General features: G+C 46.2%; 2 protein-coding genes across 2 annotated transcripts; one reads left to right on the top strand and one right to left on the bottom strand.

Moving 5' to 3' along the window:
• Window positions 1–93,234: 93,234 nt before the first annotated feature.
• Window positions 93,235–219,532, bottom strand: MARCO (macrophage receptor with collagenous structure; the record flags this gene model as incomplete). The annotated part of the gene is made up of 17 exons (XM_082841067.1): window positions 93,235–93,365; window positions 94,562–94,738; window positions 95,226–95,270; window positions 96,025–96,123; window positions 97,051–97,095; window positions 104,769–104,831; window positions 104,925–105,023; window positions 105,483–105,518; window positions 105,624–105,722; window positions 110,579–110,653; window positions 111,985–112,137; window positions 113,045–113,146; window positions 214,067–214,145; window positions 214,228–214,243; window positions 214,380–214,462; window positions 214,887–215,035; window positions 219,481–219,532. The coding sequence occupies 17 exons, from the start codon at window positions 219,530–219,532 to the stop codon at window positions 93,235–93,237; spliced, it is 1,503 nt and encodes a 500-aa protein (XP_082697193.1).
• A 1,402-nt stretch (window positions 219,533–220,934) lies between these two features.
• EN1 (engrailed homeobox 1) lies at window positions 220,935–225,270 on the top strand (the record flags this gene model as incomplete). The annotated part of the gene is made up of 2 exons (XM_082840954.1): window positions 220,935–221,829; window positions 224,954–225,270. The coding sequence occupies 2 exons, from the start codon at window positions 220,935–220,937 to the stop codon at window positions 225,268–225,270; spliced, it is 1,212 nt and encodes a 403-aa protein (XP_082697080.1).
• Window positions 225,271–251,819: the final 26,549 nt, after the last annotated feature.

A 251,819-nucleotide genomic window follows, 5' to 3' on the forward strand; every position in this document is an offset into this window, starting at 1 on the left:
TAAGGGGAGTCTGTTCCCCGCAGCTTAGCATCCTGAGCGACACAGAAGGTGACAAAGAGGAACCCCGATGGCAGCACCTGGTCTCTGGATGCAACTGTGTTTGACACAAGATGTCCCACCGTCCTTCCCGGCTATGGGAGCTCATAAGTCCCTTCACTTTCTTCTGTGGTGGAGTAAGGTGTGGTTTTGAAATTTGTAATCAAATGAATCCTGAATAATCATCACAGCTCGGAATTATATCATGTCACATCTCGGCTCAGGCATCTTCCATGACTCCCATGGCACCAAGTTCAAGGGCCTTACGTAGGCTGCTGTCTTCCTAACGGCCCGGTCCGAGTCCTCACCTGTTCCCACGATGCTCCATCGTCTCTTCACTAGCCCCCAACCTCTCATTTCATTCCCTCCTCTTGCTTTGGCTCACGCAGTGCCTCCTGCTGGAAGGCACTCCCTCTTTACTCAGCTCATAGCCAGCTTGCAGGTTATTCCAGGGGACTGCAGGGACATCTCTGGTCTCCGAAATCCTAAAGTTTATGCAAGTCAGGTTTGTTCATTCATTTCCTTCTCAACATTCAGGGAAATATTATGGACAAATTATAAGGGTAGGGGTGGGTATATCATGGGTCCTTCATGCCCGGCACCTCCAAGCTGAGTGTTTTAGGTACACCTTCTCATTGAATTCATACAAATCGTGAGGAGGGAGGTAAGGATTGCCATTTGGTGACTGTGGGAACCGAGGTTTTTGGACTTTAAGTAACTTCCCCAAGGTCACAGAGCTCTGTAGTGTAGAATCAGCTCCTTCAGGGGTTCCTAGATGGCTCTGTCCATGAGGCGTGGTCCTCATTCTTAAAGGGGCAACAGTCACAACTGGGACCCAGGGTATTCTCCTAAACAGGGAAACGGTTATCATAGTCAACTTAGCAACATCACTGGGTGTCTGTTACATGCAAATTGTTGGGCTATTGTCTCAGGAGCAAAATAATATGATCCAGTCCCTGACCTTCGTGCAGAAGGGACAAAGGGAAGGCATTCAAGGTAACTCAGGTTGGAGACAGCAAACAAGATCCAGTGGAGGGAAAGACAGTGACTTCGAACCGGAGAGCCCTTGAGCTGAGCCCTGAGACCAAGGAAGGTCAGATAAATAGTGGAGACAATCCAAGTCAGATGGCAGCTACAATAACCATGGTCTCAGTAGTCAGGGGGAGCTTCCTGAGGGAGGTGGACCTTACCCTGAGCCTCCAAGACTGGGGAGGGTGGCAGTAATTATGTATGTTGCCTATTTCTTCTCCCTAAGGAGTATAAAAACTTCTTAAAAAGCAATTGATAAACTTGAAAAAATTCTGTATGAAAACTCACTCGCATTCAGTGAGTCCTTTCCATATGCCAAACACTGTGCCTGGTATTTCTTTCCAAGCCCACATTTTCTTGTCTGTAAAAGGAGAGTGATTATAAGAGCTAGATTGTTGTGGGAGATTAGCAATAAGGTATAGAAACCATCTGGCATCTAAGCAATGCTCAGCAGATGGGAGATGCAGATGGGAGATGCTGCGTTGATCATTACAATGACCCCATGTGGAAGGAAGGGGGGACTTTTAGCTGCAAGTGAAAAACCTGGGGCTCTAGGAGATTACATGTATTCATGGGGGCCTTTGGCTTCTCACAAGCAGAGAGGGCCATAGGACCAGAAGTCCCCACGCTTCTCTCTCCAGACCGGACTCTCTGGCATCCTATAGTCTCTGAGTCAAGAGGGTGTCTGCTGAGGTCAGTGTCCTGGTAATGGAGAACATACCTTATTGGACCTTTCCAATGAGGTTCTCAGCCCAGCAGCCTGGCAGCCTTGACATGGGCCTAGCTGGCTGTGACTTTGTGGGTGTCATTCATTCATCCAGAAACTCAAGCCTTGAGTCTGATGTCTGAGGCTGGTGCTCTAAGGGTGCAGATGTGGACGGCAGAGATACTGGTATGAGGGGTGAAGGGGCCGGGGACCGTAGTCCTTCATCTCGTCCCTGGACTCATGTTTGACTCCTGTGAGCAGAGTGACATGGGCTGGTCTCCACACTAAAGTCCCATGACAGGAGGGGCGATGGTTGCCCAAAGGTGGCAGTGTTCTTATTAACTCAGAAGGGTCACTTCCCCTTGGGGAGCACGGCATGGCGCCCCAGGGGACAGGAAACGCCAGCAACAGTAAAGGTGACACCAGCAGCAGGGATGATAGAGCAGAGCTTTCTTTGCCCTTCTTTCTGGGCGTCTTGTCCAAAGGAAGCCAGATTGGGAGGGGTGTCTGTGACCAGCGATGGGCCACAGGGCAGCTAAGAGGACTTGCTGTGGGGAGAGTCTTGCAAACCCTCTGGTGACTTCCAGGAATAATCAGCGAGGCGTGAGGTCCTGGAGTAATGGGTGAAAGCAGTCCAAGAAAAGCCTTATCACAAAGCCTGTGCCAAGCATGACACCGGGCACACAGCATGTCCCCAACAGCACTTTGTAGTTAAGGTGTTAATTGAGGTTGTCTCATTAGCTGGGACGCACATGCTGACTGTTGTCTGCAACCCAGTCAAATGGAAACCTGCATGGAATGACAATCCTGGTTTCCGAGGAGGTGATACAGGCAGCGATGGCTCTGAGCTCCTTGGGGAGCCGCTCTGCCTGCTTCCCCACCTGCGCCGGGGGCCGGGCCAGCCCCCTCCAGTGGCCCCTGGCTTTCTTTGCACTGGGAAGGCTCAGCTTCAGGTGGCTCCTGACCCCTAGAAGGAATGCTGGGGACTCAGGGGGAGACCAAGGCTTCTGCAGTGTCAGAGGGCTTTTCTGAGTGAGTCTCTTGTTCGGTCTCCAGGGACAGAAAGATAGAGCCATCCTAGCCCAGACTTCCCTTCCCACGCATCTGGTCCGCCCGTAGCCTGGAGACAGAGGAGGGGGGCAGGGCAGGGGACAGGGAGGGCCAGTGGGCAGTGATGGGTGGGTGGGCCCTTTCTCCTTGGCTGGGCAGGACTGCCTTCCCATCACTCAATTCCAGTACATTTGATTCTGAGCCACAAGTGGCTTGTTCCTCTCCAAAGAAGCATTTGAATTTTAAAAGAGGACCCTGGAGAGGAAACACTTAACCCGAAGGAATGAATATTTAATGCTGGCATTTCAGGTTCTGTCGGGGAGAGGTCTTAGAGGGGTCTTTCCCAGTGTTCCGCAGAGCACCCCCCCGCTGCTTGCCTCTTCTGCTCAGGAGGAAGGCCAGCCTGGCAGGAGACCCTCGGGGAAGGCCGAGGGGAAGGAGGCACTGGCTGGTCTCGGCTTCCAGCTAGCTCTGTGCGTCCCTAAGCAGGCTGCGGGGGTGATCGCTGGGCCCCAGTTGGTTCCAGAGTTAAGGCTCTCAAAGAGGTGGCCCAAGGCTCAAATCGGGCCTTGATTTTTTTTGTGTTTTAATTGGGCCTGCAAGGCCCTTGAGGTGAGGCTGCAATGTGGGTACTGCCCTGGGATGTGTGGCATGGCCAGATATGAGCTCCCCAGGGGACAGAGAAGGGAAAGATGGGGCCTAGATTCTTCTTCATCCTCAGTAGAGGATTCCAAGCCCAGGGATGTGTGCTCCAAGGGTTTCTGGGAAGTGGGGCTGCCATTCAATGTACTCCTGGGCTCCTTCCTGATGAGGGGCTTGGAAGAGAAATTCAGAATTATTTGTGCCTCTTTCTGTGTTCTGGGGTGACAGGACCCCTTTACAAATGTCCAGCTTGCTCATACATCGCGGCAGTGGCTGTGGCCACATCAGGATTCCCCTACTGGCAGGACTGCCCCTCAGGTATAAGCCCGCGCTCCACCCCCATACCTCAAGGAAGTGGCAGCCACAAGATCAGCGGGCAGTGGTCCCATGAGGTCTGTTCCTTCTCTCTGCCTGGCCTCAGTTCCCTTGCCCTTCCCTCGGAATCCTGGCTCTGGCCTTCAAGCCGACTCCCACTGTCTCATGCCCCGATGCCCACAACTCCACCTACTCCCCAGATGGTCTAATCAGATAGAGCTGGTGACCAGCCTGGGCTGCAGAACGGTTGCAGGCTTTGCCACCAGACTTGTGTGGGGTTGAATCCTGGTTCTCTGGTTTACATTGTGAAATTGGGCAGGTTACTTCACCTTTCCGAGGTGTTTCCTTATCTGTAAAACGGGATAATGATGCTTCACAGGGTGTTTAGGCAGATTAAGTATATACAGAAATATAATTAATTTTTTCCTTGCCTTTCTTTTTTATTGAGATACAATTGACATAACACCATATTAGCTTCAGATGTACAACATAATGATTTGATGTTTGTATGTATAAAGGGATTTTAAATTATTGCTCTACAATTGGCAATTGTTCTGCACCTTGTTTTTTCCTACCTTAATAATATATCTTGGACTATTCTATATTAGTACATAAAGAGCCTCATCAACATTTTTATGTTTGCCTGGTGTTCCTTTGTGAGAATGGACCATAATTTATTTAGCAGTCCTTCTCTGATGGACATTGAGGTTGTTTACAGTATTTTGCTATTATAAATACTGCTGGGATAGCAGCTTTGTATATTCATGATTTTGTACATATGCCTCTGTGGTTATGAATAAGCTGTCCCTTTTGTTAGGAATTTCCTCTCCTTGTTCTATCTACCAGGTGAGGGCATCCTATTTATTCTTTAGGTGCAGCTTCAATGCTGTGTTCCCAGGAAGTCCTTCCTGACTTTCCTGGGAGAATCACACTGTCCTCTTCCAGTGTCTGGCTGTCCTCTCTTCATATCTCTGATAGATTTCCATCCTCACACTTCAATCATTTATTTGTATGTCTTCCCTTCTAAAATGTGAACTTCTGGACGACAAGAACTGTATCTCTCCAACAGCAGAAGCTGCAAACATATCTCCAGTGCCCAGCGCAGTACTTTTCACATAGTAGGAGCTTAATAACTTTTTCTTGCATAAATGAATAAATGAACCACAGTCTATGCATTCAGGGAACTTATGGTCCAATGGAGGAGATAAAGATATGCACAAAGATAATTATAATTACAATACAATGCAAGACAGAAAGTATTAAATGCCACCAGAGGTACAGATTAACTATTCTATTTAGTGGTTCTCAACCATGACTGCAATGAGAGCCACCTGGGAGTTTTTAAAAGTACTACTATGCCTGGGCCTGATCTGCAGAGAGACTGGTCTATTTAGTCTCATGTGGAGCCCAGCAATTGGTTATTTAGAAAGTTCTCCAAAGGATTCAACTGGCAGCCAGGATAGAGAACCACTGCCATACTGCTCTAGTCAGTGAATCTGTGGGGAATCTTGTTAAGATGCAAATTCTGATTCAGCAGGTGTGGGTGGGGCCTGAGGCTCTACATTTCTATCAAGAGCCCAGATGGTGTCCGTGCTGCTGGTCCTATGACCATACTTTGAGTAATGGTGCTCTAGAGCCATTGTTGTCAACCCTGGCTGTGCATCAGCATCCTAATTCCCAAGCTGACCCCAGACCAATAAAGTCGAGGTCTCAGTCAGCTCTGGATGCTATAACAGCATAGCAGAGACTGCATAGCTTCAACAAACACTTAGTTCTCACAGTTCTGGAGGCTGGAAGTTGGAGATCAGGCTGCCAGCATGGTCAGGTTCTTGTTGAGGGCCCTCTTCCTGGTTATGTCCTCAGATGGCCTTCCTTGATGCATGCAGAAGGAGAGAGAGAGAGAGAGAGAGAGAGAGAGTTCTGGTGTCTCTTCTTATAAAGGCACTAATACCATCATCAGGGCCTCACGCTTATGACCTCATTTAAACCTAGTTGCCTCCCAAAGGCTCCATCTTCAAATACCATCACTTTTGTGGTTAGGGCTTCAACATACGAATTTTGGGGGGATACAAATATTCAGAATCTCTGGGGTTGGGAACCTAGACATTAATATTTTTTAAAGCTTCTAAGTGATTCCAGTGTGAGTGAAGCAGTCTTTTCTAGCTGTGTGGAAGGAGTCCAATTTTTCTGGAAGAGATGGCACTGTGGAAGTGGTGAGGAGAGTGTTTCAGGAGAGGGAACCTGCTTAAATGAGCTCTAATTGCTCTCCTAGTTCTAATATTCTTCGATAACCTTGGTTAGATTGGAGGACAGGAGATGTGGGATCCTGGTCTGTAGGCCCTTAGGTAATTCATTCATTCATTCACTCATAGAAATATTTGTTGAATGCCAGGTATTGTGCTAGGTTCTGAGGAAATAACAATGAACAAGGCAGGTCTAAAATTCTGATCCCTGCTCTAGTGGAGCTCATTGGAGAGCAGCGAATTCAGACAATTAAACTAATAATTATCATAGAGTATAATTGATGTGACGATAGGGAAAGCATAGGTTAAAGCTCCAGGTTCCTAGCTGATCAGATAGATGGATATAATGAGGTCTTTCCTTTCTACTTCACAAAGTGTGATGAAAGTCACATGGGACGACGGGTTTGGGGAAGCCATGCAACATTGTATAAGGTCTGAAGGAATGTGACACAAACACGCACAGAGTGTGTGTTTAATAGGACAAAATGGATCTACTTGACAGACATACCTATAAGGACTCAGCCACCAGCGTGTGTGTTTTTATGGATGGCTTTGGCTTTTTGTCAGAAGACTTGAATTTAACCCCAGTGCTATCCACGCCACCTCCACCCACACGGGTACTTAGTAGAGTGTGGTTTTCAGTGGGGTTGGTTTGGTATAGAATCTCCATTGATTACAGCCCTGGAGCTGACACAGCCCTTCCAGAAGGGATGTGCAGACTGGCCCTGGCAGAGCAGCAAAGGGAAGGGTGGGCCACCCACCTGCCAGCTACTTGGGACCCTCCAACCACCTTCAGCACTGCCTCTGAGGCAGCTGGCACTGCAGAGCCCGGGATTTACAGCTGAAATCACAGGTGGTCCTGGACCCAAGGTGCCTATGTGAGATGACATGCAGATGAGTGCATTAATGTGCAGGTGAAAGGGTAAGCACTTTCATTTCACTTCATCTTTCTAAGGCTCTGCCATTGCTCACAGCTGGAATACCCCACTGGAGACCACAGAGCGCTGTGGGAAATGGGGTAAGGAGAATGCAGCACTCCTCAGGGGGCCTGTGGCTGCTTGTTCTTTGTTGTTTCCAGTTTGCTCCTATTTAACTGGACTATGGCATCTAGCTGCCCACTGTGGACGTTTCATGTCTCTTCTCTGCTGCCACCTTCTGTAGCTCAGGCCCTACCCCCTCGACTCTGACTCCTACAGTCGCCTTCTGACTTATGTATCTGCCCCAGGACTGGCCCTCGCATTAACCCTATGTGCTGCTGACGGAGTGCTGACAACACTCTGATCCCGACACTTTCTAACTGCAAGCATCTTTGTCGTTCTCTATTTCCCATCATGTCAAGTCCAAACTGCTATGCCTGCTTCCAAAACCCTCCACTATCTCTCTGCTCCAAATACCTGACAAAATGTATCTCCATTTCAGACTTCCAGTGCCCTCATTTCTTCCCTCCACCCTCTTCACTTCAACCATACATGAACACACACACACACACACACACACACACACACACACACACACACATGCACACAATCATACACACAATCTCACACACACCAAGTGCACACTTGGAAGTGGAGGGTACTGTTGCCTCACCTGGAGTGTTTTATATTCCCATCTCCTTATCTAAATCTTCTTCATTCTTTAAGGCTCATTCTCCTCTCCCCACAGCACACATTTACTCTGCGTGCACTGCCCTTACACAGTTTGGCATCTCTTGCTCACTATCCATGTTACATGAGCTAATTATGTTTTCCCAGCAGACAGCATATGCCTTGAATGCAGGAACCATGCTAGTCATATTTGGATCTGCTTCCATTAGCAGAGCTGAGCATACAGGATGCTTAATGAATTGATTGATTAGTAAATCCCTATTAACAGACAAATGAAATCAGAGGGGCCAGAGCTCCAAGTGGCATGCAGGATGACAGAGACCCAGATGAGGGAAAGGGAACCTCTACAGATGTCTGGCAATAGCAGGATGAGAGAAGTTCCTAGAATGTTCTTAAAAGGAGAAGAGAAATTAATCCAGTTAACAGGCATTTAATGAGCACCTACTATATCATCAGCATAAATTATAACTATCCCCTACCCCAAAAGAATTCAAAGGTTAGCTAGAGAGAGAAATCCACATGAAGCCAACTAAAACACAATGTGATACTCCGATAATATGACCTAGGGCTATAGGAGCATCAAACAACAAACACACAGTAATGATCTGTGCTGGCCGGCTTTGGTTGTTGATTGGGTCAGACAGGTCTAGTGACAGGAACAGGTGGCTGATATCAGGAATTAAAAAGTAAGAAGTGGTATGAGGACACAAGAAACAGCATGACATTGCAGGAGACAGCACAGTGTCACAGAAAGAGCATGGAAAGCGGCAGAACTTGGGTTTAAAATTCAGCTCCAACTCAGCAAGCAACATTTTCCTTATATATACAATGAAGATAGTAATATTTATCTTTCAGTTAGTAAGGAAAGGTGAGATAATGTAAGCAATGTACTTAGCACAGTCCTTGACACAGAGTGAGAGCTTGTGAATTTGATCTCCTTTTTCAAAGAAGATAAAGCCTGACTCCTGGGCCAGAGTCCATCCCAGACCTTCAGCACCATGGACAGCTCCAAGGAGGGAAAAGTAGGCTGTTGGTAAATTTGAGTTTTTAGTTTCTGGGTCAGAAAAATAACAGAAGCTAACAGTTATATAGCATTCCTGTGCCAGAAACCTTACATATATTAATCCCATTTATCCTCACAACAAATCTAGGGCAAAAATACTGCTTTAGTCTGCATTTTAACATGTGAAGAAACCAAGGCACAGACGTTAATTGATTGCCTAAAATCACACAGGTAGTAAATGGTGGAGGCAAGATTGGACCCCAGACAGATTGGCCCCATAGCTCATGCTCTTTGATGCTAGACTACGCTGTGTTTTCTGAGTTTGGGCAGTGGGAGTAGGAGACTGACAGGACTGTCCTTTCATCACCTCATAGTTCATTGTTCAGGGCTCCCCTTTATTTTGGGTTGGTCCTGGAGGCAGGACCTCAACCAGCTGGTATTGTTTCTGTCACCATCATCCCAGCATATTTGTACCTAGTTCTCTTCTCCCTCACATATCTCTCTCCTCTCACCCAGTCTCCCACCTCTCCCGCATAGTTGAAGGTGAGGGAGGAAAAGAAAGAAAAGAGAGATGAGTAGAGGAGAAAGGAGGGTTAAGTTTAGAAGAGGTAGAAGAGAGGAATAGGAGAGAGATGGGGGAGAGAGAGAGAAAGAGTCTGAGCAAGATGATGAGGGTTCAGGTGATGGGGGAAAACAATATACTAAGAGTGAGTGGGAGAGAGGAGGCAGAAATGAGTTGGAAGGAAGCAAACACAGGAGGTGGGAGGAAATGAAAGGAGGAGAGGGACCAGTGGAAAGGAGTAAATGGAAAGAATACATGAGTAGAAGAAAAGAATGTGAAAACTTGGGAAGGGATGTGTGATGATGGGGAGAAAGGTAGGGGTGGGAAGGTAAGCTGGAGAAATGAGCAAGAAGGTATCAAAGAAGGTTCAAGTTCTGTGAAGCAGTGACTGACAATATTTCTCTTCCAAATGGAGCTGAGACATTGCCCCATCTTGCTCTATCCTTCCCTGAGTTCTTGAGGTCCAGCAAGGTCAGGGGAGAGGTGGGACACAACGTCAGCCTATTACAGAATTATGAATTTCTACAAGTACAAAGGAGCCCCCAGTTCTTCTTTCCATGGTCAGACACCCCCTTTCTCCGCTCAGCCATACTCACGCTTTTCTGTCCTCCATTTGGTCAGGTCATAACTTGATATAGACAAGGCTGTCCTATGGAGGAGGGAAAGATAAAACACTGATGTCTCTTTACCTGAATTTTGTACTTGCAGGTCATGAGGTGAGAAGTGTGAATGATATCACTCAACTCTTCACTTCTTTTAAACCAGCTGCCACTAATTTTGCTGCTCTCAAGGATCAGGGAGCATTTATTAAGCATTTATACATGTTGACATTGTACCAAGGCTTTTACATACAGTGTCTTATTTAATCCTCACGAAGACCCTGAGAGGTAGGCATTATTAATCCCCAGCTTTGTGTATGAGAAGCTGTGACCAGGAGAGATTAAATAACGTATGCAAGGCCATGCATCTAGTAAGTGGTAGAGCAGTGAACCCATTTATTCAGTCTCCAAGGCCTTCATTCTTTCTATAATGAGGTAAAATCATGTCATAATATTGTCTTCAGAGGGAGGACACATTTTGCCATGAAACTGGGAAGCTTGAATGCGAAGTGGCTGAGATCAGGAAAGCCTTGTCTATAGGAAATGCCCCATTGCCTCAATAGAGGCAGAAATATCCCTGGGTCTCATTTCTCATCTGGCCTTTTGGGGTCCTGGACAAGTGTCCTTGTTCTGTGCCTTGGTCCTCTCCCCACACCCCATCCTCGATCAATAAAACAAGTTCAAAACGTTTACAGAACACAGATGTCTAATCTATGCAGAGCTCAGTGAAGGTTCAAGTTTCACAGGCTAAGCTTTTAGCTTTGCTCCTAGCTTCAGGTTCTCTTTCATAACTTATTCTTTGGGAACCTCCCTAAACCTCCAGAATAATATTTCCAATTTGGCAAAGTCACACACACTATACATTCATAACTTATAAATAACAATGGTCTGTCACAAAGAAAAAAAGTCAGAGTGAAGTGTTCTTTTGTAGACTGCTTGCCTTGGGCAAAGCACCATAGTCAGAAATGTTCTTCTCCCCAGGGCTACTGACTACTCTTGTATAGGTTATGAACTACACAAAAGTACTAGAGCCAGAAAGACTGAATGAGTGCTGAAAACCATCCTCCACTCCCTTTACCAATCCATATATTCTGGCATGAGGTGTCAGTCCAGAAAATGAGGAACCTATGGTTAATTGCCCTGCCCAGAGGAAGATCCCTTTTGTATCTCTCTAGGCAGGGAAGAAACTTCTAGTTTTCACAGAGGCACAAGAAGAAATGCAGCCCTGTTTTTGGTCTTCATTTTCAAAATTCATTTCCCAGACTTTGCTTCCAGAAATTGTTCTAGTCATGATGAAGTAACTGGCTTTAGATTTACCTACCCATAAAAAGCAAGAAACTACAAAACAGGACAAAATATATAAAGCAACTGCTTTCAGACATTGGACAGCAGGAAGCATAGGATTTTGATTCCTGAGAGAAGGAAAACACATGAATGTGCTCCAAGGTTTGCCTTGATTTTCTTCCTGGGATCATGTTTCTGGTTTTGATACAGGGAGGTGGAGCCCATAAAGAGTGAAAGTGGTGATCTCAATGAGCTGAGAATGCAGAGATGGAAGCATCTGAAATTTGCAAGGAAGGGTACCAGAGGGGAGGAAGCTGCATGAGATAATACATGGGCAGAAGTCTCCATGAGAATTTACCTCAGGTTCTTTTTTATTTTAAATTTTTTAATTGAATTATAGTAGATTTACAATGTTGTGTTAATTTCTGGTGTAGAGCAAACTGATTCAGTTATACATAATACATATATATGTATATGTATATTTTTTCAGATTCTTTTCCATTATAGTTTATTACATGATATTGAATATAGTTCCCTGTGCTATACAGTAGGTCCTTGTTGTTTATCTGTTTTATACCTAGTAGTGTATATCTGTTAATCCCAAACTTCTCATTTATCCCTCCCTCCCTTCCTCTTTTGGTAACTGTAAGTTTGCTTTCTGTGTCTGTGAGTCTGTTACTGTTTTATAAATAAGTTCATTTGTATCTTTTTTTTTAGATTCCACAAATAAGTGATATCATATGATATCTCCATCCATCCATCCATGTTGCTGCAAATGGCATTTTTCATTCTTTTTTTAAGGCTGAGTAATATTCCACTGTATTTATGTATGTGTGTGTGTGTGTGTGTATATATATATATACAGTATCTTCTTTATCCATTTATCTGTTGATGGACACTTAGGTTGCTTCCATGTCTTGGCTATTGAGAATAGTGCTGCTATGAACATTGCGGGTGCACGTATCTTTTCGAATCAGAGTTTTTGTCTTTTCCAGGAGTGACATTGCTGGATCATATGGTAACTCTATGAAATAAAATATTAAAAAAAATTTGATTAGCATGAAAGACCGGAAAGTAGTAGCAGAGGAACAAAAAATTATAAAATGAAGAAAGCAAATAGGGAGATAGTAGACTTAAACTCAAGTATATAAGTAATTACATTAAATGTAAATAGTTTTACCTCCAATAGAAATGCAGAGATTTTTAGACCAGATTAAAAAAGACCTGACTATATGATAGGTACAAAAACCTCTACACTTTAAATGTAGAGACACAGATGTATTGAAAGCAAAAGGATGTAAAAACGTACAGTGGAAACGGTAAGCGTAAGAAGGCTGCTGTGTGCCTACTTTCATATCAGACATAGTAAATTACAAGATAAGCATTGTTAGCTAGAGATGAAGAGACTTTCCTAATGCTGAAAACAAAAAGGCTAGTTCAGCAGTCAAATGTTGTCTCTGCACTGAATAATGGGATTTTAATACACATGAAACAAAAACTGATAGAAATAAAAGGAAAAATATTCAAACCAACAATAATATTAGGAGATTTTAACACTCTCCTCTCAGTAACTGATAGAACATGTAGACAAATTAGCAAGGATACAGGAGATTTGAACAAAACTAGCTACAAATTTGACCTAATTAACATTTACAGACCACTGCCCCTATCAACTGCAACATACACATTCTTTTTATGTGCATAGAAAACACTAACCTAGAACTCATACTAGCCATAAAATTAAGTATCAATAACAGTGAAACTTTACATATATGTTTTCTTATACTGAAAAGGAATTAAATTTGAATTCACTTAAAACAAATATCTAGAAATATTCCAAATATTTGGAATTTTACAACATATTTCTAAATAATCCTTGGTGAAAGAGGAAATTACAAGAAAAATTAGAAAATGTTTCCAATGGAATGATAACAAAGAACACAGCAGCATTTCAAAATGTGTATGATACAGCTAAAGAGCTGCTTAGAGAGAAATTTTTTTTTTTTTTTTACCGGTACACAAGCCTCTCATTGCTGTGGCCTCTCCCATTGAGGAGCACAGGCTCTGGACGCGCAGGCTCAGCGGCCATGGCTCATGGGCCCAGCCGCTCCGCGGCATGTGGGATCTTCCCGGACCGGGGCACGAACCCGTGTCCCCTGCATCGGCAGGTGGACTCTCAACCACTGCGCCACCAGGGAAGCCCCTAGAGAGAAATTTATACCTTTAAATACTTATACTAGAAAAGAAGAAACTTTTAAAAAAATTTACAAGTGTTTTAATTTGTTGCCATGACATCAAGGTAGACTCTTTCTCCTCCTCATTAGTCTTTTAACACGAGATCTTTAGTCAACATGCAATGGTTATTGAAGGGAACATTTTGCTCCATGCTGGAGATCTATTTTACATTTGGTAGTGTATATATGTCCATGCCACTCTCTCACTTCATCCCAGCTTACTGTTCCCCCTCCCTGTGTCCTCAAGTCCATTCTCTACATCTGCGTCTTTATTCCTGTCCTGCCCCTAGGTTCTTCAGAACAATTTCATTTATTTTTTTTAGATTCCATATATATGTGTTAGCATACAGTATTTGTTTTTCTCTTTCTGACTTACTTCACTCTGTATGACAGACTCTAGGTTCATCCACCTCACTACAAATAACTCAATTTTGTTTCCTTTTATGGCTGAGTAATATTCCATTGTATATATGTGTCACATCTACTTTATCCATTCATCTGTTGATGTACACTTAGGTTGTTTCCATCTCCGGGCTATGTAAATAGAGCTGCAGTGAACATTTTGGTACATGATTCTTTTCGAATTATGGTTTTCTCTGGGTATATGCCCAGTAGTGGGATTACTGGGTCGTATGGTAGTTCTATTTTTAGTTTTTTAAGGAACCTCCTTACTGTTTTCCATAGTGGCTGTACCAATTCACATTCCCACCAGCACTGCAAGAGTGTTCCCTTTTCTTCACACCCTCTCCAGCATTTATCGTTTCTAAATTTTTTAATGATGGCCATTCTGACCGATTGAGATGATATCTCATTGTAGTTTTGATTTGCATTTCTCTAATGATTAATGATGTTGAGCATTCTTTCATGTGTTTGTTGGCAAACTGTATATCTTCTTTGGAGAAATGTCTATTTAGGTCTTTTTTGGACTGGGTTGTTTGTTTGCCCATTTTTGGATTGGGTTGTTTGTTTTTTTGTTACTGAGCTGCATGAGCTGCTTGTAAATTTTGGAGATTAATCCTTTGTCAGTTACTTCGTTTGCAAATACTTTCTCCCACTCTGACAGTTGTCTTTTCATCTTGTTTATGGTTTCCTTTGCTGTGCAAAAGCTTTTAAGTTTCATTATGTCCCATTTGTTTATATTTGTTTTTATTTCCATTTCTCTAGGAGGTGGGTCAAAAAGCATCTTGCTGTGATTTATGTCATAGAGTGTTCTGCCTATGTTTTCCTCTAAGAGTTTTATAGCGTCTGGCCTTACATTTAGGTGTTTAATCCATTTTGAGTATATTTTTGTGTATGGTGTTAGGGAGCATTCTAATTTCATTTTTTACATGTAGCTGTCCAGTTTTCCCAGCACCACTTATTGAAGAGGCTGTCTTTTCTCCATTGTATATTCTTGCTTCCTTTATCAAAGATAAGGTGACCATATGTGCGTGGCTTTATCTCTGGGCTCTCTATCCTGTTCCATTGAGCTATATTTCTGTTTTTGTGCCAGTACCATACTGTCTTGATGGCTGTAGCTTTGTAGTATAGTCTGAAGTCAGGGAGCCTGATTCTTCCAGCTCCGTTTTTCTTTCTCAAAATTGCTTTGGCTACTCAGGGTCTTTTGTGTTTCCATACAAATTGTGAAATTTTTTGTTCTAGTTCTGTGAAAAATGCCATTGGTAATTTGATACCGATTGCATTGAATCTGTAGATTGCTTTGGGTAGTATAGTCATTTTTACAATGTTGATTCTTCCAATCCAAGAACATGGTATATCTTTCCATCTGTTTGTATCATCTTTAATTTCTTTCATTAGTGTCTTATAGTTTTCTGCATACAGGTCTTTTGTCTCCTTAGGTAAGTTTATTCCTAGGGATTTTATTCTTTATGCTGCAATGGTAAATGGGAGTGTTTCCTTAATTTCTCTTTCAGATTTTTCATCATTAGTGTATAGGAATGCAAGAGATTTCTATACATTAATTTTGTATCCTGCTACTTTACCAAATTCATTGATTAGCTCTAGTAGTTTTCTGGTAGCATCTTTAGGATTCTCTATGTATAGAATCACGTCATCTGTGAACACTGACAGCTTTACTTCTTCTTTTCTGATTTGGATTCCTTTTATTTCTTTTTCTTCTCTGATTGTTGTGGCTAAAACTTCCAAAACTATGAAGCGTAATAGTGGTGAGAGTGGGCAATCTTGTCTATTTCCTGGTCTTAGTGGAAATGGTTTCAGTTTTTCACCATTGAGAACGATGTTGGCTGTGGGTTTCTCATATATGGAATTTATTATGTTGAGGTAAGTTCCCTCTCTGCATACTTTCTGGAGGGATTTTTATCACTAATGGGTGTTGAATTTTGTCGAAAGCTTTTTCTGCATCTATTGAGAGGATCATATGGTTTTTCTCCTTTATTTGTTAATATGGTGTATCACATTGATTGATTTGTGTATATTGAATAATCCTTGCATTCCTGGGATAAACCCCACTTGATCATGGTGTACGATCCTTTTAGTGTGCTGTTGGATTCTGTTTGCTAGTATTTTGTTGAGGATTTTTGCATCTATGTTCATCAGTGATATTGGCCTGTAGTTTTCTTTCTTTGTGACATCCTTGTCTGGTTTTGGTATCAGGGTGATGGTGACCTCGTAGAATGAGTTTGGGAGTGTTCCTCCCTCTGCTATATTTTGGAAGAGTTTGAGATGGATAGGTGTTAGCTCTTCCCTAATGTTTGATAAAATTCACCTGTGAAGTCATCTGGTCTTGGACTTTTGTTTGTTGGAAGATTTTAAATCACAGTTTCAATTTCCATGCTTGTGATTGGTCTGTTTATAAAAATGAAGCAAAATTTTAAGTTAAGAATAAAATTTCCACCTTAAGAAGAAAAAAGACATAAAGGAAAGTGAATAAATATAGAAGCAAAAAACAATGAAATATACAACAAATAATAGAGAATATTAAGAAAGGCAAACATTGGTTCTTTGAAAAGATTAATAAAATTGCTAAACCCTCAGAGATGCTGATCAAGAAAAAGGAGAAACGCTATTGAATATAATGGAAAAGAACCAGACTCACAGATATAGAGAAGAAACTAGTGGTTAGCAGTGGGAAGAGGGAAGGGGGAGGGGCAAGTTAGGGTTAGGGAAGTAAGAGTTACACACTATTAGGTATAAAATAAGCTACAAGGATATATTGTACAAGATGGAGAATATTGCCAATATTTTATTATAACTATAAGTGGACTATAACCTTTAAAAATTGTGAATCACTCTATTGTACACCTGTACATTATATAATATTGTACATCACCTATACTTCAATAAATAAATACAAAAAAGCAGAAAATACAAGCTACCAATATCAGGACTGCAAAAGGAGATATCACTACAGATCTTACAGACATTAGAAGACTATTAGCAACTTTATGCCAGTAAATTCAAGAACATATATAAAAAAAGACAAAGCTTTAAAAAGACAACTAAAAAAATTGACCCAAGGTGAAACAGCATATCTGAATAAGCCTCTACTTATCAAATAAGTGGAGTTTGTTTTCAAAAACTTTTTGAAGGAAAAAACTTCAGACCCTGGTAAATTCATAAGTCAATTCAATCAAACACTTAAGAAATAGTACCAATCTTACACAAACTCTTTCCGAATATAGAGGAATAGACTTTACTCCCCAATTCACTTTATGAGGACAACATTACTCTGCATTACCAAAACCAGACAAAGATATTAGGGAAAAAAAACCAAAGCCCTGCAGATCGGCATCTCTCATTAGGTAGATAATAGAATAAAGCATCAAAGCTAACATTAAAAATTTCTAGAAAAAAAAAAACTTAGCCAAAACAAAACTTTGACACCTTACGAGTAGGCAGAGATTTCTTAGATAGGACATAAGAAGTACTATTAATAAAAGAAAAAAGTTGATGAAATAGGTTTCATCAAAATTAATAACTTCTGTGCTTCCCTGGTGGCGCAGTGGTTAGGAGTCCGCCTGCCAATTCAGGGGATACGGATTCGAGCCCTGGTCCGGGAGGATCCCACGTGCTGCGGAGCAGCTGGGCCCGTGCGCCCGTGCTGAGCCTGCGCTCTGGAGCTTGCGGGCCACAACTGCTGAGGCCTGCATGCCTGGAGCCCATGCTCCACAACAGGAGAAGTCACCGCGATGAGAGGCCCGCGCGCCGCGACGAAGAGTAGCCCCTGCTCGCCTCAACTGGAGAAAGCCCGCGCACAGCAGCGAAGACCCAATGCAGCCAAAAATATAAATAAATAAATTTTAAAAAAATAGAAAAAAAATTAATAACTTATTCTGATCAAAAAATACTGTTACGAAAAAGTGGAGCAAACTATAGGCTGGGAGAACAATAATAACAATACATGTATATGACAAATATATTCAGAATATGTAAAGAATGCCTACACAACCAGAATAAAACCCAAAAGCATTTCAAATAAAAATGGAGAAATACTTGGATAAACACTTTACAAAAGTATAGGATGCGCAGGGTTCAAATCCAGGTTTGTTTGTTTTTTTCCTTACCCCAAAGCACACTTCTTAAACATTTCCTTCTGGTCTGGGGACTGGGCTGAGATTTGAACGAACTCTGGTACTCATCATTCCATCCGTCCATTCTCCTACCCACGTCATATTCAATCAACATTCTAGTACCATTAGTGAGGTCCATTTCCTGCCTCAAGTAGCTCACAGTCTGAAGCAGGAGTGGAGGGGTGAGCAGGTAGAACCCCACATGATGCCTTCTAGCACAAAGGAAGCCCCAGGGGGCTCTGAGGGCACAGAGGGGGGGTCCCAAACTAGTCAGTCATTCCAGGGAGGCTTTCAGAGGAAGGAAGAAGGGCATATCCCTTGAGATTGTCCCCTTCCACTCCTGGGCTCCTTGGGTCCCCATCACTTCAGGTTGGGGCACAGCAATCTCCCCAGAGCAGGGAACTGTTATACAATTCCTGCTTGGTAAGATGGATCACACAGGACAAAATCTTGGCTGCTACCCTACTCCTTCTCCCTCTATCTATCTCCCATTCCCTTATCTTGGACCAGCCAGTGTGCATCCATAAAAGGACATTGCCCTTCCCTTCCACTGAGCTATGAGGGGAAGAACTGAGAAAAGTATCTCAGATAGATACCCTCGGAAAAATCCATCCTCCTCTCTACCTCTCCTGCCTACTCTGTCCTCAGCTAGGCTGTGTGGGAGGTACAGAGGGCAGGGGCCCACCCTCAGAGCTCCTCTGCTCCAGCACAGGAGCTAAGGCATATGCCCCAGGAGGAGCCATGTTGGACGAGAATCAGTGAAAGCAAACAGGGAGGAAGGAAGGTCGAGGAAGGCAGATGCAGATTGGAGGGCTTCCTGGAGGAGGTGGGGCTTGTAAAGAAGAGTAGAAAAGATTTTTTTTTTTTTTGCTTTTCTCCTGATTATTTATTTGTTGTGTGACGGTAGGAGTAATTGTAAAGACCACAAACATTTACTTGCAGTAGATAACATTAAAAAAAGAGAAATTCTTACAATCTCACTGTAGTAAAACATGTTGAATCAAGAGTGGGAAGGATTTGGATGGGAGGAGGGTCATGGGGGACTTTCTGGGTAGTAATAATTATGCAACAAATTATTACAAATAATTCCTATGATCAAATTATTATTCACGTTTGTGGAGTATTATTTTTTCCAAGTCATTGACCAAGGTTAGTGCTTTATATGAATGAATACTTTCATTTCAGGAGGGGGAGTGGAATCAAGATGAGCAAAGTCATTTTCCTCTCTGCCGCAGCCCAGGGGAGTCCCCAGCATGCCCACCCCCCACCTCATGCATGCACACAGAATCCAGCCTGAGATGCTCTGGGGTAGAGCTCAGAAGCCAAGTCTCACACATTTCCTTAGCACTGATCTCGTTCACTGATATAAGTTGGTATAAGCACATTGGCCTTTGGGCAGCATATATTTGTTTGAACATCCAAAGGAAAGGGCACAGGGTGGGAAAGCTGGTTGGCAGTGACTGTCAGCTCTCTGGCGGTAGCCTGTGGAGGGCCACGCACGTGGGGCCCGGCACTGCACTAGCCGTCAACCTGCGAGGCCTGATCTATGGCCCATCGCCTTGCTGGGTGGCGGCACTCACACAGATGAACCGATTGAACAGCTGACACAGATCACGATAGCACGTGCACGTGGTGCCACGCTGAACGCAGGGCGAGGGCCTGGTGTCCCTCAGGCTGTGTGCCGGGACCTGAGGGCGATGTGGTGGGAGAGCCCCCTTCCCTGCTTCCGCCTGACCTGTTTCACATAGATACTGGACTTCAGGTAAGATCTCATTCAAACCTATTCTGTTTTCTGAGAAAACATTGCTAGTGGAGTCCGTTGGAGGTGCTGGTGTGGGCTGATGTTACTGGCTGCAGGGGGGCTCCAGCAGGTGCTGGAGGAATTGGGAGACTGCACACATGGCACTGGGGAGGGGGCAGGTGTCACTGCAGAAGGTGTCCCAGAGTAGGGGACTTGAGCTAAGCGAGCCCTCAACTCCCCCCGCGCCCAGCACAGGGAGTTCCATTTCCCACCGAGAAGGCTGCCCGTTCCGCCCCCTAATAAAACTCTTAATTCACCCTGGCGGGGGCCTCCACTGTGCTGGTTCTGGGGGTCGGGAGCCCATGCTTTGGGCGAAGCCTGGAAATGTTCACAGAGCCGAGGGGTTCTTACCTTTTTCTCAAAAGGGAACCGAGATAACAAGGGCCTGGACCAAGGGTCAGCTTTCATCAAGACAGGACCTCCCCGCTCTGGGTGGTGAGGCCCCAGAGACACCCCGGCCCCCTTCTAGCCCCCAGTCGAGCTGTCTAAAGCACCTGCTGCCTCACTGCCTGTCACTTGTCAACTTCAGAGCAATCAGTCTGCTACTTAACAAGTAAACAGGCAAAGCCCTCCAGCGGCTGCCTCGGACTGGTCTTTGTTAGCGCTCACGGGAGATGGGCGTGGAGGTATCCTGTGCTGCCTCCCTGCCACTCTGCGCCTGGGCCCGCAGCGCCATCACTCAGGCCTCTGCAGTCACCGGCAGGGCATGCGGCAGATTCTCACCCAGCCGCCAAGTCGGTTCCACAGGGCCCAGGGGGCGTGGCCGGAAGGCCAGGGAAGCACTGGGGAGTGGCCCCCAGGCAGAAACCCACCCCGCTGCCTGGCTCCGCGTGTGCAGACTCGTGGGCACACGTGTAGTGTAGTGAGTTCATTTATTAAACACTGGCTGTGCTCAGGGCTGAGCGCACCTAGACCCTCCCCTCAGAGCTCACAGCCTGGGAGATGAGGCAGGCCCATCCACAGGTGCTCTCCAGTGATGCGGTCAGTGCCAGAACAGAGGTGGGTACTCAGCCCTGTTACAGAGGAGGTCTCCTTTCACGCTGCCAGGTGAGGTCAGAAAAGGTCTCTGGGACTGGGATACGTGGGAGAAACCTAGGCCGTCAAAGGGCAGACAGGACACGAGGTTGCAGAAGGGACACGAGGCTGCAGAAGGGACACAAGCTAAGGAAGCAGCCTGTGCAAAGGCCCTGAGTACTAATGTCTCTCAGCGCTTTTTTTTTTTGTAGAAATATAGCTATCTATTCATTCATAGGTGAATGTGGACTTTACAATGGACAACATAACTATAATGGAATAAGGAGACTTCCAAGTCGAGGGTGAGTTGAGTTTTGGAAATTTAGGTCCTTGATTTCTGTTGTAGTCCCTACCCCTTGGTTGACTGTCTTATAAAAATCTCAGCTCTTGTAACAAGTACATGACGCAGGGAGAGGCAACAGAAATCACAAACACTGCAGCCTGTGTGATGTTGATTTATCACAGATCTCTTTCACAGCCGGGTCCTGGGACCTGAGGATAAGCGTTGAATAGCCTGTGGTGTTTGGGGGAGGCACTGGCACAGATGGCCAGGTCCACTATTGAGGATCTGCTGTTGATATGACCATGTCCCTGGGACCAGCCTTCCCCTAACTGTAAGCTCCATGGAGGCAAGAGGGTGGGTCTACCTGTCCATCTATTACAGTGATGGTACATGGTACAGACTCAATGAATACTTGGATAACCTCTCTGGGGTTCAATTTCTTCAGCTGTAACACAGGACCAATAGGATGTACTTGTGGGATCAAATGATGTTGTGGTTTTTGGGAACTACAAAACGTTGTACTAACAATAGTGGTTGTTAGTCTACTTCAGATGTGGGTAGAAGGCGAGACCAATCAGAGGACATTTTGCTTCTCCCAAGGAGGAGGAAAATTTTCAGAAAGTATCAGACACTTCTAGGTTTGTGATCTACCTCTTTTCAGAGTTGTCCCTTTATAATACTGGGAAAGTCTATGTTCTTTATTTAAAGAGAAATTCCTTTATAACCCTCAGTGCAAAACATTTCCAGTGCAGTGCCTCGAACTGCATCATTAAAGATTCAAAAATTTAGGCAAGACCTTTAAGAAAGGTTTTGTTAGTCTGATACAAGGGCTTGGAGGGCTGTATCTTTGGGTTTATAAGTGAATACCTGGGGGTGTGTATGTGTTGTAACAGAGAAGGAGAAGGTGGGAGGGAAAGATAGCCACTGTCAGCTATAAAACCAATGTCCTATGAGGACAGGTCTGTTCCAACATTAAAATGCATTGTCTCGGTGAGCAAAGCGGAGTATGTAGTTTAAATGCCTTCATACAGTGTGTTCTTCACAGCCTTTTCCCCCCGTCCCACTCTGGGATCTAAAGAATTCCAGAAGGAAGCTAAGGTAGGTAGAGTCTTCCAAGGAGCTGGCATGAGAATGTTTCCAGGCATAAACACCTGGACTGAATCAGGCAGGATATGGTTGTGGCCACTGTTCCTTGCATTTGGGGAGAAGAGGCAGTAATGGAATGAACAGAGTGGCCCTCATGCCTGGTGTGAGAGGAGCCCATGCAAATTGTAGGATCCCCAGTGAAGGCCAGACCTTTGTGTCCGATGCCGTCTGAACCCCTTACTCACATGTGTCTTCCTAGACAGCCTGGCGTCCCCAAGTACAAATCAAAAGTGTCCCCTCTCCAGGCTCTCAGAAGCTGTCTTTCAGCTCTGGCTCCTCTCTGATGCCCTGGCCCCTCCCATCTCAGTGGTACAGGGAATGACATTGTTGGTACCTGTCACTGATGGGGCCACACCTACTTCCAACATGAGAGTCATTGTCTCAATAAAACCCAGTGACAGCAACGTTCTTAAACAAATGGGACAAACCATGTTCTTTTTTTTACTCCTTATTCAGTTAGTCTGGTGGTCTGAAATCCAATCTGCTTGTTAGAATCAAGGTGAAGGGAGGATAAGAATTATGATTCCTGAAGCAACACCCATCCTCCACACAAACCCACCAAGAGATTCTCATTTAATGGCCAGAGCGTGGCCAGAAAGCTTCAAAAAGCTTCCCAGGGCCTCCCTGGTGGAGCAGTGGTTGAGAGTCCGCCTGCCGATGCAGGGGACACGGGTTCATGCCCTGGTCCGGGAAGATCCCACGTGCCGCAGAGCGGCTGGGGCCATGAGCCATGGCCGCTGAGCCTGCGCGTCCAGAGCCTGTGCTCTGCAACGGGAGAGGCCACAACAGTGAGAGGCCCGTGTACTGCAAAAAAAAAAAAAAGCTTCCCAGATGATTCTTCTGTGCAGCCCAGGCTGAGAACCACTGAGGCAGCCCAACATCTAATTTCACTGTCTTATTTCCCTCCCTAACACACACACACACTCTCTCTCTCTCTCTCTCTCTCTCTCTCTCTCTCTCTCTCTCTCTCTCTCTCTCTCCTGCTTACAAACAAAGCTTCAGACACACATGGTGTTTGGCTGGAATTTCTGTTTCTCTCTATGGACTCCCTAAATCTGGAAAGTACATCTGTTGTCTTATTTGGCCCTCGCAAGTGAGCTGGGTTGTACTGATAGCTGCATTTTAGTGGCAGAATGGGCCCGTCCTCGCAGGACCTGGCTCTTTCAGGATCATCTTTTAGGATGACCCCCTCTTGGCTCCCCTTGGCCCTGGTGAATGCAGGGGAAATCCGGGAGGCCCGTGCCCCTCCACCTTGCCCTGAGCCCCACCACTGACGATTCAAACTGGGCGACTCAAGCCACTGCCAAACTTCAAGGTATCTTTGTACTGAGCTCATCAAAAAGCAAACACTCAGGCAGGCACTTGAATAAGATAAGCAATTTGTGGCTTTGTAAAAAGTCAATGCAATTCAATTTAGACCTCTTCAGGGGTGCTGCTTGCCTCTCACATTTATTGTTTCCGTGGAGAACCTGCTCCAGCGAAGGGACTGCAGATCTGTCTTCTGTTTGCGAAGTGGGATGAAGTCCCTGGAACGAGTGACCTTCAAGAGAAGCACAAAACTTACAAATGAAGCTGTCTCCGAGAAACCTCAGTCTTGCCTCAGCTCACGGCTTTCTTTCTTGATACAGATTTGATTTTCCAAATGGCAGATTACAAAACTAGCTATATTTTCCTCCCAAACCCAACTGCTTTAATTTCTTCTCTTTCCCCCCCTTTTTAACCAAGAACGATGTCTTTAAAATGCAATCCTCGCTCTAATCTTTACCACTCCTGAAAGCCTCCATTTGTTTTCCACCCATGGAGGCATCTTTGGTGCCAGGTGGGGTCCCTGAAACTCACGCCTTTGTCCTCTTACCCTTCTCACGGGGGGGGTGGGGGGGGTGGGGGGGTGGGGTGGATTCTTTTTTCTGGTTTTTGTTTTTCCTTTTGGTCACAGAACAAATTGCTCTTGGCTTCTCTTTATTTGAATCTTTGTTGGTTTATTTAGGGAATAGGACCAGTTTAGCCCCACCTTGTCAAATAAATCCAAGTCACATGACAATATTAATAATAACAATAGTAATAATAATACTGCTAATGATGATCTACTCTGGGCCAGGCACTACACCTGGTGTTTTATATGTGCGTTTTTGTTTAATTCTGGCAACAACCCATGAGGTAGGTATTACCACCCTCACTGTGTTGATGAGGCTCAGAGAGATTATGGAACTTTCCCAAGGTCACACAGCTAGTAAATGCCAAAGCTAGAAGTCAAACCCGTGCCTGGCTGAGTCCTACGCATGACTCCCAGGCCCCTAGTGTTTCACAGATACTGCTTTCTGTTTCCATTCCTCATGCCTCAATTGCAAGAGCTTCTCAGTGGACATTTTCTCATACAGAGTCTCTTTTTTTATTGAAGTATAGTTGACTTACAATGTTGTGTTAGTTTCTGGTGTACAGCAAAGTGATTCAGTTATACATATGTTCTTTTTCAGATTCTTTTCCCTTATAGGTTATTACAAAATATTGAGTATATTCCTCTGTGCTATGCAATAGGTCCTTGCTGGTTATCTATTTTATGTATTATAATGTGTATATGTTAATCCCAAACTCCTAATTTATCCCTCCCTGCTCTTTCCCCTTTGGTTACCATAAGTTTGTTTTCTATGTCTGTGCGTCTATTTCTGTTTTGAATGTAAATTCATTTGTATTTTATTTTTTAGGTTCCACGTATAAGCGGTGTGTGATATTTGTCTTTCTCTTTCTGATTTCCTTCACTTAGTTTGATAATCTCTAGGTCCCTCCATGTTGCTGCAAATGGCATTATTTCATTCTTTCTTATGGCTGAGGAATATTCCATTGTATATATGTACCACATCCTCTTTATCCATTCATCTGTTGATGGACACTTAGGTTGCTCCCAGGTCTTGGCTATTGTAAATAGTGCTGTAATGAACATTGGGGTGCATGTATCTTTTTGAATTATTGTTTCCTCTGGACATATGTCCCTGAGTGGGATTGCAGGATCATATGGTAGCCCTATTTTAGTTTTTGAAGGAACCTCCATACTGTTCTCCATAGTGACTGTATCAGTTTACATTCAAACCAACAGTGAGGGAGGGTTCCCTTTTCTCCACGCCCTCTCCAGCATTTATTATTTGTACACTTTTTGCTGATGGCCATTCTGATCGGTGTGAGGTGATACCTCATTGTAGTTTTGATTTGCATTTGTCTAATAATTAGCAATGTTGAGCATTTTTTCACGTGCCTGTCTTCTTTGGACAAATGTCTGCTTAGATCTTCTGCCCGTTTTCTGATTGGTTTTTTTTTTTTTTTTGATATTGAGCTGTATGAATTGTTTGTATATTTTGGAGATTAATCCCTTGTCGGTTGCATCATTTGCATCATATAGAGTTTCTTCCTGGCCCATATACCTGCCTTGAAGGACTCAAGTGAGCAAAACGTGACAGTTACGAAACTTCCTTTGATTTCTTTGTCATTTCTCTCTTAGTGGTAGACTTCTGCATCGTTAGAAATGTTGCTGACATGTTTTCACTTACTTTAGAAGCTTCCTCTCCTCCTTTTATCACCTTTGTGGAAAACCCCATCAACTGCCCTCTCTCCCGCAGCCATGCCTGGCCCCCCACCTTGGCCTTGGGAAAACCATGGGGTTTGCAGTCATACCCAAATACATGGGTGCAGCCCCTGGGAAAAGAATGTTGCGGCCATAATTTTGGCCCAAGAATCCTGACTCCAAGTTGAACAGGGAAAAGCAGTTCTTCCTGCCTGAGTACAAAAGGTCCCCTATTCTCATCCCCAACCTTCCCAGAACACCAGGAAATTCAAAGACTGAAGTACCAGGCATCATAAGGTGTCCAATACGTTAGAATAGAACACCAGCCAGAGGGGAAACAGAAAATACTGGATTGTGAACTTTGATCCCTCTTCTGGCGATCTTTCATTCCAGTCAAACACAGACCAAGGCACCTCTGACTGAGCTGAATAACCAAATCTCGATCTTTCCCCCAATCTTCACTCACAGGTGCCACCACTCGACCCCCTGTCAGGGGCTGGTATCTCCTCCTATGGTCCTAATAATCTGCTGCTTTCCCACTTTTCTACCCAAATACTGTGTATCATGCAGCATCAGGTCACCATTGTTTTGTTTTCATTGCATTTATTTTTACAGTTACTTTCTATTTAGGGGAGATAATGTTTGTTTTCCATGAAGGACAGTGATCTAAAGTTTTATGCTTTTTAATGTATTTAAGTGCGAATGGACAGTCCATTTAAAAATATGACAATACTATTATACAGACATTAGGAGGAAATGAAAAAAGTGGTGCAGATGATATAGAACTGACCAAAGGTGGGGGCATTGACCTGTGTGATTCCGAGGGGTAAAATTGAAGACGGCAGAATCAATTTGAAACGAAATGCTGCACAGTTACAGAATTAAGGTGGTGGCAGTGGAGGCTTTTGGGGCGTGCTTGGGACTTGTGAGCAGGGACTTGTAGGGAGGTATCTTGGTAATAAATTCTCTCTCCAGAAGCCTGGCTGGCTGGCATGTGATTCGAGCCCAGCCCTGGGCACATATGTGGGAAACTTTAACCGAGGAGGCACCTCTGAGCTCTGGGACAAGAACCAGAAGGTCTCCTGACCATGTGGACAGCTTTTCCTCACGATGGTCATGAGCCTTGGTCCCTTACCTGGTGGTCACAGCTGGGGTCCTGAGTAGGAGTCGTACGGGGCTCTAGGAAGCCTCAGCAATCTCTGTCCAGTTATCTTCCATGGCTGGACTGATACGGGCACTGTGTTGACTGTCACACAGGGGGACAGGCCTGTGGGAAGAAGGAAAGCAAGATTAGGCTGTCTTCCTGGATCTCACACTTGAAGGATCTACACGTTCAACGGATGGACCGAAAGGAGAATTTTTAAGAAGGAAATAAATGTCGGAAGAGCATCTGAAGCACAGCTAGGCAGGATAAAGGTAGAGGGACACACAGAGGCTGTGTTTATCACATGTGGGTCTATAACAACTTGTCAGTTTTTGATCAGTCAAAATATTAGTCACAGGGCTTCCCTGGTGGCGCAGTGGTTGGGAGTCCGCCTGCCGATGCAGGGGACGCGGGGACACGGGTTTGTGGGTCAGACACAGTTGACTGTCTTCCTAAAGCCTGTTGCTCCCTCTTCCCAGCTAACAGAATTCTAATTTAATTCTGGGTAGCAATTGGCTCCGGCGATGGAGCGTGATTGGTCTAAGCCACTCATGACAATTCTGCTTGCCACTTCCCAGATGCTCCTCTAGCTGGGTGGGGGACACAGCCAATGAAACACTGGGCGTCTCTTCAGAAGACTCTGAAGGAGCTTCACTTTCCTTGTAAAGAGTGCAGGTGAAGCTGGTGCTGTCTTTCAAGCTCCTGCCTGTTTCCTGCCTTGAGCACAGATGTAGCTCCTAGAACGGCATTATGTGACCCCAGGGTGGCAAAATGACACATCCACGATGGCAAAGCAGAGCAATAGAAAGAGATTGGAACTTTTGATGATATCGCTGAGATGCTGCACCAACACAGCCTACCTCTAGATTTCTCCTTACGTGAGATAATGAACATCTTTATTGCTTAAGCCACTGCTTGTCAAGTATTTTATTACTTGCAGCTAAAACATCCCTAACAGATGCACACTGGATTTTACAGAAGATACTAAGTCCCATCAAGGGGTCAGAACTTTCCCAAAGTCACACGGTTTGTTATAAATCTCCCTCAGGAGACCTCAGACTGTTTCTTAAAATCCCCCATCCCTCACTGCAATCACCCTGGTCTAGCCCCTTCCACCAGCCCCACCTCTCAACTTCAGTGCTCTCCCCCAGTTGATTCCGTATTTGGTGTTCAACATATCTTTTTCAGATGGAATTTTCTTCACATCATCTCCCCATCCCTACCCTATCCTGGACCTCAGTGGATGCAGGTTTAAAGGCAACGTCCTCTGCTCGGCTAAGCACACTACTGTGTGTGAATGCATTAAATCCTTGAAGTCCTGCAAAGTGATTACTATCTTGCTTCAGGACCAGGAGGCTAAAACATCTTCCAGGACCATCCTGGGCATAAAGTCCTCTCATCATCAAGGTAAAGCAAAGCTCCCAATTTATTCCTGAGGAGGCTGCTAGAACACCTCACTCAGTTCCCTACTCTTCGGCCAAGGATGTTGTTCTCTGTCTCCCTGGAAACCTTCCAACACCTGGTGTAGCCAACAAGTGCTGTCATCCTCCAGTGGTTTGTGAACAGCTGGAAAGTGGAGCCTTGATCACAGCAGGCCAGCAGTGGTTCTTTTGTGTGTGTGTGTGTGTGTGTGTGTGTGTGTGTGTGTTACGCGGGCCTCTCACTGTTGTGGCCTCTCCCGTTGCGGAGCACAGGCTCCGGACGCGCAGGCTCAGCGGCCATGGCTCGTGGGTCCAGCCGCTCCACAGCATGTGGGATCTTCCCGGACCGGGGCACGAACCCGCGTCCCCTGCATCGGCAGGCGGACTCTCCACCGCTGCGCCACCAGGGAAGCCCCAGCAGTGGTTCTTGAGTAACACACGCTGGTATAACCAAATTATCTTGATCTATTTTGGAGATTACAACCTGCATGCAATTCCAAGGGAATGCTGTTGACCAGTGGTTCTTGAAATTTTGTGGGTCCTCAGTCCTTTCAAGAACCTGAAGAAATCTATGGATCCTATCCCGAAAAAAATCAGTGAGTGACTATGCACATGTGTACGCACACACACACGTATTTGCATACAATTTTGGGAGGGAAGTTAACAGACTCCCTAAAGCCCAGGGACATGAACCCAAAGTTAAACACCCTTTCTACGGGTAAAGCTGGATTTCATCTGGTCGTGCCACAAAGTCTCTAATTTCATTTTTGAAAGCAGGACCTGGATGCGTTCAGATCTGGTGGAACAAACACTATCGAAGAGACTTGATTAACAAATGGCCATTATTCTGGAGGGAAGTCTAAGTGGGACACCTGAGGTTCTGCTCTTGGCCCTGTCCTATGAGACACAGTTTTTAAGTCAGTGATTTAATATAAGGAGACCCACAATTGACACAGTATTTATAGGGATAGCCAATATTCTGTATGACAAGATCAAGATTCAAATATGTCAGCAGATTAAATGACAGGAAATTCAAACAAAGTGAAAATTACAGCACATGTGTAACAGAATATATTAAAGTTATCAGTCAGTTGCCCAAGTACGAATTGGGGGGACCTTGTTGTCAGGAATGCCCCACAGCTCCAGGGACCTCAGGAAGTGTGGGTTGTTGGAGAGTGTCTGAATCATCTTATGGGGAGCACAGCCACCAGGCACTGAGCAAAAGTTGGCCTTCGGTCTAGAAGCTACATTTGGCAGAGGGCGTTGAGGAATGGGATTATATCCAGAGAAGGGAAACTAGGAGGCCCAAGGGTACAGATGCATGTGATGTGAGGGCAACTGGGAAAAACTAAGACTCTCTACCCTGGAGAAGAGATGACCTGCCTGGGGAGAAGAGTGGGCCTGATAATGGCCATCCTATATCCGCTAAGCTTCATACAGAAGAATGACTTAGACCAACTGGTGGTTCTAAGAACTTTTTGACACTGAGTTGCTCACCAACAACATGGGCTATTTCATGGAGAAGTGGACCCCCCATCTCTAGAAATGTTTGAGGAAAGCCTTCTAGATCATCTGTTGGGGTGATGTAACTCAGAAGACAGTCACCACTACCCAGAGTTGCAGTTGAACTTGATCTGGGAAGGCAGCTCTAGCAGACCGGCTCTCTGGAGAGTGGTGATGAGAAAGCTTAGCCGGCCACCTCTGGGTTCAGCAGGGCAGTAAATGACGTCTGGGTGCAGGGGTGGGAAGCAAAGGCGCTCAGGCTGTTTATTAGCCAAGACTCCTTATTCCCCAAAGACTCTGAAATTCCCCTTTTTTGCCACTGGGAAAACCTCTTTCGGCACCTGTCTGTGCATCCACACACAGTGTGTGTGCCACTGATGTCTGTTTAGCATGTGTGTGTGTGTGTGTGTGTGCTCGTGTGTGTGCTCGTGTGTGTGTGTCTTCCTCGTGATGACTTGGTCAGCCATTAACGTAGGAGCAGAGCCCACAGCAAGCCCTCCACGGTCGGATCTCTCCATCTAACCTCACCCTGCGCGCTGGATCACCGGACTCCACTTCTCCCCCTTGTGGATTCCTCGCAGTCCTGGGCCCAGGCCACACTTACTCCTACCTCTGCAGTTGTGCCCCAGGTCCTGTCTCCTGAAATGGGTCTCCTCCCCCCGGCCTGGTCCTCCCTACACAGCAAGGCCCAGGCAAGCGCCTCTCCCTCCATGGGCTTGGGGACGACCCACCACTTAGCTCCGAGTTGCGCCTCTAAAGGAACAAGGACAGACCTTTAGAATGGCTTATGGAGATGAGCTTGTTTAGGTGTCTAGGTTGGTTGTCCCAAAATTATAGCCTAAAACTTGGGTGCAGGAAATTTATTTGGGAGGTCATTCCATAGGGAACAAAAGTAAGGCAGGTAGGAAATGGGTATGAAGGAAAAATCAACAGAAAGGTGAGTTATTGAGGTTCTAGGGGCTCGGTTTGCTGGGACCTCTGTGAGCTGTACAGAGTGCCTCTGGGAACTGTCCGTCAGGATGGAGACTGGGGCAGTTGCTCCCTCCCCAGTGGGCCAGGTTGCCTGCATTTTTGGGCTACGCTTGCTTGCAGGCGGAGTGGACTCTCTTCAGAGCAGGCCCCGAGGCAGGAAGAAGGAGAGCAGGGCTGCTTGTGCTTCCAGCCTGTGAGCTCTGTCAGTCCCCTGTGACCACCCCCTGTGCAGCGCAGGTCAGAGGGGAGCAGAGGGGACGTTGAAACCACGTGCTGCAGTAGGTCCAGCTGGTCCTGTGCCACCTTGTGTCTTCCACTATGGTCCCACGCTATGTTTATTTCAGCAAACATTTATTGAGCACCACTGTACACCCAGGTTTAGGCACCAAGATACAGGAAGTTCCAGGTCTGTTTCTTATCTCCTGCCACTTAGATGGAAAGCTGTTTGGTGCAGGGAACACAATATTTTGGCCACACTGTGGGCACCCAAACAGGTTTGTTGATTGATTAATTAACTGATTGAACGATTTACTAAACTAAGCTTTCATGGCTTCTATATTAAAAGTCATTCCTTATCGTAGGAAAAACTCTTTACTTTCAGGCCTCCGGGGCATTCTAACCTGCAGTGTATGCAGTACACATTTCAATGATAAAGTCCTTAATAACTACAGGATGAGTTGGCAGAATGATTTAGATCGAAAGTCCAGAGCAAGGCAATTACATCTGGCTCCCAGCTTTAAAAATTGAAATAATCTTTATCTGAGTTTTGAAAAGTACGTGAAAATTATAACATCAAATGTCAAATGTGGCAATGACTTATCCTGGGCACCGAGGAGGTAGAACCTTAATATGCGTGTTGCTACCGCCTAAAGGTTAAAAACATCTGATGCGATCTGGGACGTTAATTGTACTTTTATCGATCACATTGGGAATCTGAATAGCACCAGGGAAATGAAATTCTTGTGGCCAGACTTTCTGCCATAGACTTTCCTCATCTCCTTTGGACAAATGAGACATTTGGAGAAGGAATTCATCTCCAGGGGCTTGCTGTCCTGCTAAGTTATTCTCTATTTCTCATTAATTCTTCTCTTCCTCTTGCTCTGTCACCCACCCCTCATGCCCTCCCTGGCCCATCCGAGTCACATCAAGTTGTCAGATTCACCTGCTCCAGCCTCTTCCTCAGCGCTCCACTGAGCTCCCCTCCCTCGGAACCAAGGCTCCTGGGACTGGGTAGTCAGGGCTTAATTATGTCCTTCTTGTGTCACTTGCTAATTGTCACTTCTATGACTCTCTTGCTTGGCTCCCAGGGAGATGCTGCCTTTTGATGTAAAAGGCATGTTTTAAGTAGCTGTAAGACAATGCAAGCTGATACCTGCGAGAACTGCTTTGAAATTGCCAAAGGAACATTAACAAGGTAAATTCAAAACCTGGAGCGGAAGTGGAAAAACTTGGCTTCTTTCTCCGAGGGCAGCCGGGACAGGCACTAACGTGGATACTCCAGGTGGCGGACAGGGTGCAGTAGAGCAGAGCTGGGAAAGTCATCGAAACAAAATCACAACCTCCATAGGTGACGCCTGGGTCACACAGACGCAGTGTGAGCAAAGGAAGCCAGACACAAAACACATACTGAGTGATTCCATCAACATGAAACTCAAGAATAGGCAAAACTAAGCGCTGGAGGTTAGGAAAGGACTGACTTCTCAGTGTGTGAGTGGAGGGAATGGTCTACACCTTGATGTGGGTGGTGTATACGGAGGTAAGCACACATCAGATTGTACACTTTACTGTACATACATAATACCTCAATTAAAAATATACACTACCAAACGTAAAATAGGTAGCTAGTGGGAAGCAGCCGCATAGCGCAGGGAGATCAGCTCGGTGCTTTGTGACCACCTAGAGGGGTGGGATAGGGAGGGTGGGAGGGAGGGAGATGCAAGAGATATGTGGGAACATATGTATATGTATAACTGATTCACTTTGTTATAAAGCAGAAACTAACACACCATTGTAAAGCAATTATACTCCAATAAAGATGTTAAAAAAATAAATAAATTTAAATAAATTAAAAAAAGAAAAAGTAACAACTACAACAACAAAAGTAATAATACAACCGTGGATGTTTGTGGAGCCTCTCCTATGCCCCATGTGCCCGGCACTGTGCTGCTACTTCCCATGAGTCCTATTTGACCCCTCACAAGCACTCTTCAAGGCAGGCGTCTCCAGCTTCGTTTGCCACGTGGGGAAACAAAGGCTCAGAGAGGGTAAGAAACTCGTCCAAGAACACGTGTGTTACAAACCCCTCCACTTGTGAACTGGAAAAAAGTGGCAGAATTCTGAAAAATCAAAGGTTCTACCCTGCAGCCGATCCCAGGACTGGACCATGGTTGGTCATCTCCAAGCTATGAACACGATTCCCCCAATGCCCACTGTCCATTTGGAGGTCTGGGAAAATGACAGGACTGGGAGAGGACGGGAGCAGAGGCCACGGTGCAGAGGCACTTTAGGGGGTGACAGTGAGCGGGGGAGAAACCACTGCCCAGGGGAGAAGGCTGGGTGCCCAGAGCTCAGACCCCTCAGACTCTGAACTTGTTATATCCCAGCTGGATGCGGAAGGGTCTGCACACACCGAGGATGCCTGCTGATTATTCCTTGGGAGCAGGGTGGTTGCCCTCACACCTGATGTAGAAGGAGAGCCTTTCTTTCTCCCTCCCTCCTTCCTTCCTTTCTTCCTTTACATATTCGCAGAGCACTAACGAGGTGCCAGGACACCAGGGATGCTGCAGTGAACTCGACAGGGAGTCCCTGCCACCAAGGAGCTTGCAGTCTATACAGGAGACAGACGTTGAGAAACCAAATAAGCAAACAAGCAGGATACGCTACGTCACATGACGTCAAGTTCAAGGGAGGAAAACACAGCCCCTAAGAGAGGTGGATGCAGGGCTAAGGGTGCTGCAGAGAGACGGATGTGGGTCGATCTTTCTGGGGAGGGCTGAAGTGAGCAGGCTATTCATAGATCAGGGGAACAGTGGGCCAGGCAGGGGGCCCAGCAGGTGCAAAGGCCCTGAGGTGGGAAGGAAGCCCTGATGTTGGAGAAGCTGCAGAAGGCCCTTTCGGTTGAGTGAGGGAAAGAGAGCGGTGGCTGAAATCAGAGCAGACAGGCACCAGTGGCAAGGAGTTTCATTTCTCTTCTGAATATCATGGGACCTTCCGTAAGTCTCTGAATAGGGGTGACGCCCAATCTGAATTTCTTAGAAAGATCGTTCTGGCTGCAGCTGCAGAACTGCCTTGTCCGGGCAAGACGGCAGCAGGGCGGCCAGGAGGAACCTCCTGCAAAGCCAAGGCAGGAAATGGGCCCCAGGGAGTGTGTGCCAGGCCTGTCTGCGAAGGCACCACCCGGTGAGAAGTTACACACAAAGTGCCCCCTAAGACGCTCTGTATGGGCCTGACTCAGGCCCTCCAGGCCCCTGCCTAAGGGCCCCACTGGTGAAATGACAGTTGGTCCAGGAACGGGACATTCACAAGCAGTGAGTCCGACACAGAATGTTTTCTTTTTCAATTCTTCTTTTATCCTTTTGTTTCCCTTGAGGGCACGGAATTTCCCAAGACTTACAACCAGGGTCCCCAGAGTGGGATGCATTAGTCTCACGGCTGTGCAAGAGAGTCTCTGGGGGCAAGAGATGAAAGTGTTGGAACGTATCTTTATAACTTGTTCTTATCATATAGATCTCTAGGGGATTCAGTCTATGCTTATGTGCAAAGCACATTAGTAAGACTGTGCATGTACTCAACTTATAAATACATATATTGGGAGATGTTATTAAAATATTTGGGGATGGAATGGGCAACAAAAATATATTTGGAGTTCATTGACCTACGGGATAAATCTCAAACTCCACGACACGGCTTATGACTGCCCCATCATGGTCTCCTGCTTCCCTCTCCTCCCTTATTCCCACATCCTCTGTGTCACAGAAGTGTCTCCCCATTTCCTATCTGGTCCGCCGTGGGGAGGGGCTGTGGAGATTGTTGGGAAGTTGTTAACAGGCTTTCAGAACTCAGCCTTTCCTGAACCATTTCCCTCACTGCACTGCCCCACCCCTGCTACCATCATGCCCAGAACATATTCCTAGCACAACACCTGAAATACTTCATCGCTCGCACTTATCCCCAGCTCATCTGTCTCCTCTGGTTGTGAGCACCTTGGGACAGGGGTGGTGATTTATTGGTCTTTGGATCTCAGGGTTGCCAGAATTAGCAAATAAAAATAGAGGGTGCCTAATTAATATATTTATGTATATATTGATATACATAATAAGTATGTCCCAGGGGGCATATGTATTTGGGACACACTTACACCATAAAATTATTTGTTGTTTATGTGAAATTCACATTTAACTGGGATCCTGTATTTTAACTGGCAGCCCTATTGCACCCCCAGGGCCTGGCTCAGGGGCTGTCATGGTGGAGATGTTTGATAATCATCTTTTGAATGAATGTCTGAATGAATAAGCCAGGGAGCAGCTATAAAGATTCCCTCTCTGCCCCCTCTAAAATAGAGAGATGCGAGGATTTATCTTCTATCTATTTAGTAATTTGATTTTTAAGGGGAAACTTGACACCATTAAGAGTGTGTGTGTGTGTGTGTGTGTGTGTGTGTGTGTGTGTATGTGTGTATTTTCAGCTCTGTCCACTGACTGGGCCTGGAAGCAACAAGCAGTGACCCCCTAGTAGCCATGAACACATCTAGTGCCCATATCTTGATTTCTGAATGTCATTCCTCTCTAAAAGTTACATGGAGAAGTGGCTGGAAATCTCAAGGGCTGCCTGGAACACCTCTCTTTGTCAGAAAAACAAGAGTGAACTTAAAGATTAATTGGGTCTAGTATAAAAGGCATAGGACCCACTGGAAGAGGTTTCAATGCACCAATCTGTGGCAATTTGAGCATCAAAAAGGATAATGTCTATAATGAATATTAACACACATTGAAAAATTAATGCATTCATAGTGATGAGAGAGAGATGGGTAGGTATGTGGGAGAGAGAGACAGGAGAGAGAGAGGGAGAGAGAAAGGAAAGAAGAGTGAGAAAGTGAGAGAGAGAGAATAAAAAGGTGAAAATATCCTTCTTTCCGGGAGAATGCTAGCTAATAAATATGGAAGGAACAATAGAATCAGAAAATCACCATTTTGTAACCAGTAATGTAATAACTGAAGCATTTGATTTGATAAGTGGTCATTCAAGAACAGGACATTCACATGGACTTAAATTCTTCTCCCACAGATTATTTATAATTATCAAGGGGGAAGTGAATGGGGACCACAGCAAGATCCGGCAGCCCTGCCCTAACCATGCAATCAAACATCACCCACAAGGATCCTGGGTTTTTGTCTTCTGATAAGAATCAATGAGAAGTAACAACAATACCTATATAATATTCTTGGCCGAAATGCTTAACCAGAATCTACCTGAGGAAACAATTGTCAAATCCAGAATGTGGAAAATTTTACAGGACAACTGGCTTGAAATCTTTATAAATATCAAGGTCATAAAAGACAAAAAACAGTGAGAGAGTCGTTCTAGGGTAAAAGACACTAAAGGGACACAGCCACAACATGTCATAGATAAACCTTGATTGGGTCCTGGATTGATGGAGAGGAACAAAACACTACAAAAGACGTTTGGGGGACAATTGAGAAAATTCGAATGATATTGAATTACTGTTAATTTTCTTACATGTGAGTGCTATTTGGTAGTCCTGTAGAAGAATGTTCTTATCCCAGGAGATGCCTGCTTAAGGATTAAGGTTGAAGTGTGGTGATGTCTGCAACTTAATTTCAAATGGTTCAGAGAGAGAAAATGAATCTAGGTGAAGGGTTTGGAAACATTACAAATAAAAAAGATCAAAAAAAAAGAACATGAGCATATTCAGAGGAGAAAAGATCCAGAAATTGGCGAAAGGCAGGGACAGAGGGAGGAAGGGCAAAGCACTTGTGAACTGCCAAACTGGCTACAAGAATGCTGTTGTCTGAGACCCTCCCTCCCTTTTTCATCTCCTTCCAGAACATTCCCCCTACCCAGTCCCAGCCAAGCCTCCACACTATATGATACTCTTGCCAGAGCAGAGGTGAATAAGTGATGAAGAAACTTAAAACTCCTGTGATACATTTGGTCCTTCCAATCACAGCTCAATGTTTCCAAACATCATATTGCCCTAATATCTTTATTATACCACGCGCGCACACACACACACTCACAGAAATGTACAAGGACAATCCAACATCTACCCGCAGCCCCCCCACCCCCCGGCCCATCTGAGATGACAGAATGCACCGTCTGAGCAATGATTCCTTTCAAGACAATAATTACAAAACACTTAGTGGTATTTCCAAATGATTATGCATTTTACTTAAATATTTATCTTTCTCAAATTTGACTTAAAATCTATAAGTAATTAGTTATAAGCCCAGCTACCAGGCTGATGGGCAGTTTCCTTAATTTTCTATGCAGTCGACAGGTTTTAACTCTGAAATTATTCTAGTCACAGCATACTTCAAAGGTCTAAATGAAAAAAAAAGTTAAATGCCTTAATATCTTTGAGATTTGCAAAGATATTTGAAGATTTGCTGAGGGATTCAGTGTAGGGATGAAGAAAGTGTTTTGTTGGTAGGCAGATGAACTTGCATCTCCAATTTGAAAGAAAATATGAAATCCAAAAGCACAAATATTATTTAGATGAGAGAGCACTGAACAATCGTGGTTATTCCTCTGCAGCCCATGCCTCTAAGCCCTAGTTTACACTGGTTTGGAGGACATATGGGAGGATGTTCTCCCCTCCTCTTCCAAGGGTAACCATGTTTTCACAAGTATAACATGCAAACTGGCACACCCTAATTCTAAGGTGTCGAAACTAAACTGAAGCTCAAACCCTCTCCTGGACAAACGCACACCCTCTGGCTACATTGGCAAGCCTGCAGTGTCACTCTCTGTGCAGCCTGTGTGGACCTCAGCAGTGTGGCTTCGAGATGCTCTGGTGTCCTGGCTGGGTCACCCTCGTAGACCTTCCTGTTTGGCCTGGCACTGGCCTGTCCCCTGCAAGGTTTCCAGGCTTCCAGTGGTCTGTCCCCACTCCCAACTCCCCAGGCTCTCTCCTGCCACATCCTTGCGCCATCTGTCTCCTCTCTGCCCCCCAGCCTCAAGGCTCGGGAGTTCCCGAATAAAGATCTAACTTGTCAACTGAATTCGACTTGGCGGACGGTCTTTGGAAATTACAAATTGTTTGCTGCCATTTGCCACTGTCCCAAGATAGCCAAATGCTGAAAAGTGGTGCTGGGTAATTTGGAATTATGGTCCATCAACAAGCAACAATGGTTCCTTCACTCTGCCCAAGGGTTAAACTAACCTGGAAAAGACAATTTCATTGACCCACATACTCTGGGTTACACTGTTTAGTTTCTCTTCATTTTATTAATTTTCGATTTCTAGTTACACATCAATTGCCCTCTAGACCAGGGGTCAGCGAACTCTCTGTAAAAGGCCAGACAGTAAATATTTTCGGCTCTGAGGCCATATGTCCTCTGTCACACAACTCCTCAGCATTGTCACTGGAAGCACGACGTGTCCACACACAACAGGTAAGAGGGGGTATGGCTGTGGCCCAGTGGAATTTGATTTACAAACACGGGCTGCAGGCTGGATATGGCCTGCTGGCTGTAGATGGCCGACCGCTGTCTAGACTAGCCCGTAACCTTCCTGAGGGCAGGGAATGCGTATTATCATCTGTGCCTCTTCAAGGCTTAGTACAGTGTGTGACACACACTGAGACATGCTTGATCCATGGCCATGGATGGAATAACTAAATAAATGACCCCAGAGAGGCTTGAGCATTCTCTTCTTGGGGTCTCCCAGAGCACCTGGCAAAGGCAGGCACACAGTAGGTCCTCAGGAAGTTCCAGGGTTGAAGGATAGACTACTGAGATGAGAGGGCTCTTCTCAATGGGGGGAGGGCTCCAGCTTGGGCATGCCCCACGTCAGCGTGGCCGGGGCTGACCTTGACCTTGCCCTCTGACCGGTCACTCTCTTCACTTTGCAGCTGGTCCTCAAAGAGGGACAGGAAGGACCTGGCCCCCCTTTCTCCATCCCTTCCTGCCCTTGCTCTCCCACTCCCTTCCACAGCCTAGTGAGTGCGGGACCGAAAATCTCACCATGATTCTCGTTATGTAAACCCTTCCAAGCTCCTCATTTCTGTGTTTGGGGCTGGGACTGAGCATTGCTCCATGCATCAACAAACACAAAAGAAGAAACGGTTATGGGTGTAACTCCAGTGATTATACAATACAAACTCCTCTACAGAGTGTCTTATAGACATATGCATTGCAGGAGTTTCTTAATCCACAGGCACATATATGTATGTGTGTATACCTATGTGCATATGCACATATATGTATCTGTGTACTAGGAGATATTAGTTATATATTATATGTACATGAGTATGTATCTAAGTACATGTGTACAGAATCCCACTTTCCTCAATGGCTATAGGGCCTGAAAATTAGAGATGAAAAATAGGTGACTTTTCAACATCCCAGGAGTCTACTCCCTGGGCCTTACCCCTCCCTCCCTGCCACGTCTGTCCTGCTCTGCTCAGCACTCTTACAGGAGCTTCTGCTCCAGGGGGGCCCATCCTACCTTTGCCACTTGCTGCTCTTGGGCCAGCTGAGAAGCTCTCCTAAAGCAGCACACTGTTGTAAAGCAATTATACTCCAATAAAGATGTTAAAAAAAAAAGAGAAATGAATGTGAAATAAAGAAATTTCCAGACCCCCCAAAAAAAAACAGAGACAGCATGAAGAAGACATAAGGGTCAGTCCTAGATTAGGGCCCACATTTTCTCTGCGTTTGCTATAGGACAGAGTCATCTGCTCTTCAAATCCCACATGTTTGGTGTGGCAGAAGCACAGCTCCTGCCAGTTAGTCCCTGAAATGGATTTGGATGCTTTAGGTGTGCATGTGTGTATACATGTGTGTGTGTACATGTGTATATATGTGTGTGTTTGTATATCTACACATGTGCTTGCATTACCTATGTTTGTGTGCTGCATGTGTGTGCTTGTATGTACATGCCTGTATTTGTGTGTACGTGCATGTGTGCACATGTGTGTGTGCTAGTGTATGTGTGTGAGAATGCATGCGTACTCATATACATATCATATACAATTAATGCAATGCTCTCTGTAAAGCCCCTTACCACCTACTGAGGGACAGTGGGTCCTGTTGAGTTAATTGTCTAGTGCAATCAATTAGGGAGCTTTAGGACTTTGGAGGTGGCGCTGGAAGACGTAGGACAGAGGCAGGACTCAGGAGGAAGGAGAACTGTTAACACCAGCACAAGCTGATGGAGCCCTTAGTGTGTTCGGCATCATTCCCAGTCCTTCACTCGATGAACTCACTGGTGGTCAGAGCATCCCTAATAAATAGGCCCTAGTATTGATCCTCTTTTCTAGACGAGGAAATGGAGGCACAGAGAGGCTGAATGACCTGTCTAAGGTCACATGTTTGTAAGTGTGAGTTAGGATTTGGACTCAGGTAGTCTGGCTCCAAAGCCTACATTCTAAACTCTGAACCAGCGCGGCTGTGAGCTGCTTGGATGGTGGATGGAGAGCCCTGTTGGCAGAGGGAAAGGGGGACAGACTAGAGTTTGGGCCTCATTCAAAGCAGGTAGATGCTGCTTACCAGCAATCAGTGACAGACGTGCAAGAAGTCAGACCCACTGCTGACAGGTCTTCTGATTAAAAAAAAAAAATCAGACATACAGATTCGTAGGTGAAATTCCCATATCTTAAAAGTGTTTTGCAGGCCAAATAAAATACGTCCACCAGCCAAAATGGGCCACGGGTTACCAATTTGCTACTCCTAAGAATGGGAAGGATGGGGCCCAGGGTGGGAAGTGATTTGCCCCAGGCCACCTGTGCAGGATACACACCGATCCCAGGAACCCAGTCATCCTCCCAAGAACCTGACTCAGCACCTGGCTTCGGGGGACCCTATTGTCTCTTCCCCGACAAACAGGGACCTGGGAGAGGGGGCCTCACGTGAGCTGGTGTTCGCCGTCAGCCCCAGTGTGTGCTCTGTAATAAGGACACAGGAGTACGGTCTTCTGGCTGTTAGCCTACAGCACGTCTATCACAGCTCTAACAAGCTCTCATGAGAAAGTTTCAGAGGCGCTTCCTACGAATCCAGAATCATCGTGAAAGGATTCTTTAGCTCCAGTTCACGCTGGAGCAGGAAGCGGCTTCACAGACCCGAGACTCAGTGCCTTTCTGCACCCTACTTGCCCTTGGATTACTCCCCCACCCACAGCGCTTCCTCCATCACCCTACCAAGAGGACAGGTGGAGACGTCTCTGAGAAATGGACTTTGTTTTCTATTATTTCAGTCAGGAACCTGTGCCTTTGGATTGCAGCGGGCAGGAGGAAATTGCCTTGTGTGGTTTGGGCTCCATGAATCAGAGGGGCGCAAAGGGTCCCCCAGATCGGGGCAGGGAAAGATTGAAACCCCATATGTCCCGCTCTTGATCTCTTGAGCCACCTAGTAAGCTGTCTCCAGGCTGACCCAGGGACGCAGAGGCAGGGGTTCTGGTCCCCTGGGCCTTTTTTGTCACCTGGTCCTGTGAGCTGAGTCCTGGAAACCGAGAGGCTTGGGCTGGAACCACAGGTCTAGCCCGCAGCAGGGGTAAGCATTGAACACGCCTCTCTCCCTTCTTCCATTGATGTGGGCCTGCTGACAGCCGCCCCAGAATATCCGCTCCCACCCTTAGCCTTCCGACCTCTCCCTCCTGCTACCCCCAGCTGGTAACTCTCAGCTTGTAGCGTCCGCTCTCTCTGACCTGGCTTCACCATTTAATTTCAGTCCCTATGGACCCTAGTCACTGTTCCTCAGAACGTATTTCCTAATCTGAGTTTTCCTAACTTTGCAGGATGAGCACTTGATACCTTGGAATGGTCCAGGCCTCAACAAAGCTATGACCCCAGAGGTGGGTGTCTTCCCAGCATCAGTCTCTCCCTCCTCTGCCTGGAGCCCCCACTACCACCCTCCTCTGCTGTCTTTTCCCAATGAATGCAATCCCTCCTTTGTATCCACTCCCACCAAACCTGCTCTCCAGAGAGATTTGGTTTCCCCTCATTTATACCCTGTTATGAGCCAGTGGCACCTGTCCCAGGGACTGACTCTAACTCTGGTCCCTGGACACAAAATGAACTTCAAGTCCCAGGGAGTGAGAGGGGGCTGGCAGTGGTGTGGCTGATCACCTGGTTGGGTGGGCCTCAGGCCATTAGAGTAAGAGTGAAATAAAAAGCTCTAAACAGCTAAGTGAAAGCCTGGTCCTCCTGAGAATCAACAGAAGACTGGGAGGCAGGGCTCTTCAGCGTTTGGCATCAGCTGTCCGATTTGCAAGGCTGGCAGAGCTATGGCATTTGTGAGTTAATTTAACACATATTTGTTAGTTCATTTAACAAATATTTGTTGAGAACCAACTATGTGTTGGCTTGGGGAATGCAGCAGAGAACAGGCTCACGGTCCCTGCCCTCTTGGAGCGTCTATCCTAGTGGGGGAGACAGTCAATAAGTAAAAATATGATTCATCAGAAGGTGACAAGTGGTCCTGTGGAATGTACGTGGCACAGGAGGAGGCCAGCAGCCAGCACAGGAGTGAGAGAGGGGAGAGCAACAGGGGCTGTCCCTGAGATCAGGGGCTGGATGAAAAGGAGGCCAGATAGGGACTTGGTTTTTATTCTGAGAAGGGAGCTATGGGAGGATTCTGAGCAGGGAGAGACTTCATCTGACTGATATTTTAACAGGGTCACTTTAGATGCTATAGAGAAGATATGGCAGAAGTGTAAAGATGGTTAGGAGGCTACTCCAATGATCCAAGTGGAAGATGATGGTACCTTGGACCAGCCTGGACAGTGGGGAAGGTGGAAGGGCTCAGACTGTTGAGGGAGGGAGGGAGGGAGGAAGGGAGGGAAGAAAGAAAGAAAGAAAGAAAGAAAGAAAGAAAGAAAGAAAGAAAGAAAGAAAGAAAGAAAGAAAGAAAGAGAAAGAAAGAAAGAAAAAAGGGAGAGAGAGAGAGAGGGAAGGAGGGAGGAAGGATGGAAGGAAGGAAAGAAATGGTAACTTATTATTCATAAGTATGCTGCTGTCTATTGGAGCACTTTAGCACCTTGATTTACAGCCTACTTGTATCAGTTAGCTATTGTGATAATAATGCTACATAACAAACTACTCTGGAATTCAGTGGCTAAAACAACAATCATTTACTCTCACTCTTGCTGCTGCTGTGGGTTAGCTGAGATTCTGTTGATGTAGGTTGGGCTTGACAGAGTGGCTCTAGGATGCCCTTGGCTCCAGATCTGCCCCATAGGGCTTGGGCATGTTCTTCTCATTGCAGATGCAGAAGCACAAGAGGACAAGCCCAAATGGGCAAACATATTTCAAGTCTTTGCCCGCATCATGCTCACTCTTGTCTCTTTGGAGAAGTAGGTCACTTGACCAACCCCAAATTCTGGGAGTAGAGAAATCAACACCAGGAGTAGAGACATCAACAATCTAGTGGGAGCAAAACCACACAACAAATGGTATGAATGTAGGGAAGGTGAAGAATTAAGGCCAATTACTCAGACTGTCATATCACTCTTCATTGCCTCCTACCTTTCATGAAGAATAATTTGGGCTCATCAAGGGATAGGAAAGTGGCTCTGGGACCCGAGTTCCTTTTCCACTCTAGTTTCTTCCATCTCTTTCCTCCTCTCGGTTGTTCTTTTTCAGGACTGTGACTTTGTGTTCCTCTGAAGAGGCATCAGTCAGCCTTCTTTGGTTGCAAGATACAAAAAAAACTCCAGTAGATTTCATCAAAAAGGGAATTGGATGAAGGGCTATTAGGCAGCTCACAAAAACTGGCAGGTAGCTAGAGAACCAGGCTGGAAAAAGAAGAGATTACAGGACAGCTCTGGGGATCCAGGGAAGCTGATCATTTCTCTCTTCCAGGCACTGATGCTGGAGGGATGGTGCTCTAATGGGGCTTCCCATCATGGTGTCTTTGTGCTCAGAATTCAAAGTCTTGGCCCAGAGAGTCCCATTGGTGTAATGCCCACCTCTTGGTTAGGGTAGGGTAGGGCATCACAGTTTAGCGCTTGCCAAGATTGCCCACAATGAGGAAGAATAGTTTCCCAAAAGGAAATCAGGAGGCAATTAGGAGGAAGAATGGCACTGTTCTAAGAACTTGACAAATATTAACTCAGAAGTCCCTGATATCAAGGAGTTGTTAGGGAATGCGACGACATATCTGACCTCACAGATTTGTTGTAAGGACTAAATGAACGGCATGTGTAAAACATCTAGGACAATGCTGGAATGCAGGAAATACTCAATAAATGTGTTACCTTTTCCCAACCATCTCCTACTTCCATCCTTACAGAGAGCTCCATGAGAGAGGGGGATGCCTGAGGTTTCAGGAACCACCCTAAGCTTCTGATATTGACATTAGGGACAACTCCCCCTCCAACAGCACCTCCAGACTGCCCACCAGAGCCCAAGAGGAGGTATGGTGTTTTGTAAGACATGCCAGGGCATCTTCAGAGTGGACCGATAGGAGACCTCAGGCTATCTTGTTACCACCATCTTTGGTATTTCTGATGCCGGGGGAACTCTTGGTCTCATGTTGTAGGCTGTATACACACCAGTGTGACGGCAGAAATGCTCTCTATCTATGTTGTCCAGTGTGGTAGCTAGTAGTCACATGTGGCTAGTTTTATTGAGGAACTAAATTTATATTTAATTTTAATCATTTAAATTTAAATAGCCATTTGTGGCCAGTGGCTACCAAATGGACAGCGCAGCTAGAGTTTTTGATGCTCCGGAACCACCTACGGGAACACTGGCACCTGGAATGAGGGTGGCAGGATGGAGCCTTTAGAGAAGGACCCAGCAGCTCACTTTCCATCCTAGGAGGCAGCTCCGAAGGGCTCCTGCCTGACCATCTCTGAGTCCTGCCTCCTGCTTCCACCCCTCCCACCCTGCTCTCCTCACTCCCCAGCAATACCCCCTGGCAGCCGACAGATGCCTTGGGCAGGAGTCATCCTACTTCACTTGTACACTCAGGTTTCTCACAGCAAACAGACCCAGAGTTTAAGGGAGGTGAGATAAATGGGAAACACTTGGAGAAAAATTAATTAATCTGGGGTTTCTGTTCCCCCAGTGTGACTCATCCCTCCAGAGCCTCCTGCCTACTGGCTGGATTCACAGGTTGCGTTTTACAAAAGAGCAAAAATTCTGTGTATGCCAATACTAATATTTAGAACCACCAAATGTCAAAGCTGGAGGGGACCTTTAAGAACAGCTGGGTCAGCATCCTTATTTTGTGGATGGGGAAACTGAAGTCTAGGTGGGCACCCTGAGAGGCTAGCTCCAGTCCTGCGAGGTCAGACACAGAGATATGGACCCACATTCTGGACAATTAGCAGAGACATCTCAAGGGCTGTCCTGGTCTGTTCTGGCTGCCATAACAAAAATACCATAGACTGAGTGGCTTGAGCAACAAACATTTATTTCTCACAGTTCCAGAGGGTGGGATGTCCAAGATCAAGACACCAGCAGATTTGGTGTCTGGTGAGAACCCACTTCCTTATTCCTGCTTTGTCCTCACATGGAGGAAGGGATGAGGGAGCTCTGTGGCGTAGCTTTTATCAAGCACTAATCCCACTACTGAGGGCTCCACTTTCATGACCTAATTACCCCAAAGGCCCCACCTGCTAATACTATCACATTGGGAATTGGATTTCTACAAATGAATTTTGGGGGACACACAATCTATAACAAGGGCCCACAGCAAGACTTTTCCGGGTCGCTGGGGACCCATTTCTTTTTTTATTTTTTTTAATAAATTTATTTATTTATTTATTTTTGGCTGCGTTGGGTCTTTGTTGCTGCGCGTGGGCTTTCTCTAGTTGCGGTGAGCGGGGGCTACTCTTCGTTGCGGTGCGTGGGCTTCTTACTGCAGTGGCTTCTCTTGTTGTGGAGCACGGGGTCTAGGCGCGTGGGCTCAGTAGTTGTGGCGCACGGGCTCTAGAGCGCAGCCTCAGTAGTTGTGGCACATGGGCTTAGTTGCTCCGCGGCATGTGGGATCTTCCCGGACTAGGGCTCAAACCCGTGTCCCCTGCATTGGCAGGCGGATTCTTAACCACTGCGCCACCAGGGAAGCCCCAAGGGACCCATTTCTTGAGTAGCTGAGACCCATTTTATGAACCCAAGATGGGACACAGGTTAAAAAACAGTGGAACTTTGCCCGACTAATAATGGCAGCCCCAGAACCCATTCCCAAGTCTTCTGCCTAGCCCTGCAGTACAACCCTGACCTAGTGAAATAGGCCACATATTTTGAAACTGCTTCCCCATCTAAAGCTCTGTTTATTATTAGTTATAATGTATAATTATATGCCTAATTATAATAATAGCTGTAACTTGTTGAGCACATCTTACTAAGGGCCAGGTACAGTGCTAATGTTTTCACAGGCTACCTATGTCACTTGATTCCCATGACAACCCTATCAAGTAAACTTTCTTCTATCCATTTTGCAGATGAGAAAACGGGCTTAGGAAAACCAAGCAGTTGATCCCAGGTTGCACAGCAAGTGGGGGGCAGAGCTGAAATTTGAACTTGGGTCTGTGTGACTTCACAGCCTGTGCCATTTAAAGCCTTGGGAGTGTAGCAGGACAGGCTCACTAGCTCCATTTGACAGACTAGAAAATTGAAAGGTGAGTGACAGGCTGGGGTTACAGTTCTGGGGAGTGACATAGAGGCCGGAACCCGGGACTCCTCCCCGTGAGTTCTGTGCTTCCTCCAGAGCCCATGTTTCCCCTGTCTCATATGTCCCAGGCTGGAGGTTGTTTTTTTTTTTTTTTTGGACTAGGTGACTTCACAATTTATTTTATGTGGCAGGTAGGGAGGGGTGTGTCCTTCCGTGGTCTCCAGAGCCACCTGGACAGTGCGTATTGACCTGGGGAGTCAGGAGCATGGCCTCATTTCTGAAGGCAAACCAGTTCTTGAGCAGCGTCCCCAGCTAAATTATGGTGCCTTGTCCTTTCGGCCGGCTGGCTGTGTGTGAAGGGAGGTAGAGCTCCCAGCAGATGGCAGGGAAAAGTTAGGAGCCCCACGCAGCATCCTGGATGAAGGCTGAGGCCTGCCCTGCACAGATGAACGCCTCAGCGAAGAGCACTCCTGCCTGATTGATAGGCACACGCTTTGCCTTGATGGGGGCCGGGCCCAAGCAGCTGTTAATCATCTCACCTCACACCTTACACAGGAGCTCGAGTTCCCAGGGCAGGGGTGGCTGTGGCTCGAACCCTCAGAGATGCAAAGCCACCAGCCTCCTGTCCTTGCTGCTCCCCAGTGCCCCTGTGAGGACTCAGAGGGCCTTACCCGGTGGTGTGTCCCCTGCCTCACCCACCAAGAATTCCCCCGCCCCTCCTGAGAGAGCAGCTCAGGGGTGACCCCTGGGTGCTGTCCTCTGCCCTTGGGGTTGGGGGCGAAGTGGCAAGAGGCTGAACATGCCTGGGGTAAGGGGAGGCGGGCATTCCACCGAGGCCAGAAGACTTCACGCCCTTTTCCAAAAGCATAAAGAGGTAACCTTGCCTTTTGTTTGTTTCCATTTTGTTTTGCTTTATTGTGATAAAATGCACATACATAACAAAATTTATCATTAGTGACATTTACTACATTCACAACGTCATGCAGTTATGACCTATAGTTCCACGACATGTTCATCATCTCAAAAGGAAGTGTACACATTAAGCTGCTGCTACCCATTCCCTCCTCCCCCAGCCCCTGGCAACCACCAATTAGCTTTCTGTCTCTGCAGATTTGCCTATTCTAGACATTTCCTATAAACGGAATCACACAATATATGACCTTTTGTGTCTGGTTTCTTTGACTCAGCTTAATGTTTTCCAAATTCATACACATAGCACGTGTCAGTACTTTATTCCTTTTTTATGACCAAATATTATTCCATTATGTAGATAAAGTAAATTTTATTTATCCGCTCAGCTGTTGATGGACATCAGGTTATTTCCACCTTTCGACCATTATAAATAACGCTGCTGTGAACACTCACATATGTGTTTTTATTAGAACCTCTGTTTTCAGTAAAAGAGACAACCTTGTTTTACATGTTTGAAACAAATGCATTCACTCCTCTGCTATCCCAATATGGTAGCCAGTAGCCACATACGGATATTTAAATTGAAGTTAATTAAAATAAAATAAAAACTTCAGGTCTCCAGGTGCCATGGTCGTATTCCTAGTGCTCAAAAGCCACATGTGGCTAGCAGCCCCCATATTGAATACCAGTGTAGATATAGAACATTTCCATCATCCCAGAAAATTCTACCAGTAAACTCTTGTCTAAAATGTACCACTAATGGAAATCCTGCCAGTCCTTCAACAGTCATTGCAACTCCTACAGTTTTTCAATAAATCGAGCCTTCTTGATCTCTCCTTTTCCTTGGGCTGCCCTCTGAGAGCAAGGCTATTTCCCTGCCACTGTCCTTTGCAGAGGAGGGAGGAGTACTTTCTCTATTTGCCTTTTTTTCTCTCTTCATTCCAAGACCGTTGAAGCTAGTGCTCTGTTTTGTCCCCTAACTTGCATACACTGATGGAGCACACTCCAGCACTCAGCATTGCAGCCACTTTGCACCCACAGCCTGGCCCTTTAACAGCAGCACTTTCAACCCTGATAGGGCCTTGGCATTGCCAATGTAACCCAGAGTGGGCAGACATCCCAGTCTGCGAAGGCTAATGCTGTCGTGTCAGCATCAAATTCTCTGAAGTCTTGTTTTTGCTCCTTCCTGCGTTGGACCCCCATGTCAAATCATCTCCAACAGGGCGTTCCATATGCATCTGCCGTTGCATGTTGGTGTCAGCTGTAGTTACCAAGCAGGGTCCCCGGTGTCCCTCTACTCTTCTGGCAGCCCACATGGATATCTATGTATTGCTTTTGCAGGTCCTCAGGGGAGCCCTCTGTCAACAGTGGCCTCTAGTAGGATGCCACTGTCCACTGAGGGCAAGGAAGGCTGGGGGTGGGCTTCTGGGTCTCAGCCTCTGTCCTCAGCGCCAAGATGGCTGGGGTTCAGTATGTGCTGTGGACCACTGGACTCCTGAAACAACCCAGGGTCACACCTGAGAAGGTAATGTGTACAGGCTGGATGAGGACGCTCACACGTTGCTGATCAACAGCTGAGAAGAGTGAAGAGCTAGCTGCCCCATCGGCACTTTGGCCCGTCCTGCCTGGGCAGAAGGCATCCGCCCTGATAAGCTCACTTTATGAGCCAGTAAGGCACAAACTAGCAGGTCATCTAGTCTACTTACCCCATCTGTTAGATGAAGAGACAAAGACCAGGGACTTTGGAGGTGCTGCTGTCACAAGCAGTCCCCACCAGTGTCACCATGAGCTGAGGTCTAGAAGCCTACTCCCACCCACCCTGCCCCCAAAAGCCATGGCTACCAGGCCCAGCCAGCCCCCAGAAAGTGGTTGGAAGAGACACACGTCATCAGCACAGCCAGCAGGGACAAGAAGCTCATCGTAAGGAAAGACAGAGACCAGAAACAATGCTCAAGACTCATGTGTGCACCTGGCTAACGTGACGAGGACCCGAGGGTGTGCCTTTGTCATGCAGGAGAAGCTAAGAAGCTAAATCTGGCCCGGGAGCAGGGTGACAGGACCAGGTGGGGAGTTTCCTGGTACCAGCAGGTAGAATGGACATTACTATGTTGAAAGGATTCTCCACTTCACACTAACAGAACTACAGGAGGAATGAGAGTGAGTCAAGTGAGAGGGGATGGGGGTGGGCTCCAGGCAGGCATGCTCAACACCACCTCCCCAGCCGGGTCCAGGCAGCAGTCCCTACCTCCCAAATGTTGATGCCCAGTGGACACTGAGCCCAGGATCCTGGCCCTCCAGAGGTGACCAGTTTGTAGCAGAGCCAGGCAGGCAACCAGGAGACACATGACGTGTACGTGTCCAGGCTATAGACTACCATTGCACAGGTCTCCTGGCCAAAGGCTGCCCAGTCAGGCCGCAGTGCTTTGGTTAAAGACAAGGGAGATACAAGCCCCAGCCGGCAGCCTGCTCATCGTCACCTGCACAGTCATCCTGCAGATGTCCCTAAAACCCCAAATCACAAGAGGAACGAGAGACAAATGCCCCACTACCTGGTCCCGTCCGAAGACTGACCAGGGCAGGACTGAGACAATGTTAGCTATTTCTACCATCAGCCACTGTGGGCAGTCAGCAAGGAATAAAAAATATGAGACTCCAGCCGTAGGATGTGAATAACAGAGGTCGGTACTGAGTACAGAACTGCCTGTTGACAAAAATAACTAGCACTACCCATGCAGCACAGGGCCTTTATTTTGTTTGTATCCACAGACTTCTCTTTTTAGTAATGACAAACATGATTTTTAAAAAGGCTTTAATTGTTTCACATCTTGTCGAGTGGAGATGTTAAAGAGTTTTAAGTCAGAATATCTTTCCAGACTGGGAAACTCCCCTTTGGAGCTGTGGACTGCCATATAAGTTAGATTAACTACCTCCGACTGCCATGCTGTGAGGAAGCCCAGACCATGTTGGGAGGCTGCGTGCAGGCGCTCTGGTTGATAGTCCTGCCTGAGCTCCCAGCAGATTACCAGCAACAACTGTCAGCCTTTTGAATGTGCCAGCTTGAAAGTCCAGCGCAGTCAAGCCTTCAGGTGACTGCAGCCCCAGCCAATCTCTGACTTTTGCAACCCCACTTAAGTCTCCAAGCCTGAACTGTCCAGTGGAGCGCTTTCTGAAATCCTGACCCACAAAATAGTGAGCAAACAAAATGGGTATGTTAAGCATCCTAAAAGAACCAACTAAACAAAACCAATCAAAACCTACCTGGATACAACTAGAGGTATTTCAAGTTCACAAACTACATGCACTTGCTAATAAGGGTCTTAAATTTTACGATCAAGAAAGATACTGAGGGGGCTTCCCTGGTGGTGCAGTGGTTGAGAGTCCGCCTGCCGATGCAGGGGACACGGGTTCGTGCAGGCCCCGGTCCGGGAAGATCCCACATGCTGCAGAGCGGCTGGGCCCGTGAGACATGGCCGCTGAGCCTGTGCATCCGGGGCCTGTGCTCTGCAACAGGAGAGGCCACAACAGTGAGAGGCCCGCATACCACATACACACACACACACAAAAAAGAAAGATACTGAGGCCCCAAAAGCGGGAGTGACTTGCTCAAAGACACGCTGCTCTGGACCCCAGGCTGCCTGTCCCCTGGGATGTGAGGTTCTACTCCTGTCACCCTTTGTCCCCATTTGCTGGCCAGCTCATCAGACAGAGACATCCACCGCTGGACCACAGCGCACCCTCTGGCCTGTGTCATTTATTTACAGAAGAACAACTCTCTTCCCTGATGGAAATATCAGTGAGCAGACCCCTCAAATCAAAGCTGCCACCCCAGACCTGTGTCTGACACGGTCCAGTTCCAGAAGAGCAGGGAGGCAGTGCAGTGGTTGATACAGGGCGGGTGATGTTTCCCTGTGGCCTGAGGGATGGAGCCTGGCTGGGTCACTGGGCCAGGCTCCTGTCAGGAGGGGAAATGGAGCAGCGCTTAACCAGCACTGCTTAGTCAAGCAAACACAAGCGGCCAACCAACCAAGCAGCAACTTGCCAGCTTCCTAGTATGGGGCAGTCCCAGGCGCCCCATGGGGGGACCCAAATGGGCCTTTAGGCATCTGGGGATAGCACTGCCTTCTGAAAAAAGCAGATGCACTCAGGAAAGATTGACAGACCCCAGGAGGTTTGTCAAGCCCCTGGCTCTTACCAGAGGAGGGACAGGAAAAGCAGCCTTGTGGGTACGTGGGAGTGAGGGATTGGTCAAGTCTGTGTCCATGTCAGGAGAGACAGAGGCCCTGTGGGCCTTTCTATGTGAAAGCAACTCCCCCAGGAAAGCTCCAGGCCTGGGGTCACAGGCCGCAGGAGAAACCCAGGCTGCTGTTGGTCTGGGGCCAGGCTTGACTGGGCCTTGTGTGTCCAATCAATTCATTCACTCTCTCCTCAGAATCCCCTTTTTCTCATTTATATAATAGAGACCAAGCCAGGGATGAATGAGATCGTTGGTTTTCAGCTCTTTTTTTTTCAACCAGGGAATTCTTTATTCAAATGGAGTCATAAAAACCAAAGCAGAAAACCTTACGAATAATAAAGCAAAAAAGAATAAAGCAAAGCTGCCCTGGTTAGAGATGGTGGTAGTGGTGGTGATGGCCAGGACCCAGTCACCGGGCTCCAGCCCCACCTCGACTTCCGGCTCCTGATTTCTCAGCTCTCAGTATCTATGCTATTAAAATCATATTTGCTCTTGCACTAGCTTTCTGGGGGGAAATTTTGGACTTGGGCAAACCCCAGGTTTAATTTGCTGTGCTTCCTTTTAGTACTTTGTAATTTGGGGCAAGTAAAATACCTAGTTTATACTCAGTTTCTTCATCAGTAAAGTGTATCTTATAATACTCTCCAGGGTTCTTAGGAGATTAAAGTGTCCCTGGCAGAGAATCTGGCCTACAGTATGTGTCCCTCACCTTTGTCCTGCCTTCCCTTTGCACAGGCTGGTTTTGCATCCTGTCTTTCCCGCAGGCTCTGCTCTGTACGGATCATGGGCCAGGCATTGTGCTGGGTAGTGGGTATTTAAAAATAAATAAGACAAGGCCAATAACTTCATGGAATTCAGACAAGAAACTGAAAATTCCCATACAATTGGTTTAAGCAAATGGCTATATTCAAACCTAGATGCAGAACTTCATACTTACCTTGATTGATGTTCACTTGATCGCTTTGAGCTATATCTTCTGGCTTGTTTTGAATCTTATTTCTGTCTTGAAACATAGTACCTATCTCATCTTTATCTGCAAGTGTAATCGAAATAGTTCCCACATCTTCCTGGCATCATGACAAATATGGTAAAAAAAACTAGGTCGTGAGCAAAGGTTTTCCTAGCAAATTGGTTCCAATATGTTCATCAATCCCATGGCTGTTGAGCCAGTTCAAAAGTTCTCTCTCCCTCCCATGCTCACTCCTATACCTATAAAATAAAAATTTTATAATGCTGTAAAATAAATTTTTTATACACACACTCATAATTTTACATGCGTGCATAGATATAACTGTTTCATACACATTTTCAGAAGAGTCCCATTTTGTGTGGCTCTTCTCTTTCCTCTCCAGTCCTCTACTCACAACACTCTCCACCTCCAACCCCAGCCCTTCTCTGGGTGACCTAGGTTAACAAATAGTGTGTGTTGCGTGCCCTTCTTTATTTTTCTTTATGTATGTATATACACACCACACACACACACACACACACACACATACCATACAAACACTGGATTTTTTTTGACGGTGTTTTACATTAATCGGATCCTATCTTACACACTTATCTTTATCTTAGTTTTCTTATCGTCAATAACTTGTAAAAATGACTCCTAATCAACTGTCAGAACTCTAATACCCCTTGCTAAAGTGTTATGTAACAGACTATCAGATGAAAAATGGGCCATTATTTATTCAACTATTCCTAATTGATAGGCATTTACCTTTTTTCTGTACAAGCAATAACTATGTTTACATCTATGTTCTTATGAACTGGTGGTTTTATTTCTATGGGATAAGTTATAAGAAATGAGATTGCTCTTAATTTTAATATCTAATTTTAATAGATGTTGCCAGCTCACTTTCCAAAATGGCCATAATAATTCAGATTTCCACATCCAAGCCCAGAGTAGGTGTTCCCCGTCTTTTAATTTTTGCATACCCGGTAGGCATAAAGCGACGTCTCATTGTTACTCTAATTTACATTTCCCTGACTACTTCAGAATTTATGTGTATTTAATGTTTGTAGATCATTTAAATGTGCTCACCTATAGATTGTCTTCTCAGTTTCTTTGCCTGTTTTTCTATCAGCTGTTTTTATGATTCCTGTCAATTTGTATGAATCCTTTACATATTATAGATTTAATCTATAATTATTAATAGATTTATTAATTATTATTAATAGATGTATCTACTGCATTGCCAATAATCTATAATTATTAATAGATCTATTAATTATTATTAATAGATTTATCTACTGCATTGCAAATATTTCCCCAAATCTGTGTGTGTATTGACTTAATTTTGGGTATCTCTTGCCATTTATACATTTTTAATTGCTCTGCTATGTTCTTCTTTTAAAGCTTCTGGTTTTCTATTCACACACTTTTGTTAACTTCATTCTTCGGCATTTTCTAGTTTGTCCATAGAACACTTTTTTCCATTTTCTTTTGTCATATACATTGCTAGAATAGAAACCATTGAATTTTTCATACTTATGTTCTGCCACCTTATCAAATTCTCTTATATATTTTAATAACTTTTTCTAATTAGAGTCTATTGAGTTTTCTGGAAATGCAATAGTCTCCTCAGCAAAAAAGAGAGCACTTTATCTTTTATTTTCTAATGTTTATACCAATTTTCTTGCCTTATTGCAGAATAATTGAATAATCATAATGAGAGCAAGCATCCTTGTCTAATTCCTGATTTCTATTTTAAATATTTTTAGAGATTTGACATTCGGAGTAATATTTACTTTTTTAAAATATTTATATAACCTAATATTTACTTCATTGTTATATTTATTATATTTAAGTCAAGTCTTTACTATATTTTACTCATATTGAAGTAATACCCATCTTTTACTATTTTACTTAGGTTTTAATTAGAAATGATGGCAGACTTACGTCAAATGTTTTTATAAGCATTATTGATGGAATCACATAATTTTTCTTCAGTGTATTGATACCCTGGATTATGCTCAGAAATTTCCAGATATTGAACTACTCTGCATTTCTTGAATAAACCTACTTGCTTATAGCATGTTTTTCTTTGGCAGTATCATTAGCGTCTACTCACTAATAGTTTAGATTGTTCACATCTACAGACATATGTGACATTGGCTGATTATTTTAAAAAGAATCTTTTTTTTAGTTTTTGGTATTAGAGCTATATTGTCTTCGTAAAAATTAAAAAAAATTAAATTGAAAAATAAATCAAAAGAACTCTCCAACTTTTCATGGGACCTAGAGTATATTAACTGACATTGGAATCATCTGATCTGAATACTAAATAAAGCCCACTGTGATCCCATTGGGCCCCGGTTATTTACTAAATTGTAGCTCTCTAATTACTTTGCTAATTCTTCTATGATAATTGCTGTTCAGGTGTTCTACTTCCTTGGGTGTCAGTTTTGGTAATTTGTGCTTGCTAGAAGAAATGAATCATTTCTTCTAAATTTTTAAATTACTGTCCCAAAGTTTATATATATTAACTTCTTGTATTTTAATCTCTCTTGTATTTGTGTTTTTGTTTACTTTTACATTACTAATCTCTTTCATTTCTCCTTAATCAAGTTTGTGAGGATATATTTCACATTGTTGTTCTTTCCAAAGAACAACAATTATTTTAGATTTATTTTCCCTTTCTCTTATTTGAAATCTTTTCCTGATTCTTTAATTTCAGCTTTGTCTTTATGAGTTTCCTATTCCTAGATTTTAAAAATTTATTTTGCTTATATGTTTTAGTTCCTTGAATTCTGAAAAGTCTTAATTTTAATTTAAAATAATAAAGTCATTTAAACATATTCATTTTTATTAGTATGGCTTTTTCTAACTCATAGGTTATGTATAAAGTGTTCTTTGCACTGACTTGTACAGAATTTGTAATGTCTCTTTTGATTTCTCTCTCAATCCAATAATTTTTTTTTTTTTGGAGGTACGCGGGCCTCTTACTGCTGTGGCCTCTCCCATTGCGGAGCACAGGATCTGGACATGCAGGCTCAGTGGTCATGGCTCACGGGCCCAGCCGCTCCACGGCATGTGGGATCTTCCTGGACCGGGGCACGAACCCGTGTCCCCTGCATCGGCAGGCGGACTCTCAACCGCTGTGCCACCAGGGAAGCCCCCAATAATTTTTTAAGATTGTATATTTTAACTTCTGAATGGTTAAGATTTTGGTCATCTTTTTATTATATATTTGTATTTTATTGGAATATCATCAGAGAATGTGGCCTCTGTTTTATATCTATATAATCTCTACTTTTTAGAACATGCAAAACATTTCTTTTGGGGAAAGAACATGATCAATATTTTATATAGTTTGGGAACATAAAATAAGTATTTTATATTCTGTATTCAAAGCAATTATAGATTTTATATATAGTCAAGATTACTGATTTTTAAAAATTTGTCTGTGCCCATATTTAATTTAATTTATTAGATATGAAATATTCAGATGGAATTGTATTGATATCTTTCTGTATAGTTAAAAATATCAAATTCTTACATTTCTACTAGCTTTAGCTTTATAGGTTTAGCTAATTCATTGTTTTGTGTATACCTTTTATGAAATATCTTCTTCATAAATTGTGCCACTTGTGTTATGCAACATCCCATTTTTGTCCTGATTCATGTGTAACCTTGAATTCTACTTTGTCTATTATTAAACATTGCCACTCTTGCTGTTTATTTGTTTGCATTCGCCTGGTATTCCTCTGCCCATCCCTTTGATTTGAACCTTTCATTATCTGTTTCTTCTAAGTGTATTTATTTAAGCAGTATATAAATATTTTTAGTTGTTAACTCTCTCTGACATTTAATGAGCTAATTCTGTTTGTTCACATTGGTTTAATAACTTATATTCCTGCTTTTTCTTCCCTGTCATATTGCTTTATAGTTATAATTTATCTTACATTACTTTTCTTTGTCTTTATTTTCACTATTTTGATTAAATTGTTATTCATCTTATTTTTCCCCTTGTGAATTTATAGGTTCTAACAGAACTGTTAGATTTGATTAATGTTTTCCTTTACTTTCCTTGTATTCAAAATCAAACACTTTTTTCTCTTTTATTATTTGAAGCAAAAGATACCAATTATTTTATCAAGCAAGACATTCTATTTTCACACTGCTCCCCCTTTCTTACTATGACATGAAACCATTATAATCCCTTCACTTCCCCCTCCCCCATTTCCCTTCTCCCAACCCTGGAAGAGGCATTTGGGATACCTCTCACTTCCTTCCCCACCCACTGCCTCTGCTGATCTGGTATTGCTGAAATAGTTTAGTGCTGTTAGTTCTAGATTATTGTTAGAATTTAAGATTTATTTTGCATGTTTCCATAGAATCCATTCAGAAACTTTCTCCTCTTATTTATTTAATTATTATCTTTTTGTCATGTGGTTCTTATTTTTCTTCTAGAACCCCAATACCCCAATACTTGCATATTAGGTTTCATAGTTCCATCCTCCAACTCTCTGGTCTCTTGCTTTGCAATTTTTGTCTTTTTGCTGTGTGTGGTAGTATCTATTATCTTTATTAGTTGCTCTCGGCCACTAATTCAGGTCTCAACGGTTGTCGTCTTTTCCTTTCCTTCCCCTGTCATATTGTTCAGTGGGAAATTGACAGTTTAGCTTCAGAACGTCTTTGTGTGTGTGTGCTGCTTTTAATTATCAAGAAGTGCTCTGTTTTTCTGTTCAGTCTCAGAGAAAAGGAACTTGGAGGCAGACATAGCCACAGATATAAGAGAAATTAAAATACAAGAGAATAATATAAGCAATTTTTTGGCAATAGTTTTAAAATCTAGGAGAAATGGATGATTTCCTAGCCAGTAGATTTTCAAAGTTGACCCCAGAAGAAGTGGAACACTTGAAAAGACTAATTATCACAGAAGAGAAAGGGAAGTCATCAGAGATCTACCATCTAGTAAATACCAGGGCCCAGGGGGATTACAGTTGGGTTTTATCTAATATTTAAGGATCAAGAGAGGAGCTTTCTTTGCCTAGGTGTGCATTTTGTCTGCTAGGTCATCTCTCTCTGGGCCCCCTGAGTGGTGTTGCAGGTGGGGCTCCCCTGGGAAGGAGACTGAGATGCGTAGTAACCTGCAGAAGGTTTATCAGGCAGTTGTCTTGGGCTCATCCCTGTAGTGGAGGGAAGGAAGCAGGATCGGGAACAGAGGGAAGTTGGACTGTTATGCGCAGTCTCCACAGAGCCTGACTCTGAAGAACTCTGAAGCTGTGGCCCTTCACTTATGGGCTGATGTGAGGGGGCTGGGCTTTTATACCCCTACACCAACCAGGTATTTGATGTTGTCTGCCCTGGAAAGTGGGCATGGCTTTGGATGTGCCAAGGTAATTCCCAAAGAAGGCTGGCTGGCAGTGGAGTGGGCCCCTCAGAAGCTCAGGGAGGAAGGGGGAATAAGTCCTTCGATCCTATAGGTGACTCTGGGTGGCACATTACAGCGTCCACTACAGATGGGCTGTTATTTTCCTTTGTGGCCCCCTGAGTTTCTGGCCTGTTATTGGAATATCACAAGAGACATCAGTTCTGAAACTGGTGGATGGTGAAGCAGTCCCCTCACTATGGGCCACTGCTGCTTTACCGTGCAGCAGGTAAGGTGACCGTCCCTCTGAGGTATCTGTAGGACAACTCCCTGACCCCTTCTTTCCTTTCAGCTCTCAGAGCATGGAGGACTCCGATCACTTATTCAGCTCTCTCTTGACCAGGCACATGGGAACAGAGGGAAAGCAGGGGAGGGGCGGCATTTGCCCTGGAGGTGCGCAGATTTCTACGGCAAGCCCCTCCCGGGACCTGCTGCTTTACCATGCTCGCTGCGCTCATCGTCCTCCATCCTGGAGGAGAAAATCCTGTGTTGGCTTCCTTGACCGTGACTCCCTTGGTGCCCAGGGCTTTACACAGTCCCCAGCGGCTGTTTGACTTGGGAGAATCAAACAGATTAGAGCTGACAGGCTGCCTCGTGCTCACAATCCCTTCTTCCTCACCCTTCTCACCTTGTCCATGAGAATCATGTAAAATATTTTGTTAGCTGAGTAGCTGAAATCAACATGCCAACTAAGCAGCCAGTGGACCCAGTGAGAACTGGGCTGGAGGTGAGGGAGGAGTTTAACCAGTCACCAGACAGCTCCTTAATTGGGAGCCCCCAACCCTGGGCTAGGACCCGAGCCGAACTCGGAAAAGAACAATTAGCCATTCCAGGATGCAGCGTTCTCTACGTCTACTTCCATCCAGAGAGATCAGTGTTTATGTATTTAAGTAAAGCCTTATGTCTTATATGTGCGTGGGAGTGGGTGGAAATGTTTACTCAGCCTGAATCCTTGGTTGCACGCCTCTCTGTGATCCAGTTCCTTTGAAATTCAAACATATTCATGAGGCTGAAACAGGGAAGTTCTTTATTAAGGCAGAAGAGGCTGTCTATAAAAAAAGAACTCACACCCCCACACGTATGCTTGGAAACATATGTGTTCATGGAAGTATCCCTGTCGTGGAGGAGTAAGGAGTCCTGGAGGGGCTGCCCTGGCACATACGGTGGAGGTGAGGTTTAAACCCCACCAGTAGTTCTGAGTGCGAAATCCCAACCCAGCCTGAGCGAAAGGAAGAAGAAAGGCAGGCAAGGAGCACGGAAGGGAGAGCCGTGGGGGCCCAGGGAGCTCTGTCTGAGCGCAGGTGTGGGAAGGAGACGTACAAAAGGCAGACTCACAGCCAAGGACAAATGCTAAAGTACACTCTGGGGCGGTAGGAGTGGTGGCAGGCAAGCCTCAGTATTGAACGAGCTGAGGTTTGGAAGAAAAACGTCAAGGACAAGAGAAAATTAATTCTTGTTTTCATTTTGTTTGGAGCCAGGAAAGTACACATTTGGCCACTGCTTGGGGGCACTGTGGTTCTCTGCCACAGGAGACCGGGTGCCCCCCAGGGGGGAGGTAGCCTGCACCGTGAACAGGGCACAGAGGGAGGGCACAAGGTCCCATAGCTCTTTCATTGTTTTCCTTGTGAGGGGTTTTCACGTGACCAGGAGGGATAGAGGGCTTGATGCGAGAGGCGAAGCCCAGGAAAGGTCAAGAGATGGAGAGGGCACAGCAGCTGAGGGAGGCACAGGACGGAGGAGGGCGACCACTGAGCCCGTTGCAGGGCAGCCCCGCCAGAGCCTCGCAGACATGGGCTTGCACAAACTGTTTCAAACAGGAAAACAACTTGATCGTATGACCTCAAGGAACCCACTGTCTGGGCTCTCTCAAGACTCAGAAAGAACAAGGGAGGGACGAGTATGCTCCCACAACAAATGTGCTGGTGCTCAAAACGGAAAACCAGAAACAAGTCCATTTCCAAATAGGAAACTAAAGGCCGTTGACTTCAGTGTTAACTCCTGGAAAAATCTCTAGATCCAGTCTGTTTGTAAGTGCTTAAGGAAGAATGCAGGCCGGTCATTGAGGGCTCGTGAAGAAAGGTATGCCAGTAGAGGTGACAGTTTTAGTAAGGTGAATCTGGTAGATCAGGGTATCTGAACTTCAGTGAAGCATTTCTGTCTCTCCGGATAGTCTGGTCCACAAGGGAAGAGCACTTGGGCTACAGGACAGGAGGGTTTGTAGAGGGTTGAAGAAGCATCCCAGAGAGTGTAGGTGCGTGGCAGGGTCTCCTGTGATCTACACGAGGATCTGCTCTCAGCCAGGCTCTGCTTTGCTTAATAGGGACACAGGTGAGCCAGTGGTTGAAAGCAGTGTTTGACTTGAATGAACTTTCCACACTTAAATCTTGGCTCAGTCACTTAGCAGATGGCTGATCAAAAACAATGACTTTATTTCTCTTGGCCTCAGTTTGCCCATCTGTAAAACAGAAGATAATTCTACCCCTACTTACAGATTTAACTACATATACACATACATCTACATCTATGTGTTTATGTTTGTATATATGTCTATACACATGCATACATGTATATCTATATAATGTGTGTGCGTGCGCATGTATATATATATATACATATAACATATGCTCAGCACAAGTGTGGAGTGTTGTGCGCACTGAACAATGATCGTTGGGTGGAGGGTGTTTATCTGAGTGTACTACCACCTCTTCCTCTATAAGGAGGGGCAGGTCTTGGTGGCCCACAGGGCATGAATGCAAGAGAACATCGAGGACTTTATGAAAGGGGAAAATTTAAGGTTGGAGTAAGTCTAAAAGAAAATAGGAAATCCTGAACAGATTTGCTAAATGAGAATGGATTGTGGCACTCTGGCCAGAGGGAAGATTAGGAGTTAGTGCAGCAATTACAGCCCTCCCAGAGTTATAGGGCGCACCAGAGGGTCTTCAGCCAACGCCCTGTAGCTGGAAGAGTGATTCACCAAGCTGGGCTGTACACCTACCGAGAATTGTTCGAGACCAAGCGGTTTTTTCTTCCAAATTAAAAAAGCAATTTACATTCCTAAATCACAAGCTGCTGAGTTCTCCCCCATACCACTATGCAAATCTTACTCTATAGGCAGGTAGATTGAGACAGCAGTGAAAAAAAATAAAAAGAAAAACGAAAAAATCATGGTTCCATGCAAGCCCTCTTCTCTCCACTTAGGATGGAAGAGAGTGCACGCCCAGCCCTGCCCACACTGCTTGCAGAACCCGGCTGTGTCTGCCCTGTTCCCTCAGTCCGGTCACTTGCTGAACATCTGCTGGGTGTGGGACATATTCTGGGCCCCCATATGAACGGCCAGCTCAATACGGGAAGCAGAGAGCTATCCAGTCCCAGGTAACCAGCTGGATCCCAAGGAAGAACTAGGCGATATTAAAATAAAAAGGAAGAAATTAATAGCTGTTGAGCATCTATTATGCAGTATGAGCTCTCTAGTGGCGATTCTCACCCCGTCAGTATCATTATTCTCATTTTACCAAGGAGGACACTTGAGCATCAGTGAGGTGAGAATTCTTCCAGGTTCCAGTGAGAGAAACCCAACTCAAAGCAGATTCAGCAGGAAAGGGGGTTCAGGGGAAAGATGCTGGGGAGCTCACAGAAGTCAGAAGAGCTGCACGAATCCTGGTGACTTGAAACCTGGAGCTCGGACGGAGGGATATGTGTTCCTGGGACACACCTTGTTCTCCCCCACCCCTCTGGCTTTCTCATTGCTTGCACGCTCTCTCCCCTCTACGTCACTGCTCTGGCTTTCTGTGCTGGGCTCGGATTCATCCAAGTTGGAGTGTGTGCCTGCTCTCTGGATCCCTCATGGTGGAAGCATGATTGGCATGTCGGTGGTGCAAGAGGAATGAGGAAGAGCCATTTTCCAAGGGGGTGTGTACGTGTGTGCACACGTGTGTGTGTGGGGGGGTGGGTATTGTCAAAAGAAAGGAGAGGAGAGCTAGACTGACAAAAGCCACCAATGTCACTACATGTGTCCAAAGATACCTATAGCATGTGGGGAAGACCCTCCCCCTCATATAGTGAAAAAAGGGGCAAAGGTGCCATATGGACCCCTGGGACTTGGGCTGGGCTGATGTGATATCTTTTAATGTGTGGTCGAATGATCACCAATGTTAGAATCACCCAGGATGTTTGGTAAAATGCAGGTTCATAGGTCTGACCTCAGCCCTACAGAGTCGGACTTCCACATCCTTCTTGTCATCTAGGTGGTCTTTATGTGGAGAAGAGCCCCGTGACTTTCCAATCAGGACACCTGAGGGTACCACAGACTTCTAAGAACATTCATTTATTCCTTCTATACCTGCTGATTGCCTACCACATGCCAGGCACGGTGCTCAGAGCCACCAGATCGATGAGACATGATTCCCAACTTTGAGGAGGCTACAGAGGCCAGGAATTACAGGTGCTGATGTTTATATCCTCCCAGAGAATCTAGTCACATCTTCACAGATCTAACTCTCAGTACTTGAGAATGAATGAATGGATGGATGGAGTTTGTAGGACCACTAAGCTTTCATTTACTTCCCATAAAACACAAGCATACGCTAAAGAATTTAAAGAAGAATCTAGAATGTGGCAGAGAAGACTGGCAGACTATAGAAATGTGTGTAGTGTGACGTACCAGTTGCTTGAGGTTACTATCTTATTGTGTATTAAGAGCTCATCTGGAAAAGGGCTGGCCAGCTGCTGAGTCTATAGGGGGCTATAGGGATGCACCCATCACAAGCCTTACTGTGGAGCTCTGGTCTATATTCTCAACAAAACACATCTATGAGGGGCCCAACTGTCTGTTAAACGGTACATTTGACCCCCTTCTCCCTCGTTCACTTGCGGAATACGGCTCATCATGAGGTAGAAGAAAGAGGGTTGGTAAAACCAACACGTTTCATTACTCTCTTTGTCCAAGAGAAGCCAGGAGGGAGCGAGCTGGGAAGGAGCAGAGAGGGCAGTTGTCTTCCCCCAGAGCAGGGTGTGAGCCCCCTGGGGGCGCGACACAGTGTCTTCTCTTTCAACGCTACACACCGGGCGCCAGCTCCAGAAATGCAAGCCCAGTCCTGTGGCTGGCGGCCCTGATAGCCGACCCCCGAAGGGGCAGCCAACCTGCCCAGCCACTCCAGTCCTTGCAGCCTATAAACAGACAGCCCTGCCCCTGACCACGGGCGCCCTGTTTCCCCTCTGTCTTCCTGTCACCCAGGCCCTCGTCGAGCTGCAGGAACCCACCGAGTCCTGGGTAAGAAGGTTAAAGAGCCCCCGGCTGTGGACTCTCTCTTGCGTGAAACATCTCCTCGGGAGCACTCCAGCTTCCTGCTGTTTCCAGGCCTCTGGATTTGCAGCCCAGTCTCTCAGGTCCTCCCCGGTGGGAGCGCATTCTCCCAAATACCCGGTACCTGGTGCCCCGCTCTGGCCAGTTCCCTCTCACGTAAGGAAGCAGCCCCTCAAGCAGCTTGGAAGGTGCTGCCCAGCTCCAGGTTGCGTCTGGGATCTTGCATCTTCTCTCCGTGGCTTGATGAGCAGCCCGCCCATCTGCCACCAGCCAGATGTCCCCCATCCACCTGGGGCCCATCCGTCCTTTGCCAGGGGCTACAGCGTATCCAGAGAATGAGAAGACAGAGGTCCTCCCTCGAGGACCCTGGCATCTCTTTGGGAGACAAAGTGTAGGCACAGCTATGCCCTCAGAGAACTGCATGGAGCAGTTTGGACTGCAGGTGGCCGGGACATCCAGGAGGCTGGGGCTGGAACGCGTGGTCAGGAAGAGCCTCGAGGGCGGCTGGGTGAGAGCAGGTGCTGGTGGAAGAGGATATCCCGTGGGGAGGTGAGAGGGTGTAGGAAGTTGGAGGAGGGGCGTTTGCAGGCATGGGGTAACCCAGTGACACGCCACCCTCCACCAACATCTTACGCTCAGACCACGTGTATGGCTCCTGGGACTGCAGGTACTTGTTCCCACCCCCCAAGCCTTTGCCATGCGTCTCCCCCTGTCCAAATCCCCCTTTCCTCCTGGAATTCCTTCACAACCTTGCAAGGGGGACTTCTCCCCGAAGGCCACAGACCAGGAGACTGGACTTCACATGGCCTCTCCCTCCCTCGGCTGGGCCCTCTCCCAGGACACACCACATCTTACCTTACTCATCCTGGACTCCCAGTGTCCAACATGAGACCCAGCACACAGCAGGTTTGCCACAAATGCTGACTGGATCAGACTGAACTGCTGGCCCAGCCCGGCCCAAGAGCCTCTTTCCACTGCGAATGTGCCCATTCTGTCCTGATGTTGGTCCTCTCTCCTCGCTGCCCTGCATCTCTGCTCCCCGCCCCCACCCAGCTCTGCCACTTACTCCCGGTGATACCTGGGCCATTTGCTTTAACTTTCGGGCCTCAGGCTTCTCCACGTCGGTCAGTTATGAAGAGATCTCCACACCGAGCGGTTCTGACGCTTACGTGGCCCAGAGCCTGGCAACTCGGAGGCCCTCCAAAAACAGCCCTTCCTTTCCCCAACGCCTGGCTCCCTTCACCGGCTCCCGTCCTGTTCCTGCAGCCTCCACCCATCTCCTTTTAGCCTGTCTTCCCTTCTCTGACACCTCTTGGTGGCCCAGGTGAGCCTTTGGGGCTGGTCCAGACTCTCGAAGCTTGCCAGACAGGAGGTTTGCATGTTTGGTTAATAGGAGAAAACACAACCCTGGCAGAGGGAAGACTGCAGTGTGCAAAGGTGAGATAAAGACTCAGGGAGTTGGACCCCAGGGAGAAAAACACCAGCTCAGCAAGCCCCTCACCCTGTCTCTGTTCTCAGGTGCGTCTGCCATGGCTGGAGGAAGAGGGTTTGCCCAGTTGCAGATGCCCCAAGCCCTATGAAACAAACGTGACAGTGGCTACACAGGCACTGGGTCCAATTCTGCTTTGGCCACCTACTAGGCTGTGTGAACTCTGGCAAGTTGGACTACCTCTCTGAGCCTCAGATTCCCCAGGTAGAAAATGCAAGTGGTGCTAGAACCATGTGCAAAGAGGGTGACGCGAAGATGAAGTGCAATAATGCTAGCACCATGCTTAGCATGGCGCAGGGGACGTGAGAAGCATGAAATGAATTATATAAATGAGTGAATATGTGCATTTTTACAGCTTGACCAAGCCCAAAGAACAGAAGGATCCTTAGGGAGCATGAGGCCCCGGGAAAACATTTGATTAAAAATGTGTTATAAAATCCATGTGGAGTATAAGGATTTACAGATGAAGATTTAGAATAATGGGCAGAGAAGAGAAACTTGTTTGTTTATTGTCCAATCAGAGCTCATGAAGACTCTTCAGAGTCCCCAGGCTCTGTCTCTCCCTGTTCAGGCCCAGAAGCATCTCTTTGTAGCCTTTACTGTCACATGCACATTCCTGGCTAATTTCCTATTTCCCACTTCAAGGAAAAGGTGGCAACACTCTTTTAACTCTCAGTGCCATGGCTTTTCAGAACCTGTATATAAACCTTTTCGTCTCTGCAGGTCCCTAATGCTATTTAGTTAATGCTGGTTTACATCGTTACGCCCAAAGCTGCATCAGCCACTGTGCTGCCCGTGACTACTGACTTCACTGATTTTAAGCTATTATTGTGTTTTATTTACTGATGACCACTTGGGCAAGTCTTGCCCAAGACTGCAAGGAAGTGGGAGCAGTAATTCATTTTCTGGTCATGTTAAATTTGCCTCTTGGAATTTTGTAGCATTCACGTAAAACAACACATACCTTCCACCGACGCCTTCTCTGGAACTCGTAATCACCGAGTCCCTAGAATGTGATAGCTCTCACTGTGGCCCAGGCGCTGGCCTTTCACACGCTGCCACCAGCATGCAGAACAGGCAAGGGAGGGTGAGGGGAGCCAGCAGACTGGTGTGTGCACATAGGGGTGTCCATTCCCTCTCCTGCATGGCTTAAGATGGGCCAGGGGACAATGGTGTCACCACACCTTTGGCCATAAGAGAAAGCATCAGTTGGAAAGCTCCAGTGGCATTTCTCCAAAGCCTTCAGAGGAGATACGTGTGGTCATCCATGGAGTCTGCCTGACTTGGAGCCTGGGGAAGAGGTGTGGGAGCCATCCCGGGTGCCAGAGGTGGGAGGCACGCAGCGGGGAAGGAGGCCAACCTCCACTCCCGGTGCCCTCAGGTGCCATTGACTGAGGCAGCACCGTGATGGAAACACACCCAGAAAGAAGCAGCACGTGGGCCCACAGTAGTGGCTCAAGCCTGAGGGTCCACGGTGAGCTGTGGTTACTCAGAGTTCCCAATTCATCCTCTGTCTGACACAAATGAGAGTTACCGCAAAGCAGCATGTCAGTTCCCTTCTAGGGGCACAGGCCCATGCCAGCCAAGTGAAAGCCCCAGCCGGCCAGCCAGCAGCTGTGATCCACTCAGCTGGCCACACTCCTGGAACCACGGCCTGGCCACGGGGCCCTTCGATGATCCACACAGCATGAGTCCTTGGGGGCTGCAGTTGTCTTATAGATCCTCACGTGTGGGGTAGAGGGTCTGAGAGCACCTGCAGAAACAGGGCTACAGGCCCTCCCCAGTCTAAATCTGGACCAGGGGTGACCTACTCAGAGGCTCTGCCAGCCCTGGGGATCTCAGGTACCAGCAGGGACCTTAGAAAATTTCAAGGAGCGTGCAGCTGGAACCTGGGAACAGACGGGATCTGGTCTGGGCCTGGGGTACCCTGCTTGGACACAACTCCTAGCCCCAGCTTGTCCCAGGTACCCAAGGGGTCTCAGAGGATTTCAAGAAAAGCAACACAAAGTGAAGCCCTTTAAGGTGCAAGGGCCAGGGCAGGGGTCTGCTTGCCTAGGCCTAAGGGAGGTACTTCCAAAGAACACACTGAATAAGATTTTACGTCTAAGGTTCATGAAAAACCAAATTACATAAGACTTTCTCTGCCCCATCCAACATTAACCTAATTGCTATGGGCCCGGCTGGCTGTAGTGGGGCAGAGGGGCTTGGCTTGGGAAGTGATGACCCAGGTGCTCCAGGTAGGCCACTGTTTGAAGAAGGTAACTCAGCAGGCCATTGCTTCTGCTTGGGCCTTGCCTTCCGGTGCCAGGGCAGGGGTGCCCAACCTGGATGCACATTGGAGTAACTTGGTGATGTCCCGGTGCCACACCAGACCAGTTAAATCAGAATCTCTGGGGCTCCTGTGCTCAGAGAATGCATGAAGAGGGAGCAGTGATCTGACTCCAAATCCTAGCTCCTCCACCTAAGAGCTGTTTGACCTTGAATAAGTTAATCAACCTCTCTGAGATTCAGTTTCTGATTCCGTAAATGGGATAGGACTCTGCCTCTTTGGACTGTCACAAATGCAGTAATTGAGACTGTGGACTTGCAGGTCAGGCAGGTTCTCTGTTCTTTACTAGCTGTGTGACCTTGGGAAATTTTCTAACCTCTCCTGAACCTTCATTTCTCCAGTTTTTTGTTTTTTTTAAAAAATTTATTTATTTGTTTATTTATTTTTGGCTGCATTGGGGTCTTCGTTGCTGCGCAAACGCTTTCTCTAGTTGCGGCAAGTGGTGGGTTACTCTTCGTTGCAGCGCGCAGGCTTCTCATTGCTGTGGCTTCTCTTGTTGCGGAGCACGGGCTCTAGGCACACGGGCTTCAGTAGTTGCAGCACGTGGGCTCAGTAGTTGTGGCGCACGGGCTTAGTTGCTCCGCGGCACGTGGGATCTTCCCGGACCAGGGCTCGAACCCGTGTCCCCTGCACTGGCAGGCGGATTCTTAACCACTGCACCACCAGGGAAGTCCCCTACAGTTTTAAAATGGGAGTTATAGTGTTACCTCCCAGGGCTGTGGAGATGGAGTAGGATAAAGTATTTTAAATACTTAACATAGTACCTGGTGCATGATTACGAATTTCTTAAAAAGATGATTCTCTTGCCTGTAGCCCTGCCTATAAGGAGTGGATAATCCAAATCCCCCATTGGCTTTCGGCAGTCTCCGCTGTTGCTTTCCTGTCTGCTCCCCCACCCCCAGTCCTGACAACACGCACCTCATCAATCCTTGTCTCCCCTAACTGCTCCAGTCATATTAATCTCCCTTGTTCTTTCTTATCTCCGAGCCTTTGCTCCTGTCAGGTGCAACAGAATGATCTCCCCTCTCCTCTCTGCCAAACTAGACTGAGCACCTCATTCATGCCTTTGTCAAATTAAAATTTTCTCCATGGCAAAAAAGACCATGAACAAAGTAAAAGGACAAACCAAGGGAATCTATTTACATATTCATATCCACGCAATACGAAGAGCTCTTACAAACTAGTGAAAAAAATAATAACTCAATTAAAAAATAGGGAGGGTGGGAGGGAGGGAGACGCAAGAGGGAAGAGATAGGGGAACATATGTATATGTATAACTGATTCACTTCGTTATAAAGCAGAAACTAACACACCATTGTAAAGCAATTATACTTAAGCCAAGGAGTGCACGAGGCCTCTGCAAGCTGGGAAATCAAGGAAATGCATCCTCCCCTAGAGCCTCCGGAAGGAGCTCAGCCTTGCCGAAACCTTGATTGTAGGACTTCTGACCTCCATAGCTGTAAGATGATAAATCCATATTGTTCTAAGTCACTCGGTTTATGATAATTTGTTACAGCAGCAATAGGAAACTAATCCAAGGCATAGCTGTGCTTTGCCCTCCCCTCACTGCATGCCAATGCCAAGAACAGTGCCTACAGCAGGAGTTTACTGCAGATTTGTTGACTGAACAGAGGTGCACATGTAATTACAACTGTAAAATAGCTTCTGGCCGTGGCATTGCCCTCTCAAAGGGAATAAGCGTTTAAAATACCAGTAAATCTGTCAAACCGCTGTCCCAAGAGGCTGCACCTGCTTACATCCCCATTAACAGTGCGTGACTGTCTTCCTCCCTATCCTGTTGTCTGACTGTATATTGTCATCATTATTTTGCCAATATAATTGTGAAAATGGCATCTCATTGATTTGATGTGCATTTTTTAATAATGAGTGAGTCTGAGCTGCTTTTCATATGTTTATTGACCGTTTGTACTTCCCTTCTTGGAAACTGCCTTATGTGTTCATTCCCTACTTTTTTTTGTTTTTACATCTTTGTTGTATGGCCCCTCATCCTTTCTCTGACTCTGGCCTTCCTGCTTTCCTCTTATGGGGACCCTGTGATTACATTTAGGGCCCGTGGGGATAATCCAGGATGATCTTCCAATCCCCAGATCTTTAATTTAAATCACATCTGCAAAGTCCCTTTCGCTACAGAAACGAACATAGTCACGGGTCCTGGGCATTAGGATGTGGGCCTCTTTGGGAACTGTTGATCTGTCTGCAGCACAGCCTTGTGAAATTAATATTCCAGTGATATTTATACACAAAGAGATTCATGGCAGCATTACTTGTAACAACAAAGAACTTAGCAAAGAAAAGCCTGACCATTCAATAGTGGACGAGTTCAACTGGTTATGATGCACCCACTCAGTGAAATCCTAGTCTGCCGAAGACCTAAACAGTAGAGCTGGGATCTGTCTCCCAGACACCTTGCTGAGTGAAGAGGTGACACCAGAGCAGGATGAAGAGTAAGCTGACAACTGTGTAGAAAGAAAAGCATGTGCGCTTCTACAGGTATAGACCATATTTGAAACTATACACAAGAAACCGCTAACGGAGACCAGGATCGAGAGCTAGGGTTTGAGTGAGGGTGAGACTTAACTCTTCATAATATATCCCATTGTAGTCCTTTCCTGTTTTACTGTTTGTGAAAATAGCTTTTCAATTAAAAAAAAATCTAGCTAAGGAAAAGATAGAAACGATACCTTCTGTGTCTTACCTGCAGCCTCCATCACTTCCCCAAAGCTCTGTCCCCATCATCTTCCTCCATGACCTCCCCTCCCAGGCATCCTGGGACAGGAGGGAGTTGTCTGCAAACTTGAAGCATCTGATGCCCCACCCTGGGAGGACTGCTGGAGGGCCAAGTGTGCTCAGAAACTTCAGGCTGAGGCAGCGGCAGAGTGAGGAGGTGGGATCTGAAGGAAAATAGAGGCAGGGCAGACAACAGCTAGGTATTCTCCATTTCATTCATTCATTCATTCATTCAACACATAGATGTAGGAAACCACTGTGTGCAGGTTCTGAATCAGGGCCTGGGAGGAGAGCTTGGAGATATCCCTGGGGGATGTGCTGGAGCCCCATCTCTTAAGGTCCCCTGTCTCACTTCAGATCCACAAACCTTTGTCAGCTGCCCACTCTCTGCCTGGTTCTGGGCTGGAGTTTTGTCCCATGGAATTATGAAGTCAGAGACGCCTTTGGGCTGCAGCAGGCCCAGAGATTGGATGGGTTGAGGATTGAGACAAGCAGCTAACTGGAGGCTGGTTCAGGGGAGAGAGTACAAAGATCCGGATAAGACAGTGGCTGCCGGGGAAGAGGGAGAGGATCTGAGGATGACTTGTGACAGAATTGAAAGGACTGGGGGACCTGGAGTGCTCGCTCCGGGAACTGTTGCCTGTCTAGGAGACTGCAGGGACGAAAGCAACTTCCAGTGAGAGAAGCGATATGGTGAGAAGGTCCTGGTGTGGGACCGTGCAGTGGAGGCACTCGTGGGGCACCCAGAGAGGGTGGTGAAGCTGCAGCGGTCAGAAAGTGGCCCAGGCAGCAGGGGTGACATCCAGGAGGGACAGAGCTGCCACACTGCTGAGAGGGGAGAGGCCATGTGCACGTGTACAGCATGCCGCTCTGGCTTAGGTTACATCAGTAGAAGCAGCGAGGTTTTCTAAGGTGTGTTCAGTCAAGCTCTACTGGAGGATGAGAAAACATGCACCTCACTCACCTTTTTCCTCTCCACTTCCTTCTTCATCTGCTTTGGAGGGTGCTTTGGGAGGAAGCAGATGGAGTTAGAGGGTAACCACCCTCAGGCACCCCTTGGCATCATCCCTGCTAGGGAGCACATGGCCAGTGAAGAGAGAGAGTGAAGGTCCATTTTTAAGCCACAGGCAGAGAGAAAGAAGCCAGGGAGGAAGGTTGAGGAGGGGTCAGGGAGACAAAGTGGGGTGAGACTCCAAAAAAGGTTGAGAAAATCAGGGGGAGAAATGTTTCAAAACCTACATAGTGCATTTTGAATTTAAAAAACATTTTTTGAAAGGAGGCAATGATTAACACAGTCAAATACCTCCAGTATCTATCTATCTATCTATCTATCTATCTATCTATCTATCTATCTATCATCTATTTATCTATGATCCATCTACCTAGTCAGTAAATACTTAAGACATGCCTGCCAAGCACAAGGCATCACCTTAGAATCCGCAGGCAATGCTGTTAAGGTACCGTATGTTCTAGTCGGTTGAAAACTGAAACTAGCTATAAAATATTTAACTAACAGTTTAACCCTGAAGCCACAAAGGAAAAGATTGATAAATTTGACTCCACAAAAAATTAAAAGCTTTAGTACAAGGGAAAAAAATCTTCAGGACAAACTGTAAAGGTATTTGACAGACAAAAGACTAATTTCCTTCATTGACATTGCAAGGATCACTGAGAGACAGACCCCGGATGAGCAGATGTGAACAGGAGGTTCTTAAAAATGAAAGCTGATATGGAAGTATTCTCAACCTAACTCATAATGAAAGAAATGTAATTCAAAACTTCATTAACCACATCTCAGGTTGGTAAATATTAAAAGGCTCATTACTACCCAGTGCCATGAGGAGTGTGGGGAAAATAGACAGCTACTTACTACTGGTACCAGTTAACTGGTACAGCCTTTTTGGAAGGTAATTTAGGACCATGTCAACATTTAAAATACATATCCCATTGACCTAGAAATTCCATCCCTAGGAATGAGCTCTATAAGTGTCTTGCATAGACACCAAGGTGGACCAGGAAGGATGCTCACAAGTGGCAAAGATGGCACACGACCTAATATTCATCAGCTGGGGACTGGATAAATAATTTAGGCTATGTCCAGACTGTGGAATATCGCATAGCCATTAGGAAGGATGAGCTAGAAGTGAAACCAGCTCAGTAGAGAACAGGGTGTCTCTCATTAGGACATTACGCTGATCAAAAGCATATATACTGTATATGGATTATACTAAATTTTATTTTGGAAGTAACCATGTGAAACTAGTAACCATTTCCGTCTTGAGACACTATGTGATTGATTGTTCTATCAGGTGAGATAAGAAATGCAGGAGCAGGTCTTTGGGTGAAAATCATGACTCTGTTGACTGTTGAGTTTCAAGTACACTTGGGAGGAAGACTGAGTGGGGTTCAATATAGAAAGGAAGGCTGCTATTATCTAGTTTATGTTTTCAAGTACTTTATGAACTTTTCTATTAAGTTCATGTATTATATTTTATACTATATAAAATAGTTTAGAATAGATTTTAAATAAAATTACATATTAAGACAATACTTGAGCAGTTGGCCCAAGGCCACATGTGAGAAACATCATTGAATTTTTCCCCCCAAAATGGCCAGGATGGGAAGTCTCTCTGATCATCCCTCCGTATCACGTTGTTTCTCTATTTTGTGAAATCCTTTTCTCACTGCATATTGTTCATGGAAGCCCTTAGGAAGACCCCCTGCAAGATGCCTGAGATGTTCCCACCCACAGCTAGCCCCACCACCTTGCCTCAAGATACAGCCAGGACAGGAGCTTGTTCTGAGTAGTTTCTATTTCTTTGAAATGCCAAAACATCAGTAGGGTCTTGGCCAGAGTTAGAATGAATCACTAATTTGGATAATTGTGTGTGTGTGTGTGTGTGTGTGTGTGTGTGTGTGTGTGTGTGTCCCACGGTGAGCAGTACAGCTTGATGAGTGGGGGGAACCCTGACTTAGGGACCAGGGGCCTTAGGTTCTAATCCAGCTCAACAGTCGACCCGCTGTGTCCTGTGGCCATCACAGGGCCTCTCGATCTCCGTCACCTGCCTCTAAAATGAAGGAATCCAACTGAGTCATGGTCTCTAATGATCCTTGCAGGTCAGACTTTCTGGTTTTTCTACATTTCTTTCTAGGCTCAACTCAGGGCTTGGTTATATATTCTTCCATTTCTCTACTCTACCTGTAGAGCCTCCTGTAGGACTGAGCCTGCAAAGGGCTGGAGTCCATAGCTTCCTGGGGTGGAGAGTTTGGGCCTTGGAGGCAGATACCCTTGGGTTTGAATCCCATTTCTGCTCTTCACCAGCTGTGTGTCCTGGAATAAGTCAATTACCTTCTCTGAGCCTTGGTTTCTCCCTCTATACAGTACTTTCAAGGTGGTGGCAGTGATTAGAGATGAACCATCTCCATCTCAGGGGCCTGGCATATAATAGGTGCTCAATAAAAAGGGAAAGGCTTATAATGTCATCAGAAAGTAATGATAGGAGGACATAGGATGCCTACTTCCTTGCCTCCTTCAAGTCTTGTCAAATGCCCTTCCTCTGGGCGTTCATGTCCCAACCCCTCTGACCTTGTGTGTCGTGTCCTATTGAAGTTGTCCGCTGATGTCTCTGTCTCATCCACTAGACTGTGAAATCCTTGGGGTCCTGAGTCATGATCCCCAGTACCTGGCACAGTGCCTGGCACAGATGCACCTTTGTTAAGTGAGCGTACCCACCCAGTTACCTGCCACAGGTAAGCCTGAGAGGCCTGCAGGCTTTGGCAGTGGTTTTGCCTCAGGCCCAAGCTATCCTCGGCCCGCATGTTTCAGCTGCGATTGAGCTAACCTAGGAGGGTTCCTGTATGGATGGGGGCGGGAAGGGCTCTCTGGGCAAACTGATGTAAGCAGTGACCCCTCGGCCCCGTGCCTGGTGGGGATTTAGCCGTCAGCCAGGAACCTCAGGGAGAGGCATGTCCATTCATCCAGGAGATAAAGAGCCCTCAGGTGCTCCGGGGAGCATCTGTAAATGCCACTCACCAGGGAAGGAGGCTCATGTTTAATTAATTGCAGCCTCTTTTATCAATAACAGCAGGGACCACAATCAGCATCACAGAATCGCTTTAATTGCCTCTGAGAACTCTCCACACTTCGGGTGCCCTGGGACATCCCCCTCAGCAGGTCCAGGAAGCCCCAGTGGGCCTTCCTGTTCACGCCAATTGCACAGCTCCTCAGGGGTTCCCAGAGGTCAAACCCAAGCTTCTCTCTCCCTGAAACTGCCCTCCGTTTGGATGAGTAGCCCAACTACACTCCTGGGTACCCGAGCCAGGAACCCAGGAATCAGGCTGGAGTCCACCCTCCTTTCCAGGCACTGAGGGGCCCATCCCATGCCCCTTGCCCCTGTTCCAGGCCTCGTCCTCTCTCAGCTGGGCTGCTGTGCCAGTCTCCTCACCGCTCTTGTCCCCTAAATGTCCAGCTCCCTCTCTCTAGAGCATCTTCCCTCTGCCTTCACTCCCCTAGCTGACTTTCCTTATCCTCCCAGAACCGGGGGAACTCTTTCAGGAAGCCGCCCAGGATCTCTAGCACCCCCAGCGGTTCACCGTCCTCCTCTGGGTCTCCCTGGACCCCGTATTGGATGGCCTAGCTGTCTGTTGATGGTTCTGACTCCCCAGCTGGACTGAGAACTCTTGAAGGCCTGGCTGCAGGTCGCCTCGGTCCCCATGTCCCACAGCTGCCGCAGGGTGTGACACGTACAATATGCCTGCTCGGGGTATGTTGGAACAGAATTAAACCCAACACGTTCATAGCAGAAAGAGCCGGAGGAGAGAGACAGCTCCCGGCAAGGAAAAGGTGGGCTGTCGAGTGCTGGGAGCACCGCCTGATGCCAGCGGCCATGGGGCTCACTGAGACCCTGGGTGAGCACCTGCTGGTGTGGGTATGTGGTCCCCTGTCTTCCCAGACCACTGGCCACCCTCAGGCAGGCCTGGGGTGGGGCAACTTTTCAGGGGCTCTGGTCCTCTGGTACCCAGACCTCACTTCACAGATGGCATAACCCCGAGACTGTTTGCACAAAGGCTCCCTCTTGGCTTTTTTCTGACCTCTCTGGCCGGCCCTTGGAGGAAGCCCAAAGTCGGGGAGTCCTCCGCGCACAAACGGTTGGAGATGCCGGGGGCCTTGGGAATGACTTAGTTCCACGCCACATTTTCCAAACAAGGAAATGGGCGCTGGAGGGGAAGGACCTGGCTGGAGGTCACCAGCTAATATTTGACTGAGTAGAGACTAGGACTCAGGTCCCCTGACTAGTTTGGTGCTTTTTCCGCTGCAGAGCTCTGTCTCCCCCAAGCTCTTCAGAAATCCTTCCATCAAACCTGCTGTGGTAGCCCCTCCTCCTGCCCAGGTTCTTTACCCTGGGGTGTGGGTATGGGAAGGCACTGGCAGGGATGGGGAAGGACATGGACTTCGGGTCAGCCTTGGGTTTGGACCATTAGCCCTGCTGCATACCAGCTTGCTGGTGACCCTGGGCAAATAACCTAACCTCTCTGAGCGTCTCAGTAAAATGGGAGCTATAGCATCTCATGAGACTGTTCTGAAGAATTAACGTATTTAATGAACCTCACCCAGTACCAGTTCACAGTGAGTGCTTCATGAATGGGAGTTTCCCAACATCCTAAGGACCCCCTGAACGGCTCCTTTTGAACGGCTTCTGTCCAGGGTCAGCGGTAGATTGGTTGTTACTGCGCATCAGGGGGAGAGAACGAGGAGAGAGTTTCGCGGAGGCCCGGACTGGGCACAGATGAAGGGGGTGGATTTCTTCTGAGCGGTGCACTGGATCCGGGCCTGGAGCCTGGACCAGTCTTTCTAGGTCCGGTCCCGGCGGCGCCGGGCAGAGACCGAGGCCGGCTCCTGGCGGGCTGAGCACGGCCTGCAGCGCCCCCTCGTGTCCTCAGCGAGAAGGCGGCCTCACCAGCCGCCGCGGGTTTGCAGGTAAATGCCCCCCAGGCCTTGTGCCCTGAGCAGAAGCGGGGTCCAGCAGATCACGCGGAGGGGCAGGCGGCCAGGTTATGTTTGTGGGGCAGGAGGCTTGAAACCCATGCTTCCCCAGACGGTTCTCCGGTCGCAGCCCTGCCACCGCCTGCAAAGGTCAGTCATCGCCCAGTGTTTACCGAGTTCCTGGAGTGTCGCCAAGCCTGTGGTACCAAGCACCTACTGTGCTCCACAGTGCACCCGCTGTGTTCTTCCCAGACCCAGACAAAAAGGGGCCGAGGGCCAGAGAAGAGCTCCCATTAGCTTATGAGAGGACTCCAATCAGAGAATCCAGGAAAATGCCATTTTAACATTCATTTTAACACACATGCAAATTTCATTTGCTATTTGGTATGATTTTGAGCATATATGAGGGGAGATACCATGCAGCTGTTTCTTTAAGATGTTACCATAGAGATTTGGGGAGGTGGTAGGGAAGGGATCCCAGCCTGGCCCTTGGCCTGGGGGCGTTCAGAGCAGAGACCCCTCTGGCCCCCACATTCCTGGGCCGGGCCAGCCCATCACTTTGTACTGATGTGTTCACTCATGGTTTCCTCCGTGAACCCTGGCCTCAGGGGTCAGGAAATGGGTCTTAAATCTTTGTGTCAGCGGCTCCCAGCACAGCGCCTCACACACAGAAGGGACAGGTAGGGGCCAGATTACAGGGGCAAATACAAGTGTGAGGCGGTGAGGCTGGGAGCAGCATTGTGGCAGGTGGAAGGAGAAGCCGCACTGGATTAAGCACAGAGGGGGCCCTCGTGAAGAACCCCCCCCCAAACTCTTCTGGTAGGACGTTAAACCTTCGGCACTCATTCACGTATTAGAGCCCCCAAATTTGCTGGTCCTGCAGGGAACGGACTTGATCAGGAAGTGAGCGCTGGGATGAAAAGGTGCCCAGAGGGTTAGAAGGGGAGGCAGGACACCAAGGCTCAGCGAGGGCGCATCCAGCAGGGGGTGCGTGCAGAGGGCCACTCGTCTCTGGCATCAGCCGTACGTGGTTCAAGTCCGGCCTCTGCCTCTTGCTAGCTGTGTGAGCTTGAAGCCACAGCTCCTCATATGTACAGCGGTCCCAGGAATTCTTACCTTGCAGATATTCTGAAGATAAGTGAGAATGTGTGCCTGGCACAGAGGGAACCCTCAATGACGGTCGCCCGATGACTCCTAGCATTTCCAGTAAAGGTGGCAGTGCAGTCCACCCCACCCCAGCTTCAGATCTTTCTCCCTTGATGCCCCCAGCACCCATTCTTCCCCTGAGCCCGCTCAGCTGCTGACCTTGGCTCGTGCCCTCTGAAAGAACAGAAACAATCAGATGAGAACTCCCTTGTCCCTTATCTTGCCACCACCAAACCCACCAGCTTCTGCATCTTTATTCAGATTTTCCCCTTCTTTCCTGTTGGGGATTCCCACCCTCAACAATTGCTCAGAACCCTCTAGTCCTCGTAAGGACCTGGCTCCTGAAATTGTGTCCTCCCTCCTGAATTATTAATTTCTCCCTTTCTACTGGGTCGTTCCCATCAGCTTACAAACAGGACTTTATCTTTTTATAAAAAATAAAGTCCTCCCCTGCACCCCACCTGTCTCGCTCCAGCTGCAGCCCCATTTCTGTTCACAGACACACAGCAAAGGTATTCTCTGGACTCTGTACCCCTGTCCTCCCAAGTGCTTGTGCACCAGTGACACACAGTGACACACAGAGAGCCTGGGACGGAAAGTCTGACCTCAGGAGGGAGAAGATTCTGGACTCTTTGATGACGCATATTGCACTTTTATTGTTTACTTTAAGTGACAATTTCTTTTCTGCTTATAAATGTATACTCATGGCAGACAACCACCAAATCATGGAAAAATATAAAAAAGAAAAGAAAAAGCCATCACAATTCTACTGCCAAGCAGAGACATTTTGGTGTGTTTCCTTCCAATTTTTTTCCCTAAGCATACACATTTAAAAATGTATAGAAATATATATACTGTGTGCCATGCCCTGTGCTCAACAATAGGAATAGGGCAAGACATAGCTCCTGCTGTCAGAGCAGAGAGAGGCCATGTGCTAAACTGTGTTGAGTGCCATCGTGCTGGCTGAATCCAGGCGTGTGGGACTCAGAGGAAATGGGCATGAATGGCCACAGCTGTCCTGAGGGACTGAATGAAATGCCTCAGGCTGGAGAGTAGATTTGGGCTTTGCGGCAAGTGGTGATTCAAAGGCTGGATGACCAGGGCCCCTTATGTCGTGGCTGGGAGTGGGGACTTCCTTGTAATGGCAGTGGGTGATTGTTGAAGTGTTTGAAACAAGGAAAGTGACAAGAGCTAAGGCCACTCTGGGTGCATGGCAAGGAAGGGGCAAGACTGAAGGGGGAGAGAGCGGCGAGAGGCCAGAGCCATCATCTAGGCCACTGTCACTATGGCTCAGGGCATGCTGGGGAGGGAGGGATAAGTGGACACACCCCAGAAGCATCTGAGGGAGAACTCAGAGGTCTTTGGTGCTTGATTGAATCTGGGGTAGGCATGGTGAGGAAGAAGGAGGAAGATTTTTTCTTTTTTCTTTTTTTTTTTGCGGTGCACGGGCCTCTCACTGCTGTGGCCTCTCCTGTTGTGGAGCACAGGCTCCGGACGTGCAGGCTCAACGGCCATGGCTCACGGGCCCAGCCACTCCGTGGCATGTGGGATCCTCCCGGACCGGGACAGGGACCCGCGTCCCCTGCATCGGCAGGCGGACTCTCAACCACTGCGCCGCCAGGGAAGCCCGGAGGAAGCTTTTTATTAAATTGTGGCCCTTCTGTACACACTGTTTTATAATTTCTGTACATACTTTTATAACTTCCGTACATACTTATTTATTCTAAAATATCATGAATACTTCCTCATATTCCTAATATCCTCTGTAATGTGGTTTATAATAGTTGAATAATCTGTAATTGCAAGTGACGTATATCATTTAGTTAACCAATACCCTCCTACTGGCCATTGGCTAGTTCCAATTTCTCTTTACAAGAGAAGAAATCTCAGCTCATAGGGGGAAAGCACACTGCACTTTGCTTTATTGAACTTGGCAGATACCGCATTTTTTACAAACTGAAGTTTGTGGCAACCCTGCATTGTCAGATGATGGTTAGCATATTTAACAATAAAGTATTTTTAATTAAGGTACGTACATTGTGGGGAGGAGTCAAGATGGCAGAAAAGGAGGACGTGGAGTTTGCATCTCCTCCCAGGTACATCAAGAATACATCTACAGGGCTTCCCTGGTGGCTCAGTTGGTTGAGAGTCCGCCTGCCAATACAGGGGACACAGGTTTGTGCCCTGGTCTGGGAGGATCCCACATGCCACGGAGCGGCGGGGCCCGTGAGCCATGGCCGCTGAGCCTGCGCATCCGGAGCCTGTGCTCCGCAACGGGAGAAGCCACAGCAGTGAGAGGCCCACATATCACAAAAAAAAAAAAAAAAAAAAAGAATACATCTACAAAGGGAACAGTTCTCAGAGGGCACCTGCTAAACACTAGCAGAGCAACTTGGACACCTAAAAGGACCAGAAAAATCCCCAAGCACCTGCATAGGACGAAAGAAGGAAAAAAAGAAAAGAGGAAATGTGAAGGGACAAGCACCCCTGGGGGGGGGGGAGCTGAAGAAGGAGAGAGGTTTCTGCACTCAGAGCAGGGGGATCAGCTGGGACAGAGAGGGCACTGCCTCCATGGGCCCTGGGATGGGTGCCCATCTGAGCAGGCTTGCCCCTCCTTCAAGCCAAGGCCTCCTTCACCTGCACAGGCCCCAGTGGACCCACACCCCACCCCTGCCAGGGCCTCCTGGGGAGTTAGCCCTGGGTGCTCCAGCCTGAGCCGGGTGTCCGACAATGCTGGTGAGGGCTGGGTGCTAAAGCGAGGGGTTAGGAGAGCGGACCCAGGGAGAGGTCTGCTGTTGGCTGCGCAGATGCTGACTGAAGGGATGGGAGTAAGGATCTCCGCGGCCAGGAATGCTCCTGGAGGAAGCCTGGTCTGCCTTGGAAATGAGGTGCCATTGTTGAGGGGTGTGCAGGGGGCGGGACCACCATCACAGACTCTCTCCCCGCATGCCAGCCCCTTTTTGTTTTTTTGGTTGTTTTGGTGTGTTTGCTCTCATTTGCTTTTCTTTTTAGTTTGCTTTCTATTTGTTTGTTTTTTTTTTGATTTTGTTTTTATTGTTTGTTTTGGGTTCTTTGTTGTTTTCTTTGATTTTATGGTTTGTTTCTTCTTGTTTGTGTGTTTTTTGTTTGATTTTGTTTTTGTTTGGATTTGTTTTTGTTATTTGTCTTGGGTTTTGTTTGCCTGTTTGTTTTCCTTTTTTTGTTGTTGTTGGCCATGCCATGCGGCTTGCTGGTTCTTGTTTCTAGCCAGGGGTCAAGCCTGAGGCTCTGGGGTAGGTGAACCTAGTCCTGGCCCCAGGGAATATTAATCACTGTGAGCTCTCTTAGAGGTCCCCATGGCAGCACCAAGATCTGGCTCCACCCAACTGCCTGCAAGCTCCAGTGCTGAGTGCCTCAGGTCAAATAACCAGCAAGACAGAAGCACAACCCCACCCATCAGTAGACAGGTTGTCTAAAGTCATACTAAACCCACAGACACCCCAAAGACACCTCCTGATGTGACCCTGCTCATGAGAGGGACAGGACTCAGCTCCCCCCACCAGAGCGCAGGCACATGTTACTCCCACCAGGAAGCCGGCACAAGCTCCTGGACCAACCTCACCCATCAGGGAGCAGACACCAGAAGCAAGAGGAATTATGACCCTGCAGCCTGTGGAAAGGAGACCATAAACACAGTAAGTTAGGCAAAATGAGATGAAGAGAAATATGTTGCAGATGAAGGAGCAAGGTAAAAACTTACAAGAACAACTAAATGAAGAGGAGATAGGCAATCTACATGAAGAAGAGTTCAGAGTAATGACAGTAAAGATGATCCAAGATCTCAGAAATAGAATAGAGTCATGGATGGAGAAGATACAAGAAATGTTTAATGTGGACCTAGAAGAACTGAAGAACAAAAAAAACAGTGATGAACAGCAGAATAACTGAAATGAAAAATACACTAGAAGGAAGCAATAGCAGAATAACTGAGGCAGAAGAATGGATAAGTGAGCTGGAAGATAGAATGATGGAAGTACATGGAACAAAGTAAAGAAAAAAGAATGAAAATAAATGAGGACAGTCTCAGAGACCTCCGGGATAACATTAAACACAGCAACATTCAAATAACAGAGGGTCGCAGAAGAAGAGAAAGAGAAAGGGTCTGAGAAAATATTTGAAAAGATTGTAGTTGAAAACTTCCTTAACATGGGAAATGAAATAACCACACATGTTCAGGGATCACAGAGAGTCCCATACAGGATAAACCCAAGGAGAAACATGCTGAGACATATTAATCAAACTAACAAAAATTAAATACAAAGAAAAAATATTAAAAGCATCAAGGGAAAAGCAACAAATAATATACAAGGGAAACCCAATAAGTTTATCAGCTGATTTTTTCAGCAGAAACTCTGCAGGCCAGAAGGGAGTAGCAGGATATATTTAAAGTGATGAAAGGGAAAAACCTACAACCAAGATTACTGTACCCAGCAAGGATCTCATTCAGATTTGACAGAGAAATCAAAAGCTTTACAGACAAGCAAAAGCTAAGAGAATTCAGCACCGCCAAACCAGCTAAACAGCACTCAAGGCAAGAAACAGAAAAGAAGAAAAAGGCCTACAAAAGCAATTAAGAAAATGGCAATAGGAACAGACATATTGATAATTACCTTAAATGTAAATGGATTAAATGCTCCAACCAAAACACACAGACTGGCTGAATGGATACAAAAACAAGACCCATATATATGCTGTCTACAGGAGACCCACTTCAGACCTAGGGACACATACAGACTGAAAGTGAGGGGATGGAAAAAGATATTCTGTGCAAGTGGAAATCAAAAGAAAGTTCAAGTAGCAATACTCAAATGAGACAAAACAGACTCTAAAACAAAGACTGTTACAAGAGACAAGGAAGGACATTACATAATGATCAAGGGATCAATCCAAGAAGAAGACATAACAGTTGTAAATATTTACGCACCTGACATAGGTGCACCTCAATATATAAGGCAAATGCTAACAGCCATTAAAAGGGAAATTGACAGTAATATAATAATATTGGGAGACTTTAACACCCCACTTACATCCCACCTACAATGGATAGATCATCCAGACAGAAAATTAATAAGGAAACACAAACCTTAAATGACACATTAGACCAGATAGACTTAATTGCTGTTTATAAGACATTCCGTCTGAAAGCAGCAGAATACACTTTCTTCTCAAGTACACACAGAACATTCTCCAGGTTAGATCACATCATGGATCACAAATCAAGCCTCGGTAATTTAAAAAAAATTGAAATCATATCAAGCATCTTTTCCGACCACAACACTATGAGATTAGAAATCAATTACAGGAAAAAAAACTGTAGAAAACACAAACACATGGAGGCTAAACAGTATGTTACTAAATAATCAATGAATCACTGAAGAAATCAAAGAGGAAATCAAAAAATACATAGAGAAAAATGACAGCGAAACACAACAATCCAAAAACTATGGGATGCAAAAAAAGCAGTTCTAAGAGGGAATTTTATAGCAATACAATCCTACCTCAGGAAATGAGAAAACTCTCAAATAAACAACCTATCCTTACACGTAAAGCAACTAGAAAAAGAAGAATAAACAAAACACAAAGTTAGTAGAAGGAAAGAAATCATACAGATCAAAGGAGAAATAAATGAAATAGAGATGAAGAAAACAATAGCAAAGATCAATGAAATAAAAGCTGGTTCTTTGAGAAGATTAACAAAATTGATAAACCTTAAGACAAACTCATCAAGAAAAAAAAAGGGAGAGGATTCAAATCAATAAAATTAGAATTGAAAAACAAGAAGTTACAACAGACACCACAGAAATACAAAGGATCATAAGGGATTGCTACAAGCAACTATATGCCAATAAAATGGACAACCTAGAAGAAATGGATAAGTTCTCAGAAAGATACAACCTTCCAAGACTGAACCAGGAAGAAATAGAAAATATGAACAGACCAATCACAAGTACTGAAATTGAAACTGTGATTAAAAATCTTCCACCAAAAAAGTCCAGGGCCAGATGGCTTCAAAGGCAAATTCTGTCAAACATTTAGAGAAGTGTTAACACCTATCCTTCTCAAACTCTTCCAAAAATTGCAGAGGAAGGAACACTCCCAAGCTCATTCTATGAAGCCACCATCACCCTGATACCAAAACCAGACAAAGATATCAAAAAAAAAAAAAAAGAGAGAAAATAACAGGCCAATATCACTGATGAATATAGACACAAAAATCCTCAACAGAATACTAGCAAACCGAATCCAACAACACATTAAAAGGATCATACTCCCTGATCAAGTGGGATTTATCCCAGAGATGCAAGGATTCTTCAATATACACGTCAATCAATGTGATTCACCACATTAACAAACTGAAGAATAAAAACCATATGATCATCTCAATAGATGCAGAACAAACTTCTAACAACATTCAACACCCATTTATGATAAAAACTCTCCTGAGAGTGGGCTTAGAGGGAACCTACCTCAACATAATAAAGTCCATATACAGCAAACCTACAGCTAACATCATACTCAATGGTGAAAAGCTGAAAGCATTTCCTCTAAGATCAGGAACAAGACAAGGATATCCACCCTCGCCATTGTTATTCAACATAGTTTTGGAAGTCCTAGCCATGGCTATCAGAGAAGAAAAAGAAAGAAAAGGAATCCAAATTGGAAAAGAAGAAGTAAAACTGTCACTGTTTGTAGATGACATGATACTATACAAAGAAAATCCTAAAGATGCCATGAGAAAACTACTAGGGCTCATGAATGAATTTGGTAAAGTTGCAGAATACAAAATTAATACACAGAAATCTCTCACATTCCTATACACTAACAATGAAATATCAGAAAGAGAGATTAAGGAAACAATCCCATTTGCCATTGCATCAAAAAGAATAAAATACCTAGGAATAAACCTACCCAAGGAGACCAAAGCCCCTATACTCAGAAAACAATAAGATACTGATGAAAGAAATCAAACATGACACAAGCAAATGGAGAGCTATACCATATTCTTGGATTGGAAGAATCAGTACTGTGAAAATGACTATATCACCCTGAGCAATCTACAGATTCAATGCAATCCCTATCAAATTACCAAGGGCATTTTTCACAGAGTTAGAACAAAACCTTTTACACTTTGTATGGAAACACAAAAGACACTGAATAGTGAAAGTAATCTCGGGAAAGAAGAATGGAGCTGAAGGAATCAGGTTCCCTGATTTCAGACTATACTACAAAGCCACAGTAATCAAAATAGGACGGTACTGGCACAAAAACAGAAATATAGATCAATGGAACAGCATAGAAAGTCCAGAGATAAACCCACACACATATGTCAAGCTAAGCTATGACAAAGGAGGCAAGAATATGGAGAAAAGACAGTGTCTTCAATAAGTGGTGCTGGGAAAACTGGACAACTACATGTAAAAGAATGAAATTAGAACACTCCCTAACACCATACACAAAAATAAACTCAAAATGGATTAAAGACCTAAATGTAAGACCGGACACTATAAAACTCTTAGAGGAAAACATAGGCAGAACACTCTTTGACATAAATCACAGCAAGAGTTTTTTCAATCCACCACCTAGAGTAATGACAATAAAAACAAAAATAAACAAATGGGACCTAATTAAACTTAAAAGCTTTTGCACAGCAAAGGAAACCATAAACAAAATGAAAAGATAACCCTCAGAAGGGGAGAAGCTATTTGCAAACAAAGCAACTGACAAGGGATTAATCTCCAAAATATACAAATAGCTCATGTGGCTCAATATCAAAAACCCAAACCACCCAATCCAAAAATGGGCGGAAGACCTAAATAGACATTTTCTCTGAAGAAGACATACAGATGGCCAAGAAGCACATGAAAAGATGCTCAACATCACTAATTATTAGAGAAATGCAAATCAAAACTACAATGGGGTATCACCTCACACTGGTCAGAATGGCCATCATCAAAAATCTATTGATATAAACAATAAATGCTGGAGAGGGCATGGAGAAAAGGGAATCCTCCTACACTCTTGGTGGGAATGTAAATTGGTAGAGCCACTGTGAAGAACAATATGGAGGTTCCTTAAAAAACTAAAAATAGAGCTACTATATGACCCAGCAATACCACTCCTAGGCATATATCCAGAGAAAACCATAATTTGAAAGGATGTGTGCACCCTGATGTTCATTGCAGCTCTATTACAATAGCCGGGACGTGGAAGCAACCTAAATGTCCATCGACAGAGGAATTGATAAAGAAGATGTGGTACATATATACAATGGAATATTAGTCAGCCCTAAAAAGAACGAATTAGTGCCACTTGCAGAGATGTGGATGGATCTAGAGACTGTCATACAGAATGAACTAAGGCAGAAAAAGAAAAACAAATATCGTATAATATCTCTTTTACGTAGAATCTAGAAAAATGCTAGAGGTGAACTTATTTGCAAAGCAGAAATAGAGTCACAGATGTAGAGAACAAACTTATGGTTACCAAGGGGGGAAGGGGGGATGGCATGTATTGGGAGATTGGGATTGACATATATACATAGCTATGTATAAAATAGGTAACTAATGAGAACCTACTGTATAGCACAGGGAACTCTACTCAGTCCTCTGTGGTGAACAAAATGGGAAGGAAACCTAAAAAAGAGTGGATATATGCATACATATGACTTATTCACTTTGCTTCACAGCAAGATGCTAACAACATTGTAAAGCAACTATACTCCAATAAAAATTAATTAAAAAATACACACCAAATACAAAAAAAAAAGTATGTACATTGTTTTTTAAACATAATGCTATTGCACACTTGATAAACTACAGTAGAATGTAGACATAACTTTTATATGAACTGGGAAACCAAAATATTCACGTGACTTACTCTATTGTGATACTTGCTTTATTGCAGTGGTCTGGAACTGAACCCACCATACCTCCGAGGTCTACCACCATATTCAAATATCTTTGAAAACCACTTAAGTCGCTCATGAAGTATAGTCTTCCATATGCACAGACATGTATAGTAATGTGCATGTGTCAGTATATAATGTGTAGCATCTATTTAAAAAGGTATGTGTGAAATAGAACTTTAGGCCACTATTTACATTGCCATTTTTCTTTTAATTTTTCTGAAGTCAGGTAGTTGAATTTACATAAGGTGACAGTACCAGAGCAACTGTGTGACTCCACAGTGGTATACACAATGCTCCAAAGAACTTTGATCCACTCCAGTGGGTGCCTCACTAGCCCCAGTTCTGCATCCTACCCACCCCACCCCCAATACATGCCCTTTGCCCCTTTGCTGTCCTCCCGCCAGAGGTGGAGGGAGCTTCAACTGCCCAGGGACTTTGTGCTCGGCCATGTGACTTCCTTTGGCCAGTGAAATGTGGGTGACAGTGTGCCACTGCTGATCCCAGGGCTTAAGAGGCATCATATGCTCCTTCTTGCTCTTTCATGCCGCTGCCTTCACAATAAGGTTAAGTTCTAGAAGGATACAGGTAGAGCAGCCCTAAGCCTGACCCACAGAGAGGAGCCAAGCTCAGCTGGACCACAGCTTGCAGCAGAGCTGCCTGGTTGAGCCCAGCCCAGCTCAGCCAATGTCCAGCTGACCTGCAGATGCAGGAGTTAGTATAAATAATGTAACCTACCAAATCTTGGTGTAAGTTGTTATGCAGCAATAACTAACTGATACGGTGGGCATTTCTCATCAGCCCCTTTTTCTATTTCAGAAAGTTCAGGTCACATCTTGCCAAATTTCAACACCCTCCCATCCCGCCCTAGGAAATCTATTTTTATTTCTATTCATAGTTTCTCTCCTCTCTGACCAACACCAAGGATTTTTTAAATTGCCAATTTGATGTGCAAATAAATGATCTCCCTCTTTTTGCATTTCTTTTATTATAAGTGAGGATGAACATTTTTAATATATATGTTTACTAGTGTATTGACTCTCTTTTGTGACTTGATGGTTTGTATTCCTGGGACTTGAAATAATTCACCTCCGATTACCCTGCCACTGAATAAAACTGAAGAGGGGCTTCCCCGGTGGCGCAGTGGTTGAGAGTCCTCCTGCCGATGCAGGGGACATGGGTTCGTGCCCCGGTCCGGGAAGATCCCACATGCTGCAGAGCAGCTGGGGCCATGAGCCATGGCCGCTGAGCCTGTGCGTCCGGAGCCTGTGCTCTGCAACGGGAGAGGCCACAACAGTGAGAGGCCCGCGTACCGCAAAAAAACCCCAAAAAACTGAAGAGTGTTTGAATGAATGAATTCCTTGAGTTCTGAGCCCCTCCTCAGTCTCATAGGCTTAGAACAACCCTATCAGGTGAGTGCTATTTGTGTATAATTTTAATAATGCAGTTTCCTATGTTGCAAAAATATAAATTTTCTGAAAGCCTCCTGAGTCCAGCATGGTGCAAATGAAATAGTCTTCAGAACTAGAAGAACTGGAGATGAGTTCTAATGACCAAAGGAAAGTCATTTTATTTCTCTCAGGCTCAGTTTTTCCATCTGTAAAATGGAGATAATAATAGAACATCCCACTCAATGTTGCTGTGAAGAGTAAGTAAGGTCATGGGTCACCAACACAAAAATATAATGCAGCTAGCATGATGCATACCCCGCAGTAGGCACTTAAAATATCAGCTTCTGCACTGAGTTTTCCTTCCTTTCATGGATGGGCCAAAGGGATTAAGCGAAAAGAAAGATGTCTCTGGAGTGAGAGCCATCAGGGAAGGTTTCCTAAAGGAAGTACAATTTGAGCTGGGTATTAAAGGGTGGGGAGGATTCTGGAGTAGTGGATGGAAGAAGGGAAGATATTGTGGGTGTGGAGACATGGTAAGAACAGGCTTGGAGTCAGGAGCTGTTCTAATAAATGTTGCTGTTAGTCAGTACCCAGCGTATGTCAAGGGCACACAGCTAATCCACATAAGGTAATATTTTATTTTTGTTTTTATCATCATCATCATCATCATAGTCCCATTTCACGGATGTGAAGCAGAAACTGAGAGAGGTTATGTGATGTCCCCAAAGCCACACAACTGGTCATCGGTGCTGGCTTTGAATCTGATCCTAAGTCCCACCCTCTTTTAAGCAAACCATCTGTAGCAGCCATAGCGGTGCTTCTGGGTCTCTGGCTTCAAGAGAGAACCTGCTGTTCAGCTTGGAGTGCCCAGCTTCAGGGCAGCATCATACCAAATCCACCCTCACATCTGGGCCAAGGTCCTGCACTTCTGGGGCAGACCCCGGCCAGGGGACTGAGTTGGGAGGAGGGACTAGGGCCTGACTATTCTTGCCCAACACAGCACTCCTCTGAGGGGCCATCTTTGCTCCTGTCTCCCTGTAGAGCTGGCTGAGACTCTGTCATGGCTACATGTCGGTCTGAGACTCTGCCTCCACCTTGCATCTTTCACAGGCCTTCCTCGCAATAAACCTCTCCCACTCCCAGCTCCATATGTGTGGGCTTCTGGAGGACCCACAGACATACATCCTGGTTCATCCTCTCCACAAGCCTGGTGCAGATGGGTGGGCCCTGAGGAGACCCACTGCCTGGTGCAGGGGGCTCAGTGGGGCAGTGTTGGGGGCAAGGGATGGCTGTGAAGGGTCTTGAAGGATCATAATAACCGAGACCAAGCATTTACCACGTGCCAGGCACCATTTAAGACGCTTTCTTTTAACTTACCTTTTCAATTAATCCTCACAAGAACTCTGACAGGGAGGAACGGTTACTGTCTTTATTTTACAGATGAGGAAAGCCCAGAGAGTTTCAGTAACTTGATTGTGCAGGTAAAGACCTACTACATGGCAGTACCAGATCCTAACCCAGGCAGTCAGGCTCCAGAACCTCAGTTCCGAGCTGCACCTGTCCAGCTGGATGCTGGGAAACTCTCTGTGCTTGCCCTTCCAGGCAGGGAAATGATGGGAGTCTTGCACACAGAGGACCCTGCCATCTCCATGGCACCCAGCCAGTATGCTCAGCGTTGGTGTCTGTGCTGCCGGCCTCAGACAGGGCACAGAGTCCCCAGGAAAGGGAAGCAGGAGGGAGGAGAGTTATTTCAAGTGGACGGTAGTGTCACACAGAGGTCATGCCCAACATATGGCGGCCCCAGCCGCCCAGCCTGTTCTCTGACCATTGAGGATGCGCTCCTGCTAGTTTTACCCAGTTCCTCTTCAGTCCCACCATCAGCCGCCTGTCAGCCACAGCACCAGCGTGCCACACACTGCAACTACTTTCTGTGGTCTCTGCGGTTCTAAAGGGACTTCCTCAGCTTACCTCAGCCTGAGAGCTTAGCAGAGGACCCACCAGGAGGAGCTGCAGGCAGCAACTCTCCGGGCTGTGTGACTTCCCCTCTACTTCTCACTGGCTGTGTATAGTTTTATTTGGCCGTTATTGCTACCTAACGAACCACCCCCAAACCTAGTGGCTTTCAGTTGCAACCATCTGTGATGACTCATGAGTTTATGGGTCGCTTGGGCAGTGAGTCCTTCTGATATGGGCTTGACCAGTCTCTGCTGGGCTCGCTAACGTGACTGGGGCCAGCTGTTGGCTGGCTCGCGGGGGATGGCCTCTGCTGGGGTAACTGGGTCCTTCTTCACATGCTCACTTCTCCCCCAGCAGCTTAGCCTGGGCTTGGTTTCATATCGTGGCAGGAATTCCAAGCGAGGGAGTGGAGCAGTAACAGCTTTGGTTCCTGTTGAGAAGAGCTGCGGTCACGTCGCAAAGGCAACGTGAATAGAAAGGTGGTGAATTGGGACCAGCATACCCTGGTACTGAACCTCTCAGTGACTCAATTTGCTTATGTATGAGATGCAAATGATACCGCTTGTATCATATGATGTTCTGGTGTGCTGTGTCCTTTTAGGGGTTAGTCGGTCAGGTGCAGCCTCAGGAGGAGACCCAGGAGGGGAAAACAAAGTCTATTACACTCACAGGTCCTAGTGAGACAGAGTCGCTGCAGGCTGAGGGGGAGCCACCCACAGAGAGCACCAAGGGGGTGGGTCAGCCACGCAGGCAGGGAGCCGGGAAAGGGTGAGAACCCGTGGGTGAGGGCCTTTGTCGGGGAGGGGGTGGGTGGGGTACACAGTCAAACAGTGTGAGGGGATTTCATTGGTGCGTTTGAATGTCATTAGGTCACAGCGACAGGAAGGGAGGAAGGGGAATTTGTGGCAGGGCCCAGCTTATCACACTGGTGCACCTGGTCACCTGGGCTGGTGCTCATAGCCTGTTTGCGGCGATGCTGAGGCAGCAGGAAGATAAGAACTTTTTTTTTTTTTTTTTTTTGCGGTACGTGGGCCTCTCACTGCTGTGGCCTCTCCCATTGCGGAGCACAGGCTCCGGACGCGCAGGCTCAGTGGCCATGGCTCACGGGCCCAGACGCTCCGCGGCACGTGGGATCTTCCCGGACCAGCATCGGCAGGCGGACTCTCAACCACTGCGCCACCAGGGAAGCCCGATAAGAACTTTGAAAATTTACAATACACCTTGTAAAAGTTGGACCCCACGATTTTGTTTTGAAAGCTAATCTTGTAAAAGGCCTCGGATTAGATTTGCCTCTGGAGAAAATCATTCCTTTGTATGGGGGAACCTGTTTAGTGGGTGGGGATGCAGGGGTCTTTAATCACAAAAATTAGAGTACGGGGCACAACAAGGGTGTGCCTCCCATCTGAGGAAAGACTATGAAGCAATCCCAATACGAGAAGCTAAGCGCTCTGTTTAGCATTCCTTCATTTGTTCAGGCAGTCATTCATTTATTCAGGGAGCCAGTCAGAAAATATTTGTCATGAGTCTATTGTGTAAGAGACATTGCATAAGAGAAACTGCATGAACAAAGGACTGGATGTGACAGAGGGGAAACAAAACATTAAGGTTGCTGGAGGACCAGGTGAGATTGTCAGGGGCACATCCTTGTAAGCCGTGATGGTGAGTTTGACCCACTGCCTAAGGGAATGGGGAGCCACTGAAGGCTATAGGCAGGGAGTGGCATGGTGAGCTGTATCATTTCTAAAGATCTCTCAGGCTGCTGCCTGCAGAACGAATAGGTGGTTTGTAGAGCACGGTGGATGCAAGAGACTAATTAGGAGAAGTTCCAAGCACCCAGGCCACTGGGGCTGGGGCCTGGATCATCTTGGTGGCAGAGATGGAGAGGTTTGGGAGGTAGAATGAGTGAGACTTGGTGCCTGGTGGAGGCATGGCATTTGACACTCAGTTTCTGTCTTGGACCCTGGATGGAGGGAGCCATCGGCTGAGATGGGGGCAGGCTTTAGCTGCCTGGCCTTCGAGATACCCGTGTGGAGGCAGTTGGTGGACATACAGGTGGCCAGAGCTCAGGAGATCTATTCTCTGCAAGGATTTTGTCTCTTCTGTGCCTGTAAACTGTCGTTTGTTCCTGTGGAAAGATGTGTGTGTGTGTGTGTGTGTGTGTGTGTGTGTGTGTGTGTGTGAGAGAGAGAGAGAGAGAGAGAGAGAGAGAGAGAGAGAGAGAGAGAGCATGCCTACTGACACATCCCTGAGGATGATGGAAGGGCTCCCCCAGGCAGGAACCAGTCCCACAGTGCATCATTCTTGGAGGAGGCAGATCCTGGGAGAGGAGATGAAGGTGGGAGAGTTGGGCCTGAGACTCCAGGGAGGACCCTCCTCTATTTTTGTCTCCTTGTCTCCTTTCCCACCTTCCCCTCTGAGGGGCAGGGGGCTTTCATGGTATCCTCCCTTCCTGATTGCTCTGTTCAGACCTCCTGCACTTTTAAAACACTATAATCAAGTCAGCCAGGCTTGGCTTTTGATAAGCTAAATGGAAAAAACTAGAAAACTATTTCTGCTTTCAGCTCTATTTTCACGGCTCTCCTCTTTCTAAAGAGGTTCAGGAAGTCAGCTCTGAGGTTCAGACGGGAGAGATGACATCTTTGTTTCAGGCTGTACCTGCCCTTTCCTTCCTTTACGGGGGTGGGGGAATGGGGGGGTGGGAAACAAGGAACAGGCAAGAAGACTGGAGAGATAAGGAGGCTGATAAGACACATTAGTTACCATTTGCAAAATATTATATCCCAGCACCCCCTGATAGGGCTTACAATGTCCTCTTTCCTCCCTGACTGACCTACCACTCCCCTATCGCAAAGTGCCAGGAAAACCTGCATCATTATAGAGGTTTCTGACAAATGAAGACAGGCAGCTTTCAACCCCCCGTCCCATGCCCCTCTCCCTGCCCAGGGCCAGAGAGCCCTCACGTCCCCCTGCAGCTCTGCCCTTCGTGCTGAGTGTGCAGCTGCTGCCTCTGAAAGTGCATATTGGGTCCTGGGTGGCTGGTTGAGCTCTTGAGGCAGAAAGCCCTGAGGTGTCCACTCCATCTCCCAGCCCTTCCGCGGCTCCTCCTCCGTTCCACCATTTACAAGTGTCCCTGGGCAAGTCTCCTAACGCCCTGAGGCTGAGCTCCTTACAGGTCAAGTGTGAACGGTGATGCCTCAGATCCCATGCACCCCACTCTCCCAGATTTCACACTTACCTGAACCATTTACAGCACCTGGAGGGAGAGGGCGAGAGCATGTGACTGCGCTCAGAGAATATGTATCCCAGGGGAAGACTGCAAAGGGAGAGGGAGGCCAAATTTCCCAGAGAGGGTGAGCTGCTCTACCTTCTTGGTTTAATTCAGTCGTTCATTCCATAAATATTTACTGCATTTATGGAGCTCACATCCTAATGAGATCAAATTTTCATGCTTAATCGTACATTTCCTATTTTCCATGCAACCTGGTGTCAGCTACGCGCGGCCTCTTCGTTTGCTGCCGAGCAGCTCCAGTGCTGGAGGGAGAGCCCGCTGCTGTGCAGAGACGCTACATCGGATTGATTGAAAGGCTGGTCATGACTACTTCTGTCTACAGGTGAGCCTCGCTTTCAGCATTGCATTTCAGCCCCCCCGTACCCTCAGCCTCCCCGGCTCTGAGCTGAGACTCCACTGTCCCCGTGCGTGGGAATGGGGGTGCAGGGAACGTTAGGACTCAGTGAAAGGCTGTGTGCAGGGAGTGGGCAGGAGGGACGAGCTAGTGATTCCAGCCACGGCGCAAGGCGGTGCCAGGTAGCGCTTTGAGCTTTATTAGCAAGCCCACTTCAGAGGCTGTCAGCCACCCCAGGAAGCCCCTCAGAGAGCACGGCCTCCCTTCGTGGGCTGAGTGTCTTGGCTGTGGACGCCTTGGGGGCAGAGCAGTGAATGGCCTGTGGGGTCATCTGCAGTCCACACCCGCATCCTCACTGTGGTTGCAGTTGTGAGAGCCCCAGCTGTTCTTGCTGCAGCTCCACAGGCTCGATTCCGACCCTTGACACGCAACGTTGTCCAGCCAGATGGTCCCAGTGCCTGGACACAGCAAAAGCAAGGAGGGAGAGGAGAGTGGGATTAGGGTCCAAGCAGCATAGCCTGTCTGTCCTCAGGGTCTTCCACGGGGAGCTAGACTGCCAATTTCTCCCACATGTGCCCAGGCCCACCGTGCTGATGGCTGGTCTGCTCTCTTACGATGGCTCTGCCTCTGTTCTTCTTTCTACCTTTTGACAAAAGTCTCATCCGAGTATTTAATATGTAACCCAAGCATGAGTTGAAATCTCCTCCTAGGATCTCTAGGGTTTGTCTCTTCCTTAAATGCCTTTGTAAACAGGCCATTCACGTGTTCTAAATCACTCACACCTTCCTCAAACCGCCTTCCTTCTGATATAACTGATTTCAGATCAGGAGCTCAGAGGAATTACCGGATGATTTGATTTCCGTAATTGACACTACAGTGTGACCATCTATAGAGGCTTAATCTGTTTAGGAGAATGTGTATTTTAAAGGAGTTTTGTAATCCAACTGGACTCAGATTGAAAAGTAGGTATGCATTTTGGTGGGGTTGTGGGGAGGGGTAAGGGGAGAGAACATTTTGGGGTGGGGGCAGGAGAAACGGGCCTAGTGTCCCTGTCAGATCAGCTCAGAAATGGTCTCAGGCCTGGAGCTTAACTCTTTTGTTGAAAGTCTAAACATTTTGCTGCAAGACGTAGCTGAGTCTCTAGCACCCCAGGACATCTTTCCAAAACTGATTTTAGGAGGTCCCTGCTCTGATTCGTTTTCTCTTCCCTTCCACCTTCTCCTTGAAGATGATCAAGCTTGGGCCACCTAGACCTTCAGGTTCCAGAGAGCTGGGATGACCACTGTGCTGCCTGCTCTGTGTCCTTCTCTGTTCTCCCAGCTCCAGCCCCTCAGCTGTCCAGAGAGTGTCCCTCACAAACACCCTCCGACACATGGCATTCTGGCTTTAGGGCTGGACAGACAGCAACTCAAACAAGCCTTTGCTGTCCCTTTGGGGAAGAGAGCCTTCTTTCTCCTGGGGCTGCCAAGTCTGAAGGATGTAAGCTGGGGTCCTGGGCTGCAGAACTTTTCAGTTGCTTGAACCAATCCTTTTCTTTTAACGCAACCAAGCGGAGTCACTTGCAACCAATGGTTGCCAACACCCTACCAGGGAGAGAAAGCCCACATCAGCACCTCAAGGAAAGAGGCTCCTGGTTGAGGATCGATTCACTTACCAGCTCCCACGTTGAAAACGGCAGTTCCCGAAGAGAAACCCAGCATGCGGCAGAAGACGGTGGCATCTGAATTGTCCCAGTCATCATCGCAAATTGTCCCCCAGGCTCCATTATAGTAAATTTCAGCCCGGCCTCGGTTCCTAGAGCCAGCAATCCGGACGGATACCATGGATTCGCCTGGATGACAAAACACACACGGGAGAGGTGAGGGAAGCAGCCCAGGGCTTTGTGTGAATGTGGGCTCTGCCGTTTCATTTCTGGAAGTCCTATAGTTAGGGCAAAGAAGCCTCCTGCTTGGCTGCCACCACAGCTGGGAAGATCCCACATGCTGGCACCAGCACAACCAGCGGCTCTGTGCACCTGGGCCTGCAGGTGCGAGGCCATGGGGGCAGGTCCCTCTGCAGCTGGCCTTGCAAATCCAGCCCACCATGTTTAGCCTTGTGTTGTCCATAAAAAAGGGGGAGGAAAGGAGGGAGGGAGGGAGGAAGGTGTTATCTGTGGCTCTGTGCCACGGGCAGGCTTATTCAAGGGACAAGCCCTTAGCTTTCCCCCCAAATGAGGAATCTCTCTGACAACCAAGGCCTCTCCCCCTAGCACACCTACAATTTTCAAGTACAGAGTAACCTCTGAAACACACATTAAAGAGAACAGAAATAGCAATTACCTTTTTGACCTTTTTCTCCCTTTGCTCCTTTCGTCCCAGAAGATCCTATCATGAGGAGAAAAACCACACAGTTCGAAGGAAACCAAGCCAGGACCCCCTTGCCCTCCTTTGCCAGCAGTGGGGAGGAGGGGCGGGCAGGAGGGTGGAGGGGTGAGGGTCAGACTCCCCCCTTCAGCTTTGCCAGCCACCTGGCATCATGGGGACTGGATGTGCCGTGGGATCCCATGGGTGAGCAAGAAGAAATGGGCCTGGGGCTTCCCTGGCAGTGCAGTGGTTGAGAGTCCGCCTGCCGATGCAGGGGACGCGGGTTCGTGCCCCGGTCCGGGAAGATCCCACATGCCGCGGAGCGGCTGGGCCCGTGAGCCATGGCCGCTGAGCCTGCGCGTCCCGAGCCTGTGCTCCGCAACGGGAGAGGCCACAACAGTGAGAAGCCCGTGTACCGCAAGAAAAAAAAAAAAAAGGAAGAAGAAATGGGCCTGAGCCACAGCAGGAAGGATTTAAGCTCTATTAGAGAGGAACATTCAAGAGACATGGAGTTAGAAGTCTCTCCTGCCATCAGTCATGGCGACTGTGTGGTCCAGGGCCTGACTGGGTGTGATGCCAGTGCATGGTCACCGGCCTGCCACTTGGAGTGCCCGGCCGTGCCTTATTCTCCTCTGTAAGCTCAGCGCTGAGGGCGATCCCAGCACAGGACTTGGCCACAGAGCCACTAAACCTCTACCCTTCTGGTTCTGAAAACTCCCAGCACCTTATGACAGGCCTCTCCTTAGAACCCTCACATCAGAAACCGAGGCCTTACCTTTCGCTCCGGGCTCTCCCTTTCGGCCGTCTGGTCCAGGTGCCCCCTTGAGGCCGACCAGGCCTGGGCTTCCCATCTCTCCCTTCATGCCTGCAGGGCCTGCGGAGGAGAGAGACCACCTCCATCAGATGCTCTGCTCTGCTTTCCAAGGGGGACCAAGGGCCTTGGTGTTTAGCGCCTGAGTTGTCCTAAACCACCAGGTTCCCCCCCTGCCCCCATCAATGGGCTGTTCGAATGTTCAGCCTGGGTGGGCAGGGCACTGCCCTGATCCCCCGACTCCTGTGTAAACTCTGGTTGAGGACGAGCGGGTGAAAATCGCTGACAGTATTCCAAGGCTGTTGTTCCTCATTGGATGGCATAATTGTGTGGACGTTCTAGCCATTCTGGGAGAATTTGCTAGAACATTTCTAGGATTCAATTTCTCCTTCAGTAACTTAGAATAGGGATAGAATATCCAGCTCAGGTGGAAGAAAGACTGCTCAGGAAATGTGTCTGGGAAGTGTTGCTTTGGCTTCTCAGGGTAGCGCTGGCGAGAAGACTAGAAATGCTGTGGGCAGGGCGCAGTAACCAGCCACTAGCTAAGGCGGGGGCCCACGAGGACCTTGATGATAGCCCCGTGAGAAGCAACAGGAAGAGGGGGGCGCCTTGGGGGCCAAAGGGTAGAGGGAGATGGACCGAAGCAGATGTGGACAGGCAGATAGAGGCCATGCAACCAACCTGGCAACTGGAGAGGAAGGTCGCCCAGCTCCTCTGCGGCTGCGCCGCCTGCAGCCACCACCAGGGGCAGCTGTCCTGGCTTTCTTTACCTTCCACCCCCTCTGCCCCCGCCCCTCTCTCTACACCCCTTCCCCAGGTTTGTCACCCAAAGAGTCTGAGGCTGGAGCCATAGAGCCCTGCAGGCGGAGACACTCTGGGGAAAGGTTACTGAGGTTACCGCCGTGATTTCAGGGTCGACGAGACCCACCCTTGGAGCACAAGCCCTTCCAGTCATCACTGTGAGAAATGAAAATGAAGCCGGCACTTTACCTGGGACTCCTGATTCTCCTTTTGTTCCTTTCTGTCCTTGAAGTCCTAAGATCAAAATACAAAAAAGGGGAGAAGATAATAAAACATAGATATTAGATGCTTTTAATCTTAGACAACCTCTACCTTCTGTCTGATTAATGCAGAAGGAAAGGTACATTGGTTCTCCACTATTGTTTAAAGCCTCTTTAGCAGAGCATAAATGTAGACAGACTGCAGATAAATGGGGACGTGTGTTGGGGTGAAATAGAAATGTATTGGATGAAAGTCTAGGTTAGATGGACAGACCCCGGACTCAGTGGCTGGCCTTCCTTGTCCAGAAATAACCTGACTTGGTGTCTAAATTCAATCCCATTCCTTTCTGTTGCATTTTATTGAAAAAGAGTTGAGAGATATTTCGAAAATAAAGTTATTTTTATTTCTAAAACACTGTGGAGGAGACTCAGTGGCCACTAGGAGCTTTGGGGGGGCCCTCACCCTCAGTAGATATTCCATAGCGTTTATTGGTTTATTTCATTGTGGCCCCCAGTGTAGCTAAACATCCTTCTTCCTTCCTCCCATTCATCTCTTTATTCACTAAATTACATGGAAGACCCAGTATCCCCAGCACCATGCTGGGTCATAATTTATTGTGGGATAATAATTTATTTGTTTAGCAACTCCATGGTCTCTCAGAGAAACAGGACTCTCCAAGACAGTTACACAAACTTGGGGAAACTAAAGCTCATTATTGACGACGAAGTAACAGTTACTAGAGGGTAACAGTGGGAATGCACTCCCACCATGCTCTTGACTGGTATCCCTCCCACCACGCCAGCTCAGTCTTAACCAAGAACCCACCCGTTTGATGATCACTAGAGACCACAAGGAACTCGGTTACCCTCATTGCCAATTGCCTGGAGGAAGTTCCTGCCTTCCACTTCAGTTCCTGGCTTTCCTGAGCACCTACTGTGTGCTGGTCAGTGGAGGGCAGGCGAGGGGCCTGGTGGGCCTCTTCAGGATCCCTCCTTGGAATAATGAGCAAGCAGTGCTGGCTCCTGGCAGCCTTTCAGGGGCTCATCTGAGGCCGGGCGCTGCCTGGGGAGGATAGCCCGAGGGCCGAGGAGCTAGGAGCTGCAGCCGCAAGCCTGGGCACCAAGGAGGCGGGAAGCCCTGGAAAGATCTGAGAGGGCAACTAGTTCTGCCCCTCATGTTTGAGTTGAGGACCAGAATGAGGCTCAGAGAGCATCTTCTAAAAGCTGGAGGGACCTTCGAGGTTGGCCCTGGCAGACAGGCCCCAGCTCACCCCGCGCCAGCTGTGCCCACTGCAGTCCCTCGGTTTGGAAAGCCTCACCGCTTTGGTCCCCTGGGGAATGGGATCAAGGCTGTGAAAGCTGCTAAGATGCTAGATGTTGCTGCCTCTGAAGCCTTCTCTGGCCTCGCCCGTGGCTGACGCACTTCCTCCCAAGGCAGCACAGGGGCCAGAGTCAGAGAGCCTGGGCTTGCGTCTGCCTCCGTGACCTTGAGCCAGGCTCCCTCTCCCTTAGCCTCACCTTTCTCCTCTGAGCCTCTGGCTGGTTGTCAGACTGAAATGAAGTTGTCTGTGTCACTTACTAAACCTCGTGTCTGACCAGCGGTGCCACGAGGACCCCGGGGCCCTGTCGGCAAGTGTCTGTCTCTCCTCCAGTGGACAGCGCCCGGGACACTGGGGCTGAAGCCCCCGCAGGAGCTCCAGGCTTGCTGCCCAGCAAGCCCCCCCCCCCACCAGATGTTTGCTGTTGACCTCAGGTGGCCCAGCACGGGCAGTAGATGTGTCCTCTCTGCTTACCTGCACCTGAATTGCAGGTGTCAAGATGAGGGAGGAGAAACCACATTCAGAAACATGTCTTTGGTTATTAAATAGAAAAATGGTTCATATCTAGACTCTTGACCCTCTCTGTCACATCCTAAAGGGTCCCATATTGCACAGATCTCTACCTTAAGAGCCTGTCCCTAGACCCAAGGTTGAGGGACACCTGGCACTGTGATCTCCCCTTATTGCCTCTCCGTCACCGAAGAAGTCTCCAGAGCACTGAGCAACAAATGTCCTATACAGACAGGAGCCCCAGGGGAGCCCCTGCTCACTAGGGCCATGGTCCCCAAGGCCTGACCCTTCCACCTCGTTTCTCACACCCTCCCTCCCAGCCCCCCACCTCTTGGGGACTCAACCTCTGCTGCTGCCTGCACTGCACTAGGCACCACGCCAGGAGCTTACATACATCTCTCAGCTTCCCAGCGAGGTCGTGCCATTTCCCTCTTTACAGAGGAGGAATTCCACACCCAGAGACGCTAGGTGATTTATCCCACGTCACACAGGGAGGGAGTGGTGACGCTGGGGTTAGGACCCAGGTTTGGCCTCCCACTGGGCACTGTGGCTGCCTGTGTGCCACTAGCATGCCAGCTCACTACTTCCTGGAGTTTCACGTGGGCTCTCCACCTCGTTCCAAAGACTCCCAGTGGCCTTAGGCCATCTCTTACTCCTAAATGAGTCGTCAAACTAGAGTGAGCCAGCACAGGGTTTGTTAAAAAAAAAAACGTGCTAAGCTCCCCCCCCCCGCCCCGCCCCGGGGTTCCTGATTCACTGCATCTGGGCTGGGAATCTGAGACGCTGCATTTTTAACAGGTTTCTGGTCTTTCTGATGCTGCTGGTCAGGGACCATGGTTTGAGTAACCACTGCCCTAAACACATCTCACTCAATCTTCAGGGACCAGCTGACAGCCCGTGTCCCCCAAGCAGCCTTCCTATCTCTGAGGAACTCACGGCCCCTCCCCTGTCTGAGCGCTCTCGTAACCCACTGGCCCTTGATAAAATGCCCTCTGAGATGTGTATAATAGGTGTAGGTTTATGTCTTCAAAACTCCCCTCTTCGAGGCAAGGAAACTGGAATTGAGTTTTGTGTGATTTTGGGGGTGTGATTTCTCTCCAGGACTGGACTCTTGAGGGGTGCTCGCTGAGTGGCTATGCATGGCTCCAGGGACCAGTAATGACTTCACTACAAATCAAGGCGGCATCCTGATTGGATCAGGGAGAAGGAGAAACGGCTGAAAAATAGAATTTAGAAGTTCATGTTGTAAACCTTCACTGGAAGGGAATGAATGCTGGGTTTGTCCTCTTAACCACAAGCAAACTGGGATTCCCTGGGTGTCACAGACTCATCACGCTGAAAGGGCTCAAAATATTTATTTGCAGGGTGCTTATTTATAGAAACAATTTTCCCCCAAGAAAGTAGTTTAGTTAGAAAGCACATGCCTTCCTATTGTTTTGTGTTCAGCTGGTGCTCTGCCTAAAATCTTAGAAGGTCCCTGCTTGAAGGGAAAATTGCCTATTTCAAACCCAGAGTGCTGGCAGATTGGCAGGGACCTGGGTATTATTCTAGAACTCTCCCCACACTCCACAGAGGAGGAAACCAAGGCTCTGGAAGTCATGTACCAACCCATCATCACCTAGCTAGTTGGCAAGTCCAAACTGATGCACAGGCCTCCTCACTCTGATTTAATGTAGAAACTTCCAGTACGTTCGGAAACTTCCTTAAATACCATCCCAACTTACGGGCTAAGTGCAGCCTGGCAAATTTTGGGTTAATGTAATACCTAACACATTGAGCTGTATAACAAGAAGTAAGATGGTAGGTAGGGGACCCAAATTTGGGACGCATGTAGACTTCTTCAGATGTCTCTAAGAAACTTAGAGGAAAACTCTAAGTGACAATTTAGTAATACGAGTTGGTTGAATTTAATAAATTCTTGGACTAAGTCAATACTTAGACGTGGGGAATGAAATCAACTGAGAAATTATATTCATGATATAGGGCTTAATTGCTATTATGGGTTATTCTTTGTTACTTATCTTTAAAGTAAAACGCATCTTAAAAGACAGATGAGAAACTAGATTTCAAGTTCTTTGCACTTTGGCTTTGACTCAAGAGAAACATAAAAGGACATAGAAAATTCAGATGCTTGTTATATGTTAGACATGAAGATTGTTGCGATGCAGAAATTTTGATCAGATTGGTATTTTGGAGCTTCAGTGTTTTGGCTGTGTCCAACTTCATTTCATGAGGTGAGGTGGTAGAAAGAGAAATGCCACGATCACAAGTTGAAGTGAGCCCTTCCTTATTTCCAAACAAATTTTCCTTTTCAAAATGGCCAAAGGATTTAGAGCTAAAATTTGTTTTGCTGTGGATTTTTTGCAACTTTTTTTCCCCAAAGTCAAATGATTGTGCAATCGTTTGAAAGATCAAAGGTTAGAAAAAACTAAGTTTTCGGGGTTTGATAAAACCTTGTTTTATGAACAGTGAAGGAAACTACCATTACAGAAAGTTCTCGGTGATAATGTCCTGCTTAAATAAACTATGCAGTCTATCTTCCCAACAGAATGGAAGGAGTCTCCTCTTCGCCATCTTTATCTTTAATCTTTCTCAAGGGGTGTGAACGTGGGGAAACGTTCCACCAGAATGGGTTGGAGTGTGATTAGAGAGCAGCAAGAAGATTTGGTGACTAAGCTAGGATTTACCCATCTACTGTAGGGTGAGAGGTGCGGGCAATTCTGATTTCTCTGAGTCCTCTACTCTATGTTATTCTACACAACAAAATTTAGAAAAGCACAGTTTTGGAATCAAACTTTGGGATTAACTCCTGGACTCAGTGCATATTAACTGCGAGACCCTGAGGAAAGGCTTTACCTTTGCTTCCTCAGTTGTAAGGTAGGGATGATGAAACTCAGCTGTGTGGATGAACGAAGGTCACGGGAGGAAAGGCCCAAACACAGTGCCTGGCTTGGAGGCATCATCAGTACGAAACAGACCTCTTACTTTTGGTAATTAATGCACAATAACGGGATCTAGCTGTTACCTAGGTTAAGCTAAGCCACCAGAATTTCTCTGTTTTCACACCATACTGCTAGACAGTCTCCTGTGAGATTAATGATTTTATTTACAAAATGGGAAATACATCTGTTTGAAAAACTGGCTTGATATGATCAAAACTGAACCAACACCTCAGTACCTCTAGTTTGGGGAATACCAACATCCTGACATTGACAAGTAAGCATTGTCTTCCGAGAAGAGATGGTCTGGTTCCCACTCACCACCCGCCCTTCCTTCTCCCACTGCAGAATCTGACCTTGCCAAAAGTTCATTAACCTATGACTTCAGGAGGAAATACAGCCCTGGCTACGGCTAGCCATTTTATGGTCCTAAGGGAATTCCCTCCTGAGATGTCTATGTAGACCATCAGCTACTGATCAAGACAAAGGTTTGGGTTTGAGCGGGAAACATGCAATTTGGAATTTGCTGTAATCATCACATGCCCCAAATTGAAAATGTAATTCACCATGTTTACCTGGGCAGCTGGAATTCAGGAATAACCCTTAGAATCTGCCTGGTTGGTATTTCCCACTAGGCCTGATTGATGGAGGTTCCCGTAAAGGTGCTCACCAGGTATGCAGGGACTCTATAATGGAGTTAAAGTGATTCCCAGACAGCTGGCCAAGAGTGTCTGTGGGACCTTAGGTGAATAACAAAGAGCCATAATGGGGCCTCAGAGCTCCATGTTTCCTTCTAAGAGTGGAAGAAGCTGCTACAGCTTCTGCTCCAATCCTTCCAGGACTTGGGTACAGGGAGAAGGTGCCGCTCAGCAGAGTGCCCTGATGGGGGTGGGGAAGGGCTCAGGCTGCCCGCAGAGGAAGGCAGCGTGACAGAGTATAAAGGATGAGGCCCCAGGCTTTGCATCAGCCGGGCCTGGATTCCAACCCATGCTGCATCTCTTACTGTGAAACAGCACTAACGAAAGTGTGTTTTCCATTGGGCTGTCGTGAAAATGCTCAAGTCAGAAGCTGCTCTTATTATGCAAACCCTCCCATGATGCAGAGCGCAGGCAAGATTCTCCACCTTCAGTGGGAGACACAGGCTCAGGGGCCTGGGGAGCGGGTGCAGTGCCCCTTGTGGGTAAAATCATGTTTTGTCACCCATACTCTTGCTTAGTCAATAATCACTAGCCTGGCAGTGGTGGGGTCGGGTGGCGGGGCTCCCAGTTTATAACTGAGGGAGAAGAGCCAACATCTCCATGAAGCCAAGCAGAAAACTCAGTGGTAAGACAGCCTCAGAGTCAGGCACCCTAAGATCTGGAGTCAGGGAAGATGGAAGTATAAAATCAGGAAGAGGCAGCCAATTAATCGGGTCACCTGACCACCACACCCAGATGGAAACTTTCTGGAAGGCCAGACTTGCTGGTGGCCTTCAAGTGGCATTTATATGGCATCAGGTAGCAGAGCCCCTGCCTGCACTGACCCACCATCTGTGAAAAGGAAATCAGCTCTGAGGCTGGATGGATTGGAAGGGCAAGGATATAGGAGTTGCTTGTGCCAGGGCTGCTGACAAGCATCAAGGAAACTCCAAAGGTCGAAGGTCCAGAGTCCAAGGCTCAGGAGGTGGCATGGCCCAGCTCTCTGGCCAGAGGTCCTGAGCCTCTACCACATCCTAGACCTGGACTCCAGGGACACACACCTACAGAGCCCTCCCTCGCCCTCCAAGACTTCACCTGCTCAGTTCCCTCTCTCTGGACTTGCCTTCCTCTCCCCACGTGGCTAAGCTCTAATCCTCCAAGACTCAGCTCGAGCTCTTCCATCACTCCTGCACTGCCTACCTTTTGCTAACCCCACCAGGGGCCGCTGTGAACTTGAAGGATTTGGGTCAAGTCGCATTTGTTTTAAAAAATCAATCCGTTGACCACTTGTTCAATGAAAACTGAGAGGGCTTGCCCCTGGTGTAGGTCTCTAACATGGTTCTGGGGTGAAGGCATCCGGGTTGTCTAACTCAAGTATGACCTTCTGCTCTGGCAGTGACTGTCCACAGACATCCTTGGAAGATACACAGCCCTTTCTCACAACCCTGCACTGGCCACAATACCTCCTGGCCTGCACCTGGCTTTCTAAATGGCATGTGACACTTCTCCATGCAAAACCCACAGCACGGTGTGCCTGACACCATCTGGCAACAGTCCATCTACCTATTTCCTGCACCAGCCTGCACATCTGAAGGCAGGAACCATCATGGGGGTCCAGCACCTAACACAGTGGACCAGACTTTCTAGACCATAGTAGGTACCTGGACTTACTTAGTGACTAGAAAACACACAGTTCTTTATAAAGTAGACCACACTGGTATGATGGTTTATAACCTAGACTAAATTGGCGTTAACAGTTTATAACCTTGACTAGGTTGGCAAGATGGTTTATGAGCTAGTCTCTGTGAGTTGGGTAACCGTGGGTCACCCCTCTCGGCCTGAGACCCCTGGGAAAATGTGCAAGAAGGATTTCTCGACAGCTGTTGTCCACATCCAGAGCCCTGACCCTTGGGACCCCACCGCAGGTCAGTGGGAGAGAGAGGGCATTACGAGGACCCCTGGAATGCAGGCCAGGAGACAGTGCGGCTGAGGCGTCCCCTGCTCTCCTCTTTGACGTTGGAGGTTTGGTCATGGCATTCAAAGCCTCTCAGGGACTCTGGGCAGAGAAAAACAGCCCCAGAGCCTTGGACTCAAAGGGTTCCGGCAGAGGAAAGTGCCCTTTTTAATCCAGGTGCGTCAGGGGCCAGAACACAGGAGACCCTCTGCCTGCTTCTGGTGGACCTGCTGGGAGGTAGTCTTCCTCTCTGTCCATCCTTGACACCCCGCAACTCCACCTGCCCGCCTACCCACGCCCTCTGTTACCTGTGTCCCCCTTGCTTCCTTTCACACCTTCGGCTCCTGGACTCCCGGGCCTCCCTGATGGTCCTGGACGACAGATACCATGGAGGGTGTAAGGTCTGGGCTGGGTGGATCTTCAGACATCACTCCCCCCGCCCACCACGGGACCCAGGACCTCACCTATTGGCCCAGTGGGACCAGCGCTGCCAGGCTCACCCTTGGCACCCGGGGATCCCGCAGCTCCTGGAAAGCCTGGAAGACCCTTGGCTCCGGGTTGTCCTGAAAGTTAAGTCATGAATGAAAGGCTGGGAGTGGTTGGCCCCTTCAACACACCTCTTCTCTGCAGCAGCACATGCATCTCTTAACACCTCATATGTTCCCTGGGCAGCTTAACCTCTAGGAGCCTTGAACTAGCCCTATGAGTGGGAGGAAAATTACAGTCTCAGCAATTGATTAATTTTTTCCATTCGCTGCTGCAGAATTTGAGGTTTATGGACTTACTAGGAACTCTGGGTGTGAGCATCCTGCTTCATACCCCTGGGTGGCAGGGTGGAAGGAAGCTCTAAAAAAGAATATCAGTTAGGCCTGCCCTCCAAAGCTGGTCTGTTCCTCTTAGGACAGGCCAGGTTCTACAAAACTCCAGAAATAAGAAATAAGACATAGTAGAGTCAGGTCCTGAACTTGACTTTGCCCAGGGACAGCGGTAGCTGGAATGATGCCGATTCCCACAACGCTTACCTTGATCTCCTTTGAGTCCAGGAATTCCAGCCACACCTAAAATACAGAAGGACTTTTAAGGACTTTTTTCCCCTCTAGCTCAGCCCGCTGGACAAAAGGGAATACCCACAGGACCACAGACCTGACTGTGCAGACTCCTACCTGGGGAACCGGGCATCCCTGAGTCACCTTTCTGCCCCCGGGCTCCAGGGGGTCCCATGACCCCCATGTCTCCTTTCATGCCTATGTCTCCCTTTCTTCCTGAAAAAACAGAGGGATTGTGGCCAGACATGGGAGGAGGGCAAACCCGGCTGCCACGTCCACCTCTGACACATCCTGTCCCACCCAAATTCCAAACTCAGACTCCTTGAACTCCTACTGGTGCCCAGAAGTGCAAGATACAATGGCTGCCCGCAAGGAGCACACCACCTTGCCCAGAGGCCAGACATAAACTCACGAAAAATGGATGAGGTGACCTGGCCTGGCAGATGCGCAGCGGAAGGTCCCAGAAGCCGGGCTCTCAGGGCCCTGGTTAGTGACCTGGTCCCTGGAGGAGGGACCCCAGCCCAGGCTCATGCAGCACTGCCTGGTTTATTTCAGTGTGTGAATTTGGGGAATTACTGTTTCAAACTTCCCAAACTGAAATCTGAATATTCCAGAAATCAGATCCCAAGGGCTGAGGACAGAAGCTTTGAGGCACTGCTGGAGAGGAAAACATTGCAGCAGCACTTATCCCCCTAGCGGTTCAGAGCCTGGCTTTCCTGGTGGCCAAGGTTTCAGAGTTCCCACCTGTCATCAGCATTCCGGGCTCGCCCCAGTCTCTCCTCTCCTGGTTCTCCGTGTCTCCCTCTCCTTTCTGCCACTGCTCAGCGCATATCAATCGAGGGAGGCTCCTCCCTAGGCAGGGCTCAGCAACCCCTGCCCAAACCTGCCAGCCTCCCCGCACAGGGCCTGCTCATCGGGGCCCACTGGCTTAGGAAGCCAGCCAGGTCCCACCATCAGCAGAGTTCCACCCCAAGCAACTCCCTCAGGGGCTGGGACCAGCTTGTTGGGATGGAATTTGGTTAAAGAGCTCCACTCCATTATTTTCAAGATTTCAGAGCTGGAGAGGACCCAAAAGGGGGCCAGCCTCCTCTCTAGTGATTTAGGAAAAGTAGACAAAGTGGTCTGGAGTGGAGGGAAAGAAGCAACTGTCATACAGAACTCTCTGGGTCTAAGGTTTGAGTGACATTAGGTGCAAGGCTTGGGAATTAGCTTCTCTGAGGCGGTTTGGATACTTGAAGAATAATTATTCCTTGATGGAAGACAGAAGAGCCATAAAGAACATGTTTACAATTCAAGTCCCTTACAACAGACTCAGGTGCAAACAGCAAACAAGTGTTTGGTCATTCAGAGCATCCACGTTGAGTGGAAGGGCCAAATGGCGCTCCTTTCTTCTTTTTTTTTTAACATCTTTATTGGGGTATAATTGCTTTACAATGGTGTGTTAGTTTCTGCTTTATAACAAAGTGAATCAGTTATACATATACATATGTTCCCATATCTCCTCCCTCTTGCATCTCCCTCCCTCCCACCCTCCCTATCCCACCCCTCTAGGTGGTCACAAAGCACCGAGCTGATCTCCTTGTGCTATGCGACTGCTTCCCACTAGCTATCTATTTTATGTTTGTTAGTGTATATATGTCCATACCTCTCTCTCGCCCTGTCACAGCTCCCCCTTCCCCCTCCCCGTATCCTCAAGTCTGTTCTCCAGTAGGTCTGTGTCTATTCCTGTCTTACCCCTAGGTCCTTCATGACAAATGGTCCTTCTTAAACAAGGCTAGGAATTATTTCCCTGGAGGAATTTGTTGGTGCCCTATGGCTCTGGGCCAGCCAGGGCCATCACGCTAAGGCAATTGTGTGGCTCTCTGAGGTTTCTTTCTTTCTTTTCCTTATTTTTTGGCTGCCCCACGCGGCTTGCGAGATCTTAGTTCCCCGACCAGGGACTGAACGCAGGCCCTCTGCAGTGAGAGCATGGAGTCCTAACCACTGGACCGCCAGAGGATTCCCTGTATGAGGTTTCTTGAGACTGGTCTGGGCCTGAGTCTGTATTGCTATGACTTCCGTGTCTCTCTCAAAAGTTACAACCTTGGGAAGCAAAGCAGTACCGGTGAAAGGACCAGAGTCTGGAGGCGCCTGAGGAATCACAGCTGCGTCTGACTTCAGAACCTGCCCGTCATCACAGCTAAAGATGGAGTGAGGGAAATAGATGTGTCCCCTGGAACCTCATCAATGTGGCTTTACCCATCTGCTGGGGCAAAGAGCAGAAAACCTCAGTGCCGCTGGGGCGGGTCCCACTTGGTCCGCTAGCCCCGTCCGCTGACAGTGGATTGGGCAAGCAGTGGGTAAGAGAGATCTGGTGACCTTGGGAAAAGAAATTTGGGAAGAGGAGGGGCAGGTTAGAGTCCTGATTTCTGAAGAAGTGAAACTCATCATTTCCCCTCGCCAGCCACATTGCTTCCAGGCCTGAGTCTGGGCGTGGCGGTGGGTGAGAGTGGGATGGGAAGCAGTGTGGCTCCGACTCCACAGGCAAAAGCCTGGCTGTCATCCCCTCTCTGGGGCTGGCAGGGTCACCTGGAGAAAGTCTGGGCCACAGAGAAATGCGGAGGGCTACCTTTGGAATCATCCTCACAGGTCAACTGTCCAACCACCTGCCTGGTGCAAGGATCCCCCTTCAGTCCCACCAAGGAGAATTCTGCAGCCCCTGTTCCCCACACCCCCCATCTGCCCGTTTCATCGTGCGGCAGCCCAAATCTTAACTATTTGTTCCTCCCTTACCTCAGCATAATTGGTTCTCCAGAAACCTTTGCCCGTTGGCCTCCATTCTTCTGTGGGGTACCACTGAGAGCAAGTCTATTTTCTCTTCCACAGGAATCTCTCTAATATTGGAGGATGGCTGAGACATCCCTATAAGGGCTCTCTCTTCCCGATGGCAAGCACCCTCCGTTTCTTCTAATGTAAATATTTCCTACATGCCAGGTACAGCATCACAATCTTCTGTCTTATATTCCTGTTGTAATCAATCCTCATTGAAGGTTGCTATTATTATCCCCCTTTTGTAGCTCGGAGAGGTTACACAGCTCGAGCTGTATTAGAACCCAGATCTGTCTGATCTTAGAACTGAAGTCCTTCCCTTTCTACTTTACAGGAGCACTAACACTACCTACCACGTAGCAGAGTTTGAACACATGATCGCCAACCCTTATAGCTGTCCTGCAAAGCATGTATAATTTAATTATTATGATTTTAATGTAATTGCCATTCTTTGCTGAAAGGAAGAGGTTAAACCTCAACAGGCCAAGTAACGTGTCTAGTTACACAGGTGAGCAGGGATGGAGACCAAGCCTCCTGGTTCCACAGCCTCATTCCCCTGCTGTGCCCAGAGCCACTCTGAGGGTGGTCTCTTGGGAGGCCAAGAGACCAGGAGCACACGAGGTGCTCAGCCACAGCCAGAGCGCGCGGGCCGTGCTTCTCAGAGCCTGTCCCCTACATGTCCAGGGTCAGAACCCTCCACGATCTCTAAGACACAGACCTGCATTTTAAACAAGCACCTCAAATGGTTCTCATCCATGACCCACAGCTTGAGAAGCACTACTCTAGAGAGAGCGCTGGCCATCGAGGGAAGATTCTAGATGCTTAAAGTCCTCCTTCTGGAATCAGCCCCTTAGCCCTCACTGCCAGTGGTCTCCCCTGCTTCCCCAGGCCCACCTCAGGCCCCATTTCGGTCCCTCACCTTCTCCTCTGAGCTCCCAGCACTGCCTGCGTCCCCACTGGCCACACGTTGTACCTGGCAGGAAATTCTTCCCCCTCTCACTTTGCTCTTAGCTTTCCCATTCCTGTCCTTTGCTCACCTGGACAAAAGGGACCACAGCTGTGCCCCTGGGATGCCTGGTGACCCACCACCCTCTGAGTGACCCTGCCCCACTCTGGCTCTGAAGGTTGAGTGAGCGTGTGTGAGTGAGTTTGTGGCTGGGCAGTGAGTGCGTGTAAGTGCGTGTGTGGGCATGTATGCATGTGAGTGTATGTGCACATGTGAGCACGTGCACGAGTATGCTGGTGCATGTGTGATTGTGTTGCATAAATGTGTGTGCACACGTGTGTGTGAGCCCGTGGGTGTTTGAGTGCCTGTGTGTGTCCCTAAACTCTCCTTCTACTCGTCCTCCCCCTGAAAACCTCCCCAGAAAAACCCTGCTGGTGACCTAGAACACTAGGTTGTTTGGGATTCCCCCTTCTGTTAAAGTCCTTCCAAAAAATTAGCTACTCGAAAATGAGTTTCCCTTTATCAAGTTTCCCTTCTGTAACTGGTGGTGTTTTTCATTCTGTCTCAGTGACCTGGAGGCTGAGAGGGTCTTGGTTTGTTTGTTTCCCCCTTTCTTGCAAATCCTCTCATTTCGCTTTTTCCTCCAGTAACGTTTGTCTTTGCACCTTTACAGCTCAGCAGCCTCAACCCCTCCAGGGATTGGAGGTTTGAGAGTCTAAGTGAAGAGCAGAGCGGACTGTAACAGTGATGGAGGCCCCCTACCCCCGGGGACAGCCAAGCCCTCACATTCTCTGACCCAGCTATGCTGTGGCGATTTGTAAGGCAGCTGGGCAGGTTAAGGCCACAACCTAAAAGGGAGAGACAATCATGTGCTTTGAATCGTTATTTCAACCTCCTAGTGACCCTCTGAGGCACTCTTGTCCCCATTTTACAGACAAAGAAACTGAGACTCAGAAAGGTAAGGGAATGCTTCCGAAGTCACAGAGCCAGTCTATGGTGAAGGCAGATGCGTCAGACTCTGGAGTCTGGACCAAAGAGCTTGACTCTTCCCGGTGAGGCTCACAGGCTTGTACTCTGAGCACCAAGGAGGGGCTTGGAGTGTCCACACCCCTCCAGCCACACCTAGGTGTCTTCCCCGGGATGCAGGTACTTCCCAGTAACCCAGCCCATCTAGGGTCTCACTTCAGGTGACCTCCCTCGCATACAGACCCCACCAGGTGTTCAGACTCTTGGGATGGCGTGTGTGCCTGCGGTCCCCTGCAGCTGCTCTGAGACAGCCTTCTGTGCACCCTGGAGCACACACCCAGCCCCTGCTCACCTGCCTCTCCCTTGATTCCTGGTGGACCTTGGGGTCCTGGGGGGCCTGGAAAGGAGAAGGAATTCAGAACGTAGCCTGCACAAAGGAGGAGAGAAAGGATTATGGGGTTTATAGACAGAGGCAGGTTTCTGCGGCTCCATCTCGTCCGGGGCCCCCTTCTCTGCTGGTGGCCCTGGCAGACGGGGGAGGCGAGGGCCCCTTTGGACCTGGAAGACTTGAGGAGAAGGGGCAGAGGCACCAATGCCCCAACAACAAGGGGGGGGGTGACAATGCCACTCACACCATCATTCACTTAACGAGTGTCACTGAGCACCAAGGACCAGCCAAACTGTGTGGAAGGAACACAAGAAAAGACAGAGCTCCTTCCTCCAAGGAGCTCATGGCCCAACAAGCAAAACACAGCCGTGCAGATGGTGATTCCCGAGGGAGGCTGAGTTCGAGCAGCAGCAGTGCCACTTCAGTTGGGTGACCCTGGGCACACCCTCTCATTGTTTGGGGCATCAGCTCTCTCGTCAGTGAAATGGGGTTCATATACCAGTTATGCAGGCCTGTCCTGAGGCCGCCACGTGGAGACCAGCACGGAAAGCACACCCGTGCTCTGATAAATGGTACCCATCACCGCTGCCTCTTACGTCGGATCTCTCCCTTGCCAGGGCTGCTCTGCGGACCACAGCCTCCCAGAGACTCGGGTGGCCGGGACAGGGCTCCTTGTCTTGCCTTGGTCCATTCTGGTTGCTATAACAACACACCACAGACCGGGGTGGGAGGACCTTAAACATCAGAAATTCACTTCTCCCACTTCTGGAGGCTGGAAGCCCAAGATCAGGGGACGGCCTGGCTGGGTTCTGGGGAAGGTCTTCTGTGCTGCAGACTGCAGCCTCTCGCTAGGTCCTCACATGGTGGGAGGAGCCAGGGCTCTCTCCTCTATAAGGACAGGCCCGCTGTCCTCTCCCCTCGAAGGTCCAGGCACTGGTCAGACTGGCTTGGTGCCCACTGGTACTCTCTCCAGCCACAGACCGGTATTAGTTTGCTGCTTGGGAGTGGTCCTGGAAATCGCCCTGGGCTCTGTCCTGCACACTCTGGATCAGTCTGAGGGCTCTGTGACTCAGACCCGGCCTTTGGCTGGTTGCTGCAGACCTTGGCCCTTGGAGATCACACTCGTCTGGACAGCATCCTTGGTTCCTAGGTCCCTGACCCCACTGTCTCCCGGAGAGCTGTCTGCAGCCACCCAGGGTGCCTGTAACTTCATGCCCTCCCCACACGGCCTTCACCCCCTGTCTTGGCCTCCACACTCATACGAGGCCAGAGAACGGGATTCAGGTCCAAAGGCCTCTTGGTCTGCCCACGAGACGCTCCCCCTTTCCCGTCCTCTCTGGGGAGTCCCAGCCCAGGGGGGAGGGGCCAACCTGGGATCCGAGTAAAGTTGTCCACCAGTCGTAGTAGGTGCTCCTGCCTGGTGCGGACGCGGATGAGCTGTGCCTGCAGGAGATGCTCGGGGACCAGCGTTTGATTGTCGTAGGGCGTCTCCAGGGCCTGGAGCCGCTTCTGCAGATTCAGAACTGGACACCCCACCGCCACACCTGCAGCATCCTTTTAGGGACTTCATTAAAGTCCTAGGCACTTGAGCATAACCCTGACATTCTGTGTCACATGTGCATAACTCTGTGTCCTGAATGGGTAAGCACGTGTTTAGTGTACTGTGAGGACTTAGAGTGAGCACACAGAACTTTGTCTGTATCTTGCATGTGTGCGCTCCACACTCAGATATGACGTTACACGACCACAGAACGTACCTACACCCTGTATAACCACTGCGCCCACGAATAACCTGCACGCAGTTAGGAGCTTTTTGCATGCTTGGACATGAAAGCGTGGCCGCTAATATGCTGATCTGGCCTAATCATGTGTAACTTTCAGAAGCGTGTGACGTGTGTTTATGACAACTGGCCACGCGGCGTTCTTGAGGGACTTCACTATCTGCTGATGGAATTGCTTCATGGCCTCACCATTTGGATTGGGAGCACTTTGAAAGTCAAATCACGTTAAAATGAAACACTCTGACCAACAAAGCTGCTTCCCATTCAGAGGCAGGGAATCCTTGATATGAGAGGCACGAGACACATCCTTGTGAGATCACTGCATCTTTCACTACTTCAGACACACACAGCCTCACACATGTGGTCCCTCTCTCTCTACCTCCCTCTCTCCCTCTTGCACTCTCTCTCTCTCTCTCTCTCTCTCTCTCTCTCACACACACACACACACACACACACACATGCAACACACACTCCCCTTTCTGCTTCCCCCTCTTCTCCCCCCACCATGCAGACCACCCAGGGACTGAGAACTCTCTCCCAGCAGATAGGCAGCAGTGGCCCCAAGGGCTCTCCTGTGAACCTGTGCCTTGTGTCGGGCCGGGCTACACTGTCACCCCAGGAGGGACCAGACAGGGCCCAGATGCTTTACCTTGCACCACCAGCAGCCCAGCACCTGCGGTGAGCAGAATCAGGTAGATGAACAGCAAGACCGTGAAGCAGTTTATCCTATTTCTCTTCTTGGGCTTTGGATCTGAAACACAACCCAGGCAGACGGCTGCTGCTGCAGAGGGCAGAGAGCAGGGGCCCCCCGCCTGTGCCCGAATCCCCTCTGTATGAGCAGGGGGCTGCCCATGAGGTCCCACGAGGGGAAGGACACAAAGGCCCACGACCCTCAGATCATCTTCCCCTTGATTCTCCTTGCCACAAGGCAAGGAGTGCCATTGTCAGCCCCTCACTTATGTGGCCGGGCGAAAAACCCCTGTGCACACATCCTTAGCTGGAAGGGCACAGTCCTGTCAGCCTTTCTCCCCATCGAAGCCCCAGCGTGGAACCTGCCACAGGGGTCACTCAATAGATGTACATCAGAGAAATTGATGAATTAGCATATTTCAATTTCAAAATTCTGGGAGGAGGATGATTGTTCCTGTTTTACAAACAATGAGTGGGGTTTGGAACAGTCAAGAAAACCTGATAGGTTATAAGACAAGAGCTGGAACTCACGTCCAGGCCTTTGTTTTCTTTTTAATTACAAAGGTAAAACGTGCTTAATATAATTCCTCAAACAATATGGAGAGCATTTCAAGGATTAATAATCTTATAATTAATCCCCTGAGGTCCTAACCCGCTGAGGTAAGCTTTGTTAGCATTCTGGGTTGTGGCCTTCCTTCCATCTCCCCTTCCTCTCAGAAACTTACAAACCCACATCCTCCTAGACAGACTTGTTTTTTTTTTCCTTTTAATTTTACTCTAATGACATCATGTTATAATTACATATTACAGTACATATCAATTATAGCACATGAGCTTTCTGAAGTGAAGGAGTTTTCCATGGGCTTCCCTCTAGTTTTCTCAGTAGAGAGAGATTTAACTGTTCTCTTTAATAGTTGCCTCGTATTCCTTGAAGACATGTGGTTATGCTCAGTCTAGCACAGGGTGTTCCCCCCACCCCCATGCACCCCTGGAATCTAGGCCCACACAGCAGCCTGAGTGAGTTCTCCAGCACACAACCTGCTCCAGTCACTCCCTTGCCCTCAGCCCTTCAGCTCACTGCCCTCAGGACAAACAGCTCCGCCTGCTGGTTCATGTAGCCTGGCCTCCAGCCAGCTCGCCTATGGCCACACCTCCATACCCCACCTCCCCGCTGACACCGACCAATGGTCAGGCCAGACCACTGTGGTTACACCCTTGCGACTTCAGGCAGAGTATCTCCTCTGAATACCCAACCTCCCTTCCTTCTTTCTGCATAACTAATTCGTACTCATCCTTTGCGAGCACAGTAGATCTTTTCCTGCTCCAAGATAGATTCTCAGACTCCCCTCGGCTGGGTGGGACCTCACTCTGCTTCCCCACATCACTGTATTTTTATCCACTGTGGCCACCTGAACTGTATATATGTTTCAGTATCCTCCATATGGCCTGGAAGTTTCTTAGGCTGTGTTCCAGCACCAACATGGTGTGCTGGAAAGATGGTGATGGGCTAGATGAATGGATGAATGAGTGGTTTGGGTGCTGAACGTGTACAGAGTTGAACATTTTGAAGTGTTGGGAGAGCATCAGGAATGCAACTTAGGACCTCAGGTGTCCATATAGTCATGATGGTGAAGATGGATAACTTACAGAGGAAGCCTCACAATTAATAGAAGTTGGTGGATGGTGAATGCTATCTCATAGACAGCAACCAAACATGACGAAACATAGCATGCGATGGGAATAGAAAGATAAATTATGCTTCAGAGACACAGGTACCATAGAGGTCAGAGGTGGAGGTGAAGGCCAGCATGGAAGATAAAGATATTTTCAAATTACATGGTAGGACCATGGTGCAAGGCATTTGAGTAAGGATGATGAGAGGAAAACCAGACATGGTAGTGTGATGGGAGCAGTTCAAGCCCAGAATGCTTTTTAATTCAGAGCTATCACCTGGCCTAGAGGCAAGGTATTTTAGAAACTGGGAACTTCAAATCTGTGAGCTTTGTCTAACTCACTCTATACAAAGCAGAGGATCTGATAAATTCTTTACCCTTATGTTGATCATTTCATCTCTTAGTGGTTAGAATAAACTGTCACGGAAATATCTAGTCTCGTTTGGGGTTGACCAATGAGCAAGAGTTGCTTGAGATGAGAGAATGAAAATTAAAAAAAAAAAAAAGCTTCAGGTGAATAAGAATGAGCTTACCTGGAGTAAACTATGGTTATTCTGGGTAGAGATTTTAGGGAAGCAGGTTTTAGAAATTTGACAGCTCTATTGTCTGACTCACAGTGAAAATATGGCTCCAGAGAGAAATAAAATTTCAATTCCATAAAAGAACTCAGTGAAGAAAAACGGTTGCACACAAATTTTAGGGTTCCCAGGCCTTCCATCTCCCAACCCCTCACCAAGTGGCAGAATATGGCTTGGTAGGTGTACTTCTCTCCTACTGTAACACTAGTGGAAATCAAGTGGGAGCCCCTCTCCCCACATTCCCAGCACTGAGCTACTAGTGAGGCCCAGGGAAGTGGTCTCTGCCCTGTGGGTTTGAGGTCTCCCACCCTCTACTTAGTAGCACTGGGCAATGTAGAGCAGTGTCCTCTGCCCCTGCAGGCAGCACAAGCAAGGGGCAAGAACACCAATAGCACAGGGAACAAAACAGACTAGAATAGCATGGTCAGGGCTCTGAAAATTAAATTGTGATTGGAACCATAGCCCACAAAATGAACCAGAATCTACCTAATAAATCTAAATAGTTTATGTAAGAAACCTAAACCTAAAATCACTGAGATGACACAAATGTTGGAATTATTCAATAAGGATTTTAAAGCAGCCATCACAAAAATGCTTTAATGAATAATTACAAATAAAACTTTTTTAAAAATGTCACAAAATAGAAGATATATAAAAGAACCAAATGGAAATTGTATAATTTCAAAACACAAAAAAATTTTTTTAAACATCACCACATTGGCTCAATAGTGTAATAAATACGATAAAGGAAAGAATCACTAATTCTTTCAGTGACTGATAGATAGATAGAACTAAATGATAGAACAATAGAAATTGCCCAATCTGAAAAACAGAGAAAATCATCAACAAAAACAACAACAAAAAAACAGAGCCTATGAGACAGGTAGATCAATAAAAAAGAAAAAAAAACACATAATACTTATATCATTGAAGTCCCAGAAAAAGCGTGAAGCTGAAAAAATAATCAAAGAAATAATGGTAGCTGAAAATTTCTCAAATTTGGGGAAGACATAAACCTACAGATCCAAGAAGTTGGGCAAATCCCAAACATGGTACATTCAAAGAAATCCATACCAAGACACATAGGCAAAAATCTGAAAAATCTAGACATAAAGAAAATTTAAAATCTGAAGAAAAAGAAAAAAATTTGAAAGCAGCCAGAGAAAAATGACACATTACCTATAAAGTGATACCAATTTGGGATATCAGCAGATTTTTCATCTGAAACCATGGAGATCAGCTAGAAGTGGCACAATATTTTTTGTGTGATGAAAGAAATGAATTGTCAACCATGAATGCATGCTTTAGCAAGGTATGAGAAATAGAGATTCTCAGATGAAGGAAAACTAATAGAAGTTATTGCTAGTAAACCTACATTTAAAGAATGGCTAAAGGAAGTTCTTCAAATAGAATGTTAATGATAGTAAGAGAAGGCTTGGCACTTCCGAAAGGAAGAACAAGAAAAAGGAAAGAAGAATGGGTAAAATACAGGGCTATATATTCGACCATACTTCTCATGATTTTAAAAAATCACATTTGATGGTTGAAACAAAAATTATGATGCTGTCTGATGCGGTTCTCAGTGTATGCAGAGGAAATACCTCAGGCAATTCATTTTAAAAAGTGAAGATGATAAAAGGACATAAATGGAAATAAGATTTCTACACTTTACTCAAAGTGATAAAATGTTGATACCAGTAGACTGTGACATGTTATGTATGTATATTGTAATGCCCAGAGAAACCACTAAATAAACTATTCAAAGAGATGCACCACAAAAATCTTATAAATAATTAAAAATAGAATTCAAAAAATGTGCTCAAGTAACCCATAGGAAGGTAAGAAAAGAGAAACAGATGAATGGGAAACAGAAGAAACAGAGAAAATACAAAATAAGATGGCAGATTTAAGCCTAACATACCTATAATTACTTTCATGTAAATAGTCTAAATATACCAAGTAAAGGGTAGAAATTGGCAAAGTGAATGGAAAAGCATGACCCAATTATAAGCTGTCTATAAGAAACCAAACAGTAGAGCTTCTATTCACATGAAACAGAATTGATACAACTGAAAGGAGAAATGGACAAATCCCAATTATAATTGGGGACATTAATACCCCATTCTCAGCAATTGATAGAAAATCAGCAAAGGTATAGAAGAACTGCACACCACCACCAACCAACAGGATCTAATTAACATTTATAGAATACTCCATGCAACAACAGAAGAATACACATTCTTTCCATGCATACATGGAATATTTACTAAGACCATATCCTGGGTCATAAAACAAACCTCAACAAAATGTAAAAGAAATTAAATTTTACAGATGTTCTCTGACAATAATGGAATAAAAATAGAAATTAATAACATACAGACAGAAAAATGTCCAAACCCTTGGAAATTTTTTTTAAACTTCTAAATAATGCATGGGTCATAGAGAAAATCTCAAAGAAAAAAAAATTTTTAACAGAACTGAATGAAAGTGGAAATACAACATACCAAATTATGGGCTACATCTAAAGCAGCACTGGAAGGGAAATTTACAGCACTAAAATCTTACATTACAAATGAGGAAAGATCTCAAATCAGTAAACTAAGTTCTTACCTCAAGAAACCAGGAAAGAAGAGTAAAATAACCCTAAACAACCAGGAAAAAAAAGAAATAATAAACACCAGAGCAGAAATCAATGAGACTTAAAATAAGGATACAAAAGAGAAAATAAAAAACAAAAATCTGGTTCTTTAGTGGCATGGACATATATACACTACCAAACGTAAAATAGATAGCTAGTGGGAAGCAGCCGCATAGCACAGGGAGATCAGCTCGGTGCTTTGTGACCACCTAGAGGGGTGGGATAGGGAGGGTGGGAGGGAGGGAGATGCAAGAGGGAAGAGATATGGGAACATATGTATATGTATAACTGATTCATTTTGTTATAAAGCAGAAACTAACACACCATTGTAAAGCAATTATACTCCAATAAAGATGTAAAAAAAATCCGGTTCTTTGAATAAAATCAATGAAATTTATAAAGCTCTAGCAAGACGGACAAAGATAAAAAGAAAGAAGACACAAATCACCAATATCAATAATAAAACAGGGTATATCACCACAGATGCTGCAGCCATTAAAAACAAAATAAGAGAATACTACCACTAATTATGCTCACAACTTAGAAGGAACGAAACAGTTCCTCAAAAGTCACATACTACAAACACTCAACCAAGATGAAACAGATAATATAAATATCTATGCCCCTTAAATAAATTTAATTCATAATTTAAAATCTCCTATAAAAGAAATATCCACGTCCAGATGATTTTATTGAAATTTCCTAACAAACCTTTAAAAAAAGAATTAACACCAAGTTCAAACAATCCCTTATGGATAACAGAAGAGTAGAGGACACTTCCTAACTCATTTTATATGATAAGTATTACCCTAATATGGAAACCAGACAAAGGCAGTACAAAAAGAAAACGAAAGATCAATATTTCTCATGAAATTTGGTACAAAAATTCTCAACAAAATAGCAGTAACCCATATCAAGCAATGCATCAAAAGGATTTACAGGGGCTTCCCTGGTGGCACAGTGGTTGAGAGTCTGCCTGCCAAGGCAGGGGACACAGGTTCGAGCCCTGGTCTGGGAGGATCCCACATGCCGCAGAGCAACTGGGCCCGTGAGCCACAAATACTGAACCTGCACGTCTGGAGCCATGCTTCGCAATGAGAAGCCATGACAGTGAGAGGCCCGTGCACCACGATGAAGAGTGGCCCCCGCTCGCCGCAACTGGAGAAAGCTCTCACACAGAAACGAAGACCCAACACAGCCAAAAGTAAATACGTAAATAAATAAATTTATTTTTTTTAAAAAAAGGATTTACATACCATGACTAAATGGGATTTCCAGGTATACAAGACTGGTTCAATATTAGAAAATCAATGTAATCCACATATCAATAGGCTAAAGAAGAAAAATCATATAATCATATAGTTGATGCAGAAAAAGCACTTAACAAAATCTAATTCATAATAAATTGTCATAATTATCACTCTCGTAATAACAAATTTATAATAAACCTGTCAGCAAACTAAAAAAGAAGAGAACATCCTCAAGTTAAAAAAAAAAAAGAGAGAATCAACAAGCTATCTAAAGCTTACAGTCAGTCTTAATGGCAAGACAGAAAACTTTCCTCCTTAGGTTGGGAACAAGGCAAGGATGTCTGTTCTCACTCTCTTTTTCTGTATACAACTGGAAAACAAGTGCAAATCGAAATTTAAAACACAATGGTGGGACACATTGGCACAGTGGTTAAGAATCTGCCTGCCAATGCAGGGGACGTGAGTTTGAACCCTGGTCTGGGAAGATCTCACATGCCGTGGAGCAACTAAGCCCGTGCACCACAACTACTGAGCCTGCACTCTAGAGCCCTCGAGCCAAAACTACTGAGCCAGCGTGCCACAACTGCTGAAGCCCTTGAGCCAAGAACCCGTGCTCCACAATGAAGAGTAGCCCCCCCTCACCGCAACTAGAGACAGCCTACATGCAGCAACGAAGACCCAACGCAGCCAAAAATATATAAATCAAATACATAAATTTATATTAAAAAATGGCATTTACAATTGCTCCAAAGAAAGTGAAATATTTAGATATTAAATTTAACAAAATGTATACAGGATCTGTATGCTGAAAGTTACAAAATCCTCATTAAAAAAAAAAAGACCTAAATAAATGCAGAAACATACCATGTTCACAGATTGTAAGACTGAACATAAAGATGGAAAGATGTCAATTTTCAAACTGATCTAGAGGTGTAATATAATTCCTACAAAATCCCAGCAAGGTTTTCAATGATATAAATTTATACCAAAATTTATATGGAAAGGCACAAGCCCCAGAATAGCTAAAATCATCTTGAAAAAGAATAACTTATGAGAAATAATGTTACCTGATGTTCAGAATTACAGTAAATCTACATTATCAAGACAGTGTGGGATTGGTGCAGGGATAGACATGCAGATTAATGGGACAGAATAAAGAACACAGAAATAGACACACACAAGTATGCCCAACTGATTTTTGACAAAGATGCAAAAGTAATTTACTGGAGGAAGAAGAGACTGTTCAGCAGATGGTGTTGAAGCAATTGGGCATCCATAAGCAAAACACACAAACCTTGACCTAAACTTCACATCTTATTAAAAAATCAACACAAAATGAACCATGATATTGTCATGTAAAACTGTAAAACTCTTAGAATTAAGCATAGGAGACATCTTTGGGACCCAGTGCTAAGTGAAAAGTTCTCAGACTTGACACCAAAAGCACAATCCATAAAAGGAAAAATCAATAAATTGGACCTCAATAGAATTAAATACTTTCGCTTTGCAAAAGACCTTGTTAAGAGGAGGAAATGACAAATTACAGACTGAGAGAGAATATTTACAAATGATGTATCTGGCAAAGGACTTGTATCTTGAGTATATAATGAATTCGCAAAACGTTTAGTTTTAGTTTAGATTAGTCAAAAACCAAACGATCCAATTAAAACGCTGGCAAAAGTCAGGAAGAGACATTTCACTGAGGAGGGTGTACCAACAGCAAATGAACACATGAAAAGATATTAGCTATTAGGAACGTCATTAGCTATTAGGAAAATACAAATTAAAATTACAATGAGGTATCACTCTCACGTGTCTATCCAAATGGCTAAAATAAAAATAGTAATAATATCCATTGCTGGCAAGGATTGTGAATCGGTTGTACGCTGCTGGTGGGAATGTAAAATGGTGCATCCACGCTGGAAAAACAGATCAGCTGCTTCTTGTGATACTAAACATATATTTAGAGTCCAGCCATTGTACTTTCGGGCATTTATCCCAGGGAAATGAAAACTTGTGCTTACACAAAAACTTTTATGTAAATGGTCATAGCAGCTTTATTGGTAATAGCCCCAAACTGGAAAAACAACCTAAATGTCTTTCAATGGGTGAACGGTTAAACTGACTGTGTACATTCATATCATAGAATAATACTCATTAATAATACTCATTAATAAAAGAACCAACTACGGATACATACAACAACTTGGATGGATCTCAAGGGAATTATGCTATGTGAAAAAAAGCCAGTCTTTAAAAAGTTACATGCTGTGTAATTCTATTTATATAACTTTCTTTAAATAGCAAATTATAGAAAGGAGGAACTGATTAGTGGTTGCTGGGGGATAGTGATGGCTGCGCGGGGAGAGAGGGTATGTGCGTCTATGAAAAAGTATCATGTGGGAGATTTTTGTGGTGATGGAACTGATCCAGATCTTGATTTTGGTGGTGGTTACACAAGTATACACATCTGATAAAATTGTAGAGAACTACATTCACACACACGAATGAGTGCTTGTAAAACTAAAGAAATCTAAATAAGCTCTGTGGGTTGTACCAATATCAGTTTCCTGGTTGTCATATTGTACTAGAGCTATGCAAGATGTTATCACTGGGGGAAAATGGGTGAAGGTCACAAAGACTTCCCTGTACATTTGTTTTTTGCAACTTTTGATTGCAAAAATTTACAATTATTTCACACAAAAAAAGTGAAGAAACACCTCTGGGTAAAGTCAGATTTTAAAAAAATTCTGAGAACTAGTGAAATGACAAAAAATAAAGTCAGAACAATGACATGAAATGAAAGAAGTCATATCAGCAAGGCTGACCCTGCATAGACTCCAGGGTTAAGGTTTGTTAGGAGAATATTTAAAATTAACTTCAGAGCAGGAAGAAGGGACAGCTAGCTCCAATGTTGGGGCCAATGCTTAGTGTTAATTAAAACAAACAACAAAAAAACCCATAACTTTCTTTCATAATTTGTATTTTTGGGGGTCTTCTCTGTCAGGAAGTATGTTCTTCAGATAGAAATTGATGGGAAGGAATATCATGAAGAAATGTGTGAGACCTGAAATAGTTGAGGGCTTTGGGTGAGAGGGCCAGATTACATTCTACAGACGGGCAAAAGGTTGCCAATGTGGTAACAGAACTTGAGAAACCAGACACATCAGGAGACTGACAGGAAGACCTGAGCCAGCCAAATGCTCCTATTTTCAAGAAGGTGAAAGGAGCGCATCCCAGAAAGATACGGTCCACAGGGACAAATGTGAATTCTCTCGTTCAGGCTCAAATGCTCCATTGTTGAAGGGGAGAGGGGCTGATACTGGTTCGTAAGGGAAGACCTGGGGTTTTGTTGGACTTTCAGGACAGCAAGAGCCAGCAGTCTGTGGCGCCTCTTCAGAAAACTAAAGCAAATCTTCAGCCTACAGAGAGCTAGGTAGGTAGATAGATAGATAGATAGGCAGATAGATGAATAGATAGATAGACAGGTAAACGAGGCTGGAGCCGTTTAGTGCTGAAGTAAGTAGTTTTTTCATCTCAGTAAAGCCCTGAGTGGGTAACTGTGTTACAGAACCTCACAGTGAGTGCTGTCCGTGATGGCACTCATCTAGTAAGTTCCATATGTTCTTTGTATGAGGAGGTAGAAGCTGTGAATGCACTTAGGAAAGTGTCCCATCCAAACTGGAGCGATTTTGGTCTGGGGTTAGATTTTTACTTCGTGGTATCTATAACCCCAGTCAGAAATCTGGGATTCACCCTTGACCCTTGTAGCATCCTCACTTACCTTGTCCCCCCACTATAGTCTTACTGATTTGACTTTTTAAAAATATATATTTATTTATTTATTTGGCTGCACCAGGTCTTAGTTGCAGCACGTGGGATCTTCGTTGCTGCATGTGGGACCTTGGTTGTGGCATGTGGGATCTAGTTCCCTGGCCTGGGATTGAACCCAGGCCCCCTGCATTGGAAGCATGGAATCTTAGCCACTGGACCACCAGGGAGGTCCCTGATTTGACTTCTAAAATGTCTCCAGAGCATTCTCTTTTCCTTCCACACACCCACTGCCTCACATCATCTCTTGCTGCCAAGCTCGTCTCTGTCCTCAGGGTTACTCTTTCCAACTCGTCCCCCATCTATGACGGTGAGTAACCTCAAGTGCAGATCACTGCCTGTCAGCCCAACTTCAGTCTCTTCAAAGCTCCCCATTGCCCTTGCCACTTACAAATCGGCACTTGCCATCTACCTCTACAAGGATTAAATCAGGAGCCGCTGCAGCGGCTGACCTTCAACCACCCCTGAAAGGAGTTCAGCGGGGAGATCAGGAATGAGGCTCTCTGCGCTCTGGGAAAAAACTGGCAGAACAGGTCTTCAGATAGTTAGATATTTTCAGGAGAAGATTTTAGGAGCCCAATTCTTGCATCTCCTCTATTTAGAAAAGCGCTAAAATCATTAGCAGTGACATCTGCTCCTTTTGACTAGCAACGAGCCTCTGCCAACATGTGTGCTTGACTGCACATCCCCCCTTCACTAAAGCCATATATAACACTGTCCTTCCCCCCTGCCTCTTTGGAGCAGTTTCTCAGAGCTCTCTGAGATGTTGTCTCCTGGGCTAGAGTCTTCATTTTGTCCCCAATAAAACTTAACTCACATCTCTCACATTGTGCTTTTTCTTTTTTCTTCAGTAGACACCCTCAGGATAAAGTCCAAATTAATTGGTCCTAGTCTCAATCCCCACTGAGCTCCCCCACCCGATTTTGACCCGACAAGATGGAGCTATTTGTATTTTTTCTGAATCTTCCTTGGGAAGGTGTCATAGACACGTTGTGCCCTACCCCAGCCCCAGCCTCCATCTCCTTTCTCTAACGAATCCTTGCTATCCCATTAAACCTTAGAAGAGGTCTCAGCTCTGCCCTCCAGGGCCCCACATCACCTTAGATCTGTCCATAAAGTCCTGTGCAAATCTCAGTGATAGCCAGTAATGAACTGTATAGAAATGGGTTATGAATAGGCTCTCTCTGCCGCCCTCCATCCGACATGACTGTGGGCTCCCTGGGGCCAGAGGCCAGGTTGATCCATGTCTATTTTCTCAGTGCTGAGTGCAGTGTCCAGCATGGAGTAGATGCCAGATCTGTTTGATCACCTGACTTTGCTTGAACATTTTTAGTATCTTAAAAAGGCATGTGTCCAGAACACTGCCTTCTCCAAAGTTCTGAATAACCAACAATTATTAAAGTCATTTGCACTCCTGCCTTCTCTGTTACCCCACTGTGGACACCTAAAGGCAGAACGCTGGACCCTTAATCTTTGTACCCCCATAATTCCAGCCACTGACCTGAACAAACAGACCCTGGGCGAGAGGGACAGTCAGGCCAGGGGACAGAGCTGCAGTTGTTCCTGCACATACAGTCTCCAGAAAAGAGAGTGGGAGTGGGAAAGACTGATCAACTTGGAAGACAATTCCAAGAGGATATTCTGAAATGGGAAATCAGAGATCTCCTGTGGGAAGCACTCACGAGTGACTTTGAATGCTACAAATTCTAGAAGATTTAAAAAACTGCATCACCTGTGTAACACTGAAGGCGAAAATAAAACAACAGTTGACTGAATTTTTAAAATCTGAGTTTAATCTAAGACAGAATAATTATGAAGCTGTAACATACCCTAGCCCACACCAAATGGAGAACACACTCCCCGAGGAACACATGAGTTTTCACAGAAGACATCTTAAAGAATTTTAACAGAATTGCATTAAATAAATTTTCACAGAAGACATCTTAAAGAATTTTAACAGAATTGCATTAAATAAATATGACACTTGGCTTCAGTTTTGTGGAACTTTTTCATCCCTCTTGTTTTGCATTGTCCTTTCATCACACACGTCACAAACATAATCTGTGTGTCAGAATGAGACACTAATAAAAAGGAGAGACATATAATAAGCATTAGCATTAATTGAAGGGAAAATATTTAAATACAGTTTAAAGGAGTCACGAAGCTAAAAAAATCCCTGTATGCTAAAGACACAGCATCTATTACTAGCATTATACAAATTTCCAGTGGAAGCATGGAGGTATTCCAGAAATGTATTATTGACTCTCTAAGGTGCAGACCTAGACTTTCAATGGACTTGTCTATTCTTATGCCGCCAAGAAAAAGACTACATCACAGGCAGTGTCATTACTGGGGACTAGTACTTTACCATTAAGTTCAAAGGTCTCCATTGTAGACAGCATGGTTTGGTCCAGAGTCGTTCTTTCTCTGGCGCTAGCTGAGAGCTCTTTCTCCTTGAGAATTTCCTCATTTTCCATTGCTAAGTTTTATAGATGGCCAAAGTCCTGGAGCCAGCAGAAATGCTCCCCACAAGAGGAACCACTCGGGGAAAGATTGTTCCCTTTTAACTACTGCTGCTACTGGTGGAGCACACAGCACTTCCCTTGGCTCTGATTTCTGAATTTGCAAAATGTTTCCTGACATGATCAGGCTTAGGTATTTCTCAAACACGGGCTATTTACATGTGGAGCTCCTGCTTAGTGCAGCTGCTTGTTAAAGGGGGTGTGGGGAGTTGGGACACAAGTCACAGGTCCTTGAACCCACCCCTTGCTCCCAGGCCCCTGAGAGCAGAGTCGATGACCCTCCATACTTTCTCCATCTGTCCAGGCCCTGCCATCATCCCAGACCCAGTTTATTGTCGTGGGACCTCTCCAACCCACAGTGAAACCTGCCTCCTCTGACCTACTTCAACCCTTAGAGTTCATCCTTGCTACTCAAAGTGTGGGCCACGGACCAGCAACGTCAACATCACTTGGGAACTTTTTATAAAGGCAGAGTCTCAGGTCCCACCCCACAAAGACTGAATTCAAATCCACAGTTTAAAAAGGTCCCCAGGTGGTGTATGTACGCATTCAAGTTGGAAGCGCCTGGCTCTACCCCATGCATTTTAGTGTTTAAGTATGTTTCCTCTCATAGCTTGCCTGTGTTCTCTCTGTGTGCGTGCACATGTGTGCTTGCTCTGGCCCCAGTAAGATCTGAGCTACTTAAGAGAAACCCCTTTGCTCTGCCCCCTACACCAGGCACTGCCCACCAGGGAGGTTGTATAGCACAGTAGTTAAGAGACAGACTCCAAAATCTTGAATGCCTAAGTTCCAATTCCACCTCCTGCAAGCAGCTGTGTGACCACGGGCAAGTCATGTTAGATTTGAGCACCTCACTTTCCTTGTTTGTAAAATAAGGAAGGTGGTAATGATTTTTGTGTGCATTGAATGATTTAAGTGGTATAAGGTGGCCAGGATGAGTACTGACACCATGGTGCTGCTATCACTAGAGACATTGTGAACCCACTGTGTCCAGGGAGATGAAGGAAACAGCCTTTGCCTTAAAGGAGCTCAGTCTAGTATGCAGGATGATCGTGGATACAACTGAATTCCAGAAAATCGCTGTTGGTGATTGGACCACCTAGGAGGACAGAGGTGGCCCGGAGGCAGAGAAGGCAGGGCTGGGAACGCCACAAGGAGCCTTTCCATCAGATCTGGGTTTAAAGGGATGACTTGGAAGGTCACCTGTAGAGCAGAATAAGATGAGGGCCTTGCAAGTGGGAAAGATGGCAAGTGTAGCCTCACAGTGGCCGGATGCTTGTGGACCATGGACCACTGGACTATTTGGGACATGAGAGGTGAGGTGGCAGGAGACGAGGTTGAGCTAGGTCAAGTCGCTTTCTTTGGGCTGTGGCATGGCAGAAAGTAAAGGGGTAAGAAAGTCAGGAAAGAGCATTACTGGCAGCGCCCCACAAGGTAGGGGCCCCCATTGTGCCCACATTTCAACATTCAGGAGGTCCCCGGTTCGGGCTGAGGGCTATAGGAGCAGAAGCCAGGACAGAAAAAGTTAAAGGAGAGAATTGGCAGTGAGGAAATGAAGGCAGCTGGCAGCTCCAGTCACAAGTTTAGGGGGGGTACCCCCCAAGAGGGCAGGGGCTGTAAGGGCCTCCCCTGTGGGCAGGAAATCCCCTGACAAAGGGGTGCCTCCTCTCTCCGCCTGGTCAGCTCAGCTCTGACCAAGGGCAGTCCTCACTCATGGGGGTGCAGAAGGGACACTTTGGAAAATGCTGTGTGTTAATTACCGAGTGTAGCCTTCTTCGGAGGGAGCATTTAGTGGATGTCAGGTTTCGTCATTTAGCTCTGGCTCTGGGATCAAAGAGACTTGGGACCCAAACCCAACTCTTGCATTAACTTGCTGTGTGACCTTGGGTGATTGAGTTAGCTTCTCTGAACCTCAGCACAACATAATAGCTCGTAGAGGGATTAACACATATACATTACTCAAAACTCCCAATAACTTGTAACTTGCCTCTGATCTTGTGGTTAGAAAGTGATGACACCACAATGCAAACCCAGGACTTCCTGCCTCTACAGCTTGGTTTAAATCTAGTTTAATCTAAGGGCTATAATCCAGAAGTTCATACCAGATGAGCTTTCTGAAAACACACATGCCATTCCCCCAACCCCAGCCAGAGATTCTGGTTTTAATAAGAAGCCTCATGGTTGGTTCTAATGCACAGCCAGGCTGAGGACTGCTGTGCAGAATAGTAGAGCTGTCACAGGCAGCACGGAGACCTGTGTGAGCCCTCGGGACTCCATCCTGGGAGGATCCATGCAGTTGAACAATCGGAAATTACTGATATTCACCCCTTTTGATAGTTGATAAATAATACTTCATAGGATTCAAGCTAGTCCACCCAGTCAGCAGGGCCAGACTAGGCACATGAGGCACTAGCGTGGGGTGCAAAAGATTCAGTAATCAAGCTAAGTAATATTTGAACACAGTTTTTAAAAATGAAAATGAATGCAAAAAGCCCATCATGAAAACAAAATCAACATTTTAAATAAACCACAAAGATCCCTGCTGCATTTTGCAATGACTCTGGTCACCCGCTCACCTGGTCCCAGCCCTGCTCCTTACTTGGGGTTTCAGCATCCTCATTTGCAAAATAGGATACCAACAGTTTCCCTGTTTGTCCATAGGGTGGGTGTGAGGATCAAACAAAATAATAAAAGTCTAAGTGTAAGCAAAAGGGCTTTCAGGGGAATAACATCTTATACCAAGCCGGCACATAATGTAAAACTCCTGCATTGTCGATGCTACCCTTAAAAATACCTTAAGTCTCCCATAAAGTGCAAAACACACAATTTGGAGAATATTGCACAGTTTCTTCCTAAGTCCCACTCAGACACGTTTATCTCCAGAACACAGATCTGGCTGTTGCTTCCCTTGAGCACCAGATGAAGTGGTTGACTTGCATTTGGGGACCATGCTGTTCAAGAAATGCAGGGTTTGGCTTTCTTTTTCTTTCAGAGTGCATATAATTGCATTGGAGAACTTAAATGTATTTTCAGAGGGGTTCTGGTGTAGTTCTATGAAGGTCTGATGTTCTCCAAACTGGCTTCATTAGACAGGGGTAATGGGGCTGGAGTCCTGGGCAAGCACAACCCAACTCATGGTAGCCTCTGCAGAGCTTGACTCTCTATAAACTAGCATAGTCGATAGGCCACCTGGCAGATCACCAAGAACTCCTGAGTAAACCCATTCCCGCTTAAAATTGGGGCAACCATGTTAACACATGATGTAAAAATCAAACCAAAGTATTCAAACCAAAGTATTCAAAACAAACAAACAAAACCTCACAGCAAACCGGCAAGCCGAGACCCTGGGATGGTCCTTGAGTCCCTGTCACACCTCACAGGCAGCTTGGCCATTTGTTCTGTCGTCTTCTTAAGCTCATCAGTGGAGACAATGGAAAGAGGACCTGGGCTGAAGAAAATGCAAAGGAGACAAATATTAAACATTTCTATCTGTTGACTTTATTTTTCTTGCCAGTCGTGCATGACAGTAGTGGTCAGTGTCTCCCAGGCCTAGCCTAGCACCTACTTAATAATTTCATTAATGGTACTTCATGAAGCATCATTACTGCAGATTCATTTTAAAAATTAAAAAAAATCAACAACACAAATGATCATCATTAGGTGAACAGGTAAATAAATTGAGGTGTACCCATTCAATGGGATACTAATCAGTAATAAAGAAGCAGCGACACGGGTGAATCTCAAAAGCCATTATGTTGAGCAAAATAAGCTAGACCCCAAGAGAACATGTTGTATGACTTCAGTCACATAAGTTTCCAGAACAAGCCACACTCATCTATAGTGTCAGAAAACAGAGCCACTGTTTCCAGGGGTGGAGGTAGGGGAGAACTGACTGCAGAGGAGCACAGGGGAAATTTATGGGTTGATGGCAGTGTTTTGTGCCTCGATGAGGGTGTTAGTTACAAAACTCATCAAATTTTACTCTTGAAATATATATATATATATATATATATATATATATATATATATACAGTATGTAAATTACACCTAAGGAGAGTTAATTAAAACAGAAATTAAAGAAAAAAGATGACAAAATTATTATTGTTGGACCTTGGCCCGCCTCGCAGAAGTTTGTCCTTTGAGAGCCATTGGAGGGTGTAGATGGGGTGGAGTGTGTGTGAGGCCTCGCTGAGCCACCACACCTTCTCTTCCCTGTGTAGGGATGCTCACACACGTTTTGGGATTGCTGCATCAGGACTGCAGCCTGTGTCCTCAGAATAGAGGGAAGAAAAAGGAAGCAGACTGGTCTACGGTGGGACTTTCCCACTGACCCAGCACTCCCACCCAGGGAACACCCAGCACAAAGGCCAGGGAGGCAGCTGTGCATCTCTGGGCTGATTTGAAAAACACAAGTTCTCCTGACCAAAGATGCCACCCTCTGTCTTCTGGACACCTACAGTGTTTTCACAAGGGCCAAACATTTTATTACCCCAATTTAAATGTATCCCTTTCTTGGAGATTATTCATACTGACGTGTAAACAAGCAATATTATTCCTTTCCCAGAGAAGGTTTTGGAAGTTGGAGGAGATGCAGGGGCAGGTGAGAGTTGGAGCCACCCTGGATTCTGGAAGCCTCTGCACAAGAAAATGTTAAGTATGCACTAAAAGAAAAAGAGTCACTATTAGAAGTTGTACCAAGGGTCACCTGTGCTAATTATCATTGATCTGAAACAATTTTGCCTGAGCAATCCTGGACTGGGAGCAATTGGGATGGAACAGAGAAGATAGGAAATCAGTCAGAATTGCCTGGAGGTGGTTGTCAGTCATCCCCCATTCATTCAACAGATGTTCACTGAGTTTTTACTCTGTCCCAAGCTCTGCACTGGTAAGAAAACAGACTCATACCCTCTCCAATGATCTGGTTCTTCCCCTCTATTAGTCACATGCTGTCAGGGTCATACCCTACCTTGTCATTTTTACTCATAGTAAATCCTTCATAATCACTCATCCGTTCTACTTTCTGGCCACAGCACAGATCTTTACAGCTCTTCCTTCAGTATGCTATTTCTAACAGTCCTTTGCCTCTAGGACTTCTGATCTGTTATTCTGCCACTCTTCCACTGTCCATTCCCCGGTTCATGTCCTTTCTCCCATTTAAATTTATGGTCAGTCATTTTAATCACCCCCGGTACACACCCTCAACTCCCTTGCCCCTGTTTTGCTTCATTGTACTCAGTTGACAAAAAACATGGCAGAGGTTAGATCCAACCCTCTGTGCAACGGAATGTAACTGGAGTAAATGATGTGATCATGGTGGTGGTCTCATTTTAATCTTGTGACATAAACTGCAAATGAACCTTAATCCCGTCTGGCGATAAGACTATAGTTCTTTATTCAAGTAACTCTCCCAAACAACTCTTTCATCTTCACTTCATCTCCTGTCTTCACTCTCAGCTGATGACCTTGCCCTCCTCTTAAGAAAATTCAAGCAACCAGAAGTGGAACACCAGACTCCCACCACTGCCGGCATCTCTACCAAGATGCCGTCTTCCTGCCTTCTTATGACTTAGATGAACTGTCCAAGCTCCTGTCAAGAAGCACTCTCTCAACCTGTGCACTAAATCCCATCACCTCTCACCTACTTTCGGGTATTTTCCCAGCAGCAGTCCTTCCTTCTCTCTCCTCTACAACATCAATGATACAGTCTCCATTGGATTGTTCCCAACTGCTGAACATACATACTATTAGTTTTCCATCCTGAAACATTTACTCTTGGTCCACTTCATGCAACCTACTACCTAAATTTTTGCTCTCCTTTGTGGAAAACTTCCTCAAAATTGTTGTTGATACCCATTGTCAGTAATTCCTCTCCTTCCATGCTTTTAAAATCCACTCCAATGGAACTTTTATCCCCATCGCTTAACCAAAACTACTCTCATTAAATCACTAATGGATTCTACATGGTGCCCTCCTATGGTCAAATTTTAGTCCTCCTTTTTGTTTATCAGAAGTACATCATAGGGTTCCTCACTCTCTCCTCCTTGAAATAATCTTTTATGTTGTCTTTTAACACATTATTGACCGGAGGATTTTTGCAGAAACTAGTGCCTGTGGCCAGAGATTTGTTATGTAAGTGAATAGTGAAATGTCTCTAGTCAGTAAAGTTTGGGTAACAAAAGACGTATTAAGACGTCTCTGGTCAATAAGTTGTTAAGACATAGCACTTTCTTGATAGTTTTCCTACCTCACTGGTCACTCTTGGTTAAGTTTGCTCATTTGTTCTCTTTCTTCACCTATTTATGTTAGGGTGCCCCAGGATTTGATCCTTTGTCATCTTTTCCATTTATACTCACTTCTTCGGTGAAGTTATCTGGTCTCATGTTTAAATTCCACCTATGTGTCATTATTCACAAATTTATATTTCTAGATCAGACTTCACTCTTGAACTTCAGATGCCTATATCTACATACATGTTACATAGACATCTCAAGCTCTATGTGCTCCAGATTTTGCTCCATCTTAGTTGATGGCAAATTTATCACTCCAGTTGTTTTGATCAAAAAACCTGACACTGGGCTTCCCTGGTGGCTCAGTGGTTGAGAGTCCGCCTGCCAATGCAGGGGACATGGGTTCGTGTCCCAGTCTGGGAAGATCCCACATGCTGCGGCGTGGCTGGGACCGTGAGCCATGGCCTCTGAGCCTGCACATCCGGAGCCTGTGCTCCGCAACGGGAGAGGCCACAACAGTGAGAGGCCCGCGTACCACAAAAAACAAAACAAAACAAAACAAAAAACCTGACACTAACCTTGACTCCTTTCTCTCTCTCACACTCTTTCTCTCTCCACATTCAATCCATTAAGAAATCCTTTGGCTTTACCTCCAAAATAGATACAGAATTCGAAACTTCTCATCATCTCCCCACTACCACTCTGGTGCAAGTCACCACAATCTCTCTCCTGAATTACTTCACTAACTTTGTTTTTTGTGAAGAAACAAGATATTAATATAATATTCAAACTTAGTATTCTTTTCTTTCCAGTTTTATTGAGATATAATCGATATACAGCACTGCATAAGTCTAAGGTGTCCAGCATAATGATTTGACTTACATACATCATGAAAAGATCATCACAATAAATTTAGGGAACAACCATCATCTCCTATAGATACAAAATTAAAGAAATAGAAAATAATTTTTCCCTTGTGATGAGAACCCTTAGGATTTACTCTCTTAACAACTTTCGTACATAAGGTTCTGCAGCGTTAATAATATTAATCATGCTTTGCATTTCATCCCTACTTCAATAATTTTCTAACTGGTGTCCATACTACCATATGGTCCACATTCAATATAGCAGCTAGAGTTATCCTTTTAAAACGTAAGTCAGGGCTTCCCTGGTGGCACAGTGGTTGAGAGTCCGCCTGCCAATACAGGGGACGCAGGTTCATGCCCCAATCTGGGAGGATCCCATGTGCCGCGGAGCGGCTGGGCCCGTGAGCCATGGCCACTGGGCTTGTGCATCAGAGCCTGTGCTCCGCGGCGGGAGAGGCCACAGCAGTGAGAGGCCCGCGTACCGCAAAAAAAAAAAAAATAAAAAAGTAGAAAATAAGTCAGGCATGATGTCAGGGAAGATGATGGAGCAGAAACTAGCAGGAATCTATCTCTCAGCTGAACAACAATTATACTGACAGAAACAGTGTGAAGTGACTATGTTGTAACTCTGAAATTTATTTGAGTATTTGCGGCTTCAATGAAACAGCTTGGCTGATAAATTGCAGTTCATTTCTACTGATTTCAGCCATCAGCACGGTGACAGCTAACCATCTCCTACCTGCCCCTCACCCCATGGCAGGCATTTGTAGGGACAGCAACACACATTTCTGGCATGACTTGACAGAGCCAGAGTGTGCAATAAGGACCTTGTCCTCCAAATATTGGGGTTCTGTGTTCTGACTACAGATTGCTCCTTCAGATTACTAATGGGAAGGCATGAAGGCTGTATGCCCTTGTTTCAACCCTCACCAGCTGAATCAGCTTCGAGGAGATTTCCAGGAGCAGTACCTGCTGTTTTGGGCATTCAAAAACAACCCTATATATGGAGGAATTTAGAAAGCAAGTCCAGGGAAGGAGGCAGATTCAAAAGAGAGCTGAGAAAACCTTAGGTTTTCACTGTAGGCTGATCCCCAGCACAGAGGCACCCTAGAACAATTTTTGAAAAATTAAAACAACAACAAATTTTTTTAAATTAAAAAAAGCCAGCAATCCAGAGGAAGATGCTAATTTACAGATTTACCACATTATAAGAGTCAAATGTCTCAGCTTTCAACCAAAAAAAATCACAAGGTATACAAAGAAATAGGAAAGTATGGCCCATTCAAAGGAACAAGATAAATAGACAGAAACATACTTGAGGAAGCCCAGATATCAGATTAACTATATAAAAACTTTAAAGCAATTCTCTTACAGATGCTCAAAGAGGTAAAGGAACACATGGGCAAAGACAGAAAAGCAATGCATGGACAAAATGAGAATATCAACAAAGGGGTAGAAAATATAAAGATGGACCAAAAAGAAATTCTGGAGCTGAAAGGTACAATAAGTGAAATGAAAGGTACACTAGAGGGTTTCAAAAACGTATTTGAGCAAGCAGAAGAAAGAATCAGAAAACTTGAAGATATGATCATTGAGATTACTGAGTCTAAACAGAAAAAAAAAAAAGAATGAAGAAAAAGTAAACAGAGTTTAAGGGATCTGTGGGGCACCATCAAGCTGACCAACATACACATTGTGGGAAGAAGGAAAAGAGAAATGGCAGAAAGAATATATGAAGAAATAATGGCTGGCAGCTTTCCAAATGTGCTGAAATATATTAATACCTACAAATCCAAAAAGCTCAACAAACATGTAGGATAAACTCAAAGAGACCCATAGTGATACACATTATAGTCACATTGTCAAAAGATGAAAAGAATCTTGAAAGCAGCAAGACAGAAGTGACCTCAATGAAACCTCAATAAGGATCTCTGTGAGACAGCACACAACACTACAGCAGCAGAGTTTTTGTATGCTGTTGAAATTAAGTTGGGATAGATTCTAATTAGAATGTTATAACTTTAGGATGTTGAATGTAATGGTAACCTAAAAGAAAATAGAATTTACGCATAAGAAAATGACAATAGAAATCAAAATGTTTCACTATAAAAAATCAACTAAACACAAAGAAGGCAGTAATGGAGGAAATGAGGGGAAAAAGTTGTAGTTCATGTAGAAAACAAATGGCAAAATGACAGAAATAAATTCCTCCTTTCAGTAATTATTTTAAATGTAAATGGATTAAACTCTCCAATAAAAAGGCAGAGTTTGGAAGAATGGATTAAAAAAATATAATTCAACTATATGTTGTCTACAAGAGACTCATTTTATTTTATTTTTTAATTTATTTTTTGTCCTTGAGATGTTTTATTTCATGAATTTTTATGCCCTATGCCCAAATAATTTTTTTATTGGAGTATAGTTGTTTTACAATGTTGTCTTAGTGTCTGCTGTGCAGCAAAGTGAATCAGTCATACATATAAGTATATCTACTCTTTTTAAGATTTCCTTCCCATTAAGATCACCACAGAGCATTGAGTAGAGTTCCCTGTGCTATACAGTAGGTTCTCATTAGTTATCTATTTTATCCATAGTAATGTATATATGTCAATCCCAATCTCCCAATTCATCCCACCCCACCTTCTCCCTTGGTAACCGTAAGTTTGTTCTCTACATCTGTGACTCTATTTCTGCTTTGCAAATACATTCATCTCTACCATTTTGCTAGATTCCACATATAAGCGATATTATATGATATTTGTTTTTTTCTTTCTGACTTACTTCATTCTGTATGACAGTCTCTAGGTTTGTCCACATCTCTGCAAATGGCACTATTTCGTTCCTTTTTATGGCTAACTAATATTCCATTGTATATATGTACCACATCTTCTTTATCCATTCCTCTGTCAATGGGCATTTAGGTTGCTTCCATATCCCGGCTATTGTAAGAGTGCTGTAATGAATATTGGGGTGCATGCATCCTTTCGAATTATGGTTTTCTCTGGATATATGCCTAGGAGTGGGATTGCTGTGTCATATGGTAGTGCTATTTTTAATTTTTTTTTTTTTTACGGTAAGCGGGCCTCTCACTGTTGTGGCCTCGCCTGTTGCGGAGCACAGGCTCCGGACACGCAGGCTCAGCAGCCATGGTTCACAGGCCCAGCTGCTCCAGACCGGGGCACGAACCTGTGTCCCCTGCATCGGCAGGGAGACTCTCAACCACTGTGCCACCAGGGAAGCCCTTTAATTTTTGAAGCAACCTCCATACTGTTCTCCATAATGGCTGTACCAAATTACATTAGCACCAACAGTGTAGGGGGGTTCCTTTTCTCCAAACCCTCTCCAGCATTTATTGTTTGTATCAATAGATTTTTTGATGATGGCCATTCTGACCAGTGTGAGGTACAAATCAAAACCCCATTGTAGTTTTGATTTGCATTTCTCTAATCATTAGTGATGTTGAGCACCTTTCATGTGTTTATTGGCCATCTGTATGTCTTCTTCAGAGAAACGTCTATTTAGGTCTTCCGCCAATTTTTTGATTGGCTTGTTTTTTTGATATTGAGCTGCATATGCTGTTTGTATATTTTGGAGATTAATCCCTTGTCAGTTGCTTGGACTGCAAATATTTTCTCCCATTCTGGGGGTTGTCTTTTCATTTTGTTTATGGTTTCCTTTGCTGTGCAAAAGCTTTTAGGTTTAATTAGGCCCCATTTGTTTATCTTTGTTTTTATTTTCTTTACTCTAGGTTGTGGATTGAAAAAAATCTTGCTGCGATTTATGTCAAAGAGTGTTCTGCCTATGTTTTCCTCTAAGAGTTTTATGGTGTCCGGTCTTACATTTAGGTCTTTAATCCATTTTGAGTTTATTTTTGTGTATGGTGTTAGGGAGTGTTCTAATTTCATTCTTTTACATGTAGCTGTCCAGTTTTCCCAGCACCACTTATTGGAGACACTGTCTTTTCTCCATTATATATTCTTGCCTCCTTTATCATAGCTTAGGTGGCCATAGGTGCATGGGTTTATCTCTGGATTTTCTCTAAGGATTGCATTGAATCTGTAGATTGCTTTCTGTGGTACAGTCATTTTCACAATATTAATTCTTCCAATCCAAGAATATGGTATATCTCTCCAACTGTTTGTGTCATCTTTGATTTCTTTCATCAGTATCTTATTGTTTTCTGAGTATAGGTGCTTTGGCCTCCTTAGGTAGGTTTATTTCTAGGTATTTTATTCTTTTTGATACAGTGGTAAATGGGATTGTTTCCTTAATCTCTCTTTCTGATATTTCATTGTTATTGTATAGGAATGTGAGAGATTTCTGTATATTAATTTTGTATCCTGCATCTTTACCAAATTCATTCATGAGCTCTAGTAGTTTTCTGGTAGCATCTTTAGGATTTTCTATGTATAGTATCATGTCATCTGCAAACAGTGACAGTTTTACTTCTTCTTTTCCAATTTGGATTCTTTTTCTTTCTTTTTCTTCTCTGATAGCCATGACTAGGACTTCCCAAACTATGTTGAATAAAAGTGGCGAGAGTGGACATCCTTGTCTTGTTCCTGATCTTAGTAGAAATGCTTTCAGCTTTTCACCATTGAGTATGATGTTAGCTGTAGGTTTGTCATATATGGCTTTTATTATGTTGAGATAGGTTCCCTCTAACTCCACTTTCTGGAGAGTTTTCTTTTTCTTGATCATAAATGGTGCTGAATTTGTCAAAAGCTTTTTCTGCATCTATTGAGATGATCATATAGCTTTTTTCTTCAATTTGTTAATGTGGTGTATCACATTGATTTATTTTCATATGTTGAATAATCCTTGCATCCCTGGGATATATCCCACTTCATCAGGGTGTATGATCCTTTTAATGTGTTGTTGGATTCAGTTTGTTAGTATTTTGTTGAGGATTTTTGCATCAATGTTCATCAGTGATGTTGGCCTGTAATTTTCTTTTTTGTGTGTTATCTTTGCCAGGTTTTGGTATCAGGGTGATGGTGACCTTGTAGAATGAGCTTGGGAGTGTTCTTTCCTCTGCAATTCTTTGGAAGAGTTTCAGAAGAGTAGGTGTTAACTCTTCTCTAAATGTTTGATAGAATTTGCCTGTGAAGCCATCTGGTCCTGGGCTTTTGTTTGTTGGAAGATCTTTAATCACAGTTTCAATTTCAATACTTGTGATTGGTCTGTTCATATTTTCTATTTCTTCCTGATTCAGTCTTGGAAGGTTGTATCTTTCTAAGAATTTATCCATTTCTTCTAGGTTGTCCATTTTTTTGGTGTATAGTTGCTTGTTGTAATCACTAATGATCCTTTGTATTTCTGTGGTATCCATTGTAAGTACTCTTTGTTCATTTCTTACTTTATTGATTTGAATTCTCTCCCATTTTTTTCTTGATGATCCTGGATAAAGCTTTATCAATTTTGTTTATCTTCTCAAAGAACCAGTTTTTAGTATCTTCGATCTTTGCTATTGTTTTCTTCACCTCTATTTCATTTATTTCTTCTCTGATCTTTATGATTTCTTTCCTTCTACTAACTTTGGGTTTCATTTGTTCTTCTTTCTCTAGTTGCTTTAGGTGTAAGGATAGGTTGTTTATTTGAGATTTTTCTTGTTTCTTGAGGTAGGATTGTATTGCTATAAACTTCCCTCTTAGAACTGCTTTTGCTGCGTCCCATAGGTTTTCATTTGTCTCTAGGTATTTTTTGATTTCCCCTTTGATTTCTTCAGTGATCCATTGATTATTTAGTAACATATTGTTTATCCTCCATGTGTTTGTATTTTTCACCTTTTATTTTTTTCTGTAATTGATTTCTAATCTCAGAGCATTGTGGTCAGAAAGATGCTTGATATGATTTCAATTTTCTTAAATTTACTGAGCCTTGATTTGTGACCAAAGATGTGATCTATCCTGGAGAATATTCCATGTGCATATGAGAAGAATGTGTATTCTGCTGCTTTTGCATGGAATGTCTTATAAACATCAATTAAGTCTATCTGTTCTAATGTGTCATTTAAGGCTTGTGTTTCCTTATTCATTTTCTGTCTGGATGATCTACCATTGGTGTAAGTGGCATGTTCAAGTTCCCACTATTATTCTGTTATTATCAATTTCCCCTTTTATGGCTGTTAGCATTTGCCTTATATATTGAGGGTCACCTATGTTGGGTGCATATATATTTACAATTATTATGTCTTATTCTTGGATTGATCCCTTGATCATTATGTAGTGTCCTTCCTTGTCTCTTGTAACAGTCTTTATTTTAAAGTCTACTTTGTCTCATATGAGTATTGCTACTCCAGCGTTCTTTTGATTTCCATTTGCCTGGAATATCTTTTTCCATCCCCTAACTTTCAGTCTGTATGTGTCCCTAGGTCTGAAGTGGGTCTCTTGCAGACAGCATATATATGGGTCTTGTTTTTGTATCCGTTCAGTGAGCCTGTGTCTTTTGGTTGGAACATTTAATCCATTTACATTTAAGGTAATTATTGATATGTATGTTCCTATTGCCATTTTCTTAGTTGTTTGGGGTTTGTTTTTATAGGTCTTTTTCTTCTCTTGTGTTTCCTGCCCAGAAAAGTTCCTTTAGCATTTGTTGTAAAGCTAGTTTGGTGGTGTTGAATTCTCTTAGCTTTTGCTTGTCTGTAAAGCTTTTGATTTCTCTGTTGAATCTGAATGAGATCCTTGTTGGGTAGAGTAATCATGGCTGTAAGTTTTTCCCTTTCATCACTGTAAATATATCATGCCACTCCCTTCTGACCTGCAGAGTTTCTGCTGAAAAGTCAGCTAATCCCCTTATGGGGATTCCCTTATATGTTGTTTGTTGCTTTCCCCTTGCTGCGTTTAATATTTTTTCTTTGTATTTAATTTTTGTTACATTGATTAATAAATGTCTCAATGTGTTTCTCCTTGGGTTTATCTTGTATGGGACTCTCTGCTCTTCCCGGACTTGGGTGACCATTCCCTTTCCCATGTTAAGGAAGTTTTAGCCTATAATCTCTTCAAGTATTTTCTCAGATGCTTTCTCTTTGTCTTCTTCTCCTGGGACCCCTGTAATTCAAATGTTGGTGCATTTAATGTTGTCCCAGAGGTCTCTAAGACTGTCCTCATTTCTTGTCATTCTTTTTTCTTTATTCTCTTCCATGGCAGTTATTTCCACCATTCTATCTTCCAGGCTCCCTTATCCATTCTTCTGCTTCATTTATTCTGGTATTGATTCCTTCTAGTGTATTTTTCATTTCAGTTATTGTGTTGTTCATCACTGTTTTTTCTTTAGTTCTTCTAGTTCCTTGTTAAACATTTCTTGTATCTTCTCCATCTGTGACTCCATTCTATTTCCAAGATCTTGGATCATCTTTACTATCATTACTCTGAGTTCTTTTTCAGTTAGATTGTCTATTTCCTCTTTATTTATTTGGTCTTGCGGGTTCTTACCTTGCTCTTTCATCTGCAACATATTTCTCTGTTGTCTCATTTTGTCTAACTTACTGTGTTTCTGGTCTCCTTCCCACAGGCTGCAGGGTTGTAGTTCCTCTTGCTTCTGGTGTCTGTCCCATGATGGGTGAGGTTGGCCCAGGGGCTTAATAGGCTTCCTGTTGGGAGGGACTGGTGCCTGCGCTCTGGGGGGTGGAGCTGAGTCTTGTCCCTCTGATGGGCAGGGCCACATCAGGGGGTGTGTTTTGTGGTGTCTGTGAGCTTAGTATGACTACAGACAGCCTGTCTCCTGATGGGTGGGGCTGTGTTTCTGTCTTGCTGGTTGTTTGACCTTAGGCATCCAGCACTGGACCTCGCAGGCAATTGGGTGGAGCCAAGTCTTGATGTTGAGATGGGGACCTCCAGGAGAGCTCATGCTAATTGATATTCCCTGGGGCTGGGAATTCTCTGGCAGCAATGCTTCCACCACAGGCACTCAGGCTTCACCCCGGGCCAGGGAACCAAGACCTTGCAAACCATGCAGCATGGCAAAAAAAGAAAAAGAAAACAAACAAACAAAACCCAGGACAAATAATAAAAACAAAAACAAATGAAAACAAACAGAAAAACAAACAGCAAATAAAAACCAAAGATAACAAAACAAACAATAAAAGAGAGACTCATTTTAGATCAAAAGACAAAAACAGATTGAAAGTGAAAGGATGGCAAAACTTATTCCCTATAAATGGTAATCAGAAGAGAAGTGAAGTGAGTATACTAATATCGACAAAATAGACTTTAAATCTAAAAACGATTACAAGGGACAGAGAAGTATATTATATAATAATAAAATGTTCAATACAGCAAGAATATATATAATATACACTTGCAGACATAATAACAGACCCTCAAAATATATGAAGCAAAAATGGACAGAATTGAAGGGAGAAATAGATCATCCAACAATAATAGTCGGAGACTTCAAAACTCCGCTTTCAGCAATGATGGAATGACCAGATAGAAGGAAGATAAGTAAGGAAATAGAGGACTTGGACAACACAGTATATCAATTAGACCAAAAAGACATATGTAGGGACTTCCCTGGTGGCCCAGTGGTAGAGAATCCCCTTCCAATGCAGGGAAAGTGGGTTGGATCCCTGGGAAGGGAACTAAGATCCCCCACGCCGTGGGACAACTAAGCCCATGTACCACAACTAATGAGCTTGCGCACCTCAACTAGAGCCCATGTGCCACAAACTAAAGAGCCCATGCACTCTGGAACCCATGTGTCACAACTACAGAGCCCATGCATACTGGAGCCTGCATGCCACAACTAGAGAAGAGAAAACCTGCATGCCACAGCTAGAGAGAAGCTTATGCACCACAATAAGAGTCCACACTGCAGCGAAAGATCCCATATGCCTCAACGAAGATCCCATGTGCCGCAGCTAAGACCCAACTCAGCCAAAAAGAAATAAAATAAATAAATTAAATAAATAAATAAATAAAATAAAATAAATAAACTAAGACCCAACTCAGCCAAAAAGAAATAAATTAATTAATTAATAATAAATAAATCTTAAAAAAAAAGACATATGTAGAAACTCTATCCAAGAGCAGTAGGACACACATTCTTCCCAAGTACACGTGGACATGTTCTAGAATGCATGGATGTTCAGCCACAAACAAGTCCCAACATATTTTAAAAGATAGATATCATACAAAGTATCTTTTCCAACCCCAATGAGATGAAGTTAGAAATCAGTAACAGAAAGAATACCAGAAAATTCACAAATATGTGGAAATTATACAACATATTCTTAAGCAACCAATGGGTCAAAGAAGAAATCACAAGGGAAATTATAAAATACCTAGAGGTGAATGTAAACAAAAGTATAACATACCAAAACTCACATATACTTATAAATGTTAAAATAAATATTTTGTTATATATAATTTACCCCAATAAAAAAAGTAACTCAGATTGGCCAGAATAGCCTAATCACCTCTCTTGCTGTGTAACAGGCCCTACACACAATAAATCTGGAGGATGGGAGCCTATCTTCCCCTTTTTTCACCCTCAAGTCTTGTCCTTGCCCCACAGTCCCCAGGAAGACTAGGTTCAGAAGGACATTGCCTTTGGGTAGAAGCAGGGTTCATTTACTAGCTGGTCAGTGTCATATGACTTCCCGGGAGACCCAAGGAATGAGTGGAGTGATCTGAACCTAAAAAGTCATGGGGAAGTGGGAGCCTGTGAAAGAATGCCCAGGGATGGAACATTTGCTTAGGTTTCTCTTCTCCTTCTGACTCGTATTTCTGGACACCCCTGGCAGCAAATATCTGGCACTGGGAGGGCTGAATGGCCATGTGACCTGTAAACACTGGGTGAAGAGGCATTCACTTGCAATCTCAGAGAGCATCTGGAGAGCTTTGGGAAGAAAGGAAGCAGTGAGTTGTCATTTGAGGTGACTAACAGATGAGTAGACAGATGATACATGACTGCTGCCTCACGGTGAATGGCTAGCTTCACATAACTAAATAGAATTCTGTTTCACTTTGACGCCACATTAGCTGAAGCAGGGGCAGGGTAATGTATACAGGCTGAAGTCAGGAGGGGTGAAATCAGTGCTCATTTGACTATTCCCCTGGAGCTCAGCTCAGATGCAAGTGGAGAAGAGATGAGTTCTCATGTCTCTCCAGCCACTCAGAACTACTGAAGCTGTGCCAGGTACTTGCTCAGGATTGCTAGAGCAGACAAGTATGGGTGTGGGAGTCGTCCACACCAATTTTCCCTTTCTGGAGCCCCCCTACTTCTTTCATCAGTATTACCTTTTGTCTATTGTCATTCAGTCCAATGTGATCAGGGGACCTGCAGTAACTCTGCCAAGGTGTAGGCAAGAAAACAAAGGGAGGCCAATAGCATGGTTCCCTTCTGGTATTTAAATCACAGCTGGAGAGACATTAGCTTAAAAATAGTTGGGGTTTTACTTCTTCCTAGCAGTGTTGTCCTGAGCAGGCCATTCCTGCTACTTGACCTTAGCCCTGCCCTGCTACCTACCATCTCAAACTGCCTCAGTTTCTCTCTTTTCTAAGCCCAGTTCTTTCAGTCAAGGCTGGAAGTCCCTGACAGTCTTCCAATAAATTTCTTCTTGCTAAGGTGGCTAGATTTGATATAGATTTTTATTGGGTATAGCTAAAGAACCCAGGTTCCCTTAGATTTTCACAAAGGGCATCCAGGACCTTCTTCTGACCCTCTTTCTGCTCACCTCTCAGGTCTATGTGCCCCGTGTTTCTGGATTCCCAGTGCTTTGGGTCTGGTACCCCCTTCAAAGGCCTTAGCCTCATAGGACCCAACCAGCCTGAACTCAAGCTGGAGGAGGGGGGAAGCTCATAGTTTTCAGAACTAATATGGTTGATTCACTCCCCAGTAACCCAATTCAAATCCAATAATTATCGATACTTTTTTGACAGTTCTCAATTTTACCTATTTCTGAAAGGAACAATTTTTTCAATAGTAAAATAGCAACAAAAAAATTTTTAAACAAAAACAATGACAACCCAGAAAAAACATCAGATGGTATTGAGTAGAGTGTCCCTTTCAAATAGCCCCTAGGAAATGACTCAGGGGTGGCCCCTCCCTCTTGTAAATCATGACTTGCTATCAAGTCAAGAATGCTCCAAAGACTCTGGATGAGACATTTTTCCATTTGCTTAGTTAAGACTGCCTGCATTTGAGCTCTTTTCAGTGACTGGGGTCTTTTCCACCTTTGGAGAGTCAAGGGGTGGCAGAAATCATGTTCTACTAAAAGAGGCTGATGAGTCTAGTTACTTGAATTCCCAGCCTCACTGGCAGCCAAGCATGGGTATGCGGCCAAACAGGCACACCCTCCATGTTCCTTTAAAGGAGAAGCTGGGTTTACTGCACACCAGAGAAGGGACAGTGGCTGCAGCAACACCAAGGGTTTCATCTCAGCCCTCCCTGACAGCATAGGCAGCAGGAGAATGGTAACAGCAAGTGGATCCTCACAGGATGGGTTCTGTAGCATAATTTTGGCTTGTATCCCTGACCCTGACCTTCTCCTAGGCCTGGTTCTGCAGTCTTATCAGCAATTCTATGAGCTCCCAGTAGTTTTCCAGTAATTTCCTTCTCAGCTTAAATCAGATTTCCATTTCTGTTGCTTGCAATGAATATTGTGGACTGTTGCAGAGATGTAATCAGCAATCCAGACCTTCAGGAGGCCCTAGTGTTTAGACTTTTGGAAAATAATAAGGTCAAGTTCCTTATTTGCTTGGCAAATAAGGGCCTCTATAATTGTGCCAGTGTCTACCTCCTAGACTCTTGCTGCCCTCTCCTCCATTTACCCATGTTTCTCTGGTCGTCCTGAATTACTACAGTTTACCAAGGCTGTTTGTTTAGCTTGAAGAGACTTCCCCACTCCTAAATCTCATCTGACAAATGACCATCACTCAACCAAGGGCACCTGGTCTATGAAGCCCATTGAGTAGGACTGACCCTTACCCTTCCTACCCACCTTTTCAATGTACATTCTGCAGAGATTTGTGGATAGTATAAATAACTCCAGTAGTTGTGCTTTTTGGTCTCCTCCCTAAGCTGTGAGCTCCCCAAGAGCAGGAACCACACATTCCCATTGCTTTAACCCCAGTTCAGCTCAGAGTGAAGAAATGAAAAAATGATTGGGAAACACCAAGATGCTGATAAGGGGCTCCCACACAGCTTGTGAGCAGCACCCAGAATTGTGTGTCTCCCCTGTGATATGTGGAAGGAGGCAGGAGGAAAGGGCAGGTCAGAGGCCCTTTTATTCTCTTATTAACTTGTTAGATTGGATCAAAAGAATGGTGATCCAAAAAGGCTTTGTGGGGACCTGTGGTTTGTTTTTATCCAGCACAAAATATTGTCTTGTGAAAACTCTAAGGAATTTTATGGCCAATTCCATCTGAGATTCATTCTTCAGGGTCCTTAACCTTAGTCCCAGGATATTAACAGTGGCTACTGATGCTGGACATTCATCTTCCCCAAAACTGGACAATTTAACAGAGAACCTAGACCGTCAACCGACTACATTTCTGCAGAGGTGAGAGACTGGGGGCCGAAGGTCTTTGCTGAGGCTGTACTTCCTCACTTCTCTGCCCTTGCTGGGAAATTGAATGTACACGTGAAGGCATTTATAGTCATCTGAAGCCAAACTCTGCCCCTCCCTCCTTTTAAACTATTTTTGAGTAGGAAGATGTGAAATAAACAATACAACGTTGCTTCCATCATCTGGTCTGACCCTGTGCTTTTCATTAGATGAGGCTGAAGTCTTGGGGCTCATGATTCTAAAGTCTGTCCTGAGTATGGTGAAACCATGTAAAACATACATGCAAGGAGCTGTATCATTAGTCTACAAAATTCCCAGGCTATTACTGTCTCCCTTGTGTCATTTCTGATCACAGAAAGGAGTTACCTAACAATGATTGTGCAAACTGGATATGAATAAGAAAGGAAGTGAAGTGCTGATGCAGAGTTTTTAAAGGCTGGGTGGAGGGAGCTGAAGTAATTGCATTTTCCTAGACTCACTTTCAAAGTGGTCAATTTTATAGAATCACTTGCCCAGGAAAGGGAAGTGAGTGTTTACATTTTAGGACCTACTCTGAGCCTGGCACAGTTAGACATTTACACAGGTTCTTTCTTCACAACGATCCTCTTTAAATGTAAATGTCAGTGTTTCTTTTTCACAGATGAAGAAACTGAGGTCTGGGGCCATTAAAATACACATGCCAAAGGTCACATAGCCAGGTCCATCTGACTACAAAGCCCAGATGTGTCCACTACATGAACACTGAATGTCACTGGACCTGAAGGGGGCCAGAGTTATTTAGATGGTGTAGTTATGAGGGGATTTTTATCTCAGGCAATAAAGCTGATGCTATCCACTGTAAGAAATACAAAAAAACTAGAAACTGGTGAGCCCATAGGAAAATCATGAAATATGTAACATATGTTTTTGATGCCCTTTGCCCTGCTTGACATTCTCTTCTGAAAGAGGCTGTGCATTCAGCATTTCCACAGCCAGAATTTATTCTAAAGAGATACTCACAGAAGGCACTGTGATGCAAAGATGTTGCAGCACTGTTTGTCACAGCAAAAATCTGGAAGTAGTTGAATGGCCTTCAGTAGGGGGTACCATCAATGAATTGTGAAATAGTACACAGCTGTTAACAAAAGAAAGATAGATCTGATCATGTTAATTAGGAAAGAATTGCAAGAGTCATTAAGGAGGAAAAAGAGGGGCAGAACAAATGAATAGTATGGTCCCAGTGGTACAAATTTAAAAGTATATGCATATATTCAGTATATGATAGGTTATTTATAAAATTTCTTACAAGTAAAATTGTATGCAAAGACATTTTAACAGTGGCTGTCTTTGATATAAAAGACTGGGAGTGGGAGGGATATAATTTTTAAATCATTTTTAATCACCATTTCATAATAAGAATTGTTAAGCTTTATTTCATGTCTTATGTCATGCCTTGCACGATCCCAAGTGTTTTATGTATTTGAATGTATTTAATCCACATGATAACCCTAGGGGATTGATACCATTTTTAGCTCTCTTGTGCAGATGAGGAAATCTGGCTCAGGGAATTTATGTAACTTGCTCAAAGCCTCATAGCTATTAACTGAAAGAGTAGGGGTTTGAGCTCATGCACTCAGACTCCAGAGTTTAGGCTCATAACCACTTCCTTACACTGCCTCCTAGAATAGCATAATATATGCACATACATTAAAAAGTAAAAATTGATAAAAGGCTAATAGCTAAAAAGGAGAAGTCTGCTGCTGCACATTTCCTCCCCAGGGGCAAAACTTCCAAACTCTTCTAGTTGTCTCTTCTGGTTATTACCTTCATTATTTTTGTCTGTTTGGTTTTTAAGATTTTTTTTGATGTGGACCATTTTTAAAACCTTATTGAATCTGTTACAATATTTCTTCTGTTTTGTGTTGATTTGGTCTTTTGGCCCAGAGGCATGTGGGATTTAGCTCACTGACCAGTGATGGAACCGGCACCCCCTGTACTGGAAGGCAAAATCGTAATCACTGGACCATCAGGGAAGTCCCCTTTAATGTTTTTATGATAATATGTTTATGCTGCTATATTTGATTTACCAACTCTAGAACATAATCTATTGATTTCTTGTTATGGAAATAAGGATTTAGCTCTCTTCTACTTCCACCCTTTACTTCTCTCAAGCCTGCTTTCCCAAAATTTAACTCAATCTATAATCAAAGCTTAAATCTTCATGACCATGTACATATGCTCATGAGTGAGCCAAATTGTCAACTATGATTGCCTTCCCTTTCCTTTAATTGTTTTTCTTGAGTTAATGCTTGGCTTATTTTTTTCCATTGGCTTAGTTTCCTATGAAGCCATCCTTAAGTTTTTCCAAATGTTCCATCAAATCTGTTTTAAAACAATAAATATTAGTTTTCAAATGACCAAATATTACTCTGTGAATTTTGTTTTTCTGAAAACTCTATCCTGAACTTCGTAATCAAATAATTTTCTAAACTGCTTGAATTTTTCAAGTCATGTGCTTATATTACATTAAAAATACTAAATAGGGGTTTAAGGCAATTTTATTGAGGTATAATCGTCATATAATAAACTGCAAATGTACAAAGTGTAAAATTTGATAAGCTTGGCATATGTATATATCTATGAAACCATCACCACAATCAAGACAACCATCACCCCAAAAAAGGTCCCTTGGGTCTCTTGTAATGCCACCATCCTGCCTGTCTCCACAGCCCTCATCCCACAAGCAATCAAGAATTTACTTTCGGACTTCCCTGGTGGCACAGTGGTTGAGAGTCCGCTTGCCGATGCAGGCGATGCAGGTTCGTGCCCCGGTCCGGGAAGATCCCACATGCCGCGGAGTGGCTGGGCCCGTGAGCCATGGCCGCTGAGCCTGCGCGTCCGGAGCCTGTGCTCCGCAACGGGAGAGGCCACAGCGGTGAGAGGCCCGCGTACCGCAAAAAAAAAAAAAAAAAAAACAACAAGAATTTACTTTCTATCATGTTAGATTAATCTGTATTTTCTAGAGTTTATATAAATGGAATGAATCTACTGTACGTAGTCCATTTGTTTGGCTTTTCTCATTTAAGATAATTATTTTGAAACATCCATGTTGTTGCGTTTATCAATTGTTAATTCTTTTTATTACTTAGTAGTTTTCCATTGTATGGATATATCAAAATTTGTTTATTCACCTGTTGATGGACATTTGGGTTGTTTTCAGTTTTGGACTATTAACAAATAAAGTAGGTTGAACATTTGCATACAGGTCTTTGTATGGACATATATTTCCCTTTCTCTGAGGTAAATACCTAGGAGTGGGATGTTTGGATCATATGGTTACATGTATGTTTAACTTTTTAAAAACTGCCAAAATGTTTTCCAAAATAGCTGTACCATTTTACATTTCCTTGGGTGTGAGGTCAGATCTGTAATTATATACCTGGAAAACAGAAGAATCAGATGAAATAATAAAAATATTTTAAAAATCCAGTGAGGTGGACTGGTAGCAAAATTAATATGCAACCTTAGCTTTCTTTATATAAACAACCGTGAATTAGAAAATATAATAAATATAAGAAAATATCTCATTCATAAGAATATTAAGGCTCTATGTGAAGAACAGTTTGAAATCCTACTAAAGTACATTTTTAAAAGACTTCAATAAATGTCTTGAATAAGACGATTCAATGTTATCACAATGTCATTGTCCCTAAATGAATGTATAAATCTAACGCGAGGTCAATAAAAAAAACAAACAGCGTTTTTTGAGAGCAGGGAATTAGACAAGTTTTTTTTTTCTGCAGTTTATGTAGAAAATAAACATGCAAGAATAGCCAGAAAATGAAAATTAAGAGTTCTGAAGCAAGAAAAATCTTACCAAATATCAAAAATATTATGAAGGTGCAGTAAATGAGTTTGTCCTTGTCTGCCTATGACAAGACAATAGCAACAAAAGAAAGAGACAGTCCACAAATATTGAAAACATACTTTGAAATTCAGGGTACAAAAAGGCCATATTTCATATCAGAAAAGGACAGGTGGACTATTTTTTTAACATCATTATTGGAGTAAAATTGTTTACAATGATGTGTTGGTTTCTGCTTTATAACAAAGTGAATCAGCTATACATATACATATATTCCCATATCTCCTCCCTCTTCATCTCCCTCCCACCCTCCCTATCCCACCCCTCTAGGTGGACGAAAAGCACCAAGCTGATCTCCCTGTGCTATGTGGCTGCTTCCCACTAGCTATCTATTTTACATTTGGTAGTGTGTATAGGTTCATGCCACTCTCTCACTTCATCCCAGTTTAACCTTCCCCTCCCCGTGTCCTCAAGTCCATTCTGTATGTCAGCATCTTCATTCCTGTTCTGCCCCTAGGTTCTTCAGAACCTTTTTTTTTTTTTTTTAGATTCCATATATATGTGTTAGCATACAGTATTTGTATTTCTCTTTCTGACTTACTTCACTCTGTATGACAGTCTCTAGGTCCATCCACCTCACTACAAATAACTCAGTTTCATTTCTTTTTATGGCTGAGTAATATTCCATTGTATATATGTGCCACATCTTCTTTATCCATTCATCTCTCAGTGGACACTTAGGTTGCTCCCATGTCCTGGCTATTGTAAATAGAGCTGCAATGAACATTGTGGTACATGACTCTTTCTGAATTATGGTTTTCTCAGGGTATATGCCCAGTACTGGGATTGCTGGGTCATATTGTAGTTCTATTTTTCTTTTTCTAAGGAACCTCCATACTGTTCTCCATAGTGGCAGTATCAATTTACATTCCCACCAACAGTGCAACAGGGTTCCCTTTTCTTCACACCCTCTCCAGCATTTATTGTTTAGAAATTTGATGATGGCCATTCTGACTGGTGTGAAGTGATACCTCGTTGTAGTTTTGATTTGCATTTCTCTAATGATTAGTGATGTTGAGCATACTTTCATGTGTTTGTTGGCAAATTGTATATCTTCTTTGGAGAAATGTCTAGGTGTTCTGCTCATTTTTGGATTGGGTTTTTTTTTTAATGATATTGAGCTGCTTGTAAATTTTGGAGACTAATCCTTTGTCAGTTGCTTTGTTTGCAAATATTTTCTCTGATTCTAAGCGTTGTCTTTTCGTCTTGTTTATGGTTTCCTTTGCTGTGCAAAAGCTTTTAAGTTTCATTAGGTCCCATTTGTTTATTTTGGTTTTTATTTCCATTTCTTTAGGAGGTGGGTCAAAAAGGATCTTGCTGTGATTTATGTCATTGAGTGTTCTTCCTATGTTTTCCTCTAAGAGTTTTATAGTGTCTGGCCTTACATTTAGGTCTTTAATCCTTTGAGTTTATTTTGTGTATGGTGTTAAGGAGTGTTCTAATTTCATTCTTTTACATGTAGCTGTCCAGTTTTCCCAGCACCACTTATTGAAGAGGCTGTCTTTTCTCCATGTATAGTCTTGCCTCCTTTATCAAATGTAAGCTGACCATATATGCATGGTCTTATCTCTGGGCTTTCTATCCTGTTCCATTGATCTATATTTCTGTTTTTGTGCCAGTACCATAGTGTCTTGATTACTATAGCTTTATAGTATAATCTGAAGTCTGGAGACTGATTTCTCCAGCTCTGTTTTTCTTTCTCAAGATTGTTTTGGCTATTCGGGGTCTTTTGTGTTTCCATACAAACTGTGAAATTTTTTATTCTAGTTCTGTGAAAAGTGCCATTGGTAGTTTGATAGGGATTGCATTGAATCTGTAGATTGCTTTGGGTAGCATAGTCATTTTCACAATGTTGATTCTTCCAATCCAAGAACATGGTATATCTCACCATGTGTTTGTATCATCTTTAATTTCTTTCATCAGTGTCTTACTGTTTTCTGCATACAGGTCTTTTGTCTCCTTTATTCCTAGGTATTTTATTCTTTTTGTTGCCATGGTAAATGGGAGTGTTTCCTTAATTTCTCTTTCAGATTTTTCATCATTAGTGTATAGGAATGCAAGAGATTTCTGTGTATTAATTTTGTATCTTGCTACTTTACCAAACTCGTTGATTAGCTTTAGTAGTTTTCTGGTAGCATCTTTAGGATTCTCTATGTATGGTATCATGTCATCTGCAAACAGTGACAGTTTTACTTCTTCTTTTCTGATTTGTATTCCTTTTATTTCTTTTTCTTCTCTGATTGCTGTGGCTGAAACTTCCAAAACTATGTTGAATAATAGTGGTGAGAGTGGGCATCCTTGTCTTTTTCCTGATCTTAGTTGAAATACTTTCAGTTTTTTACCATTGAGAATGATGTTGGCTGTGGGTTTGTCATATATAGCCTTTATTGTGTTGAGGTTAGTTCCCGCTATGCCTACTTTCTGGAGGTTTTTTATGATAAATGTGTGTTGAATTTTGTCAGACTTTTTCTGCATCTATTGAGATGATCATATGGTTTTTCTCCTTCAGTTTGTTAATATGATGTATCACACTGACTGACTTGCATATATTGAAGAAATCTTGCATTCCTGGGATAAACCCCACTTGATCATAGTGTATGATCCTTTTAATGTGCTGTTGGATTCTGTTTGCTAGTTTTGTTGAGGATTTTCACATCTATGTTCATCAGTGATATTTGCCAGTAGTTTTCCTTCTTTATGACATTTTTGTCTGGTTTTGGTATCAGGGTGATGGTGGTTTCGTAGAATGAGTTTGGGAGTGTTCCTCCCTCTGCTATATTTTGGAAGAGTTTGAGAAGGATAGGTGTTAGCTATTCTCTAAATGTTTGATAGAATTTGCCTGGGAAGCCATCTGGTCCTGGGCTTTTGTTTTTTGGAAGATTTTTAATCACAGTTTCAATTTCAGTGCTTATGATCAGTCTGTTTATATTTTCTATATCTTCCTGGTTCAGTCTCAGAGTGTTGTGCTTTTCTAAGAATTTGTCCATTTCTTCCAAGTGGTCCATTTTATTGGTTTATTGTTCTTGTAGTAATCTCTCATGATCCTTTGTATTTCTGCAGTGTCAGTTGTTACTTCTCCTTTTTCATTTCGAATTCTATTGATTTGAGTCTTCTCTCTTTTTTCTTGATGAGTCTGGCTAATGGTTTATCAATTTTGTTTATCTTTTCAAAGAACCAGCTTTTAGTTTTATTGATCTTTGTTATTGTTTCCTTCATTTCTTTTTCATTTATTTCTGATCTGATCTTTATGATTTCTTTCCTTCTGCTAACTTTGGGGTTTTTTTGTTCTTCTTTCTCTAATTGCTTTAGGTGTAAGGTTAGGTTGTTTATTTGAGATTTTTTGTGTTTCTTGAGGTAGGATTGTATTGTTATAAATTTCCCTCTTAGGACTGCTTTTGCTGCATCCCATAGGTTTTGGGTCATTGTGTTTTCATGGTCATTTGTTTCTAGGTCTTTTTTGATTTCCTCTTTGATTTCTTCAGTGATCTCTTGGTTAGTATAGCAGTGTATTGTTTAGCCTCCATGTGTTTGTATTTTTTACAATTTTTTTCCTGTAAACGATTTCTAGTCTCATAGTATTGTGGTCAGAAATGATACTTGATATGATTTCAATTTTCTTAAATTTACCGAGGCTTGATTTATGACCCAAGATATGATGTATCCTGGAGAACTTTCCATGAGCACATGAGAAGAAAGTGTATTCTCTTGCTTTTGGATGGACTGTCCTATGAATATCAATTAAGTCCATCTTGTTTAATGTATCCTTTAAAGCTTGTGTTTCCTTATTTATTTTCATTTTGGATTGTCTGTCCATTGGTGAAAATAGGGTGTAAAAGTCCCCTACTATTATTGTGTCACTGTTGATTTCCCCTTTTATGGCTGTTAGCATTTGCCTTATGTATTGAGGTGTCCCTATATTGGGTGCATAAATATTTACAATTGTTATATCTTCTTGGATTGATCCCTTAATTATTAGGTAGTGTCCTTCTTTGTCTCCTATAATAGTCTTTATTTTAAAGTCGATTTTCTCTGATATGAGAATTGCTACTCCAGCTTTCTTTTGATTTCCATTTGCATGGAATATCTTTTTCCATCCCCTCATTTTCAGTCTGTATGTGTCCCTATGTCTGAAGTGGGTCTCTTGTAGACAGCATATGTATTGGTCCTGCTTTTGTATCTATTCAGCCAGTCTATGTGTTTTTGTTGGAGCATTTAATCCATTCACATTTAAGATAGTTATTGATATGTATGTTCCAGTTACCATTTTCTTAAGTATTTTGAGTTTGTTATTGTAGGTTTTTTCCTTGTCTTGTGTTTCCTGCCTAGAGAAGTTCCTTTAGTGTTTGCTGTAAAGCCAGTTTTGTGGTGCTGAATTCTGTTAGCTTTTGCTTGTGTGTAAAGGTTTTAATTTCTCCATCGAATCTGAATGAGATCCTTCCTGGGTGGAGTAATCTTGATTGTAGTTTTGTTCCCTGTCATCACTTTAAATATGTCCTGCCACACCCTTCTGAATTGTAGAGTTTCTGATGAAAGATCAGCTGTTAACCCTCTGGGCATTCCCTTTTATGTTATTTGTTGTTTTTCCCTTCCTGCTTTTAATATATTTTTTTGTATTTATTTTTTGACAGTTTGATTAATATGTGTCTTGGTGTGTTTCTCCTTGGATTTATCCTGTATGGGATGCTTTGTGCTTCCTGGACATGATTGACTATTTTCTTTCCCATATTAGGGAAGTTTTCAACTATAATCTCTTCAAATATTTTCTCAATCCCTTTCTTTTTCTCTTTTTCTTCTGGGACCCCTACAATTCGAATGTTGGTGCATTTAATTTCCCAGAGGTCTCTTAGATTGTCCTCAATTTTTTTCAATGTTTTCTCTTTATTCTGCTCTGCAATAGTTCCTTCCACTATTTTATCTTCCAGGTCACTTATCTGTTCCTCTGACTCAGTTATTGTGCTATTGATTCCTTCTAGAGAATTTTAAATTTCATTTATTGTGTTGTTCATCATTGTTTGTTTGCTCTTTAGTTCTTCTAGGTCCTTGTGAAATGTTTCTTCTGTTTTCTCCATTTTATTTCCAAGATATTCTATCATCTTTACTATCATTACTCTGAATTCTTTTTCAAGTAGACTGCCTATTTCCTCTTCCTTTGTTTGGTCTGGTGGGGTTTTACCTTGCTCCTTCATCTGCTGTGTATTTCTCTGTTTTCTCATTTTGCTTAACTTACTGTTTTTCAGGTCTCCTTTTCACAGGCTGCAGGTTTTTAGTTCCCATTGTTTTTGGTGACTGCCACCAGTGGCTAAGGTTGGTTCAATGGGTTGTGTAGGCTTCCTGTTGGAGGGGACTGGTGCCTGTGTTCTGGTTGATGAAGCTGGATCTTGTCTTTCTTGCAGACAGGACTGCATCCAGTGGTGTGTTTTGGGGTGTCTGTGACCTTATTATGATTTTAGGCAGCCTCTCTGCTAATGGGTAGGGTTGTGTTCCTGTCTTGCTATTTGTTTGGCATAGGGTATCCAGCAGTGTAGCTTGCTGGTTGTTGAGAGGAGCTGGATCTTAGTGTTGAGATGGAGATCTCTGGGAGAGCTTTCATCATTTGAAAGCTTGGAGCTGGGTCTCTGCTGGACGAATGTCCTGAACTTGGCTCTCCCACCTCAGAGGCTCACGCCTGATGCCCAGCTGGAGCACCCTGTCAGCCACATGGCTCAGAAGAAAAGGGAGGAAAAAAATGAAAGAAAGAAAGAAAAAAAACAAATAAAATAAAAATTATTGAAATAAAAAATTTTAAAATATTATTTTAAGAAAGTAATAAAAAAAAGAAAGAAGAGAGCAACCAAACCTAAAAACAAATCCAGCAATGATAAGAAGTGCTAAAAACAGGGGCTTCCATTGTGGCACAGTGGTTGAGAGTCTGCCTGCTGATGCAGGGGACATGGGTTCGTGCCCTGGTCTGGAAAGATCCCACATGCCACAGAGTGGCTAGGCCCATGAGCCATGGCCACTGAGCCTGTGTGTCCAGAGCCTGTGCTCTGCAACGGGAGAGGCCACAACAGTGAGAGGCCTGTGTACCACAAAAAAAAAATTGCTAAAAACAAAACAAAAAACAGACAGAGGGAACCCTAGGACAAATGATAAAAGCAAAGCTATACAGACAAAATCACACAAAGAAGCATACACATACACACTCACAAAAAGTGAAAGAAGAAAAAAATATATATATAAAAAAGAAGGAAGAGAGCAAACAAATCGATAAACAAATCTACCAATGATAATAAGCTCTAAATACTAAACTAAGATAAACTTAAACAGAAACAAATTAGATGCAGAAAGCAAACCCTAAGTCTACACTTGCTCCCAAAGTCCACTGCCTCAATTTTGGGATGATTCATTGTCTATTCAGGTATTCCACAGATGCAGGGTACAGCAAGTTGATTGTGGAGATTTAATCCACTGCTTCTGAGGCTGCACGGAGAGATTTCCCTTTCTCCTCGTTTTTCACACAACTCTTGGGGTTCAGCTTTGGATTTGGCTCCACGTCTGCATGTACGTTGCCTGAGGGCATGTGTTCCCTGCCCAGACATGATGGGGTTAAAGTAGCAGCTGATTAGGGGGCTCTGGCTCACTCAGGTCAGGTGGAGAGAGGGGTACGGAATTCGGGGTGAGCCTGTGGTGGCAGAGGCTGGCATGATGTTGCACCAGCCTGAGGTGTACGATGTGTTATTTCAAGGAAGTTGTCCCTGAATCATGGGACCCTGGCAGTGGCAGGCTGCACAGGCTCCCAGGAGGGGAGGTGTGGATAGTGACGTGTGCTTACACACAGGCTTCTTGGTGGCAGTGGCAGCAGCCTTAGCGTCTCATTCCCATCTCTGGTGTCCACACTGATAGCTGTCATTCACACCCATCTCTGGAGCTCGTTTAGGCGGTGTTTGAATCCCCTCTCCTTGTGCACCCCCAAACAATGGTCTCTTGCCTCTTAGGCAGGTCAAGACTTTTTCCCAGACTCCCTTCTGGCTAGCTGTGGTGCACTAGCCCCCTTCCGGCTGTGTTCATGCAGCCAACCCCAGTCCTCTCCCTGGGATCTGACCTCTGATGCCCAAGCCTCAGCTCCGAGCCCTCACTCGCCCAGGCAGGTGAACACACAAGCCTCTCAGGCTGGTAAGTGCTGGTTGGCACTGGTCCTCTGTGCGGGAATCTCTCCACTTTGCCCTCTGCATCCCTGTTGCTGCATTCTCCTCCATGGCTCCAAAGCTTCCCCCCTGCCCACCCCCTGTCTCCACCAGTGAAGGGGCTTCCTAGTGTGTGGAAACTTTTCCTCCTTCACAGCTCCCTCCCACTGGTGCAGGTCCCATCCCTATTCTTTTGTCTCTCTTTTTTCTTTTGCTCTATCCGTGTATGTGGGGAGTTTCTTGCCTTTTGGGAAATCTGAGTTCTTCTGCTAGTGTTCAGTAGGTGTTCTGTAGGAGTTGTTTCACATGTAGATGTATTTCTGATGTATTTGTGGGGAGGAATGTGATCTCCAAGTGTTACTCCTCCGCCATCTTGAAAGTCTCCAGACTATTTGATAAATTATGCTGAGATAACTTGTTAGCAACTCCTTTCCATAAAATTAAATGCTGTTGAATCAGAGATATACATGTAAAAATTTAATAACTGTCAGTACCAGAGGAACTGTGATCTATTTTAGTCTACTTTTAACATTATTAGAGTAGGTAAGAACTTACCAAGCAAAGCCAAAACACAGAGGCTGTAAGTTTGAACACATAAAAGTTACAGTTAACAATATGGGGAGAAAATACCGTGAAAAGTTTTTCCATTTTAAAAGGATAGGCCAAGAAAAATATTTAAAACACATTTTACAAAGAGCTAATTCCTAAAAATGTAAAGAGTATACAAATAAATTAAAAATACTGATAGAAGAACAAACGAAGCACATGCACAAGCAGTTTGTAGGGTAGGAAATGAGTCATAAACAAATGATAATACAAATTATATTTCCATTTTTTAAATGTCAGATTTGAAAACATCAGTAAGTTTGACAAGACATTATTGTCAAAAGTACAAGGAGAAGAGGCACTCCTGTGCAAAAGTGATGGAGGTACAAACTGCCGTATCTTCTTTTAGGAACCATTTGGCGCCATCTATTAAAACAGCCATTTTTTGATGCAGTAATTCCACTTCTAAGCATTTATTTTACAAGGATTCTTGTACATGTGTACAAGGATATTCACAGAAGCTGTGTTCATAAGGAAAAGGCTGAAAATAAACAGAAGGCCCCTCAATGTGGAACCAGTTACATAAATTATGATCCGTTCATACAATGACACCCTAGTATAGCACAATAGTGATTTTGAAATATCACTCAGTGTATCTCGCTTCTTGCTAATTTTTTTTCTTTTCCTTTTTCCTCCTCTGTCCCTGGACCATCAAGGTGAGGTCATGCCATGTCCCACCTGGCTTGGTGAAACCGAGCAGGACCCTGTGGGGCCCTCCTGGGTACAAAAGCCCCTCAGTTTTCCCCATTTCTTGTTTGTAGTGTTGACAAAATTTAATCAGTCAGTCTGAGAAAGAAATGGAAAATTTTATTCGAACCAAATTGAGGATTATAACCTGGGAACAGGATCTCAGAAAGCTCCAAGAATTGGTCTGCCCATTAGATGTCAGGGCAGAGTTATAAAGTTTTTTGAGACAGAGGGCTGTACATCAAATGATGTGTTATTGATTTACATGATCCAGATCTAATCATGGTCATGGTAGGTCATGTGATCTCTTACAAGATCAAGAAGGAATGTTATCAAGGAGTTGTTGCACTATACAGTTAAGCAGGCATTTCTGCCAATGAGGGAGGTCTGGTCGATGCCTAATGAAGATACACAATGCACAGTGGAGGAGACAGAGGAGGTCAAAGGGAAGAGAAAATTGTTTATGGTTTTTAAAAAAATTTTTGTGTGTTTTTTTGTTGTTTATGTGTTAAGGGGTTTTTGGTCTTGCCATAAAATATGAATCTTATTTCACAATAGAAAAAAAAAAGGCTTTAATCTCCAAGGCCTTCCCCAAGTTCCAAAGAGCAGGTTCAAATCAGTTAATGATCAGGACAATCGCGTCACAGGACCCCTGGTTCCTCCTGCTAGGATGTAGAAAACAATCTGATGCATCTCTTTAGATGTTCTATAGAAACTAAGACTCCCACCCTGGTGGAGGATGGTGACTACATGCTGACTACAAGCACATAGACCCCAGACTGGTTGGGACCAGAAGCCTGAGATTCCTAAAACATCACCCTGTTACCTGACCACCAACCAATCAGAAGAAGGTCCAGGAGCTGATCATGCCCACATCCCACGACCCTCTCCTCTAACACTGTCTGTCTTTAACACTTGCCCGAAAGCCATCAGGCAGTTTGAGCCTTGAGTACAAGCTGCCCATTCTCCTTGCTTGGCTCCTGCAATAAACCTTTCTCTGTTCCAGACTCCGATGTGTCAGTTTGTTCAGCCTCACCGTGTCGGGCACATAAAGTGAACTTGGTTCTCCAACATTCGGAGTGACAGGGCACCACACCTGAAGACATTCCTCAAAACCCACAGATCCCAGTGTGATGTGGGGAAAGATACCCTAAGGAGCTAGGAAAGCACCCGGGGACAAGACCTGGGCACTGGGAAATGCTTGGGCTTAAGTCGAAAGGCCACAGAGGGTAGAATCTTGATTCTGAAGGCATTGACAGTCTCTGAGCACCGTGACTGAGGTGCCAGCACTCTGTGAGGCCAGCCAATCTCAGTGGACACCAGTGGGTGTGCTCAGGGCCAGCAGCTGATCACACTGCAGGGGATGCCACCAAAAAAAAAAGTGTAAAATTGAGTAAGCTTGTATTTGCAATGTCTGCTTACAGAAAGAGGCATAAGAAACTGATTCCAGTGATTATACTTGGGGAAGGGGCTTGTGGGATTGAGGTTTTGGCAGGGTCCGGGCAGGCTCAGAGCAGATGTGAGCCCCCCAAGGTAAAGGTCAGACTACGCACTCACTAAGCTGAAGGTCATTGCCTCCCCTATCAGACGGGGGGCAAGGAACGTGCCTTCCCCAGCAGATGTCAAGTCTGGGGGCTTCCTGATCGTTTCTGTCAAGACCTCCCTGAGTCCTGCCCCTTCCAGACTTTAGCAAACTTGTGCTGAAGATGACGGTAAGTATTCACTGATTGTTAATAACATTCCCACTTGCCCTTAAAAGTGTCCCAGTTTGTTGATAAATAGTATAGTTAGTATTCCTAAATAATCTGCAGGGTGTCTCCTGAAGCTCCTGGAAGGGAGAGTCAAGGCTCCTCTACTTGTGGTTCCCAGATACCTCAGCTTTCCTTCAACGAGAACTAATTCACTATCTCCTGTGAGAGACGTGGGATGTGTCAGACATGGTCCCTGGCCTTAGGGAGCCTCTAGTCCAGGAGGCAGGGAGACATGCAGAGAAAGAACAAACACCATCAGGTGGGGGTTGCTGAGACTTAACACATGTCACAAGAGCCCTAGAGCTCCTACTCTGCGTCCTCCTGGCCTTTTGCTCAGGTAGGAATATGGTCATTGCAACAACGATAAGAATAACAACAGCTACCTGTTATGTGGGGCTCCCTTTCTTGGGGAGCTTCCAGACCAACGTGGGGAGCTGCCAGACTCTGCCCTGGGAGAGCCCAGTCTTGTGGGAAATGCATAGCTACAATCTTCTGTAGTTCCCACACTGATGAGAGACACTAGCCAGGCACGTCACCAAGAGACTGATAGAAATTCTTTACAAAACCCTACAAGGGACCTGTCCTTATTCTCGTTTACAGATGAAAAAGCTGAGGTTCAGAGAGGTGATATAATTTACCAAAGTCACACAGAAATTTAGTGGCATAGCTGGTATTCACACTTCAAATCCCTGCTGCGGCTTCCATGCCCAGGTACATTGTGGCAGCACACCCATCACACGTCCTATCCCATGGGTACTGTTTCCTCAGAGGCACCAAGTACCACCTCCCATACCTTCTATTTTGGGCCTGAGCAAAGGCTAGGCTGCCAGTGGCACCAGGAACTGGGCTCCCTCCCAGTGGCTCTGCCACCAGCACAATGTTAACAATTTTAACATTGACCTGAGTTCTTATTAGAATGATGTTCTGCTTCCCTCATCTTGTTAATTTTTAAATCTTAAGTTGTCTGTGTATCTCTGTGAAGCCTCAAATACTATTTGGAACAAGTTGAGAGATAAAGTGACAGAGAGAGAACTTGGTAACAGTGGTTGGGGAAGGGTCAGAGACTCTCATGCGTCTGCCTGTTTACACAAGACCCCTCGTCACATCTCTGACCAGCATCCTTGACTAGCAGCCACAATGCAATGGTCCTGTAGGTCAACATCCCTGCAGCGCTCTGATCAGGCATGCATGAGTCAGCACACAGCACCAATCTCAAGCATTCTCTCAGCCTGGGGTGTCAGGTACAGAAAAACTAACATCGACTGCCCCTACCCAAGGAACATGTCATCTTGTCAGAGATTCCAGGCTCGGAAACAATCAAGGTTACATATAAGGGACAACAAGGGAGCAAATAAAAGTCATTTCTCTTTTGAGAAGAACTTTCTTTCCTCCAGGACACAGGGAAGTGGGCTTTGGCAATGATCCAGGCAGAAACTTTCGAGCAGAGCTCCCTAGGAGATCAAGAATGCTGCCTTGGTTGCCTGGGAATGCAAAGTGCCTGTCCACATTGAATCTAAAAACTCAGGAGAATCAAACTTCCTCTCCTTGAACTGTGTCAACATGGGCCAGGCTTGGAGGCTTTTTGAAACCATCAGAGGTTGAGTATTGACTGGACAGAACGTGCAGGTACCTGGCCGAATACTTCCTTATTCCAGCTGATGTTCTAGAGTCAGACGATGGATGGGGGTACCTTGGAACACTTGAAAGGCCTTCAGTCTTTACAGGAGCTGGGTCCTTTCCAGGTCAGGACTCCCAAGTATCTGGTCTTCTCTTCTTCTAGGCCCATGGAGGATTTACTACTTAGCTCCCTTGACTTAGTTAGAGCCATGACATTAGTTCTGGCTAATGGCCCATGAGTACAAGTTCTATGTGGTTAAAAGCTGGTGTGAGGGTTCCATGTTATCTCTTGGTCTGCCACAGTGACTCGGGATGCCCATGGAAAGATAGCAGAGCTATAGGATAGAAAAAGTGTGAACTGCTCAGTCATCACATGGAGGATGGCTGCCCACCAGAATTCCATGAGGAAGAAATAAACTTTGGTTGGGTTAAGCCATTGAGATTTCATTATCAGTCTGTTACTGTAGCTTGACCTGGCCTCTTCTGACCCTTTGACACCCCAGAGTACTGATGGGGAGCAGAGACTGGGAGAAGGTGAGAGCCTAGAGGTGAAATCCTTTAATTTCTCTCTTAGTGCTCCGTCTTTGCATGCAGTGCCCTTGTGCACCCTCTCCCCACATCCCTCCACCCACCACCTCCCTTCCGTTATCCAAAGATCTACCATGGTGCTTCCCCACTGGTCTGTCACTACAGACAAGGGGATTTCCCTGACAGCCTTGCTTCATAATCTGCTGTGATTCAGAAAATAACAGGGCCGAAGGGGGCCCTGGAGCCTTACCCAGTTTGCATCTCATTGAACAGAGAGAGAATTCATGGCTTAGGAGGTAATGTGACTTGCCCAAGGTCACACGACACCTGATGATAGGACTGGTACCCAGGTCTCCTGACTCACAGGCCCAAACTTTCTCCTCCATCTCTTCCCATTGAGCTAGGTCCTAGTCTCAACTAAGGGTGATAGGCATGTTATTCTACATCTCTTGTGTTAAGAAACATTTATCAAAATCTTGAAAATCAAAAGGAAGCACAGCAAGTCCTTTAATGTTGTACCGGGGCCTTGTTTAACAAACCTGCTAAAGGGTTATTAATTCTCTGGGAAACCATACTTGTGCTTTATACTATTTGATTAGAGCCTGGATACAGTGAAATTACATGTTTAGCTGTAGATCTCGGTCTGGCAGAGAATATAACCCCAATGCTTATGCTTTTATTGCCACATTTATTGTCACATTGGTATGACATTATTCAGTGTTTATCTAACCTGACAATCTTTTTCTTTTTTTCCCTCCCTTCTTTCTCTTTCTTTCTTTCTTTCTTTCTTTCTTTCTTTCTTTCTTTCTTTCTTTCTTTCTTTCTTTCTTTCTTTCTTTCTTTCTCTCTCTTTCTCTCTCTCTCTCTCTCTCTCTCTCTCCCTCCCTCCCTCCCTCTCTCTCTCTCTCTCTCTCTCTGTCTCTCTTTCTTTCAAGAAATACCTTTCTTATGACTTCTCTGATGGTCCAGCAGTTAAGACTCCATGCTCCCAATGCAGGGGGCCTGGGTTCGATCCCTGTTCAGGGAACTAGATCCCACATGCCACAACTAAAAGATCCCAAGACCCGGCACAGCCAAATTAAAAATAAATACCTTTCCTGATGGGCTATATTAATCTAAATTCTTAAAGCGCCCTTGGAACTAATTTTACCACCTTACCAGTTCTCTCACTCATTAACTGATATGTTGAATAAAATCTGTGACACAGGGGTACTCTATATTTGTAATGAAAGTCATGTTCTTAACTTTTTAAAATTATACTTTGACACTTGAGATAAATATCCACTATCTTACAGCACCTACCATAGTGTCTGACTTAGAACTGGAAGTCATAAATGTCCACTGAATGAGGGACTGAATTAAGGTCTACCCATCAAGATCATTGACCATAGATCTGCACTTTATCAGGATCTTTAATGTCTTAACTCAAAGGAGAAGCTCTGATGTAGAACCTCAGGCACCAGGAGAATCTGATAGGGAAATGTTTGGGTTTTATGAGCCTTGCCTGATCTTCTAACTCCATCTTCACAAAGAAACAAAGTCCTTCTGTCCTAGCGTCCCTGGGGACACACCGTCTTCCTCAGAGGGAGAAGCTGGGACGAGTATAATCCTCTAAGTTACTCTCATACAGACCCAACTGTGACCTGCACATCCCCCCCTGAAGTTAAGAGGGAGAGTCAGTCTGTAATTCCACCCTCTCATCCTTCCCCCATATTTCATCAGCTTAGCTGGTCATGTGTGATATTCAGTAAAACTGCAACAGGCAGCCAGGAGCCAGAAGAACTTATCCCTTCTCCTACCTGCTCTAATGAGAGCCCTTGTACCAAGAGCCCTGTCCTTCAGAATGACGTGGCTTATAATGGTGTTGTTCCCCAGAAACTTCTACAAGAGCTTCTGATTAATCTTCCCTTCCACCTAAAGACATTGTCAGGTCCTCAAAAATGTAAGACAAGTTAGCTTTCCAGGCTCCCATAAGCAGACCCTGATACCCAGACAGAGGAAGGTCTTCTGAGTGGGGCTGAGCAGTGTCCTTCGCTTGCCCAGGAACTTCACTTGAGCTGATGGAAACAGTTCATTTTGCCTGTCATGATTCAGCCTTACCGACAGCGTTTATCATTCAGCACAAGGCTTGGATGGGACTGAGTGGATCGGAACTAAAGCAGCTGATTTACATTCAGAGCGGAGTTTAAATTAACTGCACAGAAGTCAAATCTCGCATTGCTCGTGTTTGCTTTCTCTGAGCAGTGCCGAGGGCTTATGCTTTGGTCCATCCAAATTCCTAATGGGCCAAGTGCCCCGATTATAGATGATTTTGTGAACATCTGTAGCTCTTGAGAGCTGATGCAAGGATGATTCAGGAGAAGCTTTGGTGTCCTTCAGCTGGTTGTAGGCAGGTGACACTGCGAGAAGCATGGCTGCTCGGGGCCCAGAAGAGCTTTGGCTGGGTGGAGTGACTGTCTTAGTCCTCCATGCCTCTTTCCCAGCTAGATCTCAGGACAACTCCAAAGGGACTTGTGTGCTTTTTAATGGAATGGATACTGGGCAGCGGGAGTGGCAGGTGCTATAAATGAACTAGGACTGAATCGCTGGGAACTAGGACTGAATCCATAGTTTTAGTGGAAGAGACTTGGTTTTGTGGACCAGAGACCTGAGAGAGAAGCGGAGGAAGAGGGACTTTGAAAGTTCATTCTTAGAAAAGCCCTCGAAGCCCCGACAGACTCTCCTGCTTCCTGCTGCCCCGCCCTGTGGGTTAATAACCTGTTGGGGGAGCCAGGAGACTGGAGCAGACTCCAGGGCTAACTGCTGAATAGAAAGTCTCTGTGTGGCTGGCGCTCTTGTTGCACACCCAACAGTCACTCCACCTTTGTCCTTGCTGGCAGACCTCCACTGTGTTCAGCAGCATGCTGGCAGGAGGCAGACCCAGACCCTGGGAATGAATCATGCCAATGATTGGTTTAGAAGTGGCCATGTGACCTAGTTCTGGCCAGTGACATGCAAGGGAAAGTCTTTGGGGTGGGGCTGGACAGCTGGGAAATATTTTCTGCTCTCATAAACAAAAGAGTTGTACTAGGAGAAGCCTTTCTTTCCTTGGTGTTTACAAATGCTGTCATGTTCTCTCAAGGACTTGAGGCCTCCTTTTTCTCCCTGACCTCGTTTCCTATGATGGTCTTCCTCCATCACATTCCTCCAACCACTGGCCTCCTTGCTTTCTTAGAACATGCTAATCATACTTCTACCTCAGGGCCTTTGCATTTGCTGTTTCCTTCTAGAATGCTCCTCCTCCAGATCTTCACTGGCTCCTTCTTTCACATCCTTCAGGACTTTGCTCAAATGTCAGTTTCTCAGACATTTACCTGCCATCATTAAAAAAAAAAATTCCCATCCTTCTTCTCCTCCTTAATCCTTATTTTCCCTTTTTATGTTCTCCTCAGAACATACCACTAACATACTATGTAATTTTAAAATTTATTTTGCTCAGTGTCTCCATTTTCCCCACTACAATGGAATCTAGGGCAGGGATTTCTGTAAGTTTTATTCACCACTGTGTCCCCAATACCAAAAAAAGTGCCCAACACATAGTAGCACTATGAAATATTTGCTGAATGAATGAATGAACTTATGCTATACTTCAAGCTTCAGCAGCCATTTTGTGACCATGAGGGGAAGTGAAGAAAATCACAGAGAAACAGACCCACAGCCCCATTATCATGGAGCCACTCACTTAAAAACTCTGCCTGTGAAATATTGTTATTGAGGTAACATTGTCCTAATAATTTAAGCCACTGCTAGTTGGGGAATATTTCACTTGTGACTGAAATCATCCTAAATGATACACCCTTCAAAGCTGCTGGGATGAGAGTCAAAGAAGCCTTTGTCATTCTATCCCAGGAGGATTGAGGGAGAGGCTCTCTAGGAAAGGGATGGGGAATCAGGCTCTGGAATGCCTGGAGTGCTATCAGTTGAGGAGGTGTGCAGCCTGACCTCTACCTGCTCCCTGGTGCACTCAGGGCCTCAGTGTTTCCACCAATGCAATGGGCATTCTAATACCCATTTTCACTATAGATCCCAGATCCAGAAACTTCAAAGGAGTTTCAGGTCTTGGTAATCAAGAAATAACCTGTCAGCATGTCTGTTTTGTAAATGAAGTAACAGAAGTTGGTGGCATTGGGGTGGGTCCCCTTTAGCCACACAGCTCTTGAAGCAGGACTGAGACAAGGACCGAGAACTCTTGCTTTCTCTGTTGATATTCTCTCTCCCTATTTACACTAGTTCCAGAATTCACTGTCATTCCTGGGAGGCTGAGAATTTCCCTCTTACAATATGGGGAAGTGGGATGTTGATGATTATCTGGTCCTCTGAACTTGCCTAGACAGGTAAACCAGCCACTGGCAGGGACGCTGGGACAACCACAAATAAGGTTGTGAAGATAGGGTTCAACCTGGTCTCCATGAAGTATCAGGGGCTCTTTTACAATGTAAATCACATCATGTCACTCTCCTGCTCAAGAACCTTCCATGCACTTTCACTGCTCTGAAATTGATATCCAAATTCCTTAGCTGATCCTACAAATCTTTGCTGGATCTGGCCCCCACTTCCCCATCCCCATCCCACCAAGCTCCAGGCACAAGCCTTTCCCTGTTCCTGTCCCTGAGTCTTTGCAACCATTGTTCTCTCCCCCTGAGGTGCACTCCCGGCACTTTGCATGACTGACATTCTCAACCTCAAGGTCTCCACCTGTGTGTATTCCTCTTTAGAGACATATTCTCTGACCTCCCTCCCTACCTCCTAACGTGGCAGCATCCCAGTTCCTCTGCAGCATCACTCTGTTTATTTCATTCATAGCACTTATCACCCTCTGTAACTGTCTTGGTTGCTTATTTACTTACTGAACGTCTTCCCAACTGGACTGTCCAGAGTGCAGGGACTGTCTTCTCTTCTTAGCTGCATTTACAGGGCCTTGCTCAATGCCCAGCACGTGACAGTACTCAATAACTATGTTGAGCGAATAAATGAAAGGATAGATAAATGCTTCCGCTCACCTCTACCACAACACCAGATGGTCAAGCCCCAGCAGGACACTGGCCTAAAGATCCTTGATGGCCCTGGACAACACCAGAAGCGTTGCAACCACCATAAGATAATGATGCTTCAACTCAGTCCAAAGGGGACCGTGCAAGGCAGCCAGCCCTCTAGGGTGTGGAACTGCTTCCAGCCATCACCCCAAGCCCTGCCCTGAGCAATCCTCAACCTTCTAACCACAGAAGGGCTGTCTCCCCAAGTTTCCCCTGCTGCTGTTTGGAGGAAGGCTTGGCTTTCCTGCAGCCAACTGGGCGGTCCAGCGATAACTGAGGGGTAACCAGTGGGATGTCGGGGCAGTAGGGAGCAGCAGTCCTCCAGGGAGGCTCCCTGGGTCTTTCCTATGCCGATGTGATTCGTGGGAACATAGTCAGAGTAGCATCCCACAGATCAAGCATGTTTGGGGAGTTCCAAGGATAAGGGAATGGAAACCCTCCCCTTATATTAGGGGCGGAATTTGCAGTGTTAGAAATATAACTAGTAAGGCCACATGTACCCTTTCTCCTCACACCCAACCCCAGCAAAGAAATGGATTCACATCACACACCATGCACACACGTACCTACACATACATACCCCCCCAACACACAAAAGTACACAGTTACTTCTGCAAAAAGATTTATTTCCTTTCTTCAAAAGTATTTAATGTTTCAGCAAAAGTTATTCTGAGATCAGAAACTCCCTGGCCTGTACCCCGGCCATTAAGGAGGTCAGGATTGTCACACAGGGTCAGCCTCTTGGCTTGCACAGGCCACAATGATATCTCTGCTGGAGATCCTGGAGAAATGGTTAATGAAACGATGGGGATGTTTTTCCAGAGAGCAAATTCTGAGTGTTCCTGATGTCCCCAAATATCCAGTTTCCCTTAATACTTTCCAATCTGGGTCTGTCATCCTTGTCTTAAATCTAGTTATAATTTCCGTTGTCAGTTTATTTCCCAAAGTGAGAGTAGTAAACAGGACTTTAATGAATCCATCAGCAAGTGCTGTTGTGCAAACAGGAGCTGGCAAAGTGATGGATACTGTCCCGGGAAGCAAAAGTCCTGAATGTTGGGCCTCTTGCACTACTACCTGGCTGAGAACCCAGGAAGTCACCACCTCAGGAGGTCTCAGTGTTCACATCTGCATGTGCAAGAAATATGAACGCTTGCCTGCCTGAAGATGGACCCAAGGTTTTCTCTGGTGCTGAATTGTCTGCCTAGCACCAACCCCAAGGAGCATGAAGAACGCACAGCTCCTTCCCTAGGGGAATTTGCTGGTCTATCAAAGTCCTGAATCTTTCTCTGCTTATTTACGAAGCATCAGCGTTTGAGCATTGTCTGTTCTGTTCTCCAATTCTTGGAGTGATTGGTATGTGAGACTCAGGTTCCTGAATCCCCTTTGTAATAAACACAGTTGGGTGACCTCACAACTGTATCCTTCTCCTTTCTCGCAAACAAAATTAGGTGGCCTTATGTTTCAAGGAAGAATGGGCCCCTCGGCTGCCCCTGGGGAAGGAGCTAGTCTAGCAAATCAACATTGATTCCTTCCCCCTTGACAGTGTGGTAGACATGTGACACTGTTCTGGCCAACGTGGCTTAAAGGAAACTCCAAACTCCACTGGGGGAAGGACAGGGGCTTCTGGAAAGGTTATGCTTGTTCCTAAAAAGAATAGGAAATAACCTGTCAGAATGTCTCTCTCTCTCTCTGACTCCAGGTATTTTTGTATGTGAGTCTGATGTCTGGAGCTGCTGACACTATTTTGCCCCTCTGAGGGGAGTAGTTAAAGTGCTGAGGTTGGCAGGTGGATAAATACCTGGGTCCTTGAGGGCATCATTGAGTCTCAGAATTGCCCAAACTCAAACTACTCTATTTACATACTTTGTGTTACAGGAGATAATAAATGTCCTTATCGTGAGCCATTTTCTGATGGATTTGCTTTTTCTTTCAGCTGAAAGCATCTTAACTGTATTAGTCAGGATAAGTTAGATTATGCATGATAACAAGTGACACTCACATCACAGTGGCTTGATACGAGTTAATTTCTCACTCAGGCCATCTGCCCCTTGGGGTTGGCAGGGAAATCTGTTCATCACAATCCCTCAGGGCCATAGAGGAGGCTGGGAAGAGAATCTTGTGAATGACACACGGGCCCTAAAAGCTCCTGCCCTGAGGTGACATCTATCACTTCCCTCACATTAAAATCAGGTTATGTGGATATGATTTCCTTCAAAAGCTTTTGGGAAGTACAGTCCTGCCCTCTGCTCAGAAGGTGGAAATGTGGAACTATTTGGTGACAACACTAATGTTCACCACATTAACTAATATAAACTCTAGGAGCAGGGAGTTGTATGGCCTTGGATCAACAATGTAACTCCTTTAAACCTTGGTTTCCACAACTGCAAATTTAATTTTTTGAACGTTTTCTCCTTTTCCAACTGTTGTGAGGATACAATGAGTAATAAAGATGAAGGTATCTTTGAAAGCATAATGAAGCCTAATTGTGTGGGTAGTTGAGGGGTATTCATGCCTTCTAAGCAAAGATCACAGGCTAGTTCCTGCAACTCTGCTCTACACATATAACTTTCTCATCTTTACCATGTGTCTGCAACCAGACCACCTGGTAGTGAAGACATTGGCTGTTTTCTGTTTTCAGGATAGAATAGAGAAAGAATATTTGTTTTAGAGGTGGAGGTGGAGGATGTTGGAGGAACTGGAATGAGTTTGGGGGTAATTTTCCTCACGGCACTTCTAGGAGGCTGTTTTAGTTAGCTCAGGCTGCCATAACAAAAATGCCAGAGACTGGCTGGCATAAACAACAGAAACTTACTTCCTCACAGTTCGGGAGGCTGGAAGTCCAAGATCAAGGTGTCAGCAGGGCTGGTTTCTCCCGGGGCCTCTCTCCTTGACTTATAGAAGGCCATCTTCCCCTGTGTCTTCATACGGTCTTCCTTCTGTATGTGTCTGGGGCTAATTTCCTCCTCTTATAAGGACATTGGATTTAGGGCCCACAATATTGGCCTCGTTTTAACTTAATTACCTCTTCAAATACAGTCACATTCTGAAGTACTGGGAATTAGGGCTTCCACATATGAATTTTGAGGGAACAAAATTCAGCCCATAACAGAGACCTTTCTTTTCCTCCCAATGAGAAGGGGAAAACCACAGGAGAAACATACTAATTTCCACAACAAGTAAGAGGAAAAGGAGAAGATAAAGGAGTAAGACAGAGAAGGAAGAGGAGGAAGAGAAGGAAAAAGAAGAGGAACAGAGAGAACTTGAAAACCTTCCAAGCAAGGGTTGGAAAAGCCCCGGGATGAGAAGGATGTGGGTGCAGAGCTGTCTGCAAAGGGATCGGTGTGTGGGAATCACCCAGCTCTGAGCATCTGCTCCCTGGACATCAGGCAATTCTGCAGTGGACAATAGACGTGAGGAGCAAGGAGAGCCAGCTCAAGCCACTTCTAGTCAGTGAAATGTTGCCAACTTGCTGTGTGCAGAGGGATTGGTGGTCTAAATGAAGCCCAGTGCTGTGGAGTTTACTTACAGATATAGTTGTATAAGATATTCATAATTAATGTTGTAGGTTTAAATGCTTATGAAAGTTTATTTATCATCTTAACCAGAGTCTCTGCATTAAGGTCATTTTAAACAGAATCCTAATTTAGGAAACTCAGTAAGACATGAGTCATAGCTAACATATTGAAATCTGGGTGAATTCTGCTCTTCACCTAGCTCTTACAGCCAGGAAATATTGGGCAAAGAAAAGAGGTTATAGGAAAGGAACCATGCAAATATAAAATATGAATGTGCTGAGAGCCTTTGCTTTGTAGTCCCTGTTATGGGCTCAATTCCAAGACCTAAAAGAGAGGAGAGTGGGCAGCCAAAGGAATCAATTCAGAACAGTGCAGTGGGAGTGGCCATCATTTCAGCTGCACTCAGGCACTGCTGAAGGACCCCCTAGGCAGACAAAGCACAGGCTTAGGCAAAAACAATGTGAGTCAAAAAATTCTTCTGAAAGCGTTTGATTTTCAATCTTTTGCCCCCAAATAATTCAAGTAGCCATCAAGGAGAAAGGGGGATTTATTGAAACTTCTTGCAGTTCTTTTACAGTTTAGTTTGGGTGTAGGGGCACCTTAACCATCATTAAGTCTTCCAAGAAGGGCTCTCCTCTTAAATGAGGCGGGTGAGTCTATACGTAACTCGTGAAGTGAAGAATCAGATGGGATCATTCAGTCAAATATTCAATTGTGCAAAACATCCAAATGATATCAGGACAAGTATTTCCTGTACGGTCCCAACATTTCACTCTCTCTGAGTCACAAAGGGCAGCCTCAGCCTGACGACTTCACAAAGTATTTTGTCCAACCGCAGACACAAAGTGAGGATGAAGCGATTTTTATTGTTCTTGTCATCATTAATCCTTTAATTAAGGTCTCCTTTATTCATGTCAATATCCTGCCCCTTTCTCCCCTCCCTCTCTTCTAAACCTCATTCGTCAGGCTGGTTTCTCCAAGCTCTCCCAGCTCAAATTTTAATTAAAGTGAGTCACAAGACTTGAATCTCTGATGAGCCCCTCATCCGGATTCCATTAGAAATCAGAGTTGCTGCACTCTCTGTGGTGTTGTTCCTTAGCATGGTATTACTTTTTGAATACAGACGGCACTTGTTCTGAGACTTTTTGCTTTATGTTAATATTCAGAGGTGAAACTGCCCCTTTCTCACATTTTGCATTGGCATCAGCGGCATATGTCATTGAAGATATCAAAATGGAACAAGCAAAAGATGTATGAGTGGAGACTACCTCATCCTCCATTTATCCTGCATCATTGGAGACTGGGGGTGTGGGAGGTTCTATACTGGTGGGCTTTTCAGATGACTGAGCCCTCTTCTCCTGGAAATCAAGACTTCTTTTGTTTTAGCCAGTTGATGTAAGTTTTCTAAAATGCAGCCTCTTCTTAGACAGAGGTCAATACTTTCTCAATGCTTCAGACCCGTCACTATGATGGGTGGTCAGCCAAGGTTTGGTACAGAGCATCCTGCAATCACACAATAGGCTATAGCCCAGCTCTGGAAAGTTGAGCTTTCCATAAGCTGGATTCCCAGGAAAGTCTGAAGCGGGTATGGATTACTAGCAAGGAGAGGCTGGGTTGCTGAATTTGCTCCATGTTCTTTTCATTTATATATTTTTTGTTTCTCTTTTTAAATAGATTTTTATTGGAGTATAATTGCTTCACAATACTGTGTTAGTTCTGTTGCACAACAAAGTGAATTAGCCATATGCATACACATGTCTCCCTATGCCCTCCTCTTGAGCCTCCCTCCCATCCTCTCTATCCCACCCCTCTAGGTCATCACAAAGCACTGAGCCAATCTCCCTGTGCTATGCTGTTGCTTCCCACCAGCCAACTATTTTACATTTGGTAGTGTATATATGTTGATGCTACTGTCACTTCGCCCCAGCTTTGCCCTCCCACCCCATGTCCTCAAGTTCATTCTCTATGTCTGCCTCTTTATTCTGGCCCAACAACTAGGTTCATCAGTACCTTTATTTATTTATTTATTGTTTTAGATTCCATATATATGCATTACCATACAGTATTTGTTTTTCTCTTTTGGACTTACTTCACTCTATATGACAGACTCTAGGTCCATACATCTCAATTTTGTTTAAAATAACTCAATTTTGTTTCTTTTTATGGCTGAGTAAATAAAATAACTCAATTTTGTTTCTTTTTATGGCTGAGTAATATTCCATTGTATATATGTGCCACATCTTCTTTATCCATTCATCTGTAGATGGATATTTAGGTTGGCTCTATGTCCTGGCTATTGTAAATAGTGTTGCAATGAACATTGTGGTACGTGTCTCTTTTTTTTTTTTTGACTATGTTGGGTCTTCATTTCTGTGTGAGGGCTTTCTCTAGTTGTGGTGAGTGGAGGCCATTCTTCATCACGGTGAGTGGGCCTCTCACTGTCGCAGCCTCTCTCGTTGCGGAGCACAGGCTCCAGGTGCACAGGCTCAGTAGCTGTGGCTCACGGGCCCAGTTGCTCCATGGCATGTGGGATCTTCCCAAACCAGGGCTCGAACCCATGTCCCCTGCATTGGCAGGCAGATTCTCAACCACTGCCTCACGTGTCTCTATTTGAATTATAGTTTTCTCAGGTATATGCCCAGTAGTGGGATTGCTGGGTCATATGGTAGTTCTATTTTTAGTTTAAGGAAACTCCATACTGTTTTCCATAGTGGTTGTACCAATTTACATTCCCACCAACAGTGCAAGAGGGTTCCCTTTCCAACACACCCTTTCCAGCATTTATTGTTTCTAGATTTTTTGATAATGGCCATCCTGACTGGCATGAGGTGATACCTCATAGTAGTTTTGATTTGCATTTCTCTAATAATTAGTGATGTTGAGCATCTTTTCATATGCCTCTTGGCCATCTGTACCTCTTCCTTGGTAAGATGTCTATTTAGGTCTTCCACCCATTTTTTAACTGGATTGCTTGTTTTTTTGATATTGAACTCCATGAGCGGTTTGTATATTTTGGAGATTAATCTTCTGTCTGTTGTTTCATTTACAAATATTTTCTCCCATTCTGAGGGTTGTCTTTTTGTCTTGTTTATGGTTTCCTTTGCTGTGCAAAAGCTTTTAAGTTTAATTAAGTCTCATTTGTTATTTTTGTTTTTATTTCCGTTACTCTAAGAAGTGGGTCAAAAAAGATCTTGCTGTGGTTTATATCAAAGAGTGTTTTTCCTCTAAGAGTTTTATAGTGTCTGGTCTTACATTTAGGTCTTTAATCCATTTGGAGTTTATTTTTCTCTATGGTGTTAGGTAGTGTTCTAATTTCATTCTTTTACATGTAGCTGTCCAGTTTTCCCAGCACCACTTATTGAAGAGGCTGTCTTTTCTCCATTGTATGTTCTTGCTTCCTTTGTCATAAATTAGGTGACCATATGTGCGTGGGTTTATCTCTGGGCATTCTATCCTGTACCATTGATCTATATTTCTGTGTTTCTGCCAATACCATAGTGTCTTGATTACTGTAGCTTTGTTGTATAGTTTGAACTTGGGGAGCCTGATTCCTTGAACTCCATTTTTCTTTCTCAAGATTGCTTTGGCTATTTGGTGTCTTTTCTGTTTTCATATGAACTGTAAATTTTTTTCTTCTAATTCTGTGAAGAATGCCATTGGTAGTTTGATAGGGATTGCACTGAATCTGTAGATTGCTTTGGGTAGTATAGTCATTTTCACAATATTGATTCTTGCAATCCAAGAACATGGTATTTGTTTATGTCTTCTTTGATTTCTTTCATGAGTGTTTTATAGTTTTCTGAGTACAAGTCTTTTACCTCCTTAGGCAAGTTTATTCCTAGGTATTTTATTCTTTTTGTTGCAGTGGTAAATGGGAGTGTTTCCTTAATTTCTCTTTCTGATTTTTCATTATTGGTGTATAGGAATGCCAGAGATTTCTGTGCATTAATTTTGTATCCTGCAACCTCACGAAATTCATTGATTGGTTCTAGTAGTTTTCTGGTGGCATCTTTAGGATTTTCTATGTATAGTATCATGTCATCAGCAAACAGTGACAGTTTTAGTTCTTCTTTTCCAATTTGTATTCCATTTATTTTTTTTTCTTCTCTGATTGCAGTGACTAGGACTTCCAAAACTATGTTGAATAAGAGTGGTGAGGGCTTCCCTGGTGGCGCAGTGGTTGAGAGTCCGCCTGCAGATGCAGGGGACACGGGTTCATGCCCTGGTCCGGGAAGATCCCACATGCCTCAGAGTGGCTGGGCCCGTGAGCCATGGCTGCTGAGCCTCCACATCCGGAGTCTGTGCTCCATAATGGGAGAGGCCACAACAGTGAGAGGCCCATGTACAGCAAAAAAAAAAAAAAAGAAGAAGAGTGATGAGAGTGGGCTTCCTTGTCTTTTTCCTGATTTAGTGGAAATGCTTTCAGTTTTTCACCATTCAGCTCGCTGTGGGTTTGTCACATGTGGCCTTTATTATGTTGAGGTAGGTTCCCTCTATGCCCACTTTCTGGAGAGTTTTTATCATAAATGGGTACTGAATTTTGTGAAAAGTTTTTCTGCATCTATTGAGATGATCATATGGTTTTTATTCTTTTGTTTGTTAATGTGGTGTATCACATTGATTAATTTGCATATATTGAAGAATCCTTGCATCCCTGGGGTAAAACCCACTTGATCATGGTATATGATCCTTTTAATGTGCTGTTGGATTCCAAAATATTGCAGAGAGAGAAACACTCCCAAATTCATTCTACGAAGCCATCACCCTGATACCAAAACCAAAGATATCACAAGAAAAGAAAATTATAGACCAATATCACTAATGAACATAGATGCAAAAATCCTGAACAAAATGTATTTATATTGTTAGCACATATACCCATTACATACTGTACTATTTCTCTCATAAGCATCATTTATTTTAGAACCACAGTAAACATATATTTAATATTTTACATATTAAACATATATTTAATATTTACCACCAGTCCTTGCACTGATGTCTTTCCAGTCAAATGTTTTGGTTATTTGTAGTTGTTTTATAATACATTCCTGAGAAATGGACCATGAGAATAATACTGTCTCATTCCTACATGGTAAAAGCAATTAGCTGTGCCCTTTTGCTCAAAGGATGGTTTAGCTGAATACAGAAATCCAGTGTTGATGTTGAAAAGTCTGATCACAATCTGATTTTCCTTTCCTTATAGATGATGTCATTATATTGTTGTCAGGCTTCCCATTGGATTTTTTCCCAATAAAATCTTGTCATTTTACTAGACTATGTCTCAGTGTTGTCATTTTGGTTCAGTTTTCCTAGATACATGCTGTGTCCTTTCAATATGTTTCAAAATTTTTGTTTTTCTAATTCAAGAATATTCTTTATTTTACAGATTATAGTATTTGTTCTTTTCCAGTGCTTTGGTCTTCTTTGTGATCTCTTCTTACACATAGGTTGGATCTTCTTTCCACATCTTCTATAGCTATAAGTTTTTCCTTGAATACTCTTAAAAAATCTCTTCCTTTGTTTCTTCTTGATATTTAAATTTTTCTGCTTTCCATCTTCTCTATGTCTTATGGCACTATCTACTGTCATTCATCACTCTTGTGTTCATTTTAGTTCAGTTTTCATTTATAATTTTTTTCCTTTAGTGCTAACTCTTTTCTGAATGTTAACCTGTCTTTTCAAATCTTCCTTTTCTCTATGACCTCATTTCTGAGCTTTCCCAATTCATTTTTATATGGTCCTTTCCATCATTTTTTTTTTCTTTCCATCATTTTTAAAATAACTTTAGCTCAGTTGGAACATTAGGGTATAATTTCACATGGTTTGTGGGCATGTCTTTTTAGCCTGTTTTCATCATTTGTGTAGGGACATTATTCTATTCCTTTTTTCCATCTTCTTATATTGATTTTGTTTATATTCTTTGGAAATCTATTTCTGTTGTCAATTTTTAAGGGAAACGACATTTCTTGTCTTTTTAGAAGTGTGAGTGACCAGCTTTTCACAGCTCTGGCTTCCTTCCTATGTTGTTTTTATGAAGCAATAAAAAATATAGTTTCTACTGTGATATCTGCCTCCTCTACTTCCCTCCCCTTGGATCTTTTCTTTCCCATGCCTTTATTGTCCCTGTCTTGCTCAGTTTCAACTCCACCCTCAGCAGTTTATTCTCAGGGTAGGTCTCTCTCCTGAAAGTCATTTTGTATTTGCTTTTCATGAGATAACAGGGCCCACATTACTCCAGTACTTCAGATCTCCTGAGGTCTCTGTGCTCATTCATATACTGGATTCCGCAGAACCTCTTCCAGTTGAAGCTGCTATTCTCAGATTGGTCCACTGTGTTTTCCAGTGGTGATTCTGGAATTCTTTTCGTAGGGCCCTCAGAGGTCCCTTGTCTTCATTCTGCATAAATGCTGATATAAGCCAGATCTTGTAGCTGTCAGTGACTCGTCTCTCCCCCACTCATATTTTCAAGTTTATAAGCATATCTTTTCACTCAGTTTTGTTGTAGATATGTCCATGGGTTTTTAATTTTGCTACCCTGGTCTTTGTATATACCTTAATGAGGGACTTACATAAATTTTAAAACTATGCTGCTGCAACTATCTTACCAGAATTCATCCCAAGTCACTTTGATCGTGGCTATGTGGCTGGTGTTTGATCATTTATTTCTTGAGGATAGGGAGACTGATAATCTGTGTCCTAGAGCAAGGACGCAGAGTTCCATATGTGGATAGGTTTATATTTTTGTTAATAGATTATAACAGTAATACACAGACATTCCCCAAATTTCGAAACTACATAATAGTATATAAGAAGAAATTAATATTGCCAGTTATACTACCACCATAGAAATACCCACTGTTAACAGCCTGATGTTTTCTCTTCTAGTCTTTTACCCAAGCAAACTTTTAAAAATATGTGTTTTAATTGAGATCGTAGTATACACTGAAATCTCTGTCACAATTACCAGAGACTCACTCAATTCATCTTAGGGAAGAGGGAGGTTATAGTTATTTCCAAACTGATAATAGAAATTTAATGGAGTGCTACCAGGAACTGTGGCTACTTAGGAACTGGTGATTCCCATGGTTTCTCTCCTGGGCCATATGCACTTCCCTCTAGCTTCTCCATGTCTCCCATGTCTGCTCTATTATAATTCAGATTGTCTGTGGTAGACCTTGACTTCTTTCCACATTACAGTCTTTCAGCCTTAGCTCCTACTGATAATGGATCCATTTTCTGGACATTTCCTAGTCCAGATTCCTCAGAGAGAGGATCAGATTGTCCCAGATTATCTCTTCATGTTTAAGAGGCCCATCTTAAACAACCAATGGATCAAAGAAGAAATCACAAAGGAAATTGGAAAATATCTTGAGACAAATGAAATAAAAACAAAATAAAACTTATGGGGTGCATCAAAAGTAGTGCTAAAAGTAAATCTTATATCTGTAGACACTTACATTAAAAAAGAAGAATTCAATAGAGACACAGACATAGAGAACAAATGTATGGACACCAAGGGGTGAAAGGAGGTTGGGATGAATGGGGAGATTGGGATTGACATATATACACTAATATGTATAAAATAGATAACTAATGAGAACATGCTGTATAGCACAGGGAACTACACTTCACTGTACAGTAAAAACGAACCCAACTACAGTAAAACAACTACACCCCAATTTAAAAAGAAAAAGAATTCAAGTCAACTGCCTAACTTTATACCTTTAGGGAACTAGAAAAAGAAGAACAAATTAAACCTAAAGCTAGAAAAAGGAGAAAAATAATAATAAAGATTAGAGCAGAGATAAATTAAATGCAGAATACAAAAGCAATAGAGAAAAATTAGTGAAACTGAGAGTTTGTTCTTTGAAAAGATCAACAAAACTGACAAATCTTTAGCTAGATTGGCAAAGAAAGAGAGAGAAAACTCATCTCAAATGATGCAGAAAAAGCACTTCACAAAATTCAACACCATTTCATGATAAGAAAAAAGAATGTTCACCAAACTAAGAATGGAAGAAAATATCTCAACATAACAAAGGTCATATAGGAAAAGTCCACAGCTGAATTCGGACTCAGTGGCAAAAGACTGAAAGCTTTTCCTCGAAGATCAGGAGTAAGACAAGAATGCCTGCTTTTGTCATTTCTATTTAACGTAGTAATGGAAGTTCTAGCCAAAGCAATTAGACAAGAAAAAAAAAGAAAAGAAAAAGAAATAAAATGCATCCAAATAGGAGAAGAAGAAAAGCTATCCCTGTTGGCAGATTATATTATTTTATATGTAGAAAATCCTAAAAATTCCATACACAAAAAATCTGTTAGAACTAACAAATGAATTCAACAAAGTTGTAGGATACAAAATTAACATGCAAAACTAAGTTGCATTTCTATACACTAACAATGGACTAACTGAAAAGGAAATTAAGAAAATAACTTCATTTAAAATAACATCAAAGGGGTAGGACCTTCAAGATGGCAGAAGAGTAAGACATGGAGATCACCTTCCTCCCCACAAATACATCAGAAATACATCTACATGTGGAACAATTCCTACAGACCAGCTACTGAATACTGGCAGAAGACCTCAGACTTCCCAAAGGCAAGAAACTCCCCACATACCTGGGTAGGGCAAAAGTAAAAAGGAAAAACAGAGACAAAAGAATAGGGATGGAAGCTGTGAGGGAAGAAAAGTTTCCACACACTAGGAAGCCCCTTCACTTGTGGAGATGGGGGTGGGCAAGGGGGAAGCTTCAGAGCTACCGAGGAGAGTGCAGCAACAGGGGTGCAGAGGGCAAAGTGGAGAAATTCCTGCACAGAGAATCAGTTCCAACCAGCACTCACGAGCCTGAGAGACTTGTCTGCTCACCCGCCAGGGTGGGTGGGGGCTGGGAGCTGAGGCTCTGACTTCAGAGGTCAGATCCCAGGGAGAGGACTGGGGTTGGCTGCATGAACACAGCCTGAAGGGGCCTCGTGCACCACAGCCAGGAGGGAGTCCTGGAAAAAGTCTGGAACTGCCTAAGAGGCAAGAGACCATTGTTTCAGGGTGCACGAGGAGAGGGGATTCAGAGCACCGCCTAAATGAGCTCCAGAGATGGGTGTGAGCCGCGGCTATCAGCACGGACAACAGAGACAGGCATGAAATGCTAAGGCTGCTGCTGCAACCACCAAGATCCCGTGTGTAAGCACAGGTCACTATCCACACCTCCCAACCTGGGAGCCTGTGCAGCCCATCACTGCCAGGGTCCCATGACCCAGGGACAACTTCCTCGGGAGAACACACAGTGCATCTAAGGCTGGTGCAACGTCACACCGGCCTCTGCCATCTCAGGCTCGCCCTGCACTCCGTACCCCTCTCTCCCCCCAGCCTGAGTGAGCCAGAGCCCCCAAATCAGCGGCTCCTTTAACCCCGTCCTGTCTGAGCGGAGAACAGATGCCCTCCAGTGACCTACATGCAGAGGCGGGGCTAAATCCAAAGCTGAGCCCCGGGAGTTGTGCGAACAAAGAAGAGAAAGGGAAATTTCTCCCAGCAGCCTCAGAAGCAGCAGATTAACTCTTCACAATCAACCAGATGTACCCTGCATCTTTGGAATACCTGAATAGACAACGAATCATCCCAAAACTGAGGCAGTGGACTTTTGAAGTGACTGTAGACTTAGGGTTTGCTTTCTGCATCTAATTTGTTTCTAGTTTTATGTTTATCTTAGTTTAGTATTTAGAGCTTATTATCACTGGTAGATTTGTCTATTGATTTGGTTGCTTTCTTCCTTTATATATATATATTTTTTTCTCTTTTTGTGAGTGTGTATCTGTATTCTTCTTTGTGTGACTTTGTCTGTATAGGTTTGCTTTCACAATTTGTCCTAGGGTTCTCTCTGTCCGTTTTTCTTTAGTATAGTTTTCAGCTCTTGTTGTCATTGGTGGATTTGTTGGTTTGGTAGCTCTGTTCTTTTTTTTAATTACTTTTTAATTTTAATAATATATTTTTAATAACTTTATTTTTTCTTTCTTTCTTTTTTTTTCTTTTCTCCCTTTTCTTCTGAGCTGTGTGGCTGAAAGGGTCTTGGTGGTCCAGCCGAGCATCAAGCCTGAGACTCTGAGGTGGGAGAGCCAAGTTCAGGACACTGGTCCACCAGAGACCTCCTGGCCCCTCGTAATATCAGTTGACGAGACCTCTCTCCGAGATCTCCACCTCAATGCTAAGACCCAGCTCCACTCAATGACCAGCAAGTTCCAGTGCTGGACACCCCATACCAAACAACTAGCAAGACAAGAACACAACCCCACCCATTAGCAGAGAGGCTGCCTAAAATCATAATAAGTCCACAGACACCCCAAAACACACCACTGGATGCGGTCCTATCCACCAGAAGGACAAGATCCAGCCTCATCCACCAGAACACAGACATGTTTGCAAATCATATATCTGGTAAGGGGTTAATATCCAGAATACATAAAGAACAACAACAAAAATAAACTAACAGCCTGATTAAAAAGCGGGCCAAGGACTTGAACAGACATTTCTCCAAAGAAGATAAACAAATGCCCAAGAAGCACATGAAAAGATGTTCACCATCACTAATCGTTAAGAAAATGTGAATGAAAACCACAATGAGATCGTACCTCACACACATTAGGATGGCTACCATCAGCTCTGTGAGTCGATTTTAAGAAACATGCTGGAGCAGATCAGGATTTCTCAACCTTGGCAACACTGACAACCTTCTCACCTATTGACATTTTGGATCAGATAATTCTTTGTTATCGGGGGCTGTCCTGTGCATTTTAGGATGTTTACAGCATCCTCGGCCTCTACCCACTAGACGCCGGTAGTGCCCCCCTGCCTAGTCCTGGCAATAAAAAACATCTCCAGACATTGCCATATGTCCTTTGGGAAATCCAGTTGCCCCCAGATGAGAACCACCGAATTCGATCACACAAATAAATGAAGAGCCTGCTTACTCCATAAAGTTGGTGAGAGATTTGACCTTAATAAAAGCATCCTTAAAATATTTTGGTTTAAGGGAATGCATTTTGCATTTACCAACAGCTAAAGGGAAAGTTTGTCTTCAGAATTCCCTTACCCTCCCCTTTAGAATCCCCTTGTATTTTTCTCCTATAAATGACTGCCACCTCTCATCCCTAATCTCAGGAATATAGTAGCTTGTCTTCCTACTGCCAGTCAAACATAATCTCAAGAAAATAACTAGTAGGGAATTTAAAAGATGGTACAGGAGCAATATGATGCAAGGAACTGAACTGGGACCCAAGCACCCTGGGTGCTGGTCCTGGCTTTGTTACAACCAACTGTGTAGCCCTGAGCAAGTCAATTAATCATCTGGGCCTCTATCATCTCCTCTGCGAAGGTGAGTATTGGATCAGATGATCTTTCTGCACTCATTATCACTAATGCGTAAATGACTAACACAGAAAGCTTTGTTGGTTGCATATTTGTTGCAACAAGGTGCAACAAGGCAACAGTGCGCAACAAGGTGGTCGCACCTTTGTTGGAAACGATGCTTTCACTAGGCAAAGAAACACCTAGCCTTGAATGCCAGATTCTATGTATATGCAACATGAGAAAGCATAGAAGATTCCGGAACATACATTCAGTCATGGAATGTAAAACTCTCACAGTTGCAAGGTATGGAGAAGACCTTGTCCTACCATCTCAAGGAAATCCTGAGGCCTAGAGAGGGGGTGGGTAACTTGTCCACCTTTTATTGAAAAGTGGCAATAATCAACATGGTGTTTTAAATACAGGGGACTTGGAAACATAGGGAGAATTGCTTTTTGGAGGCTCTACACTTTATTCAGTTCTATGCACTGTCAGGGTCACTTATCTGAAACCACTTAGCACACTCACTCATGTCTCCTGCCCTTGGTGGAGTGAAATAATGTATTTCCTGTATTCCTACAAATAAGTCCATTGATAATCAGGACAAACACACAATATGAAGCACAGATGGATGATGAAAGACCAAAAAAAAAAAAAAATCCACTTACCAAGACTAGAGAGCCAAACTACACAGAATATTAAACAGAGAAAGTTGAGTAAAGAATTATTGACTAGTAACAGGGGAATGTAGTAACAGGGCATTGGCTACTAAGGGTGAGGAGAATGCTAAAGAATCTGGGAATGGCAGATACGGGCAGGGAGCAGGCACAGTCCTAGGGCCGAGGCAGAGGACCCCAGAAAAACTAACTTGGGAGACTTCCCCCAACACACTAGGCTGAGATTCAGATCTTGCTGGAGAGTGTGTGTGTGTGTTGGGGGGGGGGTGGTGCTGGCCCAATGGATGGTGAAATTTGCCGAAGTGATGCAGGTGGAGACAGTCAAGCAGGAAACTATCCCCTGGAGTGACAATAAAGCTTTCCAGAAGCTGCCTGAAGGGAACGTGGTTGAAATTTCTGGAAAGCTGGCTGAGGCACTGGAGGGATTTGCCAGGAAGCTTCCAGGATGCCAGCCCCACGGGGTGCTCTTGAACTCAACGGAAGCCGGATGAGTTGCCTGCAGAACTCACCAGAAAGCCATGCACAGGGGTGAAGGAGGCTCCGTGGGCATCCTGCACGTCGCGGGAGCCAGAAGGAAGGACACCACCAGCAACCACGAAGAGCAGCCCTTCTTCCGGCAGAGCGCCTCCAGCGCCCTCTACTGGCGAAGCTCAGCCTCCGGCTTACTGGCAAAGGAGAGAAGTTTGCAAGATTCAGTTCCCGCATCACAGTCGGGCAAAAAAGGATGGATTGGGAGACACGAGGCAATAAAGTGATAAGCAACACTTCATAATCAGCAACACGACCATGGTTGTTACACACACACACACCCCACACACGTATCAAAATCACACAATACACACATGGCTGTTCAGGTAACAATTATCAAACAAGAACGCCTTCCTTTAGTTCAGTCTCTCCTGGATGCACAGAATTTCCACCTGCCTGCACTCACCGGGGAAGGCACCACCTCCCCCTTGGTCGCAGGCAGAACCCCACGGTCCAGGCTTTCCAGTTTTCTTATTCACCTTCTTCCCTCAGCTCTCCCACTGGGTCTGCACTGGATGATCACACAAGTGTCATGAAAGCTTAAAAAAAAAAGTCCTCCTTGGGTCTCAGAAGCTTGGGGCATTAGAGAGGAAAGGTAACTTAGCTAGAGTGTCCTCGTGTCAGGTTTGCATCTGTGGTCCCAGCTACTGTCCATTTGCTGCCCCTTCTTACTCTCCAAAGCGTCCTGCTTTAGGCAGTGAATTATGTGGTCCCCCAAATGTGGCCAGCAGTCAATCCACTCCCCTGGGTTACAGATGAGGAACTCTCCCTCGTTGATGATAAACAAGAGACCCCTTGGGGTGGCGGGGAGAACTGGACTTAGGTCTACTGTGTGACTCTGGCTGGTTACTAAGCCTCTCTCTAAAGGCCCCCGGGTGGGTGTGCTGAGAGGATAAATGGAGACAACGTATGCAGAGCGTCAGGCACAAGCTGAAGCAGCCCCATCAGGTAGCTCCTGCATCTGCCCACCTCCCCATCTGATCACATCTTCTCTTTCTTTCAGGATGCATTTTTCTAATAACCCTTCAGAATAATCGCTGCTAACAGGGAGGTTGAAGGGGGTGAACCTAAGAGTCCCGAACTTGCTAAGCAAGAAGTCGATATTGAACTCTTTCTCCAGTTCATGCCTCCCTCCCCCCCCAGATTCCTTCTTTTTGAAGGCTATCAGGCACTTAGAGCAGCGGAACGAAGGCCACCCTCTGGGAAGAATGGTCCACCCAGGTACATGTCCTCCGTGGAAAAGAGCATCCAAGATCTCCATCTGGTGGCCACACTGTAGAACACACTCCTTGGTCAATTTGATGACCAGACAGGCGGGCCGTTACCCTGAGGTTGTTTATGAGACCAAAACCTCAGGCTGGGACCCCTCATGCAGGACGCTTGGTGATGCTGCTGTTGGGGGCTGCTTGGGACCCCTTGTCTGGGACACATCCCTCAGGCCAAACTTTGACACCCATTCAGAGACTGCTCTGCCAGGCTTGCTGGATCCAGGTCAGGTTACTCCAGGGTTTCTCAACATCAGCACTATTGACGTTCGGAGCCAGATAATTTTCTGTCATGAGAGACTGTCCTGCACATTATAGGAAGTTTAGTAGCATCCCTGGCTTCTACCCACTAGATGCCAGTAGGAACCCCTCCCAGTTCCCAGTTGTCACAACCAAAAATGTCTCCAAGATGTTGCCAAATGTCCTCTGGGGGTCTGGGGAGGAATTGCCCCTGGTTGAACACCACTGGACTGTTCAACCAGTGAGCCGTTCACTTAATAAACATTCTGGTTCTTAGCAAAATGGCAAGGAGAGCAGGGGCCGTGCCCAAGTTGGATCAGCAGCAGGCCCTGGGACCCACATTGTGTGGGTCCTGGAAGCAGGTATTACATCAGCCCCCAGTCCTGATCCTCCAGAACAGACCTCCACAAGCTTCACCCATGGGGGTCTCTCATTGCCCGTACACGTGTAGGGCTATTTTGAGACTGGCTTAAGTCTCAGTGGAAAACAAAACCTGTTCAAGACAGGTCTGGGTGATTCCATCTCAGAATCCTCATTCAGGAGGACCTGTAACCATAAGAACAGCTACTGGTTATTTCCATCGTGAAATAAGAACCAAGCCCCACGCTCAGTGTTTTCCTGCCTTTGCTCTTCACTCAACTCGAGGGGGGTTGAGATGAGACAGATGAGACATGGGGTCGCAGAGGTCAAGTAACTTGTCCAGGGCCTTGGAGCTTGTACTTGGAAGAGCTGAATTTTGAACTTGGGTTCCACACAGCCTTCTACCAGCCCCTGCTGTCCCCACGAGCTCACTTCTCATATGCCCTTTAGAACTTGTCATCAGTAGCTCATGGTGTAGGCGCTGATGAAGTTCTCCTTTCACTCTGCCTTGGGTATGCTAATTTTGTCTCTCTGAACAAGCTGGAGACACCTCAAGGACTCTAAAGCACCTAACAGGTTCACCAAGCCAGTCCCCTTCCATGCAGAGTGGGGTCTCTCAAAATTATGATTGCCCTGCCTGGAAGTCCCCAGAATCCCACAGTCCTAGCTGGCCCCTCTTTCCTTGGAACCATACCTAGTGAAGAGATCCTTTTCATCTCCACCTACATCTCCCTCCGGTGGCAATCTAATTAGGTTCTTTCTACAATTAACTATTCCTAATCAAAGAGGAACAAAGCCCGTGTGTCATTCTTAAACTTCATCCATTAAACAACAATGTCCAATTTTGAACTCCCTCTTCAGACGAGGAGGCATGGTATATGTGTGGGATAAGAATTCTCCAGATATGCTAACCTAAATTTAATTATGCAAGGAGAACAGAGGTTTAACTTCATTCTTCCTGGAACTGCTGTAATTAAGACTCAATTAGGGGCCGTGCTGGCCAACATCGTTATCCGAGTGTTACTCTATTGAAAGGACAAACAGTTCAGCAACGTTCATACAGATGCTGGCCTGAAGCCTTTGCAAGGAAAGGGGCCATTTGGCCCATCCTCTGTCTTTCAACAGTCTTCTAAAAACACCATTTGTTCAATTGTTTTCTCTTCATTTATACATTTTTTAAATTGTTCTATCCAGGTCAAAGGAGGAAATGGCCATTCCGATGTCTTGACTTATAATCATCTGTCAAGTGTTTATGACGGGCTGGGTGCTTCACATACAGTATCTTATTTAATCTCTACTTCAACTGTGGGAAGTGGATATCGTCCTTATTTTATTATTTTTAAGGCCTTTTTTGATGTGGATCATTTTTAAAGTTTTGCTTTTTTGGCCGTGAGGCATGTGGGATCTTAGCTCCCTGACCAGGGATCGAACCCGCACCCCCTGCATTGGAAGGCGAAGTCTTAATCACTGGACCACCAGGGAAGTCCCAATATCATCCTTATTTAAAGACAAGGAAATCAAGGTTCAGAGAAGTTACAGAAACTTCCAGTCACACCGATGTGAAATGGTGGGGTCAGGATTTAACCCACCAGCCCATCCCCAGAGTCTGTGCTCATTATGTCACATGGGTGCTTTGAAATGGTTTCCCAAATATCTGATATTTAAGTTAGAAGTATTCTTACTCTGTTTTTGATTGTAAAACCAACAAAAGCAAAAACAGGATTCTTAATTCTTCCAGCATGCATTGTGCTAGCAAGTGGGACAATGTGTTGGGAGATTCCATGTTGGCCTTGTGCTGGGGTTGGAGAGAGATTGGCTTGTTGGGTCATTCATTCATTCATTCATCTGAGTGGCAGGAGGCTCACCTGACTGCTGTTCCCAGGAAACCCACTCTTTCCAAATCTGGGCCACAGGGCTATGAAGCCAGACGGCCAGGGTCACTACAGTTATCAGAATTTCCAGGAACTCAGCATTCACAAAGGGTTTTGTCAAACATGAATTTGTATATCAGTGCCCCCGTTCACTATGTCCCTTTCTAAACCCCTGTCAGGAATCTGGGTGATTTTATCGTGGTTTGGAATCAATCATAAGGAAACTGAGGTGTTTCCATACTGGCTACGATGGGGCAGATCATGCACTGTTGTCAGAGGAACACATCCCAGATGCCGTCCATGTCTTTGGTGGGGCTGTCTGCACAGACCACCCATGTCAATGGACATTTCTTACGACTCTTTCTTGGGAGTACCACCAAGAGTGCAGGTCAGGCCAGGCACCGTGCCCAGGACCACCACTTCCACTAGGGAAGTCATGCCCTTCCCAGGGAGGAACCCCTGCAGGGGGTGAGTTGGCCTGAGATCCATCTTACACTCTACACCAGCCAAAGAAAGGGCAACTTTCTAATTTGCCCAAAGGCACAGATGGGATAGCAGTGGTGTAATCCTGTTGGTTTCAGTGTGTCCAGGCCCACAGCCCCCTGGACATGCTGCTCCTAGCTCTTCCCACATAGAAAACAGAATGAATTTGAAATCTCTGGAGGCAAGCCTCTGGACCCACTACAGAACAGGAGCAGAAATTAGCAGGATCTGGAGGAAGGACACCACTCCTAACCTTCTCCTTTTTCTGGGGATTCAAGGTCTCTCCACTCATACCTTCTCTGTCTACGTATTTTGTTCTACCACCCCTCTGGAGTCTGCTTCTCCATAGACAACGAGATTATGTGAAACAAAGTTCTCAAGGAATCAAGGTTTCAGAATGAGGACAGGAAGAGCTTGGTGTTGAGATGATCACTTCTTCCAGTAACAGAAAATCATGGTCAGGAACTTCAAAAGGCTCCAGAGGCAGAAAAGGGAACCCTCCTACACTGCTGGTGGGAATGTAAATTGATACAGTCACCACAGTATGGAGGGTCCATAAAAAACTAAAAATAGAGCTATCACATGATCCAGTAATCCCACTCCTGTGCATATATCCAGAAAAGATGAAAACTCTAATTTGAAAAGAAACATGCACTGCAGTGTTCGCACTATTTAGAATAGCCAAGACATGGAAGCAACCTAAGTGTCCATCGACAGAGAAATGGATAAAGAAGATGTGGTACATATATACAATGGAATATTACTCAGTCATAAAAAAAGAGTGAAATAAAGCCATTTGTAGCAACATGGATGGACCTAGAGATTATCATACTAAGTGAAGTAAGTCAGACAAAGACAAATATCATATGATACCACTTATATATGGAATCTAAAAAAATGAAACCAGTGAACTTATTTACAAAACAGGAATAGATTCACAGACACAGAAAACAAACTTATGATTACCAAAAGGGAAAGGTTTGGGGGAGATAAATTAAGAGCTTGGAATTAGCAGATACAAACTACTATATATAAAATAGATAACCAACAAGGACCTACTGTATAGCACGGGGAATTATATTCAATATCTTGTAATAACCTATAATGGAAAAGAATCTGAAAAAAATATGTATCTTATATATATATATTATATAAATGGGTATATATAATATATATATAATATATATAATAAATCAGCTATACTTCAATTAAAAAAAGTCTCCAGATACATCTGAGTTGTCAGAGAAAGGTGAAGCACGAGGAGGTGGGTTACACAAGGAGGGATGAAACCAGCACCTGCGTCCCATCCTCAGCCTCCCCCAATATTTTGATCCATTGAATGGGTCACTGCCCATACAGGGAGAGCCATTAGAGGCCCCAAACTCATTTGGAGGATGAGCTGATGGCAGAGCTGGGAATGGCACCCTGGGCTGCTCTTTGTCTCCAGTCACGGGCATCTGCCTCCTGCCCTCCTAAGTGAAGGGAATGTTCTTTCTTTAGGATTAGCTTGGCTGGGTTTCCTGCCAAAATATCTGCAATAGGAATGTGGTTGAAAACTCAGCAGGGACTAACACGGGTGGGGACTCTTAGGGTGTTTTTCTGCACAAACAGAGCAGCAATGCATTGGAGAAAGGCAGCAGAATGGGGCTAATGAGCTGGGGGGTTCCATGTCAGCCTCATGGTGGGTTGGAGGGTGAGTGGTTATAGGGTCATTCGTTCATCCTCTCATTCATTGAATGAGTACCTACTTCCAAAAGGTACTTGAGACAGCCTAAAATATATCTGATATTGAAGGGTAAACAAAAGAGAACACAGTACAACTCCTTTAGAAAACTGTCTGGAAGTTTCTAACAAATGTAAACGTATGCCTATCCTTTGACTCAGCAATTTCATTCCTAAGTTTTTACCCAAAAGAAATAAGCTTATACACCCACAAAACATTTAACAAAGAATATCTGTAGCATCTTTATTCATGATAGCCTCCCAAATGGAAATGTCCAGGTTTCTATCAGAGGAAAATGAACAAACAAGCTACAATATATTCATACAATAAATTTCTACTCAGTAAAAAAAGGGAACAAATTTGGGATAGCTACGACAACATGGATGAACTTCACAGACATTATTATTTCACTTAGCAGAGAAAGAAGCCATATATAAAAGTGTGTGGATTTATGAGTCCACTTACACGAGGGTTAAGAAGCAGCAAAACTCATCTATGGTAACAGCTGTCAGAATAGCGGTTGCCTCGATGTGTTTAGGGGGAGCAGGAAAGAGATTGTGTGAAGTGGGCACAAGGGAAATTTGGGGGATGATGGAGAGGTTGTATATCTTTTTTTCTTTTAACTGAAGTATAGTTGACTTTCAATGTCGTGTTAGTTTCTGGTGTACAGCAAAGTGATTCAGTTATACATACATATATACTCTTTTTCAGATCCTTTTCCATTATAGGTTATTATAAGATGTTGGATATGGTTCCCTGTGCTCTACAGTAGGTCCTTGCTGGTTGTCTATTTTATATATAGTAGCTCGTATCTGCTAATTCCTAACTCCTAATTTATCCTCCCCCCACCCTTTCCTCTTTGGTAACCATAAGTTTGTTTTCTGGGTCTGTGAGTCTGTTCCTGTTTTGTAAATAAGTTCACTGGTATCATTTTTTTAAATTCCACACACAAGTGATATCATAGGATATTTGTCTTTGTCTGGCTTACTTCACTTAGTATGATAATCTCTAGGTCCACCCATGTTGCTACAAATGGCGTTATTTCATTCTTTTTTATGGCTGAGAAATATTCCATTGTATATGTGTATCACATCTTCTTTATCCATTCATCTGTCAGTGGACACTTAGGTTGCATTCACATCTTGGCTATTGTAAATATTGCTGCTCTGAACATTGGAGTGTGTGTATCTTTTCAAATTAGAGTTTTTATCTTTTCTGAATATATGCCCAGGAGTGGGATTGCTGGATCATATGGTAACTCTATTTTTAGTGTTTTTGTTGTTTTTTTTTTTGCGGTACGCAGGCCTCTCACTGTTGTGGCCTCTCCCGTTGCAGAGCACAGGCTCCAGACGCGCAGGCTCAGGGGCCATGGCTCACGGGCCCAGCCGCTCCACGGCATGTGGGATCTTCCTGGACCGGGGCACGAACCCGTGTCCCCTGCAACGGTAGGCAGACTCTCAACCACTGAACCACCAGGGAAGCCCTATTTTTAGTTTTTTAAGGAACCTCCATACTATTTTCTGTAGTGGCTGTAAGGTTGTACATCTTGGTTTTGGGGTGAGTTACACAATGTGTATATTTGTCAAAACTCATCTAACTGCACACTTAAGATGTGTGCATTTCACTATACATACAATATACCTAGACCAAAGCAGAGCAAACTACAACAAAAACTTCCACAAGCTGCTTTAAGAATAGACAAACAAATAAACAAACATCAGAGAGGCAGTCTAGAGACAGATGGGCTGCATTCAAACCGTGACAGAGCTCCTAACCACAGTGGGACTTCAGTCACACGCAGTGGATGGTAAACTGTCAGTGCTGTTTAAAAGAAATAGTAACCATTCAGGAAACTGACCCTTTACTTGGAGGCTGTAAAGGCAGGTCTCCAAGTTGGGGCTCACAAGCCTCTGCGCGTAATGCATACTTGTGTCGGCAGCAGCTTCATAGCGTTCAATCAGACCCTAAGATAACTGCTCCTAGATCCCAGGATGAGGTGATTCCTACAAATGAACAACAAAGGTAAACATGGAGCCTCCTGACGTTCTACCCCCTGGAAGTGAACCACTAAGTCCAGGTCACCCTTAAGGGGAGGGGATTACTCAGAGCGTGGCTCTCGGGGATGCCTCCCACAGGTGGGAAGGAGTATCAAACATGGCTTCTCGCGATTTAACTGAAAGCAAGGCCAAGGTTTGATCTTTCCCAGCCTTGCAAGAACAATGATGCTCATCTGTGTGGACCACTGAACCAGGGGTGTAGCGGGTAGGGAACAGTGCTGGGTCGTGGGAAATAGAGATGAGAAAAGTCCTCAAGCTTGGGCTTCCCTGGAGGCACAGTGGTTAAGAATCCACCTGTCAGTGCAGGGGACACGGGTTCGAGCCCTGGTCCAGGAAGATCCCACGTGCCGCGGAGCAACTAAGTGCGTGCGCCACAACTACTGAGCCCGCGTGCCACAACTACTGAAGCCCACATGCCTAGAGCCCGTGCTCCGCAACGAGAGAAGCCACCGCAATGAGAAGCCCGCGCACTGCAACGAAGACCCAACACAGCCAAAGATAATAAATAAATAAAATAAATAAATTTATATAAAAAATAAAGAAATGTATAATAAAAGACCCTTCACAATCTGGTCCCAATTTCCCTTTAAAAAAAAAATCCTCAAGCTTGTAAAGAAGCTGTGATTTGGAATTTCAGGAAGAGGGAAGAGGGTTTGAAAGCAGAACGAACCATGCAGCGGGAACTCAATCCCAGGAAATGGGGAATCTCCTCTTCTTCTTCCCCCCACCTTCCCCTCCTCCTCCAGTCCCTCCCCATCCTTGCCTCCTGGCTCCCTGCCCTTGGAGAAAGCTGTTGGTGTCTCTCCTCCAGGCCCCGGCAGTTGTTTCTATTCAGAAAAGGAAGGATGGCAGTGGAGCATGGTGGCCCAGCCCCACTGTGAGTGGAAGACAGATGGGTTGCTCTTGGGCAGCAGCACAGGACAGAAGTGACTCAGACTTTGGAGGCAGGCTGACTGGGGAGAGCTTCAGAAAGCCTCTCGACTTCTGTGTGCCTGAACTTATCATCTATAAATAGGGATAAAAATCTCTCCTTCACGTGGTATCATAAAGCCTGGACTAGAGAGGGCCTGGCACTTAGTAGGGCTCTGCACACAGTAGGCACCGCATTAAAGCTCCCACAGCTACAACTGACCCGTGGGGAGCTTCTGACCTCTTTCTATTCTGTCACCTGATGAGTTCAGTGAGTGCCACTTGGATTAATTAATAAGTTCAGCTAATAAGCCTGAGCTCCTCTCGGAGGCCAGGTGCTGTGCTAGGATACAGTGGGGGTCAAATGGATGTGGCCCTGTCCTTCTGGGGCCCACAAACACCTCTGGAGCCCTCGGAGTCTGATGGGTCACAGCAGCCTCTGCTTCCATCCAGGAGAGACTCCGCCCTCCCCCTTCCCTTCTCAGCCTGCTTGACTTGCTGGAGATGGGAGCCCACAAGTGTTGGCAGGTACCTGTGAGTTCTGGCTGAGAGCACCTCTGATGAAGGTGCCAGAGGTAATCCCGGTGATTCATTACTGCTGGGTGTTGACAGCTGCCTTGGCATCTTCCCAGACTCTGCTTAGGGCTTAGAGCCACAGTACACCCTGTGACCCAGTGTGAAAAGCTGCCACACACACGTGGGCTGGGAAAGCGGGCACAGCGCTTAGGGGCTCCTGCACGGGGAGCTCGTCCTGGGCACAGCTCTCAGTGCTGGCAAGAATCTGGCCTGAGGTGGGTCCGATGCAGCCGTCCACAGACCATCCAGGAGCTGATGGCAAAGGGTGTCTGAAGACCAGCTGCTCCAGGAGAGCAGTGCGGGGAAGGGGTGGGTAGGAGGCTGGGGGCGGGTACAGGTCTCTAGTCTCGACACACCTCCACCCCTCCTGAAGAGCAACAACAATACCAACTCTGATTCTTGAATAAGGCCCACAATCCCTTATCCAAAACTCTGGGAGCCAGGTGCATTTGGAAATTCAGAATTTGAAAGGTTTTAGGAAAGTAATATGATATAAATAATGTGTGGCCTCTGATATCCCTGAGGGGTCTGGGACAGCACCCTATAATCAAACACATGAAATGGATGAGTATTCAAACCAAGCCAGAGAAATAAAGACTATAAATTGTTTCACGTTCATTTAGGAAGGGTTTGACGGCCAAACAAATTGTGCAAAGTCATGGTTTACTGAGCCCTTTGGATTTATGATCATAAAGAAGGAATCGTCAAAAAGCGCTAGTTACAATAACAGTTAAAACAATAATAATATCGTCACATATCTACAATTGTTTTCTTGATCTTACTCAAGTGGGAAGAAAACACCTCTAGAAAACTGCGTTACATAACAGGCAGTTTAGCTGAAAAACAGCATTCTGGTAGGTCAAGGCCCAGGCCCCCATTCCTATACCTAGTCCCCCCAACATAGAAATTCTGGAGCTGCCCCTGCAGGAGTGATTGCCCAGGAGAAGGCCTGCGTGAGGAGGAGCCTGGAAGGACTTGTTAGAGTACCTGCTCCCAGAGGTGGGCAAGGACCTTCCCCAGCCCTGGTGGAGACCCTGCTGGGGCTGAGGGCCAGCCTAAAACTTCTGCTTAAAATAGAGAAAGACGAAATCTCCCCCTTCTTCCCCCAGGGCTGTCAGGGCTGCTCCTCCTCGGTTTAGGGTGTTTCCAGGTGTGTGTGCGTGAGATGGGTGGGGACATGGCCTTGGACACAGGCTTGATGGGGGGCCCACCAGGGGCCTCTTGGCTCCAGGGGTAGCACCCATGGAGCAGCCAGCTCGATGGGCAAACTGCATGTCGCTCTGTCAGCGTTAAGTCCTTTCTTTTATTTCTGACCTTGAATAAGGGAACCCAGGGGAGAGGCAGAGTCCAAGCTCTGGCCAGAGCCTCAAAGGGTAGACAGTGTCCTGGAGGCCTCAGCACTGGCCACCTGTCACAGGGAGACGCCAGGGCAGGCGAGAGTGTTACAGGCGTGTCTCAATTGCCTGGGGACCGGTCCCAGAGACTCAATTTTTAATCGTGTTACCCAAAAGCATTTGTACATCAAAGTTTAGGAACTTGTGACACAAGAGAAGGGGCATTTCTGAGACGCAGGGAGTTGAGAATGGAGAGGTCCAGCCTCATCCACCCAGTATGGAGGGGGAAGATTGGGGCTTTCTTAGCGAGAACTGAGACTTAATGAATATATACTATGCTCACACATTTACTGTATTGTGTCATTCAAACAACCCTTTGAAGAAGGTGCTATTGTTCCCATTACATATTTGCACTCAGGGTGGAGTGAGCCAGGGGTGGAGTTGGGATTCCAACGCTGGTCTGAGTCTGCAGGCTTGCCGTCCCCTGTTGTCGTCTGTAATATAGTAACCACAGGAGCGGTGTGGAGTCTCCACAGTGCTTGCACTGTAACTGAGAGAACAGAGCGTTTATGATACAACCGAAGAAACCCTAGGAACCTGATCCTCCCTTAGCTTTACCTCCTGTTTTGAAAAGTCAATCCAAGGACTGTTAATCCAAGGCGCACTGCCAGGCATTTGTAGATGATTTACAATTTACAAAACCCTTCTCCATATTGCATCTTGTTTTGATACTCTCAACAAAGAGGCAATGTTTGTAGAGGAGGACTTTATGTCTCTATTTTATGAGTTTGGGAACACAGGCTCACTGAGAAATGTGCCCTCCATGGCCAGAAGGCAGACGGCAAGGACTCAAACACCAGCTTCCTTTATATGTGTGCTGCCCCATCAGCCCCCCTCATTCTACTCCAGACTTTATTTCCAGTCTTCCTGAGCCAGTTCAGGCTGGCTTTACCGCTTTGGATTCCCAGCAACTAAAGATTTATAGCCATAAATAATTGTGCTCTAAGAGTTAATTTCAGGAAATTGACATGAAAGGGACCATCTAGCATAAGAACAATGGTGCTTGACTCCAGGGACAAGGAAGCACCCACCGAGGGACTGTGTCTTCATCAAACCAACGTCACCTCCACTATCTTAAAATTTAAAAAAACCTTAATAGGGAAAAATTAGGTTATGAGAAATCCAGAATTCAGGTGCTTTCCCATATGTTTATATCTGTTTACTAGTTGATGAGTTCATTTGAGGACTCAATGGTTAACCTTTTTTTCAGTTGAACCTCCCTGCTGCAAACTATCAAGGGGCATAAATATTGATTTAAATACACGCATTGGGACAGCTTCTCACTCATCAAGTGGAGACAAGCCGTACCTGGGGACAGGGTAAATGTTTGTGACCCTCTTCACACACTATGGCAGTCTTTTATCCATATATAATCTAAAAAAATTTTCATGAAACAATCCTTACCCTTATTTATGGATGCACTCTTAGATTTTTTTATTCTATCTTTTGTTTTCTTTGTTTTTTTTTTTTTTTTTTTTGCAGTACGCGGGCCTCTCACTGCTGTGGCCTCTCCCGTTGCGGAGCACAGTCTCCGGACGCGCAGGCTCAGCGGCCATGACTCACGGGCCCAGCCGCTCCGCGGCATGTGGGATCTTCCCGGACCGGGGCACGAACCCGTGTCCCCTGCATCGGCAGGCGGACTCTCGACCACTGCGCCACCAGGGAAGCCCTCTATCTTTTCTTTGTTTTTAATGTTGGACATGTCCCACTACATTGATTTCATAGTTCACTAAGGGGGGTTAAGATCTGCAGTTTCAAAAATACTGGCCTATGAGTTCTTACCCACTCTCTTGTGTCCAGTCATCACCCATATATGAGATTACTCTCTCCTTTCAGTTTTGATCTTTCTCCTGAGCTACAGACTCTAATCCCCAACCGTCTACTGAGCTTCTTCACTAAGAGGAACTCAAAGTGAATGTAATCCAAGCAGAACTTAACACCTCTTCCTCCTTTCCTCCCAGTGTCCCTCCCTAGAGTTCCCCATCTTCTGAGAGGATCACTCTTGATCCCGATGGCCAAGCCCGACACCTGGCTGGTGTCCCTCTTCCCCTCCTCACTGCCCATACCCAATCAATCATCGAGGCCTTTCTACATATCTGTTGGATCCGCCTACTTCTTTCCAACACCACCCTCTACCAGACATCAGGCCATTATTTTCTGTGAACTAATCCAACAGTCTCTAACTGGTCTTCTTACTTTCTAAAATGGTCCCCTCTAATCCACCCCATTCACACTGGAGAAAGCCCTTCTAAAATGTGAAAGCTGATCAGTTCACTCTCTAGCATAAAAGCTTACAATAATCTCCTGGAACTTGTGGTAACATGGTTTCCTTTGCCTGGAGCCCTCGTCCATCTGCTCACCAACCCCACATCTTTCTCTGCTCAGCCCCTACTCATCCTTCAGGTCTCAACTAAGATATCACTCACTATGGGAGCTCTGGCCCCCATCTAGACAGCAAACTCAGGTCAAATCTGACCTCGGCATCTTTGTGTGTGGTCCTTTAGCACCTTACCCTCTCCTATCCCAGTACTTACTGCCCTCTACTGTCTGTCTAGTTCTTCATCACAGCACGGATGCCCAGCCCAGTGCCTGCAACAAATATTTGCTGAATGAAAAATGAATACGTCATAAAACATTTTTCTACTGCATCGTTTTAAAGGAGGGGGGTCTTGTATATTATTACATGAATGTACAGTAGTGTATTCAACTATTTGTCAAGCATTTAGTTAGTTATAAGTTTTTTTCTGACTATATATATTATTACAGTGAGCGTCTTTGGACACGGTTCTCAACACGCAATCTTAATTGTTTTCTTGAGCTAAAATTCCTAAAAATTGAATTGCTAGGTCAAAATGTATGCATGTTTTAACAGGTTTTGATTTATATTGCTAGATTGCCTTACAGGAAGTCTGGGTTAATTTGCACTATTACCAACAGTATAAAAGAGCGCTCATTTTCCCTCATTCTTAGCAACAATGAGTTTCACTTCTTTTTAAATCTTACCCAGGTTTTAAGGCAGAAAATAATAAATCCTTATTGCTTCATATGGGATATTAGCATTAACAGTTTCGTAAAATGTTTTCATGTATTATTCATCACATGAGGGTTTACAGAGGTACACAAGATAATAGCTGTTGTTTAGAGAGTGTCTACTTTAGGCACTGTCATACAGGGAAGAAGGTTGTTTGTTGAGAACTTACTGCATGCAGATACTGTTAAAAGTTCTATTTACATGACTCCTCACCAAATCCTCACAAAACCCTACAAGTTGTGTGGTATTACATCTATTTTGCAGAAAATCTAACTGAAATAATTACATATTATAAATTACTATTTTAAATGATTATAAATGTGAGAATAATTGTTATGCAATTACTATGTGCCAGTTATTAATGTTCAGTGCTTTCAAAGTTCCATTTAATTCTCACAACAACCCTATCATATAGATATGAATTTTTGACAAGGATGCTGAGGTAATTCAATGGGGAAAAGATGGACTTTTCAACAAATGTGCTGGACCAACTGGAATTTCATATGCAAAAAAGTATTCCTTGACCCTTATCTGATACTATACAAGATTTAACTTGTAACGAATCATAGACCTAAAATGTAATAGCTAAAACTATAAAAGGTATAGAAGAAAATATAGGAATAAACTTGATCTTGGATTATGCAAGAATTTCTTAGATAAGACACAAAAATACATAAACTATATAAAAAAAGATAAATATAATGGACTTGACCAAAATTTTAAAATTGTGCTCTTCAAAAGACACTGTTAACAAAATAAAAAGACAAGTGACAGCCTGGGAGAAAACATTCCCAAGATACATATCTGATACAAGACATATCCTGAAAATATAAAGAATTCTTACAATTTAATGAGAATACAACCCAATTTTTTAAAAAGTAAAAGATCTTAACAGTCCTCAATCAAAGAAGATATTTAAGTGGCCAATAGGTATAAGACAAGATAAATAAAAAACAAATGAGATACAATTACCTATTTCTACAACTGGCTAAAATTAAAAAGATTGACAATACCAAGTGTAGATGAGGATATGGAAGAACTTGAACTCTCATACACTCTGCTGGTGGGAAAACAAAATGGTAAAACCACTTTGAAAAGCAGTTTGGCAATTTCTTATCAAGTTAGATATCTACTTACCATGTAACTCAATAATCCTACTTCTTGGTATTTACCCCCCAAAATGAAAACACATTTCTGTGCAAAGAACTGTAGAAAATAATGATAGCAGCTTTATTAAAAAGACCTCCCAAATGGAAAAAAAAATATCCTGAAAGTCCATCAACAGATAAATGGAAAAATAAAGTGCAGTATATCACAATAAAAAGGATTGAACTATGACATATGCAATAACACAAATGAACCTCAAAATAATTATGTTGAGTGAAAGGGATGAGGCATGAAGGACTATAGAAACTAAAGTTTCACTTATATGAAATTCTAGAAAAGGCAAAACTATAATGACAGAAATCAAGTGAGCAGTTGCCAGGGGCTGGGGATGGGGAAAGGTGACACAAGGAGACTATTTGGAATAATAGGACTGTTTCATATCTTGATGACTGTGGTGGTTACACAACCATATACATTTGTCAAAACTCATTATAATGTACAATTAAAATTGGAGGATTTGATTGTATGTAAATTATATACTGCAAATTCTATCATAAAAGTGGATTTAGAAAGAGAGGAAGGAAGGAAGGAAGGAAGGAAGGAAGAGAGAAAGAAAGAAAATTCAATACCTATCATAATTCAGAAATTGGACTATTGGACTCCTGGGATTAGACCAATTTAAAGGTGTACACGTGCACTAAAAGTCATGTTCAATGATGTTCACAGCAGTTTTACTCACAGTAGCCCCAAACAGAAACAACCAAAATGTCCACCAATAGTAAAATGACTCGTGACATATCAGACAATGGGTTTTCACACAGTAGTTGAAAAAAGCAAACACCGGTGACATGTGATATCCCGATGAATTTCACAGAGGTAACATTAAGCTAAAGAAGCCTTATGCAGGGACCTCCCTGGTGGCGCACTGGTTAAGACTCCATGATCCCAATACAGGGGGCCCTGGTTCGATCCCTGGTCAGGGAACTAAATCCCACATGCATGCTGCAACTAAGAGTTTTCATGCCACAACTAAGGAGCCCACGTGCTACAACTAAGGAGCTGGTGAGCTGCAACTAAGGAGCCTGCCTGCCAAAACTGAGACCTGGTGCAACCAAATAAATAAACAAAGCCATATGCAAAAAATACATGTGATAGAATTTCATTTATAGGAATTTCAGAAACAGGCAAAACTAATCTATGGTGATTGAAGTCAGAAGAGCAGCCACCTGTGGGGGACATGACTGGGGGGCACAGGGAGCCTCTGGGGTCAGGAAACGTTGAAGAGCTGGATCTGGATGGTGGTTGCACAGTGTATACATGTGTAAAGGTTTAGTTAGCTGGACACTCCAGATTTGTAAACTTACTGAATTTAAGTTATACCTCAGTGGAAAAACAATGTTTTAAAGGATATACCTAAAAAGTACTATGTGCCTAGTCATTTCAGTTCCTGGATTTTAGACTTGGGAGATGTACAGACAAGCTCGGTTGGGTTTTTTATCTGCTCTTTATGAAAACAAGGAAATCGGTAGTATATACAGGGGCCATGCTGAGTCTCCCTATGAGTGGAAACTTGTTTGAGAACTGTCTTGATGGTTTGGAAAACTACTATAGGGCAATCTCATGCGTTCACATAGACTGTGCTCATGATAACTATTTCTTATCTGTTCATCAGATCAGATTTCCCAACCACTCCCTCCAGGGCACCTGGAGCCCTGAGAAGACCTAATTGCCGTCTCCCTGTCTGAGGACCTATTAAAAATTGCTTTAAGCAAATGCTTGAGCTGCAGGAGGAGTGGCAGTGGTTCACTGTGCAAGGCTCAGAGGGTCAGGGCCCCTTCTGCTGCTGTAATTGGCTCTGGGTTCCCTGATGGGTGTGTAAGCTTGCTATAGTCGGGAGACCTCTTTGCTCTCCTTCTAGCCAAGAAAGTCCTTGCTGAAGGTGGGTGAGCTCTGAGTCCCAGCTCCCCTGCAGCCTGGACAGGAAGGGAAACTCAGAGCTCACAGGACTAATCTCAGTCTCACTGGATAGACCCCGGGGGCTGGGACAAGCATGTTATGTGCTCTACTTAATTTAATTCCCTCAGTGACCTCCTCTGGGAGAAACAGAAAGTATCCCTCCTTAGAGATGAGACAACAGTGACTCAGAAACCTTAAGTGACTTGCCCAAGGTCACAGAGCTGGAAAAAGGCAGAGGTGGGAATTGAACTCAAACGTTCTGACACGTGGGCCTCACACCAAGGGTGTGACCCATCCAGATCCCAAGCCAGTCCCTTTCCCCAACCTTCTTCCCTACCTTCACAGCCTCAGCTCCTCCCAAACAGATCTTGTGCTGGAATAAAACCCAGAACGACTCATAGATGTATCATGGAACACGCAAGTCATGGAGACCCTCCCTTTGGCACATCCCAGCTGTGGGGGGCTGAGCTCTCCCTCTCCTATCCCGGGAAGTGCTAACATGTTTGTCTTGGTGGCTGGTCAGCAGATCATGGGACTCTCAGGGCCATGCCTGAGGTGTCCAGGAGAGAGATCTTGCTAAAACAAAGTAATGGTACAGCCTAGCTGCTTAGAGCAAGCAAATGGTGGCCCTTCCACTAACTAGCAAGTGACTAGGGGAAGGTCACTTAACGTCTTTGAACGTAAGTTTCCTCATCCCAAACAAAGATATTAGGAGACACATCATATGTTCATACATAGGAAGACTCAGCATTTTGAACATGTCAGTTCTCCCCGAACCAGTCTATGGATTCAATGCAATCCCAATAAGTTCCCAGGACTAATAAAATTAGCATTTTTTTCATAAAACTTAACAAGATGATTTTAAAGAATATATGGCAGTCCCGAGGGCTAAAACGAGTCAAGACATTGCTGAAAAAGAATAGGTTGGGGGTAATTTGATATCAGGATCTATCATGATGTTATAGAAGTTATATGACAAATGAAACAAAGTAGACGCCAGCACTAGATGTACTATGTGGACATGACATGATATGGTGACATTGCAGACAGCAGGGAAGGAGGCACTGGGGCTGGGACTACTGGTTGTCCAAAGAGAAAAAAATAAAACTGAATCCTTTCCTCCACCATATATTCTGGACTTTGTGTAAATTCCAGAGGTACTGAAGGACTTATAGGTGAAAGGCAAGACTTCCAAAGTTTCAAAGAAAATATAGGGAGTATCTTTCTGACTTTGAGTACAAGAGGATTTCTTCAACAAGAGAGAAGAGAAAGCACTAATTATAAAAAGGAAAGATTAATAAACCTGACTACATTAAAATTAAGAACTCTGTTCATCAAAAGAAAGTGAGATGACAGGCCATATCCTGGGAGGAGATATTTGGAACATGCAACACAAGAACCCAGTGGAAAACCATTTTAGAAAAAATGCTAAGCTCTGGGCAAGACATGATTTAAAAAGAACTTCTACGTTTATACATTTTTTTTGTTGTTGATTTGATGCCATCTCTTGGGAAAACCATTTGACGGTTTCCAAAATTGAGCGCTTGGATACTTGTGGCCCAGCAATTCCACTTCTAATTATACATGCTAGAGCAGGGTTGGCAAACCATGGCCCACGGGCTTTTGTTTGTTTGTTTAGTTTTTGCTAAATAAAAATTTTTTGGAACTCAGCCACCCTTATCTGTATGGCCTGTGGTTGCTTTTACCCTAAGACAGCAGACCTGAGTGGCTGTAATAGAGACCATAAGACCCACACAACCTAAAATATTTACTAACTAGCCTTTTACAAAGTCTGCCAACCCTTCTCTAGAGACATTTCTGACAGCCTCGTGTTGTTTTCACCTCTCACTTTTTCTAACCCACAACATTTTTGATAGACTTTACTTTGCAGGACAGTTTTTAATTTGCAGGGAAATTGAGGAAATGGTACAGAGAGCTCTCACACGCCCCTGGATCTAGTTTCCCCTATTATTATATGAGCATCTTACATCAGTGTGCTACACGTTACATATTCATACATTGTTATGAACTAAAGGGCATATTTATTCACATTTCCTTAGCTTCTATCCAGTTTCTTCTTCTTTTCCAGGGTCCCTCTCAGGATGCCACGTTACATTAACTTGTCATGTCTCCTTAGGCTCCTCTTGACCGTGATAGTTTCTCAGACTTTCCTTGGTTTTGATCACCATGACAGTTCTGAGGAGTACTGCTCAAATATTTTGTAGGATGTCCCGCTGTAGGATTTATTTGATGTATTATTTCTCATGACTTGACGGGAGTTATGGGCTTTGGGGAGGAAGACCAGAGAGGCAAAGTATCCTTTTACCAAGGGTACATAATAACAAGAATTCTCTCTGCTGATAATGACCCTGATCATCTGCCTGAGGCAGTGTTTGTCAGGTTTTGCTAGTAAGGAATTCTTCCCCTCACCCTCTGCCTCTGCATACGGCACTCTTTGGAAGGCAGTCACTGTGCACAGGCCACACGTATGGGATGGGGATGCATCGTCTTATCCCTTGAGGGTGAAATGAAGTATTTGCAAATTTTCTTCAAGGGAAATCTGTCTCTTCTCTCCCATTCATTTATATTTTCAGTCATTTATATCAGTATGGACCCGTGAATACATATTTATTTTATACTTTGGGTCACGTTCCAATACTACTTTATTTTGTAGCTCAGAGTGTTCAAGCTTTACCTTTGGGAATTCTTTCAGTTGGCTCCTTTATACCCCTATCAATGTAGGTTTAAAAATTTTTTTTGAGAACCTTCTTACTTTCTAGCAACACAAGATGCTCCAGGCTCACTATGTATATTTCCTGTCCCAGTTCTAGAATTGGGTTTCTCCAAGGACCCTTGGCTTCTTATTGAAGAACGGCATTAGAAACCAAGATCTGGGTGCTAAGACGCTTATTGTTACTGGTGTGTCGTTGCTTCTAGGCCCTCTTAGCTTACAGAACAGGAAATACATGTGTGTATATTAACATGTGTATATATATATATATGTATATATGCATATCTACAAATACTTCTTTATGTAATCATCTGTATAAGCTACACATGAGTTCATACTAATGTCTCCAACTCTAACCCATTACCACATGAATCTTTCCTGCTTCTTCTCCTTGACTACTTGTAAATTCCCACTCCGTCAATAAGAAACTGGTCTCCCATCATCTGCCACCTATTTACTTGATTGTCCAATTCCAGTGTACATGTTTAGTAATATCAGAAAACTGTTGCATGTCCCCCTGGGAAACAATTTCATTAACCAGAGTACAGTGCTTATGTGTACTTTTTTATGCCTTTAGTCTTGCTTATTTCCAAAGTTGCTTAGATCAGCATCTTTCCCTACTCCCTCCAGTGGGGTTGTTTTATTCATTTGCAATACAATTAAATTCTCTGTGACAGTCTGCATCCCCCCATAGGATCCCCTGACCTCCTAGATGATTTTAAAAAATTTGTATATATTAAGGTTCACTGTTTGTGCTGTAAAGTTCCATTGGCTTTGACAAATGCATACTATCATCTATGCATCATCATGGTACCACACTTTTAGGTGGTAAACCTATTTAATAATTCACCCCTGCCCCAAGCCCCTGGCAACCACTGAGCTTTCTATTGTCTTCTAGAGACATTTTTACACATGTATACCAGGAGACACAGATGAGAATTCTCAGAGAAGCAAAGAGCTAGAAACAACCCAGATGTCCATTGACAGGAGGATGGATAAATACATTGAAGTGTAGTGCAATAATGAAATCTCATACAGCTGTAAACATGACTCAAGTCCAGTTATGTGTCACATGGATAAGTCTTAGGAAAGTAATACTAAGTGAAGAAACATGTGTCATGAGACCTTATTATACCATTTTTATGAACCTCAGATGCAAGTAAAACTGAACAATATATAATCAAACCAGCTACTTAAAAGCAAAGAAATGAAAAACAAAAAATTTAGGTTAGTGATTACTCCTGGCAGAGGCAGGAGAAGGAGATGGGGGAGGAACAAATGCATAGAAGCGGGTCAGTACTGATGTTCTAGTTCTTGGGTGTAGGTCATAGGTGTTCATCATAGTATCATGATTTTAAATTTACGCTTGTATACACATGTATACATATATGTGTCAGATATTATATTAAATAGTTTGAGTCGACGTAATCATACCTAATTTGTGGGATGCTGTGAGCATTAAATGAGATAGCATATGTAAAGTACTTAGTCTCCACCACCACCAACAACTGTGTTTGTATTATCACCTCCTTAGAAATCATGGTTGGTTACCTCTGCTCCATGTTGGGTCACTTCCCATTAGGCCCTTTCTTGTAGGTGACCACCAGTGAGGGGTTATTTGAATGTACTCCACCAACAGCTCAGATTCCACCATCAGCTTCATGGATTTGGGGAGCCAGAAGTGAGGTTAGAGGTCACGTGCTACAGCCGTTTGTTTTGCACTTGAGGAAAAAGGGGTCCAGAGAGGTAGAAAGACATTCCTAAGACTAGCCAATTTTTTGCGAGGTTTCCAGGCTTGAACCTCTGTCTTCCAGACAGAAGTTTCTAGAGCTGTTCTCTTGAATAAGGAAAACCTCCCAGTGGGTTAGTGGGTTAGACCCAATATTGCAGATGTGGCAGAGCTGAAAGGAGGTGTAGAGGATAACAGGAGACATTAAGGGGGAAAACATTCTTCTACAAGTGTAGTAATTCTGATTTATTAGCCCAGTGTGGTAACTACAGCAAGCAGTGGGTAACACCAGGATAGGGAAATGGGGACTGCAGGCAGCCTGTCATTGGTGTAGTACCAAGTAATGGCCACATGATGTCACCAGAAGCCACTTTTTGGAAATAAGTCAAACTAGGGCTCCCAAACTACTTCTGCCCTTTCAGTGCCTATCTAGCAGAAAGGAAATTTCCCTGGAGCTCTGAGCCGCCTCCATGCCATGTGGCTAACAAGAGAAGGAAACTAATAAGCAAGTCCTCAAAATAGCTTCAAAAGGGAAGGGTTTACTTAGACCAGCACTGTCCAATAGAAATAAAATGAGAACCTTGATACAAGCTGAAAATGTAATTTTAAATGCTCTAATAGCCACATTAAAAGAAAATAAAAAGAAACAGATGAAATTAATTTAATAATTTATTTTATTTAACTCAACATATCTAAAAATTATCATGTCAACATATAATCAATATAATAATATTAATGAGATACCTTATTTTTGTCTTGCTAAGTCTTTGAAATCTGCTGTGTGTTTTCTTTTAATTTTTATTGAAATATAGTTGATTTACAATGTTGTGTTAGTTTCAGGTGTACAGCAAAGTGATTCAGTTATACATATACATGTATATCTATTCGTTTTTAGATCTTTTCCATTATAGGTTATTACAAGATATTGAGTATAGTTCCCTGTGCTCTACGGTAGGTCCTTGTTGGTTATGCTGCGTTTTAATTTGCACTGACAGCCCATCTCGATTCAGACCAGCCACACTTCAAGTGCTCAATGCCACATGGGGCCAGTGGCCATCGTACTGGACAGAACTGAAACAAAGTCACATGCACCAGCTCTGAGAAGCAGTTTACATACAGTGGAGGAATAGTCGGACCCAGGAGCATCCCAAGTGCAAGGCTGATTTAGCAATAGCACCAAGTCAGCCTGCACTCCCCCAAATTCCTTGCCACCTGCTGGATAATGCCTGAAATTCTACCATCTGCTCCTTTGGGGCTTCATATCATTTAACCCCTAAATGTGACACACTCTTCTCTTTTTTTACTCACAGGCCAGAGACCTGGGATCTGAGTTTACAGAAGGACGTGGGCCAGGAGGTCCTCCCTCCATGGGCAAGGGTACAGACCCAGAGGACAGAGGAGCAGCTTCTCTGGCCCACCAGAGACTTGTCACAGAGAGTCCAAGGCCCTGTAACCCTCTCTCACCTCCCCACCCCCAGTCAGCTTTCCTGACCTCTCACAGGGAATGCTCAGGACAGCCGAGCTTGCCAGCCCTCCCATCAAACTAGCTCCTGGGCAGAAGTGCCGGAGGGAGGCCAGCCCGCCTGCTCTCTGAGCCCAGTTCCTGCAATGCATCTACCACCCTGGACCAGGACAGCGCATCTGCGCTGGACTGGGTTGTCTCATCCACAGGTGCTGGGCATTTTCCCCTGGACAGAAATGGGAATGATGTCCCCATGTTTCCTCTCCAACCTCCCGCCCCCCCCCCCCCCGCCCCTACCCCTACCTCCGCCTTGAGGGAGAATTTCAGTCTGGTGGTTTCTGTAGGCCTTTGGCCCATTCTTCTGTAAGGACGCCTGTGGAGAAGGGAAAGGGGAGCTCGATTTCCCAGGCTATTGTGGGACCTAGTAACATGCTATTATCTGGAGGAAATGTTGAACATTTCGGCTCCCAGGGCCAGACAGCCTACAGTGTGGAAATATCTGAATTTCTGGAAAGATTGTTTTTCAGTGTCTGACATTGTGTTGACAGCCCACGGAGGAGGAGAAGGGCTTGCTTGCCGCAGTGGAATAGAAGCCACATTTCCTGAACAGCCTGCTCAGATCAGAGTGTTTTTAAAAGAATTAACCAACATTATGAAACAAAATGCTTGGGTACCCACAGCCCACGACAGACACAGCAGCCGGGGTAGAAATACAGATGCTGAACAAAGATTGGGAGTTCTGCGTGATGAAAAGGATGGTGGCAGTGAGTGAAAAGGAACAAATAAAGCCAGCAGGGGAGCACGGTAGCTCTGGGCAGCACCACAGAGCTGAGGCCCTCGTCCCAAAGGACACTGCTCGCTCTGTCCAGCCTCCCCCCTACCCCCCGCCTTTGGTCCAGAACCTGGCCCCGCTGTATCGCCTCAACGCCACCCCACACTCCCTTCCCACCAACCAAAGGAAACCAAAGGACAGAAATTAAAACAAAAATGTTTTTTGGCCGTGAAATTCCTAGAGGAGGGAATGTTTTCTGGTGAGTAACATCTTCAGAAAAACAAAAACGCTGACTCGGCAGATGTTGCTAGAAAATTATCTGCAACATCAAGTGTGTCTTACTGGGTGACTTATCCGATTTGGAAACAAATTCTCCATGATGTAGCAAGAGTCTCACGTGGCACGGCACCGAGTAAAACAACAACAACAAAGACAAAACAAACTTGTTGAAAATTTACAGAAGTTACACATGCATATTCATTCCCATTTCCCCCCAGAGGTTCCTAGGAAAGAGTGAAATGGCAAAGCCTAGAATTCCTTTTAACTGTGAGTGTGTGTTGCGTGTGTGAGTGTGTGTGTGTGTGTGTGTGTTGTCAGTGTCTGACCTTATAAACCTCTTCAGTTTTGACCGTGAAATATCACATGGCCTAACCCCCAAACCCTAACACTCCCGCTGTTAATCGCATTCCTATTTGGACACCTTAAAAAAATACCCAGGAAAGCACCTGTTTCTGTATGATTTGTAAAAAGTTTTACTTTTAAAGGTAAGGTGTTTTTGAGTTACTGAAGCCTAGCTTAAACAAAACAAAGCACTTGGTTTTTAGAGCTTAACTAGACGAGAATTTTTTTTCTTTTGAATAATAAAAAAAAAAGTCAGCTATTTTCTTCCCAAATGATAAGGGGTATGTCATCACATAGCAGTAAAAACTGAAAATCCAATCAAATTAGGTCTAACAAAAAATGTCAGCTGGAGGAGCCTGAAATTGTAACCTATTCCCCAAGTCACTGAGAAATAAAATTAGGGCAAATTGTAGGGTGAGAAGTAGCGGTAAAGTATCCAGGTTTTTGACTCTACAAAACCCCTAAAAGGCCCAGTGCTTTCTGGGGGAAATTTCCAAAAGCCTCAATCATGAGTCACTGTAATTTGCTGCCCTCTGAGCCTCCACTGGTTTTGGCATACTTCAGTGCCCCATGTCTTCAGCCCAGCAGTAGTGGGGAAGCTTCAGCCGGGAGAGGGTGGGGGTGAGGGGGTGGGTGGTGGTGAAATTGCCTTATAAGGAAACTTTAAGTCCTGGGGAAGGCCTGGTGTTTCATCAAACTAGAAAAATGTTAAAGACCTGAGACCTTTTGCCCCTCCCGTTGACAGTTCAGAGACAGAGGGGAGTTAGGGATGTGTGTTCCCTAACAGGACATCCTTCTATTTAAACGTGAAGGGTAACCAGGGTATAACCCTCCTAACGGCTATGTCTTAACCAAGCTCTGGAAGATGGAAGACACCCAGATCACAAAGGTCAGACCTTGATGTGAGCACACCGTGGAGCCTGTGAGAGCCTGGAGGAAGCAGAATCCACCATGGGGGTAGCCACACCCTGGGAATCACTAACTTCCCACTTTACAGGTGATGGGCTCCAGTGTCAGATAAGGCAGTAACTTTAGGACTCCCAGCTGGAATTAAACCCAGGTGATTTACAGGCGATAGGTGCAGGACCTAGAGTCACCACCTTACACCCGGCCACTCAGAGCTGGGGCTCTGCAGCAGAAAGGACGGGTGTTCCCTGGGATTCTCTTAGACTCGCACATTTGGGCTCAGCATTGGGTTGTCTGGGATGTGCTTCCCGGCACATAATGACCACCATCAAGATTATTATTGGCATTAGACATTTACATGACACTTAATATTTTCAAAGCATTGTACGGCCACTTAATTAGTTTTTCCTTGCAACATTCCTGTCGAGTCCACACTTGATAGCTGGGAGACTGACGGGGGGTTGGGGTGCAAGGAGAGATAAATGCTAAAGGTTGATGGAGAAGAGGGGATGACAGCACTGTCTCTTGGCTCTCCTTCTCTCTGGTGACCCAGCCAAGTTAAATAACCTCCCCTACTCCCTGCAGATTCTGCACTCCCAACCCCCAGAACCCCACAATCAAGGCAACTGTAACCTCCAGGGCAGAGTGGGGGTTCGGGGCGGTGGGGGGAGAATCTCTTTGGTGTATTTTGGCTCAAGGTTCAGACACCTTTCCAAAAAAAAAAAAAAAGGCAAGTTCAAGTTCACACTCATTCATAACTACAGACACCTTCAGTCTCTTTCCAAATCTCCAATAAAGCAAACTGTGGATTTACAGGGTTGTGATTCCCAGACCCAGGGCAGCCTTGGATAGGATAGGAAGATTTTAGCATCTGACGAGTCCTAATTAGGTTTGGACACAGATCCCACCTTAGAGACAAGACCTCACAGCCAGGCCTCTAGTTCTGCTCCTGGGATTCAAGGAGAACGCTCCGGGGAGGAGATAGAGGAGGGAGCCATGGCTGAAAGACTAAAACCCCAGGCGGTTAGCTGCGGGACGCACCACCCCGGGGCGGCACCGGCCCCCTCTTCTCAGCCCACCTGCACTTTTCCGAAGCGAGCTGAGGCCACCTCCTTTTCCTCTGCCTGGAAAGTCCTCTCACCAGGGGCCGGGGGAGTTAGAATTAATGGCAACCCCTTCTGCGAAGCACCAGCTGCAGGTTCTGGGGGCCGGCAAAGTTTCCCCTGGCCTGGAGCCAAGGTAGAGAGGGATGGACCTGTGTCTCCTGCGATTCTTATCCTAGGTCCCCTCTTTCCCTCCCGAGACAGATTCGCGCCCTTTCCTTCCCATTCCCACACTCATCCTGGTCAAGGCAGCTCCAAGACGTGGGAAGGGCTGGTGGGGACTGGAAGGGGAGCGATCCCGAGGGCTGACGGCTGGGAAAGGCTGGGTCCCCGGGATTTTGCCACTGGCCTCAACCGCCGCCGGGACGCCCATCACCTGAACCTGACAATTGAGGCGCAGGTCTGAGGAAGCCCGGGGACTTGTCCTCTGCGTGGGACCCGAGCGCCCTGCGCGTCCCAGCCAGGGTCCTCGTCCGCTGCCTGAAAGCAAGTCTGTAAAAGTCTGGGCCTCGGCGATCACCCTCGCAGCCGCCGAGACAAGCCACTGAGCGTGGAGGCGCGTCCCAGCAGCTCCGTCCTGCCCGGACCAGCTTTTCTGCCCCCCCGCCGCCTGCTGCAGCCAACCAAGGCCGAGTCTGGGCCCCTTCCGAGGTCACTAAGCTTGGAAGCTCGAAGAAAGAGCACCAACAACAGCCATGAGTGGCTGCGGCCTCCTCCGCGCTGCTCCCTGGCGAGGCAGTCCGAGTGATGGAAACGGAAGGTCATCTCCCCGGAGAGGATTCCAGTCCCTGCAGAGGATGGGAGATCTGCCTACCCCGGGGAGGGCCTGGAAGCTCGGGCTGAGGGCTCCCCTGAAGGAGCCAGACTCTGGCCCAGGGCCGGAATCCTGCCCGCCTAGAGCACCTGGGAGCGCTGAGGCCTCGCGTCGGTGCGGCGGGAGGAAGATGATAACCTGCTCCCTCCCTGGGGCCTGGGGGCGACTTCGAGAGTGCCCTGAGCGGATTGTCCCCATCTGGCGCCTCCAGAGCTGCGGACAGATTCTGCTTTTCATTTTCCACTTGCTAGGGGCATGCCTGTGGGCTACTTTACGGCTCTCCGTGCCTCAGTTTCCTCCTTTGTAAACTGGAGAGGAGAAGCTACAATATCTCAATAGGTTACTGTAAGGATTAAATGAGCTAACCCAGATGGAGAGCTTAGAGCTGCGTCCAGAGCACACCCGATGTATGCTGGCTATCGACTCGTCAGCATCCTTATCTCCTCTTTTGGAGAAAGGGGACCTTTAATCAATCAATCAATCTCTCTCTCTCTCTTTCCCCCCCCCACCCCCGCCATCTCTCTCCTTATCGCTTTGTCTCTCCCGATGGCTCTGTAGACCGGCAACATCTGAGTGAAGTGTGAGAAAAGTGCAAAGTAAATCCGTTCCTTTTCTTATGCCGGTCCCGCCACAGAGGTTAGTCTGAGCTGTGCACATTGGAACCGGCGTTTTCCGCCCCAGCACGGACGACGTTCCCGTGTCTCGGTCAGCTCTCCGCAGTGGCGTCTTGTGATTCCTGAAATCTGGGTTTCTTGGCCGGCCTGGGACAGTCCAAGAGGTGGTGGGATATACACGGAATCCCTGCCATTCCTCGTTCCGCCGGGAGACAGTGACCACGCGGCCTCCCCGCTCAGCCCACAGCTGCAGCCCAGGGCTCCCCTCGGGCCCCAGTGCGCGGGCCGTGCGTACTAGGCCCAAGCCTGGAGTTCCCATTTCCCAGGCCGACCTGGCTTAGCAGGGTGGCAACCAACAGGGCTTCAACACCGAGGGCAGGGGACGCAAAGTCCGGAATTCCACGGGTCAGGTCTGAGGGGCTGGGAAACCGCCCTTGCTGTGTGAGTTCCGCGGAGAACCGGGACCACCAACCGCCCCGCCCTCCCCACGCCGGCCACTAACGCGACTCGACCTCGCGGAAGCGGGAGAAAAATTCTGAGCCGCACAGACCGCTAGGACGTCAGGGCTACGCCACCAACTGACCCCTCAAGGCCTCGTTTCACGTTCACCAAGACAAGTGACCAGACCCTTGATTTTCCCATCTCCAAATAAGAACACTAACCCCTGGCCCTGAATCGCACTGTGCGCCGGTCGTCAAGACGCTGAAATTCACCACTTCCGAGGAGCCGGCAGCCCGTAACGATTCCTGGACTCGCGGATCGAAAGACCAGAAGCGTCCTCTCCATTCCGAAAGCAATGGGTCCCAGGTTCAAAGGGGCAGCCCCTCTGGGTGTCCCAAGGGGAATTTCTATTCCTAGAGGAGGGGATGCTCGCCTTCGCTCAGCTGTCGTCGGATGCAGCCGATCTGGCCTTGCGCGCTGCCACTGGCCACTCAGGAGCTGAAGATGAGGCTAGCGGGCCTGCCTGCTGCTCTGTCAGGTGCGGACCGTTTGGGGGCTCCCCAGTGGGCACGTCTAACCTGGGCAGCCCGGAACTCCAAGCAGAAGTCATAAGAGATCTCCGGGGAACTAGAGCAAAATATTGTCTCCCACACCCTCTTTCCGTTCTTTATTAATTTCATGGAGAGTTCAAGGGGAACTGGCTTAAGGTCTGAGCTATCCTACATTGGTCTCCACTCCCGCCTGTACTGCTCTTGCGACACCATCTATCAAGGAGCCTCCGGTCAAGAGCTACCCCCTACCCCACCCCAGGGGTCTCAGAGTGTCCATGGCTTCAGCCGTCTCTCTAGTTCCGTCTAGCCTCTGTCCTTCCGGGTCCTCTCTGACACTGACCGCAATCCAGGGCCTGAGTCTTCTCTCCTAACCCTCCCACATGTGTGTCCATTATGTTCTCCCTGGCCCCATGACACCAGTCCTCCCCAGCAGTGTCCACACTGCAAAGTGAACGAAGTTTTCCTGTTAGATTTTTTTTTCAAGTTTAAGTAAAGGGGCATGTATCAGGATTATTCGGGCCAAGAACCGTCCTGACCCCACTCAAATGAAATCTTTGGACAACTGAGAAAAGAGTAATATTAACTGAAGCAGGTATACATTAAATATGTATAAGAGATTAGGATATAAATGGCATATAAAGGTCCAGAATCTATTAAGAGCTAGAAACAAATACAAGACACAGGTGTCTACATATCCTGCTTAGATTCAATGTTAGATTCAAGGTCAGAGTCGAGAGGGGATCAGTATAATCCAGTTCTCTCAGTTTACGAGTAAGGAAACAGGCCCGGAGAAAGCCGGGGGCCTTCCCAAGGTCGCATGGTAGGCAGAGGCGTCAAAGGAATCCAATCGCGACTCCCAACGCAGGGCCCATCCCACTGGAACGCAGGCGTTTCTGCTTAAGGAATCACAGAGCTAAGAGCCCCTCATGGGCTTTTCTCTCCACTTTAGCTCTCACGAGGCGAGGGGATTCCCGGAAGGATCCCCTTCCGGGAATCCCGTAGTCTGTCCCCAGTCAGGTGTCTACTGTCAGGAAAGGGTCTGGTTCTCCCGGCCCTGGGAGGTCAAATCCAACCTCCCCCAGACAGCCTCGCGGGCCCGGGAGCACCACACGGATGCAGTTCTCCTATAGCACCGATAGGTGGCGCGTTCCTCACAGGAAAACCGGCCGGGAATCCGCCCGCGCCCGTAAGACCCGGCTCCCTGCCCTACCCATCTGCCTAGGGTCCCTCTCCCGAAAGAAAACGGACAGAAAGGGGGTGCAGCCGGGGGACTCAGGCTGGGTGCCGGAGGGTCTGAAAAGAAAGACCCTAGAAACTCTGATTCTAGCACTTCGGCTCAGAGTGGCCTCACGCTCTCTTTTAAGAGGCCAAAGACCTTTGAGGGCAGAGGGTAAGGCTCTGCGCACTTGGCCAGGGAAAACACCGGGACCCAATAGGGTCACCCCCTGGTGGGGTGTAGGGGGCGTTATCTCCCCTCAACGAGCGCCTCCACGCACCCGCTCGTTCACGCACGCTCGGCGGCTGCCCTCCTCTGCCACTATCCCCAGGCCCCATTCTTCCGCCTACTTTTTATTTTTTTTCTTTTAATATTGGGGCAGGGGGGGAGGAGGGAAGCCCGGCGCTTTTTCAATTGCGACGATAATTGTCCTCGAGATGGGTTTCTTAATCTGCTCATCCATTATTGACTTCTCTTCTAATATTTGGTTTTGCGGCTTTGATCGCCAGAAGATCACAGACTTGACTCCTTTGCATAACAATTTTGGGGCGGGCGTCCTTGGTGCCGGAGGGGAGGGACGTGCCCGGAATGGCTTTGGGGTCCGTATTCCATCCCTCCCCCCGCCCACTGCCCATGAGGCCAGCCTTCCTCTCACTGACCTCCCACCCCTAACAGCACCATTCACGCCTGGAAACTTCTGAAGGCGAGGGGGGGGGGTGGGTTGGAGAGGAAGCAGCTAGACCCCGCCCCGCCTCCCCCCCCCCCCCGTGGGAGCAGGAACAGTAACGCCCTCCAGTGGGACCGACGAAGGGAGGGATTGTGTTTCCCCCTCGCCTCCCACTGCATTCCCAGCGCCAAGAGATGCTGCCTCTTCTACCTCACAGACAGATTGGGGAGAGAATACACCTTACTTGGAGGAGAATGGAATGGGGTTGGCAGGCGCGGGAAGGAGACCACACCCTCATCTGGCACTTAGGCCGCGGGACAAAACTCAGATGTCCAAGGTTCCTGACGGCCTCTGTGGGACCCTGACCTAGTCCCTTTCCCGCTCTGGGCCTCAGTTGCCTCATCTGTGGAGTGGGCTTTGGGGCTATTCTCTCCCCGAGCGAGGTCCCTTTGATGTTGACCTTGCCACGTGTTGCCCGCTCTTCCCCCAGTGGGGCCTTAGGGCTTAGGGATTGCACAGGTGGGTTTTGGTGGGGAAGAGAAAACCAGTGGCTATTTTAATCAGGATTTAAACAACTCCTTCCTTCTGCCTTTGCATAATTCAATGATGGGGGCGGGGGAGAGGTGGTAGGGGAGATTTGGGGTCAGAGCCCTCTGGTCGTTGCTCTTTCACACACCTCACTTGCAGAGCCTCGGTCGGAGGGAGTTGCTCTCAGGTTCCCAGCTGGCACACAAACGCACACACCGAGACTGCACACATGGCCACGCACAAGCACAGCCACAGGCGCAGAGCCCATGCACACACTTACACTTGCACACACGGACACAGCGCAACCACGCAAGGGTTAGAGAAACACGAAAAATGCACACAACCGTTTCGTGCCCACTGGTACACACGCACCCACCTGGGGCCTCTCACACACACAGTCACATACAAACACGCAGGCGCCCGGCCGCACGGTCGACCCCCACTCCGGTTTCTGCAGGAGCCCGGGGACAGAGAAGGTGGCCGGAGAAGGCCTGGACACTGCAGTGACCCCTCCCCCCCACCGCCGATCTCACCCGCACGCGATCCAGTCTGAGCTCGGAGGTGGGGCTGGGGGCTGGGGGGAGGCACGCGGGTGCTCGCCCCTCTTTCCCTCTCCTCTCCCAGGCGCGCCAGACTTCCCTTCCCCACCCGCCCCACTTCCAGCCCAAACTTTTCCCTCCCTCACCTCCCCACCAGTTCCCCGAAGCGCCGATCTCGGTGGGAACCCGGAGTCCTCCCCGCACCCTCCCCGGGGAGGGGGTCGGGAGGCTGCACCCCGGAGAACGAAAGGGGGGCGAGGCCTGGCTCGTGCCCCGGGGCCAGCGGGGAGGGCGGCGGGAAGGCGCCGGCCGGGAGCCGGAGCGCCGAGAGCCGGGTGCGCGGACTTCTGCTTCCTCTTCCCGGGTCAGTGGGAGAAGAGCCCTGGGATCAGCCCTCACCCCTATAGGAGTCGAGGGAAGAAGGATGACTGCTAACTCTGGGGCGAGCCAGAGAACACGGTTTTGGAACCACAGGGGCACTTCTATGCGAAGGACTTGGATATCGTGGGTGTTTTCTTCTCTTCTTGAGTTATATTTTTGACCACACCTTTGGAGTTGGGTCTGGACCTCCCGGGGAGCACGGACTCAGCCGAGGGGGGCAGCAGAACACGGAAGCCACGCTGGTGCCTCCTCGCTCCCTCTCACAGCGGTACCCAACGGCGTGCACACTCCCGAGGCCAGGCGGTGTGGACCCTGACCCGCGCCGAGCCGGATCGAGGCAGGAGCCGCCACTCGGACAGGTGGGGACCTGGGTGGGCAGGGGGCCCCCTAGGCCTGGGGATCGCCAGGCTCTGGGAACCTTCTGGGGAGGAGGAGGGAGTGAGAGAAGGCGAAAAGCAAAATAAAGGAGAGAAGAAAATTCGAGCGTAGCAGTTGAATTTACTCCGAGTTTTTCTTTTTTAGGCGGGGCAGGGTGCGAACATTAGGGTTTCGATTCTGGGGTTTGGGTGGAATTCAATGTAAGGAGAAAAGCAGGATGTCTGTTTAAAGTGAAAAATATAGAGAGGAGTGTACGTAGTCGCCTTGCTTTCGGGAGCCATGAGCTCTAAAATTCCCGGCTCGGGGTGGGGGAGGGGGGCTGGCTGGCTGCGTGGTGCAGCTTTAGGGCGGTTTGGGGATACCGAGGAGAAGGTGAATCCGAGCCCGAGCAGCCCTAAGCCGACGAGGCAACCCGCCGGCAGCGACGGGTCTGGTGTCTGCGCCCTGGTGTCCGGGATGTCAGGAGCCGACCCCGTGCTCGATTTTCGGGAGTCACTGAGATGTTTCCCCCATTTCCCAGTCAAGCGGAGAAAGGGCTTAATTTTCTCTGTTGTCCGGCTTTAAAGGGGAAAAAGCACCCCAAAACAAAAACTGATTCTAGAACAAAAAAATCCGTGTTGTGAACTGCCCCTCCCTCGGATAAAAGGGAGAAAACCCTGAGGGGAGGCAGGATGGTAGGGGCATAAATCCAAATATTGAAATCCCCAGAGGTGACAACCTCCCACAGGAAGCTTTTGGGGGGCTTTCTAGGAACCTGGACATTTATGGCTGTACTTCTTGCACACAGAAAAAAAAAAGAAATTCTCCCTGCCTCACCCCCCAACCCTAATCTTCTGGGTTATCTACAAATAAAGCAGCCGCCCCAATTTCTAGAGTCAACAGAACATTTTATTTCTAGGGTTTGCCTCCCACGCACTGCCCCACCCACCTCAGCTTTATCCCTTCCCCTGCCTCCCCCAGTTCCACTCCAAGCTTCCAGCAGAACCAATACCCAAGGAATCCCCCTGCACCCACCCACCTCCACATTATTATAGCCTCCAAATGAAGACCAAACCCCCAAGCGCTAATTGAATTAGTCTATTGAAAGGACTGTCAGGTACAATGACGTGGCTCGAGGCCCTACATTTCCCAAGGTCTATAGGCTTTGGGGACCTGCGATGTATAGTCTGACCTTCCGGCTCATAATAATACCGCGGCACTTGTAGCAGAAATCTCCTCGCATTCACTCCCAACAAAACCGCTGGTCACCCAGTCCCCGTAGGAAGGCTGCCCGCTATTGTGTTGCGACAACTCATTCATGTCCCGCGCCACGAGGCCCCACTGCCATCTGATCTACACTCGAAATGCGATTACCACCATGTGCATGCAACACGCTCGCACTCTCGGCCCAACGCACGCACGCCTGGCCAGGCTGCGAGGTTTTCTTTCACAATTCTCCTCACACCCATCCACAAAAGAGAGGTGGAAGCGGGCAGGACCGTGACATTTGTCTTTGCCTAAACGAAATCCAAAGTTCTGTGGAAACGTGAGATGGAGGGAGACTTCTCTTTCCTGAACAGCGTACACCAAAACCCTCAGGAAACACATTTCTCCATGCCCCACTGGTGGCGCAGACTCGGGGGTACACACTGATGTGTACATACACGAGCCTCCAGCCATGCACACAAACACACAGACACACAAACAATGCTTTCATGGACTCATTCCTCTCTCTTTGGTTCTCACATATACAAGCAAATAGACACGAATACAGGCTCCTACCCTTCACAGCCAAGGGCCACCCTCCACATCCATAAGCAGTTTTTGCAAGATTGGGAAACAAAGGAACAGTATCCCAGCCTTCACTGTGAGAAGCATTCATCACCACCCCCTCATCATTTTGACCCCCATACTTCTCTAGCATCCCGCAGACACACAAATACTCCCACCTCGGTTTGGCCAGGTGCCTTTTGCTCAGTGGAAGGCCCTGGTTAGCTGCAATAGAGGAAGTCTGGGAGTGGGAGGGAGGCAGGAATTTTGGGGAGTCCCCCTGTCTTTCTTACCCCACCCTCCGCTATTGAAAGCCTCTTTGGGCTCCCTTCTTCCTTCATTGAAGTAGGGAAAGAAATCCCCCCTTTGGCATTTAAAGTTCTTTTATTTCTCGTCATTCTCCACTTTTATGTGGGCTGGGTATGGAAGTGGAACTTGGGGACAGTCAATTTATTGCAGAGGTATAGCTAGGTCAGTGGCCTCCTGTGGGCCATCTTACCCCAGCAGAGCTGCACAGCTCAGAACTTCAGGTAATGGAAATGGGCACCGTGTGTCTCCAGACTTCCATGTCTTTGGCCCAGGAGCAGAAGGCATTTGGAGAAAAGGGCTCCATTCCATTTGCGTAAATTTCCCCAACCTGCTTCCTGCCAGCCCACCTCCCTACCTGGACTCTATCAAGTTGGAAGACATTCCTTAATTCTCAAAGGCACAAACCAGTACCCCAAAAAGGACTGCCACAAACGTGTACTCACATGTGCATACACATTGCCCCACACACACCTAACCCCTTTACCCACATGCTTGTACACACGACTCACCCTGCCCGTATTTCCTCACCCACAGGCACGGTCCTGGGCTCACTGTGAGTCCTCTGGACCCTCACACACCCACCTGGGTCAACATTTGCTCACTCTGACACCTGACTGTCAGGCTTGCCAGGACACCAAACCGCTAACACCGAGTTCCCAATAATATGTCCATTTTCAGGAGGTAGAGGAGGGCGTGGGCTCGGATGGGGGTCACGGAGAGCAGGCGGCTCTAGGTGCCGAGCATCCGGAGAAGGCCTGGCCTGGGGGAGGACTGGGGTGGGGGGCGAGCCAGCGCGCAGAGCGCCGCCTAATCCAGCCGGAGCTCGCGGGCTGCGGGTGCATTTATCATCCCATTACTGTAACAAATCCGGGCTCCACTACATGAAAGGTAAAATGAATTACCGACGTTAAGCCGTCAATAAAGTCATTTCTGTAAATGGTGTCTCCAAAGGGCCGCCGCATTATTCAGCTGGCTTTATCAGCTGGCTGGAAATTACGTGGAGGAGCCGGGCCGCGCGGCGCGCGGGGCCGCTCACTTTGATTAAGCGTCTTGCCAGAGCGATGTGACAGAGCTTTTGACCAGGGTTTTATTCACAGGCCTGTGATGAACGCCAAGCTGATCAGGCGGAATGAAGAGTAATTAAAACCTATAAATTATCTTCCGCAGCCCTTCTCGAGGCGTCTCCTGCAGGCGAGATAAGGCGTCGAGACCCTATTTACGGCGCTGAAAGGGACCGCAGCGCACAAAAGCTACGCGGCTAAATAGGATATTGATAGTGTCCTAATTAGAATTTAATTAAGTACCCACGCTCGCTTGCGGGATAAAGATTTCAATTTTGCGAACTTAAATATAAATAAACTCCCACCCCCATTTCGGGGAGAAAGGGTGGAGGCACCGGGAGATTTCGGGGAGCCCTTGGGTGTAGAACTGAGGAGGACCCGGGAGGTGCAGTTGGGGGCCGACTTGGGAGGTTTGTGTAGATCACGTCGGGCCTGCTTTAGCGCAGCGTTTCGGAAAGTGGTTCTCGCTGCCCCCGAGCCGCCGAGAAGGTCCAACTAGGAACTCTGAGAGCCCGAGTTTCGGAAGACCCTCGGCTGACCCGAAGATGCAGCCAGCTATACGAACTCCCGCTCTCCACCAGCCCCTTTGAGAAACTTCGGCTAGGGCGGTGGTTCGGCTGATTGTGATTTTTCGTTTTATTTTCTTCCTAACCCTCTGTGACTTTTCTGGGTACAGGGGATTATTTTGCATGTTTCCGCTAGACAACATCCCCAAAGAGATCCTTACTCCGCTGTCCCAGTTAAGGATGGTGGTCAGAGCGAGAGGCTCGCTGGAGCTCCGAGACAACATCCCCGCGGAGGCCTCAGTTGCTGGAGTTTTTCCAGCTACTCTCGAACCGAAGGCTTCAGCACACAGTCGGATCCTGGCCCTCCAAAAAGTCTCGTCAGACAAACCCCGCAGATGTCCAATGCCTCACTTTCCCCTACCCTGTCCCTCGCAGTGGGAAAACTTTTGGGGTGCCTCAACCAGGAAACAGCGAAAAAGAGCCCAGCGACTGGAGATGAATCCCTGTGAGCGTGGGAGCGGCGGGAGCCCCTGCAGTTCCCCCCAAAGCCTGGGAAGAATATTCTGGGCTAGAACGAGAGGCCTCCACGGAGTCGGGAGCAATCCTAGGAAAATCTGGGCCACCGGGGGAAACTCGCTGTCCAGCAGGCTAGGGCAAATACCTGGGGTGCAGTACTTTTACTTGCTTGATTTCACTTTGCAGGGAAATCTAACACGGAGGTTGCCCTGAGCCAAAAGCCGGGGCCTCGCGGGTATCCGCACCCTGACTTGCTTGGCCTAGGGGCCGATGGGACAGCTTCGACTCCAGCGGCCAGGGAAGGACTGGCGCTCGGGCTCTCTCGCGCCCTCTGGGCCTGGCTTTACGGCGGCAGGACAGCTCTTGGGGGTTGTCGAAGGTCCCGCCAGGGAAAGGCATGGGTACGGATATCCCGGGAAGGACACGCAGTGCAGCCGGCCAGCATACACTACAGACCTTCAAACAGACGGTGCTAGCTAGACGCAGCTGGCCTCGGGGTTTGCTATTTGTTAAAAATAAACTGCTCCTCTGAAAGTAACCAAATCTAGGTCTGTTTCACATCTCCGACCCTCCTCGTCTCACCCCTCCCCCTCCACTACACACACACACACACACACACACACACACACACACACACACACACACACACCATACAGGCACACCCCGACAGAGACAGCAACCTTTCACCCTTAATAACAGCAAGAAAAAGCCAGAGCAATAAAATAAAAGTCTGCTTCTTAGGCATGGGGGTTGCCAAAAGAGCCGATTCCCCTGTCTCCTGACCCTGCGCCCGGCGCGCACGCACCCGTAATCCTGCATTTCTCCAACAAGTTGTTTATGGAGTTGCTTCCCTATTTGCCTACACCCCGAAATCCAACACTCCTCGGTCTATTTTGCCCGTTCCTCGGTCCTGGCCTGAAAGAGGGGGAGGGGCTCGGGTGCGGGTTGGGGAGGGCGGGCCGGACACGCGGGGCCAGCGCCGCGGCGCCCCCTGTCCACCAGCGGCCGCCGCCCCCGGATTATTTATCCGCAAAGTCCCGCGCGCGCCTATTGGGCCGAGGCCCGGGTGTCAGCGCGAGTCCTGGCTCGCCATTGGCCCCGCACACGTGCGGCCCTGACTCACGTGCTTCCGGTTTGAAGGCAAAAAGTGTGCCTGGGTGATTTTTTTTTAAGCGAGAGAGTTTGAGCGAAGATCCGAGCTGTCAGAGATTTGAAAAAAAAAAAAAAAAAAAAGAGGCAGCCCCGGCGCTGGCGGAGACGCGCTCTCCCTGCAAAAAAAGCAAAGGCGATTAAAGGCGCTGCCAGCCTCGCGCTCTGGGCACAGCTGAGCGTGACACTCGGGGAAGTCAAACCCCTCAGTACTGCCTAGGAAGATGGCTAGACTTTAAAGACTATTTTTTATCTTTAAGAAAAAAAAATCTTGGAGATTTTTTTTCTTTTTTATTGCTTTCTTTTTCCTTTCCTTTTTTAAATTTTTTTCCTCTCTTTTTGGCCGTAGCTTACTCCCCATTTAAAACAAATCATTGAATCTGGTTGCAGAAAGAGAAAAGAAATAGCCAAGTGTCTCCATATCTGGATGTCTACAAATTAGAGGGAGAGACAGCGAGATCTGCTCGATAAGAGCGAGCGATCCAGGCCAGGCGCCTGGGCTTTTCTTTCTGCACCCGCCCCGTGCCTTCGCTGGGGCTTCGCCGGCCTCCTTCCTCCGCGCACCCCCACGGGCCGCTGGCAAAGTGGGGTGGGGAGCGAGGCGGGGGGGCCGGGGGCCGGCGCGGCGGCCGAGGCGGCGGGGCGGCCGAGCATGGAAGAACAGCAGCCGGAACCTAAAAGTCAGCGCGACTCGGGCCTCGGCGCGGCGGCGGCAGTGGCGGCGGCGGCGGCCCCCGGCAGCCTCAGCCTGAGCCTCAGCCCCGGCGCCAGCGGCAGCAGCGGCAGCGATGGAGACAGCGTGCCGGTGTCTCCGCAGCCCGCGCCCCCCTCGCCGCCCGCGGCGCCCTGCCTGCCGCCCCTGGCCCACCACCCGCATCTCCCCCCGCACCCCCCGCCCCCGCCGCCGCCGCCGCAGCAGCAGCATCTCGCGGCGCCTGCTCACCAGCCGCAGCCCGCGGCCCAGCTGCACCGCACCACCAACTTTTTCATCGACAACATCCTGAGGCCGGACTTCGGCTGCAAAAAGGAGCAGCCGCCGCCGCAGCTCCTGGTGGCGGCGGCGGCGGCGGCCGGAGGAGGCGCAGGAGGAGTTCGGGTCGAGCGTGACAGAGGCCAGACCGGCGCAGGTAGAGACCCTGTCCACCCGCTGGGCACGAGGGCGCCAGGCGCCGCCTCACTCCTGTGCGCCCCGGACGCGAACTGTGGCCCACCCGACGGTTCCCCGCCAGCCACCGCCGGCGGAGCGGGTGCGTCCAAAGCTGGGAGCCCGGCGGCGGCGGCGGCGGCGGCGGCGGCGGCTGCGGCGGCGGCCGTGGCAGCGGCAGCAGCAGCAGCAGCCGCCAAACCTTCGGACAGCGGCGGTGGCAGTGGAGGCGGCGTGGGGAGCCCGGGAGCGCAGGGTGCTAAGTACCCGGAGCACAGCAACCCGGCCATCCTGCTAATGGGCTCAGCCAACGGCGGGCCCGTAGTCAAAACTGACTCGCAGCAGCCCCTCGTGTGGCCCGCCTGGGTCTACTGCACGCGCTACTCGGATCGTCCGTCCTCCGGTGAGTACCCAGCCCCAGGCTGCGCCGTGCCTTTCGGCTCCGTGGACGCCGCCCCTAGAACTCTTAGCCTCCGGGTTGGGGAGAGCATGCCGGATCTCGGGCGTTCTCTTCTCTCACGCCTGCTTCCTCCTCCTTGACCTCGGTCCCAGTCACAGTCGAGCACTGCACCCAGTTTTGCGCTCCTGGATACTGCGGCCACCTCCCGGGAGGCTACAGCTCAGGGCACAGGAAGCTCGATCCTTCGGTGTTGAACTCCGAGCCCTTCCGGCCTTCTTTGTGTTTTACCTTTATTATTCTTAGGAAAGACACAAGCAGTCATTGCTTTTCCGTCCAGGGAAAGGGGTTTTTAGAATCAGCGAGAAGGTGGGCCTAGAAATCTGGGTCTGAAATCCCGCCAGCCTCGTCCTGCGGAGGCCGAAATCGAACAAAGCTGTCATTAGAGTAATAATCTTCACTTTGTGGTCTTACAGACACAAACACCATATCGATATTTTCTGCGGAGAGCTCACTTGCATAGAGATAGATTTAAGGAGACACAGGAAGAGAGAGAAACGCGTCAGATCGCTGTCCCTCTTCCCCAGGCCGGGTAGCCAAGAGAATCTGACCCGGGTGGGTGGAATTCAGGGAAGGGCAGTTGCTGAAACGGTGGGTGCCGAGAGCCCCTGGCCCCTGGTTTTCTAGAGCTGACAGACAGACAGTGGGAGAGAAGACAGGTCAGGCTCAGGTCAGAAAGCTGGGCCGAGGGCATGAGAGACCCCTCTGCCCCAGATTCTCCGAAGCACGCCTCGCACATCCTCCCGGCCCTGCCCCTTCCTTCTTTCACTCCTTCCTTTCGCACGTCTGCCAGATAGCAGATTTCTGTCAGCCATAGGCCCGTTTTTCTCGATTTTCCTTCGGCCCTTTACCCACATACTCCTTGCGCTTCGAGAACCCCAATCTGAGACCTACTGTGGGACAGCCGCTAGGCCCCGGGAGAGGAGGCTGCGGCCTGCCCGCCTCCCCGGACTGCAGCTCCCGGTCGACCGGTGGGAGCCAAGAGGAGGGCGGCAGGGGTTCTTGGCCTCCGATTGGGGTTCCGGCCACCGGGGTCTGGCAGGAGGCAGGGTACGGCGTAGCGGTGCGCCGCTCTACTCTGGCTGGTCTCCGCCTCCGCACCGCTGCCGGCTGCGCGCGGATCGATGCGCGCTATCAGCCCCCGCCATCTCGAGCCCCGTTATTGACACGGGCTCCCTGAACCTCCGAAAAGCTGCTTTGATTGACTCGCCTGATGGATAGAGTGATTGAGCTGTCAGGCCGTGAGGCTCGGGCTGGCCAGGAGGCTACGATTTTATTACAAGTGTTCCTCCCTCTGCGCGCGCGCGCGCGCGCGCGCACACACACACACACACACACACACACACACACCAACAACAACACTCTAACCACGTCCGGGACGCACAACGCGCAAGCAGGGTCTTTCTGAGGATGTACACATTTCCTGGGCCATCTCTGCTCGCTAGGCTAATGACTACACTACACCAAGGCCTTCCTCCCGTCCCACCCCGCCTCCCAGTGCTTTCTGCACCGGGCTCAGGAGTGGGCCTTGTCTTTGTTCTTGGCTGCTTTCTTCTTACGAGCCTGGGGAGGCAGGGTGCTGGCTCCTTCTCCTGCATGAGCAGTTCAGGGAGACGAACCCCAGCCCGGACTTGCGGGGCGGCCAGGCCTGGACTCTTTTGTCACAGGACAGCTGGTGACCCCAGCGCTGGTCTGCCCCAGAAGCCGGCTGCCCAGTTTGCCCCTCTGTTGCTAGGTTTGGAGATGCCGGGGAAGATGCTTCTTCCAGACAGTTTTATAGGTTAACGGCCCTGACAGGGACTTCACTTGACTCAGGAAGCTCCCATAAGCATGACAGGGCCCAGCAAGGAAACTCCAGGAGGCTTGGGTGTGCAGGCTGATGGGCAGAGGTGCAGGCTTTAGAGTCAGCCTTCTGTCTTTTCCCTTTTCTCCTCAGGGCTGGGCTCCACGGCAGCCCTCTTCGCAGACTAGGTTCTGAGGGACACGTCACTTTCCTAGGAAGGTTTCCTGTGGCCTCTTCCTCTACCCATCTTAGAGGCAAAGCACAGATTTTTGTCGGGATTGCCCCACTCTCTGTGTCCCTCTGCCCCTGTTTTGCTCGTGGATAAATAACCGTGCAAATAGGTGGGAAGGGAAAGCGGCTCTGGCTTGCTTTTGTTATTCAGTCTTCAATCCTGAAATTGCAGCTTCTGTGTCCAAAAGAGAGGTGAGGGAGCCGTGCCTGTGCTGCTGGGTGCAGGAATGGTGAGGGCCTCTCTTTCTTACTGGCTTATCCAAGGGACAAAACAGAGAACTCAGGGGCCAGGGCACGTGGGTAAGGCATACAACCGGGTGAAGGCCTTTTCTCCCTTTTCAGGGAAACGGGTGGTCAGCGTCTTCCTGGGACCCTATAAAAGGGCTTCGTTTTAGGCCACAGGGACAGAAGAACAGGTCGAGAGAGCAGATGCTGAATACTTTGGAGCTAGACAGGTCTCTCACAGCGCCCCTCCTTATCCCCTTGTTTTCTGGAGTCGATAGCTACAAGCAGATGGGGTCTTGTTGTAGGTGTGTGGGTGTAGGTGCGCTTCTTGAGGAGGGGGAGACGATTGGCTTTCAGGCTGGCGATTTCCCCAGGGCAATCCCGTCCTGGTGTCTTTACTACTACACTGTTGAGCCTCTTTTTATTCCGGGACTGTGAAGACAGCAGGCCCCCGATCTCCAACTCTGGGTTGGACCGGATGGAGCTCCAAATATCTCTCCATCTTGGACTCTGTAATTTAAGCCTATCACACGGCTCTCCTGTGCTGAACTGGGGTGTGGGTGCACACACAACTTCGGCCAGCTTGCCTCCGTGACCCTCGGGCATCCCAGAGGGGAACCCAGCGACCCCAGTAGCCAGCCGATTGATCTAGGGGCTAGCGGGCGAGGGTGATAGGTGGGAGGCGGCGGCAGCGGGGCCTCGGCTAGCGCCCAGGAAGCGCGGGGCGCGATCCCCGCTCGGCTCCGCAATTCTCACGGCTTCCTCTGCCCTCTTCCCCCTCCCCTCTGCCCTCCGTCCCCACCTCCCACCCGTCCCTCTCTGCCGCTGCAGGTCCCCGCACCAGAAAGCTAAAGAAGAAGAAGAACGAGAAGGAGGACAAGCGGCCGCGGACGGCGTTCACGGCCGAGCAGCTGCAGAGACTCAAGGCGGAGTTCCAGGCGAACCGCTACATCACCGAGCAGCGGCGGCAGACCCTGGCCCAGGAGCTCAGCCTCAACGAGTCCCAGATCAAGATCTGGTTCCAGAACAAGCGCGCCAAGATCAAGAAAGCCACGGGCATCAAGAACGGCCTGGCGCTGCACCTCATGGCGCAGGGACTATACAACCACTCAACCACTACGGTCCAGGACAAAGACGAGAGCGAGTAGCCGCCGCCGGCAGGGGCCGCGCGGTCCGGCCGCCGCGCCCGCGCCCCCTCCTGGTACCGCCACCGCCGCCTTGCCGGCCCCACGCCCGGGGAGAAATAATCAGCGCAAAGGAGGAGGAAGGGAACAACAGGGAAAAGAGAGAGAAAGGGGTCCCCAGGACGGAGAGTCGCGTTGGAACAAGACATTTTTCCAAAGGGAGAAAGACTTGGACAGGTGCTATCGAAAAATCAGATCAGTTCTCTCTTCACAGTATAAGGGACGAAACTGCGAACTCCTTAAAGCTCTATCTAGCCAAACCGCTTACGACCTTGTATATATTTAATTTCAGGTAAGGAAAAGAATTATGTGTAGCGATCTCTATTTGCTGGACTTTTTATTAATCTCCTTTATTATTATTGTTATAATTATTATAATTATTATAATTATTTTATCCCCCGCCTCCGCCTCGCTGCCCCCGGCCCAGTTTCGTTTTCTTTTGAATGTTACTGCTTCTCCGGTGCCTCCCGCCCCGCATCGCTGGCCCTCGTTTCTCTGGGACTTTTCTTTGTATGCGTGAGAGTGTGCTTCCTCGCGTGTCTGCCCTTCTCCCGGCCCCCTCTGTCGGTCTGTCTGTCCTGCCCTCCACCCCTTTCGTTTTCCGGAGACTTGTTGAGAAATACGACCCCACAGACTGCGAGACTGAACCGCCGCTACAAGCCAAAGATTTTATTATGTTCAGAAACCTGTAGTCTGAAATAAAGTGTACACTGTGCTTACGAGCGGCTGGCGGCCCTCCTCTTTGCGGGCTGGGGAAGGGCGAGGGCGCAGGCACACGGCGGCCCGGCGCACAGCGCGCGCTCACCGGGCTGGGAGCCGCGGCGGCTCGGCCGAGCCTTAAGATCCAACACCACACAATGAATACGGGGTGCCAGGGGGGCGCGGTGATAGGGGCGGCCCAGACCCGGGGATGGCCCGGGTTTGGAGGGTCTGGAGGGACGCTCTTGGTCTCCGATTGCCTTGAAAGGAGCCCAAAGGCCGGAACCCCCCAGTCCTGACTTCGGACACACAGCCGGGCTCTTGGGGCTGCTTCCCGTGCAGAGCCAGGACCAGCCCGGCTGCAGCCTGCTCTGGTTCAACCTGCTCCTCGCTCCAGCTTTACTTCTTTTCTTTCTCTGTCTCTTTTTTTCTGATGCGAGTTTTGCTGGAGGTTTTCTTCTCTAGAAGCAGAAGGCCTTCCCAGGGCGGGGCAGCGGTGAGGGGCTGCCTCCCCTCCTGAGCGAGGGGCGCCTCGGGGCTGCCTGGACTTCCCGCTCTTCGTTTGGAGAAGTGATTTCGTTGACGAAACGGCTGGTCGAGGGCGGCACACGAGCCTCGCGGGGCTCGGAGCTCCTGGCTCCGTAAAACCGGGAGAGGAGGCCCGGATGCTGGGAAGCTATGCAGAGCAGCAGCCCCTCGGTCAGCTGCCGGATCGCTCTGTGCCGCGACCTCCGACGTGGGCACAGGCCTGACTCGCCCCTAACCCAAAGCCTAAGCAGGGTCCCTTTCACAATCCCAACAAAGCCTGGTTTGCTTTCTGACCGAGAGGGGCGCAGACACACGGCCCCCGGACCCCCAGGACCCCCGGACTTCATAGAGGGAAATGTCTGGACACTTGCCCCAGACCCTGGTGCCTAGCCTTCTTGGGTAGCCACTGGACCCCGCCATTCAGGCACTAGGGGGAGGAAGAGGAGGTCCCTTCTTATCTCCCTTTGCTCCAGGATTTTGTTTGAATGGTAAATTCTGTTCTCTCCGTTTTCCCCTGTCTTCTGTAGTATGTATGTATGTACCTGCACTCGTGTGGCCAGATACGTAGGTGTCCCGAAAACCTCATGTGTATATGTGATCACGTGTAGATAGATATCGGTGCATCTGAGTACCCCACGGGGTTTTGTGTATTCCTGCATGTGTGAGCATTACGCAACTGGGTGTTCATGTCTCTGTAATTAGATGCACACTTGGATGTTTGTGAGTCCACAGTGTGTGTGCATGTGCTTATTTGTGTTTGCAGGTGTGTTTGTGCACACATGGGAGCTCTGCTTCTGTGCTCTTCCCTTGGGTTTCTTTCCTGTTTGTTGGATTGATTTTGTGAGAAGTGGGAGTGACCAGTCAGTCTGCCGTTTTTCTTGAAAAATTCCCCCTGATTTGGGCCTATGTCTGGGGGAAGTGACAGTGCTAGGTACCAGGTCTAGGAAGCCAAAGGACCGTTGAAGTCCCTGGTCAAGGCCTTGGGGGGTTGGGGCTCAGGGACCTGGAGTTGGAGAGCATATTTGACATTGCCATGGGTTCCCAACTTTACTGCAGTAAATCTCTTTCTTCTATTCCTTTCGCACCTTTCTGGGGTGGATGGAGTAACCTCTGCACGTAATAGGTGCTCACCCAATCCTTGAGTGAAGAGTTAGAAGCAGTAAGGTGGGCTCTTCCCTGGGGATGGCCCAGGTGAGTTGTTTTCTAGTGGCTGGAAGTACATCCTTTGCTTTTCTCAGGGAGGAGGAGCCTGGAATCTCCAAGCTCTCCAGGGCTTTGGGTTAGGGGGTCTGAGACCTGAGGCCCAGGGTACCCCTTCCCGAATCCAGACAGCTCAGAATATCAAGACGTTTCCCGGCCACATCCAGATGCGATGTTGGGGGTGCCCAGTTCTACAGAGAAGCTTACTGCTCTGAATGCCTGGAAACTGGGCTGCCCTTCCTTCTCCCTTCCTCAATGTGGCCCCTTAGGGTACCTACGCCCCTCAAGATTACTAGATCCAGAGCCTGGGGCGGGGGCCAACTTGAGCAGCAACTCCAAGAAGCGTCCTGTTCCTTGAGGCTCCACTTTCTCTCTAGCAAGGGATCAAAGCCAAGAGTTCTCCCTCTTCACCCTGGGGAAGAGGAAGGAGGTGGTCACCTCTCATCACAATTATATTAGTAAAGTGTATAGATGTGTCATTACTATGTAATTTGATTTCTGGCCCATTTTCTCCTCTTAGCTTCCAATCTCTATGGGTAAATAGAGTTTTCTTCATTTTTCAGAGGAGGAAACTGAAGCTCTGAGAACTTAAACATTTGGTCCATGCCTCCTCTGTGCCCCTGTGTCTCCCTCTTTGTCACATCTACTCATTACAACTGCCTTTTTTCAGGAATCTGACCAAGGCCCTGAGGTCATCGTCCAGAATGACTTTCCTGTCTTCTCTCACTCTTCCCCTTCCCCACTGGAAAATCCTCCTTATTGGGGCAGAGACGAGGGAAGGAGGACTCTGGTCATATCTCTTTTCGTGCACCTCTGCTAAAAAAAGAAAGTAATAATAAACATAAACAGGCATCGATTTCTCTGATTTATGGGGCTGGCTTAGCCAGCTGCCGGTGTATTAAAGTCTGGGGCTGCATCAAAATAAATACTGCAGTGTGCTATCCCAACTTCCTCATTTTCTACCTTTTTTTTAAAGATTGGATTGAACCATAAACTTAAATCTTCCTCAGCCCAGGAGGAAATACACACTAGCCAAGTCTAAACAGTATTGATCCCTGGCTCTTTCTGAGGGCAAAGGTCTCTGTTTTCTTCCTGGAAACTCCCTTTCCTTTGGTAGGGTCAAGAAGAGGACGAGTGGATGGGGGTGGACTAAAGAAGGGGTGTTTGGGTGTGTGGGGCTGCGTCGTAGGACTGTGTTAGCTTGTGTGTTTGTGTGTCGTATTGTGTGTGGCCATTCACATAGGGGTGGTATTGAGTACATTTATTTGCGCTTGGGATGTGCAAGTGTGTGTTTTGAGTGTATGGGTGCCGCTAATGATTGTTTGGTGTTTGTGGGTGCGTGTATATATGCCCAGTTCTCTGGCCCTCTGGACCAGGCAGCCCAGGGTACAGAGAAAGAGTCGCCTGCTAGCTTACCCCCTACCTGGCCGTCACAGCCCTGTCACCTGTGACAGGGCTTACAGAGATGATATCACCAGGGAGGCCACTGTGCCCCAATGCCCTCAGTAAAACGGCCTAACTGCAGGGGTAGGGGTGAACCTGGCTGACTCCAAGAGGCCGAGGCCAAGGCCAGGGTCAGGGAGGCCCTCCCCAGACTCCTTGCCCCGTGAAGGTGTCTGCCGTGGCTTCTCTGGGGGGGCCATCCCTTCCTCCAAAGGAGGAACTTCTTTTCCTCTTCTTGAAAGCCATTCCTCTGGCAATATAAGCACCCCCTGAAGCAGCCCTCTCCTAGCTTTGCCTCACAGCCTGGGGCCCGTTTAATCTGGATGTCACCATGGGTTGCATTGGAAATCCTGTTCACTCCATCTGGGGGTGCTTCATCCCTCATCACCCCCCCCCCCGGGACTTCTGCTGTCTCTGGCTTTGAACCCAGGTGAAAGGGTTGTGGAAACCTGTGGAAAGGGGCAGGGTTGGGGACTCTACCAGCCCTTTACTCCTCCCCAAATGACTTAGGCCAGTCACCTAATGCAGTCCCATTGTTGGAGGGGTCCTGCAGGGAATCTTGAATAAAAGGTCTCATTTAACTAGGGCTCGGGGCAGGGGGGGGATGGAAGGGAGTGGAAGTGTGGGATCTGGGAGGGAAAGAAGTGCCTTCTACAGGAAGTGAGAGGCAAAAATCCTGACATCTCCTGAGTCCAGTAAGAGCCTCAGTGTGTCACTGAGCGGTGGCACCAATGCACACTCAGCCACACAGAATACGTGCACACACTTCCGCCGATCCAGGTGCACAGAAATGCACTCACTCGTGTGTATACACGTACACATATGTAAACTATGTACACATATACGAACAAGTATCCATGGGCTGACACCTAGAGCTGATGTACAGAGGTGGGTTCCTAGCAAGCACATGGCCATTGCCCGGGTAGAAGTTTTTGGCACATATCTGTACATGGTCTAGGAATACACCTGCTGGTGTCCAATATACACCTGCATGCCCCAGCTGGTGGGCTTTGCTCCTAGCCAGTGCAGAGACATTGTTTCCAGGGCTGGGGACATACCTGCCTGCCCCCTCCTTTCCGTGGAGGCCACCAGGGAGAACTGGGGCTGAAGTGGGTGGATTGATTGCATGCGGGTGGAAAGACTGGGGTCAAAGCAGCCCTTTCCTCTCCCCAGAGATAGCTGTGGCTGGCTGACTCTGGGCTCAGACACACATACGCTGCTACACCTGTCTCCATCCCTCCCTCTCTCCCGCCTACCCTGCACCTTCCCAGGTGTACCTCCTGGGGGTGGAGCAGGCCCAGGGAAGGAGGGGCCAGACTTCCGAAACTGATTTCTCACAGATCTGGGTAAGTCCTGGGCCATTACAATTTGCTCCTTGAGCTTGCTTCTAAATGCAGCCTCTCCCAGAGATACCCACTCTGGAGGTGGAGTGGGTCCCTCCAGTCTGGAATTCTCCCCATCCATAGATATGGTGTGGGTTGCTGTGAGGACATTTGGGAAGATTTCAGGTTGCAATAATAGAAGACTCTGGGTCTGCAGAAAAGCAGAGATTCACTGTGGGTGCTCAGACGCACACATCTTATTCTGAAGAGAGGATTCGGATCCACCGCTCCAGACTCAGGTTTTGGTTACAGGGGAATGGGGTGAGGGGAGGAGCGCTGTGCAGGGGGGAAGCAGTGAGCACAAGCCTCCCCGCTCCTCAACTCTGCCAGGGGATGGGGTATAAACGCCAGCAACCTTTTAGGGATTAGCAGCCACCAGAAGATTCCTCCCAGGCCCCACTGCCACGCAAGCACAGGGGTGGTGGGAAGCGCCGTCCCGCCTGTGCTCAGCCTCCCGGTGGTGGCCGGAAGACCTGGACTGCTGGCACCCCAGGAACAGCAATCACAGCGCAGAGGGGAGGGAGACCCCTGTGGGTAAGATGGAAGGAATCCAAAGAAGAGAGGGACCCAGTGGCATTTAAAATTCGGCAATGACCACTGCGAGAGCGGTCTAGGGCCCTGACAGAGGTCAACCGATTCTGGCAGAAAGGCCCACAGTTGTGCCACCCGATGACGCCAACGCAGTGGGGAGCTTGACCGATAAAGCTCTGCTGCTGCTGCGCGTCTGCATGGGGCCGAAGTGAGGCGGCCATTAAGAGTCCCAATATCATCCGAGCTGAATATAATGTAGATACTGAAGAAAACTAAAATAAGTCCCAGCAGCCACCTCAGCAGGGCCCTCCCTGCCCGACACCCCCTCCCCCCGCCACTTCCACGTGCAGGACTTGTCCATTTGGTAGGGTAGAGGCAATTCAGAAGATGACACTCCCAGAAATTTAAAAATAATAACAACATAATCGCTATTTACTGAGAGCCAACGTCGCACATTGCTAGTAGCCATTTGACACGATGTATTTATTCCACCTCACACCCTTCTTTGAGGCGGCTAGCATCATCCCCATTTTACAGATAAGAAAAATGAGGTCCAAGGTCACGCCAAACCACATTAAACCTTACACTGTAATTATGTGTCATAAAATTCCAGGACGATTCCCACGGCGCACTATCGAGTTTCCGCAGTAAGGAAACTTCAGCACAAGGTTGGGAGAGGCATGGATTTGGGTTAAGGACTATTCTCTCTCTTCTGGAATCTTAAGTAGGACTAGTCCGCAGCCCTCACCCTCACCCTCCCGTCCTCCCTCAAGCTAGTAACTCACGTCCGAATTCCTGCTCTCAAACCCCACTCCAGCCGGCTGGGTCTCAGGTTAGGCTCCTAGGAGGTTCCGATCTTTTCCCCGTTATGATGAACCCCTGCACCCACCATCAGCAGTGCCCACCCTCACGCCCTCCTCTCCCCCCTGAGCCCAGGCTGGGTCAAACTGACGCAGCCCTCCCAGGGCGTCTCGTCCTTTGGTCTTACTCCAGCCGGGCTGCAGCTGCCTGGGCTCAGCGCGGTCCGCGGAGGGCGAGTCGCAGATGCACTTCCGGTCAGCGCAGCGACGGCTGTAGGCCCGGACTGCCCAGGCCAGTCGAGTCGGGCTGGAGATCGGGGCGCATCTGGGGCTCGCCCTCCCTCTAGAGACCGCGAAACCCCAATTCTGCTGGTCCAGCGCGGGGCACGGGTCCTGCCCACCGGCTCGTTGGCCACGCCGAGGGGAAGGCCGCCCCGGCAGCTTACTCGCGCCGGGCTCCTGGCAATGGACGGGGACCCGCTCTCCGGCCGCAGGCTCCGACGCTCCCCGACCGCCCGCCCGGGTTCTCTCAAGCGACTGTCTTTGTACAGTTTCGATTTGTGTCTAGGCCGGGTTCGCTTTACTTTCGGTCATTTCCTATGGGCTTCCCGGCCCCCGGGGTCCTCCTGGCCCTCTGCTCCAGCGTTTCCGTTTTCGCTCCGGAGGCTGCCCTCCTGCGGCCAACCCCTCTGGCTGCGCGGACCCGGCCTTCGCTGAGAGTGTGCCGGGGGCGTCCCTTTGGCTCTCTGCCCTCCGTCTCCTTTGGTCGCCAGCCCGGCTCCCAAGTTTGCTCCCCAGACTGCCTCGCTCCGCTGTTCTGAGCGAGGCCGGGGCGTTTCGACCTTCCGCTCCCCTGCCGGGGCAGGCGCGTGGAGACCAGCGCTGACCTTGGAGGCGGCCACGCTCCCCCCCTCCCCTCACCGTGTTCCCCTGTCACCCCCGGCCCCCCTTGACTCCGGGGCTACCAAGTCGTGGCCACTGGGGGAGCGCCCCTCCCCTGGCGGTAACGCGCAGAGGCTTTCAATCTGGGCTGCGCAAACCGTGTCTCGGAGCGGCCGGGCCTGGGGTCAAACCAGGAAGGAGGAGGGGTGGACCTCAAGGCTGTGGAGACCCGACTTTATTTGTATTGTTTCAACTTGTCCTGAACGGTTAGACGAGGTGCGCCCTCGCGCACACCCGCTACGGGGATCCCAAACCCTCGCTGGCTCGGCTGCCCGGCTCGGCCCGCCCGCTCGGCGCCCTGAGCGGCCCTGGCTGGCCCGGAGGCCCTGGCGTCCGAGGGCTGTGGCGCCTGCCTCCTCGGTGCCTGGCTGGGGCGGACCTGGCTCGCGAAGGGCCGCCACCTGCATTTTCCCGGACTAGGTGAGCGCCTTCCGAAATTCCCGATGCGGGATCGTTTTTTGGGGGCGAGAGAAAAAGTTGCAGCCGCAGCAGCAGCCCTGCCCCCGCCGCCTCTTCCCACAATAAAGACCCACCTTTAGGGCGCAGACTTTTGCCCACCTCCCCTTTCCTTCCTTTCTGGAGATATTTGGCCAATTCGCTTTTCTAGGCACAGCTGTGGTTTCCCGCTCGGGTTAACTGTCTACTTGGAATTTCTTTAAAACTAGTGCAGTCAACTTGCCCTCGATCTACGTCTTTTCTGGGCGGCGCCCACCCAGGCCCTGCAGAGCTTCCAGAAGGGCGCGGCCGGCAAGGCGGACGCGACAGTGGCCGAGGCCGGGCTGGGACGCGGTCGTCGATCCTTTGCTCGATTTCCCCTGCCTCCTCCCTCAGCAGATTGAGCTCTGGCCTTCACCTCTAGTCTCCCAACTTCAGGGTGGGTTCAAATGCGCTGTTCTCAGCCGGCGGAAACCAAGAGCTCCTTCGGGAATGGGGACGCAGATCCCACCCCTGCAAGGACGGCCGAACCCTGTTCCATACTCATCGGGCCTCGGTTTCTTATCTGTTCTCCAAAATGCCCTCACAGGGCCGACCTCATTGGAGGTGCAGAGTGCGAAGTCTAGCGTTTGTGGCTTTGGGGACTGGCGCGGTAGTGAGGGGCCCCGGGTGCTGGGTGAGTGTAGGGGAAGGGGGGTTTGAAGGATATAGCCTGCTCTACACTACTTTCATTCAGCTAAAGTGAACAGAGTTCTCTTTCGGGGATAGAACCGTTGGGGACCCTCGGACAGGTCAGGACCAGGGGATTAGAGGTGGGGGAGATTCTGAGTGTTCTATGCACCCCACGTGCAAACTTGGGCCCCAGATAGAAGCGGCCACGGGCTGAAAGTAACCAGAGATGCGCGGGGTTCTGAGGAGGCGCCACCACAGCTGACTCCTGCCTGCCCTGAGAAGAGGACGCCTATGCCCCCAGTCGTGGCCGGGTCGCCACGGGGCGTGCTCACTTTCCTTTCTCCAGGACAACCGGTAGAGCCGCCCGAGTTTGAATTTGGCCCACCAATCCAAGCAAGTCAAGACCCGCCTGGAGAGGCGAGGGAACAGTGGCCCTCCCTCCCACTTCTCGCTTCTCGGGGTGGAGAGGAGACCCCTCCCCTAGAGACCCTCTAGATCCAGAGTGTTGATGATCATTACTTTAAATTAAAAGTCCCCTTTTTTCTTTCCGTCTAAGCCCCAACTTAGTTTCAGAGAATGAAGCGTGAAAGCTCTTTTATGGAGATTACCGATGCTTCATTTATTCCCGCAAATGGCAAACACGGCCCCGCAAAGCCCGAGCAAGCGAGCTCCTTGTCCCGGATTCTCAGCCGTCTCCGTGTTCACAAGCTCACTTGGCTGTGAGACAGCCTCGTTGGGGAAAGACCCTGCAGTGGGCTTACCTAAGGAAAGGAAGAGCTGTTTGCTGGGGCTGCAGACAGCAAGCTCCCCCTGGCTGGGGTCAAGACCTAGCTACAGACCCCTGACTTCAGAGTCGAGGGATGTGAGACCAGGGGAAGGGGGGGTGTCTAGAGTATCACCCTTGAGGACCCGAACTTGGAGTGCACTGCAGGAGAGAGCCAGGAGACACAGTACCCGCTCCTGGCCTCATTCACTTTCTCATTCCAGCCCTACACTAGCCCTCCCTGACCCTGCTTGGCCAAGAGCTTGTGTCCACAGTGACAGCTCTCTGGCCACAGTTTTATTTTGATGCATATACACAGCCTCAAGGGCAGGCACTCCCCTCTGGAAAGGGTGGGTCGTTTTGGAAGTGGATCCAGAGCCTTTCTACCTTTGGTGTCCAAAACTCTCCTAGTGGCCTGGTGGTTGTCTCCTCCATAATCAGGGATTCTTTGGTCATTTCACAAAGAGACAGTTGGAAGGAAGTGAAGTGACCTCGGGGTGGCAGGGGGGGAGGGAATGATAGAGGGTTCTTATTCTTTTGAGACAGAGCAGGGAAGTTTGAAGAGGAAAAACTATACTAGAAGGAGAATGTCCCAAGTTCAGGCTTAAATTCCTTTGTGACATTGTGTTATTAACTGCAACACAGTGGTGGCCCCCATATTCCAGCTATCCCACACTGGGGGCCCCTCCAACACAAAGGCTATTGTTTGCAAAGGGTGTGGATAACCAGGAGGGACCACCAGCCCTTCTTTCTCTCGCCTTATCCAGCTCACAGGTTGCAGGGAAAGTGGAAGTTAGCTCTGCTTTTGTTTTAGAGGGGTTTGTTTTTCTTAAGGCGCTATCTTATGGAAGTGTGTGTGCAGGACTTGCTCTGGGGTATCAACACAGACCAGCCTGGAAATAATGCAGTTTCCCTTATTAGATGGCTAGTGACTTGTCTATAGCTTGCAAGGGAGTCAAGCCCATGTAGTTGTTCTTTCTGCCTTTAATAGACGATGACTCTTTCACCACGAGGGTCCTCAGTGGCCAAGAGGGGCAGTCTAAGTGGATCTTTGAGAGCGAGGTCACCCCGCAGAGCCTGGGGAGGTTCCACTGATGTAGTGAGGGAAGGCAGGGCTAGCTGGGTGGGGCCGGGGTGTGACAGGAAGTAGATGTGATGACACCGCACCAGGTCAGGGAAGGAGAAAAGAAGGCTTGCTTCTTGCATGAACAGTTGTCCACTTTCATTAATTACTCAGTCATTTTAATGTGAAAGCAAACACCAAAATGCTCTAGTGCCCCTTCTGGATTGATGGCCTGCAAAATTAGAGGAGGAGGGGACCAAAGAGAGAGTAGAAGTGTTCCGGAGTCTTCAAGCTTTCTTTCAAATCTAGAGGGTTGTTTTTGGTTGTCGTTTCTACCCCCTCCCCCTACCAAATGCCTGTAGTCATGGTCAGTGAACTGAAAACTTAAAAGTATTCCTTCACGAGCAGAGGTTGGATTCTAATGATGACAAACATTGGAGGGAAAACCTCTGTTGTGTCCTGACCAGTTATTCAGTCGCTCAACCTGACTTGAGTCAAGTGCCTGTGATGCCCTAAGGTGGGCACCAGTGGGCTGCACTCCCAGTGTTCCAGGTTTCCATGTACGTGTGGTACAGCCCAGATTCCCAGATTAGCCAAATGAATTCCCGAAGGCTGGCTGTTTGGAATATTGTAAACACAATCGGAGCCCATCTCTTAATTTTAATAATGTCAGAGGCAATACCTGTGGGACTGTTTTTGGTTGGTTAACTTAGCTGAATTTATGATCTGTGAAATAGAAAACAAAGGCAGGTTTAGATGCACTTACCTTAGTTTATTATGTCAGTAGCTTCAGGAAAAAAAAATTATTTCCCTACTTTTACCACATAGATCTGTTCGGGTTGGTAGAGTAAACCACAGATTTACAGAATTTAGGTATTATATTCTATTTTCCTTGATACTTTTCCTCCTCATCCTTGTATTTGTTCTCAGGGGCTATCTACACACGTGCCTGATTTTTTTTTTTTTTTTTTTTTTTTGCAGTACGCGGGCCTCTCAGTGTTGTGGCCTCTCCCGTTGCGGAGCACAGGCTCCGGACGCGCAGGCTCAGCGGCCGTGGCTCACGGGCCCAGCCGCTCCGCGGCACGTGGGATCTTCCCGGACCGGGGCACGAACCCGCGTCCCCTGCAAAGGCAGGCGGACTCTCAACCACTGCGCCACTAGGGAAGCCTGTGCCTGAATTGTTGATGGATTTTCCTGAGAAATATGGCTGTACGGAGCAGTCTCAAGCAGTTTTCAGAAGTGTAGACTTGAATTTGGAACAGGGCATTTAGAGCTGGGACCCAGGGTGACTCCTGGCATTCTGGACATCATATAAAACGTATGAAGCTAGAGGGGCATCGTTGAAACGATTCCAGGTCTGTTTTGGGGCAATATTCTTCAGAGTTATTATTAAGAAAAATACCTTCTTCAACACAAGCATCGCATTTCTGTATGGGCAAAACTTGGGCAGAAATTTGAAACATCCGACTGGGGCCATTTTATGTTAAATTGCTTGTGGTAAGTTCACCATTGCAGGCCTAGCCCTTGAAGTTTACATTCTTGGAATTCTAGGACTCTTCCTGGGATTCTTTTAGGAACAGTCTATACATGTAAACCAGTTTAAGTAAAAATGACACAGTGAATGAAATAAGAGTTGGTTGAAGTCAAACAGCAATGTGGTTGTTTAAACTGCTTCCTCACCTTGTCTAGACCAGACTACAGCAGGTCTAGAGCAGGCCTGTGGCCAATCCTCCTGCAAAGTGTACCATATGTCCCCAGCTTCCTAGAGTTTGATAGGGTGTAGGTAAGGGACAAACTGGGGGGACTGATACCCCAGAACTCCCTTTTAAAATCAAGTGAATTTACCTCTAATGAATACTTTTCATAAAATCCCAGGATGCTGACTCTCAGGGGAGGAATTCAGAGCCGGCCTTTGAGTGGAAAGATGACTCGTTTCTTGTTGGTTATTCCTTTTAGGCCCCTCATGAATGTGTACATATTTCGTTCAAGAGGTTAAGGTGCTTACGTAGAGGCTGCACATGAACCGCTTCAACCTAAGGGAAAGTCCCTTTTTTCTTAATTTCTACAGTTAAGGACTTTATAAAAGAGATGGATCTGTGTACTTTTCCTTGGAAACCCTAGACGGTGAGCTGTCAGCCTCTCTGCGGGGCGGAGATGCACAGAGGTGGGACACCAACGATCCAACTAAGTCCCAGAACCACCCAGGCTAAAGATGAAGAAACCCTCTTGGATGTTCTGACTCAATATCCTTGGCATCAGGACAAACAAGTCATCATAATCCTGTGCAGTTTTTCTAAACTTATCTTGGAGTCTCAGCTCTGACATTCAGAGAGGCAATTGCCGAGTGAAAATGGAAGTTTATGCCACTGTTTGACCACCCAGGCTGTTATTTATTTATTTTCCTCTTTGGGACGAGTGAAGGGATGTAAGAGGAGAGAATTTCTGGGAATCTTCCATGGTAGATATAAGGCTGATCTTTTTTATAAAAATGGAGTTTGCTGTTTAATAAATAAAACTCCACATGTCAGTCTGGGAAATGTGATGTTTCTTTGAATGGATAAAAGATTGATGAGGCGTTGGATCGTGGGCTGTGTCGGGTACAGCTTCGTTCTGTTTCTAGATTCACGTTCGTTCGGAAGAAGGCAGGTCTCCTCCCTCAGGTAACTCAGGGTTCTGGTTAGGCCTCGCCTGTGGGCAAGCTTCAGTTTCAGAGGCCTTCATGGGCCCAACGAGATGTGCAGACTTCAGGTTCTGGGTCATTTTTTTCTGGTCCTCAGAGTTCCTGTCCATACCCTCCAGTTGAGGTGGAAGGAAATGGAGACTAACAACTTTAGGGGAAAGGGGTGGAGGGTGCCCTTGAGCTTACAGTGCTCAGTTTAGACTGTTTTCTTTCCATCACTTCTTGGGTCTGAATGGTGGGAACTTTCTATCTGGGAGAGAATTATTTCTGTGCACAATTGTCAGTCCTGCCAGGAAAGTTATGCCTGCCCTGTAAAAGGGGACTGACTGCCTGTCTCCCTTTGTCCTAGGTTGGGAAGGCCTCCTGGTCAATAAATACATATTAATCATGTAAAAGGATTGACATGCAAATGAAGGGCACCACTGACAAGCCCTGGATGGCAGAGGAGAAACCCTCTGCAGCCGTGGTCCTGGCTGGAGGAGGCCAGGGCTGCACCAGGCTCTTCGCTGTGTGCTTTCTAGAGAGTTAAACATCCTTTTCCAATAATTATGTGAAAGAGTTCATTGAACTGGAGGTGGCTTTGGGATATTTTGCTTGCAATCCTTCTTAGCTCTGCCCAGTCTCCAGATTTTTTTATTTTAATTTAAGTCTGATAATAGGCAAGCCACCCTTTGGATCGCCGTGTCTCTCGGCCCAACTGTAAGTCTCCAAAGGTACTTTGTTCTTCTGATCAAAGAAAAGTTGAACCAAACAGAAAAAAATGGTTAAAAGCTTAGCTGAATTTTTTGAAGAATGCGTGATGTTGCAGGAATAATTATTAGTTGCCATTATGAATTACTGCTTATAAAATAGCATGTTGTATATCGTTATAGCTTTCTTTACAGAGCAAAGACACTACAAAATAACCTTGGTATAGGCAGGACTAGGTTTGGTTCATGTTTTTCTATGTGCGTGACACCTGTGGGTATATACAGCCCACACAATGATTTTTAGGTTACATGTGACCACTGGAGAATATGATTTGTCGTCAAGGCATATATTGAAATCTTTTGCTGTGAAGACTAAACAAAAATGCATTGTTATACGTTCCCAGCAGTTATCTGAGGTGGATATAGTTGCTTTACCCTTTATGAATCATTAGAATATACGAAAATATTTTAACTCCTCTGGTAAACTAAGTCGTTCTATATAGTGAAATAGAAGTGAAGGGAATTATTCGAGCCAGTGGATGGTCTAACTTTGATCTTCCTTTAGGGGTATGTGATGTTTTAGGAGGTGGATAATTGGTATTTAGACACTTTAGACTTAGACTTATGCCTCTAGGTACTTGCCAGCTGAGATGCATGCATTCAGTAACTTTGGAATTGGACCACAAGCTGATTTTGGTAATATTCCTGCTCGGGTTTGTAGGTGTCAAACTGGGCCCTAGTTTAGTAAAGACGATGGACGTCTGGGGTTCTGGCAGGTCAGGCCCTAGGAATAGTTCCTGAGGTCATGTGTGCGTGGGCCTGGTGGCTCTTTTTCTTTTGTGGTCTGTGTCTAATCTTATCTAACGCTCTGCAACTGAATAACAGATCCAGCCACAGCAACTGGGGGTGGGTAGGTGGGGCGGAAGTGGGAACCTAAACTGTCTTCCTCTCCTGGTTAGAAGCACTCACCGTGATGCCCTGTGAGTTAAATGCATCTGAGGATAACTGTGGGACCCCGGTCTTCGTGTATCTGGGGCTATATTAGCGCTGACCAAGATAGCGATTTGCCAAAACAGTTGCATTTTCCTTTTAAGTAAAGTCACGAGGATGTTTTTTGGATGGAGGCTTGTTGGCTGTGAAAATCAATACCCAGTTCAAGATCAAGCACTAGGTCTCCTAAATTCTCACTACAGACATAGTCCGCTTAATGCACTTTGCTAATGTTCATCTAGATTCTAAATGAATCGAATATTGCCTAGAATTCGAAACTAGTAAACATGTTGTCTCCTGAATTACTCCGTGTGCGTGTGTGTTGTGCATGTGTAAAGGAGAAAGTACTGCCAGAGATAAATTATTTAACACGATTTTCCTGTATTGTGAAGAAGCAGGCTGAGCCTCATTTTTTGGATTATGATTTGTTTTATGAAATGCTTATCAAATGTTTTCCAAAGATTAGTTTAATTTTAATTAAATAAACCTTTCTCAAGAGGAGGCTCCCAACTATTTCTCGTACCCAGAGGCTAACGTACTTGTTGTTTTTAATTATTTTCTGCTGTTACCCAAACTGCTTGGGGTACTCCCGCCCAATTAAATCAAAGGCACAGGTTCCTTCTACACAATATGTTTAATATTTAATTTTAATTAAATTAATTAAATTGTTTATTTAATTTCATGTGCATTATTGTGCATAGAATAATGCAAAATTCATGATCTTAAGCATTAGGGCTGGGAGGTGAATCAGAGAGCTTTCAAACAAGCTAATTACAGAGCTTAGAGGAAACTTCCCTTTCATTCTGAGGGGAGACCTCCTGACGTAACCTGAACTTTCTCTCGCAGTGTTCCGTGGCCGGAGCTGCTGTGGATTTGGAGTTGTTGGCCTCTTTAGTCCTCTTGATCTTGCTTTGCAGTTTGCAGCTCAGCAGCTGCTCAGCAGAGGAAAGTGTACGTGCGGGCATGTACTTGCTGTTGTCACAGCTCACGCGCAAGTGACATTCTCTACTTTGCTGAACAAGGAGCCACCAGCACAGAGCTCCTGGGGAAGGACCATTTTCTACCAAAAAGACACAGGCGAAACTTTAGTCATGTCTTTCCCACTCAGGAAAGGCCCGTTCTAATGGCTTTGAGCTGCCTCATATATATAGGCCAGTGCTTAAAAATGCGGAGGCATGTGGAGGGGGTTCACCTTTTGATTGGAAGCAGCTCCTTAAGTATGGGGGGAGGCGCCCACCGGCCTGGCTCAGTTTCCATTACAGTTTGCATCTTCAGGGCATGGTTTTTCAGGCATGTTTTTATCTGCACAGTGCTAGGCTTAACTGTCTCTCACTAGAACGCTTAGCTCTTAAGAAGTCTGTCTTAACAGACATAGAATTTAGAGACCAATAAAAGCCCGAAGAATGCTTAGTTTGCTTTGCCATCTCTCCCATCTGACTTTTCTCTAAAACAATGAACTCTGGAGCAGAGTCAGAAGCGCCTGAGTTGAAGGAACCCTCTGAATTTTGAGGCATTTTATTGTCTCCCTTCCCTCCTTTCCTGACTTCTAAATAATGACACTATTACTATTGTGGCCTGGCACTTGGGACATCTGAGCCAAATCTTCCCAAGCTGACCTCATGAAGTCACTAACCTTCTTTGCGTTTGGGGGTTTTGCACATCTGGGCCACGGTTGACTATTTACGCTTATCACCACACTATAAATTTTTTTTTCGTGGGTTGGGGGATAGTTTCTTTCTGAAAGCCTTCTGCTTATGGAGACTTGTAACTGTACTTAGTGAAATATGAACTTGAATGTGATTAGCTCAGCTACTGAGAAAAAAAGGAGAGAAAACAACTAATGGAAGGAAGGAAGAAAGAGAGAAAGAAAGAAAGAAAGAAGAGAGAAACTACTGTCCCTAGGTGAGACCGTTTGCCTTTTCAGTAGCCACCTTACGTGAGAATGAAGCTGCTAAAAATAAACTGTCTCTTCGTTGTTTGCTTTCTTTCCCCTAAAGCTGGTTTTGTTTCAGTAGATTAAATATTATCATAAAAGTAGCTGATGATGCAGTAAATTAAAAATCAGTTTGTGGAATATTTTTTGAAAACCATTTCGCTTCTATGGCATTTACCCAGTTGGGGCAAACAAAAGCATTTGTCAGGAGGAATTTTTGCTGTAAATAAGGGTTCAGGAAATACTGAGAAGCACAGTTAGCCAGAGTGGGGGACAAAAGGGTAAAAAACTGAAAACGGGATCCAGAATTTGGAGAGAGATTAATGTTGCCTTGCTACACAAAGAAGAAATAATTCATCCTTCATTTATGTTGCACTTCGGTGAGCTTAAAAACATTTTTAGTGCAAAACATAAGACCTTGTAGCTGCAGGAAATGTATCTGAGGACAGATGCAGTTGAATTTGTGGGGCACTGCTGTGTCACTACGTTTAGCATCAAATTATGAATTAAACAAGAAGAATGAATAACAAATTAGGATTCGCCTAAGCTTAGCTTTGTGCAGTGGGACAATGAAAATTTATTTGAATTCTATTCCTTGATGAGGTTACAGATTTTCTCCCAACAGAAGATACACGTTAATACTGTGGAGACAATTATCAGAAGTTCATTTTCTGTGCACATCTTAGAAACCTTTTCAGGGAAACAGAAAACTCCTGTGCAGATCTGGATTGTAGAAAAACCCTTACTCTGTAACCCTTTCTCTGTAGTGTAACGTATTCTGTGGAACTCCAATGTAGGAATAATTTGTTAAAAGTATTTTGAAGGATGGTATTAGAAATATGGAAGCTGAGTTGTATGTATGTGTATGTGTGTGTGGGAAGACAACTGCTAGAGTTTGGCTTTAGGAGTTCTCCAGCAGGCTGAGAAATGATGGGCTTCTTACAGCTGGGCTGTTTGTAAAAAAAAAAAAAAAAAAAAAAGACAAAAACCCCCATGATTTCCAAAGCTGACTTTGCTTTTAAAAGTACAGTCAACTGTTTCTCCTCATCTAACCGGAACCGGGAATTAATGTGCTGCTACCCTCACTAATGCCTTCACCACATGCTGAAATTGGGGTGAAGAAAGGAAAGGTTGCTGGAAAGTTAACAAGAGAGCAGACGCACAGACAAGTTAGATATACCGGGAGGAATTTCTTGCGTGGCTGGATGTGAGAAAACTTTTTAAGCCCTTAATGGAACCCATGTGCATCATCATTCCAAGCTTATTTAAGAGACTAAATAGATAGACATATAAAAAGACATAAAAATATCACCTGGGCACACACTTAGGGCATTTTGGAAAATTAAACAAAACCTAACCCAGTATGACTGATGACTCTTTGCTACATAGGCGCGTGTTACACCTAAATGATGTCGCTTTGCTATTTTTTAATCAACTTTTTACCTTCCAAGAGTTTTCGATTTACAGAAAAATTTGTGAAGATTGTTGCCTTAATTTTATGTTTACAATAGCGGGGAGGGTACCTCTTCCTGCGTACATTCTCAAGAGGCAGAAAGCTTCCTTCTGAGGTTAGATATAATGTAGTTTGTGTAACTTTATCAGGGCTCCTGTCTACCTTGAAGAAGAGGCAGGGGCTTCACACACAAACTCAGTTTTGAAAATAAAATAACAGTTAAGTGTATTCAAATAGTGTTTTTCTTTTCTTTCTCTCTTTTTTTTTTTTTTTTTAAGCTAGGTTTAGTTGAAGGACCAGATTTTCATGGGTTGTTTTCATGGAGGTGCCTTGTGTTTTTACTGCCTCCTAAACCTCCTAGCCTGTTTGCTTCTACAGATATAGTCCGTGTTATCTTGCTGAGTCTCTCTTGGTGTCACCTTTGAGATTCTGACAAAAACTGGGGCACAACCTGAAACCCAGCCTCCTTTTACCCCCTCCCCCTCCAAGGCCAAGGAAGATCTGTGCACCTTCAAGGCGTGTCCCGTGCCCCAGCCTTACTAAGTCTGTTCAGAGGCCTTGAGCAGTTAAGTAGCTAATTTACTATGTTAGGTTTTTTTCTCAAAATGGGCTTCATTTCAAAAGTTGAGGGCTAGGGAGGTAGTGTTCCAAGGGGGAGCCCCTCTTGGAAATCAGTCACCAAAATCCCTTCTCAGAGGTTTAAAAAAATATCCCACTGATTCCCTCCTCCCGCTGCCCCCTCCCTCCCTCCCTGCCTTTACCCCAACGTGCTAATCACATGCAGGCCAGAGGCAGGAATAGGCTACCTGGCTGCAGCCCACAGGACATTTTATTTTATTTACAGATGAGCTGTTAACCCCTGAAATATGGATTCATCTGGAAGCTGTGACACAAGGAAGGCTAGCCCCGTTTGGGCAGCTCCAGCCCAGAGCTGCGATAGTACTTACCTTAATTAGCTGTGTCATTCAGAACAGAGCTGGCCAGCCACAGGGGCCGCCCAGCGCCCTCCCAGCCTTCCCACCGAGGTGACTTCCTTAACGTGTACGCAGCCCAGTGCCTGGCCACGGAGGGGATTCTGCCCCAGCCCTCAATAGAACCTCGCTACTCTCACCTTTCACCAAGTGGGGCTCCAAGGTAATGACCTCAGACCTGGGTTGGTACTCTCCTCTTTCTATCTGCCAATTCCCATTGACCTCTTTGAAGCAATGACTTTTAAAGTATATGCCCTTGTTCCAGGAATACTGCAATTGCTCAAATCTCTTAAGAGCTTCCCTTTCCGAAGTTAGTTTACAAATCTTATATTCACACACACACCCCACCACAGACACATAAATGGAGTCTTGTTATTCTATATCCAAACCTCACTGTTGCTCAAAACTCACTTGCCTTATTCATCAGACTTGGCTCAGAACGACTTTCAACTCTTGCCCAAACTCAGATCCTCCCTGAAGGAGGAAAATTCTCCAGCACTGAGGATTTTCAAAAGACTGCACCACAGGCTCTGATGCACTTCTAGAAGAAGAGTTCTTAGGACTTTTAAGCATGGCGTGTAGTTAAAATAAAATATAAGTTTCTGGTGTGTCTCTTTGGAAGGGGACAAAATATATCTGGCTGTGGAAATTCTGGGTGGGTGAAAATTCCGACATTGAAGCATGGACAGCAGACCTTCCCTACCCCACCTCACCCCATCCCAACCCACCGAGCTGCCCGAGCCTTGCTCCAGTGGGCGCTGGGGAACTAGTGAACATTGCAAGTGAAGAATTGTTTGCATTTCAAACATGGTAGAGCGGGCCTCTCAGACGCCAGTCAAATGGCTTAGTTTAAGGCATGATAGCATGTCTGGAATGAGAGAACCTAGCAATGGGGTGTCTTTTACAGAGCTCTCTACATGCATCTTGAAGTCTTTTCTCCCATAATGTAGATCTGTAGACAACAGTGATGTATAAAAATTCATTGGCCATGAGGCATGTTCTGAGAATGTATTTCTGTTGACAGGAGACCTAATCTGTAGCAAGCATGTTTCCTGTTTCCACTCATTTATTTTATATATATAATATTTATATCATATATATATATATATATATATATATATATAAAAGAGCCCTAGGGTGCCCCGCCCTTTCTTCTAGAAACAAGGACATTGGAAGAGGGCTGGGTAGCAAGCAGCAGAATATACCCTGATAGCCCTGAGCACGTGGCATCAGTAAAGCAAGGGCTTCCAAAACAATTTGTGGGCAGAGAATTTGATACCTGACACCTGAATGACAGTTATCAACACAGTCATTAGGGGAAGCTTCAAAGCTGTCTCAGGTCTCCTTCTCCCTAGACTTCAGGTCAGCGCTGTTTTGCTTTGAATCATATTTGTGGGCACTCTAACCAAGCCAGTGCTTGATGGGGCCCTGCTGGATGCGGGTTCTTTTTATGGAGGGAGAGTTCTCTGTGTGCCCAGAGCCCAGAGTCAAAGAGGGCGGGTGGGACGGGTGCAGAGTGCGGGGGTGGGGTGGGGGGGATGGCGGGGGGAGGGCAACTCCTCTGGGAGGTCTGAGCACTGCCCCAGGGGGTCCAGGCTCCTTTTTCCACTGGGATCAGGAAGCCTCCTCGGCTGCCAGGAGTATAACCTGGGGTGGGACTCTTGTTACTTCCTGGTGTGGGCCTATCATTTGCAAGATGAGGGGATTGGGTTAGCTCAGCCGTCCCCTGTCTGCTACTTGAGGTCCTTGACAGGAGTATTAGAGGGGGAGGCACCTAGAGCAAGTCCCACGTTTCAGACAATTGCTGGAAGTACGCCAGTACTCCACTTGCTGAGGCTGCCCTGGCCAGCCAAACCTGGTGTTTCCTTGCTTGGGGGTGAGGGTCTAGCAGCTTATAATGCTCACAGATGCTGTTTCGTGCTGACCAGGAGCTCTGGTGGCAGTTGTTGAGTACGTGCACCTTGGATTAATCAAAATGGGAAAACAAATGTCTTCTTATTTAACACATATTTAAAAATTAATAACATTTGTAAGGCACCTGACGTATTGCTGTCCCTTAGTAAATGGTGGTTATTATTGTTCATTTTGTTACAGCTTATTTGGTTGGCAAAAGCTTTCAAAATGTGGGCATAACAGGAACGTTGCCTTCTTCATGGGGAGATGGTTGGGAGCCACTGTGAGGCTGGTTTCCAAGCCCCTCCAGGAAATGTTCTTAGGTTCCACCGGCTGCAGCTTCTAGTGCAGGCGGCTGTGACAGTTCCTGGCGACTCCCAGGCGTTGAATCTTAGGGAGCAGAGTCTCCAGCTCCTTCTCCACCTCGAGCCCACCCCTCTCCCAGCTCCTTCTTGGCCCCGAGCTGGACCAGCCACCCTGCCCTAGTGGGCAGAGTCTTGGGAGTGTGCATGAAAAGGCTTAGGGGTCCGACGGCTTGCCTGTTCCCTGACTGTGGATTGCATGCTCTGACGGGAACAGGGATGGGTCAGGGAGAGACAGAAGACTTAGGAGGGACAGTGTTCTTCCTCAGTGATTTCACATATAGTTTTTATAGAGGTAATGCAATTAAGAATACAACTACACGATTGTTTTCTTAGAATTTCACGCCACATGTCATAGTAAGAACTACCATTTACCGATTGCTTCCTATTTGCCCAGTACTCTCCTGGGCTATTTACATATATCTCATCTCATTGACTCCTTATAACAGTCCTTTAGGATGTATCAGTATTTCTATTTTATTTCAGACACTGATGCTCAGAGTGGTTAAGTAACTTGCCCAAGGTTACACAGCTAGAGGGTGGCAGAGCTGGAATTTAAAGACTATGGTCTTTCCAAATATTAAAGATTTGCTGCTCTACGATGAAATATCTTATAGTATAAAGGCAAACACTAGCAAGCTGAAGACTCATAGAGTGAAAGGTCATCCAGAAGTGCTTCCAGGGGGAAGAGTTCTAAGAAGGCTCTTGAAGGAGAAAGGGGTGCAGGGGATGGAGGGATAGGGTGTGGACTGAGCTGGAGGGGACGTATGTAAAGGAGAGGAGGGGAGAGATGGGGTGCTGGTTCAGGGTGATGGAGGAAGGCTGAGGCCCTGGGGAGGGTCAGGCTGGAAGTGACACCACTGTGGTTGCTGCTCTGGGGACAGGAGACAGGTGTGGGACACCTGGCTTTTTCCCACACCTTTGGCTCTGCCTCTCTCTTTGGCTACCAGAGACTGCTCTCTGCCCACTGGTGGCAGGGGCTGCTGTGGCCCCCCACTCTGTAGACGGCAGTCATATTCCAGGAAAAACTGGCAAAGGACTTGGCTTCCTCCCTCCTCACTCCCTACTTCACTCCTTCTCTCTCTGTCCTACCTAGTATTTGCTTTTCCAAACCAGTATTTAAACAATAATACAATTCATTTGAAGAATCACTCATTGCGTAGTTTTACCACTCTCCCATCGAGTCATCATTTTTCACTTCCACCCCTTCCAGCTCCTGTCCATTTCTTTGTTCGTATCATGTTGACGCAGATGTAAACACCAGGTAGACACAACCTTAAGTCTGTTTATTTCTTTAGACTTTGATATTAGAGCATGTTTTTCTGTTGCCTTTGTGATCACAAACTTGTAAATGGTTGCCTACATCCCCCCGGGCTGGGGGTGTCCTGATAGATAGCAGCCTCCCACCAGGGCTGCATTTCTAGTTGCTTCTTTTTGGGGGGCCTCATTAGAGCTGATGTTGTCACTGAGGTCGGGGCCTGGGGATTGTGGGAGCAGAATGCAGAGGGGTTTGGGCTGCCTGGGGAGGGGACAGGGCAGGTGAGAAGCCACCTGACAGTGTGTCTCTGGGTTATATGTGCAGGTGGGAGCCAGCAGACACCATGAGGTTAGGGTGGTGCTGCAGGCGTTGCTGGTATTTATTTCTTGAAACTATTATGAGGATTAAATGAGGTCATGTTTGCAAAGAGTCTGGCATTCAATAAACCTTAGTCCCTTACCACGGTCTCCTTCCTCCTCCTTTCAGATGGTCTCAAGCAACCTGGAGAGGGTGATGGTGAGCACAGCCATCTCTATATAAGCAGCCCATGGCTATGCGGTCAGCTCATTCATTCAACAGTTGTTTATGGAGCCCCCACTACGTTCCAGAATACAGGCCTGAAGGAGACATGCGAGACTCCTGCCATCTCGGGGCTTATGGTCTAGCCTGGGAGACACCCAATACACAGGTAAACACAAAGATAAGAATTTCCCATGATGATAAGTACTAAAGAGGGATGATAGGTATTTAAATTGGGAAGTCAGCAGTTGCAGCTGAAGTTTATATGGAAGGGTCTGGAGGATATTTGGTTGGAAAGTGGGGTCAGAGTATTTGTTTTGAAATGACTTTTTTCTTAAGTTGGGAGTTTATTTGGAGGTGTCTTTGGGAGTGAGCTATTTTGGATTTTATAGGGGGAAGAAACTAACATCCCCCAAAGCCCATTCTCTGGCACCAACACTGTTGAAGGGCTAATTAATGTTTGAGCCAAGTTCTTCAAGACGAGGTGGAATCAGGCATGTGAAGTTCTGGGGGAAGAGGTTTGGAGCCAAGGGCCAGTGTGTTGGACCCACGAGGGACGGTGGAGCCGGATGCAGTGAGGGGGCCGCCAGGAGACGGAGCAGGCAGGGCCTCTGACCTGGGACACAGGTTGTTAGGGTATAATTCTTGGTGCAGGGAGTAACTGGAGGGCTTTGAGCAGGGCTGGGGTGCCCATATCTGACTTACAGTTTAAACATTTACATGTTTTAGAATATTTAGATGCAGTGGTAAATACTAGCAGCAGACCCTGTTGTGGTCAGTTGTACCTGGGAATGTTACACGGGCCGTGTCTTACTGGAAGAAACAGGAAGCGTTGAATGGACAGAAGTAGCCCACCATGCTGTTGCCAATGAGATACTCGGAGCCTACGATTCAGAAGACAAGACATCACAACTGTGATGTTTTTGTGACCACGGGGGGAAAGGGAAACATGCGGGGGGGACAGAGGATGCCTCTCTTTTTTTCTCCCTTGTGTGCTCCCTCACCCGCCCCAATGAATCGTGTGTCATCTGAGAACCCACCAGGTCTCAGGGTTGGAGCCCTTCGCCAGAGGCTTTCATGAGTTTGGCTGGGTTCCTGGGACTTCTCTCAGGGCTCTTCCCTTGCTGCTGCCACAAGGGGTGGGGGGCTGCCGAGAAAGGGCAGATAAGTAGGGTCAAGTCCACAGGAACACTGAGAGGTGCAGCTCGTGATTCCACTGTGATTCTCTCAGAGCAGGCGCACACCCACTGACTCACGCTTACATACAGACACTTCCAGTCACATCAACTTGAGTTGCTTCTTGCCCCCATATACAGACCTCTGACGTGTATCGACATACACAAGGGCCTGATCCAGCAGACACTGGCGACCACAGAAGTCTGCACACATTTGTCGGCTGCCATAGGGAACTCGCCTCCTCTGTGGGACTCACATCCAAACTCCCAACACAAAGGGCCGCACAAGCAGAAGAGCCTTGGTCGTATGGATCCTCCCTCTGAGGACCAGGTCTGGTTACAGTCCATCATCCGCCAGGCTCAAAATGCAAATTCTATAATTAAATTCCATTCCAACAGACAGGTGATTTTGAAACTGTGGCTCGTGACCCATTATTGGGTCACAAAATCGATTCACTGGGTTGCAACCAACTTTCCAAAAACAAAAGTACAATAGATAAATACAATAGGATAGAAACATGAGTCTGTCTCTACTGCGTAGTAAGAGTGCTGTAATTTTACAATTTAAAAATGTATGTGTGCATGTGTACTGCATTGCAGTGTGACTTTATTTTTAACTATGATTTTGTGGCCAAAAAGAAAAAAAGTTTGAAAAGCACCACAAAACCTTATTTCCTAGCCTAACGCTGTGATGGGCAGTGCGAGAAGACTTTTTCCTTTCCCTGCCCTCTGGGAGCCTGGGCCCCGGCAGAGCAGGGTGATGTGGCCTGGCAGTGCCCTGACCCGCGGTGTGGGGAGCAGGGAGGCTGGCAGCTGAGGCCTTGTCTGGTGGGTGGGCAGGGGAAGGAGAGCTGGCTGGGGAAGAAGTTAAGAGATGCTTATTAAAAAAATCCATGGGACTGGAGAAGGGGGCGGTGGTGGCAGAGGCCGAGGCTCCTTCCAGGTTTGGGGATTGGGTGACTGAGGCTAGGAATGAAGGAAGGAGGGCAGATTTGTCTTTTGTGAGGGTTGATGGTGAGATTCATCGCAAACATCTTGAGTTTGGGGATGTGTGTTAGACATTTAGTTGGACATGACCATGGTGGTCCATGGAGTCCGGGAGACAAACGGGCCAGAAGCGCAGATTTGGGGTCTCTTGCGTGGGTGCGAACAAGATAGGCTCAGGGAGGGTGTGGAAGGAAAGGAGAAGAGGGCCCAGGAAAGTGCCCTGAGAATCACTGATGTGTGAAGAAGAACCAGAGGCGGGAAGCTGTGATGGAGCCTGTGGGGAGTGCCTGGCCTCCGGTAGAGAGCTGTCCTGGAAGCCTCTCCAGGGAAGAGGCCACCTGCTGTGTCACATGCAGCACTGCACTGAGGCTCTAACTGGGGAGAAGACCTGAAACAACCAGAGGGCTGCAGGGGCCCAGCTTCAGGCTGTTGACTCCTTGGGTCCATGAACCTCAGAGACCTTTGAGAACTTTCCTCAACGTCAGGAGCCATAAGGAAAGAGAGTGAAGTCAGGGAAGGGCGAGACAGGGGGTCTGTTTGAAGGTGGAGCTGTCAAGCTGGCAGCTGAACCTCCTCCCCGTACTAGCCTCCCTTCTCCTGGCTGCACAGGGTCAGCCCCCTAAGGCAGCCAAGGGACCATGGATGCCCAGAGACCTGAGCTCTCATTCTGGCCATCAGAAGCTGCTTACTCTCCATGGACCTCATTCCTGATCTACAAATACACGAGATATCTATTGCTAGAATAATCTCTTGGACCTCTGCCTTCTCTGAAATTCTTTGAGGCCATCTGTGAAATGGGGTTAATCACGCTTGCCCGGTTCTTTCATAGGAGGAACCCTTTTGAGAACCATCGAGAACCACCAAAGCAAGGGTGTTAAGGTTATAGTTGTTACCAATTAGATTCAAAAGGGCCTTTAGGGGCCCGAGTAGGCCAAAGAATTACTGAATTCCCCATTTTCTTCCTGGAAGTGCCTTCTCCTTCCCCTCCACAATTACCATCCTGACTCCTTCTCACTGTATTCTCAGGGGAGGAAAGAGAGGCAAAAACATCATCCAGTGAATAATTGTTGGGCACCAACTGGGCGCAGTTCTCTGTTGGATGCTGGGGTTACCATGGAGACCAGGAGGCAAGACTGGCCCTGAGG

This window comes from Leucopleurus acutus (assembly GCF_964270905.1).
Source record: "Leucopleurus acutus genome assembly, chromosome: 6".
NCBI classification, from domain to species: domain Eukaryota; kingdom Metazoa; phylum Chordata; class Mammalia; order Artiodactyla; family Delphinidae; genus Leucopleurus; species Leucopleurus acutus.